This window comes from Echeneis naucrates, chromosome 13 (genome assembly GCF_900963305.1).
Source record: "Echeneis naucrates chromosome 13, fEcheNa1.1, whole genome shotgun sequence".
Classification (NCBI taxonomy): Eukaryota; Metazoa; Chordata; class Actinopteri; order Carangiformes; family Echeneidae; genus Echeneis; species Echeneis naucrates.
In genome coordinates this window covers 24693231-24954015 of record NC_042523.1, presented here as the reverse complement: position 1 = coordinate 24954015, position 260785 = coordinate 24693231, and the positions used below count along the sequence as shown (strand labels likewise).

General features: G+C 45.2%; 3 protein-coding genes and 1 long non-coding RNA gene across 4 annotated transcripts in view; 1 reads left to right on the top strand and 3 right to left on the bottom strand.

Moving 5' to 3' along the window:
• The window catches only part of LOC115052533 (T-box transcription factor TBX4-like), a 46784-nt gene extending 41104 nt beyond the window's left edge, over positions 1 to 5680 (bottom strand). Inside the window, exons 1-3 of the mRNA XM_029516686.1 lie at positions 5414 to 5680; positions 2305 to 2450; positions 2026 to 2120 (exon numbers count right to left, since the gene is read on the bottom strand). Coding sequence (XP_029372546.1) covers positions 2026 to 2120; positions 2305 to 2448 — 239 coding nt within the window. The 5' untranslated portion in view covers positions 2449 to 2450; positions 5414 to 5680. The remainder of the gene's footprint in view (positions 1 to 2025; positions 2121 to 2304; positions 2451 to 5413) is intronic.
• Positions 5681 to 17267: 11587 nt separating this feature from the next.
• LOC115053594 (T-box transcription factor TBX2b-like) lies at positions 17268 to 22677 on the bottom strand. The gene is made up of 7 exons (XM_029518421.1): positions 22185 to 22677; positions 21362 to 21629; positions 20132 to 20278; positions 19241 to 19317; positions 18939 to 19108; positions 17860 to 18443; positions 17268 to 17720 (listed from the first exon to the last, which is right to left on the bottom strand). Exons 1-7 carry the CDS (start codon positions 22541 to 22543, stop codon positions 17268 to 17270), a joined length of 2058 nt encoding a protein of 685 aa, XP_029374281.1. The 5' UTR covers positions 22544 to 22677.
• A 297-nt stretch (positions 22678 to 22974) lies between these two features.
• Positions 22975 to 26264, top strand: LOC115053595 (uncharacterized). The gene is made up of 2 exons (XR_003841464.1): positions 22975 to 23325; positions 25080 to 26264. It is a non-coding gene; the product is annotated as an uncharacterized LOC115053595 (long non-coding RNA).
• bcas3 (BCAS3 microtubule associated cell migration factor) lies at positions 25868 to 251873 on the bottom strand. The gene is made up of 24 exons (XM_029518420.1): positions 251776 to 251873; positions 249635 to 249734; positions 249434 to 249488; positions 249249 to 249324; positions 248709 to 248815; positions 240794 to 240875; positions 235431 to 235503; positions 223049 to 223156; positions 222879 to 222955; positions 219752 to 219828; positions 219083 to 219166; positions 216724 to 216894; positions 212754 to 212847; positions 199709 to 199842; positions 195430 to 195763; positions 181047 to 181197; positions 168464 to 168588; positions 168208 to 168373; positions 168035 to 168132; positions 162002 to 162102; positions 159435 to 159631; positions 159197 to 159294; positions 41266 to 41442; positions 25868 to 27603 (listed from the first exon to the last, which is right to left on the bottom strand). Exons 2-24 carry the CDS (start codon positions 249703 to 249705, stop codon positions 27455 to 27457), a joined length of 2805 nt encoding a protein of 934 aa, XP_029374280.1. The 5' UTR covers positions 249706 to 249734; positions 251776 to 251873; the 3' UTR covers positions 25868 to 27454.
• Between the last annotated feature and the right edge of the window lie 8912 nt (positions 251874 to 260785).

The following is a 260785-nucleotide window of genomic DNA, read 5'->3' as shown; positions in this document are numbered from 1 at the left end:
GTGCTATTTGCGAATCTGTTCATATTTGTAACGTATTTTTAACAGCTACCTTCAGACTGCTGCGCTGTCTTCTGGTAAACATTGTCACTGTGGGCTCTTAGTTGTGCTAGTGTTACCACTCAGTACTCAGCAGAATTCAACTTTCACAACTCACTGAATTTTTCTTCTTGTTTTAAAATGTTAATGACTTTTTTCTTAGCCTTGTCTTCCAACTTTAAAATTTGTATACGTTAAATAAACAGTTAGGTATTTCGGTTTGGCTTCTGGTTGATGATTATTCATCTCCGAACACAAGACTAAACAGATGTGACTGAATTAGTAAAAAAAGGTTGTTTATAATAATTCGAGTGCTGGAGGTAAAGTCTGGTTTACATCATTTATTGTTGTTGTTCTTGTGTATTGTTCTGTCTGATCAGTGATATTTCACTCATTATTGGACAGTGAATCAGGTTTGACTGAAGAAGGTCGTGAACACTTTGCTTACAGCTGGCTCTTTGCTGTTACAGATGAACATTTCCAAATATCTGCCGGCATGATAACAAGTTGAGCGACTCCACATGCACTATTTATAATACATGTGAATAATGCAGGCTGGTTTGATATGGTTACAGCGAGCTGGTGTTTGGAGCTGAAGGAGGAGGCTGGTGTCGGTGACCTGAGGCGGCGGCTCCTTCAGACTGACTGGAGGTGAAGGCCGACAGGTTCCCAGCACAGCTGCTCAGCTCCGCCGCTCAGCCCTTCAAAGGGCTTTAAGGGATTGAGAGCCCACTTTATCAGCCGGACAAGGGAAAGCCCATCTCTCACAGTTATGCAGCATTAAAGAAAAAATGTGGTGACCTTTTACATTTTTTTACTGGAAAAAAAAATCATGGCATTGGGAATGAGAGGCGGAGGTCGGTTTGAGAGTGTACTCGTTCTCTGGTTAATGTCCAGAGGCCTCGCTATCTAATCCTCAGGTCACATTAAATCCAACGAGCCCAGCAGTCATTTGTGTTTTCAATTATGCTGCAGGAACGTTGTGTCTCCCCCGGAAAGCTTTAGCTGTCTGCACACAGAGATGCTGCTCATTTGGATAAATGAAGTGGTTTCATCTTTTCACTGTAAATTTCTTTGGATACATGGCGTGCCACAGTTGTCCAAGTTTCATGTTGGTGGAAATTCATCTGAGCTGTTTCCTCAGAGGACAAACTGACAACATCAATATTTGTCATCAATGAACTTTATTATTAGCGTTAATGAAAGCAACTTTGAACTCAGTCCAAAATGCTTCTGGGCTTCTGAGGAGAAACGACGGACAAATACTGGGGCTTTACTACTTTATAGTTTCACTACATCACATGATTCTGAATTTGGTTACAAACATTTTCATAGATTAATGCCAGTTTTTAAAAGTTGTGAATAAATATGACGTAGGGATGGGTCAGCATGTATAAATCTTCAAATAGTCATTAAAAAAAAAAAAGGAACTAAAAATATTTTATAAAGCTTTCACAATAACACAATAATAAAATGTTATTTCCCCCATTTTTTTCTAAATGTAAAAATGGGTTATATTATTAATGTTATAGTTAATATTATAATCCAGCATCCTACAGTATTGTGTTATTACCAGATGCTGCTGAAACACTGAAACATGTCCTGACTTTTCTATTAGACCTCAGAAGTGGCTCTCAAATTCGACAAATTCCTAATAATCTTCTCTGAGGCAGAGAAATGATCCTTTTCTGTCTGTTTTATGAGGACGAGAGGTGGCGCCCTTCATCGTGACCTGCCTTTAACACTTTGTTGATAATTCAACAAACTTTTTTAGTTTTTATTTTTAAGGAATTTTTACGGCTTGAAGCTGAAAAGCTGTCTTATTCTCCCATCACAGGTTATTATGATAATTATTTATGATATTGGGCTGAAAAGGTCCGGTGTGTTTCCATGGAGACATGTACGTGTGTAGGACATGGCTTTTCAGAAACACTGTCTTGTGATCTCTAACATCTGGATGGTTGTGTCTCTGACAGATGTTTCACTCACCTGCCTGCTTTGGTAATGATCATCTCTGTTCCTGCTTCGTGGAACTTCTTCCACAGCTCCCGCTCATGAAGGACGACCTTAATGTTCTCGATGTTCTGTGGAGGAGAACGGCCAACGCCATCAGATTCAACGCCAACCACAGTATTCCAGGTGTCAATAAAACCATGAAGTCATGTACAACATCTACATCGAAAAATACTCAGGAGTCACAAATGAAACCGTCAGCTCACAGTAAGAGCTGACAAATTAGAGTTTGAACAGGTTTCTGTGTGCTCGTACCTGGTCAGGCTCACTGGAGCTGGGAATGGCGGAAGCTGCGGGCAGGCCCATCCGTGGCCGGTCTGGAAGCAGATCTGTCTCCACGCCGGCCTGGACCCGACTCATACATTCATCTGTCACAGCTGAAGCCTTCTCCTGCAGCATCTCTGTAGGATTACACAAATACTCAGCTGTCAGACGTGTCAGCAGACACAGGACACCGAGACACTGGGCCGAGAGCTGAACACTGTGATATCAAACCTGCAGGCAGCCAGCGTTGGTGAGTTCACTACCTCAGACATACAGTTTATATACACGAAGGCGTATAAAGAGCTGTGTGTTGTCTGCTGATGAGGCTTTTTAGGAAATTTTAATTGTCCTGAAAATTAAACAATATTGTAATTCTAATAAATTAGTTAAATTCTCAGAAACATGTTAAAATTGATCTAATTTCCTGAATGAGTTAATATTTTTCATAACTATGAATTGACACCACGTGATTTCAAATACTTCTAAATGTAATGTAATAACAAACACTTAATAAACTTGGTTAGTTTTATACACCAATGATTCAACTACAGGCTTCAGACACAGACATCAATTAATTCAAATCTAATTAAAATCAGTTCACGTGTTTTTAATGTAAATAATGAAATATTTACATTTATTTAAATGTAGTGTCTAAAAGGTCCTGTACTGTTGGTGTAAAGTTTACCTAAATATCCATCTATAATATTTCTTATTCCTCTTTGGCTGCTGGGTAGATGTTTGAGTAGGAGTTCAGATGTTTTGGGTTCAAACTGTCGTCCCAGAAGCTGAAACTGCCGCGAAATTGCTCAAACGTGTAAAATCAATGAACCCACATGATGCAGGTCACGATCACACGAGTTTCAGTGAGACTTTAACTGGAATCCTAACCTGCTTCCTTCCTGTAATACGGACAAAAAAAAATTGTTTGCTATTAAAATATTTTAAAAAATCACTCATTGTATTTAAGATATATTATCAGTATAAACAAATATATAAATCTATAAATAAATAAAATTAATCGTAAATAAATCAGGCTCAGTATTTTCAGGGGATTAAAGACAATTCAGTTGGGCCTATTTGTTTTATTTTATTATGTCAATTTAAAATATCTGCATCTAAACACACCAATGAGCCCCTAACATAAACCATTACCTTTGTTTCATCCCACGATGCAATGGGGCAAACATTGCACTGATCAGGGTAACGTTCTATTAAATTCCTCTCCTTAAAAAAAAATAAAAATAAAAAAATCACCAACTGATTGAAGAACTGATTGAACTTCTCAGTTTGATTTAATAATTAAATAATGACACCAGATCAGTGAGCTGAAACCAAAACTGTTCCAAATGAATTGGATTTGATTTTTAAAAATGAGCAACGCCAAAAGAGAAAAGATAAATGAACTCTTCTTATGTTGTTGGACCTGCCCCCCCCCCTCCACCACACACCGTTTCGTAAAGCAGCGTCTCCGTCTGCTGTTCTGCTTCCAAGCTCTGGTGCTGTTGGCCGCAGATTAGCTGAACTATTTCAGCTTCAACTGATTTATTCCATTTAAAAATGTCCATTGTTGCCTGAGTTAAAAAGCCCTGCAGCTCCTCAAACTGACGTGTTTCATATTCTGACTCTAATTTGTCTCTCAGCTACTGTTTTTCAGGCTGGCTGTAAGATCTCATCACTCTCCTAAACTTTTATAGAGCTTTCCATTATCTTAACAGTCGATCTCTCTGGAGCACTGTGGAGGAACAACCTGAGGCCTGTCAGGGGAAAACCTGCTGCTCCTGAAGCCTCGGTGAGCTCCTCAGGACGGAGGACGCCCCTGAACGCAGAGCGCCGCTCTCAGCCGTGACTGTGGCCCGTCGGCTGCAGTGTAAACTGAAGGAGACGTGTGTGTGAAAGCTTGTAAAGATAAAGCCTGACGGACTGAACCTGGGCCTTTCACTGACGCCCTGACGCCGGCCAACACTACAGAAGGTAAATAAATACAAACAAGACCTTGGCATCGGTGTCAGAGTTGACCTGGTTCTGTTTAGATGAGTCAAGTCCTGCAGAGTCTGATGTTTGCACCGTTACAGATGTTTGCTTTAAATGAACCTGCCTGTAAAACATTACAGCGCACTAAAAGAAGAAGAAGAAGTGTTGCATGTGCAGCAGTTGATAATGTTCCTCCACATCTGGAAAAACATGGATTAGAGAATCAGCCCTGGTGTGCATGTTTCTCTACAAATTTAATGTCCAGCTTCTTATTTTCCATGTTGTTGGTCCAGATCACGTGACGTGGCTGCCATCTAACTGTGCTGGTCACATTAAGGGAGCGCTCTGAGGAGCCTGCAGGAAGGTGGTGAGACAGCTACAGGTCGCACCTTTCAATCTGCCGCCATTTTATGTCTGCTTCAATAGTGACACAAACAACCAGAAACTTTACTGGATAAATAAGGAAATAAAACCAGTAAACAAGAACAATCTGCAAAGTCTCCAACTCCATAGCATTTAAATCACCTCTGAACAAACAGCCTGAAACAGAAACCTCCAGGTCCAAAGAAATCAGCACAAGAAGGCTGCAGATTTAACCCAACACAAATGACTTTGTTCACCGAATAACATCAAGTCTCCAGAAACATTATATAAATATTAGGACTCAGCAACTGCTCCCGGGCTCTGGGATAATTTAGAAAAGAATACAAAAAATTATATTTTCAAATTTAAAATGCTTGTATTTTTATTTCAAAATTGGTTCCTTATAAAACTGTGCAGAGCAATAAATGTAGCAGCTGCCTGTTATTTTAATAATTTAAGAACAAAGTGAGATGTTTAAAAATGTTTAAAAAAGTGACTGTAAATTTGTGAAAGAATAAAGATGCGAATAGATTTGACCCATATATTATTTTTTTAACTTCGACTTTTTTGATATTTTCATGAGTACATAATAAAATGTATCAGTGTGTGTAGAAGATGGAGACAGTTACACCTCCACATGTCACAATAAAAGCCTCCAGGTTAAGGACCCCGCTTCCTGTCCTGACGCCGCACGCGCTGTTTACAAACACCAATGATCAGATAATCAATAATCGGTGATCAGCTGATCAACTGGACTGGACTTTACCTCCGGCGGTCACCGATCAGCTGCTGAAATCCATCTCGAGCTCGGCGGCTCTGTCTCGGGCTCGTGAGCGGCGGATGTTCCGGTTCTACCTGCACGTGTCTCTGAGAGAACCGGAGCGGGAGTCTGGAGGCAGCGGGAGCCCGCGAGGAAGTGTCGGTGCGTCGGTCCGTTCGGTCGGTGCCTTCAGCTGCAGCACCGAGCTGCGTCTGCGCCTGTGCAGAACTGGTTCTGAGGGGAGGGGGACTCAGGGGGGTTCTCTGAAACACACACACAGCTGATGTGTGAAGCAGCGGGAGGATGATCCGTCCCCCGGCTCCTCACCGGGGCGGCCCCAGAGCTGCGGCTCCACGGCGGGTCGTGCTGCAGCTTCGGGCCCTCACAGACCCGGCAGGCACCTGAACGCATCATGACACTTCCAGCAGTACAGCCGTAAACACATCATCATGATCAATAACCAATAATCACCTGTATCTGATAGACCGCTCAGTGAAACAAAGAAGCTTTGTTATAGTTACATTAATAATAAATTATTGATTTTAGATTTTGTGGCTGCTTCACGTTTGATGATTGGTCACCTTAAAAAAAAAACACGCTATGACGTCACTTATCCCGAGAATCAGACCAACTTTTTTTTTTTTTTTTTGATAAAGTTTGATTCGGTCTCACCCAGGCCGGACCAGGATCTGGATCCGGGTCTTTTTGATGGACCTTCGGTCGCTTTATATCTGACAGTTTACAGTTACGTCATAATAATTATTCTAAATTATTAATGGTTCTTTGTTTTGTCCGAACTCAGCGTCCTTCTCTTCAGTTGATCTGGATCCGTTTTTAACACAATCCTGGTTCTCGGGGCCTGTCGGGGCCTGTCGGGGTCCAGCGGATCCGGAACTGGAAACACTGATATTATTTATTGTAATGGTAAAATCCACAATGTGTGTGTGTGTACAGAAACGACACACACTCGGACGCAGTCTCAGCTGAAACACGCTCAGTTGTGGTTTTGCGGTAAATGAAGCGTGAATCTGCGGAGAATAAATCAGCTAACAGCGAGTTTCAGGTCTGCTGGTGACAAGGCCGCCGTTTGTCACCGAGTGTGTGTCTGTGTGTGTCTGTGTGTGTCCGGTCTGCTTCACTGTTCACTTCGTTGTTTAAATCAACACACAGCAGATCTTAGTTGACGCCCTGATTCCGTCAGAACCAATTAGACAATGAGACCAATTAGCTGAAACATAATTAATCCTGGACTGTTTAGAGCCTTCTGCTCCAGAGTCACTCACATGTAGCAGCTGTGATGGGGGGCTGCAAATAAACATTTGTATCAGCAAAGAGTTTTATGTTTAGAACCTAAATGAATTTTCCTCTTTGACCTGGCTCCACAGAAAAACGAGCTGTTTGGATTCAAACCTGAAGGAAGCAGCGATTTGGCCCTGAGCCTCTTACCTCCTGACCTCTGAGCTCCGTCCTCACCGTGGAACCTCTCTGAGCTTCTGCTGCAATAAAAAAACTTAGGCCTTTTTTATATGTAGCTGCAGAAATTGAGCAGAAGTTGTGAAGGGGAATCGAACGTCCACACACTCCCCCCGTCACGTGGTGGTGGCAGGAGGAGGCTTCAGCTGCAGCAGCCTGACACCAAGCTGATTCTCCATTCAGTCAGCGGACGCAGACGGACTGTGTTCTTTTAAATGAACAGATTATTATGATTAGATATTAGACTGTATTTATGTGTGAATGAACACACCTGCAGTGTCAGTTAGAAACCATAAACCTACAACACGTCACTAAAGTTGATTTCTAATATTTGCTGCTGGAGCTCAGGAGGTTCAGGTTCAGGGAGACTCTGCTTTAGTTTTATATGAAAAACACTTAACTTTTCTATGGAGTCTGGAGATTCAATTCTAAAAACAGTTTTGATAATAATATTTGTTTGCAGTGAATTAATAAGTTCTGTAAAAACAGGCCTGTTTGTTTTTACCTGTTGAAAATTGGATATTTTACGACCAATATAATTTTAAAGTTTTAAAATTTCTTTTTTAATCTTAAATTTTGTGTTAAATCCAAACCTAATTTCAGCAGCATGTTAGTGACTGAATATTGAATCTGGACTTTTTCTTTGGATTGAATTAATGTGATTTTTATAAACGTTTATGAAGTGGCAGGTTCATCTGTTTTTATTCGTAAAGTGCTCGGACTCTTTGTCATCGTTTGGATTTCGTCTTCCTCGGTGATAACATGATGAAGAGCTGCTTCGTCTTCGAAGCATTTGGAGTGAAGCTGTTGGTGTCGACGGTGGGGTTTGGGGGGGTCTGGCCTCTTCTCTTCCTGTCAGAATATTTTCTGCTGTAATTTGCAGGAATGGTGGGGGGGTCAGGGAGGGATGGGGCTGTGGGGGGTTTGGCTAATGGACAGCACCACATTTCTTTCTCTCAGTGTCTGTGTCTCTCCTTATTTCCTCTGCAGTCAAAATGGCGTCAGCTGAAGCTCCTCTCTTATTAGCTGAATACAGTGTCAGCCCCCCCATGACCCCCAAGACCCCCCCCACCCTTCCCTCTATCGCCACATGGCTTCATTCTAATCAGTGATTGGAAAGTTTTGGTTGTCTTGGCCCACGTGGTGCTCTCAGTGGTTGGTATGTCACAGATAAGGTGGTGATTCGTGTGTCCCCCCTTCAGGGCCCCTTAGGTCTGGAGAGCCCCTCAGACCTGGGGGGGGGGGCACAGCACAGACTCATATCAGGTCTGGTCTGACTGAACTCATTGATGGTTCCTCAGTTTGCGTGTCCTGTTGTTCACCCTCAGCTGTGTGTTGTGTTACGAGTGTGCGTCCAGACGAAGGCGGCGTCATCAGGGTGACCACAGTGACGGTCAGCACATTCACCGTCATCATCAGGTGATATTATCTGTTTTTACAGCTACAGTCACTATACTGCAGATGAGTGATCCTTTTGTTCCTTTCACCGGCTGATTTTTGATCACATTGATCGTCACAGTATTTCACTATGTTCAGTTTGACCTTCAGTTAACTGACACATCAAACTTAAAAAACTTTTAACTTGACAAATAAAAAGCAAATAGAAAACACAAATATAAAATGCGTTTATTTGATGCAAACTCACAGATTGTGCTTCACCTTGTGCAGTTTGTTCCATATATGTAATAAGTGTAGTGTCTGTAAAGGAAGTACCCTGAGACATCCAACACTGTGCTTTGGCACAATTATCATTATTAATGCTTTCATATGATGAGGTGGATCTACATCTACAGGTCACGTGTAGCAGGGGATGTTCATTTGATTTCATTCAGTGAAAAGCAGGCCTCTCATTTTGACCCTGAAATCTTCAGTTTTGTTTTATTTGTTTAAACTTTTCCGTTTCCGTTTTTTCACTCTTGTTTCCATTTCATTGTTTCAAAATGTTCGTGTGAAAATGCTTCGACCTGATTTTAACTGAACCGCTGCACCAGATTTTTGTCACTGAGAGACAGTGTGGGTCCTGGTCCTGGTCCTGGTCCTGATTCTAGTCCTGATCTTGGTCCTGGTCTTGTAGGGCAACACTTGGGAAGATATTCATGAGTTTATCGACACATAGCCTGCCGTCTCGGCTGCCGTGATGGTTTCCTCTTTATGATTCGTGGGTCTTCTCATCTGTGTTTGATGATCCAGTTCAAAGGTCCAGAGGAAGCTGGTCGTCTCGGCAGACCTGGACCTGAATCAGGATCTTCGCTCCAAATGAGTTCCTGTTTGTAGAAAATGTAACGTGTTTTCTGTAAGTGTAATTGAACTTCCTGAGTTGTGTTTTAAAAAGGTTCAGACATTCCTGTGTCTGATCCGGTTCAGTGGGAAAGGCCTGTACTTTGAGGAAACGCTCACCCTGTGGTGGGTAGACGCTGTTTCTGATTGGTCAGAAGCTCAGCTCCATGCATGGTGTTGCCATGTTGGGGGAGCATGTGTTCATTATGTAGAGCGACTGAGCGACGCGGTCACATCACATCCCACCCTTAATCTCCTGCGGCCAATTAAAGGAAGAGCTGTGGTTTGTGTGAGACGCAGCGGTTCGGTGGCGTCAGAGCTCGGCTGAGTGTGTCCTCCTGAACGTCATAATCAGCCATTTAAATCATCGCTAGCTTCTGACAAACATCATCGGACCTTCATTTTATTCTCCGTGTGTTAATGAGTGTTCACATCCATCTGGAGCAGTTCACCTGAAGCTCTGATGGAACACGGAGGAATGCAGACCTCAGGTTAAATCACCAACATCAAAAAGACGTCTTTAACAGTGAGCTCAACTCCAACGGACGTCTCGACCGCAGTGGTTGGTCCTGCGTTGACACCTCTAACAGGCTGGAGACTCCGAACTGTCCCTGAAGACATGAGACAGTCCAGGACAGGGAGGACACATCTCTGGTTCAGATCAGGCTCTTCTTGTGCTGCTGCATGTTGTTTCTTTAGCAGAAACGTTCATCTGACATTCAGATGGATCCACAGATCAAAGTACTGAAGACGAAATTCTGTCCTGTCTGTCTCAGACTGTGATGGACTGGGTGGTTTCCTTTTAAAGGACCAATGACAACCATGTCTCTTTATTTTGTGTTTCCTGTTTCCTGTCTCTGGACTTCCTCAGTGGCGGTTCTATTGAAATGCACTTTTTCATTGTTTAAGAGAAAAACTTCTTTTATTTGTAGCAACATTTCTGTTTTTGTTGAAACTATTAAAGCGCCTTTCGTGATCATCCATCAGAAGCTGCATCTGAAGGTTTCTTCAAATGTGACCCTGAAACAATCAGAATAAGAAATCCTTGAAAATGTTGTTTATCGGTTCTCCAGAATTGAAACAAATATGTACACACTGAAGAGTTGTAACGTAAAAAATCAAGTCAAACAAACACTAAAGCACAAAGTACGGGATAAATAAAAATTGTGTAAATATGTCAAAATACAAACAGTGCAGTATGTACAGGTAAGTATTTAGTATGTAAGGTGCAGCTGAAACAAGCTGGTTGCTTCGTGGTCCACCATATCCCATGATTCATCGTGTTCCAGTGATGAAAATACAACGGTACAAAAAAGGATCAACAGTTAAATGTCAATGTTTGGTTTCAGGTAACAGGACGACTGTTGGAGCGGGAACAGCTGGAGACACAAACCAAAACTCCTCCACAGACCAGATCGTGTCTTTGAAGGACCAGACCATTGTGGACAAATAACAAAAAACAATAACTTCATGTTTTTCATCGTTCAGGACCATATGAGTTCAAATGAACCAAAAAATGTTTTTTACAGTGTAAATTTATACACTCATGACTCCCTCACATGATCATTATATGGTCATTTCTAATATTTTTTTATAAGATCCTTCTGTGTTTGAGGTAATTATGACATCAGGGTGTTGTGAAATTACACTTAGTTAAATAAGGTCTGACTATTTTGTAATTTTATTTTTTCAACCTACAGCGGATTCTTTTTCTTTGTCTTTCTCACACATGAAGAAGAAAAGATGTTGTCCTGCGTGTTTACAGTTGGACAGTTGGTTCTGTTGTGGCTTCGAAGTGAAGTAAGACGTTCTAACTGAAGCAGCAGAAACTGAACTGGTTTAAAAGCAGAAGCCCCATAAACCTGCCCCCCGACCCCCCAGTGTCATGCCCCTTGTTTTTTGGCCCTGGGCCCTTTGAAGTGGCTCCATGTTTGCACTGGGACCGTTTAATCTGCAGTGCAGCCTGATGATATTAGTGTCGGGGTCAATTGCTGATTTCAGTGGGACTTCAGAAGCTGCTTCGCTGGACGTACGTGGACGTCATGTGCTGCTCGGTTCAAGAGCTGGTCAAACCCATAGTCTAAACTTACACGCCACACACAACCACTCCCCAGCTCCTCCAGTTCCCCATGATCCCTGAACATGTGACAGGGCAGACACTGGGACCTGCTGAGTCCCGAACACTCAGACATCCATGAGTGAGGCTCCAAAGTCGCCTTTCTTCTTCCTCCTGAGTCCAGCTCGTGGTCCACCGGAGGCAGTTTCAGTGTGCAGACTGGCCTGCTGCCTTTACAAACAGCAGATTTAGATAAAAGTGTGGACGTCAGTGTTCTGATCGGCAGCTGTCGATGAACATACAATGTGACCTTCAAATTTTAGGTCTGGGGCCATTTTGCTTCTGGTCTGACAGATTCTGGACTCCCCCTGTCGTTGGACTCTGTCCACGTCACACATGAGGGTTCACTCGAGCCCCAGTCTGCTGGCTTTAGTTTCAGATTTCACTAAAGTTGAGGGAACTCGGGCTTTTATGGAGACACAGTTTTTTGTCTTCGTCCTCTGAGTTTTTATTGGCTGAGTGTTGGAAGTCTAAATCTTTGTCCTGCTGGAGAAAAACACTGACAGATGTTTCCTCATAAAAAACTCGTCACAAGTCCTACAGCAGAATCCCACAAACTGTAACGTGTCAAAGTGAAAGTTCTGACTGATATTTGATTGGGCCTGATCAGATGAGCAAATACTGGAATAATCAGCAGGTCACAATTGGAGCTGCTCTGTTTTCTGTGATTTTTGGAGCATTGGAACATTTATCAAGGTTTTTTGTTTTATCAAACGGTTTCAGACATAATAAAGCTACATTATGTGCTTCGAGTAATATAAAAAATGGACATGTTGTATTGAAGACTGAGACCATAAATTCATCAGGAAAACATTTACTGAGAAGGAGGAGGTCTGAGTCCAAGTCCAGATCTTCCTGGAGGTTTAGTCTCAGGATCTCGCTCAACATCTCCAGGTTGTTAGTCTTTGTGAATCTCCTGTGTTCATCTTGGAGTCAGGCTGGCGGAGGGGAGTGGCCTCTGAGTTTATCTGACCGGAGCCTGGTACAGTTCTTTGGATCAGCTCCTCTCCAAAGGAGGCTCCGGATGTGACCAGGGCAGTCACAAGATGGCGGCTCCTCCCACCACTTTTTTCAGTTGGTGAATTATGTGGAGAGCAGCAGATCTCCAGAGGACGAACCACCTTCACTCTGAGTCCTCTCGCCTCAGCGACAGCCGCGACGTCTGCTCACATGGACCTTTCCAGAAGGATCACAGTCTCTGGTTCCTCTCAGACTCCTGATCCCGGTCCTCTGAGTCCTGATCCAGGTCCTCTCAGACTCCTGATCCTGGTCCTGATCCTGGTCCTCTGAGTCCTGATCCAGGTCCTCTGAGGGTCTTGATTCAGGCCCTCTGAGTCCTGATCCATGTCCTCTCAGACTCCTGATCCCGGTCTCTGAGTCCTGATCCAGGCCTCTGAGGGGCCTTGATCCGGTCCTCTGAGGGTCCACATGGACCTTTCCAGAAGGATCACAGTCTCTGGTCCTCTCAGACTCCTGATCCCGGTCCTCTGAGTCCTGATCCAGGTCCTCTCAGACTCCTGATCCCGGTCCTCTGAGTCCTGATCCAGGTCCTCTCAGACTCCTGATCCTGGGCCTCTGAGGGTCCTGATCCCGGTCCTCTGAGTCCTGATCCAGGTCCTCTCAGACTCCTGATCCTGGTCCTGATCCTGGTCCTCTGAGTCCTGATCCAGGTCCTCTGAGGGTCTTGATTCAGGCCCTCTGAGTCCTGGTCCATGTCCCTCTCAGATTCCTGATCCTTGTCCTCTGAGTCCTGATCTAGGTCCTCTGAGGGGCCTTGATCCCGGTCCTCTGAGGGTCACATGGACCTTTCCAGAAGGATCACAGTCTCTGGTCCTCTCAGACTCCTGATCCTGGTCCTCTGAGTCCTGATCCAGGTCCTCTCAGACTCCTGATCCTGGTCCTGATCCCGGTCCTCTGAGTACTGATCCTGGTCCTCTGAGGGCCCTGATCCTGGACCTGCAGCATCAATATAACTGAGATCTAGAATTAAAAACTGAATGAAAACCAAAGTTCAGATTTTAGTCATAATTAAAATCTATTTATCAGAAGCTGTTAGTCAAAACAAAAGCGAACAATATTTAATTTAAATTTTTCTGGTTGATGTCAGATTGATTTCAGTTTGTTCTGATAATTTTTTTTATCTTTATTCACCTGAATGTCTTCACAGCTTTTTACATTTTTATATTTTAAAGATTATTATGATAATAATACAGATATTATAATCAGATCATAAACATGAGACATTATCAGTAACTCGGCTGATGACGATGAACGTTTTGTTCTCATTCAAATAAAACTTTATTGTTCAGTTCAAAATTTGACATAATTGATAACGTTGTGAAGTGAACACTTGTGCCACCTAGTGGTTGTTTCTGTGGGAGGGAGCTCTGCAGGAGAAATAAGCTGATGATGCAGAAACTTTAACAAACAGGAGATAATATCATCAACAACGACCTAAATAATAAACATAATAATACTAATAAGGCTTCAGTGAAGAGGTTGTCTTCATAAATGTGACTGTGATCAGATGTTTGTGTGACAATGGAGCCTGATTTAAAATGTGAAACCTGACCAGGACGTCACAGTTACAGTGCATGCTGGGAAAAGAGCCAGCTGTTACAGACCCTGACTTAAAAAAACCAAAGAAATTAAAAAACGTGCTGAATTGTAAATAACATTGAGAATAACACAAACAGTACACGTGTGGACAAAAACCTCCAGATGTTGTGTTACATTCTGTCATATTGTATTCTGTTCAGTTCCTTTAAAAGTGTAACTTTAAAGTGTGTTAACTGTCAGTCTTCAGGTGTCAGAGTCCCTCAGATGGATGATGAAGAAACCCTCCAGGAGGGGGCGACGGGCCGACACGCTGCACACGGTCCACAAGTAGGACACACACACACACACACACACACACACACAGTGGGACTTGTTGCATGTGTTGCTCCTGAACACACCGCAGGAATCTGAATGTGACAGTTTTACACAACAGCCGCAGAAACGTGTCACCTTCTTGATCTAACATCTGATTGGTCAGGAGGCCACGCCTCCTCTGGCTGTATACAGGTGTCAGTCACAGCTCTGGTGACTCCTGATTGGTCTAAATGGATGTGTTGTCGTTTGTGTGTCACTGGTTGACACTTTGTGTTTCCTCTTCTGCTCATGGAGGAGAACAGAGGCCTGTGATTGGCTCCTCCTACTGATGACCCGAGCAGCCAATGAGCTGCCTGCTCTGTGGGGGGGTCACCTTCAGACCCCTGCACCATACAGGTGTCAGGAGGCCCCGCCCTCAGATCTTTATTTCATCATAATCAAACTCACTTCACATTTTATAGAAATACTTTTAACGTAACATGAAAATCAAATGAGGACGTTAGAATGTGTGTTCACCTCATAACAATTTATTCTTTAATTCATTTACATCTAAATTATGAATTATTGAAAATTCAATATTGATGATTTTACTAAGAATTATAATAAAACAATAGAATTAAAGCTTTAGAAACTGTTCAAATGTTTCTGCATAATACCATAATATTTCTACAAATACTGGCAGTAAATATTGAATAAATGTAAATGTGACTGATAATTCTCATGTTGCTGTTCATTTATTATTATAGTTTTATTGAGTAACAATTAACAGTTTTTATGATGTGATTTATTATCAAAGTAAATGATGATATTTTAGTCTAAATATAAAGAAATCGAAATCTCAGGCTCACGTCTGTGCTGCAGGGCCTGGGACTTCCCGGTGGGATCTCCCAGAGTTGTGAATAATCTGGGCCTTTTCCCGCCACTCTCCGTCAGCAGCAGTTAGTTCTGATCCGCGAGGCCTCGGCGGGAGATTATTGATCAGACATCGACTGATTGATTCGGACAAATACTTTTCTGTCCCGGAGCGGGAGGTCGAGCTGCTGCTGTTAATGAAGATAACGGGGGCCAACCGAGGCCCCCAGAAGGACGGAGGGTCTGTGATTAATGCTGCAGAAAGAAAGGAAGAAGGAGGGGGCTCTAATTAGGAAGCGGGACGGTGAGGAGGCCGAGGCCGGCAGGCAGGCGACAGGCGCCGGGTCCCGGACAAAAGGCTGTCTGCTGCTGCCCCCCCCCGTCCTCCCCCCTTAACCCTTTAAACTGAGACACACACAAACACACATTTTACCCCAAAACAAATTAATTCACATTTTACAGCCAATGGAAAGCGTAAATTCTGACCGGGCCACGTGACGTCACATGGCAGGTTAAAACAACAACAACGACCAAAACGCTTCAGTTGAAGTCTGGTCCAGATCGGTCCAGAACAGTCCGGAGTCTGGACCGGAGTCCAGGCCGGAGTCCAGACCAGAGGCTGGACCAGAGTCCAGTCAGGAGTCTGGACCGGAGGTCAGACCAGAGTCTGGTCCAGATCGGTCCAGAACAGTCCGGAGTCCGGACCAGAGTCCAGTCCAGAGTCCAGACCAGCTCCGGGCTGCAGAGAAAGCGCTTCCTATCAATACTGAGGTCCCTCTAAAAATACACACAAACACACAATAGTGACGGAAACCGGCTCAGAATAGACCCGGACCCGCCAACACCGACAAACACACACAGCTGACGTGTACACACAACTGTCAACACAACGTCACACTTTTCTTTGTGTTCTGCTCAGACAATGAAGCTTCATGCAAACAGTTTGAGCCACAAACGACACCAAAAGATTTTAATATATTTTCAATAACGTGAATTAAAACAACATTTTCTTTAAGGAACGTTGTCCGACAGAGGGCGCTGCTGCCCCGTGTGTGTGTGTGTGTGTGTGTGTGTGTGTGTGTGTGTGTGTGTGTTCATAGAAAGGCTCTAAATCTATACGGTTGATTTTGAAGAATTAAACAGTAATAACAACAACAACAATAATAATAATAGTCATAATAACAATAATAATAGTAATAATAATAATAATCATCATCAAACGCCTTTTAGTTTTTCAGCACAACGATTTTTTATTGAAATTGTGAGACAATCCAAAAAAAAAAAAAAAAAAAAAAAAATACCCGGACAACCAGCATAAAGAAGTTTGTCTTTAAATATGTTCTGATATATTTCAGGTGAGCGGCAGCCGGAGGAAGGACCTGAGAGCAGCTCCGGGTTCGGCCTCGGCTCCTCTGACAGTCGGTGAGTTCGGAATCAAACACGTTTCCTAAAAAACAGCGACGCTTCGTACAGTTTGTCAAACCAGCTAAAGAGCTTTTTAATTTACAGTTGGAGGTGATGGAGCAGGAAGGGGAGGAAAAAAGCAACGTTAAATTCGAAATATATACACGCTAATAATATACAGCCTTGAATAAATTAATACCAATTGCATATTCTTGGATCTTAGCTTTATTTACAGATTGTTTTTATTTTTAATTACATAAATATTCAGAAAGGTTTTTCTGGCTGAAATGATGACGGACCTTCAGCTTCCGCCCTGAAATCATCAGGAAACAACAAAAACCAAAGTTTTTGGACGCAGCTTGAGACCTGCAGGAGGAAGATCCTGCTCAGGGATCAGAACCAGGACCTGGATCCGTAGTGTGCGGAGCCGCAGGCGGGTTAGACGGATTTCTGGGCCCAGTGCTGGTCCACCTCTGATACAGTTTGTGGAAAAGCTCCATGTGAACTATTTAAATAATATATATTTAAAGGATTATTATTTCTTGTATTTCTTTTTTCCTCCGTGAACATTTGATTGATAATTAGTGAAGAACTGAGAGACTGCAGAAGGTTCCACCTGCTGTCTGAGGGACTTCTGGTCTCTGCAGGACTTCAGACTCTCTTCACTTTTCAACGGTTCAATTTCATTATTTGGACTAAATTTCTGTTTCAATCTGCAGCTTTGTTCCAAAAAAATATTTCTTAAGAGCGTCCACCAGCCTTGAAGGTGGGGACCCTTGTCCCAATCTGTGATGTGCTGTACAGGACATTTGCACGTTGAGTCCTCTGGTGTTCAAGTCAAGACCTGGTCCTGGAGAGTCTTCATCACTTGGGAGAGTCTGCGGTCGGGGAGGGGGGCTCCCTCTGGCCCTCCAGGCCGCTCACCAGTCTCTGGATGCTCTGCAGCTCGTTCACCGAGTCCTTGATGGAGGTCTTTGGAGACGGGGCCCTCCCGCTCGACCCTCCTGACTTGTGGTTGCTGTGGTGCTCCGGGGCCGGACTGGCCTCCCTGCTGCCCGGTTTGGAGGACTCGGAGCCCGGGTTGAGGCCGGAGGGCAGGCCGGTGGTGAGCAGACTGGAGCTCTGAGGCAGCGACACCGGCAGCTGGTAGGGGTTAAAGCGGAGCCGAGGCCGGGACGAACCCAGGAAGGGGTTCCTGGACAGGGGGCTGGAGGTGCTGGTGGTGGGGAGGGCCGAGGCCGAGGCTGCCGCCGCCGCCGCCGCCATGTAGGTGTAAGGATACGAGAAGAGGCCTCCGAACGGCGGCATCGGGATGCCCTGGACCGGGACAGAGGACAGAATCAGAGTCAGACAAAACAATTCAATTTACACAAACGGCTCAGTTTAAATCTAACCCTGATTCTGCTGCGACAGTTCAGGTCCTGGTCTCTAAAACCCGACAGGTGAGCGTCCTTACCTGAGAGGCGAGCATGTGCTGGGACAGATGGAAGGGGAAGGGGCTGGGGGTTCCTGCCGTGCCCTGGGTGGAGAGGCTACCGTTCTCCAGGCTGCCCGCCCCCGATACAGAGGCCAACAGATGCCCCATGCCCATGGCAGAAAAGGCTCCGGGGGCCATGGCAAACTGCCCGGGGTGAAACAACAGCGGCGATCCGGCGTTCAGGGGGTTAAAGAACTGCTGACTGTGCAGCCCGGACAGAGCCAGGCTTTGTAAGTGTCCCGGGCTGAAGTGTGAGGGGCTCTCCGTCTGGACCATGAGGGGGGAGAAGGCGTCCTTAGTGGCGCTGATGCCCCCGGACTCTGAGTCCTTTGTCAGTGCGTCCGTGGCGTCCTTCCTGTGCCGGCTCTCGGCCTTGTCCTTCTCCAGGTTCCTTATGCTGAATATGGACTCGTCCTTCTTCTCGGCACCGGGCCTGTCGCGGATCCGGTCCTCACACCTGGAGCTGAAGGGGGACACGGGTTCTGGCCCCGGACTGTTGGAGGCGGTGCAGTGGTCGTCCTGGTGCTCCAGCTCCTGTTCACTGTCAGTGCACGTTTTCTCTTCTGCAACACAGGAAGGAACGTTTTGACCGTCAGCACAAACACACATTTACACAGCTGACCTCTTTGTTTTTTATTTTCAGAGCAGTTAAACAATATCCTCCAAACAGCAGATAAAAATAAATCCAGTCTTACAAATAAATGAGTTTGATGAAGTAAAAGACAGAAAACACTACGTCAAACTTAATAATGACCAAAATCACATCAACCCTAAAAATGGATTCATTCATATGGGACAGTAAACCTGAACTCTTTGTTAGATTTCAATGTGACTGAAAATGGTCCAAATTAGATTTAATATAGAAAACAATGTTTTCATGTTGAACAGTGAAACATGTCAGTGACTGAGCTTGAATTAATTCCACTGATATGATTTCTTTCAATTAATAAAATATTTATGATATATTTTAAAATGAATCACAGAAGAGACAAAAATCAGGCTGAATAAATAAAACACCTCCAGCTGAGCTGTATTTTCTCTAAAATCAGCGGACTCACCTCGGCCTGGTCTGCTGAACCTCAGCGGGCTGGATCCGGCTCCCAGCGGGGAGTGGACGGCGTCTCTGCCGGCCGGAGCTTCACTGGAGGACGCGTCCGAGTCCGCACCCTCCCGGTCCGCTTTACACTGGTCCTCATACATCCGGAGGGACGGCATGGTGAGCTGCTTCCTGCACAGCCAGCCCGCCCCATTAGTCAGACTGATGACAGTGATAACAACAACAACAACAATAACAATAATAATAATAATAATAATTATAAGGACAACGACAATAACGGTGGTGTGACGTCACAGCGGTCACCTTTTCTCCCGCCTCCCGTTCCCGGTGTCTCTGAATCCTTTCGCAAACGGATTATTGTCGATCTTCAGCTGAGTGATCTGTGAACACGAACACACTTCACGTCAGACCGGACCGGACCGGACCGGACTTTGTGGTCCACATGTGGTGAACACTCAGAAACATGTCGGGAGGATTTGCATTATTAATAAAAAGCTTTATTTTATTCTCATTGGCCCCTGGAGGGAAATTGTGCCCGTCATTTTTGAGTGCGGGGCCGCAAAAGGACCCCCCCAACAGAGAAGGGGTGGGGGGGTGGGGGGGTGGGCAGCACCGGAGCAGATGATCACATCAATAATTAATAATGCGGTTTGGATCTCTGGCCTGTCCCGATGTGGAGCAGCCCGGTGCGGCGTCTCCACGCACGGCCCCGCATGGAGGGGGGGTCTGATAAATAAAAAGCATCTTCACCGCCTGAGGGTGGGGGGGCAGCCCCTTTAAAAGCCCCTTTAAACGTCCTGTAATCCATTGTGACTCTTTGACATAAACCTTTACAACAACCCCCCCACCAGGACACCAGTTTAACTCTGACAGAAAAATACTGAAAAAACTGACAAAAATCTGATTCATAAATAAAAACAGAAATATCCAGAAAACCAAACTGACTGTTCAGACACACAACCAGCACACTGACTGCAGGTCTGAACACACACACACACACACACACACACACACACAACCTGAGCAAAACAGCAATTAAAAAAAACACACAAGTGGGACATGGGAGTGAGTCCTGCAGGGAAATTAGGCGACCTAAAAAATCAGATTAAGGCTCCGGGGCGGGGGGGGGCTGTTAGGACATTTATTTTGAAAGTATAGCAGCTGTAGTGTGTTTGTGTGTCTGTTGTGTGTCACCTTGTCGTTCTGGTACGCGGTCACAGCCACGAACTCGGTCTCGGGGAAGACGTAGGTCCGGAAGGTGCTGTAGGGCAGCTTCAGGATGTCGTTGGCCCGGACGATGTGGAACCGGGGCTGGTACTTATGCATGGAGTTCAGGATGGTCTGCAACAACACAGCAACACAACAGACACACACAGGGCGTTAGGAGTCCGACCTTTTTTCTCCGCGTTGAACCTGGTGCGTGATGTTACTGACGCTGTTACACTCGGTGTGTTATAATTATTGTGTTATAATCTTTGTGTTATAATCAGCGCAGCTCTGTCTGTAATTAGAGCAGGACGAAAAGGGAAAAACCGGACCGGGCCACACATGATGTCACAGAAAATACATCTGATCTAATTCAGTTTCATCCAAAACAAAAATACGCGTTTCTACTGTTTCACTTATTACACACACACACACACACACACAGCCTGACACACTTTAACATTATTATGTCACAATTTATAAAATGTACAGTTTTTCTTTAGATTGATTTTAAATGAAATTAAATATGTCTTTAAAAATATCTAAATAAAATATAAATTCCATTCCATTAATTGTTGATATTTTCAGGCCTTTTTAAAAACAGATGTAAACAGACTGCTGTGTGTGTTAAAGATGATTTACAGTGACATGTAAATGTTGTATTTGTTCCCAGTCACAGAGGTTAAATCATCTTCAGCACAGATTTATCATTTACTGATAAAAAAAAATAACATCTCATGTTAAATAAAGAGTATAAAATTCAGATGAATTGAATAAAAATACACGTAAAAAATTGAGATTAAATCAAAGACGGTGCAGCAATATAAACAAACACACATAATTAAAGTGACTGTCGTTTATATTATAATATACTGCACAGTACTGTGATATAAAATAATATAAAGGACATATGAAGTTTTATTGTCTGCTGGTGGATTTTCAGCCTCTTTTCTGTCTGACCCGGTTTTGATGTCAGACCAGTTTTCCTCCATCCAGCTCAGATCTGATGTTTATTTTTATTTAATTTTATTCGCTTTATTTCTAATAAAACCTTACTACTTTTTTTTTTTTTTTTTTTTTTGAGGGGAGGGGGTGGGCGGGTCCGGGTTCGGGGAGGTCCAGTCTGCAGGCCCGGACCTGGTTCTGGATCTTTGGATTCAGACTGATAAAATTCAACATAAGCCCCCTGAGGTGGATCAACCTGTCCTGTGTACTCACAAATCCGTGTTTGTCGGAGATGTTGTTGGTCAGCTTCAGCTTGTGGAAGGCCACGGGCTTGGCCATCCACTGCTCCCCGGTGGCCGGGCTGTCCGGGTGGATGTACATCCTCTTGGGCATCTCGGGATCGGCCTTCCCGGCCACCATCCAGCGGGAGTTGTGGAACTTGTAGCGGCAGTCGTCGGCCGCCACGATGTCCATCAGCAGGATGTACTTGGCCTTTTTGTCCAGGCCGTTAATTCTGACTTTGAACGGCGGGAACATCCTCCTACAGGGACAGAGACGGACACACACAGGGAGTCAACACAACCGCAACACAACAGCAGCCGACACAGTCCGACAAAAGACGCAAAAAACAGCGGAGGAAAAATCCCGAGGCCGGATTTTATTCTGATTAATATTCTTACTGTTTTTATCGTGTTTGTCCAGAATTAGACAAACCTCCCAGAGTGTGTGTGTGTGTGTGTGTGTGTGTGTGTGTGTGTATTCATGACCAAACCACTTCACGTTCCTGCTTTTTGAAGTGACAGCCTGTTTATAAAAACCAGGAGCCCGCAGATAAAACCCGGATCCAGGTTCAGGTCCGGGTCTCCAAAATATCCCCCCAAATCCGAGCAGCCCGGAAATGTGTCACCGATATTTCACAATAAACTCTTTAAACTGAAATCGGGCTCCAGCTCGGAGGCTCCCCGCCGGCCCGTTTTTGTGAAAAAGGTGAAACGGGCTGAAATCCGACAGGCCGCTCGGTACCGTGGATCCGTGTCTGCTCCCGGGAGACCGGCTCCGGTCTGCGGGGCAGAGTGTGTCCGGGGTCGGCTCTTACCTTCCGGACTTGGTAATAACCATCTCCGTCCCCAGTTTGTGGAACTGGTCCCAGAGATCCTTGGCTTCCAGTGTGACTTTGGGGTCGTCGTCCACCTCCTCCTCGGGCTCCAGGCTCTTCATGCTGCGGAGGTGAGCCGCCTGATGGTGGCTGAGGGCCGGGTGGAGCCCAGCCTCCGCCGCCCCGGCCAGGCTGTGATCCGGGATGGGCTTGGTGAGCGCCCCGGGAGGGAGGCTCAGCGCCGGGAAGAAGGACGGCTGCGCGGCCGCCAGGAAGGCGGACATGGGGAAGTCGGTCGGCCGGTGTGCGTGGAAAGGGTGATAAGCCATTGCAGTCCCCGTAAAAACTGGATCTCTCATCGGTGCATCCACAGAAACCAAGTGAAATACGGGATATTTAGTGTATTTCCTCCGCAGTAGGTCCGCGCCTCGGCAGCGGCGTCGCCTCGGAGCCTCTTCGGGCCGAAGAAAGGAGCCTTCTGCCGGCTTCCCGGAGTTCCTCCGCCGGCTCCTTCAGTGCAGGCGGCGCCGCGGACGGAGAGCTTTGGCTCGGAGAGAGAGAAGCCGCCTCTGCGCTTCAGTCATCCCAGTGAGACTGGAGAGATGTGGCCCCGCTCACTGCAGATCTGTGACTATCTCACATGTCCTTCCTGCTCCATCCCAGCACTAATGAACCAAGCCCCTTTGATTGCTGATTTTACGCTTTCTGGACCAATTGTGGGCCCCTATAGGCGGAGTTCTGACAGCTCGGGCCAGGCTCAGGGAGGGGGGGGGCAAGAAGGTGTCGGAAGCATTAGCAGTAAGAAAACATGTCAACAGAATAAAATATTAACCAATGACAGGAAAGATCGGGAAATCCCACCCCCATTTCCAAGCCAAACACCGGGTCAGCCCTCAGTTCTTGGCCGGTGGAGGCATCACCTCTCTCGGCTTGTGTTTTTAACAATGTCGCCTCCGGACGAGCCGACCTGTCGGCGGTCTGAACGGCCGCCGTCCCCCGGAGGAGGAGCAGCTCAGCCCGGCTCCGACTATTTCAACTTCTGGGCTGTTTGGAGGCTGAGAGGCGGGATGAGCCCCGGGCTCCGGGCCCCGGGCCCCCCGGGACACAGACGATGCTGAAGGTGGATGAAAAAGAAGAAGCGGTGAGTTTCACTTCTGCCTGTTTTATTTTGAAGGGATGCAGATGATGGACTGTGGTTGAGGATAAATGTTGTCACTCTTGTTGCAGTTGTGTTGTTGTGTTGTTCCCGGTGTGTAGTTTGTGTCTCCACATCAAACACAGCGGTGATCAGATGATTTAGTGTCCGGGCTCCGGACTCGGCTTCGGCCCGAGGCGGAGTCGGATGCTCCGGCAGGTTGGATGTAGTGAGGCCGGGGCACGGAGCGGGACTGCCGGGCTCCACCTGCCTCCCCGACGGCCACCGAGGATCCGGGACTCCGGGACCCCGTCTCGGTCCGGAGCCGGAGTCAGATGTGGGACAAATAAATATAAATGCATTTTAAAGTGGAGGGGTTAAACATGATTTCCTCAGATCTAAATTTATTCATTATTCCGAAATTCAGTTTATTTGTAACAAGAGACAGTTTGTCTCATTTAATGTTTGCACATCTTCACCGAGATACACACTTGTTGCTCGGCCTCCATCAGCAGCCCCCCCAAAGGGGCCTCCACTCATCAGAGCTCCCCGGAGCATCGGCCAGCGGAGCTGAATCACCGGAGCTGGTCCCGGTCCCGGTCCCGGTCCCGGTCCGGGTGCAGATGGCTGTCAATAATGTTCCATAAAATTAGTCCGCTTTTATTTGTTCTGCGGCGCAGAGGTCTCCTTTGGAGCCGTTCAAAGCCACCAGAAGGACTCTGGTTCGGTTCGGTTTGCTTTTTTAGGGCTCCTGAACCAGTTTGGTTCTGATCTAACAGAATGAATGAATGTTGGAGGCTCTGGGCCGCCGAGCCCCCCCTCCTTCATTGTTCCTCTCCCTCTCATCGCTCCATCTTCTCCTCCATCTCCCTCCTCATCTCTCCGGCTAAATTTAGCGCCGAGACTGAGGCCTCGGCGCCAGACAGTTTAAGACCTGTCAGAGTTCCTCATATTCCCGTCACATGGAAACCAGCGGCCTCCTCCTCCACCTCCATTCTGCTGAATTAAACAGATCACTTCTCAGTTGGAGCAAAAACAAACACACACACACACACACACACACACACTCTCGATGATACCCCCCCCGGTCACCGGCAGCCTCCTCCTGTCCGGCCTTGTGTCTCAGTTTGGCCGCTGCTGGAGGCTGGAGGTGTCAGACTGACAGGTGGACTACCAGGGGGGGGCGCTATGGTGACCCGGGGAGGGGAGAGTGACAGGCCGGCCATCCTCCACACACACACACACACACACACACACACACAAAGTATTAAATTAAAGTTCTTATGTTTTAACTTTTTCATTAGAATAAATTCACTTGAATAACTTGATGTAGTAAAATAACGAAAGTCTGTTGTGGGGGGGGGGGGGGGGGGGGGGTCAGCTGTGGGGGGCTCCTGAAGCCACAACGGCAGCTGAAATGTTGACATTTTAGTTTTTAGTTTAGTTTGTTCGTTTTTTTTGTCGCATAAAAATAAAATAAAATAAATATTCTGTTCGTTCGTTTTCTTAAAAATATTTAAAGAAACACTGGAAATAATTTTAATACAGATTTTTTTAAAAGGTCTCAATACCAGAATTAATGTAAACTCAAATTTACTGAAAATAAAGTTCCAGTGTTCATTTCATTTACTCAATCTAAGTAACATTTACATCGGTGTGTGTCTGTGTGTGTCTGTGTTTGTGTACCTCAGGTGTTAATGATGATCTGTCAAACAGGAAGCGTTAATATTTTCTGATGTTCGTCTTCCGGTTTTTTCCAGGTGGAAGCAGAAGGCCGCGAGGAGCCGACACACAGCACGGAGGAGACACAACAACAACAACAACAACAACAACAACAACAACAACAACAACAACAACAACGTCCTGTCAAACGTCTTCAGGAGAAACACTTCAAATCATCAAAACTATCAAAAATAATATTTTAACTTAAAACTCAGTGAAGCGTCATCATGTTGTTCTGCCAAAGTTAAATTAATTAGAGCTGTAAATGAAAATAAAACATCTGCAGACAATAATAAGTTAATGATAATAATTAATTAATAAATCAGTCTGACGTCACTGAGTTGAACTCAGTTTGTCCTGAATGCACTGAGTCTGAAACATATTTATATTTATTTATATGCGTCTTAAAAATTCAGATATTTAAGAAGACAATGGTCCAAAAATCTGCATGTTACACTGCAGGTCCGGGTCTAACCGGGTCCACTGTCTCCCACTGATCATGGTTCATGGTCATCAGCTGGTCACTGACGTCACTTAAATCTGGTCTGGTGGACCACATGAAGGCCCAGAACCCTCAGGTGAGGCCCAGATTGAGATCTGGATCCTTTTTTCTGTTTTAGTGAGGAAAAAATCTCCATCTCATCGAAATATTAATTATTAACAATTAAATTATTTCTATATCAAAATAAACCAGATAATTTTTCCTTTTTGTGTGTTCTTTTTTTACAAAAGTGTAAAATTTCTGTCAACCTGCTTTTGTGTTAAAACCAGATATACAAAATCAGCTGATTGTTTAAAGATTAAAAAACAAAATCAAAACCAGTTCCCTGATTTTTACTGGACTGAACTTTATTCGAAAGGAATCAACATCTCAGATTAAACGCCCCAGATATGAGTTTAAAATAATAAAAAAAATGATTAAAATAAAGAAATAAATCAATTAAATCATTCACCTCCATTAAAAAGCACGTGAATCTTATTAATGCTAAAGTGAATGGAGCCTGTATGCTATGCTAACCTGTGCCACTGGGAGCTAACGCTAAAGCCAATGCTAATGTTTGGCCTTTCTGAGCCTGAGTCTGTCTCAGCTTCAGGTCCAGGACTTCTCCAGACCTGGACCCTTTAAGTCCTCCTCCAGTCTTTGTTCTGAAGTGTCTGCACCAACTTCATGTTTTTATCTTGAAGATAAAACATCAAATAATAATTATTAAAAGTTTTTGAAAGATGTAACTGGAGAAAGTTTCAGTTAAAAACTTCTTCTTTTTGTTTGACACATTTACAGGATTTGTTATTTACTGAAGAATGCATGAAGACACACCAGAAGGAAAGAAATAGTTGAAAGTATTTGTTTAATTATTGAATATTTGAAAGTTTTTCATTTGTACTTATTGACTTGGTGAACACTGATGATGACTTTAAGAAACAGACTCGCTGCTGATGAGCAGAACAAACACTCTGGTTTCTTTTCTCCGTCAGAACAAAGAGCTGAGTTTCCTATAAAAAGTCCTTTAACAGCTTTAACGGCCTGTTAAAAACATGGGACTAATTAGAGCGGCGCTGAGGGTCACAAACACACAGACGCCTTCACTCCTCCACTTTCATTCTCCTTTTATTTGCATGAATGCAGGAAAAAGTATTTTACAGATGAAATCTTACAGTGAACAACATGATTCGGGCTGTCAGACCAACGGCGGGAAATGAGGGATTGTGGGATACGTCCTTTCTAGGATCAGCAGAGCGTTTTTCATTTTTCAGCCACTCAGTCAGACTTCGTCCTCTGCTGCAGGAACACTGAAGGAAAACACACTTTTATTTCTCTTTAGATCCACAACTAAAGTCTGGAGGAAGATTTTGGTCAGAAGCAGCTAATTTACACAAAACAGCAGATTTCTGTCGTCAGTGAGTTTGAAGGCTCAAACATTTCTCAGCTGAAACTGTCGTCTCATCACGGCTGCTGTCAGACGCCCTCAGACACCAAATTTAATCAGAAACATTTAGCCGGAGGCCGCAACACAGACACACACACACACACACACACAGAGGAGCTGCTACATGTTGCTGCATGGACTCAAATGTCTCTTCTGTCTGTGTTCACCTTCTTTGTTACAGCTTGTTCAGAAACACACACATTTGATGGAGGGGTGATCTTGGTCTGTCCTTCAAACAATCAAATTTTTTTGTTTTTGGAATGATTTTTGTCAAAATGGTCAGATTTATAATTTTGGGAATTTAAATAAAAAGCAACAGCAAAAGTATTTGTTCTGTTTGTCGCTGAGACACACAAACACAACATGACGCACAAGTCAGTGTCAGTGCAGTGCGGACTGGAGCTGGACCACCAGAGGTTGGGGGGGGCTTGCTGGACGGCGGTGACGGCGGCCCCTGGGGGGTCCAGGATGGAGAGAGGGGGGTGCTATGGGAAGTTGGTGGGGAAGAGGCTGAGCGGCTGGCCCTCGTTGGTGGGGAGGGGGGAGCGGTAGCCCTCAAAGTTGCGTGGGATGCTGCCGCTGGTGGAGCCGGAGCTGTTACTGAGAGTCTCAATGCTGCCCTCCCTCTGCAGCTCTGTGGGGGGGGGGGCAGAGAGAGAGAGGAGGGAGAGAGAGGATCAATTACACTTATTTTCTTCAGACTGAAAGTGAATAATAAAGGACTGAAATTGCTAACTGAGCTAATGGCTAACGCTAATGTCTGGTGGAGTCATTTGAATTGAAAACTTTATTTAAAGAAAAATTGAAGACCTGTGGAGGTCAACCCTAACCCAGAGGTCAGAGGTCAGACTGGTGGCTCCAGCGCCTGTAGTTCTGAGTCTGAGCGCAGGTGAACAATCTGATTGGTCTGCATGCTCTGCTCTGATTGGCTGACTGCTTTTGGATGTAAATCTACGCCGAGACGGTTTTTCGTTGAAAAATCATAAATATATATTCTTATGGATACCAGCCCTTCAAAATAAAAGACTGAACATATTCCAATATGGACTTGAATGTGACGTGTGGACCTGTGACATCAGGACGTCTCCTCAGTTCAGCTGCTTCTGATGAGACACCTTGTTGTTTGGGACCCCCCCCGTCTGGATCTCCTTGTTACAGTGTTGGTGACGACGCTGTCAGCTGCTGAACGCCCAATAAAGCCCTGAAGGCCTTTTCTAGTGCCGCCTAATCCGCCCCATTGTGTGACGACTAGCAGCTATTCAACAAGTCTTAACCTCTCACGCCCCCAACACGCCCCCCCGCGCTCCAACACTGGGATCTCTTCCTGTGGCTGATGTCACCAGGTAAAGTAATATGGTTATTTACAGGCTGGTTTTGTGTGACTTGATGTGCAGATAAAGCAGCTCTGGAGTCGAGCCAACGAAGAAGCGGAGCCAAGTCTGAGTTTGACTGATCTGAGCTTTTAATGGAGTTGACTGATGAATATTTCATGGTAATAAATCGTCACTTAGGATGAAAAATGTCAGGAATTTGACTGTTTCTGCTAAACAAGTCGGCCCGTCAATGTTGTACGCAGATTTTGACTTCTATCAAGCATCTTTTGGTTTTTTTTATATTTTAGAAATTCACCATCGCACAATCTAAGGCACAGAGAGCGACGCAGTTAATACCTCATCGGCCGGTTGACACAGAGGAGCGTCCGGCCTGCAGCCTCGGCCGTGAACAGGCCGTAATCCTCTTAACCCACAAACACAAACACACACAGACTCCTGATACACACACTTTCGTTTTCATACAAACACTCAAACACTAAATTGACTCGCAAACACAAAGAACAACAAACAGAGCAGCAGCTGACAGACGGACAGTTTCTCTTCAACCTTCTCATGTGATGTTTTATTGTGATTTATTATTTATTCATCTAAACAGTTTGGCTGTGATTTTCACTCCTTCACAATAAAGGTGATGAAACTGAAGCTAATTCTCACATGAGTCAGTGTGAGGCGTTCAGGAGCAGCGCTGAGAGTAGGTCACCTGTGTTCTGGCATTAATACAGTTCATGTTGTGTTTAGAAACCTCCTAAATGGTCAGATTTATCAGTTCTGTCTGACGGCTGAAAAAGTGTCTGAATGTAACTCAAGTTGTTTTCCAGCCAAAAGCTGCAGGAAGTTTTATTTCCTCTAACTTCTATTACAGGAAGTAAAAGGTTCCTGTAGTCGAAGTCCTGCAGAGATTATGTTAACGAGGCCGATGACGTACAGAGAGCACTCACAGCAGCTGCAGTAAGTCACCAGTCCAGTAGGTGGCGGTGAGAAGAAAACGAAGGTTGTCCAACAACAATTCACAACTTTTTTAGCATCAGTGATGTCGACTAAAGTTAAGAATTCATCTTCAGTCAAGCGATCGTGTGTCCTGTTCTACGATGTGTTGCTGCGCCAGCGTCGAGCCGATGAGCCGCTGGAAGGGACTTCTGGGTGTTCTGGTGACAAGAAGTCCTGCCGGCTGGTTTTAAGGTCTCAGTTTCTGTGTCTCCGCTACTGTCATGTTCTAACTTCAGATTCAGAGGTGAAGTGAGTAAATACTATCTGTAAAACAGCATTCATGAGAAACACTTACTGACCTGTGACACACACGTGTCGGCTTCAGTGTGAGACCTCGTTTGTAAAATCCTTAGAAAGCGGTCCAGTTGGACGACTGACTCCACATTAGTGGGAAAGCTCATTAACATCCACCGGAGATCATCCTGATGGACTGTGAAGAGCCAGGCTTAACACACCCTGCTGCGTGGAGGCCAGCACGCACGCACACACACACACAGGATATGAGAATATCATGTGCAGACTTCAGATGGAGCCACGTGACGGATGTTGGAACCTCGCCTGCTTGTTTTTATTCAGATTTATCAGCAACAGGAAACATTCAGATGAAAGTTTCTGCTGTTCGAGTCCTGAGATCACAAACTGACCGCCCACGTCTCCCCACCAATCAGGGAGGGGCGTTTAAAGGCCACCGTCAGCCCATGAATCCTGACACTCGGCAGCCGGTGTGATTAAGGACCAAATGAAGAGAAGCAGGTGATGGATGAGGCAGACTGAGGCGACTTCAGACGACTCATTAGAGCGAGTTCTCCAGCACTCTTCATGGGGCCGCTTTCAATTAGGCCCCTAATTTGAACCAAGTGGTGGCCGAGGCTTCGACTGACCGCTGCCTCCACACCAGACGGTCATTTCCTGTCTCTCAGGTAAGCGCCACGTCCACCTGTCGGCAGCTCGCACTTTCATTTTTCTTACATCAGCATTTAAAAAAGACAGCAGGCAGTTTTCTAAATGCGTCAGCAGAACAGAACCCTCCGAGAAGACCTGAGCTGGACACACAGACGTCCTCTGACAGCCCTGTTTGGACGTCCGGCTCACGGTTCGGACAGGACAGCTGGTCTCAGCTGAAAGAGGCTGCCGGTGTCGGTGTCTGCTGAGGACGACGACTTACGGCTCAGCGGCGGGAGACTGTCATTCGCCATCACGTCACGTGTACCCGACCGGGCTGAGCGTGGGCCAGATCAGGCCGCCGTCACACACGCAGAGAGCTGCTGCCTTGGACTCCATCTACTCCAGATGAGGACCGACAGCTCAGTTGGACATAAACAATGAAAGACAAAGCTCTTAACTTTCGATGTGAACAGTCTGAAGAGACGACGTGTTTTCATCTTTGGGGGAAACGTCTCTGTTCTCAGGTCTTTTATTTCTAAAGCCCTCAAACGTGTCGTCGCACCGTCAACCTTCTGACTTTACTTCTGCAACAAACACGACAATGCTGCCGATTCATCAGCTGGAAAACATTTACTGAGCTACTAAATCAGGGACATTTTCCCATACACTTCAGTGCTGTCTGTCTGCTTTCACAGCCAGCGGAGGTGACGTGTTTTCTTCACATCAGGATTAAAATCTGACGTTCCTGTCAGTGAACGTCTCACCGCCAGGTCAATGATGTTTTCTGAAAGAAGGATCTGATATTTCTGTCCAAACGCAGCCATGATAGCACAACTGAGACACCAGACTCACAAACACAAACACAAACACACAAACACACTTGTGGGCCTCCACAGTGTTTTCTGGGGAATGAGTGTGAAAACAGCAAATGAAAGCAAACTCATGTCAGACGACAGAGCTAAGAAGACGAACAAGACTCCATTAGACACACGTACATGTTGACCCTGTGAGACACACAACACATGTACTATACACACACTAATGCACAAACAGCTGATGAAGTGGTCAGCGAAGGGTCAAAAGGCAAAAGTTCAGTCGGTGGCTTTAAAAGAGCAGAATTCTTTGAGCGGATACAAAGAGCCGCCTCCACACGTGGATTTCCTTTATGTACAGTAGAAAAGCTGTTTCCAACGGAACAGATCCGTCAATCTGGATCTGAATAAACAGCCGAGTTGTCAGCTTTTCACCCCGATGCTGACCTTTGGAGAAATATGATTTCCTTTATCTGTGTCCATGTGAAGCACTCAGTCTTTAATCTGAACAGGTTAGATACGGGTCAGGAGAGCAGCGCACACACACACACACACACACACACACACACACACACACACACACACAGGAAGTCCTTTTTATCCAAAATGGTTTTATGTACTGAAGCAGGTTTGTAGTGATGAGCTGAAGAACATCTTTAATTTAACTCAAATATGAAGCTTCACCTTCTTCAATGTAACTTTCTTTACACAATTAAAGCTCAAAACTGATCAAGTGCTTCCTGTTTCCTTCAGATAGAATCCACGTGCCAAATGAAGTCACACACACACACACACACTCTGTTGACAGGAAGTTCCAGTGTTGCTGGTCTGGTTCAGCTCCACTATGTGTCCCATCACTAATTCATGCCTCCATGTTTTATTGATACACACACAGGAATGACGGGTCATATCAGGAGAGTGTGTGTGTGTGTGTGTGTGTGTGTAACATTTGTATATACATGAGAGTCAGTGTGACAGGGTGTGAGCTGAATGGTTGTATACATCAGTGTATCTCCTCCCCAAAACACATCATCTGCACGAGGTGTGACTGATGCAACTGTACGAACACAAAGTGTGTGTGTGAGCTGGATCATGTATCTCCACTCCACCTGTTCACGCCGAGCAGGAAACTGACTTCAGCTGCGTTTTCATTTTGTTGTTTATAAAATTGTTGTTCTTATTTGAGTTTATCGTAGACTCACCTGTACTGACACACTGAGGAGGAGGGAGGGCTCTAACCTGATTGGGTGGTGCACTCTGTCAGTCACACAGTAGCCACGTCCCCAACACATATCCTGCTATATGGTTCATTCATTCATTCATTCATCTTCTTCTGATCTGTTTCCGGGTCACGGGGGGTTCTGAAGCCAATCCCCGATGGGCGGGGTCACCTGGACAGGTCTCCAGTCCATCACAGAGACAGACAGACCTACGGACAGTTTAGAGTCACCAATGAACCCAAACAGGACGTCTTTGGAGGCCCCAGGCCGGGAATCGAACCGGGACCTTCAGAGAGAACCACCGTGACACCGTGCTGACACAGCTTTATGGTTTCCTGTAGACTTCAATACAATCTGACATTGATGCGGTCAGATGGACTGGGATGGTCATGGAGAGCTGTGAGTCCAGCTGGTCCAGGACCAGGACAGCTCAGATTGGAGTCTTCTGGGCTCTCCAGTTCCAGTTTGGCGCAAACGTGACGTCTCAGATCAGCTTCAGCGACAACAATCTGCTCCCCCACCGAGGGGGGGGGCAGATTGGGTGAAGTGGATGAGCCTTCAGCCACGAGTCCTTCTCCGCAGTGAAGCACAAAGTGTGTCTGTCCTTGCTGTTGTCTCGTCGACCCCCCCGACCCAAAACAGGAGCAGGAACGAGGCTTAAAAAAACCACTTTCTCTCTCACCATAATCCTCTCTCTCTCTGTTCTCGCTCGTCCTCCTTTTCTGTGAACCCTTACAGCCCAGTGTGTGTGTGTGTGTGTGTGTGTGTGTGTGTGTGTGTCTCCCTTGAGCGAGCTGTTAAGTGCAGCCTCCAAAAAACTCCACAAAAGCCCATTTGCAGTCAGCTGAGCACCATACACACAACACACAAGTACAGAGTGACACTAACGCACACAGACACACTTTGATTCACACACTGGAACCCTCACACATGTAAACACACACACCCTCACACTTGCACACATGCACACTCTTCACACTTCCCTCTGGGCCAAGAGGCCGAAGAAGCTCAGATAGATGATACAATGATCTGCAGGCTGACTGTTGGAGGAAGAGGAGGAGGACGAAGGTGGGGGGGGGGGGGGGGGGGGCAGCTCTGAATACAGGAATTATTCTTCATCGTCTCACACTGTCGCCACACATTAGGCTCAAACCCTCAGCGGGCAGCACGGAGGGATGGAGGGAGGAGCGGGGGGGGGGGGGGTGGCAGATATAACGACCACACTCCTCAGCCTGTTGCCCCCCCCCCAAACACACACACACACTCTGTGCACTCATTTGCTCTCTCTCTCTTTGTTGGTGGACGTGAGGGGACGCTGTGGCCCTCTGGGCGTCCCACAAAACGATTAGCTCGTAGTTTTGTGACAGTCAAGTGTCCAAATGGTGTGTGCGTGTCCACGTGGTCCTTTGTGTGTCCGTGTGGTCCTTTGTGCGTCTGTGCATTAGTCGGCCACTGAGCTCATGGTCACAATTTTGTTTCCAACATCATACAAAGCCCTCATCTGCTGAGCGGCCATATTTACCAAGCGACCAAATGATGGGCGGAGCCCCGTCTGTTCTCCCCGTCTGTTCCATCATCTTTCAGGATCTGACTGATCAGCTGAGTCTTTACTGGGCTGCTCTCAGTTTCATTGACAGGAATAACTCATAGTTAATTGAAGTCTATGGGAAAATGTCAGGTCCTCCCTTCTTTTATGACTGTTCTGATCTGGATCTGTATCTTATTTTATTCTCCTTCTGTGTAGAAAAGCAGAGTGAGACGTCTTCATCGAAGAGCAAACCGGCATGTGAACCTGTGACACAAACATTGTGCGTTTCTGTGTAAACAGACACACACCCGCTGCCCGCTGCAGCGACGTCTGAACTGATTGATAGGAAACGAAGGCCCTCTGAGTCTGTACCCCCCGACACCCCCCCTCCCCAGCCTGTCAGCTTGTTGCTCTTGTGATAGGTATCAGTGAACTAAAACAAGGCTGAAAGGCCCAGAAACATTGTGCGTCTTTGTGTGAATAGAATTTACAGCCAATCCAAATACAGGATGTTTTGTGCGACCATTAACTCACACAGCTGTCTGAGCAGTCTGGTTTCCTTAACGGGCCAATTAATGAGCTTTTTTCTGGTTTATACAACAGACACATACAGAACGCTGACACGACAACACATCCGAATACTGACAGCACACACAGACACACACGGACACACACAGAAACACACAGACATCTTTATTGACTGAACTCCACCAGTTTGTTTTCCCAGAACATGATGGAGGCTCATAGACAGCAGGTGGAAACCTCTTTCTGTTGTCGCTGAGGGATCGTCCTGGTCTAGACCCGGTCTGAGGGATCGTCCTTGTCTAGGCCCGGTCTGAGGGCTCGTCCTGGTCTAGGCCCGGTCTGAGGGATCGGTCCTGGTCTAGGCCCGGTCTGAGGGATCGTCCTGGTCTAGGCCCGGTCTGGTCTAGGCCCGGTCTGAGGGATCGGTCCTGGTCTAGGCCCGGTCTGAGGGATCGTCCTGGTCTAGGCCCGGTCTGAGGGATCGGTCCTGGTCTAGGCCCGGTCTGAGGGCTCGTCCTGGTCTAGGCCCGGTCTGAGGGATCGTCCTTGTCTAGGCCCGGTCTGAGGGATCGGTCCTGGTCTAGGCCCGGTCTGAGGGATCGGTCCTGGTCGAGGCCCGGTCTGAGGGATCATCCTGGTCTAGGCCCGGTCTGAAGGATCGGTCCTGGTCTAGGCCCGGTCTGAAGGATCGGTCCTGGTCTAGGCCCGGTCTGAGGGATCGTCATAGCTGCAGGACTGTTGGTCTTTGGGTTGGTTTCCTGCCTGTTCAACATGCAGACTGACGTTACTTCCAATTAAAGCTGCTGCCAACATAAAGTCTGTGTTTTCAGGTTGTGTTCCATGAAAATATAAAATCTGCAGTTTGCTTCATACAGAACTGCAGAGATGAGTTTTTTCCCAGATAGAGAAAATCGGTCCAGTCTCTCTGTCGGCTCCACCATCAGATGCTACGTCTGACCCAGAACGTCCTCCAGACGATGGCTCGGATCTGTTTCCCTCCAACAGCCACCAGGATTCATTCTCTGTCCGTCTCTTTCAGGAAGACTCCAGAAAATAACGTTCATCAGGTTAAATTCAGACTGAATCAACACTTCAGCTGAAACACTTAAGTTCAAATTTGGACCACTGATATAAAATCTGAACGTGTTCATTCAGCTGCTTCGTGCGAAAAAAACCTCGGAGAGATGTTGTTTTAAAGAAAAAACAGCCAACGATCCAGACATTAAAAAAATAATGAAAAATAATGAGTGGATGAACCAATTACTGGCCACAGGGACTAATAACTGAGGCAATTCTGCTGCCTCACCAATGAGTAACGGTAATGAGTAATGTATTGTATTTTTCCAGTCAGGAGCCGGACGACGCTCAGATGTTCGCTGCAGATTACAGGCTCTTAGCAGTGTGCCAGTGGCATTAAAACAATAAAGCATTACATTTGATTGGTTATTGTAATATACAGAGAACATTCATCAAAAGGAAAAGGAACGCTCAATCCAAATGAAAAAATGGCGGGCTATTAAAGCGCGAGGCTGTCCGGTGTAATATTGATTAGTAAATGGGGTGAGAGAGATAAGCAACGCTGCGCTGCTTCTTTAAGATAGTTGGAGGCCGAGTGCTAAAACCTGCATGCACACACACACACACACACACACACACACACACACACACACACGGTTCAGTGTCAGAAAGGAAACACTCCATCTGCACCAAGAAATTCCACCAACAGATATTTCCCCTGTCAAGCTTTTTTATCTTTCATAGGTTTTGGACACACACGCCGTCGGAGCCGCATCTGGCCGCTGAGCTGATGTTTTCTCTGAAGTGATAACATCGAAGTACGGTGGAGCGTTCCCAAAACACACACAACGTCCAGCCTTCAACACCAAATGACCAATTACTGCGTCAGGACGCCTGTTTGGACCTTCGCCTGCACTCAATCATCAAACACACACATGCACAAACACATGTATGAAACTGCTGGAAGTAATCAAACCAACACACAGGAAATACTCTCAGCTCTGTGGTGCTGATAACCCCCCCCCCCAAATATCAGTGCTGTCATCATCATCATCATTATTATTGTTGTTGTTATTAGCAGGTTCTTTGAGCTGGAATCCCACAAACAGGAGACAGTTATGAGGCGGTGGGTGATCTGCTACACCTTCACCTCATCCATCAACAAAACTAAACCCGACACACACTGACACACACTGACACACACAGCACCACAAGGACATTTAACCTGAACCTGAACCATCAGAAACATAAATAAAAATAATAAACACAGGATCCAAATCGCCAGACAATTCAATCATTTAGAAAAAGAAGAGAAAACTCCAACAATAAGCGCGCTGACTGGTCTGTGTCGGGAGAGATGAAGACAGAAACAGTTCATATTCTCTCTAATGGGATCAGCTCCTCTCATCTGATTGGCTGACTGTTTCCGGAGTGCTCCAATCAAAATATTACATCTGTACACGTAGCTGATTTCAGAGAACCCAAATCAATGCGAGGTTGGATAGTGAGTCCAGGTGGGCGGGGCCTGGGATGAGGATGAGGGTGGTGACTTCTTTGTTGTGACATCACAATGTTCCAGAAGTGAAAACGTCGCGTTTCATCAGTCGAATACTGTTGAAATGTTGAAATTCTTCCAACATGAATTAAAGACAGAAATCCTTCCGATCAATCCGACGCCAACCTGATTTCATGGTGAAGCGTCTTCACACTTCCTGCTGTGAGATCTAAAGATGGAGGTGAGGAGCATTAGAAGGGCTGCTGTCCCCTCTGAGTGGGGGGACGGGGGACCGGGGGGGGTGAGTTCTCTCTACGTATAGCTTCAGTGGAATTTATGTAGGACAGGAACCAATAAGCTAAATCCAGTTAGCAACATTATATCACTGGAGGCTAATCTGATTTCAGCTGCAGTGTTTTAGTCACCACGGACTGTGTCCTCCCTCCTGTGTCCTCTGTCCCGTCTCCTGTCTCCTTCCTACTGTCTCCTCTGTCCTCCCTCCTCCCTCCTGTCTCCTCTGTCCTCCCTCCTCCCTCCTCCTGTCTCCTTCCTCCTGTCTCCTCTGTCCTCCCTCCTCCCTCCTCCTGTCTCCTTCCTCCTGTCTCCTCTGTCCTCCCTCCTCCCTCCTGTCTCCTGTCCTCCCTCCTTCCTCCTGTCTCCTCTCTCCTCTGTCCTCCCTCCTCCCTCCTCTCTCCTCTGTCCTCCCTCCTTCCTCCTGTCTCCTCTCTCCTCTGTCCTCCCTCCTCCCTCCTGTCTCCTGTCCTCCCTCCTCCCTCCTGTCTCCTCTGTCCTCCCTCCTTCCTTCTCTCTCCTCTGTCCTCCCTCCTTCCTTCTCTCTCCTCTGTCCTCCCTCCTTCCTTCTCTCTCCTCTGTCCTCCCTCCTTCCTCCTGTCTCCTCTCTCCTCTGTCCTCCCTCCCCCCTCCTGTCTCCTCTGTCCTCCCTCCTCCCTTCTCTCTCCTCTGTCCTCCCTCCTCCCTCCTGTCTCCTCTGTCCTCCCTCCTTCCTTCTCTCTCCTCTGTCCTCCCTCCTCCCTCCTCTCTCCTCTGTCCTCCCTCCTCCCTCTTGTCTCCTGTCTCCTCTGTCCTCTGTCTCTGTCCATCCATCCATCTCTCTCTGAGTGTCACCTGCCCTCTGAGCTGGCGACGCTTCGTCTCGCCTTAGCGTGAGAGCCCCATTACTCTGACTGGAGGCTTTGTTTTCCCTGTGAATCTGTATGTGTGTGAGTGTGTATGTGTGTGTGTGTGTGTGTGTGTGTGTGTGTGTGAGTGTGTGAGTGTGTGTGTGTGCGCAGATAGACAGTGATTTGTTACATCAGCAAACATTCCAGCTCTGAGTGTGTGAGGAGACACTTTGGGGGTAAAAGGTTTAGTTTGTTGTTGTGTTTCTGTTGTTTCGCTTTGTGTTAATTATCATTTTTTGACAAATAGTTTTTGTAGATGAAAAAAAGAAACTGATAAACAAAGGCAGAAAAACAGATGAATAAAAAATACAAAGTTTTAACGTCAGTCTGGAACCTCCCATGATGCTCTCTGATGTCACTGGATCACGATCATTGTTGTCCCTGTTTGTCATTCGACTTCTGATTACGTTTGATAATATAGAAACGGTGCGTTCAGAATCATAACTTTTCTCTCGCAGCTTTGTAAACTGGATAATATGTGATACTATAATTATATATCATTTTAAAAATATGATTTATGTTCATGTAAATTTGTATTATGAAAAATGTGTATACTGAACATTAACAAACAAGAGACGTCCAAAATATAATAAAATAATAATATTATAAATAAACAACAAAATTTATGGTACAATCAATATTTGGGCTTCACTGCATCACAATATTCATATAATATTTAATATTTATGACCTCCACAGTGTTTCCACTGCATCCATCAGCTGCGACTTCAGTATGAGATCGACCAATCAAATCTGTCCCGCCGTCAGCATCCATGTTAGCAGCTCCACTGTGTGTGTGTCTGTGTGTGTCTGTGTGTGTCTGTGTGTTGGGGGGTGCTCCCAGCAAATGGAGCCACAGAGGAACATCCCATCTGTTTCTGCCCGTCTCAGCCTCACGCCATGAAAAACACACACACACACACAAAGTCTGTAAACACAACACATACTCTTCACACTCTGATCGCACAAAAATGAAAACAAGGGATTTCATCACGTATGAGGTGTTCAAAGGGGACGGTTCTGCTCTGATGGACTTCAGGACCTGTTGGTCCTGGTTCAGGGATGGTGATGGAGGTGATGGTTCTGATGGTCCTGATGGTCTTGATGAGCCTGATGGTCTTGATGGTCCTGATGGTTCTGATGGTCCTGATGATCTTGATGGTTCTGATGGTCCTGATGGTCTTGACGGTCCTGATGATCTTGATGGTTCTGATGGTTCTGATGGTCTTGATGGTTCTGATGGTCTTGATGGTTCTGATGGTCCTGATGGTCTTGACGGTCCTGATGATCTTGATGGTTCTGATGGTTCTGATGGTCTTGACGGTCCTGATGATCTTGATGGTTCTGATGGTTCTGATGGTCTTGATGGTTCTGATCGTCCTGATGGTCCTGATGGTCTTGACGGTCCTGATGATCTTGATGGTTCTGATGGTTCTGATGGTCCTGATGGTTCTGATGGTCTTGATGGTTCTGATGGTCCTGATGGTCTTGACGGTCCTGATGATCTTGATGGTTCTGATGGTTCTGATGGTCCTGATGGTCCTGATGGTCCTGATGATCTTGATGGTTCTGATGGTTCTGATGGTCTTGATGGTTCTGATGGTCCTGATGGTCTTGACGGTCCTGATGATCTTGATGGTTCTGATGGTCCTGATGATCTTGATGGTCCTGATGGTTCTGATGGTTCTGATGGTTCTGATGGTCCTGATGATCTTGATGGTCCTGATGGTTCTGATGGTTCTGATGGTCCTGATGGTCCTGATGGTTCTGATGGTTCTGATGGTCCTGATGGTCTTGACGGTCCTGATGATCTTGACGGTCCTGATGATCTTGATGGTTCTGATGGTTCTGATGGTCCTGATGGTCCTGATGGTTCTGATGGTTCTGATGGTCCTGATGGTCTTGACGGTCCTGATGATCTTGACGGTCCTGATGATCTTGATGGTCCTGATGGTCCTGATGGTTCTGATGGTTCTGATGGTTCTGATGGTCCTGATGATCTTGATGGTCCTGATGGTTCTGATGGTCCTGATGGTCCTGATGGTTCTGATGGTTCTGATGGTCCTGATGGTCTTGACGGTCCTGATGATCTTGACGGTCCTGATGATCTTGATGGTTCTGATGGTTCTGATGGTCCTGATGGTCCTGATGGTTCTGGTCCCAACACAGGAACATTTCCTTGACGGTGGAGTCTCGGTGGATTAGATTATCCTGCTCCATCAGATCCTGATGATTCTTCAGCAGCTCCAGGCCCGGATTGTGTGTGTGTGTATCACGGGTGTATTTTGATGTAATGTGATCAGTAATGAATTTTGTGTTGCATTAGGGATGGGGGGGGCGGGGGGGGGGGGGGGTCGTGTGTGTGTGCTGGGGGTCAAGATGCGAGATGATGGAGGGAAGAAGAACAAGAGGAGACTGACTGTTAGAGTCCAGGAGACTCCAACATCTAATCTAATGAAGAGACGGGTCGGGGGGGGTGATGAGAAGAAAGAGAGTCAGAGCAACAAATGAGGTTAAGAACAAACTGGGGGGGCTTCAGGGTACAGGGCTGGATATGGCTGAAAACGGGTGGGGGGGGTTGTCGATGCTAAATCCATTAAAGCCTTGTGAGCCCCCCCCAACACACACACTTAAATCAAAGGAACTCTTGTTCACTTAAGGGTGGGGGGGTGGGGGGGCAGAAAGCACTGGTGCTTCCTAAACGAGTTAACCATTTGGACTGTCAGGGCCAACGGCATGTCTGACACACACAGACACACACAGACACACACACACACACACACACATACAGGAAGCCTCAAAATAAAGCAAGGTGTGTGTGTAGATACGACAAAACCCAGTGGGCACACAAACACTTGGACCAGCACAGACATGCACAACTTCAACACTTTTTTGGACCGGTGAATAATGAGAATTTGGACCAATCGGAACAAACCTGTGAATGACATCACAGCTGAGCTCAGGTTCAATGACACGTCTTCACAAAAGACTTTTACTCTGAAGGGGCACATCTCAGAAGTTCTTTCTGGGACTTTGTGATGTCACAACAAAAAAGACCACGCCCTCGGCCCCGCCCATTTTTAGACCTCTGATGGTTTTGGTTCTTGAAATCACACCATTGTTATTGATTTCAAATCAGTGTTAAATTAGTAAAACAGACAGATTTTATCACCATGACGACCAGCTGGGTTGAAATCCAGACTAAAAAAAACAAAAACAGGACACGAGTTTGTGTCTGTGTTACTTCTGTTCATTCATACGTGTGTGTCGTTGTGCTTCATATGTGTGTGACGTGTGTGTTGTCCTGTCTGACCTGTGGCCGATCCCACGATGTCCCTGGAGGGGGACTCTGACATGGCGTCGGCCAGTCTCTCCCGCAGGCCTTCATCGCTGGCGTCGGCCGATCCGATGTTGTGCCGGGGAACGCCGAAGCTCTCGGGCCAGCTGCCGCACACCTCGAGCAGGGTGACGCCACGCCCATCAAACGGCCCTACGGACACACAAATGGGAGTCATGTGATCACAGGATGGAACAGGAAGAGGAAGAGCTGAACACAAACGCTTTCTTCTCTTAGTCCCGCTTTAATTTGTACTTTCATGGAAAACTGTTGGAGGGAAATGGAATTTTCTAGGCAACAGGTACGGTGGCCCGGTGGGCTCAACACACAGCAACTGAGGAAAGCTCACACAGACAGACAACAAAAACACAATAATGACTTTGTGATGATTGATAACGATCAATCGCCATCATGAACCAGCTGTCTTTTTTTCTCGACAGTCCAATCATGACGTTCTTCTGTAAATATGGAAAAAGCAGCATGTTTGAATTTAAAGACAGTAAAAAAATAAAAAAACACAAAGAGCCAAAAACACTTAACAGCTCAAACACGTAAAAAGATAAAGTTGATTATCTGGATTTATCTCAGCGTCTGTCTGCGGTCGCTTTGACGTCACACTTCATCAAACCTCCGACTTCCTGTGACCATATTCAACGCACACACATTTCAGCACAAATGGATTAACAACGCGCTGGTTCTGCTGCAGTCCAGCAGACCAGCTGCTCCGGAGGCACAAACTCACACACCCAACAAACTACTCACAGGCACAACACAATCTTCATGGCTGTCAAACCGAACGCACACAGACTTACACTGCGTCTTAATCTCTCCTCCTCTCTGTCTGCCATAATTTCTGCAATCAGGGAGATCTTGTGCTTTGGAGCCAGAGAGTCTGCAACCTGCCTCTCTCGCCCTCTCCCTCCCTCTCTCTCTCTCTCTCTCTTTGTGTGTGTGTGTGTGTGTGTGTGATAAGCCAGCCAGGCATGCGGACACTAAAACAACTGGTTATTCTATTAGTGTGTTCATTCGGCTCCCTGAGAGGTGAAAAAGACTGAGGATGATGATTCAGCAGTGAAACAACACGATCACGTGACCTCACAGCTTCATCACCATCATCAGTTCTGCATATCAGCCCGCTAACACGCAGAAAATATGTGACGCCATGATGGCGTCGGTGCAGCAGCTTGCTCTGAGCTTCGGTGGCATCTTAAAAAACATGAGAAGCTCAGACACTACTCTTCTTCTCTGTCTCTGGAGACGAGGGCGGAGGACGTCCTCTCTTATCTCCGCTGTACAACAGCAGTCACAGATCGAATCAGCTGATTCTGAATACGAGCAGACGTGGAGACATTTGTAAAATAAAAATGTTGAAATCTTAAACGTGGCACTGAAAGGTTTATGAAGAAGACGCTGCCATAAATAATGAGTGAGAATATGTGAGTTTATGGTGTGAATGTGTGTGTGAATTCTGTTGTTTTGGCCTCTAACGTGTCCTTGAGTGTCCTGAAAGGTGCCTATAAATAAAGATGTGTTGATGGTGCGGGTGTGCTTCAATCACACAGACACACCCCCCCACTCAGAGCTGAAGTGAACAGCTTTGGGGGGGCTGATTTAAGGTGGACATGTCAGAGTGCTGCAGCCTCCAGAGGGTTGGACCTTCAATAACAACGGACCACAACACTTCACAGTAACACTAAGCTGTCGTGTCGTGGAACTCACACAGACACACACACACACACAACTGGCTTTGATAGAAGGCCTGCTGGCACTGATGGGGAATCCTTTGAAAAATCAATCCACCACACAAAGACACACACAGACCCACACAGGCTGCTTCTGAAGCGCAGCCATTGTATGGGTGTGTGTGTGTGCGTGTTTTTGTTTGTGTACCTCTGGAAGCCGGTCATTGTTATCTCAGCAGGGAGCATGGAGGCCCGTGCAGCCTCTCGCCCCGACATTAGCACCTGTCACTGAACTGCAACAGAGCTGAGACTGACCAGACCTCCGGGTGCACGCACAGACACACACAGTAGTCTGCTGCCTGATAGCCAGTAAGCCCGGCAGATCAAAGGTTCTGACTGCAGAGGTTTTTCTGGATAAGAGCTTGGCAGAAGGTTCGGAAGAGCTGCAGCTTTATCAGAGCAGGCTTCCAGCAATACGGGCACTTGAGGTCGGATGCAGTTGGTTCTTAGACCAGAACCACAGATCGCTGAGACGTGGCGCTGATGTTCACTTCTGTAAAACCTGCTTCTGTGTCAAAACACATTTGTTCGATGGAGAATTGTAAATGTAAGCGACTGTGAAGGTATTTGAGTGCCTGGAAAAGAGAACAAACACCTGGAAGATATCAGACTGATATCTGAGCTGTTTTAGGGTTCAGGTTCAGTCTGCTGGGACGTATGAACTGTGAAAAACAGAGGAAAGACCGAGTGGCTCTTAAATAAAATACACAACAGGGCAAAACTGCAGCCAACAAGACACTGGAGGGCCACTCCATCTCTAATCAGGGAGAGAAGCTCAGAAAACAGGAACTAACTAAAAACACACTCTGAATGTTTCCTTCTCCACAGAAAGTTCCTCTCGTGTGATCTGATCATTAATGATGAAAAATCAGCTCCAATCAGCTGTTAGAGTGAGGAAAAAGTGCCATCAGACTGAAGAGCCTGAAATCTGATGTGATGTTTCCTTCCTTATTGAGTTTTAGAGGATTTGTTGCAGCTCCTATTTCATTTTGGTGTGAAACACACCGGACCTCTCGGGTTCATCACAGAATTCATCTGTGATGGTCGGGATGAGCTACACCTAAACACATGGAGCTGCTGTCTGAGGAGATGACTTTACTGACATTCTAACACTCACCTCTGTCTGTGAATCGTGTTGTTGGCAGGAGGAGGAAGAATCAGAGCACAAACTGTGGATTGTTGTTTTTCTCTCCATCATGTTAAACCCAGCTGGATTAAAAGCCACTCTCCACCCAGCTGTTAGCCACCAACACACCAGACCTACTTATCCTGCAGCAGCGTGTGTGTGCGTGTGTGCGCGCACACCTTTACAACAGTAGCTTAGGTTGGCACAGTTGGCCATGATGTCATATACACACATCACAATCACTGCTCTACTTCTGATACTCTGTTTTAAACTCAACTGCTTCTTTGGTAGAAACAGTAAGAACAGAAATATCAAAGGTCTGAATCTTCCCTGATGAGACAGCTGGTCCAGTTTCTGTATGAATCAAGTTTCCACCCAGCGTGTCATCGCCTGTCAGGTTGTGTTGTCTGCACCTGCTCTGGACTATCCTGAATGGGTGATAAAGTCTGTCAGTCACACGGTAGCCCCGCCCCCTGACCCTCCCCTTTCCCTCTAAATGAACATCATGTTGTATTTCAGACTGAGACCAGAAACTCATCAGGGAGGAGAAGGGACATTTTCCCATAGACTTCAGTACCACCTGTAGGCTGAAGGCAGTACAGACCAGGTCCAGGTTTGGCCTACAGCGAAAGTATCTGTACACTGCGCCTTCAAACCGTGATGTCACAACATAAAACAGAGGAACGACCTTCACAACGACCTTGAGTCGACCCCGACGGCCTGATCGTCTTCACAGCGACACAATCTGCTGAACCTGTCAGATCTTTGACCTAAATGAACTGGGAGCAGTTCCCACCTGAAGCGGCGGATTTACGATCTGTTTGTCAGTGACAGACTGTTCCTGTTTTCCCAGAATGCCACTCTGTCGGCCGCACACGCACCATTACATGTTACACAGCCGCCATAAAGGAATTAGCTGATCGGGGACCGTCGACTGAAGCTGATTCAATTAGTGCTAACTGCACAGGTAACCCAGAAACAACGGCATGTGTGTGTGTGCATGCGTGCGTGTGTGTGTGTGTGTATGTGTGTGTGTGCGTGCAACGTCAATGTAAACTGAGAACATGTTAACAAGCAGAAAATACCCTCACCCTCAACTTTGTAAATTCTTCATTAGAAACAGAATGTGTAACCATCATCTTCATCTTCATCTTCATCATCATCACCTTCATCATCATCTTCATCACCATCATCATCATCACCTTCATCATCATCATCATCATCTTCATCATCATCATCACCTTTGTCACCATCATCATCATCTTCACCTTCATCATCATCATCATCATCATCACCTTCATCATCACCTTCATCACCATCATCATCACCATCATCTTCATCATCATCATCATCATCATCACCATCATCATCATCATCATCTTCATCATCATCATCACCTTTGTCACCATCATCATCATCTTCACCTTCATCATCATCATCATCATCATCATCACCTTCATCATCACCTTCATCACCATCATCATCACCATCATCTTCATCATCATCATCATCATCATCACCATCATCATCACCATCATCTTCATCATCATCATCATCATCATCATCACCATCATCATCACCATCATCTTCATCTTCATCATCATCATCATCACCATCATCTTCATCATCATCATCACCTTTGTCACCATCATCTTCATCTTCATCATCATCATCACCATCATCATCACCATCATCTTCATCATCATCATCACCTTTGTCACCATCATCTTCATCATCATCATCATCATCATCACCTTCATCATCACCTTCATCACCATCATCTTCATCATCATCATCATCATCATCACCATCATCTTCATCATCATCATCATCACCTTCATCATCACCATCTTCACCTTCATCACCATCATCATCACCATCATCTTCATCATCATCATCACCATCATCTTCATCATCATCATCATCACCTTCATCATCACCATCTTCACCTTCATCATCATCATCATCATCACCTTCATCATCACCTTCATCACCAGCATCATCACCTTCATCATCACCTTCATCACCAGCATCATCATCTTCATCATCACCTTCATCATCACCATCATCATCATCACCTTCATCATCACCATCACCTGAGCTCCAACTTCTGTTCCAACTAATCTGATTAAATCTGATAAATAAAATCTAAAGGAAATAAACGGACATCTTTCCATTTATTCCAAATGTTGACATCCAACATTTGTCAACGATGTTTTTGTGGTAGTGAGGTCAGGAGGTGGGCGTGGCTGAACCCAACCTTTGGACCTCTAACAGCTCCGTGCTGTTCATGTTGTTAAGGCCGACTTCATTCATTCACTCACAATGGAACTATTCACGTCATACAGATAAGTTCATAAAAACACACTTTTAATAGAGCCTCACCACACACACACACACACACACACACACACACACGTCTGAGCTGCACTGTGAGCCCGTACTGACATCCCTTCAGGCTGTGTGTGTCTGTATGTGTGTGTCGGAGAGACGGAGAGTGAAAAAGAGTTTCTCTGATATCCTCGGGGAAACACTGAGAGTGCGAGCTATCTGCTGGAGTAGGTTTGTGGTGCGGGTTAGTGTTAATGGAGATGTAAGCTCCCAGGATTAGTGCCCATAGGTGTGTGTGTGTGTGTGTGTGTGTGTGTGTGTGTGTGTGTGTTTCTGACAGGCAGAGCCTTTCTTTCATTACATTAAGGCCAATGCTTCTAAATCATTTACTCCCTTTGCAGTCTCCGTGGTGTCAGCTAAGTGTTAGTAATCCCCATCAATGGCAGCTCTGCCCCGAGGCACTTTACTCACCACACACACACACACACACACACACACACACACACACACAAAAACATATGGCTTTCTGATATGAAGACGCATTAACCTGTATGCAGTTAATTGCAGGAAAGAGACACAAACACACTTCATGTCCACTACACTTATTTGATAAAAGTCAGACAGCAGCTAAGGATCAGGCTAAACATGCCAACAACAAGATCTTTCTCAGCACCATGTCACAGACACACAAACAGACACACACTGCAATCTTGTGTGGACTAAAGAACCTCCAAACAAAGCCGTTTCTTTGTGACGTCACAAAGACACAGACTTCACATTCAGTGTTTCAATCTTTTTTTTGTTCTAATCTTCTAATCTTTCTGACTTTGTGATGTGGCACACAGCATGGTTTTGGTCCTTGGCCACGCCCCCAGCATGGCCCACCTGGACCCAGACCTGGTTCAGCCTCAGTCGGACTGATCACAGTCTCTTCTGACTGGTGGCTGCGCTGCGTTGGGGTGAGATGTACAACTACACTGATATTTTTTCTTTATTTTAAAACCACAAATAATTTTTGTCAAGAACAGCAGAAACTACAGTGTGACACACAGACAAACACACACGTTCCCACGAGTGTCTGAAAGCAACTAGTGACGCTGAAATGCAACAGTGCTGATGTTGTTGTTTGACCTGTGTGTGTCATCATGGTTATCCCAGCTGATGCTTCAAGGCTTTAATGTGGTAACAGAAAGCCTTATCGCCCAGCATCAGTGTTAGACCTCATGCTTCCTGCAGCCAGCTCACAGACTGCTGGGAAAATGATGCCAATCAAAATCAACTTTCCCCATTTCTGTCCTCTCCACCCTCCAGGTCTGTTGTCCAGGAAACATCAGTTTCAGTTCCTGCACCAAAATCAGAAGACTAATGACAGATGGAGGAAGGTCAGAACGAGAAGATTGTCTAGTTTGGAGGAAACCATTGTGTCTCCAGCTAAAAGCATCGCAGTGCAGTACAGACAAGCTGACTTTTATTTCTGTGGGCTTAAGAGAGATTCAGATCAGATTAAACTGAATTAAACTAAAGCAGAAGTGCTGAATATTTGTGTTGAAAATATAATATGAAGACTATTGTGTACACACGGGTTCGACAAGCACGCCTTATGCGACAGAGTGATATTTGTGCCGTGTGTCACAGACCTGAATGCTGACGGCACACAGATCAGACATACACAAACGGGCTGTGTGTGTGTGTGTGTGTGCATGCTTTGTCTTGGGGCTTGCACAAACACACAACCCACCAGAACTACAGATTTTTATGTGCAAACACGAGTTGGAGACACAAACACTGCTGCTGACACACGACTCAGGCGTGTCAAAGTAGGCGAGGACAGCTGAGCACAAACACAAAAAATCGAAAACATAATCAGAAGGTTATGATACCATTTTTTGTCTACAGGGTGAAAAGTTTGGAAATTTATGTTGGAAGGACTGAGACAGCAGCTGAGTTCTGCTGAGTCACAAAGCAACATTCACCATTCAGGCCGCCGAACTGAGCAGGAAGTCCAACGTGCCGACAGAAAACGCTGAGGGAACCGTACCGGCAGCGGAGCGGCCGGCTGCCCGTCACTGATGCTGTCTTTTGAAAGTAATGCTGCACTAATGACTGTGACAGGAAAGGCGGCAGTGGGGGGTTCAACAGAGGGGAAATTACAGTGGCCTTGGAAAAGCCCCCTCTCTGGTCCTGCTCTTGGTTTGCAGCGGGCATTAATAAGGAGCTGGAGGAGTCAGTGATTAGAGGGAGCTCATATATTTAACACTGAGCAGATCCCTGAAAGGGTGTGTTTGCTGACAAATGAGCAGCCGTGCGCCGCCTGCACCGACGACCGACGTGGCACATGTTGGCTGTTGATGAGTGTGGTCTGTTTGGTGGGCAGCTCCATCACATCAGAAACAGACTGAAAACTGCCCCTCCTGACCTCTGAGACGCTCGTGACCTCCGTTTGAAAGTCACAGCTCTGTTTGTAAAGAGCTGCTGCGTCTGGACCGAATGGAAACTACTGAGGATATTTTCATTTTCAGCAGATTTACTGCATCATGAAATCAGGATGTTCAGCGAGCCGAAGCTGCAGGACATCAAAGTGATTCCATCTCAACAAACAGATCTCAATCGGGAAGCAGCCTCTTCTGTGCTGTCACCCAGTTAGATCAAAGTCCTCCAGAAGGTTCAGCTCCCTGACGAGCTGCCTGCTAACTGCACTCAGAGTTTCACCTTCTAATTCACATCGTCACGCTTTAGAGGACAAATGTAACCTGAAATCAAGCCTGAGCTAATTCCACATAATGATAATTGGTGAGCACTTTTGGGATCCGTTTTTCTTTGCAGGGTGTGAACTGTCATTTTTGACCTTGAAATGCTTGTAGTCACTCTCTCAGATTGGGAGGTCTGGTGGAAACTGGGTTGATTAGCTTGTTTTGAGCTGACATGGCAATACAGGACCTGATATTTCATATTAAAGGTCCATATTTTAACTTCTCCGGTCTTGGTCCTCTGCGACCTGAGTGATCCAGTGGAACACTCAGAGTGACCAAATCGGATCAAATAGGTTGGATGGAGGGTCTGGGTGGGCGGGGCTTAAGGACAGTGACATCACAAAGTTCAGGACGTCCTGACGGCTGGTTTTTCAGGTTCAGTTTCTGAATCCAGACTGTGAGAGTTTCACTGGATTAATACAGAACCTGGACCTGATCTAGGTCTACTTTTGGACCGGATGGACCTTTAAAGCTCAGTAGCTGTCTGTCAGTGATAAAATATGAGCAGGATGAATTTGATCCATTTGTAAAACTGTTATTTGAAAAGTTTCATCCATTTCTAAAGCTATAACTCAGATAAACAAACAGCCGAAGCCAGCATCATAATTTTCCTGCCTTCAGAGTCATCACAGAACCAGCACAAAGCATCTTTCATCTTTCTGGTCAGGGACGTGGCACCCACACAACTAAAACTCCCTTCTGGGCGCAAGACATTGTTTTCCATCAAACCAAAACAAAGATTGGGGAGTGTACGCTTTATGGTGCTAGCATGGCCAGCTAATTGATTTCAGGCCGGATCGTATTGCCGTGTAATGGAGCAGGCTAACGTGATGATGAAGCTGGGATGGTCATGGTGATGACTTTCACAGGGACTCCAGCCTCATTTGTTTGTTTGACAGGCTGCTGGGAGTGTGTGTGTCTGTGTGTGTGTGTGTGTTTCTCCATTTGGCATAAAAGATATGGATTAAGCTATAGAGGTGACAGATGATATGTTTACAGGAGAATGTTTGCTTTCTGCACGATATTCAATTACAGGGTTCCTGAGCAGAGGGAGTGTGTATACGACTCGTCATCTGAGTGTTGCAGACTGTGTGTGAAAGGGTCACAGGCCTTTATCAATCACAGAGTTCGCTCACTTCCTTCCTCGCTGTCCGTCTCCCACCTCGCATCAATCTGGACCCCCCCACGCTCCTTCACATCGGATTCTTTCTGGGAAGTGGTTCAATCCAAATCTAAACTGCTGCTGTCCACTGTTTACTGGAGTTGCGACACAGCACAAATAAATACTTTAGTGTTATTTACCAAACAGGCCTACTCGTATACAGAGCTGCCCCCCCAAAAAACCACCCCCAGTAAAAGCCAGGGAGGGCAGATGTGTTCGGGCTGCCGTCCGGAGAAATGCATGTCAGAGTGATTTATTCATCATATGTGAAGTAAAGCTGAAGACACTTAAATCTGCTGACCCTCAGGGACCGGCTGATTGGAACAGAAGTCAGACAGTATTGAAGTCTATGGGAAAATGCCCCTCCTCCTCAGTAAATGTTTTCCTGATGAGTTTATGGTCTCAGTCTGAAATACAACATGATGCTCCACTTAGAGGGAAACAGAGCAGGAAGGAGGGGAGGGGTTAGGGGGCGGGGCTACTGAGTGACTGACAGACTGGAACACCCAATCAGGATTACAGAGAAGGTGAGATCCTCCTCTTACTCCTCCAAGATGGCCGACAGAATGGCACGACATGACCCTGCGATGAAAATCCAGGAAGTCTCTGGAACTGGATCAGGTTCTTCCAAACGTAGAGAAGCTGCTGAATGTTACCGTCAATCAAAGTGAACGACACACTTGTTCCTTTGTGCTCTTAAATGTCTTTGATTGGTTTGATTTGTTGGTGCCCATCTTTATAAGAGGAGCCACGCCCCCCTAGACCTCATGGACCTGGATCTGGAAAGTCCAGCAGGGGACAGACCTCCTGAAGCAGCTGAAGACAGAAGCTCTACACCTCCTCCACCTGCTGCTGTCGAAGGCCTTGGCCCACATCACTCCTGGACCTGGACACCTCGAGGACCCTGAGGCCCCTCCCACTGTGGATACACACTCCACTGTGGCAGGAAGCTGTGGTCCAAAACCTCTGACCACAAGAACAGCTAACCCTGAATGCCCCCCCTCCCCACAACGGACGGCTGACTTTGTTTATTGTTGTGGAAATGGACCTGATTCTGACTCTGATCCTGACTTCCTGACTCAGACGGCGGTTCATCCTGGACTGAGGTGTTGTGCTGCAGCCGGCGCTCTGCTGATGAATATTGTTGTGTGCTTTGGTTCCTCTCAGGGGGGCAAATGAAGAGGATTCCCAGCATCAAAGCCACAGCCCCGTGTTCCTGTAAATCCTCTACAATCCCATCTGATCTTAACGCCCCAGCTCCACTAATGTGTCCCTAAGCTGGCCTTATCACACCACAGGGAGGCCAACTGAGGGACCTGCAGCTGCAGCCGGTCGTGTTCTTCGGCTTCCTGGGGACGGCGGAGAAGGTGGACTCTGTCTCATTCTGCATCCTGCAGAACCAAACGGAGCACGAGCTGCATGACGGCAGGAGGTGGATGGAGATGGAGAGCGACTCCACCGGCCTCTTCATTCTAAACCAATAAATCCTCCATTATCGTGTCCCTCTCTGGAGTCTAAAAGCAAGCATCTTACAGAGAATTAATCGTGGTGGATGGGGGCGGGAGAGCGGGGCGGCCCATTTCATTCCCTCATCAAGATTGGGGAAAATCGTATTGGAGGCCAAGCAGCCACCTGGGAACGGTCTCCTCTGCTCTCATGTCCTCCTTGTTTCTGTGTTCGGGCTGTCGGACCCCACAGTGCGTTCAAACGGCGGCGTCCTTCGTTTTCATTCATAACATTTTGCTGCAAAGTGTCACTGTGTAGTTTACAGTTGTCTGTTGTGCGGTGTGTGAGTCATTCCTGACCGGCTGAAGCAGGAGTCCGTTGGTAGGACTGTGGCTTCAGCTGTGTGAGAACATGTCAGACTGCATGAACATGAATCCGGCCGGAGCTTAACAAGAAGCACACACACACAAAAAAACAAAACAAGAGTGTGTGAATAAGAGTGAGTGTGTATGTGTGTGTGTGTGTGTGTGTGTCCAGCTCGTGGCCAACTGAGCCTCCTTAGGCCTCTAAACAAGCACCATAAATTCACCCTCCACTTACCTGCAGTAAAAACGTCAGGAGCTCAGTTTTTATTGGGCCACACACACACACACACTCACTGAACGGCCTTAGAAGTCACTAAATACACACACCCTCACTTTCCTAAACACACACTGCAGAGCATTTTTAGTCCCCGTCTATCAGTCCGTCTTCTCCTCAGTCCAGCTGGACATTGATATTGACATGATGCGGGGGGGGGGGCAGAGACTCCATGCTAACCACATTAGCCAGATAAATGCTGTCACAGCCACTCTGTCACCTCACACACGCACAAAGGCTTTAATCAAATAAAAATGATATAATGACAATTTCATGAAAAATACAAACAAGAGGAAACACAAACATGTTTCCACGAAAGATGAGAAAATATATCGATATATTCAGCTGGAAATAAATTATATTCATACATTTTCTATACAGGTTGACATTTTGATAAAAGTTGTTTTTGTGTTGGATCAGGCCTGTTTGTTTCTGAGTTTATTGTGCTGACGGAATAAAGATATTATTATTATATAATTTATTATATAATCAGATTAGAGCTGATTTTTCATCATTAATGAGCAGAACTCCTGATCAGATAAAGACAGAAACTTCAGTTCAGCTGAGTCTGAAGATGTGGAGACATTTTTAAAAATGAAAAACACAAAAAGAAGAAAATTCTTGATGGGGGTTTAAAATGGGATAGTGAAGGATTTGTTATTTTACTGAGAGACGCAGAATTATTATTTTATTCATATAAAAATGGGGATGAGTTTCTGTGCAGTGAAGCTTTTCTAAACATTCTGAACAATTCATGAAGATTCAGAAACAACAGTTTTTGTCTCCAGGAGCCGAAGACACTTGTCACAATGTTTATTGCTCCCATATTGTCAACTTCTATCTGCCTGTCTGTGTGTGTGTGTGTGTGTGTGTGTGTGTGTGTGAGAGACAGACCTTGTGAAGATGTAACCTGCCAAAGCACAAAAGGTTAAAGGATTATAAGTATGTTCCCCCTCCTCAACATACACACAGACATGAAAGCAGGCAGTGAACAGTGGTGTGTGTGTGTGTGTGTCTGTGTGTGTGTGTGTGTGTGACACATCTGGGAGTGTAATCAGTGGACTTCTTTCAAGAGCTGCCAAAGCAAACAGGCCAATAAGAAATCCACTTTACAGACCATCGATCTCCACCAGCCACAGCCAACACAAACACACACACACACACACTTAAAGAAGAATAAAATGACCTGATTCATACAGTAAAAAACTACCTACAACAACACACACAACAACAGACACACACACTCTTTATTTTTTCATGTATAAAAATTATTTTGTTCTCATTTTTGTGTCACGTCTTCTTAAAATCAGCTGTTTGTTGTGATGAATTCAATTCTGGAAAGGAAGTGAAAAACAAAAAGAGGATTTTTTTAAGCAGTTTTAAAGTAGATTTAATTTTAATGGACTTTGATATTTTGAATCTGCCTTTTATCATTTTAATATTCATTAGTAAAAAGAAAATTCTACAAAATTTAAATAAACAAGAAAAAAAGAAGACTGAGCTGTTTCTTTGTGAAAACTAATCTTCAGATTTGTCTTCAGTTTTCCCGTCTGTGCAGACGACAGGAAAACACAGAGAAAGAGAAAAAACAAATAAACAATGGAAATATTGTTTTGTGGAGTCGGAATGATTCAGCGTCGTACTGAGGAGCCATCAGTGTCCAAAACACTTCCAGATGATCCTCAGACAATAGCAGCAGAAAAAACACGGCTGGGACGTCATGCATTTACTTTGGGCCACAGTGGTGAACAACAATAAATCCTGGAGGGGCAGCACACACACAAACACACAAACACACACACACACGCATGTTTTTTCATGTGCATGTGTAGTGATCTGGAAAAGGAAACTAGATAGATTGAGCTGATAAGAAACTGCACATACTTGAAAGCCAAGAAATAATGTAACCCACCAACAGGTTGTTTGCACAGTGTATACACATACACACACACACGCACACACACACACCCGTAACTGATGCATGCATACACACACACACAGCAGAGAAGTGCACACAAATACACAACGCAGGAGAGACAGCCTCCATTGAGAAACCAACGAGCTGTGCCTCTCCTGAGACTGAAACACATGGAGTACACACACAATCTCACACACAACAAATACGCAGCAACACACACAGCAATGCTATCAGCCGCAACATCACAGTGAGAGGCAGTAGCTGTGAAACTGTACTGGCAAACATCAGGAGTCTAACATTAACTCTCCTTCAAACACTGAAAGCTCAGTGTGTGTTACATTTTTTTAACCATTTCACGTGCTCCTCATTAAATACCTGATCTTGTTGTCGTTTAGTTTAACTGATCAATATTTCCCTTCACTGTTAATCAGCATCGCTCTGAGACAAACCAACATGTGGAATAAATGACAGAAACAGGATTAGGTGGGTTTAAACAGGTTAAGGAATTTAAGATTTATTGATCCTGGAGTTTTTCTCACTTACAAATAATATCAATATTATCAATAATAACAACATTAGCAAAATGATATTAATGTCAGCAAAATTAACCTTCAGCAGTGTGAGAATATTTGATCTGTGTCTGGATATATTTTAAACTTTGAAAGGCCTTTATAGTGTCCTGATGAGCCTGAATCAGATGGGACAGTGATGTGGACACCCTGAGTCCATCAGACGGACATAAGAGACAGAAAGAAAGGAAATTAAAGTGAAGCCGAATCTGTAAACTCTGCCGGTGATCAGCTGAGGACACACAGACTTCCTGTTAATTATATTCATATAGATATGATTTATTACAAACTGTGGCTGACGTTATTGTCTAGTTTAGACTACATTTTACAATTACCAAAAAACGACATAAAATATATTTATTTCATATATCATTATTATTTAGATTTGATAAATGGATCATAATATTCCAGATGTTTGATGTTAGATTCACGGTTTTATTTATTTTATAGCTCATAAACAGTAAACCATCCCTGTTTTCACAGGAAGTCCAAGCTTCAAAACGGACTTTATCAATGAAACTGAAAAGATGTTGGATTGCATTTTTTTATTTTGAACTAAAATATAATAATTCTAACAACATTGTGCACTCACGTATCTTTAGATGAGAAGTTTTGTTTTTGTGTGAAGCCAGAAAAGAGGAATATGATCAGGATCCATCTCACAGTGTTTGTTGGAACTTGTCTGGGAAACACATGGAACTGTTGTTGTGTCAGACGAATGAAGGAAAAATAAAAAATAGAGGCACATGTGTTTTCCTCCCTGAGCTGCCGATGGAGACAAATTTCATTTCATCTGGGTTTCAATCTGCTCATTAGTGTGAGCGGGTGTTTTTGTGCGTCCCGCAGCGGGCTCATAGTTTCTGAGGGTTTTTTCTGATGGCGGTTCGATCTGTGAGGTCACGGCACCGTGACGCTTTAATACGAAGGAATCAGACTTAATATACTGAAAATTAGTGGAAAGGTTTCTGACATTGAGGGAAATTCAGTTTTACAGCACGTGTTCGATTAAATGACACTTTCACTGTGAAGATCGGAGGGAATGATGAGGAGTGATGTCACTTCCTGTCAGAGAGTGCCGGACAGAGGGAGACAAGAGAAGAAGAAAAAGGCCAGTAGGGTGAGGTAACCATGAGCAGATGGACCGTGTGTGTCTGTCTGTGTGTGTGTGTGTGTGTGTAGGCAGCTGCAGGAAGGATCCTGCTGAGAAAGAGCAGGACGTCCTGTCATCCACTGTGGCCGCAACATCAAGATACACTCATGTACTCACACACACACACACACACACACACACACACACACACATCAAAGGGTGTGGGGCCAGTGCCGTTCCAGAGCTGTGGTGGTGTGGGGAGACAAACAACAACAGCATCACACACACACAGACACACAAAGTCAAACATACACACAACGGAGCTGCACACAATTGTGACTCACCCTCGCAGACACACACTAACACACATATAGAGTATAATCAGTCACATTCATACATGCAAACAGACGTGTGCGCGCATTCTCACGTGTACACGTACACACACACACACGCAGCCCACATAATAGGCCATTTCAGCACGGAGACCACAGCTAATACAGTAAATGACAGGGGAGGGCTGGGGGGGCGGTGGGGGCACTGGGGGGGAGCCAAGCTAAATGTGACACTGATTTTCTCTTGTGTACATGTGTGAGTGTGTGAGTGTGTGTTTACCGCCCTGACACCAGGACTCCAGGCTGGGGCCCAGATGCTGGTGTGGCCCCTGTGTTGTTTGGTTCACCATCCTGACCTGCTACGGCGCACAAACCATTACAGACACACACAGACACACACGCAGATCCACGCACGCATGCCTGCCAGCGTTGTCCTTAAACAACATGGCTGTGGCGTTGGAAACTCCGACCGAAGTGTCAGCAGAAGCATCAAAGCAGCAAAATGAGAGAGCAGAGAAAAACCAGCCAGCAGGGCGGATCACACCAGAACACAAAAGACCACCGGTCCAGTCCTGGTCCCAGTCGGACCCCGGACTGGTCCCGGTCAGTCCAGTCAGTCACGCCTATCACTCCTTCTCGTCCAGCCTGGACCAACGTCCCGGTCCCTGCTGCTGGATCAGGATCAGAGTTTGCAATTATTTTAATTTTGAAAAGCTGACATTTTCCTGTTCATGTTGTGTGTTGTTGTGTTGACACATTGTTGTTTGTTTGTTTGTGATCAAATACGGATTTGTTCTTTTAGAATGGCACAAAAGGTCAAAGGTCACGTATTTGACTGTCAGTTCAGATTATTATCAGCTCTCTGATTCTGCTAAACATTTTATTTTCCTTTATTTATGAGTAATAAATTCAGTGTTGAGTTCAGTTATTAAGGTCTGAGGTTTGATTCTCTCCGTCACCGATTCAGAGACCTTTCACACACATCTTCAGGTTTTTTGTCTGACATTGTCCAATTCGTCAGATTAACACAAGCTCGACAATCCACACGCACAACCCATCTGTTCCCACAACCTGGCAACGCACAACCTGATTCCAGTGTTGTGTGCAGCTGCACAAACAGGACGACAAACATTCTGCGTTTATCACAAGATCGAAGTTCATATTAAATGACCTGTGATGGAATTTAATGTGAGAATTTAAATGAAACCTTTTAAATGTTGGTTATATATCGACTGTAATCAGATAAAATAAATATTTGGAAGCAGCGGACACATGTCCTTCATACAAATGTGAAGGTCTATCCTGGGGGGCTGAGCAGAATATTATTGATGCAGAAATATATTTATATTGTAGAACACAGATGCAGATGAAGTGTTGAATATTTATTTAAACTCTCGTGTGCCACCTCGCTGCCTGTATGAGCACAATTCGCTCCTGAGCCCATAAATCAAATCTCCTGCCGTGCCTGTGCCTCCACCCCTGCTGTGCAAATTTGTCCAATTAGTCACGCCCCCGGGGAGTGTGAGCACGCACGCACACACGCACACACACACACACACACACGCACCATCCAGTGTGAATGGGGCTCTGCGGCAGTGTGAGGATTAGGCAACAATAAAATGCATTTCATGGCCGCGGTGCTTTAAAGGAGCTCCGGCCAAAACACAGCAGCCGGCCCTCCCCATCCAGACACACACACTATAAATCCACACCCCAGGAGAGAGAGCCTGACTCAATCAACACCCTCCATACGGATTCTGGCCTAAATGAAGTCGTACACTCCCTCCTCCTCATCATCATCAGAAGCGTCTTCATCCTGACTGACAGGAAATCAATCCCTCGTCTGCCAAACAGAAAAAAGAGAGAGAGCGTTTGGGCCACGTGGCGACGAAGGCGTGATCACCGCTGGACGAGTTTTCACATGAATCAGTAAATCTTTTATAGGACTCATAAACATAATGACATCATTACAGAGCAGACGCGTTCAGGAAACCACTGAAGAAGAGAGAAGACGTGCAGCGAGTGACCACAGAACGGGCTGAACTCATCTGTGTGTGTCTGCAGCTCTGCGGGGGGGCAGTGTGGCCCCCCGGGCCCGAAGGCCTCAGCATTATCACACAGGCAGCGACACTGACCACACCTCACACCGTAACAACACAAACTGACACACTCGGGCTGCCGTCACTTTGCTGCATAAACACACACAATGCAGCTCCAGCCTCACAAATACACAGAAAGTGCTGAAATTGAGCTGAATTTTCTTAAAAGCTGTGGAACAAATTCTGACAGTGAACGCAGCACAGCTGCATTTTATAGAAATCATTTTTATAAAGATTACGGACAATTTGATTTGATTTGAAGTTTATTTAAACATAAAAAAGAAGAAAGATTAATGACATTTTACAAATAAATAACAAACTATAAAATCCTGTCATAATTATTCAAAAGTAATAAAAAAACTTTAAAAGGACAATAAAAGTCAGTGAACTGGGAACAAAATTATTTCAGTCAGTCAAAAATGACTTGAAATTAATTCATCCATTAATTGTATTGATTTGTTTATTGATTAATAAACAGCTGCTGGGTTTATGCCCCGCCCCTTCCTCTGAGGTCAGCATATGATTGAATTTTTAGTATTTGTGTGTATTCGTGTGTTTTGTGTGTTTGTGTGTGTGTGTATGAACAGTAGTCCTGTACTGCTGACCAGGGTTAAGGCTCTTATACGGGGGATGATCCAGGATCGCCGGGAGGTTTTAACTCACCCCTCCAACACACAGGGTGTTACTGACGGGGGGGGCAACCAGAGGTGTGAAAGGGAGTCCAACATCTCTCTGTCCGTCTCCCAAGGAAAGGTGGGAAATACAAGGAGGGCTTAGCTGATTCACCAAAATAACACTTTGTTAAAATAATCACGACGTTAAGACAAACGAGAAAAGGAAGAAAGAAAGGACAAATGTAAAAACATGAGAAAGAAGTAAATTAGGAAGCAAGGATGAAAAGATGTGGAAATAACCAGGAAGTAGGAAGGAGAAAAGAGGACAAACAGGAAAAAGATGACATGAGATGACACGATCTGGATCTCTGCTGTTTCTTCTGTTTGTGATTTGACAGATCCAGCGGGGGCGTTATCAGGGGAGGTAAATCGGCCTAAACCTGGTGCTAATGTCTTGGTGGGGGTGTGGGACAGATTAATAAGGATCCGCTCCAAAAGGCTTTAGCCGGCCTGCTAAGATTCTTAACCCGGCTCACCCCCCCGGCGCCTCTGGGAATCCAAAATGTCCCTGAATGCAGCCTCAGAATCACTCACAGGAGTTTAATTTTCGGTGGGACAATCAATCAGAGCTGGATTCTGAGCTGGGGGAGCAGGACTGGCCCCTCAGCTGCTGAAGCTGGATCCAGCTCAGCAGAGACGGTCGACAGAATTTTACTGATAAACTTTAAATGACGTGACAACGGTCTCCTGTCAGATCTGGAAAAGGAGGAGGAGCTTTTAACTTTTTACTTCCTGTTTTCTACCAATCTGACTTTCATTCTGGGTTTAGATGCACGAGCGTTCCACATCCAGGTCTTCTGCATTTAAAGTGTCACCACCCAGACCGTGCTGGTTCAAAGGCCCCTTCAGATGTTTCCTTCTTTTACTGCGAATGGAAGGTGGATCCCGACAGAGTTGGACATCAGTGTTGGATTTCTTCTGATACTCGGAGGACTTAAAACCTCAGGTTCTGTGGAAAAAGTCACATGCTGTCCAGGTCTCTAGGCAACAGGCCACACCTCCATATTCTCTGACCAGATGACGTGTTTTCGCTCCACGTTCTGGTTTCACTTTCATCCATATTTTCACTGAAGGTACGGACTGGAAGATCATCATCCGAAGGTTCATTTTAGTTTCTGCTGATTCAAACTGATCTGACGTTTGCAGCTTTGACAGTTAAATCTGCTCTTTGTTTGGTTTTGTGCAGAAATGTTTCATTAAATATCTCATTTAAATCCTTTTTGCTGAAGAAATTGGATTCTGCTTCATAAAGCAGCGTTGCTTTTATGCAGATGATACAGCTGTGCACATCTTGATTTCTAACATGGAGGATTATCTGCTGACTGTAAATGTTTCTTATTCATGAACAAAGCTGTACAGATTTCATATTATTCTCTTTTATTCAAACTCTGATTTCTGTTTTATTTTTTGATTCGGATAACTGTAATTATTCTTGTCTTTTATAAATTAAATCCAATTTAATCTTGTTTTCTGTCACAGGATTGCTGATCCTGATTCACAACAGCAGCTTTCTGCTGTTGTCCTGAAGTGAGGAGTGATAATCTGTAACAACAGGTCAGACTCGCTTCTGAACATTTACCTTTAGACCGAATGGACCTTTAATATTTCACACCGAATTCAGATTGCTCAGCTGCAGACATCAGCTGCTCAGGAAAATAATGAATCCCCCCCATGTGGAGGCTGATTCATTGAGTCGGTCCATTCAGGGATGCCATGTTCTCTATCTGGCGCTGCCTGATTTGGCTTATATGTTTTGGTTGCCCCCTAATGAGGGATCAAAGCTCTGAGGTCGTGACCCCGAGAGGAGGCGCTGGGAGAGGAGCTTTAAATCTCTGCACATCCCTTAAACACCTCCCACACCGATACACAAACACACACACACCCACACACTCTCACCAACCATCTTTCATTATGAGGTCAACAGCTGTAGAGCTGATTTCAAAAAGTAAAGTTAAGATTACTTGAAACAACGGACGTCACGTATTTGGCTGTAAAAAAAAAAAAAACTTTCAAGGTCCAAACGGTCTAAAGGTGGACGTTCATGATGAAGATGTTTGCAGACTGAAGGATTCTGGGAGAGTCTTCATCCATTTGTGGCTGGAAGTGAGACTCCTGCTCCTGATTTAAAGAGCCACGAACTCATGAAAAGAGTGAGTCACTTCATATTTTTAAAGATGTTGGCTGTAGGTGCTGATTTAATCTCCTTCACTGTGACAGCTGATGAGCGTGCTCATAGTGGTCTGGGGGCCCTGGGGGGGCCGGTGGGGGTGTGACAGAGACATCGGGCCCTCATATATCACAGGATCCTCCCTGCAGGACGGTGATCGATGCATTTAGAGAGCAGACACAGACGGTGTGTTGTGAAGAGACTGTCAGGACGGGTAAACACACACAGGCTGCACACATGTATCAGCACACACTTTTATGGGGATACACACTCACACACCTTAATGTATGCACTCACACACACCTCGGACATGCAGACACATCAGCTGGGTGCGGGCCCTCGGCTGGAGGAGGAGGTGTAATATTTCAGTAATGTGATGGAGTTTGATCCAGGGTGTCCAGTGTCCCATAGAGCTGCTGTTTTATTAGCACAAAGAGCACTCAGGGGCTCTCCAGTTCGCTCTCACACACACACACACACACACACACAGTACAATAACCACATCAGACTTTATAGACTGTACGTGCGGAGAGAGAGTTCAGCTGCAGCAGCTTTCAATCAGAGAACACCATCAAGAGTCAACGCCACCGACTTTCTGTCAAAGCCACATCCTGTCAGGATCCACTCCCTCATTAAGTCTGACACCACATCAAACCAGAAAACCCGTCAGGCTTCTCCAATCAGCATTCAGACTCAGGTCACATGACTGGAGGAGAGGTTGGTCCACACAGACTAAAGGTGTAAAGTCCAAACGGTCTGATGTTCACACAGGAGGATCTTGTTTAACGTATAAAAGATGTTTCGTTGCTAAATGTGAGTTTAAAGCGTAAAATCAGGGAGACGTTGAATCTAATTTAATGATTTCATGGAGCTCTTGTTGCTTGATTTAAACAGCTAAACTTCGGTTGGAGCGACCAGTATTTCAGTTTGCTGGAAAAACAGCTTCAGGTCCACTGACGTTTCCCTGAAGAAGGATTCCACGATTTCCGAGCTGATGATGTCATCGGCCTGTGATAGCAATAATAACTTCATTTATTTAAGATCAGGGCAGTTAAAGCTTTGACACATTAATGTTGAGCAACTAGCTAACACGACCCAGAGCAGTGTCTCCTGAAGACCAACCACAATGGCAGCGGATGTATGTATGGGACATCGGTAACCATGGTTACGATCAAACACACACACACAGAGCAGCTTCCTTTGTTGTCATGGTTACTATTATGAGAGTCAGGTCTTGGTTGGAGTTCAGAAAAGAAGGTGATTTGGGTTAAAATGTGAATTTCCTCCAAATGAAACGACCTTTGGTTCCAATATGATAAAAATGATAATAACAATAATGAATTATGATCTGCCCCTGATCCACAGCCCTTGACATTGGATATACTCCTACTTCTTAGGGTGGGGGGGGCATTTAAGTCACTGCAGTCCCCCGACGCCTTCCAGAGAGAAGTCAATATGAAATTTGACCAACTTCATTTGAGTATGTTTCTTTCGATATCGATAATATAAGCTTACTCTGCTCTTTATAAGCAGCTCTACCAGGGGACCATCGACGGGGTGGGGGGGCGTCCATAATGCACAGGCTGTGACTGCACAGTGGATCATATTAACATGTCCCATTGATGTGGCTTTTAACAGATATCATATTCATGCAGAGCGTGCGGTGTGGAAACGGTCCACATGAACTGCTGATGGAGCTCCGACTTCCATCTTGTGATCAGATAATAGACTAACTACATTATGAAATCATTGTATTATGTGAATCATAAGACTTGCATTTGCTTTTCACCGACACCCGTGCACACGGGGGCCTGATGCCGGTCCTTCTCAGGAATGATGCTCGCCATGGAGCGCTGCTTTTGAGCTCATGATGATGTCTGACATGAAATGGACGCGTTCCATCAGTCAGCAGACTCACATTTACTTCGGGGACACCGTGTTAGAAAACCACCAAGACAGAAGCTGTCAGAGAGAAAGACTCGCCCAAACAACATTTAGATTACAGCCTGAGTCTCCCAGGAGAGCCAAGCAGATGAAATTAGTTTTTTGGGGGGGGCTTCTTGTGGTAATCTGCCGGATCTGTGATTGTGTGTCACTCAGCTGCATCAGTGCTGCCGTGGTGTTCGTGCTGTGTGAGAGCTCATTAGTCCGTCTTTTAACACCACAATCTGTGAGCCAGACGGGCCGTTTTCTGATGGGGGTGTCCCTGAAGTTTCCCACTCTGCGTATGCTGAGTGTCACTGAAATGACCTTGAAATCTGACCTTGACCTGGTCTGTGCTTATGCTCTGTACATTAGAGGACACCAGTGTCCTATTAACAGCAGACACTGTACAGAACACATGACATCCTAATTATATTTTACATTGATACCCCCCCCCCCCCCTCTAGTTTCTTGTCGGATGATCTGGTTTGGAGTAAATGTGCAAAATTGAATAAACCCAAAACGAAGGATTATGATTGAGATTTGACTTGATACTAAAAGTTCAACACATTTTGTTTTAATCAAATCACCACCAATTAAAACATCCAACCCCCCAAATTTACTGAGCCCTGACGTTTTCACCCTTTGTTCAAATTTTTTAAAAAGTCTCCTCAGATCCAGAATCAGCTGATTCTGTCTCATCAGTTTCCTTCTTCTCCAAAGAAAAGTTCCTCTCATGTGTTCTGTCTCTATCTGATCAGCAGTTCTGCTCATTAAAGATGAAAAATCAGCTCCAAATATCTGATTGTCTTTATTCTGTCTGCACAATAAATTCAGAAACATTCAGGACTGATCCAGAGACTCTGATTGGCTGTGACATCACCCACCGGAGCCAATAGGAGCGTCTGATGTAGAGACGTGACTCCAGATGTCAGTATCAAAGATGGAGGATGAGGATGGACGGATAAACACACAGAAGGAGTCAGAGAGTCGGACTGATCCAGATCAGCTGATTCTGTTTAAGCTCTTTGAACTGTTTTGGTTGAACTCCCTAAAGATGTTTGGAGGTGTTGACACTTCGGTTTCTTGTCTCAGAGACTCAGAGGAGCTGATGACAGTCAGACTTTTCATCAGTTTGTGTTCTACAGAAAAGTTTTTACTAATTTGAGTCCAACAGATTTTCGCCCGTCTGCGGCGGCTGTTTGAGATCACATCAGAAACGTGCAGCAATAATCTGCTGCTGACATGAGCCGTGAACTGGCAGCGATACACACCGCCCACGCCCCCCCAGCCCCCTGATGGATTGGCCCTGTCTGTGGATGATGGGGGTGTTAGGGGACGGAGGAGAATCTGCCCCAGCTCACCCCTGCTGGCCTTTGGGGTGGACTGTGATAGGATTGGGCCTATCTCTGCTGGGTGGGGGGGTAATGAATGAGTGTGTATGTGTCAGGGGAACATGTGTTATTAATCTGTCAGGCGAGGGCGTCATCAGGGGTCCGGTTCCAAACTCTCCGGTCTGTGAGGACGACTGGCATGTGTGGCAGCTACCTGACCCCCCCTCTACAAACACACACACACACACAACAAGCTTCCCCTGCACCGACACTTTAGACTGATTGGGTGAGCAACTGCAACAGCTGGCTGGGGATTAAGGAGCAGCCAGATTCAGTGTGTGTGCGGTGCTGTAACAGGACTGGCCGGTCCCTCTGGCACCTGTCGCCTAAACCCAATCCCTGCCTTCCTAAGCTGGTGGATGAGCCGACCCAGCTCTCCTCTGGGACCCTGCACTCCGGCCGCAGCAGAGGTGGGCTGAGCGGATGAGTTCAGCGGGGTAGCTGGGGCACGCTGGGGGCAACTGGGGGACAACTAGGGGCAGGAATGAGAGTGCATGTAGGGGTGGGAGTGGTGATGGTGGAGGGAGGAGGGGCTGGGGCAGTTTTTTCGGGGGCGGGGGCAAACAGATGCCAGAAAATGTCTCCTCCACAAAAAACTGAACACACAGAAACCAGCTAAAGACACACAAGATCGGACGAACAAACAAAGAAGTGACACCTTCTCATCAACTTCACACCGCAACGCCGCCATAACGCCTTAACGCCACTGCTGCGCTGTATGTGTGTGTATGTGTGTGTGTGTGTGTGTGGGGGGGGGGGGGGGGGGGGGGGGGGGCAGGCTGAGGGGAAAACAGCTTGTGTGGATCAGTGTGCTATTAATGGTATTTATGACACACAGGGGTGAAAAGGGTCTGACAATTTTACACACTCAGCTGCAAAACAGCGTGAACACAAATACTGAAATATTGGCAGCACACACACACACACACACACACACACACACACACACTCTCTCTCTCTCTTTAATAGAGGCTTACTCAGTGCTCAGCTCTCAGCACTCTGCCTTCAACTCCTGTGATGACTCTATTTCCTGCACACACACACACACACACACTGTACGGACAGACACGGGGATGACTGCTGCCACAGTCACGTTGTGTTATCAATGACAATATTATACCAGGTGTTGTGTTGTTGTTTCATTAAAAAGAAGTTTTGAACTGATTATATTCAAACATAATAAATCTTTTATTATTTTTCTATTTATTCCAGTAGGTTTTTATTACATTCAATTTCAGTTTTTAATATTAATGTTTCATTTTTTATGGATGTTAAATGTCTGAATGGGCGTAAATAATTTGCATTATTGTGGATTTAAGCTCCGTTTCCTGATTATTAATATTCTAATTTTCATAAAGTCCTCTACAGGTCCAAACTGAGGGCCGGGCCATCGGCGAGGCTGCCTCCTAAGGAGTGAGCTGCTCATAGTGAGTTCATGGCCCCGTTACAGACGATGTAAAGGCTACAACCACATCTTTATTACAGGGTGTGTGTGTCTGTGCGCAGCGCAGTACGACTTCATTACAAGTGAATAACGGCTTATACTTCAGTTTCTCTGGCAGCAGAACAGACGGCTCCAAATACAGCATTGCTCCTTTTGGCACCTTAAAATTAAATATACATGCATAATCTAACAGGTACTTAAAGTCTGCAGGTTCAGGGGAAGAAAATTAAATATCTAATCCGCCATAAGTGTAATCTAAGAATCTAACATTAACATGCACATTGATTTATCTGATTTATTGTTATTTTCTATGAATGCTTGACAAAAAAACACAACCTGTGTTCTTAGATGAAAGGGTGAGTTCCATGTTTGTGGTTTTATTGGAAAATACATGAAATATACTTTTAAAAGGAATTTACAATAAAAAAAATATTTAAAGTTTACAGGAATTTATTTCATCAATGTTTATATTCATGAAAGGAATTAAAAAGTTGATGTTATCACTGAATTACTGTCGATAAACTCAACACAAGACAACATCGATGAAGAGCAGATTCAGGCTGAACTGGGACGCTGCTGTGTGTGTTTGTGTGTAAATGAGCAGCAGTGTGAATGTGGACTCACTCCTGCTGCAGACATTCTGTTTTCAGAAAATTTGTGGGATTATTGCAGATTAAAAAACGACAGAACACAACGTCTATTTTTAGTGAGATGCAGTTTGTGCTTTTGTGTTTTACGTGTTTTTATGTGCAGGCCAGTGAGGTTTAGTCATGTTTGGCCTTTCAGGGAAGCGTGCTGCTGTTGTGCTATTGGCTGTTTTAATCCACTGTGTATGAATGTGTGTGTGTGTGTGTGTGTCTTTTCTGGCCCTGGGCAGCTCAGTGTGATGGAAAGCAGATCCAGGCTCTGCTTCTTCTCACCCAGCGCTCACAACATCCTCAAACCAGAAACTCACACACGCACATGCAGGTAAGCAGGAAAACACAATGCAACACACACACACAGGGACACACACACATTAGCGTCGCCACTCTGTCAGACTCTTCAACCAGGTTTAGATTGTGTTACACCACAGAGGAGGAAAACACACTTTTAACACAACGTCTGGCTGCGGCGTCCAGAGGAATAGTCATTAAGTGAAAAAGGATAACTCAGGAAAGATAAAACATTCCCACGTCTGACAAACACACACACACACACGCTCTCTCTCACGCAGGAATTTCATAAGATCGGCGGGAGTGCCGGGTGAAGCTGTAAAAGAAAAACAGGGACTCTTTCAAAGGAGAGCAGCTCTGGACACACTGGTACAATAATATCAGAGCATGGCTGTAAATGTCACAAGTTCAATTTTCACTGGAAGAAAAGAACGAGGAGGAGGAATCTCTGGGAAAGGCTGAAGTGGAGCTGAATTAACACTTCGGTTGGACAGATCAGCTTCTCCAAAAGAATTCAGGAGAAAAGACTCTTTTCATCTGCGACAGGAGAATATTAACATGATGTCACATTAAACTGACTTTATTCTGATGGAAATTCAGGCCTCCAGGATCTTTGAACAGAAACTAAAGGGTACATAAATAAAACAATAAAAACAATAAAAAGAAAATCAGTGAAGATCGAGAATACATGAAATGCTTATTTATTTTATTTTTATTTTGGGAAATTGTTTGTGAGAATTAGATGGAAAAGGGAAAAATAAATGATATAAAAAATAATAATCAAAGTCAAGAGTGACATTGATCTGGTGGTTTATTAAAAGAAAACAGTGAACTTGGAAAGACGACGTTTTGAGCGACCACGATTAAAAAGGTTTCTTTTTTAGCAGAACTCTGCTTGTCGGGTTAATGAATCACGGGGCTGATTTTTGCTCTGCTCAGGTTTCCTTCAGCTTCAGCAGCAGCAGCTGGAGAGAATGTGATGAATTTGCCTTATCAGGACTTCAAAGTCTAATATTTTCCAGCGTTTGAGGAAAAGTGTGAGAGAAAAGCAGCCGAGGATTTCTGGCAAGTGCTGCTGCGATGTGTCGGCTTGATATGAGTCGGTCTGCCGGCCCTGAGAGTTCACCACTTTAAGGAAATGATTTACTCGTCCAAATCCTCCCTCTTGTTTGATCCCGTGGGGAGCTGGAGCAGGAGTGGGGGGGGGGGCTAGGTTAGCTGAGTGTGCTTTTACCATCCTTCCCCTCCCTTTTCTTCTCTTCTTGCTCCTCTGCTTAGGTCGGCCATTTTGTAATTTACGGCCGTCACAGGGTCCGCCGTCGGCTACGAACAGTATGGGATTATATGAAATGCTTCTCTGACGGCGTATTTCAAGAGGAAGATCAAACAAGGCTAAGTGATTTCTTTTTCTGAGGGCAATAACTTTTGGTGGAACTCCTTTCAGCAGTGCTGGAAGGGATGACTTTGCAAGACCTCGAACTGAAGTATTCATTGCACGTCTACGCAAAAAAGAAGAAAAGAGCCCAGTAGCTTCACAGAGCGGAGCCAAAGTCTTCTCATGCAAAGTGCACAGAACATACCAGAGCTGATAGAAAAATCGAGCAGGCATTTCCACCTCATCTGTCAAAAAGGCAATCTGCACTCCTCCACACAGCCGCAATTTGAATATCTGTACTTTTCTCAACCCGCACAGAGAAGAGGCAGGAAGGATTCGAAGTAGAAATGTAGAGAGAAAAGATCTGTGAAAAGAGAACGAGTCAAGAGTTTTTGGTTTGACGTAGTTTGGTTGGTTGTAGCTGTCCTGAAGATGCTCCACATGTTGGCTTGCTGTGCTAGCTGCTCCGAGTCATCAAACCCATTTAAACCTTTTTCTTCTGTTCTGCTAATCAGCCGGAGTTATCCGGTGGAAAGGAGCATCATGTTGTACTGAAGACTGAGATTATAAACTCATCAAACTCATTTTCCCATAGACTTCAACACAGTTTTGTTCTCTTTAGAGCCAGTGGAGTTTAGGATTTATCCTCTGGGGAACACGAATGTTGAAACTCTAACTAAACCAAAGTGTTGGACCAACACGTCTAAAGCTCTGGAAAACATGTAGCTGTCAATCACACACACACACGCACACGCACACGCACACACACACGCACACACACGCACACACACACACACACACACACACACACACACACACACACACACACACACACACACACACACACACACACACACACACTGACAAACGGCTGATGGGGAGCTCCAGTAGCAGCTGGGCTGTGCTGGTGTCAGCACTGAGCAAACAGAGGCCAGTTGTTGACGCGGCAGATATATGAGTGTTATTCTTCCTCTGTGCATTCATATATGTGTGTGTGCGTTTGTGTGCGTGTGTATTGCTGCTGGGACTCCCCCTTTGGCTAAACCAAACCTCCTACACCTTCACTTCCTCAGAGCTCTCTCTCTCTGGCTGGAAGGATTGATGGGCAGCCCCCCCCCCCCATCCTCCCCGACATTCTCACGGAAAAACGAGGCAAAGGAGGAAGAATGAGGAAAGCCGAGTCCGTGGCCCATCATTCATTCCTCTTCACCTTGGGAGTGAACCCCCCCACAGAAAACCTGACAGGGACAGAGGGAGTGAGAAAGCTGCACCAGCCGACACGCAAACCCCCCCATCTGCAGTGATGACATCATGTGTGAAGGATTTACCTGCTCAGATCTGCTCACCATCAGTGCAACCAACCAACGATTAGATTTCCTCAGCGCTCATCAGCTCCCCGACTGATTTAAAGCTTCTGCTGGTAAACAGACTCTGATATGCTCGTCTGGTTTATAATCCTGATCCTGAGTTGAACATTATGACTTGACCTTTAACCTTTTTGGATATAAAATGTCACCTGCTCGTTTTGTCATGTTAGACCTTTCTGTTAAAGTGTCTCACAATTTGCAGATTAATTCTGGCCAAGAACAGCGACCTTTGACCTTTGACATCTTTGAAATTTCCTCAACATCAAATAGTTTATTCAAACTACTGCAGCATGAGGTTGCACTCAGAGAGACGTTAAACGGTGACCTCATGACCTCGCCGTGTCATGGCCGTTTCATGCAGCCATTTTGTTTGGAGCATGATGGAAGAAAACAGAGAGGAAGAGAAAGTTTCTTTGTCAGACAGACGGAGAATCCAATCAGCATTCATCAGAGGTCACATGACTGTGCAGCTCTGTGCAGACCTCAACTCTGGTTGCTTCAGTCTGACGTGACGGAACTTTGATGCAAACATGTTTCAGCAGAAAGCGATCAGACAGCAAACACACGTTTTTCCAGGCTGTGACGTTTGTAACACACCTGATGCTAAAGATTAAAAACACACAATCATCTCACACCAGGAGCAACAACCTGGACAGCCGTGACAGTCAGCAGATAACACACGGATACAAAAAGGTCTCACAGCAGAGACGACCAGCATCGTAACAGGAAACAGAGAAGACTTACCTGAGAGGATCCATCAGGCAACGGCAGGCGGACAACATGGAAAAGACAGAGAGAACAGGCGGTTAGAAACACACACAGACACACACACGAGCAGAGTGTATTGCACAATTCAGGGGCTAATGAGCCCCCACCTCAGGTGGTGACAGTCACTCTGTAGGAAGTAACTGAAAGTGTGTCAAGTGTCAAAGACCTTTTTAACACCTCGTCACCTTTGACCTGGAGGAGTGTTCATGCTGTGAAATAACATCGTTGCCTTGTATGAACACACTCACACACACTCACAGCAGGGTGGAGTATGTTTCTGATGATTGTTGTGTTTGACCTGAAGGCCGTTCTGGATCGGACTTTACGCAGCTATGAGGTACGTTTTCCAGACAGACCTCAAACTCACCATCTTGACTCTCTTCATGTTTTTGCTGCCTCAGTGAATATTTCTGTAATATCTGAACTCATAAATCAGCCGTCTTCAGTTTCACAGAACCAAAGGTCCATTTGATTGGACTTGACATCACAGTCATCTCACTTATCCAGAGAGGCTTTGAATTGAACCCCAGTCCAAACCCCCCTTCTCTGGTCACAGAGGTGTCAGTTCTACTGGCTGGGCTGCATGTGCTGAAGATATCAGGGAGGGGTTAGAAGGAAAAGTCCCGGTTGGTTGTGCCATTGTGCCGAAGAAGGGAACACGTCTTGAGCTGGTGAAAGGGTGAGACTTTCCTTCCAGAGCAGCCAGACCACCTAGAACTGGGAGTCCGGTGACAAGAGCTTTGATTATTATGCCTGCGCTGCCTGCCAGGGCTAAATTTAAGTGTTCCCATAAAGTCCAGAAGAAATAAGACTTGGGAATGGCCTGGCCTGTGTGTGTGTGTGTGTGTGTGTGTGTGTGTGAGAGAGGGGAGAACTCTGACTGTGTGTGTGTGTGTGTGTGTTCAGGGTCTTTGCTGGTCAGTGTTGTTTCTTAGTCCGAGGGATAATAATAGGATGTGCTACAACTAACTGAGACTAAAGCTGGACTTCCCACGTCTCCCACACGCTGGTGGCACTTGTGTTATTCTCTAAACACCCGTCGGACCCTCCCCTCTCCCCCCCACCCCCCCTTATGCAACGCAGCCCATCTCTTGCCCCCCTTCAGCTCCTCGCCTGAGCATAAAGAAAACTGTAAGAAAGAGCACGACACTTTGGGCAACCCCTCATCTCCCAAGGAATTGTGGAGTCCTTGTTTATCTTAGACTAAAAATAACTTTGGGAAGAAGCCGATCAATACTTTCCCTGCAACAAGAGAAAGAAGGGAGGGAGAAAGAGGCAGGAGAAGAAGAGGAGGAGGAGGAGGAGAAGCGAGCGGAAGGGAAGGAAAAAAGCGTGAGAAATTTGACGACATTTAGAAATGTGTGTCTGTGTGTGTGACGCTGCGCTCAGAGTCATTCCCATGGCCTCGTACAGTAGCTCTGACACAGCTACCGACCGCTCTGATGTCCGACGCTGACAGAACGGACGACACACACACACACACCCGGGACAGTTACGGCCCTGGAGAGAGCTGCCTATTCTATATAAAGGCCTTCAGAGAGCGGGAGCACGGCGAGGTCACTCCTGCTTTGCTTGGCTCCCGCCTCCCGTTTCAAAGGAGCTGCTTATGGTTTCTGTCAGAGATGCACGTCCATTTTTCAGCCCATTAACAACTATCATTACCAGCCCAACTGGAGGCTATAATTGGGCCAGCCATGGAAAGAGTTGTCAAAACACAATTAAATTCCAAACTATGGTGAGAGAGCACAGAGAGAAAGTGCTGGATGGGCCATAACATCATATTGCCGACTCTCCTTGCCCAAAAATAGGAAAGAAAAACATGAAAACCATTATTTGACATTGGAAGGTTTTGAAAGGGGATTATATAGCCGGGTGATCTGAGCTGCCTAAACGATAGGGCTACTGAAAACATAACAAATAATCACTCTCAGTGTCAGGGATGAAGAATGGGCACATTAAAAGCCTGATCCGAGGATAAAAAGATCTTGTGAGAGTCTCAACGCAGAAAAAATTTCAAATACAGTCGTGACTGCGAAGTGGCTTCAAAGACAAATTATAACAGCGCTATAAAGATATCAGTGATGAATACACTGCTTATTCTGTGTGTCAGGAGCTAGCACGAGCTGCTTGTAAAGAGCTCCATCAAGTCTTTCATGGGGGCTTCGGGTCAGGGGGGTGAAGAGCAGCCCGACACATCAGACCAGCAATAGTTTAACCTCTGATGACGAGCTGTGGCTGCAGGTCTGGAGCCTTCTGTGTTTCCCTGCAGCGGCTTTTCACGCATCAAGTGAAACGGCAGAGGAAACACAGAAACACAGACAGCTGCTCTGCTGCCGAGTCCAGAGGCCGAGTTTTCACGACGTCATCAGACACAAGACGCTAAATTAAAAACCGGGTAAAATGGAAAACACTGAAAAAGGATAAAGACGGATGGATTTATTTTATTGATCCCAAACTGTGTTTGACTCAAAGATGAGTTCTAAAGTTTTATCTGTGCAGTTTCAAACTGAAACGCTGCTGCATGTTCATGGACATGTTTCCTCGCCATAAGGTTTTTGTTTTTAACTCATTTCCTCCTCCGTCAGAGTTTTCAGTCCCTGAAACACTTTCTGAAACACAGCTGGATGGACTCCTTTTCTAAAACCATCATCTGGACAAAAAAATATTTCTTTTGAAAACATAATTTCAAACAAAAATGTTGTTGTGTGTTGGACGCCTCACTTTGTTCAGTGACAGAGTCACCATGACAAACGATTTGAGGTCAGTCTGCTGACGAAACTTCAGTGTGTGGTTAATTCACAAAGAGTCTTTATCTAAATGAAAGAAAATCCTCAACAGCAAATACATGACTGAACTTTCACCAACTGATGCTTTCAAAATAAAAGTTCCACAATAAGGATACGAAGCAGCAACAATCAGACTGACCTAATCTAAATAAATAATATGGAAACTTTAACTGCAGCCATTACATCAAATGTGCAGTTTTCTGAAAACTAATTAGAACAATTAGCTGAAACCGACTCTGCAAAACTATTTATTCTTTCACCAAGTACTTTTCTACCACTAATGTAAAACATAAATTATTTCTTCCCAGTCTGGTCTTGAAATCTGCTCCACATGCTCCGGCTTCAGGCCTCAGCCGGTGCGCAGAGTTCGGTTATGATTAGTGCGTGCACATGTCGGCTGCACATAGTTAGTGAAGAGTTATATTCAATGCATTCCACAATATACGTTGCGATGTGATTGCCTCAGAGTTGCTTTTCATCATAGCTGGAAGTAAAGGCACATAAATATAATGTAGTCGTGAACACTGGGACATGTCTGTGATTGTGGCTTCAGCCCTTAATCAAAACACATCATGTCTTGTGGCGGCGCTGAGCGAGCTCTGCGGGCTACTGTCAGCCGAGGAATTGGTGGATCTCCGGGTTTCTCCCGTCGTGTCCACCAACAATCCGAAGGCTCACGAAAGATGCTGGTTAGTTTAGAGAAAGCAGACGTTACCGCTGGTGTTCCTCCGTAAATACAAACGTGGCGCAAACGTGTCAACGGGCCATAAAAAGGGGCAGAGCTGAGAGAGAAAATGTCTACTATACATGAGAGAAGGCCGTGTCCACCCAACTATCCAGTGCCGGGACAGCGTCCACTAAATCACACACTTCTAACGGTGTGTGTGTCGGCTGACATAAAGCAGAGGAGGCCGGCGGTGGAGGGGAGTAGCAGGCCTCTCTACCTCTGTAATCTGGCCTGATTTATAGAGGCGAGCCCTGCTCTCCCCTTCCACCTCCACACCGACACACTGGGCCTCCTCCGCTGGAGACAGCCTGGCGTCCACAAACACACACGCACGCACTTTCACACAGAAACAGCTCTGCACACAGACACATGAACATACCCGGGCCGGATGGTCTCCGTTGCACAGTTAGTGCATGCAACCAAACCACATGGGCCTGTTGCTTAACCAAATGAACACCAGATCCAGAGACAAGAGGTATTTAAATGTCTGTGTGCTGTCAGAGCAGAACATCCACACCAGCACGCCAGCTGAAGAGGCCTCAGACACAATCTCTCAATCTTAAACTGAGTCTCCATGTCAGCAACACAACAACATGAGAAAATGTAAAAGTGGTTTTATCTGCAGAGTCAATGCACATGAAGCTTTTTGTCCAGATCAATATATCGGAGCTTTTGGCAAAACCACAACGTTCTCTGGTTTATTTTGGCCGAATTGGAACAACACAAGCGATGAAGTTCCATCATTGGTGGATCAAGTGTTCAGTGAACTCATTGGCTGTTTTGTCGTCTTTATAAAGGGCTCAGTGCAAACTTAGCACCTTTGTCGCTACATTAACTGACTTCTGAGACCTTCAAATAACACGTCTGAAAAAACCACAAAGCAGAGCAGAACAATGGAGATCCTCATTATCATTCCCTCATTCTGTGTTCCATTTCCTGTCTCCTGTCTAACGTCCAATAAAAACTCACGAATGGTCTGAAAAAAGAATCCCATTTAAGATTCCTTCTGCAGACAGGCCTCTTTATGCTAACCGCTTCATGCTAACTTCCTGTCTGGCTGATCATAAATGCAGCTGAAGTCTCGTCTCCGTTTCAAACAGGAAATAGGAAGACTTCAGGGTGAACAGCAGCACGGAGGAAAATAATTCCAATGTTGATGTTCGTCTCACACCTTCACTCTCACTTCCTGAACGTTGATGTCAGATGTAAATCATTGCGTCTGAAGGATGAATGTAACTCGGTGAGATCCTGAGCCGTGCAGAGACAGAATGTGTGCAGGGTCAGGGTCAGGGTGAGGGGCATTATGGGTAACTGTGGGACCCATATGCTGTTTTTTTTATTTGACTTCCTGTTGATAGATGAGTTTAAAGCAGAGCACAGGAACAGAACTGGATGTGTTAATGCTGCACACAGAAACAAGCCACATGAACGTCACTGAACAAACACCATTTATCTGGTTCGGAGCGCTCTGATTGGTTCTTCTAAAGTGTTTATACTGAGCTGTCAGAGCCAGAGGCCAAAAACCTTCACACACTGAAGCAATAAAGGATAAAAGCTGAGACATAATACTCACACACATCAGGCTCACAGACTACAACACCTTGGTGTGTGTGTGTGTGTGTGTGTACGATGAATCACACTGTATGGACAGGTGTTTACAGTGAGCCGGGTTATCTGTCTCCATTACACCACCACGTTTCAGCCTCCCAGGGCCATTATCTACTCAGACGTGCCTAAACACAAACATCCACAGACACGGAGTCCCACACGTTAAAGACGAGACCCCTCAGACGGGCCAAGGCCCGAGCACTTCATGGGCCTTCCTGGACCTGGGGGGGCTTTGACGCAGCCCAAACAGAGAAGGCCCATTAAAAGCTCGCCCACTGCTTCCCTGTGATCTGCATTAACATCAACACACGTGCAGCGACGTTCCTCATGAGCTTGAGTCATGTAGTTGTGACTAACATTGACTGTTGTTGTGGCTGAAGCTTTGAAGAGCAGAGCGAAGGTCAGAGGAACATCCCTCTGAGTCAGATGCTGTGATGAAGTGCACTGAACTCGCTGCTTATCAGTTTCTGCAAACAACGTTCGACTGAAACTCTCTGAGCCAAATTGTCTGCTGCCCGAAAACACGCGTTTACACATTAGTCATGTCACCTGTTGGATCACACGTGGAAGCTGAGGAACCATTCTGTCTCCCTTCTACTTTCAGCTGTTAACCATTTGTATGAAAAGTGACGGCGCTCCAGCTGCTCCGCTCATCTTCAAGCCCCAGACCAACGTTTGGGCCAAAACTAAAGGAATGCATGAGGATATTATGTTTAGTGAGGTCACTGTAAACGTGACCTTTGACCACTAAACTCTAATCAGGCTGTCTTTGTGTCCAGATGAAGGGATGAATGTTCAGGTGAATGGTTGGATGGACGATCTAGCTGTCACCAATATGGAGGCGGAGATTTTGATCCAATCCCCCACACCTCCTCCAGCCGTCCCAGTCCCTTCAGCATCATCATCAATGAGGACAACCATCTTCCTGCTTTCAATCAAAGGCCTCACTGAGCGACCCCGAGGCCTCACTAAGTGTTTCAAAGGGAAGATGAATTCACATGGACATAAAGTGAGTCGGAGCGAACAAAGGAACCACTTTCACAAACATACATGTGACCGTCCGGACACGCGAGTGCACAATTACATCTTGGTTTTTTTGCACTTAGGGTGTTTCAAATGGAATTTAAGACAAAGAAGAGCTTTACTCTCTGAAACTAAAAAAAGGGAAAGAAATGGAAAGTCTGCTGTTAAGAACATGCAGTTTTTTAAACGGTAAAAAGGCATATTAAGTTAGCGTAAACGGAGCTAATGTGCTCTTCTGTTGTGTCATATCGTTTATTCAGGATGGATGTTGGTGATGAAGGACTTCGGCCTCTTCTTGTCTTTGGTGCTTCACATTTTCCACATCTCGCAGAAGGAGCTCTGTCATGTCAGACCGCAGCCTGCTCTGACCAACAAGAATGAAAACATGGATAAGCTCTCACCTATAATATCATCTGGGGGCCGATTCTATCCAGAATTATTACTGCGGTGCTTGACTGTCTGAACGCCGGTCTGTGTGGTAACGATGTGTAAACATTGTGGTAACCCCCCAGGACAGGTACTGTCTGATCCGGTGTATGAGGTGGTACCGCCAGTCTCCTGCTGCCTTTTAATTACAAGTGAAGGTGGGAGGAGCCTTTTTAATGAAAACAGGGCACATCATAAAAACAGATTTGAGAAGGTTCATTCACAGTTCAGGCTCAAGGACACACTGATGAGACGGACCAAATGCAAAGAGCAGATAAGACTGGCTCACCTGAAAGAGCACAGCAGAATGTGAGAAGTCCAGATTTCACTTTCTGGAGGAAGCGAACAGAAGTGAAAGAGACAAGAAACAAAACGATGGTGATGAGTGTGATCGGGATGAAGATCATGTTCCTCAGACTTTGAACAGAAATGATGAACAAATGATGCTCTTTTTTGTTTGTGAGTTTGTGAATAGTGAAGACTTTTCTTGTCATATACAGACACATGCTGATAATTTGGGATGGAGGCCTTTCACATTTCTCAAGAAGATGAAGATGGAAGGAGGCAAGGTGGGCGGGAGTGACAGCTAGAGTTCAGCCACCAACTAATTTTAACCTCCATCGATCCTTCTCTGGTGGAGGGAGGCACAGAACGGGACTTAGATCGGTGGGAAGTTGCCCAGAAGCTCCTGACCTGGAGCAGGATGGGGGCCACAGTGTGTGTGTCCAGAGGGGGTCGGCAGTATCCTGGCAGGACACGAGGGACTCGGTTCCCAGCAGCGCTCGCTGTTCTCCTTCAGCGCTGCCTTCCTCCCTGGGATTCCCACTTTTTCCCAAGGCTATGCCCAGCTAGCTCTGACTCTCCCTCCCTGCCAAATGACCCTGAGTTCGGCCACTTGCTTCCCTTATCTGTCCTTTCCCAGGGCTGTGGTACTCCGTCCACGTCCCTGTCTCTGCTCCCCCGTCTCCGTCCGTCACCCTCAGTCTGAAATTAGCACACAATTCACTGCTACTTAATGTTGGGCCACAGGTCACATCTAAGAGTGTAATTAAATTCAATATTGACCTGATGGTGGAGAAGGTTGTGTCTCTAAATCCAAACAACAGACACACAACAGCTGTGTGTTTGGATTTGGACCTACTGAAGTGCGCGTTCGCTCCTGATGTAATGTACAGCCATCTTAGTCGGGGGTGGTGTTAGCTCACCAGCTGACGGATGCCAATTCTGTGATTTAAGGTGCTGCTGCCTGAGCCAACTATGCTAACTGTGCTAACGCTGCGCATCAGAATAATCTCATTCTTTTTTTATTGAGGACGACGTTAAACCTTCAAAAACAAGCAGCTGCTTTGTGTTTCATCACTAACCTTGTTGGGTTAAAACTAAAGGTCAACCTTCTCCATGTAACTCCGTCCACATTACTGCCAGCTTCACTCGTCCAGTGATTTCTGTTTTATTATTCAAACTACAAATCAAATTCAAAGGTGGAGCAGAAGAGGAGCTGCAAAGAGGTGCTGATCTGCAGCTTCACCAAAGACAATGTTGACCTCGGAAACAGCAGTCAGACTAAAGGTCCTCTTCCTGTCCTTTCTACTGGCCCTCACAGTCTTCATCAGCTGATGGAGATCCCTTAATGACGCAAGCTGGAGCTGCAGCTTGAATCGCAGTGGGGAAGTGATTCTAAACGCCATGTTAAAACCTCTGAATGCCACTTTATTCTCCGGAACATGAGGATGATGGGAAAAAGGAGCGGGGCTTTCTGACAGTGGCACAGTGCTAAGATGGTTGAGTTCCCATGCAGGCCTGTGTTTTCCCTGGGCTATTTCTGCACACATACACACAGTCTGCCCCGTCGTACCCCCTCCTCGTAATTTCTCATCCCTCCCTCCGTCCCTCCCTCTGCTCTCATCCCCCCTTTTCTTTCCCCTCTGGAGTCCGGGAGGGTTATGTGAACGGCCAGAGAGGAGGGCTGAGAAAGAGACGAGAGGAGTGTGAAAGAGGAGAGAGATGTTGTGGGGTCATCACTGAGTCATCATATTCCCTGGTAAGGCTGAGTGTGTGCGTGTGTGTGTAGTTGCTTTCTTAAAGTTGTGTGCTTGTCTGAGTGGGTGGGGAAGTTTGCGCATTCCAGTGTATTTATGTGTGCGTGTGGGCACGAGTGTGTTTTGAGACAGAATATCCGGTGAGTGTCTTACTTCCTGTCCAGCTGAGTGACACTTTCCCTACAAATGTTCCTGAAATAAAAAACATCATCACTCTGATTTCTTCTCTCACCTGGAGACACAACTAATTATTCCTTTGTGTAGCTGCACAACGATGCAACAACAAACAAAGTGTTGGCTGAGGTCGAAGGCAAACACAACACCAACATAAAGTGATACTGATTGTTTTGAATTGATCCCCAGATCTGGTCTGAACTGTAAAGCAGCAGGAAGACAGCGCTCAACTACACATAACACTGAAGGCTCTTCCCATCACAGAGACACTTTAAAGAGGAAAAAAGATGAGAAAAATGACAGAAACCAAAATATCTGGTAATCATGTCTCCACGTCCCGTCAAGGACCGAAACGTATTTTAATCAGAGGAGAACTAGTTTCATATGAAATTCTGTGTCTTTATATTGAAACCATAAACTCAGTCAGACTTCAGCTTCCTGCAGAACACTGAAGATAATCGTTAGAGACAAGTGCTTCGACTGCTGAAACACTCTGCTCACCAGCCTCTCTCTGCCTTTCATCTCGTCTTCTTCTCCTCCTCTCCTCCTGCCCAGATATCTGTGTGGCCTGGCTTCGCCTCTCAACAGTAACTCAACCCATAAACAAACTGCTGTACATGCTGTAATCACAAACCCCAAACTGCCTGACATTAAAAGGGCCACGTTTCATCCTACGAAAAAAAAGGGGGGGGGGAATTCAGAGAGTGAGAGAGCTCTAATGTTTGAGCCCCCTCAGTTTAACAGATGCAGTGTGTAGTATCAGTTTGCTAAAGTGCGACTGGGAGGAGAGACAGATAGCGACGGAAGAGCAGCGTATCTTTGAGGAGTTCCACATTGCCCCGCGCTGATCAAAGTGCTGCGCTGCCTTTGTGGCTAATTGTGGGGATTATCTGTAAGTGCTTGGAAAAGACCAGCCTGGTTTTATGGGAGTCACACACACACGCACACACCCACACACACACTCTCCCTCTCACACACACACTCTGTACTAATGCTGATGGCCAAAAAGGAGACACTAAACTGACCCGAGCTGCAGTTTGTGTGAATTTGTGAGAGAAGACGACGGAGGAAGAGCTGACTGAGAAATGAAATACTGCTTTAAAAAAAGGAGGCATGAAAAATCTGCACACGCACACACGCACACGCACACACACACACACACACAGGGGCAGACATATCCTGTCGTGTTGATCCAATTTCAAGGACAGTGGTGAGACTGGAAGGTTTGGAGTGCCAAACGACTTGTCAGTGTCAGTTGTAAAGCTGCCTCCCCTAAAGCCACTTCCCCCTGCTGACATACACACACACACACACACATGCACGCACACACTTCACATGCACCCAAACACACACATGCTCAAAACTCTGGTCAGCTGAGTGGATCCTAAGTGAGGTCAGGAGTAGTTTGGAAACACACACGGCTCACAAAGAGACTTTCTTTCTAGGGTTTATGAGTCTTCTCTATAGTTTGCCTGACCACAAACACACACACGCACGCGCACACACACACACACACACACACACACAAGTACACTTACAGTGAGGGCAGAGACACAAAAAACTCACATAAAGCTGATATAGCGGATATGGTTTTGTGAGGGGGAGAAGGGTGTATGGTCGGCGTCAGGTCCAAGCAATTATCCAAGTGTCCAAACCTCTTTCAGGCAGCCACAGCGGAGCCAGACAGAGCTCTCACACACACACACACACACACACACACACACACACACACACACACACAAAGACACCAACACAACTCTCAACTCCAACCTAGGGATTTGCCCAACATAATTCCACTTCTATTCACCATGAGAGGTTTTACAAGGCGAGGTCCAGAATCTCTGAGCCGCTGCTGAGTACAAGCGGACTACCAGATGGCCCTTGGCCTCCAGTCTGAGAGCTCAAGTGCTTGATTCTGGCCCACTGAATGGCCTTTTGGGCTCCGAGCCCCAGAGACCTTTCCAATAAGACGAGCTAAAAAAAGACAATAGCAAGCAGCTAATCTTGTCTTTGTGCAGCCTTTGTCTGTCGGCGGGAGGGGGCACTTGTAGAGGCGGTGCTCAGGTAAGACAGCGTGTCAAAGGTTAAGCTGGGAGATTCAGACTTGGACACACAAGTTAATTAAAGTTTGTGTTAGGGGGTGAGAGTGCCGGTGTGTGAGGGCCGGACCGACAAAGGAATGTCAGAAACTTCAAAGTTGGCCGACCGTTGCTGTTTCCATGAAGATCTGACGCAGACGCCGAGCAGACAGGTGAACATGAGACCTGCTCAGGTTCAGACACAGAAAATACACACAAGTGTGCAGATCCACACTGATTTTATTATTATTAAAATAACTGAGCAGGTCTGATGCAGATCCTGCTCTCAGGACTGGATCACATCTCTGTGTTCGGTCTCATATTCAGAATCAGCTGATTCTATCTGACACACTAAATACTCTGTTCTCTGTAAACATTATTTTCCTGATAAGAACTGTGTAAAGCAGAATAACCAGAGAAAAGTTTCTCTTGTGTTTGGGTCTTTCTAGAGCTGATCTGCAGTTTGTATCTTTATCTGATCAGGAGTTCTGCTCCGGATTGTTGTGTACGTTAATTTTTCCCCTATTAAGCTGCTGCTGATGCTAATGTTAGCTATGTGGCCATAAAAAACTCATAAATAACTTCTAAGAAACCAGAATCCAGAAATGTGTTGATAAGCAATGCTACTGTGCATGTATGACTATAAAACCAGATGAGTAAAAAATGTTAAAGTTTCATTAACTGGGAGCTTTCTGCAGGTCAAGAATGTTAACTGGCTAGAAATAAAACACATTATTAGACAGAAAGGGAGGATGAGAGGAGTCAGAGATTCTGCTGTTCTTCTGTTAATATTTGAATTTATCAGGTCACGTTCAGGTTCCATGTAAACAAAGATAAAAACTGCTGCTGTGCATTTTTACACTGACACTGAAAAAGAACAACGCCGGAATCAAACCTCAGGTCATGACGTCATCATCTGAGCTGCTGTTTAAGTCGGCCATTTTGGTTTTTCTTTTACGAGTAGAAATCTTATTTGGAGGAGAAGGTGGATCTGACCTGCTCTGTCCTCTCTCCTGATTGGCTGGTCCAGTCTGTCAATCATCACAGTAGCCCCGCCCCCAACCCCTCCCCTTCTTCCTAGTCTGTCTCCCTTTAAAGGAGCTTCTTTAAAAAATGAACATCATGTTGTATTTCAGACTGAGACCATAAACTCATCAGGAAAACGTTTACTGAGGAGGAGGAGGGACAATTTCCCATAGACTTCAATACAGTCTGACTTCTTTTCCGACCAGTAGAGTTGCCCCCTAGTGGTCAGCAGAGAGAATAGAGCTTCGGTACATTCTGGATGGTCCACCTGCTGCACCAACATGGTGGAGTTTAGTTAAAAAAACAAAACTAGGTTGGATGACTTTAAAAGGAACGAAGAAAAAAACCTGAACAAAAGAGTGAATGAAGAAACAGACAGCAGACGTGTAGAAGAGGAAGAGAATAACCTCGGGAGGGATATAAAAAGAGAGTAGTCTGGAGAAAGGGATGAAGAGGAAGGAAGGAGGAAGAGGAGGAGAGAAGATGAGCAGACAGTGTCCTTTATGTATCGGCGGAGCGTCTCTGAGGGCTTCTGTAATGTTTTACACAGACACACTTTCCAAGGTCGCCGTGCGGCTGCCCGTCCAGCTGTTTTCACATTCAGCTCTGCTCGGACTGCAGGCCAGATTATTACGGGGGGGGGGGGGGGGGGGCAGATTAACCACCGAAAAGACAACAGAAAAGACTGAACAAATCAGCGCCTGCCAACATTTTAATCCTGATTAGTACGGGGGGGGGCAAAAGTACAACCTTCATCTGAAAACTGAAAAAAAGACTTCAGGGACAGAGCTGCTCGGACCGGACCAAGGAGGAGCGGTGTTAGCTTAGCAGCGGTGTTAGCTTAGCAGCAGGCGCTAACAGAAGGCCAGACAGGAAGAGCTGCTGTTTGATCCCACAATTCAACTTTCAGTCAGACAGGAACAAAGCTGACGAGCTGACTGTCCTGTCCTGTCCTGTCCTGTCCGTCCTGTCTGTCCTGACTGTCCTGTCTGTCCTGACTGTCCTGTCCTGTCCGTCCTGTCCGTCCTGACTGTCCTGTCCATCCTGTCTGTCCTGACTGTCCTGTCCTGTCCTGTCCGTCCTGACCCGTCCTGTCTGTCCTGTCCTGTCCGTCCTACTGTCCTGACTGTCCTGTCCTGTCCTGTCCGTCCTGACCCGTCCTGTCTGTCCTGTCCTGTCCGTCCTGACCTGTCCTGTCTGTCCTGACTGTCCTGTCCTGTCCTGTCCTGTCCGTCCTGACCCATTCTGTCTGTCCTGTCTGTCCTGTCTTGTCCGTCCTACTGTCCTGACTGTCCTGTCTGTCCTGTCTGTCCTGTCCTGTCCATCCTACTGTCCTGAACAGTCAGGACAGTAGGATCCTGTCCTGTCCTGTCCGTCCTGACCCATTCTGTCTGTCCTGTCTGTCCTGTCTTGTCCGTCCTACTGTCCTGACTGTCCTGTCTGTCCTGTCTGTCCTGTCCTGTCCATCCTGTCTGTCCTGACTGACTGTCCTGTCCGTCCTGTCTGTCCTGTCCTGTCTGTCCTGACCCGTCCTGTCTGTCCTGACTGACTGTCCTGTCCGTCCTGTCTGTGTCAAAGGTCCTCATGGTTCAGTTTATCAGCCGTGTCCCCGTTCAGAATGTTTTTAACTGTCACAGATTTAAGTGTCCCATTTCAAACCTCCTTCAAACGTGTCCTTCTTTTCCCGGCTGACGAAGACTCCGCCAGGTGGATCTTTCATCACCCAACGGGCGCAGCTGGTGATAGAAAGCGAAAACTCTCCGCAGACCAGACCGTCTCATTTGGGTTCAGTTTTTAAAATGTACGGCGGCTAAAAGGGGGCCACACCTCCGTAGACCAGGTCCTCGACTGGGACTCAGGTTTCGACAAGTGTGGCTGGAAGGAAGTTAGCATCATGTGGCTGCAAAATACAGAAACGTCATCACAGTCCAGGACCAACAGGAGACTTGATTCAGATTCAGGACAAACTCCATAAAAAGCGACTTTTATGGAATCAGTTGTGTTACGTTGTTGTTGTTGTCGACGTCTCTAAGATATTGACTGTCAATCTGACTGAAACAAGCAGCGGAGCTCCGCCCCTGTGCCCCTCCCGCCTGTTGAACACCTACAGATCTGCTGTGAGAATGTCATGTACATGTGGCATAGATAACACAGGAATGACCCCACTGTGACCCCCCCACAACCATCTGCTTTGGCTGGGCTACACCAGCCGCTCAGCTCGCTTGCCTCCACAGTTACTGCCCCATTCCACATGCCAGAAATAAGACAGATGCCCCTGATACCCCGACTCCGGCCCTGCAGCCCCCCCCACACAACCTTTCAGCGCCTCTCCAACATCCAGACCAGAAGCTGGTTCAGCTAGCCTCAGTCTGTGACGAGACACAAAGTTCACCGCGCACACACACATCACCTGCATGTGTGTGTGTGTGTGTGTGTCACGTAAGGATGTGCACATACACACCAAAGCTTTCTGGAGCAGTGGGTGAAAACCGCAGCTACATTCGTGAAAGCACATGTCACACACACGCAGCAGAATAAAAGACCTTCAAACAGATAGAGACACTCAGAGCGTGCACACACACACACACACACACACACACACACAGGAGGCCGTGGTCCATCTTCTGACCGTTGGGTGACCTGACAGTCCAGCAGCTGCGGGCTGTTTGATGTTTCACTCTGAGGATCACATTTCATTTGCAGACGCTTCAGCCAATGGGAGAAGAGCAGAGAGACAGAAGGAGGCCTCTCTTCTCCTCACACTTCGCCACACTGCCACCGAACGACGACGACGACCAAAACAACAACCTCCAAACATCTGCACATTAACCCCGCACGCACAGACGTAAACCAGTGACACAGAGGCTCAGAACATCACAATAAGAGTCGATGGACAATGGCCTGTTACAGGGAGGAGTGTGTGTCTGTGTGTGACTGTGGGTGTGTGCAACAGATGGAGACAGGCTGGACCTTAGACCCCCTGGCCTGATGACATGAAGTCATCACATGACAGCAAAGTTGTACACTGCCTTGAGACACACACACGCACGTGTCTTATTTCACAAACTGACACACAACAGATGAGTTCATCATTTGTGTCTTTTATCTTCGACCAGAGAACGTTTCGGTCCAAAATGTGTTCATCTGGTGGCGTGGTGGAACAGCGGAAAGAAGGGACGCTACATAACAAGGAGGTTCAGCAAAGATGGAGGATGAGAATGGACGGATAAACACACAGAAGGAGTCAGAGAGTCAGACGGATCCAGATCTGATCAGTTTATCACTGAAATCAGTTTCTATCTATATTTGATATTTATAGTTGATTCATTTGAGATTAATAAAGTTAGATTTCATCTCATGAGCAGCCAGAACCTGCTGAAGTCAGCAGTTTGGTCTTCTAAATGAAGTTATTCTCTCTGATCCTGGAAAAGAAGCTGTCGTGTTGTCGTTTGTCTTTCCTGTTGTGAGTCTATCTGTCCCCTGAGTGTGTGTCCACTCAAGAGTGAGAGGACAAGACAGAGAGAGAGAGCGCCATGGGCTAAAGGGCAGCTTTAGTCAGTTCACTCAAAATGAACACACACACACACACACACACACACACACACGTGAAGAGGGGCTCAAATAAGCATCTTTACCAAGAATTCAAGAATAAGGAGGCTTCGGCGCCATGCATGGCTGCTCACCCTCAACAGACACACACACACACACAGAGACTTAGTGCACTTGAGAGGCCGTCACAAACACACAAAATGCACACACCCTCTTATAAACATTCCACAGTCACATAACGAGAACTGATCCTGACCCGTTCTCTGCTGAACAGTGCGTACGGCGTGGAGCGGCACATTCCACCCTTCCTGTTAGAAAGTGGGATAATCGCTCTTTGTCTGAGAAAAAGGAGGCTGACCTGTAAGCCTCTTACAACGCCAACCAACAGGACGGATTTCTACACTGCCATGTTGTGTCACCGTGTGCTTGCACCTTTTCAAAACCTGTTCATGGCTTCCAGTATCAGAGCATCGATCAGTGGAGGGGCCCGAAGGAGAACATGGCCCCCACGGTGGAAAAGGGCCCAGTGGACCCTCATATGGACACAATTTACCAAAGCTACTCCAACTCCCTAAAACTCGCTGCAGCTCACGTCCACTGATATGAGACGTTCAGGGACATCACAATGTGTCAGCGTCCTTACAACATCACTGAGTGACAGGGATCACCTGATGTGATTTGGTTCAGGTGTCCAAACTGGCACTAATCATTCCCAGGACTGGAGTCCAGATCTGGCCCAGATCCAGAGGACCAGTTCACCACCCCGGGTCCTCTTCCCCTCGGTTTGAGCTGTGGAGGTTAAACTCTCTAACTGATTGTATCTGATCTCACAGTCTCAACCAACCTTCAGGAAATGGCCAACTGATGAAGTCGTCTCCTTGAGGAACTCTCTCTTTTCCTGCAGCGGGTTCACCTCCCACCTGTAACTTCTTTTTTAATTCAAAAGCTTTTAGAGCTTTGAAGAAAAAGTGCTGATTGATGATTGTGTGAGTTCAAGCATGTACAAGAGGCATTAAAGACAACCCCCCCCCCCCCCCCCACACACACACACACTATTAACCTTCTGCACACGTTTCCTTGATAGTCTGTGACCTGTTGCTTCGGCCTGGCTTACCCCTCTCAACACCCCCATAAACATGACAAGGCCTCTGGATCAAAGCTGTCTGGGCCATCAGCCCTCTAACACACACACACACACACACACACGCACACACAGTGCCGCTTTGACTCAGGAGGTTCTGTGTCTTTAACCGTCTTCGGTCTGATTAGAGCTGCTGGTCCAGGAGCGGCTCCACATCACACAGAGCCGAAGGCCGAGCCGCGAGCCGCCACCGAGGGAGAAGCTGCAGACAAGTCTTTGTGTGAATCCGGAGCAGCTCTGCTGCTGCTCTGAGACCAACACTGAGAGGAATTGTCTGGTTTTTTTATAGCGCTCCATAATGCTGAAAGGCCCCAGTTGGAAAAACGTGACATTTCCATAATTTGGCAGAAAAGTCGGAAGATGATTTCCTTTATTGGGTCGACAGTGATAGTGACTGAACATCAGTGGAAAAAATGTGAACATTAGAGTCTAAATGTTCAAAGATCGATCAGCACTTTTTAAATATTTAAATAGTTCCCGTTTTCCAGCTGAAAAAAGTGGAAATAAGGGAGACGAAGCTTTGGCTCAGTGGGGGAGACTGTGAAAGCCATTAGCTGATGTTGCAGCTCTTCACGACAACCATCCTGGAGTTTGCGTGCAAATGCATGTGTGTGTGTGTTTGTTGGAGTGTGACTGACAGAGCTTTTATAGCCCCTGCTTACCAGTGAACCAGATCAGCTGTGCGACTGTGGTTTCCATAAGACTGGAGAGCCTGAACCTGGTGGACCTGACCGACATCTGACCTTCAGCTCCTGAACTCTCTGCTGCAATGGGACGAGACATTCCTGCTGACAAACAGATGAAGGCAGGAAAACACCGAATCCTCCCACAGCCTCAGAGCTTCTCTGCTTTTTGGCAGAGCAGATCAGCTCTGGACTCACACCGGTCCAAACGCATCCTTTTCATCAAGACCTGACCTGGGCCCGAAACTGGACTGAGACTGTATCTGACATCTTTACTGCTTTACTGAACAGGTCGGTCTGAGGCCGTGGACAGGTCCGGTGTGAGGCCGTGGACAGGTCCGGTCTGAGGCCGTGGACAGGTCCGGTCTGAGGCCGTGGGCAGGTCTGGGTTGACCCAGTGGACACGTCGGTCTGAGCCCATGGACAGGTCCGGTTTGAGCCTGTGGACAGGTCCGGTCTGACCCCGTGGACAGGTCCGGTCTGAGGCCATGGACAGGTCTGGTTTGACCCCGTGGACAGGTCCAGTCTGAGGCCGTGGACAGGTCTGGGTTGACCCAGTGGACACATCGGTCTGAGCCCATTGACAGGTCCGGTTTGAGCCTGTGGACAGGTCTGGTTTGACCCCGTGGACAGGTCCGGTCTGAGGCCATGGACAGGTCTGGTTTGACCCCGTGGACAGGTCCGGTCTGAGGCCGTGGGGAGGTCTGGGTTGACCCAGTGGACACGTCGGTCTGACCCCGTGGACAGGTCCGGTCTGAGGCCATGGACAGGTCTGGTTTGACCCCGTGGACAGGTCCGGTCTGAGGCCATGGACAGGTCCGGTTTCAGCCTGTGGACAGGTCTGGGTTGAACTCGTGGACAGGTCTGGTTTGACCCCGTGGACAGGTCCGATCTGAGGCCGTGGACAGGTCCGGTCTGAGGCTGTGGACAGGCCCACCAACACCTCTGGGACTGTGATCTCACCTCGTCCTCTGGCGTCAGGCCTCTCGGGTAAAGGTGAGAAGTAGCGGGGGGATGCTATCGAGCTAAGTGCTCGGTGTTTTTCTGCCTGAAGACATAAAGTAGCACTCTGGGAGTCTGGGACTTCGAGTCCCGAGTGCTCCTGACACAAAACCAACGCCTCAGTCTCAGAATGCCAGCCCACCTTTAGAGGGAAAAAGGTCAGCCATCGCTGTCTGCGGCGCCGCTTTCACTGGAAAACATCGCCAAGTCCTGATGGTTTATTTTTCCTCCGTGTAGTTCGGCCACTTCAGCTTTTGCAGAGCTCCTGACCTCTGACCCAACATGGATTTTCAGGCCTAAATGGTGCTGAGTTATGGTTTTATCTTAAAACAAATGTGATCTCAGTCCAGAAGATCAGAACTGATCTGAGTTTGTCATCGTTTCCAAAGATCTCAGTTTCTGTCCCTCCAGACGACAACACAAACTGGAGTTTTTCAAAATAAAATGTCCATGTGGACGGAGAATGAAATGTAGCAGAGATTAGTTTAAAAACTAAACTTGGAGGACAAGGCCTTGAATCCTGCTCTGGACTCCACCTGTTCCCTGTTGGAGGTTTGCAACTTGTTTTTGTCCTAATCTCAGAGCGTCCAAGTCGACCTCCATCCTGGACAGCATCCTTAACTTTGAAAGGCTTTTTCTTCAACCATGAAAACAATCTTCTGGTCTACCAGCTAGTTGGAACGTCTCTCTGATGGGTTTGTGTTTTCGAGCTTCATCACGCGGTCATAACCAGCAGAGACTCTTAATTCTGACACACAACTTCCTCTTCGATGTAAAAGGTTGAACTCTCAGTCAACTGTGAGCTCTTAGTGCATTAACAAACACCGGAGAGCCCAACAAAGCTTTAGGAGCCCGGCGTTAAAAGGCTGAGATCCCACACACACTGTCTGTATTGTTGAAAAGCCACTTAAATTAAAGCTGAGATTTGTTCATTATTTCATCTGAAATGAGGTGTGCCTCGGCACGATGACTTACATGTTGGTTAACAATCTGAATTTGGAGATTCAGAGCAAATCCTCCTGGTTTCACACCACATCAACAGGTTCTTGTTTGGTAATCTTGGCCGACAGCCTCCACAATCCTGGACTCCATTAGCTCACTGCTGCAAAAGCTGCAGATTACTGAGGATCAACGTCACAGACCAGCTAAGAGTCGGGCAACTTACACACCTTATCCAGAGTGCCCACCGGGCTGCTGAGGGCGGCCCTCATGATCATCAACAGCCTCAGCTTTTACCAACACACACACACACACACACACACTCCGGACTTTGTGGTGCTGTAAATCTGGCCAGCAGGCCATGGAGGGCCAGCAGGGAGTTAATGGCTGCCTCATAAAAGCCTGAGGAGGGAGGTCAGGACTGCAGCCGAGATGACTGATGCCCTAAATAAGAAGCATGTGGGGGGGTGCTGAAAGGGTGACAGTGCTCCCATGCATATAGACAGCACTTCCAACTGGGGGGGGCGGGTGACACATTACATTCATGTTGTATGGGAATGAGCCATGAAGCAAGTTGACAGTGAGGATGTGAGGCCGTATCTGATGAGAACGGCTGACGGTCCTTTTCTAACTTTCCCAAATTCACAGATTTTCTGGAAGACACTTCAAAGTTGGGGAGACACAGTGACGACAACACAGGTGAGAAAAAATAGCTTGTGAAATGTTCTTGACGTTCTTTTAGTGCTGAAAACAACACGTTCGTTTTGAGAAACAGCCAAGAGATGCAGGGCGCCTCGCCGGCGACAGCCCAACACCAACCTGTCAGAGATAAGATCAGTCAGGTGACACATTTTCAGCCCGAGGCGTCCTCCCAGCAGCGGAGGACGGGATGAGGTGCTGTAACAGCTGTGACACCCTTCACTGGTCCACTTCGCCCCCACATCGTCCATTTGAAATAGATGTTGAAATTGAAATTTCAGAATCATCACTCATGGCATGATTTAAGAAGAATAGACAATAAATGAAAATGTAAATTTAAAATAATAAAAAACTGGATCCTTTGTCCTTCAGCTCAGTTCGACAGATAACTGTTTAAATCAAGAGCCTGAAACCAGGAAGTGGGGAAATGTGTGGAAGAAAAAGGTCCCACAAAATCTGTTAAATTCAGCTATGGAGGACTATGATGCCGGGGAAAGACCAGACCTTTGTAGACCAGGTCCTCTGAACTGGACAAACTTCTTCTTTTTTTTTTTTTTTAAATCAGGGCAGCTAGTTGTTTTCACAGGTTTTATGTTTTGAACTGACTACATTGTCTGTTTTCCACTGATGAGCATGTCAATGAAAACAACAGTGTGTCTTTATTTCGGAGGCCTATCAGAGCCAGAGCAGATCTGTGCTCAGTCCGGCCTTATCAGCCAAAGGCCCTCGCTGCTTTAACGCCGGCCGCTGTCATCCACAGTTCTTCAGTTCAAAGACAACACTGCATGGCAGATCAAAGCTCGGCCAATCTGGTATGCACACAAACACGCGCTTCACACTAACACACAGCACACATGATAACAGGTCCATAATCTCCGTCGCACGCTCGCAAACACACATCCAAACACACCGGCTCCGACCGCACAAGCCCCTGGCATTGATCAAAGGGAGGAATGTGATAGATAGAGGGGAGATAAGGGGGACAGAGCGGGAGAGAGGGGGGAGAGGGAAGGTGGTTGTCTCACTTCAGTAATCAGGCTGCTGTGTATGGCAGAGCTGGAGATAAGAGCAGGACACACAGTCCCACTTTAAGGAGATCTAACAACATTCCTGCAGTGCTGAAGACATATAAATCCAAGTTCACTATAACACAACACAACGCAGTCACAGACACTTTCCTCTGAATTACACTCAAAAACAGCCACCACCATTTTTCCAGATAAAAGCCTCTTTTACATGGTCAAAGAAAAAAAAAGTGCTAAGCTTTGCTAACATCTGGCTTGTGTCACCAAAGGAAAAGCCTCCAATCAGCATCCAGACCCAGGTCACATGACACGGGCCTTTTCCGGCTCAGACTGATGTAAACACAACTCCCCCTTCAGATCCTCTGATCACGAACCAGAGACCAGCAGCTCTACAGTTGTGTAGATCCTCCCCATTGTGTTACAGTCACTGTTTAAAGACTAAACAACAGAAGACAGCCAGCGAACAGCTGATGTCAGAGGTCAGAGGTCAGAGTAGACCCTGTCAGGTTCCACATCCTGTCACCAAGATCAGAAAACAACCTCTACAGTTTTCCTGATGAGTTTATGGTCTCAGTCTGAAATACAACATGATCATTTTTAAATGAAGCTCCATTTAGAGGGAAACAGAGCAGGAAGGAGGGGAGGGGTTAGGGGGCGGGGCTACTGTGTGACTGACAGGCTGTACCACCCAATCAGGACGGAGTACAGAGCAGGTCAGATCCACCACTCACTCCTCCTCAGCTTCACCTTCCCCTTTAAACCTGGATTCTTCAGGATTTAAAAATCTCAAAATGGCCGACAGACCAACTTGCAGTGAAGGAAAGATTGAAGACTGAAGTGACTTCAGCTGTTTACTGAGCAGTGAGAGCAGCAGCAGGTTAGAGAGGTAACTGAACCGACTGAGATCAGATCAGAAACTCTGGTGATCAAACTTAGAGAGCAAAAATAACATCTGTGGTCGGAGTGAAGAAGGCGACTGTGGGCTGCCAGAGGCCCTGATTACACAGTGGTCCTGCTCACTGAGCTTTTAAATGGCAGATTGTGTGTTTCTTTGCTGCTTTGGTGTTGTATTACAAAAAGATGAGGATACGAACCACATGAAAAAAGGCAACATTTCCAAGAGTAAAAAAAACCAAACAAACAAAAAAAGACTTGCTCACACTTCTAAGAATGAAGTTTAAAATGTGACTTTGGTGTCTGAATCAGAATCAGATTTCAGATTTTGAATCGGATCCCTGACTTTACTGTCGCACTCTCCTCTTCCTCAGAACTTAACTGAGTTTATGTTCAGGTCATCCCTGAAAATGATTCAACTCATGGCTTCTAAGTGTTCCGGAAAAATGCACAGAAGCACTTAGAGACATGACACTTTGTGGCTAAAATAAGAAAAAAGGTGGACAACAGGAATCTGTGGTGTTAAATAAAGGCACTGAATATTAAACACTGGATGGAAGTATTAACTAATCAAGGCTAAGAACCAAGAACGAACTGTCCTGTCCTGCTCTTCATCTTCAGACACACACACTAACCCTTCAAACCTAAGAGTCCTTCTGTTCCCCCCATGTCGTCCTACAGCTCTCCTCCTCCGATATTCGCCGTCCGTGGGAGCCTGAACTTGTCGCCCATCTGCCCTGGCTCCTGGTACACAGACTGCTTTCATTCCTAACGAGGGCCTGATGAATTTTCTTAAAGGCGGCGATGGGCCAAATTGGAGCTGATATGTCCCATCCGGCGGGGGGGGGGGGGGGGGGCATAAGACAGAGCCTTGTCCTGCTGCCATGTGACAGCCAAACAAGGCCAAAGTGAAAGAATTTATTACCACTGTCTGCTCAGTTTACTGTGTATTAGGGTTGCTTATTCTATTACCAAGGTCGTGGGTGTGTGTGTTTATGTGTGTTCCTTGTGTGTGTGCAGTTAGATTAAGGCCCCCTCCCCCTCTAATCTGACTGCACACACACATGGGGGGATGATATAATCTTGAAGAGAGAGCTTCACTGAATCTGTGAGGGACAGTTGTTGTTGTTGTTGTTGTTGTTGCCACTAGGAAACAATAAACGTATTGTGCTCCTGCAATGTGTGTGTGTGTCCATGTAAGGCTCCCAGAATGTTGTGTACACGTTGTGCAACAGGTAACTAACAGAATAAAGTGCAAAATTTGTCTAAAAATCTCTGCATGTGCCATGTGACTGTGTGTGTTTGTGTGTCACAGTGTAAGGTCATGGAAAGAGGGCATCAGATGAGCTAACCCCCACCCCCTAATACACACATACACACACACACACACACACACAAACACACACAGAACAGTTTGAAGAGGGTAAGAGAGGGGGGCATGACGCGTCAAGCTGGAGCCATGACTCAGTTGTGTATGTGTGCGTTGTGTGAGTGGAGTTGATCCCATTGTGTGTGTCAACAAGCCGTCCCATTCAGCGCCCGTGTGGCTAAACTCTGCTAATGAGCGTTGCCTCTGGCTGGGCTGAGCTAACACAGCGCTCATCACAGCTAAAGCCTCCAACACACACACCGAACCAAAGGGGGGGGGTGAAGAAGACAGAGAGGCAGGAGAGTGTGTGAACAACAGAGATAAACAGAGAGAGGGAAAGAATGAGTCAGGATGCAACCTCATCTAAAGATGACAAATTGCAGCTACAGTAAATGTGACTGTTTTCATGGCAAAAACATTCAAAACCAGAAAAATGGCCATCGGAGTTTCCGCCGGAATGCTGCTCATGTCAGAGTGGAAAACCCTCCAAGACCAAAACTCCCAGATGATAAAACGACTCCACGTGAGGACGAGGTGGACGGCCATATTGGTAACACCAAATGAGACAAAGCAGACAAGACTTTGGTTCAGCCAAAGATGAAGGTTTGCTGATTATAGCTGCTAACGCTAATGTTAGCAACAGAAAAATCTGGATCCTTAAAGAGTTGAAGAAAAGGTCAGTTGTAGTTCAGCAGAGCTGAGTTAAAGTTGAATTTCTGTCCGCACGTTAACTGATTTTAAATAGTTCAGCAAAGTGAGCATGTTTAAATCTGTTATTTAGGTTTGATGATGAGACTTCAATAGAATTATTTTTTTGATGTATAAACATTCAAGAAATCCTCTCCAGGTTTATCAAATGTCCGATATTGAAGAAACTGGGTTTTGTTTATGTGACGTTGAAGAAGCGAACTCAACGCAGCCATTCACCTTCAACCATAAAACCTGACTGTATTTCTATGAAGGTGATGCTGAGACTGTGAGGTCAAAGGTCAACCACTGTCACATTAACATCTCATATTATTCTAAACACATCAAATATCCTGAATAATAAACGATGAGGTTAAACAGCAGTGTGTTTTTGGAATGAGATGCCCGATTAATTAGGAAATCAGATATAAATGATAAATCACTGATGAGCTCTGCGTCTTCATCCTAAATGTAACATTTATCATCTTCACTTCACCAAAGGAGATGGCTCTAGGGTACTGTCACCAAAAATCCTGGAAATCCTACACTGCTCAAGTGTGAGAGCAAGATGGAGGGATATAAAGAGTGGAAAAAGCAAAAAAGGAAACAAAGAGGTAAAATCCAGGTGGGTTGGTCACATGATCAGGGCAGAGAGGAGGACGAGCCGGGTGAGAAAAGGAGGACATGTCATCCTCCATCAGCTCGACAAGCTCACTCTCTTTTCTGTTCAACACTTTTTTCCACCACCAGCAAGCTATTTCCAACCCACAGTGTGCGTGTGTGTGTGTGTGAGTGCGTGTGTGAGTGTGAGTGTGTGTGTGTGTGTGTGTGTGTGTGTGTGTGTGAGTATGAGTGTGTGTGTGTGTGTGTGTGTGTGTGTGTGTGTGTGTGAGTGTGTGAGTGTGAGTGTGTGTGCTGGGGGTGTGGGTGAGTGCGTGTGTGTGTGTGTGAGTGCGTGTGTGTCTGCGTGTGTGTCTGTGTGTGTGTGTCTGTGTGTGTGAGTGTGTGTGCTGGGGGTGTGTCTGCGTGTGTGTCTGTGTGTGTGTGTCTGTGTGTGTGAGTGTGTGTGCTGGGGGTGTGTGTGTCTGTGTGTGTCTGTGTGTGTGTACTGGGGTTGTGTGTCTGTGTGTGTGTGTGTGTGTGTGTGTGTGTGTCTGTGTGTGTGTGTGTGTGTGTCTGTGTGTGTGTGTGTGTGTGTCTGTGTGTGTGAGTGTGTGTGTGTGTGTCTGTGTGTGTGAGTGTGTGTGCTGGGGGTGTGTGTGTGTGTGTGTGTGTGTCTGTGTGTGTGTGTGTGTGTGTGTGTGTGTGTGTGTGTGTGTGTGAGTGTGTGTGTCTGTGTGTGTGTGTGTCTGTGTGTGTCTGTGTGTGTGTGTGTGTGTCTGTGTGTCTGTGTGTGTGTACTGGGGGTGTGTGTCTGTGTGTGTGTGTGTGTGTGTGTGTGTGTGTCTGTGTGTGTCTGTGTGTGAGTGTGTGTGTCTGTGTGTCTGTGTGTGTCTCTGTGTGTCTGTGTGTCTGTGTCTGTGTCTGTGTGTGAGTGTGTGTGTCTGTGTGTCTGTGTGTGTCTGTGTGTGTGTCTGTATGTGTGTGTGTGTGTCTGTGTGTCTGTGTCTGTGTGTGAGTGTGTGTGTCTGTGTGTCTGTGTGTGTGTCTGTGTCTGTGTCTGTGTGTGAGTGTGTGTGTCTGTGTGTGTGTCTGTATGTGTGTGTGTGTGTCTGTGTGTCTGTGTCTGTGTGTGAGTGTGTGTGTCTGTGTGTCTGTGTGTGTGTCTGTGTCTGTGTCTGTGTGTGAGTGTGTGTGTCTGTGTGTCTGTGTGTGTGTCTGTATGTGTGTGTGTGTGTCTGTGTCTGTGTCTGTGTGTGAGTGTGTGTGTCTGTGTGTCTGTGTGTGTGTCTGTGTGTGTGAGTGTGTGTGTCTGTGTGTGTCTGTGTGTCTGTGTGTGTGTGTATGTGTGTGTGTGTGTGTGTGTCTGTGTGTGTCTGTGTGTGTCTGTGTGTGTCTGTGTGTGAGTGTGTGTACTGGGGGTGAGGCCATTAAAGCTCTGTTAAAACACTTCAGACGCTGTTGGAAGATGCTGAAGCAAAAGGAGAGTGAAAAAAAGAAAAGAGAGGAAGTGAGATGGTTGGGGGGGGGCACACACTCAGCGTGGATGGGGGCCGGCCCAGCAGTCCACCAGCAGCCTGTCAATACTATGAGCACAGAGGTGCGAGATGAGTCAACAGCCTAATTCTGCCATCAAACTTTCATGGGCAGCAGAGAGGTCTGATGTTAACGCTTCCTCCATCACCTGACCTTCACTCCTCTGAACCTTTTAAAAACCCTTTTACATTTACACACTCAGATCCGCCACACACACCCTGGGACACACACCGGGTTGCACTTTTAAAGTTCTGACCTGCGGCTGAATTACATTTGGAGCGTTTTAGCAAGATATAATAGTGACCCTCTCACTCCCTCTCAATGCCCCCCCCCCCCCAACACACTTTGCAGAAGCTCTCTCGCCCAGACGGAGAGAGTGCCAGCGGCTTTATTTATTAAATATGGCCTGAGAGAAGAAGCAACGTGGGTGAGCTGAGAATCCATTTTAGGCGGCCGGCTTTTAATGGCTTTCTGACACGCTGGGACGATGGCGGCTCTGCAGTGGCGTGGATGGGACACCTCCTGAGTGGCGAATGGTGTTTGTCCAAGCTTGTTGTCCTGAGGAGTGTCGGGAAATGTGCTGCGGTCAGGACGGACCGTGGAGAGACGGAGGAAACGCTGCGGCGATGGTCGGTGTAATTAGCAGAGGGAAGCTTGCAGCTCTACAAGATCAGACCAGGAATCAGCGGCATGAAGTCCATTTAACAGGAGGAACACTGTGAAAGAGTCTGGAGCCAAGCTCCGAGGCTCTCTCCTGATTGGATGGTCCAGTCTGTAAGTCACACTGTAGCCCCGCCCCCTAACCCCTTCCCTCCTCTCTGGTCTGTTTCCCTCTAAATGGAGCATTATTTAAAAAGTGAACATCATGTTGATGTGAAGACTTCACTTCTTTGGCAAAGTGCAGCTGAGGCTGATGGGAAATCAAACATAAGTACGACTTTAAGGTGACGAATATCTGCTCCAAACTGTACCAAGCTGTTTGGTTTCTAAATGATTCTGAAAAGAAACGATGTGAACTTGAGTTATAGAGTGAATCTGCTGCTGCTGACGATGATGATGAGATGTCAGAGATGAAGATGGTGAACTGTGACACAAACAGAGCAGCATCATTGTCAGCCTGAGCTCCTGCTGTTGGCTGACAGCTCCGGCCCTGCTGGTGCTGCTGCAGCCGGTCTGAGCTCTGTGGACACTGGAAGCATTGGGGGGGCTCGGGGGCGGGGGGGTTAATGGTGGAAGGGTTGATTATGATCATGCGGCGTGGCAGGATGTGGATGTGACAGCGAGAAGGCGACAGAGTCCCGCTGGCAATTTGGTGACCTACTGAGGAGATTCAACAAACAAAACTCTGTTTGGATAACTTCCACTCCACCTTTTCAACATTGCATGATGGGAAAAATTACATCAATTTCACGCCACGATTGGCTCAAAGAAGAACACAAGAACTGAACTCTGCTTTCATTTGGAATGTGGACCGATGGCAAGAAGTTGCTGTGACGATAAACAAGCTCAGTTTTCAGTCAGTCAAAGCAAAAAGGACTTCCTCTGGTCCCAGTCTGACTTCAGGGAGCTGTTTCTGCTGTTTCTGGAGAAAAATTCAACTTTCCCTTGATAAAAAAGGATTCTAAATGATTTCAATGCTAAATAAGAAGGTGCTCACGAACAAAAACCTTTTCTCTGATACCCCTTTACCCCAGTGATCCACCCCACTCCCTCCGCCCTCCTTTGTCTGCCTTCTTGACGCTGCTGGTTTCTCCTCCATAAAAAGACGAAAGTGCATAAAAAATACAATAACTTAAATAACCAATGAGGTACATTAATCACACACCACACATACGATATGTACATGCCAAATAGTGATAATACAAAGAAAAAGAGCTGAGGTTAAGTGGCCAATTCAATTATTTATGCCCACATAAAAAAATATCTCCGGGCCCCATTTCATTGCTGCCGGTCTGGTCTGGAGCAGAGTTACATTGAGTCGGTGCCAGTCAGCCTCATCCACTATTTATATGATGATCCTTGAACACAGCTTCTGATTGTTTTTATTATGCTTCTAGTCATTTCACGTGTCGGACTATTTGACTTTGGAGATAAATTTGAACAAATTCAGGAAATAAACCTCCCAAACCTGACTGACATTAAATTTTTATCAGAGTTTCCTAAAATGACCTAAATGCTGTTTTATATTTTGCGTATTTTGGATTTCTGAGCAAAGACATAATTTAGTGCAATAAAACTGTCAAAGTAAAATAAACTGGGCACAATCTACAAATTTCCAGACATCCAGAAGGCGTCTGAAAGCTACTGCATCTCTCCACACCTTTTTACATATTGATATAATGAGTCCTGCCTGATTCTGATTTATGGCAGACGAGCTCTTCCCACTTCTCCACAACCAAGCTTTGACAATTAAGTCACCACAACACTGTCAAAGCTGTCACGCAGCCAGCAGAAGAAGACGCTCTGGATGGTAAATCACGCTCTCTGTGGTCGACGGCCAACTTCATCTTGAATCCCTAAAAGTTACTTTCCTTTGAGTGGCCAACTGTGAAGCGTCTCATCAGGACTTGGCGGTTGAGGTTTTTGGCAAATGAGAACAACAGTAAATTAAAACATATACATTCGGAGGGTTTCTCCAGAGTTCCCTGACAGCTGTGTGATGGGCAGAGTGGGAGGGAAAGAGTGTGAGTGATGACGGAGGAGGGACGGACGGGATGGCAGTAAAAGTGTGAGGGACTGAACAGTAAACAGCAGGGTGACGTTCAGACCAGCTCTGACCGAAGTGGCTGATGTTTCCAGCGTCTGGAAGCTTCTGCTGATCCTGTTGTCCTCATCACAGCATCACATCAACAGCCATCTCTGTCTGTCTTCAAGAATCTCCTGAACGTGGAGGTCTTTGTTCTAACAACTTTTTATTGCCTTGTCTTTTAACTCGACACTGACAGTGAGGCCTCTCCGTCTCTGAAGCTGTAAATCCAGCATGAAGTTGGATTTAATAACTTTAGCGAGTCTGCAGGAAAAAAATGGAAATTTGATGTGGTAACTGTTCAGCATACATTTGGGGCACAATCATGTTTTGAACTGCAAAAAGGCCCCCCCGAAAAAGCTTGATAATTGAAGTTTCCTTCAGTGTGGATCCAAACGCTTCAAAGTGCTTGATGGGTTGTTTTATTGAACAGACTCCAACACTTCCCCACCACTGGAATCTGCTACGTCCAAAAAAATTTGCCTCCCCGCAAAATGACGATCCGGCCACCTCACACAGCAAGTGTAAGAATTCCTTTGAGCTGGGGGAGGAAGTGTGTGACATTATTCCCATTTGAATGATTCAATGTGTCCCGGCTCTATGATGGCAGGCTTTTCACTCCGTGTTCGAATGTGGCCATCTGGAAGAGCTATAAACAAGTTTCCCTTCAGATGTGGTCGGACAAAATTTCCCATCAACGATTAGTTCCAGCATCCAGCGGCCTTCAGTCCGTTTCACAGATGACCGTCAGTCCCACAAATCTGAAATGATTGAATCTCAAGTCTGAAAAGCATCTGTCTTTTTTTTCAATCACCAGGAAATCCTACAACAGCTTCCTGACCCCCCTCGCCATGACCTCCATACTCCTTTTGGTCTATAAGATAACAGGTAGCTAACGGTTAGCCGCTGTCAGTTAGCTTTATCAAACGCTGACAATGGACAGAACCACTGTCCCTGAAGAGCAGGCCGGTTAAAGGGAATAAACTGAAACCACAAAGGAGGACACAGGAAGTGATACATGTTATGATGATGTCTTCAGTCAGCTGGACTTTTTGCTGCTGTTTCATGCATTTCCTGTTTTGTCTGACCTGTCTAATGTTTTCCATGCAAACTCACCACAGCTCTACTGAATGCCTGGATACATTATTTTTATTCATGTTATTTAAAAAGAAGAGAAAAAATATGAAGCATCTTAAAGAAGTGCTGCTGATTTAATAATAAAAATAATTTGGAAGTAATAAAAAATCTGCCTTTCTAAATCCACGTTTGGCTTGATGCTGCTGGTTTTCTCGCATTTCTATTAAACCATTGAGCAGAGTGTTAATTGGGTTAAGCTAAAGCGTAAACAGGCAGGAGGTTGGGGAGGGAGGAGGCACAGCGCGACACCGAGGCTGCCGTTTGTCGACTCACTGGCCTAAAATGCTGAGTGACCCTGATGTGGGGTCATCTTGGTTCTGGGCCTGCTGCCCTCCTGGGTCAGTGCTACACTGTCCTGGGGAGAGGCCAGCGCTTGCATGAATAAGTAAAGACCGTTGGGGGACCAAAGTCCGTTGGCTGACGTTTCCACCCCACTGAGTTTTAACACATTAGGAAGCCCCACTGCCAGTAATGAGCCAGAGACAGAGGGATGGGGGGGGGGTTGGGAGGTGTCGAGGGGTGAGAGAGTGTAGTCACATCCTCAGAGTGACTGTGTCGCTCCCAACCTGTTATTGTTGTGCAAATGTTACTCACATGTCACGTGAAAATGACGAGCTCTCCTGATTGGTAACCTTTTATGTAAAGCAGCAATAGACGAGTTTTGTCCTTTCTCTCATTATGAGGTAAGAGTTGATGGAACGATGTGATGATGAGGAGTAATGAACCCGTCTGCATTTAGATTAGTTCCATACAAACGCTCCCTTTCACCGCGCAGCTCAGTCCGACACCAGGCAGGAAATTTCATGGCAACCAAAACAGAAAGAGGATAGTGCTTCTGTTTTCCCCGGAAGATTCTGTATCTGTAGTTTTTCACTGGAAACTCAAGAGGCCTGCTGTCAGAGAAGGAGAACGGTAGAAAGTGAGGTAAAACACGAGGAAACCACCAACGGCTGTGTTCTGAGGCACACTCTTCCCCAGGACTTCTCCTCCGGACCGGGGCGCTAAAGAGATCCAGTAAAAACTGCATGGATCTTTTAATGGGCCACAACAGAAACAACACCTGAGATTTATTTCAACGTCATTCTAATATTAAAACTTTGGTTGGTAGTTGAGGGGATGTTTTCAGTTCACGCTCACTTCATTACTTTTTCTTGAAGTAGACCGACCAAAGATTTCTGCAGCAAAGAGCCTGAGACGGTCTGTTGTTTGTATCTTGTCTGCTTACAGTCAATCGTCGCTTCTTCAGAACATGACTACACTCGCTCCTCCAACTGTGCTGAAGTTGTTTCAGTGACTGAAGTATACAGCCAGAGCGCTGAACACACAGATTATACAACAAAACGCAGACCAACTAGTCTGGACCGCATACCGGACCACCCAGCAACTGGTTCAGACCACAAGAGCCATAAACAGATTCATATTCTGAGACAATACAATATCTGCTGATACTAATCAATAGCAGGGGGCATTTAATAAACAACACATTTTAATCTGGGGCATTTAATCAAGAAACAGCGTCCCCTAGTGGTCGTATCATTGGTCTGATCGACTGACCACGGTCAGTGGACTTTACTAAATCCACCTGTCACTAAACGTTCACCATAAAAATCTACATTTTAACTTGTTTGAAGACACACTGGTCATTTTTGGGGGGTAAGTAGCTCTGCTAATTGCCTCGGGATCAAAACACACGGCATGGTGTTATTTGTGAAGCCAGACACAGACGGCTGTATCTGTTTTGTGGTGTAGGTATGGAGGACTTGCTGGATTATTCATCATGTTTGTATCTAATTACAGAGAACCGCAGCAGAGTCTGGTTCGTCCTGCTGCTGCAAACTTTTCAGACAAGTGGAGCTGTAATTAAAATGGAGGTTTCAGGTCGTTTCAATTCACTGGCTGCTTTCAGAGGGCTCATCAGGCTCTGACCAAGGGAGTTCATACTGTAACCAAGGTTGTGTGTGTTGTTATTCACTGAAAGAATGTGTGTGTGTGGGTTCTCTCCTCATCTCAGCCCAGTGCCCCTGTGCCCTGGCCTCTCTTCCTCCCCCACTGTGTGCGAGTTTATTCACAGGAAATGCAGGGGAGCCTCACGGGTGGCTGGGCTGATGCGAAGCGACGTGGCGTCTCCAGTGAGCCGGGAACTTAGCATGTCAGGCAGGTCAGCACCGGGCAAGCAGACAGTCGATAAAATATTCAATACAGCACTCCCAGTTCATGGATCTAATACCTCAGAAAAGCCCCCACCCTACTCCAAAATCTGAAGGAGAAAAATCATCATCTCAACAACCTCTTCTCTTCACACCAATGATGGATGTTTATCCAACTCAGAGGCTGCTGGCAGTGATGATCCCAATGTGGTGGATGTCTTGTGGAACCCCCGACTCTTCCCCTTTTCCAGCCAGAGGCGCTGATACCAAAGCACCGAGGCTGAATGTTTTGTTTCTTTCCTAGTTCGACTTTTTTCTTTGCTACTACTTCCTGTGGCCCGCATCTTCCCGGAGCCCCGAGGGCAAGAAAAAAGAAACATACGGCGGAGTTTGACAGTGTGGCGAGCGGAGTGTGGAAGGACTCGCCTTGGAATGTCTTCTGTCACTTTAGTGCAACGGGCGCTAATCCCAATTAGCATCAGTCAGCTGCACTGAGGGAGCATCACATCGACTCAGCTTCTCGGAGACAGGCGCCCTCCATGGACCGGGCGGATAGTCCGACACCAGCTGCCTCGGCCTGTTCTGCTGATTAACCCAGACATTAAGATGTCGCTGCTGTGTCTTCTGACTCCCAAGCCGACGCGTCCTGCTCCCTCTGTTGTCTTCGGGTAGCTTCCGTCTACTTACATTTTTAACAAGCATCTCCTCTGTCTCCATCTCTTTTATTGTGTCGTCTGAGTGTGCGGTATTTTATTACTTACACTGCATAGATTGGTTGAGTACACTGGATCAGTGTTACCCACTCAAACGGTTTTCCTTTCTCCCCCTGAATAATTGATGGAAATGGATGGTTAAGGACAAAGGCAGTGAAGACTCCATTAAGGGGTGAAATGTTGAGAGGTGCTGACTTCATCATTGGAGTCGTTAGCGCCGGAGCTAGTGATCCAATTTAGACAATATTCTCTGACATGGACTCAGGAACTAGCAGGTTCTGCACGAAAGCATGGCCACTAAGGCGGGGGTGGAGGGGGGGTCACTCCCACACCTTACTGGGCACATTCCTGATGTAGTGCCTTCATTGGACACCTGCGTGGCTTTGAGCTACACTAACAACACGCTGTATGCATCAATATGGGAGTGTGTGTGTGTGTGTGGGAGGGGGTGAAAATATGGCTTTTATGGAGTACAATTTGGAGCAAACCTAAGTGATAAAAATAGCTGGATCTGGTTGTGAGGGGTTTTGTTTTTGCTTTTCCTGAGGCACGTCATAATACATCCCAGAGTTTCAGGCCAGCAGCTTTCAGATTCCTATAAATAAAAGCTTTCCTGAGCTTCGCCTCTCTCTTACTCTCAGACACTCAGAGGGGCTGGAGCCGAGTAAATAGCCCCCTCCTGATGAAAAACATTCAAACCCCACCGTCGCAGGGAAAGGGGAGTGCGTGGTGGATGGGATGCCGATGGAGGGGCTTTTAAAATGGACCCATTCGCCTGTTTTCCCCCAGCACCATTTTCACCGCTGACATTTTGACAGAAAAGAAGCGCTTTGCGCTCTCTGAGGTCTCTGAGGTCTGAGTCTCTCTTGCAGCACTGAATGTTCCAGTCTGAGCAGCTTTAACCCCCCCACACCCCCCTGTTTCTGTGCTGCTGCAGGGTAATCCTTCTGTTAGGGCTCAGGTAGGAGCCGACCCCCCCCCACCCCCCGAGTACACAGTACACATCACAATGAAAGACATGAAGAACTCAGCACAATCAACATAAAGTGTTCATCACAGAGTCTGGGGGGTTGCGGAGGGGAGGGGGGCGGCTGCGAAGCTACATGATAATGAGTCAAACAGAAAGCTTCAAAACATCAGAATGTGTCTTCAGAAAACACAACATGTCCTGAATCCTGTTAAAGCTGGACCGGACCGGACCGGACCAGGATTGTGTTCTCAGTGTTTTAACTAATTTAATTGTGGACAAGTCATAAACCATAAACTGCATGTCCACTTTCATTGAAAGGGGGGGAACTAAAAAACAAATAGATTTTGAATGACAATGGGGGAAAAGTAACAGCAATCCAACAATGGCGACCTCAGACGTCAGGAGGACTCGGGGGGGGGTTGGCGCTGCTGACTTCAGGAATGCTGTCGGTTCAGAGTTGTAAACGGAGTTGGCCTTCACCAACAATGGGGCATATTTTGCGAGATGCTGGGAGTCGATAGCAGGCGTCTGTCGTGACAAAGGGCCACTTCTCCAGCTCCGTGAGAAAGGCGTGTTAGCTCGGCTCTTTGATACAGGACACTGTTTCTCTGACCGCCATTCATTACCATCTGTAACAGCGGCTCAATGGACATTGCGCATGAGGCATAACTTCATCCTCCTACACGTTCTCAGAGGCCGCATTATGGACGCCTCAGAGCCGGGCGTCTCCAAACACTCCTAGGTGTCTCATAAAATCAACTTGGAGAGTAACACACAGCTCCGAACAAGAAGAAAAAAGAACGGAAAAGCTGGAGTTGTGTCTTTTTGTGTTTCACTTAGTAGATGAGACATGAGCTGTCCTGAAGCCCGGAGCTTTGGCAGCGCATCGGAAGAATAACATGGCAGAGGCGTCCACATTTGTTTCCACTTATGCTACATGATCTTTAAGAGCCTAATTTGAACAAATCCCTCGCGCTGACCACATGCTGTACTTTCTGAGGACTCTTTGCATATGTACCCCGGGTGTTAATGTCATGTTTAAAGTAAACAGCGCCAATGGTCAGAGCTGGGGGGTGGGGGGCACACCCTATTTTTGGGCTGAACCACCTCCAGTCTTTTATTAACACAGAAAATGAAATGAAGCAAGAGCCATAAAAGCAGTCTAGGCGTGTGACGCTTCTGCAGCGCTGAATATTCCTCCTCTGAACGATGTCGCCACAACTGTCCCCAACCTTCAGCATCGGGCATCGAGGGAGGGGGTAATTCCGCCATCATCACATGTAAATGACACGCTAACTAGATACACACACACAGCAGGAGCTCGACAACTACACAAATTACAAAAAAAGTGAAGACAGAAAACCATGAGGAGGAATCACACAAACTCTAAGCCCCGCCCACCACCTGTATTCAATTTGGTTGTGTAGTTGCACACAGTGATAGCAGTTGTGTTGATGCTAACTAAGGTTCAGACTGATTTAGCCCCGCCCTCCTGTCTCCTTGTTGGGACGGGGGGGCGGGGCTAAGTTAGTAACGTATGAGACACTTAATATTTATTGCACTCATCATTCATCTTTCAGGGAATATGTTGTGATGCTTTACTGCCCATCTGAGGGCGACTCCAGTGGTTTTAAAGGAAATCAGGTTGTACTGAAGTCTATGGGAAAATGTCCCTCCTCCTTAGTAAAAGTTTTCCTGATGACTTTATGGTCTCAGTCTCTACTTTACAGTCTTCCACCTCACAAGGCCTGCTGAGGACTCTCGTCTCCAGCTTGCTGCCTCTGGCTCATGCCCGCCTCCCACTCCCCCCACCATGTCAGAAGGAAGGAGAAAGAGGATGAGAAAACAGAGGGGGGGGGGGGTGCTGGTGAAATGTTAATGTCTTGTCCTGTTCGATACCTGTATCTTTGGTGGGGGCCGCTCTTCATTGTGCAGGTCAAGCATCCTCCCACTTCTCCTCAGCTCCTAACTTCACCTCCTTCCCTTTTACACATACTTGCAGTCTACCTGAAGGCGAGTCATAACTTTCTGAGACATCAGCTAAGTCCTCTCATGGGGGGGGGGCGGGCTGCTGAGGGATCTTCGAGGTTATTGTGTGTCTGGTCTGGAGTGGAGGTCACCCAAAGTTACAGGAAGGGATTGTGAGGACGGCTGGAGGAAGAACAGGGTTTGTGTGTGTGTCTGTGTGTGTGTGCATGTGTGTGTTGGGGGGGGTCTCGTCTGGCAGATGACAGATCTGTGAAGTCTTTCCTCGAGCCCCCCGAGGCAAAAGAAGCGGTGGTGTGGTGGTCACATCTTCAGAACACTTACAGTCTTTATCCCACTCTGCTTCCCCCATCCTGGGGGGGCCTGGGGGGCTTCAGCCTGCTGATTACTACACAGGAGGCTATTCAGCAGCCGAACCCCCCCTCCTTACACACACACAAAAACAGACTCAACCCCCCCACAGATCTTCTTTCTTATTCAGGGATGATCTGAAATCATATTTCAGTCATGAAAACGTAGTGGGGGGGGGGCGCAGACACAAGTCTGCGCTTTCCTAAAGCATTTTTTTGACACAATCAGTTCGACACCTCATGGTCTCACACGGCCTTTAACCCCCCCCCCCCCGCTGAGGCCTCGCCCACCTCCCGACCAAAACAACGCTTGGATGATACACAAAAACCACACAGACACACACTTTGCACTGAGCCTTGACAGGCCAGCCAAACACAAGCCTCCCTTAACACTTCAATCAAATTCTCAACCCCTGCAACGAGACAACCCCCCCACACACCCTCACCCCCCCACCCCACTTAAGACAGACGAGCTGGTGAATCATGGACAGTACAATGTGTGTTTTCAATCTCTGACCCTCCCCGTCTTCTGGAGCCCACACGCCTGCCTGACTTTTAGACTTTTAACTCTCGGACAGTTGTTGTGTATGTGTGGTGGGGGTCAGTGAGGGAGGGGGGGCAAGGACGAGGAGTAACAGAAAAAGGGCAGTCAACAAAACTCAATTGTTCTCAGAGTTCTAGTAATAGCATTTGATTAAAATAATGACAGGGTGTCGGGAGAGAATAGAGGGTCCCATTGGGGAGGGGAGGGGGTCACAGACTGAGGGAGGGGCTGAAGGAGAGAGAGAGAGAGAGAGCACTGTGCTGTTCACTGTCATGAAGCTGAACACTCACCTGTATCATCACGAGAGCAGGTCGGTCGGACGGCAGCGCATGGAAGAGAGAAAACAGTCACATGATCAGTTCAGTCGAATAATAAAGAAAGAAAGAAAAGTTTCACAGCAACGAAACAGAAACACTGAAAGGAACTATGACCATCATCTACTCTAACTTCTGCTGTGGCCGTTCACCAGAATCCAACAATCTAAACCACTTCATCCTCTGAGTCTTTCTGTGAAAACCAAACGTCCTGACGGAGCAGGTGATTCAGCAACAAAAACAAAAGCTCATCCGATCAGAAACTGCCTCCACGCCACGTGGCTGAAGCCTGCAGGTTGTTATCTGTCTGTCAGCCATCTTGCTCTTTTATGACCATATTTGGAGGAGAAGGTGGAGCTGACCTGCTCTGTGCTCTCTCCTGATTGGCCGGAACAGCCGTCTCCACCTGTATGCACCGACTCGTAATGGAAACTGTTTGCGGTGACTCGTTTTGAAGAGTCATCGAGAAAAGACCAACAAAAGTGTAGCGTGATCGGTCAGACGTTTGTGTTTGACGTTGTGTAACCAGCTCTGGTGTAGATTGTGTCTGACACCTCTGTGGCTGACGTCTGGTTGAGTTTAGTGAAGGCTGGGTGGTGGTTGTGGTGGAGATGGCAGTGTAAGACAAACTGAGCTGTTGTTGTTAAAGGAAACAAACAATGATGTCATTATTGGACAGGCTGTTAACAGCAGTGCGACCGTGACGCCGTCAGTCCGGCTCCACGACATCACGCCACTTCAGAGGGGACAACGGAGCCGTGACCCGTGGCGCCGTGAACTGGCCGCTGAAGTCAGAGAGAATGAAAGGAGGAGAGGCTGAAAGCCGCTGCAGAGAAAGTGTGTGTGTGTTACAGAATATGATAGCCGGTGGGGATGTCAGCAGCCTCTGAAAGGACGACGTCTAAGCTGGGCTCAGACGCTCATCTCCTCACACAGCCGCGCCCTTTTCCCATCATCCCCCTCTTTGTTTATCCCTTACACCTTAACAGGAAGTTCACGCTGGCCCCAGAGCGACCCCCCCCCCCCCAACACTGACACAGATCTGATTCACACAAAAGGAGAAGAAACCAGAGAGAGTTGTGCCTTCAGGTCACCAAGACATTAAAGTTGAAGATTTTAACACAAATATTCAAATGTTATCGAATGATGTTCTGATTCTTGGTTTTATTTGACTTCACAGAATTAGTCGATGAATGAAACTTTACCTGAAGTGTATTTATGTTGTTACGTCTTCTGAAATCAGCCTCCACCACACCGTCCCTGTGGACCAGTGGTCTGATACCCAGAATCACCGTCACTGATATCAACACTTTATAATCATTATTTTGAGGTTTATTGACGCTGACAGGAGGTCCGACTTGAGGAAGGAATCTGTGTGAGACGACTCGTCTGCGGTTCGTTTTGGTGTAAAAGCAGTAAACTTTCTGCTGGTCGTCACTTTGAACCCGATCTGATTGACTGTTTTTGTTCCAGGAGTGTGTGAGCGTGTACGTGGGCATGTTGATGTTTGGTTACCGGTCCTCCCTCGACACCAAAGCCCAGTGTGGGAGAGCTGAAAGTTCAAGGTCCTCCTCACTGGGCTTTAGTCCTGTCTCACCCTCAGTGTCCAAATATTTACTGTCCAGCAGGTCCAGGCTGCTGTCTATCTATTAACACTTGGCTTAAGATCGCTCACGTTGTGCAATGTGGAGGATTACGAGCAGAACGAGGCACAAAAAACAGAATTATGGCCTGGCGGCTCCATGCCTTCGCCAACCAGTCAGGTCGCAGGATATCTGGTCACAACCTCCACCTCAATTCCTGACAGAACTGCCATCATGATGTCACAGTGAAGCTGACCTTTGACCTTTTGGATATAAAATGAAAACTTAATTAAAGACGACAAATTCTTTTATTATTGCCAACAGCATGTTTTTAATGATTCTTTTGACCTTTGACCTTTGGCTACCATAATTGAATCACAAAAAAAGTAGTAAAAAAATGGTTTTACAGATTTTGTAATAGCTCATATTTGGATATACACTGTCTCATCCTCCATCTTTGATAGTGACGTCTAGACTCATGTCTCTACATCGGACGCTCCTATTGGCTCCGGTGGGTGATGTCACAGCCAATCAGAGAGTTTGTGGATCAGTCCTGCATGTTTCTGACAGAATAAAGACAATCAGATGTCTGCAGCTGATTTTTCATCATTAATGAGCAGAACTGATCAGATAAAGACAGAAACGACCCAAACACATGAGAGGAACTTTTCTGTGGAGAAGGAAATATTCAGTCTGAACTGATCAGAGAGGATCAGATGATTCTGATATTATTTGGACACATTTTTAAAATAAGAGATGAAGGGACGCTCTCAGAGTGAGCAGACTCAAATATCTGAGCTGAGATCAGATTATTTTTGTGTATTTTAGGACTCGTCCACTGGGGCTCTTGTCTTCAGACCAGTTCATTTATAAAACTAAACTTCTCATTTTAGCCAAATGTTGAAAATTATTATCTCAGGGTTTGTGTTCCTGCTGCCATGTTCAGTGAATCAGATCGACCCCCCCCCCTTGGTGTGCGAAGGCTGGGACGAGCCGCCTCTTGAGGCAGAGACAGAGTGGACGACAGTGTTTGGAAGTTTCTGGAGTGTTTTCCTGGCTGCAGCTCCAGCCAGACTCCTCCGTGTCCTTCAGAGTAAAAACAAAAACATTTGGAGTGTACAGCTCACAGCTAGAGCACATCTCTTATTTGTTATCACTTATGCTCCGAGCCGGTTTACATTCTCCTGAGTGTGTCCACTGGCGTGTTCATCCGGAAATTTGTCCCCCCCGCCTCCTGATTTAGATTTGGAGAGCAATAAAACTTGCTGAGCTGTTGCCTTGGACAAATAAACTGACCAAAGTGTTGATGCAGAGATGTCCGAGGAATGAAAAAAAGTTTGGAAGAGCGGGAGGGAGGGGTTAGCGGGTGAGGTGGGGGGGATAGGTGCCGGTCTCCAGCTCCTTCCTGTGAAAGTTTCCGGTGAGGCGGTAAACATGGCAGCGTCTGTCTCCTGTGGGAGCTGAGGGAAATGTGTTTGTGTGAGAGCGTGCTGCCAAGTGGATCTGTGTGTTTATGGATGTTTGTGTGTCTGTGTGTGGCGATGTACCGCTTGTTGGTGCACGCATACTTGGTCTGGGTATGTGTGTGTGTGTGGAGGTCAACAGTTCCTCTCCTCTCTGTGAGGGAGTTGTGTCGGAGCCAAGTGCCCAGCTGCTCATAGGTGTCTGTTTACAGGCTGATTCACAGAGCAAACAGGGCAGGACGCACAAACACACACACACACACACACATGCATGGCTGACGTTGCTTGACAAGAATTCTCACAAGACACACAAAGTCTGTCCTCATGGCTCGTGAGGTCATTTCATTTGTTGGCGTCTGCAGAAAGAATCACATCACCTGAGACACCGCTGGTGGCGACAGGGTTTACGCTTCATCCATGACCTTCGACCCTGTGAGTAAAACATGGCAGCAGCAGGTGGGAGAAGGGGAAAGACCCTCAACTGGAACTGAACATACTTTCTGTCTTAAAAATTACATTACTCATCTCAGAGTAGTTTTACGTCTCCTCCTCTAACGGCAGGCCAGCCAGCCAATCAGAACACACACAGAAACCAAACCCTGCAGGTGCGACTAAATGACTCATTAGGACATTTTTAATCCAAGACTGATGATGAAAAGATGTTTCCATGGTGACGTAGATGATGAGAGGAGCTGCAGTTAGTATGTTAAGGCCAGATAATACACACACACTCATATTTCACATATCACACACGCAGATTCAAAGCTGTGATGATGAAACTGCTCTTTAACAAAGTTAGAGCAGATAATCAGTTGGGACTGAGAACGCCGCTCTTCACATGAGCAGGAATTACTGCTTCCTTCCCCCTTTTTGCTTTTGAGTTAATATGATTTCCGGGAGGACATGAGCGGGATCCTAAAGGAGCGGTTAAACATTAATTAGAGTCCCGTCTTGTTTGGTGGGCTCTCGCTGCCAACACCAAACCTCATGATTCCTATCCATCTTCAATTAGAGCGTCGGCTCAAATGATGATTTGTGTGTTTAAATCAGCGGCATGCAGACAGCCACTGTATGTCGGAGATATAGACATCTCAGTAAACTTTGAATTTTAGAGGTCTGTGAGATGATTTGTTGAATTTTTATGCGACATAAAAGAACGATCAGTGACAGTTTCAAGATTCAGCAGGAAAATTAGCTTCTTTACAATGGAGCTTTTGAACTGTCGCTTATAGACAATGTGACCTGACCTGAACGGCCTGTCCAGTCCGTTGTCATGGTTACGACATGTGGTGAAGCACTAACGATCACATGGATTCATTCATTGAATCACTAATTAACTGTCCAATTATGTGTCAATGTTTTTCTGAAGTTTACGAAGTTCACCGGATGTCGCTGTGATCTGTGGAGGCGGGGTCTGATTCAACATGGCTGAGGGCGGATGACGTCAGTGAACTCTTGTTGCTAAAGGTGAGAGACTCTGTCACGCTTACATATGTCTAGTATGTGAAGTGACGTCACAAATGGCAAAACAGACTTTTTATTGTGGACATGTAAGTGTGTGTGTGAACAGCTGGAAAAGCCTTGTGTTTTTAACGCAGCCCTGAATCACTTTGCTGTTCTTATTTCTTTAAGCACATGTGACCCAACTCTGGTTTCTCTGACCTTTGACCTCTCAGGCTGACCTCGATTACCTCACAATTACATCCTCCAAATGTTTTTTCCCCCGGAGGATATGTGTATATGTGTTTGTGTGTTAAGGTTTGACTCACACCTACAGTGTGCATGAGGGTGATGGAGGCTTCAGAGCCAGAGCCAGAAACAAGGAGAGTTAAAGTTTTGAGTGGACCGCTCCGTCCCTGAAGGTCCCCAGATGGGACGGTGTCTTCACAGCCTCAACATCAAGACTCTGTTAGGATTTAATAGGATTTAATCCACATTTATGGATCCAGTTCTCGAAGATGTTTGTACTCAGTGTTTCATTATTTGATAGCCTCGTAGTGTGTGTGTGTGTGTGTGTCCTGTGATAGGACAGAGACAACATCACCCCAGGACACTGATCTGCTCTAAACACTGGAGGTCATGAGTTTTGACCTTTGAGGAGCAGTCAGCAGCGAGTCCACGGGGCCGCAGGTAGGCTTGGATTACACACACACACGCACACACACACACACACACACACGGGTACGACGAGTGATATGTCAGAGCAGCAGCACGTGCACGCACACACACACACGGATGGCCTGAGGGGAAATGAAGTGGTCGCCTCTCGATGACCTCAAACAAAAGACCCATTGAAAATAACAAGACTGAGCTCTCACAGAGAAAAGTTTCCCTTTGTTATCCACGGCAGCCTCTCACCGCCGCACCATTCAAACGCCAGATCCTCTCCGTGGTGCCAAGATGGTTTAACGAGTCGAGGATCCCAGTGCAGGAAAACTGACATCCGACGTTGGCATCTCAACCTGCAATCTGTCTCCACGCCGCCAATCACCGAAGAGTGCGAAAAAATACGACGCTTTAAAACGAACATGGTTTCCTTTCAAACGGCTAGGCAGATGATTTTTACATTAACAAAACAACCCGGCGGTTATTCTTGGGTTTTTACGCGGCCTTATAAAAGTCTGAAGCTCACTGGCGTCGACGCTCGGGCGCTTGCATGGGAAGTGTCGGCGGTTTGGCCGGCGTTCAACGTGCCACCACAATGTTTATTCTTCAATATCGGCCCAAAAGTTATGACATATAAGATGAACAGCTAAGAGGCGTATGGGCCCAATAATTTTCAAGTCCAATTCAGGCCTGAATGTGCAGAGGACAGGACATGATGAAGCTTCTCTCCTGGAGCTGCTCTCCCTCAGATCCACATTAAGATCTCCGGCCTGTTCGCAGCAGTTTTCCACCTCAAAGAAACTTTTGAGCGAAGTCAAAGATGTAATTTCAACATTTCAGGCGCTGGAAGGTGAGCAGCGTAACACAATACTCTCAACAGGCTGCTCTTGGCTCCAGAATAAGCAGCGTGCAAACCTTTATGCCCGACCAGTGATATAGATGAAGAGGGTCATCAATTCTTATTTAAGGCCATTTCATTTCATATGACACCCCCTTATTACAACAAATGGGCTGGCCGAAGCTGTTTTGCAGCAGATGTTGAGTTGCTGTGTAATTTCCCAGAGGCTCAATTTGAGATAATGGTAGATTGTAAGAAGCTGAAAGAAACAGAACCTTTTCGCCTCTTTTCGCCCGGCGATGTCCAAAGCATCCAGAAACATCCGAATCTGAATTTTTAAAGATGTGGTGGACAGAAAATAAACATCAGGGACGGGACAGGGGGTGAAGGAGCTCACGCAAATATCAATAAACACTCCTCTTCCGTCTCGGAAGCTTCCTGCTTTATTTGATTAGGGCGAGGACGGAGGGGGGGCTGGGGGTGAAAAACAGAGCAGTCATGCTCTTTTGCTTTTCTTCCTCCTTTCCCTTCCTCCGCAATCTTCAGCCTCCTCTTAATGGGAATGGGAAGTTTGGGAAGTGGAGGGGAGAGCGGGGAGGGGGGGGGCGGAGCAGGGCTGCAGCTAGCCTCAGCCTAACCTCCCCCATCTGGACTGAGGAGGGGGCGACTTGCCAGCCTCCAGGCTACTCCCAACCCTTCCCAGCTGTTGGCTGTTCAGGGGCAGAGGGTTTCTTCCCCCCACCCTCCCAAATGTGTGTTTTTGGTGGGCTTGAGAAAGCATTTTTTCATAAACAATTGCCATATCCTGCACCAGCTGCTGACCCCACGGCTCCCGTCCCTGAGCCGAGCTCGGGAAGGAGGCAGAGCCGAATGGTTTTCATTTAGGAGACTGCTTTGCAGGGGAGACTTGCTACAGGGGGCTCGGCCCCGCCGCTGTTAGCACGACAGTTACAACGCAGACGCTGGATGGGCTGCTGCCTGTGAGAGAGATGTTAGCTGATAGCAGCCGCAGTGTCGGCTCGGCTGCTATCAGCAGCTGGTGTGCCGGAGGACAGAGCTGGAGACCTGGACCGCTTCAAGGAGCCCCAACTGTTGTTTTGCTCAAGTGAAGCATTAATTAGCTTTTGAGCCACTTGAGGGCAACAGAACAAGCTGAAAACGGTTTTATTTACGTTTTACTGCCACATAAAAAGCTCACAGTTTAAGTGTGAGGAAATGGCCAACAATTTCCACATCGAGCAGACGTGAGACATCAGTCATAATGACTGTTTGAGTGTCGAGACGTCGCTAAATATTATGTTCTAACTACTGAGCTCCACGTTAAAGATGCCTTTTTGCTCAGATGTGCTGCGGCTCACTGCTTCAGGTTTACAACAGCTGAAGTGAACTGAAGTCATCATCATCACATCACAGAGGGACGTTTGATCTGCTGCATCATTCAGGGACACAACGGACAGAAACAGTGTTACACGATAAACCTTGCATTTATATTTCACTGAAACAAGATCAGCACAAGTCTGAAGGTTTAAAGAGCCATCCGGTCCAAAGGTAGACCTCCATCTGGTCTCTGATTCTAAATCAGCTGCAGGTTCCGTATTAATGCAGGTCTAAGTCCTCAGAGAAAAACTGTCTGGAAACAGAAACTGAACTTTAAAACCAGCCGTCAGGACTTCTGGGACTTTGTGATGTCACAACAAAGCAGTCACTGCCACCAGGCCCCTCCCTACCTGACCCACCAACCTTGGAGGATTTAGGATCACTCAGATACCAACACTTCAAAACAAGAGTAAATATAAAGGACCTTTGAAAACAGGAAGTTCTGAAGTGTAACAGAAAACACGATCCCCTGTCAACAAACAAAAACAAGAAACTCACCCCGCCCCCTGACCGTGTCCTAAAACAGCCGTCCCATTGAAAGCGTTGGTGCCAATTCAGTTTGTATATCATTTGATTGCATGTTTGTGTTCATGTTCTATGTATGAGTCGGCCGGCCTCATGCAACACTCAGCAGGCCGGGGGGGCGGAGCTCCGTCACAGCCGGTGGATCCACACAGTTAGAAAACACAACTGGGACGACGCTCACGCGACTGCCGACAGAGTCACACGCATTGTTACACACACAAACACTCACCTTGGCACAGCAGGGCTGCGCCGCACACAAAAGCTATTTTTTACTTGCATCATAAAAGCACACACAAACACACATACACAAGGAAATCCACACATGCAGACACACACACACTGTGGCCGGCAGACGCTTCACGCTCAGGCTGAACTTTCACCTCAAGTGTCCGGCGCTCGCACACATCATTCCGAACCGGTCCGACTCCAAGCTGCAGGGTAATACTTCATTATGGCAGCTCTGTAATTTGGGGGGAATGAGCACTTCAAACGAACCCACACAAACACACACACACACACACAGGGTTACTGTAAATGTGTGTAATCCAGAGTTCTGCTGGGACCAGTATCAGCTTTTTTTTTCCGGATTCCCAGAACAGTCCAAAATACACCCGGACAGTAATCAGAGGTTATAATTGTTGGAGCTGATTACAAAGTGAGTAATGCTTCAGATTGGAGACGAGTGCGATGCCAACTCGTATGCTGTGAAATGTGAACTCGGGGACACGAGGCGTCCGCAGGGTTCACGGTTTAAAACGTGACGCTCGGCGGCTCCTTCCGTCGCTCCGGGTTAACCGGCTGAACTTTTCACAGCTGGGTGGTCCCTGCTGCCAGAAATGATGCTCTGTGTTTTGATGTTGTAATAAGAATTTTGACTTGCTGTGTCGTTTTATGAGTTGGACATAAAAACTTTGCTCAGTTCAGCTTTAAAATATAAATGAGAAGCACATGAAAAATTACAGTGTAAAATAATGGAGGCCAACTGTTTACATCTCTGCATTAATCTGAGTATCCAACTGTTCACTTTACAAACAAACACTGTGATGTGTGGAAGTGGAAGCTGCCTTTGTGTAAATCTGCAAACAGACCTTCAATTCAAAAACATCCCGGCTACATGTTTTATGTTAAAGCTTCATATTTCAACTTCTGCACTCTTTTATTTCAAGTGTTTATCTTTATAACAAGCTACACCTGTGTGTTAGAACCAAACACCGTTCAGTGTAGTTTTTTATCTCCTCTGAGGCTTCTCTCTGGAGGAACAACAGGTCCACCAGCCAATCAGGAGGCAGGATCTCATTCTCTCTTCTGATTGGCTGAATGTTTACTGAGTTATCCAATAAAGATGAAGCAAATTTCAGGTCAGCAAAGTCGCAGAAGTCCTGACGGCTGGTTTTAAGGTTCAGTTTCTGATCCAGACTGTGAGGTTTCTCTAAATATAACACCTGGACCAGGTTTAGAATCAGAGACCACAGGGAGGACAGCAGTTCTGTCTGTGGGTGAAAAAGTAGATTTTTTTCAAGTCTTGATCTGTTTGCTGTTTCACCAGGTGCTACGTTCAGGTCCAGCGCCAGTAGTTTGTTTAACTAACACTGGTGCTTCCTCCATGAGCTTCAGGGAGTCTCCCCACTCAGAGGCCCCCACCCCGCCACGGATACTTATGCCTCTCTTTGAGGCAGCTCTTAATTGACTAACTGAGATGACGTTCTGAGGTCAAACATCGAAGATACAGCTACTCATCAACTTTCTGTGTTTTCAGAACAAAAAGCCGTCCTGAATGAGAGAAGATGTTCAGATCAGGGAGGCAGTGAAGAAGAATCAGTGGACCAGAGAAGGAGGAGGAAGCAGTCTGGCCCAGACCTGGACCAGACCAGGACCCACTGATACGAGCCCAGCAGGGAAACCTGAATGAGCTTTTGCCAAGACAGCAGCGTGAGCGGCAGAACATGATGGAGGGAAAAGAAATGATGCAAAATGTGTTGGCCCCTGAGAACAGGAACAACGACAAAAATTCATACTCTTAGTTATAAAAGATTTAAAGTATATTGTATGAAATAGGTGGAAAATTAAATTCCATTGGGTGTGTATGTGTGTGTACGTCCCACATCCAGTTATTTATTTAGTGTCAACAAAGACCACAAAGACCTCCAAACACTCATCCAAACGCATCAATAATACAAACAGGCGAACACCATCCTCGGCTCGCGTTATGTGGACACACTGAGCCGTGATGCGAGGCGGTCCCTGGTCCTCAGACAAGCTGGGACTGAGGGAGGTTGCTGCAGCGCCGGGCCGCGGCGTGCAAAGTCCAGACACGCCAAAAACTTCACACTGCTGTTGAATATTTGATGGGAACTTTCACTGGCACAACGCACACTTACAAGCACAAACACACAAAAACACAACTTTAACTGGAAATTAGACACAGTGAGCGTCTCAGTCAGTGGAAACCTCAGTGGGTCCATTTATTTCACACATATTTGCATCAGGAGGAATGAGAGTCTCAGATGAAAACACCCCATTAAAACTCCCATGAGCCCCTGCACTCCATGCTGAATGTTCAGCCTTAAGCATGCTAACGGATAGCAGGCTACATGCTAAAACACTCTATGCTCCATTTAGAGGTGGGTGTGATGTCACACTGGAGACTTATTAGAGCGGCCATCTTGGATTTTGAGGTTCGACTTAATGAGGTCCGTCCAGGTGACCTCAGGGGTTGCTGCACAGCGAGACACGTGCGTGCTCACAGATGATTGGCTGTTTGGACTTTTTGTCTGTTATTTCTAAAAGCTAGTTGGTTTTCTGTTTACTTCAAGTGTTGCAGGAATTTGGCCTTCAGGAACTCAGACCATAACCACATCACCCAGAGAGGGCAATTATTCCACTGAGGGCAGTTTTTCTGTCTAGTGTCGCAGCTTTTAGTTGACATGTTGGTAAAATATTCAGATTTCAAATGTTGGAATGTAGAAACTGGTAAAAAAAAATTAAATAAAAGATTCAGATGTTTCTGTTTTTAATAAATTCTCATCATCTTCAAACTCATCTGATTCTGTCTGACTCAGTTCAGACTGTAGAACAAAGTCTACAGAGAAGCCACCCTGAATGTTTCCTTCTCCTCCAAAGAAAAGTTCCTCTCATGTGTTTGGATCGTTTCTGTCTTTATCTGATCAGGAGTTCTGCTCAGTAATGATGAAAAATCAGCTCCAAATATCTGATTGTCTTTATTCTGTCAGAAACATTCAGGACTGATCCAGAGACTCTCTGATTGGCTGTGACATCACCCACCGGAGCCAATAAGAGCGTCCGATGTAGAGACGTGAGTCTGGACTTCACTATCAAAGATGGAGGATGAGAATGGACGGATAAACACACAGAAGGAGTCAGAGAGTCGGACTGATCCAGATCAGCTGATTCTGTTTAAGGAGGAAACAGGAAGAGCCAACAGGAGGAATAAGAGCTCTGAAGACCAGCTGATGGTTGGAAGAGTTTGAGCTTCTGTGGGTGTAAAGGGTTAATACAAAAGAAACAGACCAACCAGGAAACCCCGAGGAGAATCAAAACAGCACTCCCTCCCCCTCGGTGCGACCCTTTACCCCCCCGCTCCTCCTCCTGAGCCGGACTATCTGCCTAAAGGGCGTTCTCCTCCTGAGCCAGGAAGTTTGTCATATATTAAATTTTACTGCACAAACGGTGGATGTGGTCAAGTTCTTGTGTAAATGTATAAATGTGTAGCAGAGAAAAGGAGCTGTCAGCCACCGTGACCCTGACAAGGCCAAATAATGAAATGAAGTGAATCATGAGGAAGCTGTGAAACCAGGAACTTCTTTCTTCTTCTGCTCCATCACGTCCTGTCTCTCGTCACAGGACGGTTTTCTTGATGGGTGTTTGTAGAAACGGCAAAACAAATGACGCATTTGATATTTACAGTGGAGATAATACATGTTCACTTTGCCCCGCCCCCCACGCCAGCTGCTCCTGGTCCGGGTTTGGGAAAGATCTTGGTCTGGTTCAGTACAGAGAAAGTTCTCAGTGACTTCAGACTCAACTTGTTCATTATTTATACAAGCTACCATTTTTATGTAACTACAACAAAAGTGCGTTTGTTGTCTGAACCAAAGATCGGACTCTGGTTCTGGTTCTGGATGTGAATACTGGTCTCCTCCTAAATCCTCTGATGGAGTAAAGTTGGATATAAAGATCATTTTTGGAGACACAGCGTTTAATTTCATATCTTCACTGCGATTTAATTGATAAGAATTATTCACATGCTAAAACAGATTATCATTAAATTAAATGGACTCTGGTTCTGTATGACTTCTGTCTCTGAAGTCATACTTCCACAAAAATGAACAGACAGACACACAGAGAGACAGACAAGTCGAGAGCTGGCCATCTTCCTCTCTTCCTCCTCCTCCTCCTCCTCCTCCTCCTCCTCCTCCTCCCGCCTGTCCTCTTCTCTCTCTCACATCAATGATAAAACAATGAGCGGGTAGTGAGGGAGAGAGGGAGGGTGACGGATGGATGGATGGATGGATGGATGGAGGGGTGATGAAAATGAGAGGCGTGCTCGCGAGGAAAACAAAGCAGAAAAGGAAAAAAAAAGTTAATTGAAATGGTCATTGGCAGAGCGAGGAGCTTCGTTTTTTAGGAAAAAACCTGCAAGACACAAACAGGAAATAAAAGAAAAGATGTTGGGTTTTATTCTCTGCTGGTACAAAGTCAGGGTGTGTGTGTGTGTGTGTGTGTGTGTGTGTGTTTGTGTTTGGTCAGCATGCAGATCACGTGTGACTCGGTGACACATGCAGCTCGTCAGACACAGTGTGGTCCGGATCCTGGACCTGGATCCAGGACCACATGCAGAGACGTGTTAAACTCCAAACAGATACAAGGCTGAAGAGATGAATTGTGGGGAAACAGAGCATCCAGAGTTTTTGGAATGTGAAAACCTTCAGTCCGCTTCACGATAAAAACTATTTTCAGATCAACGACGAAAACAAAGGTTAACTGCAAAGACGCCAAAGTCATTTAAAAACAGAAGTGTAAATATGGAAATCTAAATCAGAGCGGAGAACATCCTGAACCTCTGATCCTGACTCTGGAGTGAGACACGTAAACCTGAACCTGAATCTGAACCTGAACCGGAACGGACCGTCTGAGGTCACATGACTCTCCGACCTCAAACATGACTAACAGTGACTGAGGCAGAGCCGCCGGCACTGCTGACTGGGAACCGCAGCCCTCTCATTTAGTCTGATGGAACTGTAAAGTAACACACGCAGGAACAATTGTGGCGTGTGTGTGTGAGTCCGTGTGCTTCATTAGTGTGCGTCCTGGCGTTGTGCGTTCCTTGTGTGTGAGTGTAATGGGTACCGTGTGCTTGCTGAGGTCTTGTTTGCCCATCTTAAGTCAATTAAAAGGAAATAAGGCAGCTCTGACCGGCCCATGAACCAGCTCCCTCAGCTGAGAGCATGTCTGCACAGACACACACTCAGACACACACAAGCTAATGCAGGGAGGCTGATAATGCTCCACAACTGGCAATCGACCTTGTGCCTTGCTGTGTGAGAAACAATGGCTCTGAGTGAGAGAGTGTGTGTGTGTGTGTGTGTGTGTTTTGTATGGCATGTCTGATGAGGCTTCAGAGGGAAACTGTTAACGACAACATCAGACACACATTCTCTTTGTTTCTGCAGCAACAACCAAAATCACAACACCACTCAACACACACATATAGACGGTGCTCATAATAAAATGGCAGCCTGAGCTCAAACAACAGTCTCATAACAGTGTCAAATGAGACAACACGTCACCGAACTGCAGCCATGAAAAACATGATGAGCTACAGAAACCTTCAGAGACCTTCAGCTTCCTCCTTAAACAGAATCAGCTGATCTGGATCAGTCCGACTCTCCGACTCCTTCAGTGTGTTTATCCATCTATTCTCATCCTCCATCTTTGATAGTGACGTCTGAAGTCACGTCTCTGATGATCAGTTCTGTATTTTTCTTAACTCAGTGAAGAGAAGTTGGCTGATTTGGTCCAAACATGTTAGTTGTGTGTAAAATAAAAACAGGCTGCTCAGGAATTTCTGGGACGAGCTCCAATAAAAGAGTTTTGGATCTGGCTCAAGTTTTTGTTTTTTAATCTGTGGTCACTCCTTCAATGTACAGCATCAATCCCCCGCCGTCACCCATCAGTTTGTGAGCTGCCGCTTTAAAGCCACCAGTTTGTAATTTGTCCATCGGCCATCTTGGTTTTTGAAAACCAGAAGAAACCGTCAGATTGGACCTGAATCCGGTTCGGTAAAACCCGAAGAGGCGGTGAGGCTTCACACTAAAATGATCTTCCTCCTTCAAACATTTATGCAATGTTAATTAACCTCACGTCAATAATTGGCCTTTGTTTTACAGATGTTCAAAAACATTAACTCTGTAAATCTTCTGGGATTAGAGAGACGCTTTAGAGAGTTTAAAGGATGTTAATAAAAGGAATAAAAATCTGTTTCTCTACTTTGTTGAAACGGTTGTAAAAACATGACAAAACAATTAATCCAGTTGACATTCCAAAGGTGAGCCAGAAACCGGTTCCAAATATCTCCCAGCCCACATGGTCATACATAAATAAAAAAAAAACTGTGTGAACAAATGTTCCATAATAACACAAATAGCGTCTTTACCCACAATTCCTCATGAGACACTGAACAAACAGCGTTGGCCTGTCAGTCACTGCAGATAATCCAGTTTCCTCATAAACACAAATAAACCAGGAAACAGAACGGTTGTTTTCGTGTTCAAAGCTGATTTTCTTCAGAGGAAAATGAAAAAGGACAGAAATCACTAAACCAACACTGCCATTTGTTGGATATACTTATTTCCTCTTTACTGTATATATTTTTATTTTTATTCTTATTCTATGTTGTTTGATGTCTCTGTGTGTAATGCTGCTGCTACACTGCAATTTCCCAGCCTGGGATAAATAAAGTATATCTATCTATCTAAATCCCATTTTAAAAGTCTGATTGTATGAATTGTTACTTTATAAATCTCTGGGTCAGAGTTTAGATTTCAAAAGTATATCTATACTTATATATACTATACATTTATAAAGTATTCAAAGCAGCAACAATCCCAGAGAACGCCGTTTGTGTTCCTCTGTAGACTGAGCTGTCTCTTTGGGGTTCAGCTGAACAATCCTGTCCTTATAGAGGTGAGGGACCTACATTTAATCCACAGAGCAGAGGAGGGCTAAGTCTTCATCACCTGCCACAGGGATCTCCGTTCATTCTCTCTTTGTGAGCATCATCATTAATGCTGTCGTTATAAAACATCGCCGGATTAAAATCTGGACAAGCATTCTGCTTTAAGATGGAGGAAATGAATCACCACTGCTGCCGAAGCAGAAAATAAAACACCAGTAATTTATTAAACAGATGTAAAGTAAAATAATATCTGAGTGACCGAGTCAGATCCTCAGGGGTAATATTCTACCGTGAATTATCTTCATTTCATCATCATTCAAACCTCCATTTGCATTGATGCAAAATGTGTCAGATGAATTAATTTAAGCTCCTTCACGTGTCCTGAATGTGCTTCATAAATGTTGATCATTTCCTCACTGAGCTCGAAACAAGCAGCTTTTCTTCAAGAGCCAAACAAGGATTATTACAAGTTTCCAGACAAAGTGTTGGTGGGAGGGAAGACACTTGGCAGCACACTTAGCATGATCGTGGACTCACTGGATTTTCTGCTAATTTGCAAAAACAGATCTTGTGAGAAACGAGCGTACATGTGAAAGAGAGAGCCAGCCGAGCTGATGTAAGCAATTTCTGAAGGAGAACTCAGAAACACTGAGGCCTTGATGCAGTTTCAGGCTTTTGGTTTGAATTTGAAACTATCAGCAGGAGCAGCTAATAAAAGTGTCCTGGCTGATTTCTCAGTTGGTTTCTGGCTTTAACCAAAACATCCTTCTGCATTTACTCTGAATAGTTTTTTTAACACATATATATATTTATCACTGTGAAGTTTGATGACGCTGGTGCTGGATTTGGGGTTTGAACTTGGTCTACCTGAGGTGCTTTGGTTTCCTTCCAGAGTTTATAATCATCTTCCCTCCTCTGAAAGGACGGCATCCAACACCGACCGAGGCTGCAGAGATCAACCCCTCCGTACGGGACGGGCCACATCATATTACCCCCCCGGGCCTGCAGCTCCACAACGACCTGCAGGATGTGAGCTTCTGGAGATGCTTAATCAGAAACATTAATAATGTTTCACGTTCAGAGGCAGCAGCCGTCCACTGGATAAAGACCAACTGTGTGAAATCACACACTGTGGAGTCATTCAGTCAGTCTGGATGAATAAATGATGAAGGAACGCAAAGAAATGTGTCGGCGTATCTCATACCATAAACTGATGTGCCTCAGAGCCCAGACAATAAATTCTACTCCAGGAAGAATCTCCCCGATCTGTCACACCAGGATTTCTCATTTCAACCACTTCATGGGGTTTCTCCTCAAAGTCGCCAAGAATAATGGAAGAAGGAATAAAGACTGAAGCGGTGCGTCCATGTCAACCTTTGGACTCAGCTGGAGACTCCCGCCCGTTGGTGTCACAGTGCAACCTTTAAATTGGTTTTTAAGGTGGCGCTGTTTCTGCTGAACTGAGCTGGAGAAGTCTGGAGATCACAGCTGGGTCCCAGTTCAGGGAGCGGGTCCTTTTCTTTTTTGGACCTGCTCTACAACGGATGGAGGACTTTTGTTCACCCTGACGGCCCCCACCTCGGTTTTATCAGATGAAGCACTGCAGTCAGAGCCTCAGACCTTCTGCTGAAGTTGTTTGATGACAGATGATTTCAACGGGTTGGACCATTAAGGAGGCAACTGTTGGCACCTTTGTTTCCTCACATAAGGACACATCTGAAGGAGCCTTCAAAATGAGACGCAGCCTCTGAGGGAGGAGACAGACTCCACCGGCTGATCTCACACTTTGGTTCACCTGCCTGAAGAAGTCAGAGTTACAAAGAGCGGCTCAGATTAAATGATGGTGACAAAATGGGGACAGAGCAGGAAAGACCTGAACTCCCCCCACAGATGTGACGGTGGTGTTGGCACTGATGAAGAGGAAGAGGAGGAGGAGGATGGGGGGGTCTACTTGACGAGTTGCATATGCAACGTTGGCATGTCAGCGTCCGGACAGCCGTGTGCACGAGCTCCTGTCTGTTTGCTTCGCTATCCGGCATTCCTGCATGCCGCGGCACCCGAGGACATGGCCATATGCCACGGGCCCAGCCCGCCGAGCAACACGGCCCCGGCCTCGCATGACAGCTCCCAACGCACACACTCACACACAATGGCTCCGACAGATGGGTGAAAAGGTGGGCCACGTCATGTGTGAATGAACAGAGGGCAGGGGGGTGTTAGCAATTATGGTCAAACAGACTGCAAAGAGTCAGACTGTGTGTGTGTGTGTGTGTTGGGGGCATCTACAGAAATACATGCAGAGCATCAACCGACACAATCCTGAGCTTCAGACAGCACACTGAAAACACAACAACAACTTCACCTTTAAAGAGCAACACTGGCATTGGCGGAGAGTTGTGTTCAGGAAAACTGACACTGACTGTTTGGCACATTTGACACAAGTCATGATTTCAGTGGGCGCTCATTTCTGAGCCTCAGACGGTGTGGACGAAATTACAGCCTGAAGCATTTACGATAAGAAAAACTGCAGCTTCTGGGATTTGGATGTTGGATTTGTATACATACAAAAATCTGAATATTGTGTAAAACAGCTTTGACCTTTTGAGTTAAAATGTAATAAAGACAGAGAGACGTGGACAATCAGATATTTTTCATCAGTACTGCTCCAAAGAATGAGCAGAACTCCTGATCAGGTAAAGATAGAAACTTCAGATCAGCTGTAGAACAACTTTTCTTTGGAAAAGAAGGAACCATTCAGTCTGAACTGATCATGAACTGACAGAATCTGTGGAGACTTTTTAAAAAATTAAAACCAGAAAAGATGGTTAAATGAATAATATAAATTGGGTTAGGGTTAATTACTGAGCTTGTCTTCTTAATAAATAAAACAAAATAATTTCACAGGAGTCAAAAATCAGTGTGTTTGTTTCTGGAGAGTGTGTGTTGGTGGAGAGAGAGAGAGGGATGAGAGGGAAAGTGCTGCTGAGAGTGATGAGAATAATCCTCTGCCCATGTATCAGAGATAAAGACACACAGAGGTTTTAGCTCCACATGGGAGATTGACCTCATTACCGGCAACAAGCTCACAAAGCAACACACACACACACACACACACACACACAGGCAGCACAGATGTAGATAAGTGGCAAAATGTAAAGTGCTTGACCAGGATTCTTACTGTCAATGAGTCACTGTGTGTGTGTGTGTGTGTGTGTGTGTAATGAACAGAGAACCTCCCAACCTTGATCAGAAGCTGAGAAAAGGAGTGACCCCCCCCCCCCCCCCCCCACACACACACACACACACACACACACACACACAGATTCATCAAGAGTGTGTGTTTGATCTCTCACCCACATCACACATGTGTCCTCCAATCAAGTGCTGCTTTAGGGCCTCCTCTGGCCTGCCAACACACACAAGCACACACACAAAAGGGAGAGTCCCACACAGAACCCATTAGGACTTTTGATTAAATTTGAGAGTGCAGTTCACATATAAAGTCATGGCCAGTGCAGCTCCAGTCAACTGTGTGTGTGTGTGTGTGTGTGCTGAAAAAGTAGAAATGTGACTGTAAAGCCTCCTAACCTTTGTAATATGGATCCTAACTGCTGCCAAGGGAGGTTAAAACCTAAAAGGCTCCATCGCACTTCATAACTCTGACTTAAATGAAAGAACTACAAGACAAGCCATTAGTGTGACACACACAGACAGACACACACACACACACACAAGCAACCAAGGTCATTAGGTTTGTTTCCTTTGGCAGAGCAGGATTCTGGAAGCTGAAAATCTGCCCGGCAACACTCAGGTTTGTCAGAATAAACAAATATGATTATTCAATCCATGAATGAATCAGAGAGAGCGACTTCGTCTTCATCGGTCCGACGAGTCGCTCTCCAGGATTCTGTCGTTACGGAAGACAAACAGGAGAAAGAAGCTACAGGTAATATGAACGTGGAGCCGCAGGAAATGGGAGCCATTATTGGTGACTGATGACACCTCTGCTGCATCATCAATCACACCTGATCAATAATCATGAACACACACTCCGCTTCCTGCTTCCTCTCTGAATTCATACCATCTATACAGTTCAACAGGATAATAATAATAATAATTCTAGATATGGTGGACTCTGAACTTTAGCTGCTTCAGCCTGAAACAGGGAGAGAAATGAGCTGCTTCCTGTCTAGTTCATGTGCTACAGAAACATCCAGCGAATATAAACGAGCTAATTGTGGTATTTTGATGTTGAACCTTTCTCACCCCCCCGCCTGTGTGCTGTGCTTGTATGTTATTCGTCTGGGCTCTTAAAGCCCGTCTCACAGTTGTTAGTCGGGGTTAGACAAAGGCGAGCCGGTCCGAGCGGAGAGCGGAGGATTAATTACAGTAAACGGAGAAAGATGCTGCAAAGTTTTCTCGTCGTCGCACATGTGCAGCAGACACACACACATCAGATCACCCAGGAACAAAGATGCTGCAGCCGTGTTACACTAATGTCTCATTGAAGATTGGACTAGTGTTACCAGCTCACCCCCCCAAACACACACAGAGCAGATGTCCAATCATCCTAATATAACAGCAGGAACAGAACAACACAACAGCTCGGACCTCAGATTAAAACTATCTGCATCACGGAGGATAAAGAGTCAGGTGACTTCCTGACGAGTTACTGAGCTTCATAAACACACAACACACATTTATATTAATGGAACAGTGTTAAATATAAAAAAAACATACTTTGTTTCTTTATCTAAATATTAGAGGAGCCAGTAGGAGCAAAAAGATGGAAGATAAACACACAACTTCCTTAGTGACACTCTGTGTGTGTGTGTTTGTGTGTGTGGGGGGGTAATCGGATTATTTTATAGGTCACACATGAAGTTGTGGATCTAATAGAAAACAGTTTTAAAGGTCTTCTTTGAATCAGTTTTGGCTGTAAATATTTTCATATTATTATTCTGATTTCAGTGTTTAAAGGTCCATGTTTGAATTTCTCCAGTGTTTCATCAGAGGTGTTTATTTCTGGAAGGAGATATACTTACTGCATTAATTACTTTTATTAATTTACTGAGCGATGCAGATTGTAGTCAAGCTGTTCTATTTTCTAAACTCTTTAAAACTCCTGCAGACGTTGACCTGTGATGGAGATTTAGCTCCAAGCTGCTTAGAAGAATAAAATCCTGCTCATGTCAGAGTGTTTTCTTTAAACGTCTTTGTGAATTTGATCTTCACTCTCAGTGTTTTCTCCACAGATGGAGCTCTGCCCTCGGTGGCCTTTGGTAATTGATTGACAGTGATTGGTTTCATGCAGATGGAGGAAGAGGATAGATCTTCTTTAGACTGTTGAGCAAACTAACAGTTTTAATCAAAACCAAAACCCGCGGCGGTCGGTCAGCTCAGGCGACAGTAGCTCACTTCTGTCTGTCGAGTTAGCGTCGGGGCTCGACGTCCAGCTGACCGTCTGGCCTGCAACAAAACGATGAGCTGAAGAGAAACATTATCTTCTCCTCCTTCTCCTCCTCTTGTTCGGTCCCTGACCTTCTCTGAGGAAGGATCATCCCACCGTCTGGCACAGTTCGCCAAAGAAGCAGGATTTATGAAGGGGAAATTGCAACTGGCAAATGAGCAGGGTAGAAAAAAAGCCACCCCTACCCCCCCAGGGCAGAAGAGAGAGAGAGAGGGGGAGAGACAAAGGCAAATATTTGATGGGGACTAATAGTTAGATTTGACCTCCTGGTGAACCTGCATTGTCTTTGGAGGCAGCGGAGTCCGTGATGAGTAGGCCTCTTACCCCCCAACAAATAGGTAATGAGTGGTAATGAGAGACAATGACTAAGAGCGGGAGAGAAAAGGGGGGGGGGGATACAGATAATGTAAGCCAGACGCAGACGAAGAAATTACAAACAGAGAGAGAGAAGAGAGAGCGAGAGCAGCTGCAGCTGAAAGTGAAGCTGAAGGTGGCGGGCGGCAGAGGGAGCATCCAGGGAGCCGGGTGACGAGAAACACTGTCTGTTTGTGGCCACTGATAATACTTTCCATTCTGGCTGCTCCGTGGGGGGGTCTGTGTGTGTGTGTGTGTGTGTGAGATGCTGATTCCCCTGATTGCAGGCTGGCGCCCTGCTGGCGTGCCCCCGTGCACTGAAATTAAATCCACTCTGCTCCGTTATAAATTATGATGCTTTACAAACAACACCCCCAACGCAGAACCCAGGAGGGGGTGGGGGGGGGGTGGATGATGTGAGAGAGGATGAGGGAGTACAAGAGTACTGGAGGTGTGAGGAAGAAAAATAAAGTGAAGAAGAAGGAGAAAGGAGGAAGAGGAGGAGGAAGAGGAAGAGGAGGAAGAGGAAAAGGAGGAGGAAGAGGAAGAGGCGGAGGGGGAAGAGGAGGAGGAGGGGGAAGAGGAGGAGGAAGAGGAAGAGGTGGAGGGGGAAGAGGAAGAGGAGGAGGAAGAGGAAGAGGAAGAGGAGGTGGAAGAGGAAGAGGAAGAGGAGGGGGAAGAGGCGGAGGAAGAGGCGGAGGAGGAAGAGGAAGAGGCTTAGGGGGAAGAGGAGGAGGAAAAGGAAGAGGCGGAGGAGGAGGAGGAAGAGGAAGAGGCGGAGGAGGAAGAGGAAGAGGAGGAAGAGGAGGAGGAGGAGGGAGGAAGAGGAGGAGGAGGAGGAAGAGGAGGAGGAGGAGGAGGAGAGGAAGAGGGGAGGAGGGGAGGAGAGGAGGAGGAGGAGAGGAGGAGGAGAGGAGGAGGAAGAGGAGGAGGAGGAGGAGAGGAGGAGGAGAGGAGGAGGAGGAAGAGGCCATTACTGCTGTTGACGCCTGAACACAAAGTCGGAGCAGTGATACGGGCTCGAGCTGTCCACACACACACACACACACACACTGTCCTCATGGAGTGTCACCTGCTGTAACCACGGCAACTTATGACCTGAAAATATGGTCTCGTGGTTCTCTTCCTCAGGTGTCTCAGCAGAACATTAGGATGTCACAGCAAAGTTGCCCTTTGACCATTTTAGACAGAAGACGTCTAAAAGACATTTCACCATTTTATGACATTTGTGTTACATTGGGTCCTAATGAGCCGTTGAGGTCCTGAGCTACAGTCAGAAATCTGCAGTGTGACCTCACAAGGTGACCTTTGACCTTTGGCCATTGGCCTTGAATCAGTTCATGCCTCAGGTCAAGTCAATGTGTGCACCAAAATGTGAATAAATTTCCTGACGTATCACATCCACAAGAGCATGACAGAGGGACGACCTGGAAACATCCAGGGTTAGAGAGAACCTTCAAAATAAGAGTTTCTATTCAATCCTGGAAGATTCTGCAACTTTTATCAAAATAAAAGGACGGATGAAAACCAACAGCTGAAATTCAGCATCAAAAGGAACTCCAGTTTATGTCTGTAGATATCAGTGGTCACCACACCATCAGAACAGAGTGTGGATCAGGTGAGTCAGCTGCTGAAGGATCCTGAAGTCCACCTGGTCCTTCAGGATCTTGATCGGAGCCCATGAATGGAAATTGTCAGGATTTCACCGTGAGGGGAAACAGAGTGAAGTACCATTGGCACAGGCCGGCATACCATCCAAAGTAGTAACAGTTAGAGCTCCAGCTGGCCAATCAGCTGGCTGCCCCCCCCCCTCCAATTACAAAGTGACGGGGGCTTGAGCAAACAAAGCATTACGGGCCGGTTAAGTGCTCCCCTCACATCCATGAGGCACACACATCTGCAAACACCTGATAGGCCTGACGGCGGCCTTCTGCCCCCTCCCGGGTTAAATTGTTACCACCTTTCTCTAATCCCACTCTGACAATTAACTGTATGGCCGAGCACTTCAAAGCTGGCGGCGGCCGAAGGGGTTAACCCCGACGCTCCCGGAGATTTGTTTTTGATTTCTGCGAGATCCCCAGACACTTTCATCTCGGGCCCTCGATCCGTCTTCCTCTCTGAGATCCCACAGGGCCACGCCGAGGGCAGAGGGAGGGGCCGCCATTCCGGCAAATTCAGTGTGATATTTGACAGCTAATTTTTCAGTTCCCCTCCAGGTTATCAATACAAACACAAGTTAAATGGTGTTAACTGTGTGTGGGTCCTTTAGCGCACGTTTTTATACTCTATTCCATCTTAATCTTATATAGTTATGCATCATTACATTTCTTATTCTGTGTTTGATTCTTAGACCAAATTAGAAACAGAATTGAGGTAGATGATAGTTTCACTTTTCTTTGTGCTGAATCATATTTTTAGAATAAAATATTTCATTTGGTTTTGTCTTTATCTGAGAAATCAATTTATCTTTCAATACATTTTCATTTCATTTCCATTACCCATCAGCCTCCAGCTCTCTGACAGCAGAGAACCTGTAGTTGTGTTTCATGTGACTGAGCTTCAGGTCAGTGAAATCAGCTGCGGTCGAACTTCTTGTTTCTGTTGCTTCTGCGAGGTGAAAGTTCATCAGAGTCCAAACGGACGAACGACCAGAAAGCTTCAGTGTGCCGGCCGCCGCCGCCACCTTTCCCACCTCTGAGCTGCACTACCAGATCGTTCCGGGCCAGTCGCTGCAGTGTGTGTGTGTGTGTGTGTGTGCGTGTGTCAGGGGTAATAGCGTGTGAACAGCTCGTCCTCCATGTATCTTGCCCCACCTTCGTCCCCCAACAGTCTCCCCTGCAGCACCTCAGCAGGAACTGGAGCAAATGCGTTTAAGAATTAAGACTGAGGAATGGCCTGAGGTGTGTGTGCGCGCATGCACATGTGTGTTTTCATGGAGTTGTGCTGCTCTTTTGCAGCATGCAGCTGCCTCAGGACGTGACCTGTCACTTCACATAGAAACTGATGAGCCACACAAGCGTCAGGAAAGGTGAAGATGGAGATAACACCATCACAGACACACACAGAGAGGTGAGGAAGCAGACAGACTCCTTAAGGTTTTGATGATTCATCGCTTGTCCTCACAGAAACACGACTCAGCAGAAAGAGAAAGGTTCGATTCCCGTCCCACTGAACTACAGCTCCGCCTACTCTCCTGCTTCTGATCGATCCTCTCTGGAGCTTCATGTCTCACTGAAACTTACTGTGATGACATCTGCTGTGTGTTTGTTTTATTTACAATGTATTGGTTGTGTTGAAAACCAAAGTTTCCCTCGGGGTCAATAAAGAGTCTTTAATCGGAGCAGTTTGCTGATATCGGAGTGAAAAATGGGGGGAAGCACATCTTCTTTTTTATATGTACACTTTATTTTATTTTTGTATTTGATCTGTTCCATTCTTCTCTTCCATGCACAGTTTGCACAGTTTGCTGTAGCATTTACATTTCACTGTGGATGCACCACATGTGACAAATGAAGATCTTGAATATTCACCCTACATTTGTCTCTGAATGTACAAACATTCTGATTGATTCTGATTTATGATTTATGAGCGCAACACATTTCCAGACTCACAATCCAACATACACACACACACAGGTCTCCTCTCAGCCGACTGACCCGTGAAGCATAGCTGATGTTAAGTGCCGTGCTATTAGCCATAGCAGCAGCGGGAAAGCGCCTGTGGCTCCTCGGAGCACCGAAAGGCTCCATATGCTGCTGAGCAACACCACCGAAGACAGACACACACAGGAAATGACCTAATCCATCACCCGCCCTGGGATCCTGATCAACACCTGCTGATAATTTACTATCATTAATAATCTGAACGAGCTGCTCTGATACAGTTTCATCATTAACTCCGTTTTACTGTCACTGCATGTCAAAGGAAAAGTAAAAACCCACTTCAGTTTTTTTAATTTGGAGTCCAGAACCAGACCACATCTTAAAAAAGGGAAACCGAGGATCAACATCTTTCTGACATTTCACTGACTCAAAAACAAACAAAAAGACCAAATTCATACGTAAATAAACAAACAATGAATAAATAAACCACGCCAATAACTCTCAGTCTATACTGCATTATCAAATGAAGCTGTGAAAGATCCCTGAATGATGAACTCGTTAAAGCTCCCAGTTTGTGGATCAGAGGTGGACTGAGCTGCTCCTATATGAACATGATCTACATGACAATAATCTGTGTGTTTTCATCAGGTTTCCAGCCTCCGTCTGTAATGTGCAGTCAGAGCTCTGCAGGCCGACCCACAGATCCTGATGTAATTACACACTGTGCCTCTTCCCGGCCCACATACCACTCTGTCCCAATTCCCTGCTGTTTGGAAATCAGGGCTATGCTGGTGACAAGTTACAGTACACATGCCCCAGTTAACCTTTGATGTGAACATGTTCTCTTCTGAAGGAATGATATGGAGGCCAAAACCACGAGGGGCTACAGACTATCCCTGCAAATCGTACGGCTTCAAAGTCCTGTCTCTAATTTGAACCTTTTGTGCCACTTAAAAAGCCCATGGACTAATTTGACTCTGGCATGTAACAACCGTTTGGAGGAATGTTTGTGTGTTGTGTGTGTGTGAGTGAGTGTGTGACCACAGGCCTACCTGCTTTGATCATGGCACTGGAAGATTATGACAACACACACGCACACAAAGACACACACAGAGGAGATTAATCAAAACTACATGCAGCACCACGTCTGCATCGCTGCTGCAGACAGACACATGAACTCTGGGATCAAACTGACAGACCACATTTGATTTTCTCTGAAACTTGGTTCAACCTGCGTGTCCAAATGACGGCAGGACAAGTGTTTGGATTGTTTCAGATTTAATATCTCAGTAACGGGCCGAGCTGACGGCCGACCGTCACAAACCGTCACACAATTTCTCTCTGCTTGTACGTTCGAACCAACTCTGACCAGCTTTGATTTTGTAGTGAAAACTGAGGTGCTTCGGTCTGAAGGTAGACCTCCATGTGGTGTCTGATTCTAAAGCAGCTCCAGTTAAAGTCTCAGAGGTCCCTCAGTCTGGATTCAGAAACCGAACCTTAAAATCAGCCGTCAGGACTTCTGCCACTTTGTGATGTCACAACAACACAGTCAGTACCCCCCCAAGCCACGCCCCCATGAATCCACCAACCAACCTCTGAGTGTTTACATGAAATCTGCTTTATTTGTATTGGATTACAAAACAGCCAATCAGAGGGGGACTCGTGTCCTCTCTCCTGATTGGCTGACAGAAAGAAGCCTGAGAGCGGAGATGGAAAACTACACTGAGATGGATTTTGGTTCTGAAAACCACAAATTGATCCTCTTATGAACATCAACACTTCAGAATAAAAGACTGTACAAGTTAAAATATGGAGCTTTAAGAGGCAGCTGATCTACGATGATAATAATATACGATATTTTCAGACTCCTGACAGACAGATTTTCAGGGAGAAGTGGTGGAGAACTCAGGCGGCAGCACCACAGATATTGTTCTCCCTCCTTGTCAAACCTTGTTGTCTACATTACCCATCAACGGCTCTTTGGGTGATTCATGTGTTTTATGCTAGTAGCAGCTAATGTGGTCTGGAGCCTCTGGCAGAGATGAGGAGCCGGCTACAGAGGTCTCACAGACTTTTTTCATTTTCTAAGTTGTAGTCGTCAGCCCGAACCAGCACTGAGTCACGTGTCCGCCCGCTTCTTTTATTTATTTTATCACAAACGCAGCTGAGCAATCGGACTGAGAGGTGTGAGATGGTCTGAGTGCTCCTTTCCGAATGAAGAACTAATTCTGATCACTTGTAGTGGAAAAAAAAAAACCTAACAGCTTCATGTATTTGGCTTTTGGGCAAAGTCATAATTATGTAAAAATCCAAAGGATCTGTTAATGTGTTGCATCAAACTCGACGGCTTCGTTTCTCTTTTTCAGAAACTGGTTTATCGTGAAAGGAATTTGTTTGTGGTGAACAGCAGTGAGAAACATTAAACATGTTGCGTTCAGCTCCACAGATATGTGTAATCCTGTCGGGGGGTCGTGGCCTGGCTGATGAGGCTTTTTTTTTTTTTTTTTTTTTTCCACTGTGACTCAAATGGAAACATTCTTGATTTTTCTTAGATGACTTTTTGAGCACAAATGAAAATGTTTTAGGCACAAATTGAGTGGTTATAGTTCCTTATTTTGAAAATGACAAGCTGAGTTTCCTCTCATATCAAAGATGAAGTGAGGATTTCCCTTCCTTTCTTTCCATCTCTTTATTGAAAGAAAGGCGTTTGATTCCAGCCAACCGTAGCCACGGCGGCCATGACATCAGCGAGAGGGAGCCACCTCTGGGGACCGATGATTAATTAACATGGCTGCAGCCGGCAGTGCTGCACAGGATGTGATCTAATTGACAGTGGGTAATTATGTAATGGCCTCGCCTTGTAAAAGGAGATGAGCTTGAAGTTCTGTAACCCAGAGTGGAGCATGCTGGGGAAAAAAACAAAAACGCACACACAGAAACTAATTGAGGCTGGTTTGTTTTCCTGTTGCTGCCCTCTTACCCGGCTGGTGCAGGGGCGGTGAGCTGGGCGTCGAGGGGGTGGTGGAGGTAATCATCATCTCGCTCAGTAACAGGCCTGTGTGAGTGTGTGTGTTTTGTGTGTTTGTTTACCCCAGATGAAATGTCATGAAGCAGCCGCCCTTTGATCCGGCATTAATGTCACCACAATATGTGTCATTATAAGGGAGCCGAGCACCACTTCACATCCCGCTCGTTGGAAAAAGAAACGTGACTAAGAAGCTGTTCGCTTAATATTTTGTACGAGGCGGGGAGGCATCGCATGCCAGCGGAGGCCTGTAATTGGGTTAGTGTGGAGGAAAACAAATCACAAATGCAGTCGCTAGCAACTACGTGGCGCCTATGAGGATTTTTACTATTTAGTCATGAAGAAATAAATATGATAAAGAGAAATAAAATTAAATCTGGAAAATGAAATTCAACACAATAGATGCTGACTGGAAGCATTTTTCAGCTGGAGGGGGAGGAGACGTAGATACCAGCGTTTTAGGATCAAACTGCTGATATCAATCAATAGCACGCACTTTAACGGAAGAGGATTTACGGCAGAGATGCTGCTTTTAAAATTAATGAACCAAAGTGTTAAAGTCCATCCGGTCTAAATTCTATATTAATACAGTGGAAGTATCAGAAAGTCCACAGAGGAATGGACCAGAACAATGTAAGTTTGAAATCTTTTTTATGGCGCCGTTTCCTGTAATAAAGCTTTTTTCCCTCCATTGTTGCTGTTGTTTATCTGAAGCTCAATATTAGTCACGAGAGTGTTATCAGTGTTTATCAGTGTGTTCTCCATTTAACTGCACATTTAGTGAGCAGACATGAGTTGCAACACAAATGATTCTAATTACGTACTCAGCAATTATTGCCGACATTAGTGGTGAACAGCTGTCAGCTGAGAAAATAAAATCAATCTGCCTTCATCGGGATTTTGTTTCTTTAATAATGCCGATCACATGGTCATTGTTTTTTATTTTTATTTCACTGTTGCAGTTTTTTCTCATTCTTCGGACTAATTTAAAATTTGAGACGTGACGTTAAACAAACTGCTGTGGAGTTTGAAAAGACGGAGAGGACAGCGAAGTCCCACCTGGAACCTGATTAGAAATGGCTTTGATCTTAATCTTGACACTAAAGGAAATGAAGGAGAAGCTGATCTGGTGTCAGTGGTTTTTAGGGATCCTTTGATTTCCAAATGGGAAGTTGTGTCGAGCACGAGGAGCGACCTACTGAACGCAACAGTTCCCTGTTCCCATGATGTAACTGCCTTCACTCACAACGTGCGCCGCCGCCGCCGCAGCAGCATCGTCTCCTTCAGCCTGTTTGGAAAACAAGAAGCGGCTCTAACTTGTAGCGAAGGCTGTAACACACTCAGATATTAAAGGCTGCCGTGTTGTGTTAAGGTCAGGAATTAGTGTCTGAATATGGAACACAGGCCTGAGAGGAAAAGAGAGGGCATAAAGTGGCTGTGCAGAGGGCTAAAATAACAGTCTCACTACACCAGTCTCAGCTCCATCTGCTTCTAATTACTCACTATCCTTGAGATGGAGGGGGAGGGGGGGGAGGAGGGGGAGAGTACAACAGGAACTCATGTCAGCACCGGGTTACATGACGAACAGAGGCTGGGAATAAACTGGTTTCATTTCAGGATGGTCGGCCCTGTTACCTGGGAGCTGTGTTTTCATGCATGTCTCTATTTGTGTGTGTGTGTGTGTGTGTGTGTGTGTGTGTTTGCTTACATGCACAAGTATTCCACCCTTTCTCCTGTGCTGTTATCACTAATTTAATGCCACAGAGTTTCAGGCGGACTTCAAACGGCCCTTGCATGCACCACAGACTTTCAATTTGGCTAAGTGAACACACACAACAACAAGCTGGGCCAAAGCGTCTCTGCACTGTGTGTGTGGGCAGGGTGAATGAATGTCAGAACTGATACACACAATCTATAAGCGCTAACACAAGCAGGAGGTCGGTGATGGAGTCAGTGATCCAGCACAAGGCCAGCAGGCTAGCAGGCTAACACATTCAGCTGTGACTCACCTTCCCATCAGCCCCCTGACTCCGCAGAGCCAGCCGGGATAAAGTAAGCTTAGCTAATGCTAACCAGGTATCGTCTCATGAATTTCATTGATTACTTCCTTCTTTAAAAACATTTTATGTCTCATTTTGAACAGATTGTTTAACTAAATGAAACGTCAGTCTTCTTTCATTTCTATGTTTATGCTCTTTCTCTGTCTGTGCACGGATGGTTATCAAGAGATGTCCTGACTCATCTCTGCAGATTAAAACGGCACCAAACCGCCTCCATCTGAAACTAAACAGACAACAGACGCAGATACAACGTGAATTAAAGAAGTTAAGAGCGAGTAAAATCCGGCAGATTCCTGTTTGTTCTTGGCCTTTAATCATATTCTGTTCATTATTTTCTGCTGATGGAGGAAAACAGAAGAGGGTCAAACTGGAAAAGTGTGACGTCGGCACAAAGGACTGTGTGCTGACATTTCCCTAATGCAGCAGTAACTGTGCCCCTCATTAACAGCTCTCTGACAGTGAAGTCTGATCCTGGACTGGTGCCGTGATGACACGCACACACACACACACAACAAAACAAATAAAAAACTGTGTTTGTGTTGTCAGCTCTAATCTGCAGAATTTTATCAACAATATATATATGAAGAAAAAACATCTGTCAGATGTCCAATCTCTTTTTTCATTTGACTTGGGATCAGATGTTGTTGTGTGAGGTGTGTATTGTTAAACCATGACAATGCAAGTGTGTTTGTGAGAGAGAGAGTTGACAGTATTTGGGTCAAACGAGGGTCTGGGAGCACAGAGGCACATCTGTTGTAAAAAAAAAGTGGCTTTTTGGGCGAACACCATTAACACAATGGTGGCTGCGGGACAAAAATGTATCTACAGTGTGTGTATGTGTGTCTTTATGAAGCCATTAGTCATGCTCCATATGTTTTCTGGTGAGGGACAGTGAAAGGGTTGGTGTGTGTGTGTTCAATGTGTCAGACTCAATGCCTGCTTGGGGTGTGAGGAGGAACGACTGACTGACCCCACTAAAATATAACTGACACACACACACAGTCATGGCTGTGGACACACAAAGGACAGAGAGAGAGCAGTCTATTCACACCAGCAGGGTCACATGAACAGTGTGGTTTGGTCATAAAGGGTCAGTTCGCCTTCTGCCTGCTTCACCTTGACAGAGTGCCTGACCCGGTTTCATACAGCGATGATGACATCACTTCCTGTCTGTGAAGATCTGCAGATAGCGGATATGGATATGACTTAATTAGCATGAGGACTGTGGTTTAAATGACCGGACTGGATTTGAACCTGTGGTTCATGGTTCACACTGGACCGGGCGCTGATGTTGGCGTGACGTTTACGTATCCTGCAGAGCATCTACATGCTGTTGTGTTCTCTGCTGGTGAACGGGGTTTCCTGTTGGCAGTCGCTTTACTACGAAATGATAATCCATCCTAATCTGAGCTACGTCGGTAGATTGGAGGCAACAGTGCTGAGACGGTTTGGAAGGCCTGACTTCAGAAATGGGAGTAAAATTTTATTCTATGGTGGCCTGGATGGGTCAGCACAATGCAAACTACAAATTATGCCACAACAGATTGTGGTGCTGATGAAGCAACACAAACATCTCCTTTTAGCAAAATTGTTTTGATTTCTCTGATGGATATCGGGATCTGATGTCAAAGGTCAAAGGTCATGAAACAAGACTGAGAGGAAATTCAGCCAATCAGAGGAAGATCCACAAGAGACTGAGGCTGTTTGATCCTCACAATTTATCTGAGGAAGGAACACATGCAGCCTTCACCTGTTAACCACATAAAGCTTCTGATTTACAGCCGCCATTCTGAGCTGCAGCCAAATGAAACAAGCGTCCAACTATCCTTCGGTTATGGTGGATTTATTTCCCCTGAGCTCATATTCTCAGGAACTGTTCACTCCCACGCACGACGCTGTTTGTGACACGGCTGAAATATTTCCACAGAGATGAAAAACTGATCAGAAGTACCACAATTCTTGCAAAACAACACAAAAATGCTGCCAATGTGCGTCGTCATTCTGGCACACAAACGTCACAGTGATGCCCTGGGGATCCTGGTGTTCGCGATAACACAAACAGGAAGTGGAGACTCACTGCAGTGGCATTCGCACACTGTTACTTTCCAAATATTCATCCTGAACGAAGACGAGGTGAGTAACTGAGCAGCAGGAGGGACGGACCTGGAACCGAAGAGTGAGAGGTGCGGCTGTGAAATGTGCTGTCTGTGTGTGTGTGTGTGTGTGTGTGTGTGTGTGTGCGTGCGTAGCCCGGAGGGTAGGGGTTAATTGGTGCTGCATGTTAAAAGGTGTTAACAAGGCAAGAGAACACCCACAGAGCAGCGAGACACACAGTCACATTAGATGTCGCCGGCTTCGACCTTTTTTGTAAAATCACGGTTCTTATTTAGCAGTAACGAGCTGGAAGCTCCCAACGGCTGAGTGTCCAGAACTGTTCAGCATCAGAGCCGACGCACATGAAGACCAGACAGAATAAATCTGAACTAACATCTGCTCCCTCTTTTCTGCCTTTCCTTCGTCAGTGGTGAGATCTGCTCTGAGAGCTGAGCCTTGTGAGACAGGAATCAATAAAATAACAATTAAATGAAAACTACCAAGGGACGAACTATTATCATCAACGGACTAAAAAATAAAAATATTTCAAATAAGATGAAACAGTTTGTAATGGAGGAGGATCCTCCTCTGAACTTCACCTGATGGTTTATATTGATTCATGAGAAGGTCAACGCGTAATGAAATAAAATATAATATAATATGATGGACAATCGATAGAAACCTTCACATTATGTGTACATTAGCTCCTCGAAACAGAAATAACAAAAACAAACGCAATAAAATTGTATTTCACCGTAACACAATAAATAAACACTCTACTGTGACCACAAGCTGTGTGAGTGTGTGATGAGCACACACATCAGAGATCTGACAAACTCACTCCCTGAACAAAGTGAACAGAGCAGCGTCTCAGACAAAGCCTGCACAAAAGTATTTGTGTTGTGTGACAAAACACTCCGCCACTGTTGTGTGTCTGTGTGTGTTGGCTAAGTGGCCGAGCTGCAGCCAGCAGTCATCCTGCGAGGAGGACGGAGGACGAGAAGAAATGAGGAGAACAAGAGAAAGAGACGGTCTGAGCTAAAAGGCCCTCGCTGCCTGCAGGCGCTTCGTACACTCTAATGACCGCCAGCAGCATGTGTGTGTTTGTGTGAGTGTGTGCGTCTGGACAAAGACACTTTAATCCATCTGAAGTGTGTGTGGAGCAGCAACACTGTCCCATCACACATGAGTGTGTTTTTTTTGTCTGATTCATCTTGTCTGTCAAACGCTCCATTGTCAAATATAGGCCACACACACACAAATCTTGCTGTGAGCACTTATGTAGTGTTTATCACACACGCACAGAGACACACACAGACACACACAGACACACACAGTGCTGTAGGAGCAGATTAGCAGCCATTGCTGACCAGGTGTCTACGGAGGTGACACATCATCACATCAACCTGCCAACCGAGGTAAATGGAGACGCTGCTCACAAACACACACACACACACACGTACAGGTGACAATCACACACAAATCTACAAACAAACACATTTACACATGCTCCCTCTCTGCGTGTGAAAAATGAACAGAGTCACATGAAAAGTGCATGAAAAAGGTGACACACAAACACTCAGAGTCCACATCTAACACACACACACACCTAAATGAGCATGAGTGGAGGCGACAGAGCGTTCACACGAGGTCGAGCTGGTCCTGGATGTGCCAGAGCCAGCAGCTCAACGCAAGTCTGGATGTGGAGGTGTCAAACTAGTTTGGTTATAGAGCTAATGTGGAGCTGCTAGACCGGGCCCACCTGGGGCTCACACACAGGTGTACACACAGGTGTACACACATGTACACACACATGTACACACACATGTCAGGAGGACTGTAAACACACATGCATAAACATATCACGTCGACATAAAAATGTCAGGCCCATGCTGATTCTGTATAAACACACACATGTTCATGGCTGCAAACCCACAATTGCACTAAGATATGCACACACTTTGTGTGAAGCACAAACACAGAGGCTGAAGTGTAAACACACACATGAAGGAGCAGAATCATGCAAGAGCAAACACTTGCGTACACGTTGTATGTAAATAGCCAAACACACACACACACAGACGCACACAGCAGCCGGAGACATGAATAATGTGAGCAGCCGTCCTCTGCCTCATACCAGGAGCTGCTTGTGTGACAAATAAACTAGCTTACACACACGGCGACGGGCTAAATAGGGCATGAAAAGGTACGCGCACACACGGCGACACACTCAACATCAGGTGTGTGAGGCCAACGCTAACAGAGACACATGTGGCCCCGATGCCCGGCGGGATCTGCCCGTGCCCTCTCTGTGCCCCCTCCATCGCTGACATCACAGGCCTCAGCCTTGGCGGCGGCTCCTGCAGGTTGAGATGTGCATGGCAACCAAGATGGCGGCAAGAATGGAACGACTGATTTAGATGTTTGTGTATTTTGGTGGATTGGAGCACGAGTAAGCACTAAAACTGAAGAACCTTCATTCTTTACCCCCCCCCTCCAAAAAAAAAAAGGAAACATGTAGGCTCCGCCCACTCCACGACAGCTTCCTTTTAAACTCTTCCAACCGTTTGACTGCTAAACTAGTTCTGAACTCATTTCTCTCTTCGGGTTCATAAATCATTCTGTGTAATGATCAGTTGGAGGTGAATGACCTCGATCGATTTCCCCAACAAAACGCCATCAAGGCGCCTCTGGGTGCATTATGGGAAATGTAGGCTCTCCTCTTTTTGAAGCTTTAACCAGGACTGCTCAGTCTCTGCTGCTGACACACATTATTAAACCCTGATGGGCTCTTCATGACACGACAGCGCTCCACTTCCTGGTTTGTTGACATCCAATCAGAGTGCGACACTTCTCTCTTCTACCATCTCTGGTGATTTGATTTCCTTAACTTTCTCTTTCCTAGCTACAAGCCTTCATCTTCCAGGAATCCCATGATGAGCAGTAACAGGGATAACAGGCCTCTTGTGTGTGTGTGTGTGTGTGTCTAAGTGTAAAGCCTCTGAAAAAACAAAGCTGGGAGTGAGCTTTTCTCTCATCTGTTGTGTTTTCTTTGTGGTGAATCACACTGTCTCTGCTGCAGGAATCACAGACACTCCACCTCTTCCTCCACCTCTTCCTCAATTCTCTCATCTCCCTCTAAGCTAAATGATCCTTTCATTTCCTGATGACCAACCGAGCCCTGAGGTGTCTGTGCGTGGGTATGTGTTTACGTGTGCGTTTGTGTGTATGTTGTGGGAGTGCGTGAGCAGCTCTGAGGCCACAGTCGCATGTAAAGTTCACAGTTGTTCTGATCCTGTAGCAAAACAAAGCTCTCAGAGAGATGTCTGGCCTGAGCCGCACGAGTGTGTGTGTGTGTGTGTGTGTGTGCTCATAAGTTAAACGTTTTGCATCACTGCATGTAAAAAATTCTTCCAAAAAATCTTTTGCACAGCTTCCAGCTTGTGTCCACACCTGCAAACACACACACAGAAACAAAATTACATGCACAAACAGACACACACACACACACACACACACATACACACACAAATCCGTAGAGAGCTGACTCCGGAAGATAGAGAGGAAGTTGTCTAATGGTTGCCAAACGTTTGAGTGGGCCCTGGCTAAACATGTGTTTAAAGCAGACAACATCAGCAATCACCACTTGACCCCTTCACACACAAGCACACACACACAGACACACACACACACAGCTCAAGAGGCCTTCTTCACCCACACATACAGCACTCACAAAGTTTGACAGTCACATGCGCACACCAGTTATTAGTTTATCATCTAGTAGGTGTGTGTATTTGAAGCCAGAACGTGTGATTTGTGAGTTCGCACACACACGCACAGAAACACACACACACGCACCAACAAGATAATATAATCAAGTCAGAGTGCAGCGGCTGCCGACTGCAGAATGCCCACTTCCAGATGTCCTGACGGAGAGAGACGCCACGCTTTTCCACCGGGAATTGGTCAAGGTCCTGAGGCTGCTGCATGTGTGTACCACTAACACACACAGACACACACAGAACAGACGTAGACAAAACCATGCAAACAGACACCCTGACACGGCATGAGCGAAACTGGGCCCAGCTGGAGAATGATTCAAAGGCCAAGGGAGGAAGAGGGGAGGATGGAGAGGGGAAGACAGAGAGGACAAATTGCTTTTGCCTGCATCTGAAGACGTGATGTGCGAACGAGCTGTTAAAAGAAAACAAAAGCGGAGTCATGCCTGCCAGTTCCCACGGCTCCCACCAGGCTCCTTCGTCCCTCCTTCCTCCCGTGCGTCCATCCATCACACTCGCTCGCTCTCTCCCCTCCTTACAGTAAGTGACCCGACACCTTCGTCCTCCTGGGACGAGTTAACAGAGTGGATGAGTCGAGGAGGAAGGAGCTGGTCTGTTCTGTATTCACACCGTCAGAATGAACCACATGGTGTGGAGATCGATTGTACCTGATTTTGTTATTTAGGTTTCAGAAACATCTGCGCTGATTCAGGCCGTTAGAGCTCGTTTCACTTTAGTATCTAAAAAAGCTTGTAAAAGTGTCATGTTTATAAATGTCTGCACATTTACATTCTTCATGTAATACTTTATCCAATTCATTACTGAATATAATATTTGTATTTTGGCATTTTAAATGTTAAATGTTACGGGATAATGAATAAATTTAGTGGCAGCATGGCGGCACGGAGTTTCTCTCTGAAGGTCCCGGTTCGATTCCCGGCCTGGGGCCTCCAAAGACGTCCTGCTTGGGTTCATTGGTGACTCTAAACTGTCCGTAGGTCTGTCTGTCTCTGTGATGGACTGGAGACCTGTCCAGGGTGACCCCGCCCCTCGCCCACAGTGAACCCCCCGTGACCCGGAAATGGATCAGAGGTAGAAGATGAATGAATGAATGAATGACATGGCTGCTTGCTCCTCTTTTCATGATGTAAATCGCAGCAATTATCTTAAAATAATAAAGTTCCCAGAGGGAGTTAGATAAGATGAACTGATCCCTCGTGGAGGAAACGTAAGCTGACACAGCAGCAAGGGGAGATGCAATAAGAAGTAAAATACAGAGAAGTGCAGGATCAGACTAAGATCAGAAAAAATATTATACACAATAATAAACCTATTGTAAAATAAATATTAATGCAGGATAAATGCAGTCTGTTCTGTTCAGGATCAGGAGTCTGTAATATAAAAATATTACTGAACATACTTTATCTGCTCACAATCAGCGCTGTCACTTTCTCTCACGACCAAAAGCCTAACAGACATATTTTATCAAAACAAGACGATGTTAATAAGTGAAACGTCTTCTTTCATTTATTAATGAATAAACTTCAACAGCAAAGACATTTTTTAGGACAAGTGATTGGAGGAAAAGAGGTTTTCTGTTAAGGTACAGAGGGAAGCTGAGAAGGCTGAGCAGTTGTTGAATATATGTTTCCTACTTGTCATTTGTGGAGACAGATGGAACTTCAGTTTCTGCCCTTCATAGCCATCAAAACATTGGAAACGTCTGTGGAAGTCGGGTTTTTACCTGCAGGTGACTTTTCAAACTCAGATTGTTTTTTTTTAATTCACCGCAATCAAACTTCAGCCCATCGTGGACGTCAGGTTGTGCTTTAATCTCGCTCGACATTTTTGTCGCCCACGAGTTTGTTTTGATGCTCGAGGATGCTCAGCTGACGGACACGCACACAAATGACAGTTTATTTACTGCAAAAGTTTTTGCTTTGACAGCTGAATGGAAAATAGCTGAGAGTCAACTGGCAGCAACTTTTTCGCCCAGTTCTGCTCTTTATTAGCTGAGCTCCTGATTCTCAGACGGAGACGGTAAAACATCTAGTGCCAAACAGACTGAGACGGTCATGTGTTCGTACGTTTATGAATTAAATAGGACAAATTAGTAGGTAATTAAAGCGACAATTAAACTGAAAGGACGTAAAAGGTCCATCCGGCGTTAACATCTAAAGGTCCACATGGTCTAAAAGTCCAAAGGTAGACCTCCATGTGGTCTCTGATTCTAAATCAGGTGCAGATTCTGTGTCAGTCTGGATTCATAGACTGAACCTTAAAACCGCCCGTCAGGACTTCTGGGACTTTGTGATGTCACAACCATGCAGTCAAACGCCTAAGCCATGCCCTCATCATTGACTGTTCGACTGTGTGAGTGTAAACCTGAAATCTGCTGTATTTTTGAATTGATCAATCAGAAAACAGCTGATAAAGGGAGGCTCTCATCCTCTCTTCTGATTGGCCGACTGCCCTGTTGTCCCTGATAATACTGGAGAGAGCTTCAAGGTAGATGTATTTTTTGTTGTTTTGTTTTCCATTCCCGTTATTCCAGGACGTCTATTAACCCCCCTCACCCCCCTCAGCCCCCCCATTGTCCTGTCTGTCTGTTAGGGTTGTGCTGGTAATTGTGCTAAAGAACATAATGTCTCTATAGGATCCAGTGGAAGCACACTGAGATTAAACATGAGTGAGCTGAGCACTCAACGTGGACTCCCCCCCGCCCCCCCACACCACCACGGCAATTACCCACCTTCCCCAGCGTGCCCGGCGCACTTTAACAGCGAGGGCTCAACATTTTGTGCAAAGTGCTCTTCAAATATTTTCACCATTGCCAAACAGAAAGTTCACATTGTGACAAAAGAGCGAAGCTATGCCAGCAGCCGCCCCTTCCAAAGGCTAATGATGGAAAGAATCTCCCTCGCTCCACCACCCCCCCCCCCCAACAACTCTTTTTCAGAGGTTAAGAGTAGACGAATAATCACTCATTTGCAGGGCAAAAAGCGAGGGAGCCGAGTGTGCTGCATAAACATTTTCCCGGATGTAATTTTCTCTGCCGGTCTTTTGGCTTTTCCCAGTAGGACGGAGCCCAACGCCCAGGAGGAAATCGTTTAGGCTTCATAAGTGCCAAATTGTATCCTGGTTTTCCAGAGTTTTCCTGACTGTTCTGGCTCAGGGCTTTTCCTGTGGTCACATTGTGTCATGTGTTGTGCCCATGTGTGTGTGTGCGCCGGTTGTAGAAGTCGGTGCCATCAAAACTGTGACTTCATCATCTGAGAAGTCGGATTGGCAGAGGATAACAACACCTTTGTCCTGCTGGACAGAGAGAAGCAGGAAACAGAGCAGAGAAAATGAAAGGCTGAAATAAAGACAGACAAAGAAAACGAGTGTGAAATTAATGTGAGAAGTTCCCACTTCCTCGGGCGCCTGTGAACTCACTGAGCTGTGTCTGCACACAACAAAAAGCCAGAGAATCTGCGCCCTCGCTGGCTTGTGTGTCATCAGTGTGTTCATGTGTGCATGTATGTTCGTGTGTCGGGCCATGTGTTCCTGATTTGCAGAGAAAGACTTGAGCTGCTTACTGCTTCATTAGATCATATTTGTTTATCAGACATCGCACAAAGCAGCTGCTGTTCTACAAAAAAATAAAATAAAAATACAAAAATGAAAAAGAAAAGATAAATTACAGCGTAAAGAAGAGAGCTGTGTGCAGTTCCAGCAGTGAGCCGAGAGGCTGCGCATCCCCCCCTCGATCCAACACTTCGCACCAGGTGTCGTCCTGATCGTTACCTCACCGTCGCTGAGCCATAAAACGTCAACATGTCATTGACAAATGAACTGTGTGTGACTCAATTACGGTAAACGAATGCGGTGTGGCGAAGGATCCCAGCAGCCTCTATCTCGTGCCAACGGCACCGTTAATGCCAGCGTTCAGTAAATGAAGTCCACATTTCCCATAAAGCCTGCTGCTTCCTGTGGCGCGGAGGATGTTGATTCTCTGGTCAAAGGTTTTTTTTTTTTCTTCTCTTTAACGGTTTAAATATGTTGGAAATGATTTTGCCATCAGCTTTTGTTAAGAAGTTTAAAAACGATGCTGAGCCTCCGATGGGAACCACAAAACATCCCATAATAAGGAGCCTGATGTTGTTAAGTTTAGTGGGATTTGATTCTGACTCACTGTGGAAGTTTTTCTCATAATCACTTTTCTAACAGAAAATAATGTGTCATCATACACTGAAATAAACGTGTTTAAATGATGTCCCTGTAAATATTTAACTTTATTTCATTTTCTGTGATGTAAACTAAATCCATTAAACGAAGCATAAATTCAACAAAGAATAAACACATTTGATTTTGTCTCGGAGGAAAATGAGACGTTCAGTAAAACTTGAGGCAGAAGATCAGAGGACACCTGATCCTGATCCTGATCCTGATCCTGCAGGTCTGGACTCCTCTGGACCTCTGATCTGGACTGAGACGTTAGCAGCAGATCCTTTTAGTCCTGGAAGTTGTGAGGTGGAGCCTCCGTGGATCTGGACTCTTTGGTCCAGCTCATCCCACAGATGCTGGACTTAATTGAGATCTGGGGGATTTGGAGCCGAGTCTTGAACAGCTTGAACTGATTTTTGTTCCTCAACCTTCCTGAATGTTGTTCAGTGAGACGGAGAGAGATCCTGGTGGAAGACCTGGACTTGGTCTGGACCAAATCTGGAGCCATAAACCTGATCCTCACCTGTCAGTGTCATCATGATGTGGCTGATGGCTGTGTCGCCATGACAACAGCATCATATGGCGGTTTAATAAAGTGCGTCTCTGTCGATGTTGAGTTCATCTGAGCAGGATGTGACGGCCTGAATGAACTTCCGGATCTCCTCACTGTGACTCCTCAGGACCTCACCTTATTGCAACACGTTCTCCGAGAGCCAACGGACCCCCCCCACACCCCCCCACAACATGTCTGCCGCAGAGTTTGTGAAGTAATCAGACGGGTCACGCTGCTTAAAACCAAATTTTAAGGTCAACCTCTAAAAGCGAACGTAGACTTTATGCAAAAACTAATTTCAAGCAAAAGGGGAGTGAAACATGAAGAGAGAGCAGAACAGAAGAGAAAACATTAAAACGCAACACGCTCACAGACACACACCCACTGGTTGAGGAATTTCTCTGAGCCCTGAGGTGGAGGAGACGAGGACAGACAGAACACAATTAGAAGCAGCTTGTCACAACTTTGGTCCTCGAAATGTGTATCTGTGTGTGTGTGTGTGTGTGTGTGTGTGTGTGTGTGTGTGTGTGTGTGTGTGTACAGAGTGTGTGACACTTGCCCTCCTGCTCAGCTCATTTATTGGATTAGTCCAGGACTGACCAGTGGGGATGTGGCTGGCCGGCGCCAGGGCCTGCTCTGAGGCTCCACAGCCTAGTTAGCCATGATGCTAAGCTAAACCTCCCACTCCCTGCACCTCAGGGGGCAAAGGGGGGGGGGGGGGCAGAGCCAGAGCTGCAGGGGGGGAAAGGGTGCTTGTTACTGGGGCTGAGGTGCCATGCTATCAGGCCTCTCCTGGAGGGGGGGGCAAGGATTGACTAATTATAAGCGAAAGCCCCAATTACAAGGAGAGGAAGACAGCGATGGGGGGGGCACCGGAGGGGAGAATGGAAATGGTACAGTGGAAGCCAGGCGTGGAAATGCCACAACTAGCTGCCAGTGACAACATCCCCACCTCTCACACACATACAGACACACAAAGACACACAGAGAGACAAAGCGACATATGAGGTGCCGCCTGTCTCCTTTTCTTGTCCATGCCAACGGGAAATTCTATTAAGTGTGTTTGTTAGCCCAGTGGCTGACAGCATGCCCGCAAACACACACAGACACACAAAGTCAAATATACAAACACACAGAGCCAGGCAGAGCGTCTAAAAGCACAGCCTTCAGATGAAAGGCTGCAGGAGCTTTAATAGAGTCTAAGCAACACAAGGCAGAACTGCTGTTGATGGCTAAGACCAGAAACATGCACCCAAACACACACAGACACACACACACACTGCTTCAATAGTAGCCTGTAAGTGCGAGTGTGTCTCCACTCCCACAGATATGTACAGTGAGATGATAATTCAGAGCACTCCACACAGACACACACAACTGCCTGCGCACAAACATCCATATGCCAAACCGGATGACCTCATACTGTATGGCTGACCAGCTCTCCCATACACTACCTTCATTGGAAACACATGTTGGATGTGTGTGTGTGTGTGTGTGTGTGTGTGTGTGTGTGTGTGTGTGTGTGTGTGCAGTGGGCTCTTACTACGTGTTATGCTTCTGAATACATTTCCGGCCTCGACCAAATGCTGCTCTTTTATTTTAACTCAATCTCAGGCACTATATATGAGCACACACACAGATTGGGGGCTGGCAGGTAAAGTTATGCTGTGCTGCTTTCTGGCCTGCGGCCTCCTGAAGTCAGATTAAGGACTTGGTGTGCATGCTGCAACACAATCACACAGACAGGCCAAGTATGACAACACAGTGCGACACAGGTGAAAATGAACACACACACCATGTGAGGGTGTGCGAGACCAGAAGCTTTTTAAATGATCACAAAGACAAGCACTGACAGCTGATCCTGTATCACGTGATCATGTTCAGGTCAAAGGTCAAAGTCTAAAAGAAAGTAAAGACAAAGAAGAAACAAAAGTAAAAACGAACGATTCCTGAGTGTCACAGATGATCTGAGTCTGTCCAGGTCCCCTGGATGGGGACACAGATGTGGTCTCCTCTTGGCTTCGGCTCCCGGTGAAGCGTCAGCTGATCAGGAAAAACATTTCTCTCCCCCCCAGCTTTACACTCATCAGTCTCTGAAACCATATTTACAACACCGGGCACGGAAACCACGGATACGACAACTACGTTATCAATCAAGCTGCCCGGAGCAGATCTAATCTGGACTAACAGGCCAGAGCTGGTGCCAGAAAGTGGTTCTAACCATCCAGCCTCATGTCTAGACTGAGCAGCCTGTTACTGAGACACCGATCTCTGGCTGAGGCCAAAGAAAGAGAACTGAGAGAGGGAGGGACGGAGGGAGAGCTGTTCACATCTGGACTCTTTCCTCTTGTCATCAGATAGATGGATGTTAACTTCCACTGTGGAAACAACAGCTTCCTGTGCGGCCGATAACAGCGATGGGGAGACTCGCAGGGATGGAGACGAGTTGTAGAGGAAGAAGAAGAGGACGACTGATGACGAGAGACAGACACAGAAGAGAGAGGAGAGATAAGAGGAGAAATATGGCAGCATGCAGCTACAGCCTGCAAAAGTTGCAGCACTTCCAAAAACAACCCCCCACCCCCCCAAAAAAAAAAAAAAATAAATAAAAACGGCAAAAAGGCGTTCTGAGCTACCTGCTCATTCTAGCAACACTGCAAAACCTACAGACGCACAATCTGTGAAAACACAGTCAACAAAACCAGAGCAGCAGCAAGAAAAGGACAAAGGGAAGCAGCTCTGTCTAAGAAAGCTGTCACTTCGCTTCTGCCATGATCCGCAGCAAAAGATGCAAAGCTCTGCAGCCACAACATGCTAACGTGCGCTAACGCTGCCACAACCACTACATGTCAGGGACAACGAGGCTGCGCCTCAACGTGTGTGTCTGTGTGAGAGAGGGGGAGAGAGGTGTGTGTGTGGCCTGTCTCAACCTCTCAGTCTCTTTTCATACATAACTTCTTTTTGCTGCAGATTGTTGTCCTTTTGTTGTTTTGCTGATGCATCTTCCCTTCATGTGTCTCCACTTTGTTTTTCTGTCTTCTCTTTAAAAAGTGAACCAGGAAAAAAAAAACACATCTGTAAAACATTTTAGACAAAAAGTGCAAATTAAACAAGAAAAAAGAAGCAACACAACAAAAGAAACACTAACTGGACTTTAGAGTGATGAAAGCCGAGGAGGTGAAAACTGCAGATACAGAAACACACACACACAGACACACAGACACACGGACAGACAGACAGGAAGTTGGGGAGGAATTCCCAAGCGGACATTTCTCACGTTCCTGCAGTGATTGGAAACACACTCCAGTAAAATGGAGGCAGGACATAATTTCCAGGTGAAGAGAGAAAGGCTGTAACCTCTTCCCCTCTCGCCCACTCCCCCACCCACTCCGGCATAAACAATATCCTCCTTGATATTATCCTCCGACACACACACACACACACACACACACACACACACACACACACAAAACACCTGTTGTCACCTGGAGGGGGCTGGCCCTTCGATGCCTAGCATCAATACACAATGGCTGCTTCTGTGGTGAGACGAGAGCAGGTGAACAGATAGCATCTACGTAAATGTGCACTCAAACTCAAACACACACACACACACACCTGCTGAGGAAATGAGCCTGCAGTGGCCTCCACCTGGTCAGCCCTGAGGTGACACCAAGAAAAACAAAAGGAAGGAAAGAGGCGATGAAGATAAAGAAAGACGCTTGAAAGCAACAGTGAGCTTTTGTTTTCCAGATGGAGTAAATTGCATTAAATAACATTAATATCTGCACATTAAATACTTTTTTTGCTGCCACAAATAGAATCTAAAAGTGGTTGTTCATGTTTCCCTCCAGAGGAAACAGCTTGCCTGTGGCTGAAACTCATCAACAGTCCGGACAGTTTCAGGGTCCAGAATCTGAGATTATTCAGCTCCGGACATTTCAAATGAATCCATGATGCTGCATCTCCATGCTGAAGAAAATTCACTCAAGTTAAAGTCTGAACGAGCTGCAGAAGTCTGGCCCAAAGCTCTCAGCAGGTTCCTCCCCATAAGACACTATTAAATAAAGGTGTAATATAAAAACATGAAAGACGTTAAAAACAACATCTGCTGAGACAGTGAGTCAGACAACTGTAGGACTGCTGTGCCGCAGCAGTTTCCTCACAGTCAAACAACTGAGACAAAACAAGAAAGAAAGAGGAAAGAGAGAACAAAGTGGGGGGGTCTTTATGTTTTCATCCATTTTGACCTGACAGTCTGATAAGATTGTGATCTCTCCCTGAATGAAATTCACTCCTGTTCCAGAGTAGCTCTCCCCTTCAACGTCCAGCTATTGTCTCGGCCTTCGTGGTTCCCGTTTCAAACAGCTATTTCACTGAAAGTATGAATAAGTCAAAGAGGTGGGTGTCCCACAATCTGAGGAAACTTGTTTTTCTCCACATGACAAATTTGACTGTTTCTTTTTGCTGCTGTTAACTCTCACTGCACTTTTCTGATAGTTTCTTTACGTTTGTGCACAAGAGAAGCAGGAATCACTGAAGCAAATGTAAACCTTCTGCAGGATGAAAATACCACACAGCAACAAGTGTGGCGGAGCGGCCGCCGACGTCTTGAACACGGAGCTTTTAGCTTCTGAGAAGATTTCCATGAAACCAACAGAGTGGCAGCAGCTGGTGTTTCCTCCTCCAGCTCAGAGAGGAGCTGCTGTTTGAAAAGACTCGTCATTTCAGCATCACACTCGGAGAAATGGAGCGTGTGTGTGATGTGGAGATGGTCTGAACATCTGTGACATGAGTCAGATGTTGAGGGAATCATGCACACGCTGTGAAGTGCAGTCTCCTCCTCTGTCCTCCATTCATTTTTCACCACACTTGTCAGTGAGGCTCAGCCACTTTCAGTAATTATCTGTGTGTGTGTGTGTGTGTGTGTGTGTGTGTGTTGTGAAGCGATGTATTAGAGGCTTTTTCTGATGCTTAGGTGTAAAAAATCCCATTAGGAGTGAACAGGACGGTAGATCGATACCTTACGGGATCTAGAGTGATGCTGTTTCTGTGTGTGTCTTTGTGTGTGTGTGCGTGTCTGAGTAAGTGCTTTAACACCTCTCAGAGGTGGATTAGAGTGCGACAGAATGGAGACACTGTCAGAGAGTGTTACTGTCAGAGAGAGGAGGAAAGTGCAGAGGGAGAGCTGGAAAAGGAGAGAGAGAGCAGATGGAAAGAAGTGGGAGGATGGAGAGAGAGATAGGGGGAGGGAGGGAGGGAGAGAGAGAGAGAGAGAGGAGGGAGGGAGGGAGAGAGAGAGAGGGAGGGAGGGAGGGAGGGGAGAGAGAGAGAGAGAGAGAGAGAGAGGAGAGCGAGAGAGAGTGAGAGGAGAGGGAGAGGAGAGAGGGAGAGAGAGAGAGGAGAGAGGGGAGAGAGAGAGACGACGAGAGAGAGGAGAGGGAGGGGAGGGATGGAGCGGACGAGAGAGAGGAGAGGGAGGGAGGGAGGGAGGGGAGGTGAGAAGAGAGAGAGAGAGAGAGAGAGAGAGGGGGAGAGGGAGAGAGAGAGAGAGAGAGAGAGAGAGAGGGAGGTGATGTGTTGTGCTCGTCCTGGGAGGTTTCGGGTGGGGAGAGAGCGACGTGGAGAAACACTGAGAAGAGGAGGAGGAGGATGGAGGCAGCTTTTCCTAATTCAGAACAGAAAGGTGTTTCCTGTCCAGGCTGATTGGAGCTAAAAGTGGGCGGAGCCACACACAGGACTACACAAGGTCACAATAATGACGAGAGGCCACCCCCTCAGAGCCCCGAGACCATGAGAGCACGACGCAGCAGTGGCGTCAGCTCAATCTGGCTCTATTAGGGGAAATATGTCCATCACAGGCTGCCATAGAAGAGACTCACTAAGCCTACAAATGCCTCATCTGGTCAACAAAGTGGGGTCATCAAACAGGGGAGGCGGAGTCAGTTATTTAAGGTCATCATCATGAATATCAGTCAGTCTTTGTTTTTAGAGGCAGCAGCTTCATTAACAGGTTTATGATCAATAATTAATATCCATTTATTATTGGGAGCTTTATTCTCCATATTTGGTCAGCTGTGTGCGTGTGTGTGTGTTTGTGTGTGTCTGTAATCTAAAGTGCCACGACAAACACGCACATGTTTGCATGTTCAGCTGCAGCAGAATTAATGGACTGAATCTTTTTCCATCATCACTAACAACCAGTGAAATGAATCAATGAATCCAAATATTATGGGCATCAAAAATCAGCCAAGATCAATAACCAAAGAAACGGAGCAGCATGTTTTATACAGATCCTGAAGAAGAGTTGTGTTGCTACGGACAAGCCCCCGAATCTGAACTTCAGATCAGCTGTAGAACAACCCGAGCACACGAGAGGAACTTTTCAGGAAAAGAAGGAAACATTCAGAGTGAGTTTAGTTTCTATCCCTGATTACAGAGAACAGAGTCAGACAGAATCAGCTGAGTCTGGGCACCCCCCCCCCCCCCGATGGGTCACCCTGCCTATTCAGACGTGTAAGGTCAGTGTACAGCTGTTCTATGACTTCCTTCCACGTCTTGTTGGTGGAGGCGGGGCCTGTGGCAGACGGAGGGCCGGCCGGCCTGGCGTGGCGCCCGCCGCAGATTGAGGTCAGGGGAATGAATGATGGGGTGGCACCGACAGAAAGAGCTCCTCAGCCCGACGCTCTGTAACGTGTCAGTGTGTGTTGGACACAAAACATCAGCATGATCCTCTGCTCCAGCAGCTGGCCCACACAGACACACAATCCACATTCACAACCATCATGAGGTTCTCAGTCACTAATAAAAAGCACATAAATCTTTATTCCTCTACGATTTTATACTTTCTCTATAATAATGAAATCAGTGGAAAAGAGACTGACACACACACACACACACACACACACACACACAGTGGGGTAAACGTGTGACAGATGCCCGACACATTGGTGTCCGTTCAGTCACTATAAAGAGCAGCTGCTCAGTCTTCACTGCCCTCTGGCACCGCACACACACACACAGTCACATGGATGCACAGACACACATGCACTTGCTGTATAACACTAATGCTGGAGGACATTCCATCGCTCACAGATTATAAATGTGCCAACACAAAAAACGGGGGGGGGGGGCAGAGAGAGAGAGAGAGAGAGGCATAAAGAGACAGAGAGACTTGATGAGTCTCAGATCAGCCCACGTCACTCTGAACTGTGCCACTATAAATCTGACACACACACTCCCTCTCTCTGTCTGATTGATCTGATGGTTAACAGGAAACATGATGTTGTGGCTGTGAAGTAAAATAATAAAAACAGAATTGGACTCCCAGATGATTCCAGTTCTTCAGTGGTCCTGAGTCCAGGTCAGACCAGCTCCTCCACCTTCCTCTGCTTCCTCTTCCTGCCAGATCGTTTCCTCCCTCCTTTCTTCTCCAAAGCAAAAAGGGGTGACGATGACCGTTGTGTTCTGTCACCAAGCACACCCCAGGGGCAACAGGAGGGGTGGGGGGGGGCAGTGGGGCAGCAAGGTGACAAAGGTGCCTATTGATGAAAATACCATCGTGAATGGTAGTGGGGGGGGGTCCACGGGAAATGGAGGCATTTTTCTTAAAGGAAGAGATCGGATGGCCGGCCATCTTTCTGGCCCCCAAAGTTACTGTTGTCAGGGGGGCCGCCATGGGACAAAGACACAAGGGCCCTTTATGAGGCTGAGGGGTAATTGTGGGGTGTAAGTTACTGTGGTATGTGTGTGTGTTGGGGGGTGGGGCAGTAAAACAGCACAGGTGCCTGCTCCTTCAAATGGCTGCTCAGGTATGAAGAGGGAGGGAAAGATGGCAGGCTGAAGTGGGGGGGGGGCCCAGACACTCACAGTCTACTCTTTCTTCCTCCTCGTCTCAGGGTGGGGCTGGTGATGGTGACGGGGGGGGGGGCACTTTGTCGGCAGGTGCAGTAACACAGAAAGACCGAGAGCAGGTCCACAATCAGACACACACACGGAGCTGTGATAATGGGAGCTGGATGTGGCTAATAGCTGATAGCTGCTGATCCTTCACTGATTAAACCACAGCACACATCTACACTAAACAAAGCACAGTGTGATCAAAGCGCTCTGAAAGTTATTATTTTGGACTCCTGTATTAACCCCAACACACACACACACACTGTGATAAGCTGCTCCCTGATGTCCTGCCTGCTCCGCTCCGCCGCCAGCTAACACACTATCACTGATTCACCGCCACAGATAAATCACACTACACACAACAACAACAACAACAACACACACACACACATAAAAATGGAGACTAACAGTTGAGGCAACAAAGACCAGACATTTGTCCACACACGCTGAGGACGACAACAACAAACCGTGCTAACACTAAAGAGGTTGTTGTTTCCTGTTGTGGAGCAGGGTGGCTTTCTTTGCAGAGTCAAAACACAACTGCAGCACCATGGAGGGGGACGGGGAGATTTATCAGCGCGCACACACACACACACGCACACACACACGCAGACAAACACAGGTAAGATTAAATACTCTTTCGTTCAGTCTTGCAGTGTTATCTCTCTTTCAGGTCTGTCTCCTTTTCTTTCTTTAGTGATATGACCTCCTGGGCCACAAAATGCCACTGTGTAGTCTAGCTGTGCCTGAAGCTGACACACACACACACACACACACACCACAGTGGGAGGTGGGACGGGGATATTGATAACAGCTTCTTATTGATCCTTCTTGTTGCAGATGGAGGAAGTCAAAGAGCAGCGTTGGTGTTAGACTCCTCATAGAGAAAATTAAGCTGACTCAAAAAACATGACTGTGATCATCCCACAGTGTGTGTGTGTGTGTGTGTGTCACCTCAGACGGCGTCCCGTCACTTCGGGGGGGGGGGGGCAGAGATAACGGAGTGTATGGGCTGAGATAAGCTGCAGCAGACACTGGGGAGACTGACTGACTGTAAGTGAGTCACTGCAGCAGCTTCACACAGGAAACACGAGTCGGCCTTCCAGACTCTGCTGCTGGTCCACCTGGAGGACCGGACAGCAGGTCTGGATGGACCGGGTTCATCTCTGAATCCTCATCCTGTGACGGTGAATTTAGGCTCCTCCTCCTCTAATGGAGGATTGGGGGCGCATCGTCAGATGGAGGACAGAGCAGGTCAGATCCAAATGGGCTTTCTACGGGTCACGGAGGGGTGACACTTGGTCACATAAAAATGTCATTTACCATTATTTATTATTATGAAGTGCAAATATTTTGTTCTCCAAATGTATCACTGAATTTCATGTTTCAACTTTTATGCATTTTATCCATTTCACTAAATATCAGGACATATATTGAAACTGATTCCAGACATTATTCCTAGTTTTAGTGTAACTGACTCATTTTAAAATCTGTTATTATCTCACATGATATTTATAATGTTAGAGATACAAACTGACCACAGATCAGTCTGATCAGACTTATTCAGCTTTCCTTATAAATATGAAAACTCATATTGGCGAGTTGTGCCACACACAGGCCTGCTCCTCAGAGAATGAGACAGAGGTGATGTGTGTGATAAGAGGCGGCGCCATGGCAGCGGCAGGACACAACACTGCGCACGCACACACACACAGGCCCTGATAAGCATCACCTCCATCCCACGGCCAGCCTCCGCTCTCCTGAGCACACAGAGGACACTGGAGACAGAGGAGCCTCAGACAGGAGAGTGAAGGTCAGAGGCTCATTTCACAGGTGAGAGTGAAGATACAGGTAAAGACTGAACACGGCGGTTAAAAACAATAAAACAGACGACTTCAAACCAAAGGATGCTGAAAGGCTCATTCTCACATTTGGAAACCTCACAATCATGCTCTGAAACTGATTTAAAAATATATAGGAAGTGTGCCAAGAAATCAACATTATACAAATATAATAGATACAAAAATATATGTCTGGAAAGGTGTTTTAATTTCCCATGAAGGGAGTTAAAACAGGCTATAATTCATTTTCTGATTTATTTTTTCTCATCCTTCATTAATCTTTTAAATACAGTTAAAAAAATATTGAGTATGCCATGTTTTTGAACGAAGCTGCACTGAAATGTGTTTAAGATCCCATGAATGAGGAAAAAGAGAATAAACCAGTTTCACTGCTTCTCTCTTTCTGTGACGATGAAATGTAAACTATTTAACATTATTAGTAATAAAAAAAAAATTGTGACAGATGTATAAAGAATACTTTATATGTCTGACAGTTCCATCACAACTCACACTTTTTGTTTTAACACTTACAGATTAAAATTAAGATTCTTATTTCATTTTCTAACTGTATCATTAATCAATCTTTCAAAAAGAAAAAGAAAATTAGATGAATTAGCTGCACGTTTATTTTTTAGATATAATCTGTCTGACGCTCTTCAGGTGGCCTTCAGGTAGAATATTAGACACCAACACATCTATAAATGTGAGGAGGGAAGCGTGATAAAAAACAAGTTGAGGTCAGATCATATCTATGTGCATCTGTTTACAGTCATGTGCTGGTATGTGTTGCTGACACTATCAGACACGTCAAAGTATTTGAACACACCTTTTGGTGACACGAGCGGCACATATTTGCCGACACCTGAGGCAAAAGGCGGGAGCTGCTCTGTGAGTGCCGATCAGATGAGCGACGTCCGTCACAAGACGCAGCAGGTAGATAAAGCTGCAGACGCCACAGTTGCCGCTCTATCTCTCACGCCAGACAAAAGGCAACAGGATATAAGGTCACGCAATAAGTGACAATTCTTTCGCCTGAATCAGACGCACACACAAACAAACAAAAATCACAAAACTCGTGTCACAGCAGCACGAGTGTGAGAGCTCGGGACATATTTTAAAGAGAGAATCCACTCGTCTGCGTGTGATTGGATAAAACAGATTATACCATCAAATCCTGTCTGAGGGATGATCCACCTTTTAGGCCTCAGACAGCAGAGAAGGAGTCACACAATCAGGGCACGCAAGCAACAACAAAGGGGATGCAACACAACGATGGCTAAAAGTCTGATAATCCACTCATGTGGGATTGTGGAGGAATTCTCGTCATTTTGCTGCCATTTCTGTCAGAGAGCAGGTGAAGAAGGACGAGCCGGACGATCAGTAACTCATTTTTAAATTTACCATCCAACGTGTTTAACCCTTTTAAGCTCGTGTTAACTTCGTATCAACTCCAGAACAACCCAAAAACTTTGTGTGTATCACGTAGAACATCACAGATGGAGAACAACAAGGAATCAACCACACAACTGGTTTTGGCCCGAGATGGAACAACAGTAATAATCATAAACATTTTACTTCCACCTTAAATCAAAGTGTTGAATATTTAACATTCAGCACAAAGTCAGTGCCAAAACTGAACTCAACTGACAGCGCTGATGGAAGAGACCAGAATAAAGACGATTCAGTGAAGAAGACTGAACTGCATGAGGATGAAATGAAGAATAACAGCAGAAGAAGGAGATATAAAAACAGAGCTATAGTTTCCTACCAGTTCCTGCGTCCATGATGTTGGACTGTCCTCGACGGTCGGCCACCAGTCCGGAAGAGCCGGGCATGCTGACGGGCTCCGAGCGAACAGGCTGGATCCTGAACGCACAGAAGACCGTCATCAGAAATACACGAGCCACAGTGTCCGGCCTCTGACTTCAGTCAGACAGGACCTGGACCGGGAACGAGGGGGAATCTAAGGCTGTTTGATGAATATTGTTCTGACCAAACACTTCTACCTGAGGCTGTGCAGGTCCAGGTCATCAGTGTCAAAGTCCAGGAGGGGCTGTGGGACGTCAGCGGGGCCGTGCGACTGAAGCACCGAGGACGAGGAGGAGATGACCGTGGTCTGGCCTGAAGGGTGGATAGTCTTGAACTGAAACTGGGGGCCCATCCAGAGGCGCCGGTGGGGCCCCGTATGGGTGACGATCTCCACCTGAGAACACAAACACACAGGCATCAAACACAACAGGCCAAGACAGAACCTTTGGTACTGCAGGGATCTGGTTAGAAACCCAAGAACAGTCATGGCAGAGCCACAGGGATCAAAGGTGAAGGGTCGGGGTGATCTGTATCAGGAGGCGATCGCCTTTTTGTGCCTCGAACTTCATTTTAAAAAGCTGAAACTGAAAAACAAAACGTGTTGTCCTTGTGGTGACACACACAAAACAAAGACGCATCACGCAGCACTCTTTAAAAATGAATCAGCTGTTAGTAAATTACAACGCCTCAGTTGCTGTCAGCTGATTGGACGCCGTGATTTGTGCCGACACTCAGACACGCCCTGTGAGGCCCAGATGAACTCAGTTATGTGACGTCTAACTAAAAGCCTGCTCTGCTCGGGCACCACTCAGAGTCTGAGGACGATGTCAGCTCTCGTCAGTTGGTGGGGGGCTCTCCTTACTCCTTCCTGGGGGGTTAATGGAAGTGTGACAAAAGCACCAGTGTGGCGGTGAGGAGGAGGAGGTGAGGCCTGCTGGGACGTTCAGATGGAGCTGCCATGGCAGGCGGTCCACAGGCGCTCCACCTGAGTGGCACTAAAGTAGGATGGGAGAGGACAGCGGGGGGGGGCTCATAAACATCGTACTATTACTGCCTCTTCTGTTCTCCGTCTCCTCTTTGCCTTGAATTAACCCACGAACCATCTCCTGCCTCTGACTCTCCCACGTTAACTCCGACTTCTTCAGCTCCCTGCAGCACTTAGCACGTCTCCTAATGTCTCACCATTCACATTTCATTATCCTTACTGTGTCCACGGCCGTCTCTCAGCTCTGATCTCACAGTCTCCAGGTGCTGAGCTCACACTCCTCTGTGTGTTTTGACACATGGACTTGGATATATACAGTCAGTCTTTGCAATTCATCTCAAATTGATAAAATTAACATTGAAAGACTGAAATCTTGCGCCTGGAACCATTAGAGTTAATTTTCCATTTTCCAGCAACAGAAAAACTGTCAGCATGGCCAAATGATTTGGTGTAAACACACCTGTCACCTGATCAGGTGCTGTCAAGTAGCTCCGCCTCCTCTGATTTTGGTGGGAAAAGCTGTACTTTTCATTCTGAATTATTACTCATCATCAGTTTGTTGGTCATTCTTTGGGGGACAGCAGCATCACATTGTGGGTGATGAGACTGGAGCAAAGCTTTTCAGCCCAGAATGACCTGAAGTAAACAGGCAGGATGAGGACGGAGAGACCTGAAGACAGCAGCTCTCATATCCTCTCAGACCGGACGGAGACAAACTGACGCTGCATCTGCTGGCAAAGAGGCAGCTCTGAATTCATCGTCTGAGGAGAAATTTCAGTTCAACGCAAATGTGCAAAAAGAGATGAAGTGGGAGTCGATTCTGAAGCCACCGTATGTTATCCATCACAGCTGTGCAAATTAGGCCACAGAAGGAAGGAGGATTGTCACTTTGTGTGTGTGTGTGTGTGTGTGTGTGTTTTTGTCAGTTAACACCATCAATGTCACGCCCAGCCGCAGAGCTGAACAGCTGTCTGGCTGCAGGATGAAGGTCCAGATGTTACAGTCCAGCATCAAGCCCCCCCCCAGTCTCGTCAAACAGAGCCGGTGACGTGCTGCCTCAGATTATGTTTCTGAAGTGACGACAGTCAGCGCTGCCCCAAAAAGACGTCCTGCTGATCTAAACCTGCTGCTGGTTTCACCACAGAAAATACCTCAAACGAACCACGTGGTCTCAATCCTGATCCAGACCAGACCACCTTCTGCTGGACTGGGGTCCATCCAGGACTCCCTGACTGTCCACAGCTCTGACAGCTTTCTGTCAGAACCAACATGAACTTCTTCAGCAGCTCTCCTGGTCCTGGTCCCTGCAGACCCGACTCTGCTCCTCATCAGTGTGTTTCTTCTCAAACTTCTTCACACTGGACCGTTTTAATCACCTGCTGCCTGAGAGCTCTATTCCTCAGATATTTTCCTGACAGTAGAAATACTCCAGTGAACACATCAGTCCTGCTCGGTCAGGAAGTCACCAAAGATCCAGGTTAGTGCAACGGATAGTTTTGCTGCTGGCAAACTATCATGGCAGATATGAACCACAGCCTGGGCAGCTAAGTGAGCTGCATTTTAACCGATCAATTATGCATGCGGTGGAATTATTGATGGTAAAAATGTAGCAGGTTACCTGCCGGCACCAGAGATGAGTGCTGAGGGTTAACCAACCTGAAAGCTTCCTGTGCGTCGAACTTTTTACAACTCAGATTATCAGTTTCTGATTTATGCCGGGTCCAATGGAACTGGCTGACTCAAACTGTCGCTGTGATGTAATGGCGGTCTCTTTCTTACCTGAGACAGCCACTCCTCGTCCTCCTGGCCGCTGTGGTCCGACGCCAGGCTGTCTGATGACTCGTGACGCGTGATCGGGCCTGGGCTTCCTGGAGGCATCGCTGAGAAAACACACAGACACATACACACATTTAGGAACGCTCAGTTGCCAATATTTTGCGTTGGTGTCTGATATCATCACGAAGTGCAAAATCCCTCCTGATTATAAACTGTGACATTAATGGCGATCAGGCAGGAAATCAGACAGGGTGGTGAATCACACTTGATCAGCTGTTTACAGAAACGGGCCAGTGAAGGAAAACGATAAGTGAGAAACAGTTTATGAGAGCAAAGTTTTCACTGACAGCTGCATGTCAACAGATTCTAAAATCAAACACAACAGATTCACATTCAATGCTAAAAATATCCCCTGTTGGTCTTTTTATCACGAGAGCGGACCAGTGTGTGTGCTACAGAGACACTCAGAGACACGTGGGGCTCAGGCAAGGAGAACGAAGCCGAACGTGTAGAATCTCCTCCTCGAGGATGAAGTTGGTTTAAGACAGAGGCAGCTAATAAACTTGTCAAGTCCACATCTGGAGGACAGGAGGGGCTCCTGTCCTCACACACACACACACACACAGAGCTACAGATGTGCCAGGTGTCCGTACACTCCTGCTTAAGATTGTTCTCACAGAAATAAATCAGCACATTTCTTCCACCTGCTCCGGCTCCTTACTGGTGTGTTGTTTTGTTTTGAAAAGGTAAAAATGTTTAAATAAATAACTCCTCTTCTTAATATTAAAATTATACTGAAGAAGAACTGATTAACTGTTGTAGCGTGACATCAACTCAGATTTTCTTCTTTAAGTTGTCACCAAGTTTCCACACATTCCTCTCTCAGCTCATTAAATATGTGACTCCATTCAGACTTCAAACTTCATTCGTGAGTTAAAGCACTAAAATCAGAGCTTGTTTCTGTGTGGCGGCTTAGTGTGATAATAATAATTATGAATCACGTTAAATAATAACAATAATGTTCCTGAAATGTCTCCTGGTGTTTTTAATGACAGACTGGTTGATTTGTAGATGAATGTTGTGCTTCCTTCTTCTGCTGACGGAGATTTCTGTTAGTTTGTGTGAACTGACCCAAACTAACAAGAGGACGAGCGAGCTTGAGTTAAAGTCAGAGAGAGAGAGAGGGAGGTAGGATTTCTCATGTCCCTTTCAAATGGGAGAGAAAAACAAAGCCAGTGCTGTGTTACTTATTAAACAACCCCCCCTCCACCCCCCAGCCAACACCAGCACCACTAACTGCACTCCTGCTGCCTCCCAGTGTCTCTCGGCCTCCCTCTCCCTTCTTGCTCTCTGACCCTGGGGGCCAATAGCTGTTCCCTAATTAATTATTGATGTTCTGGAGCAGTTGGTGGACTGGCTGGATCAGGTTTCCGGCGGGGGGGGGGGGGGGGGGGGGGGGGGGGGGGGGGGGGCTTTCAGTGGCCGGAGCTGTGGCCGGGCTCCAGCGTGGGGAGCGAGTGGTCATCTCCACGGGCCAGCAGAGACACAACCCTCTGTGTGTGTGTGTGTGTGTGTGTGTGTGTTAGTGTACATGTCAGGAGCCAGACTGACCCCAGCAGTTACAGTCATATCTGTTGTTTTAGTGTCCGGCCAGTAGCCCCCCCACCCCCCCACCCCAGCTCGGCTTTTACAACGCTCATTACTGGCTCTTAAGAGAAACAACGTCGATGCAATTTCACAGACAGCACATTTTTTTAAGTGCAAACTTATTGCGATGCACTCAAGAGGAGTCTGAATGTTTGAAGGACGAACGGCCTCTAAACAAACAACAGGATCCTAACTGAGTCCGCCCGACGTCTTCGTCCTCTTCAGGACAAACTGGACTGATCACACATTCTATCGCCATTCTGCTGCAGCTGTTGGTGTTTCATTTAAAAATAAAATTAGAGGGAACTTAATAACCTAACCTCTAAATTTCAGGAACGAATCAAACTAAGTGTAACATAAATCTAGAAATATAAAATATAAAGTGGACGAGATGTATGATTGTAGTTTTATTCTTGATATAAAATATATGAGCAGTCCAATAAAATAATCAGTAATTATTCTGATTATTAGAATTTATTGAAATACAAATGTCAAACTTTTTCTGGTTTCCTTCTTTTTAGCTGTGCAGCTGGTTTTTTATGTTCAGACTGTAGACTGATAATTTTATAATGAGTCAGTAAATATGACTTAAATGAATCTCAACGTGTTTGAATAAATTACACAAATCAAGAAGAAGAGAAAGTGTGCTGACTGGTATTTTTATAAATTTATTTATTTAACCTTTATTTGTCTTAATTTTTTATGTATTTCTTTATTTAATCATCAGACAATATACAGGATTTTGATAGTATTAATGTTAAAATATCGCTCCATTTACAATTTAATGGAATGTTTTATCAATTGTTTTTGATGAATCTGTATCACGATATAAAAATAGATTAATTTGTGCATGGTTAATTGCTATTTGCTTTTTGTTTATTTAGTTTTCCCTTTTATTAATTTTCTGAAGAGTCCAAGCAGTGATAATCACTTAAAAAAATATAACAAGCTTTAACTTCTTTCCAGCAGCGGCAGAAAAAATAAGAATAAAAAACTGATAATTCAGAAAATGTGATTTTGAGCTGGTTCATAAAAATAAAAGCCTCGACTGAATAAATCAATGGGCTGTAGTTTGTTTTGTGTCTTTTATGACCGTCCTGATGATTACACACCAACACATCAGCAGAGCAACAATCTTCCCTCCAGCGCCCAGAACAGAGTCGTCTGTGTCACAGTCTTTACTGACTGTGGAGAGAGTGTGTTGTGTTGCGTTGCGTTGCGCTGCGCTGTGTTGAAGGCCGGTAGGCGGTGGCCTGTTAGTCAGAGCAGTGAAGCAGGGAGTCAGAACAAGAACAAAGGCTGCCCAGGTATTGATGTGGCCCAGCCTCCTGGGGCCTGGGGCCAGGGGCCGGACTGGCCGATCTGCAGCCTCAGATAAGGACTAACGGTCTGATGGAGCTGCAGAGATGACTGCTGGGCCGGCGGGGGACAGCCGTCTGGTCTGGGCTTCATTTGTGTTTTTTACAGATTCATTTTGCCGGTCTTTTATTTCCACTCTCTCGACTTCGACCTGTCGCGCTCGATCTCGACCGCCCCACCGGTCTCTGCTCTCACGTTCCTCTCCTGAGTAGCGCTCTGGCAGATCGGAGCTGGCACGCCGTCAGGCCGGGAGAACTTTGTCATTATATATCATTCAAGGTGTATTTGAGTGACAGTTGCTTCTTTTGCGCAGTGCAACGCTGACCCCATCCTTTCTCTGCCCCTCTTTGATTACTGACCCGGTCATGGCGCCGCGGTTTCTCTTTACCAAACGCCTAACGCTCCAAAGCCTTCACCGCGGCCCTGCTCTCAGAGCAATTAGATCTATTGACGAGGCAACTGTGGCCGGTCTGTCATGGGCCTCAGGGTCCCAAGAGAGCGGCCAACTCAGCCAGTCAGTCAGTCAGTCTCCACAATTAGCACATTATATGACAGGTAGGAGGAGGGGGGGGCAATTGGGGGCTGCCAAAAAGCATAGCTGCCATTGCTGCCATCGGCAGGCTCAAAGGAGTTGGCCAGAAACCCCGATGGTAAATTATTCACTGGTTTGCTTCAGAGCAGCTCTGCAGTGAGAGAAGAGGTGTCAGGAAAAATGCTGCGAATAGCCAGGTACAACCCCCCCCCCAAAAAAAACGTCTGAATAAAGAGCCTGAATGTTGCTAATGAGGGTGTGAAAACCTCCCATTCATCAAAGTGAGCAGCGTGTTATGATAAGGATTAGAGGAGCCGCTCCATTATGACCCGGCTCTGACACCTCTGGCTGGAAGAAAAAGGGCCCATTCACACACTAATGGGATCCTGTGATCCTGCCTCGCCCACAGAGGATTCCCCGAACGCTCAGACTTTGGCTCCACGCCGCTCTTACGAAGCCAGATCGTACTACAGCATCTCCTCTGTTGGTGAGTGCATTGTGTGCTGCGTCTCCTCCCCCCTTATCTCTCACAGAGCGGCGCTGTGCGTTGCCGTCCTCTGCAGGGCTGAGTGCTGCCAAAAGCTGCTACAGATGGACAGGTGGAGATAGTGACCATGAAGTGGCGCCACCGCTGCCTTTTATCATCCCTTCCTGGAGGCTCCGGTCTGGCCTGACCCCGGCCCTTCCTCTCCCCTTCCTACTCCTTTCCCTGCATGCTGCATTTTTAATCAGCCTGGGTCATCCAATATAGAGCCTCGAGACCGGAGACCATGACCTGTCAATCAGGCGCTGCCACCTCTTCGCCTTGCACCACCTTCGCTGTGCCGATCACTGAAGACGCTTCTCTCCCTCCTTCTTCCACTCTTTCTGTTTCCTGTCTAATAATAAGATTTTCATGTGATTAGCTGTATCAGCAATGTAAATTAGACCAAGATAGCACAATTTGTTCTGCCAGTACGGACTGTCTTTTCAGTTTCCTCTGCAGCACCCTGATCTTTCTGCTCGGCGAGATGCGGCCGGACGGGCGGCGTGCAGCTCCTATGTAATTCATCCTAAGGTCAAATCGACTCTCTCTCCTGGATCACTTCTCAGCTGTGGTGCCAAGCCCTGGAGGGCCGGCGAGTAGCGGGGAGGGCGTGCTGAGAAACAGGATGTGGAGCGTCGCAGAGATGGAAGGTGGCACTCCAAGAGCAGCCCGGTTGGCGGCGGCAGTGGTGAGTAGGCTGCTGGGCCCAGAAGGCAAATGGCAGGAGCCCAAGGAGTGGGTGGAGCTGAGCAATTATGTTTATGGCGTCTTGATCTTGCATCAGTTCACACTGGGCTGATTTGGGGAACAAAAGGACGCGGCGACGCTATCTGGCTTTCCTTAATTGGGTATAAATGTTAATGCAACGAATCTCCTCTCATTATGCAGCCAGTTCTTTTGCCTCGGTTGGCAGAGGGAGTGGTGGAAAAGGCCGATGCCCGTTCCGGTCACTACGACGCGTCCTCATCGCTCTGACACTACGAGAGACCATTAGCACTAATTTGAGAAAATATCCTACCAGTTAGACCTGGAGCGCTGCAGAAGTCAACAGAGACGACTGCAGGGATTAGGCTAAACACAACTACCAAAAGCCCCAGAGCACCCGCAAGAGCTAATTACAGATTTTTGTGTGTTTATAATTACGGAGTGGACTCAAAGCGGCCTGTTCCAGGGGGTGGATTGATTCCGTGGGTGGCCATCCGTGTGCACTCCGTGCTTTCACGAATTGGCCTTTCACGGCGACCTAAAGTGGACTTGTTATTGAATTAGAGGGCGTTTAGGGTGTCAGCTAATTGGTTCGTGTGTGGCATCTTGTAGCATCGTGCTAGCGTGTCCTGGAGCAGGTGTGGAAGGCGTCCAGCACAGAACGGACTCAAAGTGGGAGAAGCAGGAATAGAAACATCTTCCCGCTCAGTGTTTAAGGACAGAAATGTTCCGGCTGCTGAGTGAACACATCCCGTCTCAGCATGTGGCAGCAATAAGAGGCTGAGCAGCTTTCAACATGGCCAAGATGGAGAATCAGCGGGGAACAGAGGTCACTGCCTCGACTAATAATGCATACAGGACGCACAGAAAACATACATGTGCAACCAAAACATACAGAGACTTGGATTTTATGATGCATCCATTGTGTAAACACACACTGCATGAGGCCCGAGCAGTGAGATCTTTAAAGTCCTGATCAACCAATTTTTAGCATTGAGGTAAAAAAAAAACAAAAAACACAAGTTTGGAGATCCTGTGTTTCCTGTACTTCTCATACATCACCAGGATATTTTGAAATTTAAAAGGGAAATCAGCCAATTTCCTGATTCTGTGTCTGAATTTTTGTCTGCTAATCGTTTTAAATCTTTTTAAACACAAATTCATCAGATTCTGACGATGAACACGTTCAACAGGATTCAGTGTGCATTTTCCCGTCTTCATTCATGTGATGCTTGTTTAACACAAACACAGAACGCAGAGCTCTTACCAGCCAGAAGATACTGATGATACTGCACCAGGTCTGAGGCCAACACCAAGGGGTGGTTGGAGTTGAACGGCGGCTGCAGCTCGTTCCACTGCGGCGTCCTGAGAAGAAAAGCAGGTCTGAGACTTCCTGTAATGGAGACTCTTTTTATCTGGATGGATTCAGCATGGCGTTACCTGGCCAGAGTCCAGCAGGCCCTCGGGCAGGTGCTGAGCTCCAAAGGTGTGTCGTCGCTGATCTTTTGGGCGGTGCTAATCGGTCGAGGCTCCAGGACGTGCTCCACCAAATTACCGTAGCAACTGATGATGTACAGTGAGTCGACAACCGACTGCCTGGACTGGTCTGTGAGGAGGAAGAGAGAGGAGGAAGTGATGAAAATACTGTTTCAGCCGCAGCTAAAGGTGAGCAGGCTGAGACCGAGCGGGATCGAACCTTTGTCCCTCTTCATGTTGGGGTTGGTGAGGAACCAGGAGCGGGATGAGGCGAAGACGGTGGCCACGCAGAACTCTCCTCCGCTGGACTTGCTCGGGGAGATCTGAGGAGGCGGCTTAGCTTTGCTTCAAGAGGGAAGAGAGTGACAACATGAGATAAAGCAAAACCCGCCCTGCAGCGTGGGGGTGTCCCAAAGGTGCTCCTTTAGTACTGAAGACCACAGACAGACAGAGACTCTGTTTGTCAGCATTACCATCACTTTTCTACCTTTGAATTTGCAGTACAGGCCTTTACAGCTGTTTGTACACAAGAGTTCAAATTCTAATGAAGGAAAAAAACCAAAATCTGGTTGAGAAGCAGAATCCCAGGAACACCTTTGGAGAAGAGCACATAAAGACTACAGCAGCAACATCTGAGAACAACAAACATGCAACGAGCTCAGCGAGGGGGGAACTGAAATGCCTGCAAATAAAACAAACACCTCAGCAGCAGAAAATGAGAAAATTAACTTTGCACTGGCACAAATGTAGATGCATGAAATATTCAAGAGGAAAATAATCACAATCTGTCCAGAACTCAAAAGAAAAACGTGCACCGTCTTCCTGCCTTGACAGGAAGGTGCAGAGTCCTCAGGTCGAAAGCCACGGCTCACAGGAACGCACAGAACGAAGAAGCTCCATGTTCGAGTCTGCACATTTTCACTTCCCTCTGATATCAGTGGCACACCTGTTCCTCCATATGCCAAAAAACAATAACCCTCACATCACATTGGATCCACATGATCGAAGGACCTTTTCAACAATCCAGCTCCTCGCTGCAGTGACGTCCGAGCCGCCTTTCCCTGCCGCCTGGCTTCGGCCACGGGAGAAAATTTATTAGAAGTTATTGGAATTTTCAGCATGGCAGGATTTTTTGAGAGGAAGCGGACAGAGAGAGTTTTCAGCTGCAATAGGGCTCCCCATATGGTACTGATCAGAAAACAGTAGCGAGGTCTGGTATATTGTCTGGCCTTATAACCAGCCTGGACAGTAAAATGTGGTTACAGCAGATCAAGTATGAGGTAGGCTCCAGGTTTGAAGACCCGCGGATGTGTCCCGCACTCCCCGAGGGCTGTTTAACCTCGACCTTCAGAAACCACAATTGGTCTGAAAGCAACTGACTCACTTCTGTCTACACTGAATACAGAGCTGGACGCTTTTCCAACTGTGTTTCCAGTTTGGGAAGCTTCTGATACAGAACCCTCTACAGGTGGTTTACATTGATGTGGAACAAACGCAAACAACACACACAAGTAAAAACGTAACACACAACAGGGAAACAGCTTGTGCCATCTACAGGCAGGTAATCAGAGTTAGGACCCCATTTCTTTTTCTTCCATAGCTCCTTTTTGTGTGTGAGGCATGATGGGAAATGTTCCAGACATCACTAACTCTGAGGGCAAAAAGGAAACTGCAGATTTTTGACTTGGACGACACAGTCGACTTGTTTCAGAGAGAAAATAAATACAAGGAATTTTCCTCAAATCTTCAAAAGCCAACGTTTGGTGTTTTTAGAGGGACTTGTGGTTTTAAAACACTCACACACAGTATTTCTCATCAATAACATTCCAGACTGACTCAGTGAAGGTGACGGGACGGCCGTTCACACGAAGGTTTTACTCCGGTGACAATGGCGACAAGCGACGTGTGCTGCTTTTGTTGTCGAATGTGCAAAAGCAAAACATGAAACCAAATTAACAGGTGACCGAAAGGAGCACATGGCCCGACGGTCCGTGAGGACGGAAGGAGGGGCGTCACAACAAGTGTCATCTGAGTTTTGCCTGTAAGATGCAGCGCTGACACTGTGCTGTTACTTTCCCAACAAACATCTGTCGACTGCTGCGACCTTACCACGTTCAGGTTCGCTGCGTTTCCTTGGCGCTTTCATAATGTCGAAAAGATTTACGACAGAGAAATTTTGTCCTCCTCGCCTGCCCAGAAATCCATCCACAAGCAACAAGCAGAATTTATGACAGCTTCACAGCTTTTCTGAAACTCACAGAAACTTCTCTTTTAGGTTAAAACAGCCATCTGCCTCATTTCATTTCATTCATCATCCAACTCAGCTGATTTTGGAGCCCTCCCCCACCCCCGTCCACGCCCCTCCCCGGTTTTCACCAGTGACAGTGTGCAAACAGTTGTGGAATTATCTGTGGACATCACCCCAAACCAGAAACTTGCCCCCCCATCCACCTTCAGGCTCTCAGCGCCTCATAAATTACTCAGGGGAGGAGGGAGGTGTCAGGAAAAAGGAGAATCTAAAGGTGTTGTTGTGTAGCTCGTATTTATTAGTGCTGGTTGGGGGGAAAAGGCTGAATGGACAAACATCCACACTGAGAAGAAGAGGCAGATAAACGCTCACTCAGGATATTTCCTTGTCTGCTCTTCAATGCTCATCCTCGGGCCCATTTGTCTGTCAGTGTGTCCACAAGATAAAGCATTTAACAAACAGGTACAGTTAGCTATTCTCCAGCTGCAGGAGAGTTTCCTCTGCTGCGAATGGCCCCCTCCCGCCCTTTCCTGGGCCAGAGACGGTGAATTGAAAAGAAAGAGACATAAAACATGTAAAGTATGTGCACTCTTTAGGCTTTCAAGCCCCCTGCTGGGGTCCTTTACAGTATAACTGGCTGCAAGCACATGTCATAGGACGGGAATGTTTATGGGTCAGGAAAAGAAACAGTATTCCCGACTTTAGAGATCTGCAAAGTCTAAGTTCTTCATCTGTGAGGTGTTTAATTGCCCCAAACCCCGGTTCCCTCTCTCCTGCTGTTGGAAAATATGTTAAATCCTCAAAGCTTCTCTGTGGTTCACTGGTTTCAATAACCCAAGAAAACACAAATCCCATTTGAGAGCGAGCTGATGTTGGTTTTTGAGGGTGCTGAGGAATATACCACACAGCGACGCAGGCCGCGTCCTGGAAGATATTCTAACCTCCTCATAAGTCTCCGTGTTGACTTTGGAGCGTTCGAAGAAGACCAGAAACAAATCGAAGGAACAACATCGTTTAAAGCCGACAGATTTCCTTGAAGGGAGGACGATGAATCGGCCAAAACACAACTTTATAGATTAAGATTTGGAGCCATTAAGGAAATGACCTCACTCACTTTATATCCCGTCCAGAAGTCTGTGGCCAGTTTTTGTTTTTCACTCTTCTTCAGATATATACATGTGTGAAATGAACACTTACGGCCTGGACCGTATATATGGTGCCATAATCCGGCTCGCAGCAAAAGCAGCTGTATGCTCGAGCTGATGAGCCGGGCCTCCTAAGAGGCTGGTGGTTGCCAACAGCAACGGGAGATCACAGCTCGCCGCTCGTCTCCTCCGGGCGCAGCGACCGCTGAAGTTTATTCATATGTGTTTTAAATCATCAGCTCCCTCTTGATCTCACTTGAAGTGGCTTAAAAGTGTTGAGGTTTCCACCCTCACGATAGGAGGCACAGCTCCAGCAGACGAGGGCCTGATTCTGGAGGGCGGGGGGCAACTAGTTTTTGCAGCTTTTGCAGCAGCCTATTGTGGGAGAGCGAGTTGGCAAATGGGACCATGCTACAAAAAAATGTAACCTAATATCAATAAATTATGAAACATAAATACACTAACAGGGAACTCAGAGCGGGGGGGCGGGGGCGATGTCACTGCAAAGGCAAAGCTCTTTTTTTTCTCCCTCCCTCGTTCCTTTTGTGCTATTGCCTTTTAGCAGGAGTGGAATCCATTTTCTTTGCAACTTTAATTCACTGAAAAGACTACTCACATGTCATTTCCACTTTTAATTTAACAAATGAGGACTCTTGACTGAGCTAATAGCTTTTCCTCAAGGGCATAATTCAATCTGTGACATCAACCATCAAAGTCCCTTCGCATTACTACGTCCAGGGCTAACGTGAGGCGCCTCCGAGGGGGGATGGAGGTCAAGTGGCAGCTTCCATTTATTTCCAGGGCCCTCACAGTAAACAAATATGACCGGCCTCGCTTCGGCCAGGCCGGTGACAAAGAGCTGGCCGGCTGTTACTGTGCTGACTCTGATCCACACGGATCATTCATATCGGACACACAGCTGCATCAGGACTGAGAGCAAGAAGCAGAGAGGATGTATCTGACCACTGTGAGCAGCGGGCATCAGACCTCCAAGGTGAAAGGGACGTTTGGTATTTCTACAATGATCCTAATTATCAGGAGCACGTTTCTAAACTCTCAGAGCTCCGCTTGTCAAAGCTCACGTCTCAACTGCAGAAACAACACAAGTCTAACTGGTTCAAATTGGAGTGGAAAGAAGTTATTGTGAGAGTCCAGGTTCTGACGCTAATGATGTGTACCTTTGAAACGTATACGCATGGAAATCACTAGGGCCCAAGATTAGGCAGGAGGTGGACGAAGACAGAAAGAAAAAAAAAGGCTTCAATTAAAAAGTATGAGTGACTGCCCACAACAAAAGATGTAACCCAAGACTTAGGGAAGGCACCACATGCTATTCATTTCTCAAGTAAATGGAGTCAACGGGGAGGAGAAAAGTTCCCTCCGCTGAGCCACTCGGTCTTTTAAAAGCCTGGAAGCGTCGGATTCCACGAGATGCTGAGTGACGGGAGACGTGACTTCAGCTCCAACGGCCCGTTCTTTGGTTTGGAGACAAAAAGAGCTGAAATTAAAAAGTGAATGACTTCCTGACTCTTGTTTTCCCTCCTCATTCAGTCTGACAGACGTCAGCCTGTTGGGGAGCGTCACGTCCGGGACGGCTGTGTCTGTTTAATAGACCGGTTAACGTCTTCGTGATCGAAAGACAATCCAGATTTGGGGTTGAAAAGGAAAAATTCAAAAATGTAACTTCACTAAACTTAAAGTAACGCTGATCTGCTGTGCTTTCTCTTTCTCTGTTTACAGTTCAGATATCTCAGTCTCCTTCCTGAACGGACCATCTGCCCCCCGAAGGCCTCCGTCCTTTCATTCAGATTAAAAATAAACTGACAATGTTTCTTCATCAGACATTTTGTGATGATCAGTTCCAAACAAAGACAATCCAGCAAAACCATCTCAGCAGGACTGAGTCAAGAGGTCACTTTACTATTTTTCAATGATCAAATATTAAACCTTATTAAACCTTTCAAGAACTGACACTTCAGCAGTTCCGCAGAGTTCAGCTGGTTTAACTCTAAAGAACAACTCTATTTTCACCTCCAACTATTCTGAAGTTCTGAACTGTCCAATCAAATCGAGCTGAAAGACTCAAGCTTCATCTCTATTTGTAGATATTAACTACTGCAGCTTTTCACCTTCAGTTCCCGTCGAGAGGAGAGACAGTTCTTTACCCGCAGAGTCAGACACGGCTCATATTAGGACCAGAATATGGACACTGCGTGCAAACACACATCTGACAAATTTTTTAAAAAGATGAAACCAAAGTGGGTTTAAGGAAAATCTGAACAACATGTGTTTTACACAAAGGCGTTATTCTTGGAAAAACATCATGGAGGGTCTGAAACAACTGGAAAACAGAGATGTCATTTTTTCATGGGTGGCTCAAAGGAACCACATGGAGAGCAAAGAAGAAGAGCTACAGCTCTGTGTCCACCGGACCGAAGGCCTCTTTAGAAAGCCGGCAGTCATTTTATTTTACCACATCTACAAATACAAATAAATAAAAGTACTTGAACAGAAGAAAACAAACAAATAAATGCAAAAGAAAGAAAGAGAGAAAATATGGAAGTCCTTTGTGGCTGCACAGACTCTGCTGTGCTGAGACAGAAGAGGAGGGTGAGTGTACAGTTGCATGCTGCTGAGGGGAGAAGCAAAACTCACCATGGAGTTTTAATGGCAAAACATCCTGCCCCAAAGAGGTAGGGTCTTCATGGGAGGGTGGAGGAAGGGGTGGGGGTGGGGAGGTGGAGGGGGTTGGATACAGAGATAGACGGAAAAACCATTATTAAACTCGCACACTTGAGCAAACACACTTTTCACATTACATCCTCTCTGACGTGTCCCGTTCGAGATGGATCTGAAAACCTGCAGGACGGCGACTCCATGATTCATCGGCTCCGGGCCCTCCGTAAAGTGTGATTCCATATATTTTGCAGATGGAGCATGTCCACAGACTTTCTTCAGACATCTATCATGATTTTTTTTTTTTTTTGCCCCCCACCCCTCCCTTCACTTTAAAGGCAGCGGGTACATGTGTAGAAACATGTTGGCCTGAAACCGGCCGTGACAAACGATGAGAAACTGTTGTGATTGTTGAGATTGAGAAAGAGTAAGAAGAGTTTATCCAATTTGTTTAACAACCAGGGACACCAGTCAAACTAACAGCACTCAGGCGTTGTTGAGACGAGGAGTTGTGTGTTTGCGTGCAACTGTTTTGTGTGTGTGTATTTATGACTAGGCATTGTCTTGTGAATGTGTGTGTTCGGGTGTATTTCTGTCTCTGCGTGTCTCTGCTGTTTATAAGACATTAGGAGTGGGAGTGTGTTCCTGTGTTTATTCTGCATGTCCAGAGATAGTGACAGAGCTCCGTAAACAGTTTACAGTAAATAAGCCTTTTCCCTACAGCAATAAAGGTCCGATGAGACTGAACTCTGTCCCCCGCCGGCCAACCTCCCCCGGTCATGAAAAAACAGAGTCCCTGGCCAAACAAAGCACTCCGCAGCACTTCTTTATTTTATCGCTTTTTGCTGCATCCGTCCGGCCCTCCCAGCGATAGCACACTGTCTCCAATTAGTCTTGGTACAGCGATGTGTAGAACAGTGTTCCTCGGAGAGACGAGGGGGTTGTGCTGCAGTGGTGCTGATGTGGGGGGGGGCAGGGAACAGTTTTGCCCTAGAATGTCTCACTCCTGGAGCGCGAGTTGACAAATGAACATGCTGGTTTGGTGTAATGGAGGCTGCTGGCAAACTGCAGAGGGAGGTGAGCGGTCTCTTTCAGCCCTGCTGGGCCCCTACTCTGGGCCCCCAGCTGGGTAAATGGATGGACACCAATGGAAGCCGGATGGATAAATAAGAGGAGGGGGTGGGGGGTCTCTGAGGTCGGAGCAAAGGCTAAGTAAGCTTTGGGGGTTCACTAGCTGTGACTTTAAACTCAGTTTCTTTTAACTTGTTGTTGACTGAGTTTGTTAAACTTCTTCAGAGCTCTTATTCCTCCTCAAACAGAATCAGCTGATCTGATTCAGTCCGACTCTCTGACTCCTTCTGTGTGTTTATCCGTCCATTCTCATCCTCCATCTTTGATAGTGACATCTATAGTCACGTCTCTACATCAGACGCTCCTATTGGCTCCGGTGGGTGATGTCACAGCCAATCAGAGAGTCTGTGGATCAGTCCTGTCTGTTTCTCATCTCAGTGAGAAGTCAATCAGAGTTATGTAACTTTAACCCTCCAACTGTCTGCACGGCCCTTCTCTGGTCCTCATGTTACACAAATGCTACTTTTCAACTGGATGACAAAATGCTCCTCCAGCAGCTGCTGCCGTTTGTACGGCCGGCTGTCAGGAGCTCACATCAGATGAAGTATCTGAAGTATCAGCTCCTGCTGAGCTGTGTTCTTAGGACTGCTGGTCACACGGTGTGACCACGTAGATTAACGGTCGTACTCGTACGGTCCTGATTCTGCACCCACGTGAGTCGGATCTGTGGATGCAGCCGGCATCCGGACTTCCTGTCTGGTAAAAATATTGACCAACATGCAGCAGGCTCAACAAACATTCTGCGGTCGGTGAGGAAGAATTTTTGGCGTCCCTACGATCTGGGATTTGAACCTTAGACCTTTGTTTCCTGTCAAGCTTCTTCTGTTTAGCTTCATCTGCCAAAGGCCAAGAAGATCTCTATCTGCTGACAGTTGGGAGTCACTACCAGAAAACAGTCCAGGACGGTGATCAATGATGCAAATCATCTTCACCACCAGGAATATCAAAGACCAGATATTATTCTGGTTTGGTCTTTTTAAGGTTGCTGTTTGTTGACGGCTTCAGCACGCGAGGAGACGTGATAGAAACAGGACTAAAAGGTGACTTTGTCTGAACTTAACAGCTGCTAATGCTCGTTATTTAGCTACAGCAAAAAATTACAAACAACACACAGCACACCAAAAACATCCAATGTCCCTCATCGACTGTAAAAATCTAATAATATTATCTTATCTTTATATTTGTACTTTATTCAAATATTTGATTGTGACATTTATGAGTTTCTTTTGATTGGACCGTCCATGAATTTCCTCACAGATGGATTAATGAAGCATTATCTTATCTTTATCTTCCATTTGAAAAGGACACAGATGACGTGTTTTGCTTTGAAGAATAATTTACTGTAATAAGTGCAAGTGTTCACAAATCAAAGCGGCTGGCTTAGTTTTCATTATAGCATAATTGCTGCAAACCATATGAAGTTGCAGTACAAATAAAAATGTCAAAATTCGACACAGCTTGGTATAAAACACAATAATGAGGTCATGCTGGGAAAACCATTCATCATTTTGAGCTGACGGCAGCACGGAGAAAAGGCCCGAACCAGGAAGTTCGACGGAGGAGAGTCCCCACTGGTCGGCGGCGTGTCGGGAAGCACGAGTTAAACGTGGGTCACTGGAATAAAAGGGGCGGGCAGGGGGGATACGATGGGAGAGGGCGAGCCGCTGAGAGGAGAAGAGCGAGTGTAGTCGACCTGTGAGGCGACCCCACTCCCAGGGCAACATCATTCACACATTTATCTCTTCACCCGTTGGCCCTAATAGCTGCTCCGCCTGGGCTATTAACCGGGAGGGAAGTGAGGTTTAGCTTTGCGGCCATGTGGCGCTGGGCGCTGCATTCTTAAAGCCCCTTTCTGCAGCTTTGGGTCTGAGTGACAATGGCTCTTACGTTCGTATTACAGTAATCTGATGGCACATCTGCGGCAGGTCACCGGGTCTTCCGCTATTTGTCTTTCTCATTACCTCTCCTACGCTCCAGCTGCATTTGCTCACAAAATGCCATCAGAGGGATTTTGGTCAGCACCGGCGTTTTGTTTTCTGTGTGACAATCTTTCCATTTGGATTGAACTCGGACTGTGAGTAGATGGGATGAGTGTGCAACAGTTTGTCCGCTTGCAAATCCCAAATTTGAGGCTGACGGTCATTTCGACAAGTTAAATCTATCCGTGCAGAGTGGCGACTTTACTGAACCTTCCTCTCAATCTTTTTTCACAGATTAAAGTCTGACCGTGACGTTTCACCACCAGATAATCATTCGGGTTTTATGGCGTTCTTTAATTCATCTCCGTCCAACTGTTGGTCAACAACAATGTCTCCCAGGAGACTTTGAGGACTAGCAGGAGTTTGGCTGAGCTCCTTCACTCCCTGTCCTGGCCTCCAGTGGGGGGGGTTATCAGGCGGATGCTGAGCCACATCCGAGTCTACCTCCCTGCTCTGACAGAGGAAAACACCAAAATCTAAATGGAGAGGGGGGCAGGCTGTGTGTGTGTGTTAGTTTGTGGGGGGGCTCTGCTTGAACTGACTGAGGTTTTCTTTGATGTTTAAACTCTGAGGCCTCTGAAGACAAACAGCAGCACATTTTGCACACTGGTGGTCCAGAGCTGCTCTGAGGTCTGTGAAGGCATCCCTGCACTCAGCCTGGTCGCACAAATTAGGTAAAAGCTCCATCAGAGTGTGTATAGGTGTGTGTGTGTGTGTGTGTGTGTGTGTGTGTGTGTGTGTAACGGCACAGTGCACACAATGTCAGTCTGGTAGGGAATTTAGATCAAGCAGCTGGTGTGTTGCTGTGCTGCCCTGCCAACAGGGATCTGCTCACACAGGTGTAAATACAGCTGCTGGATGCTCTTCTCACACACACAGACACACACAGACACACACAGAAACACACAGACACACACATAGAGCAATGGCTGGCTGCAGAGACAGACAGATGGTGCCTGGGCACTCCTGTGCATCTATAGCGTGAAAGCATTCAATATCAACCTCCCCCCTCCCACTCTGGGGGGCAAACCTGCTGCCTCACCCCACATGTGTGTTTTTATTGTGTGTGTGCGTGCATACAGGAGCAGGCCGCACAGCTGCATGTCCTGTTGCATTAAAGCTGGCGTCGCCTCTGGACTGGACAAGCGGCGGAGCGAAGCGGCCAGCAGGCCAGACGTCGACCTGCGGAGCTGCTGCAGCTGTTCAGGAGGTCTGAGGTGCCATCCCATAATACCTCCCTGTCAGAAGGTTTTTCATTTGTTCTCCCTTGCTCTGATACTTCGTGTCCCCCAATCGATGGAAATGGACCAGACCTTTGTCGCCGTGGTTACAATAACAACAACAACAACAAACATCTGGTGAAGGGCTGAAATCTACTCAGTCAGATTTAGAGAAACATCCAAAAGTTTGTCCTGAAGAATGGTGGACACTGGTCGCCATGGTTACGACAATGGGATGGTGCTTAGTAAATAATAATAATAATAATAATAATAATAATAAAAAACAGGAAGGAGGTCAGTGGAGACTTTATCTGTGTCCTGGTTCAGGGTGTCATCCTTCAGAGTCCCAGTCTGAGTGTCCAGACTGGATCATTTCCCAAGATTCATTGTGTCTCTGATGAAAATAATGTGGCGGCAAAAAAAAAAAAAACACCAGCAGAGTGCCGGTGACCAAACTGTTAAACATCAGTGTTGGGTTTCACCAAACGGACCGCTGAAACCTGGACCGCAAATCCTCAGGAAGTCCCTACACAGTCGACCAGACCTCCATAGGCCAGGTCCTCTGAAGGATCCAAACCCCAAACAGCATTCATTGTCACATAACGGCGTCAGACAGAGGTCACCTGACCATAAAACCAGAACAGACGACATGAAGGACGATCCATCAGATGTGAATTAATCCACCGTTGAAAGAAGTTCCTGCAGCTCCAGTTAGAATATTAAGAATAATAATCAGATTGAAAAGAGTATTGACGAAAACTAAACTAAACTGATTTATTTGGAACAAACTGGTGGTGGTTGTTGTTGTTATTCCCTCCCTGACATAAAAATATTAGAAACATCTTTGTGACTAATTCAGATTCAGAGATTCAGTGGGGGCCGTTAGAGAAATACTAATACATTCATTTATTTGACTATGAAGTTTAAAAATTCAGGATGAACTTCATTTTTACTCCCCAATTTAAAAAGAAAAACTTTTATATTTCACTGACTGAAAAGTTGAAAGATGCTGCACACGACAGCAGAAATAGAACTAAAGAAAGAAAACATGAACAACTGATTATTTTACACAAATACAACAAGAGTGTGTCTGACAGATTTCTGATCAGATCAGGCTCAAATCCGTCTCATTTATTTTGAGAGGCCTCTGCATGGTGTGACGTTAAATATTACAACTGCAAAACCAGGTGCAAACCACCAGGACCAGGACATCATCATAAATATACCAAAGCAGGAATAACAAAGTTTACAAGCCAAATTGTCACCTTAATGATTTGGAAATTGGCCTGATGTTTACTTTGACCACAGGACCAGGTCTCTATTTTCATCCTCAAAGCTGACTTATCAAATATCACGGGGAAATAAATCCCTCGCCATCTGCTTGAATCATTATAGCATTTCCCATTCAAACAGGGCATGAAAATTACATTTAAATGAAAATATTAAAATCTCTCCATATTTGTGGAGCCACCTGTACTGTATGTAAATACACTTAGCTAAAGGCCTGTAGTTACTGATGGTCTTAAAACTACATCATTTCAATGTATGGCCAACATCCAAGTGAGAAAAACAAAGAGACAGACAGAGACAGAGGTCAGAGGTCAGGGACAGAGGACAGAGGACAGACAGAGAGCGGCAGAAGACAGGGACAGAGACAGAGGACAGAGGACAGACAGAGAGCGGCAGAAGAAAGAGACAGAGGATAGGGACAGAGACAGAGATCAGACAGAAGACAGAGGACAGAGGACAGACAGAGAGCGACAGAAGACAGAGACAGAGGCCAGAGGTCAGGGACAGAGAGAGAGTGACAGAAGACAGAGACAGAGACAGAGACAGAAGACAGAGACAGAGGCCAGAGGTCAGACAGAGGACAGAGACAGCTGAGCTTTTGTCTCAAAGCCCAACAGGTACACGCTGCATTTAATGCCCCATAAATCCGATTGATTGATTATTTTTGGCACCAGCTGATGATGCGAAGTGGCCGCCGGTGTTTTGCTTCATCAGTTTATGCAAAAATGGTGGTGGCCTGAGACAAAAGACGTCCGAGAGCATCGGATGGACGTGTGAGTGTGGACGCCAAGCAGTGTTTTCACAGTCGGACTGATGGACAACGGCAGAAAATCAGACACTGAATTCAAGCTTCGATTTCCCTCGACTACCAACAAAATGTAAATCCAAGGAGACGGAGATTAACCCTTCACCACCCAAACCTGCCTTTTATTTAATTAACTGACTGATTAGATGTGTGTTCGTTTGTCAACAGCTCCTGGTGGAAAAAGGGGGGCCGTTTATGATGATAACAGCAACAAGGAGGTGGACATTTAAAATAAGATTGTATCTATTTGCTCTTCACTCCCTCCGCTCTGAGTCATTTCTTTGAAACACAGGTGGAGGTGTTACCTACCCGGATCGTTTGGTGATGGTTCCCAGAGTCATCGGCTGCTTGATCTGGGCCAAAGGCAGCACCACGGTGAGGCTGGGCAGCGGAGACAGCCGCGGGTTCCCCATGTTGTTGTTGGTGAAGTTGTTGTACAAATCCTGGTTGCTCAGTTTGGCTGAAAACACACAGACAGACACACACACGATTATTCTTCATCGAAGTCTTTCCAGTGAATAGTGCCTGATGTTCCCCAGAGAGAAGACGAATTTGCTGTCTTATGGCGTATTGGTGCCACAAAACGTCCTGCAATAACACACAATAAACAAAAAGATGTTGGGGGTTCTCATCGTCAAGGTCTTGATACGATACAGAGTGAATGTGAAGTCATTTGGATGAACTTCCTGTGTCCAGTAGGTGGCGCTCTAACGCCGACTCATTATTAACACAGTCGTGCTCACAGCGGGACGCTGGACCTGACTGGACTCTGTATGCTGGAGTCGTGAAGACTTCCTTTTTATGGCGAAGCATCAAAACTCGCATTTTGATCATTTTATGTCTTTGTGGTCTTGAGACGATGACCTGAAAGCTGTAGGAGGAGTTTGTTAAAGAACGGGGCTAGAAATGGCCAAAATCAGCTAAAAATCACAAAATGGCTGACGTCCTGTTAGAGTGAGGGTTTGTGCACCAATTTTCCTGAATTTACACCAATCCTGAGTGAGGGCCAGCTCATGACGTACACTTCTACGCCCGATGAAATAAGATTTCACACAGTCCTGACATGCTGTGAAAGGAATCTCAGAATCTTCCTGCCACTGAACCTGAAGGAAAAACACAGTTAGTTTAGCTTTTATTTGTTGGCTTTTGGGATGTTTACGCTGCATTTATTCCAGTTCAACAGAGCCCCGTTTACCTCTATTGTCCGGGCTCAGACCTCAGAGAGGCCTATTTCTGAACCCAGAAATAATAATAATGAGAAACTTTGCTTCCAAACAGGAGAAAAAAAATGTGTGTTAATACAAAGAGGAAACATAAACATTTAACTCTGGGGGAATAGAAATGTGGATAATAAAACAAATATGTTTGCAATCCACTGACAACGGCCACAATAAAAAATGGATCCTGCTAATTCAACGGCAGGCCGACTAAAATTCCAAGTTCAAGTGCTTTCAAAAGAAATAAAGAGCAAACCTGTGCATGCCCCACAAAACACTCCTCTGAATGTTTTCCTTCTTTCATTTGTTGCCTTAATAGATGAGTGACAGCCGCGTAACATAAAGGAATGAAAAGGAGGGGGGGGGCGCCGGGACAAAGAAAACAAGGCGCACATCAAAGGTTACAATGGCGGCGGAGGAGGAGAGCGGCCCGTCATTATTTGGAAGGAGCGATCAAGAGGAGGCTGAATGCGAGCGGAAAGAGACGGCTGAGTGTTTTGGTCCAGTCTGTTAGATCATTAACGTGGAGCTCTGAGTTTCATTAGTCCTGCCAAACCTCGGCTTTGTGGTCCGTCTCTTAGGCCTCTGCAGGCCAACAATGCCGCGTGACCTTCGGGGGCGTGGTGATGGGGGGTGGGGGGCATTACACAAACCTGTCCTTTATTTCCTTCTGCTCGTCTCTTGTCGGACCAACAGACGTCTCTCCTGAAAGCCCTCCACCCCGAGAGCTCGGCCAGCCGCCTTTTGTGCAGACGGAGAATAAAAAAATAAAACACTCTGTACAGGAAGCAGCCTGAAAGACTGTAATGGTGCTTCAGGCTTCCATGAGTGAGGGGGGGGTGAGAAGTGAAGATAGGGGTGTCGCTGAATTTGACATCTTCAGCTCAACTTTATTTATACAGCACCTTCATTACAAAAACGCAGCTCCCAAAAGTTCCCATCAGCCCGAGTGTGGACGGTGGAACAGGTGTGACCGGACCGAGATCATCACTGTTGACCAGACGGTCACATCGTGCTGTCACTCAGGGGCCGGGGGGGCCAAACTGTCAACCCCCAGACGGCGAAGACGAGTTGGTGTGAAACGTGTCGGAGCTCACGTCCCGGCAGAAAACGATACGTGACGAGACAGAACTGATGTCTGAGCCGTTTGTAGTGAGTGCGTGTTTGTGTCAACGCGCTCTTGATGGACGGCCGACGTGAAAAACAGTACGAGGAGGAAGGGCGGGGGTGGCATCGATCACTGAAGTTTGGCCTCTGTCACGTCCATGTACTGATATTTAAAGTGTTTTTGATCTGCTCAGAAACAGAACAGTTACATTCCAAGTTTCTGTCTCCAACTTGTTGCCTCATTTTTTCCCTTAAAAGCTCAAATCAGTTGGACAGAACAGAAATACAATGAATGTGATTGTTATTTCTCAGCTTAAAAACACCTTTAAAGGTTGACTGTTAAGAGCAGAATCAGAAATAATAATAAAAAAGATTTTAGTTTTCAGTTTAAACAGATTCTGTCTGAGGGACAGAAACTAAAAACACCTTCTCCAAAGAAAAGTTCCTCTCATGTGTTTGGGTCGTTTCTGTCTTTATCTGATCAGGAGTTCTGCTCAGTAATGATGAAACATCAGCTCCAAATATCTGATTGTCTTTATTCTGTCAGAGACTCTGGACTGAAGGGTCCATCAGTGACTGACAGCAGCAGGTACAACTCACTTCTGTCAAACTGAATTTCTTTGCTGTTATTTTCATAAACAGAGTGGTGGAGCAAACACATGCAAACGACTGATTTAAGGGCGTGTCTGCAGAAATCTGGCCTGTGCATGTGTCTGCAGTTTCACAAAGATAGCCATGAAAAAAAAAAAAAAAAAAAAAAAAACTTTCTGTGTGTGTGTCGGGGCTGAAAACTAATTTCTAAACATTGTCTTCTTTCATGTTGGAGTTTTTGGTTTCATTTTTGAATCATCTGCTGAAAAACAACTGCACAGACTTTTTGGTTCTTCAACAACAATCTATAATCCTAAACAAAGAAATCAGACAGATTTTGAGGAAAAGGCTGAGCAAGGTGAAAGACAGAGAGAGAGAGGAGGAGGACAGATGAGAAGCGTCTGGCGGACAAACAGCTCCAGACAGAGGCTTTGATTTGATTAATGACTGAGGCGTGATGTGCCCGGGCACTGATACATGACATCCCCATGGAAAGAAGATCCATCAATGCAAATCCAGCCGTCGCTGTCGTCAAGAGAAAAAACTCTGACTCCACCAAAAACTCACACTGCCACCTAACCCTCATCGCTCTTCCTCCCTAATCCATCCATCCGTCCATCCGTCCGTCCGTCTCTCTCTGTCTCAACAGCATTTGCATCCTCTCCTCACATTGAGCCTTTCTCTGTCTATCCTTGGCTTTATTCCTCTCTCCTCAGCCTCCCCATGTCACGCTCTCTCATGTTTCTCTCCCCTCTCTTAATACCCAATTTGCATCCAATACAAGCAGGCGGCTTCCAGCGAGAAGCAGACGTGCGAGAGGACAAGCTCTGAAGACTCTGTGTGTCCACACAGACACCGAGATGTCGTCTTTGGCAGAACAATTCAAATCAGACGTGGTGTGGGGAGGAAAGGAAAACAGGCGGGGGGGATTAGCAGGTGACACATTGAGCGATGCTCTGGGAAGAAGAGGTGACCTGAACCTGAGGACGATCCAGGAACTGTGAGATGAGTTTCAGAGACAGAAACAAGGACAGAAGAGGAGATTTCTGCTGCCGACTTCCTGTTTTCAAGGCATGAAAACATAAAACCTCTTTCTGTCAGCAGCTGATTAATGTCTGCAACGTTTTAGAACAACATCAACAAAACAGGTTTGAAAAGTGGGAACTCTTCCAACCATCAGCTGGTCTTCAGAGCTCTTATTCCTCCTGTTGGCTCTTCCTGTTTCCTCCTTAAACTGATCAGATCTGGATCAGTCCGACTCCTTCTGTGTGTTTATCCGTCCATCCTCATCCTCCATCTTTGATAGTGACATCTACAGTCACGTCTCTACATCAGACGCTCCTATTGGCTCCGGTGGGTGATGTCACAGCCAATCAGATTCTCTGGATCAGTCCTGAATGTTTCTGAGTTTATTGTGTTGACAGAATAAAGACAATCTGATATTTGGAGCTGATTTTTCATCTTTAATGAGCAGAACTCCTGATCAGATAAAGACAGAAACGACCCAAACACATGAGAGTCCCTAAGAGCCCAACTTGCTGTAAATAAATCTTCAATAAAAAAAAGGATGGGTGTTTTTTGCTCCAATACTTATTACTCCATCATTTCCTGTTAGAGCACTGATGATAAAAGAGCTGAACAGCTATTAATTAGTACACACACCCTGGAAATTAGTCAGAATAAACTGAAAGTGCCCAAAAGTCACGTTAGCTGCTGCAGAGAATAATCACTCAGCACACGTTTTTATTATGTGTCAATGAAACCTAACTTTCATAACTAAAACATGAATATTTCAGTGTGACGTCCTCATTTACGTTATGCTTTTTTTTTTTTTTTTTTAATTAATGGTAAAGTTGATTTACCGACAGACTAATCAGTTCCCTGCCTCCCTCCACTCATTCCTTCAGAGTCCAAGTTTCCCAGACATGTTTAAAGAGGGAGGGATTAAAGAATGGGAGAGGAGAGAGGGAGGGGACGGTCGTCTTTTCTTTGAGAGGAAGAGAAAGTTACTCTGCCGTCCGACGTCCCTGAAGTGTCGTTATTAAAACAGTCACTTCAACAGGACGAGCAGAGAGAGAGGAAGACAGTGAGGAGGCTAAAAAGGGTCAAACACAAAGGCGGGGGTGGGGGGGCAGGGAGCCCCCCCCGGACAGAGTAAAAACAAATTAAAAGAGCCCTTATAAAACACAGATGCTGCAAAGAAAATAAACTTCACAAGATTTACTGTCGCACAGGAATCGGAAGACGTGGAAAAGCCATCAGCTCTTTTCTTTCCCCTCCTCCCGCCTTTATTCTTTCTCTCTCAGGTAATCCAGTGGCAAACGGATGGGGGTGTCTCACTGCCCCCCCACCCCCCACTCCCATCCCCACCAACTCCCCAACTACCACTCTTTTCTCTTTGGTGCAGCGATCTGGCTCTTCTGCTATTTTCAGTCAGAGTTGGGAGCGGAGGTCGGGACGGCCTGTGTGAAAATGGCTTCCTGCCCGGTCCCCCACTCCCACATCTACTGCTAACGGGGGGCTTTTTATTAACCGCCCCTATTTGGGAACATTTTTTGAAGGTTCTGCGTTCACGTTTTTATTGATGTTTCTCATGTCGAGGAGCTAAAAAAAAAAAGGCCTGACAACAGCCAAAATAAATTCCCAGAACATGATTCTTCTAATTTCAACATAAAACTTTAGAGTAAAAAAAAAGGAAGAAGAAGATGTTGGTGTGTAACGAGCTGTATATGGCCATCAACCTCTGAGCTGTGTGTGTCTGTGTGTGTATGTGTGTGTGCGTTGTAATGAGGAGGAAAACAGCAGCCAAGAGGAAAAAAATACAGAAGCAGAACATGTCTACACACAGAAAAAAAAACACACAACACACAACACAAAACTGACACACAACCAAACATAATCATGAGAAAACACACACACACACGCACACACACAAACACACACTGAAATCAGATCTACAAGTTTACAACATGTCAGTATTTACAAGGCTTCATCAGACAGGACTGAGTCGCCAGCAAGAAGAAGGTGGGGGGGGGTCAGACAGCTCCACTGGATCAGATGACACCCACACTCCAACCATATGTGTGTGTGTGTGTGTGTAGCCATCATCTGATTTGGGTCAAGGAGCTCGTACCTCACAGTAAAGAGGGACGGGGGTTATGGCCAATGACTGGATGTTTGGGAAAGCAGGAGGGGGTGAAACGAGAGAGAGTGTGTTTCCTAACCATTTTAGAGAGAGCGAGCGAGCAGCAGATGTTTGAGGAACATCACTGACTGAACACAATGACAATAAATAAATAAAAAAACTGCAGAATCTGAAGATGTTTTATTGTTTTACACTGTCAGACTGATTCTGCTTTTATTTTTAAATTAAATTTAGGAAATTACATTCAAGAGTTTAAAATGTCAGATTAAAGTGAAGGAAGAAAATCTAATTTAAACCAAAACCATCTGATTTCTGATGGATTCAATTAAGATCTAATTAACAGAGACACCACTGAGGTAGACTCGGCTGAATAAAGGTAATATTATAACGAGCAGCAGACAGCTCGTTGTGTTCAGGATGTTTTCTGGAGGCCTGACGACAGGAAGTTAAGGGAGCAGCATTTAATAACATGCATGTACTCAGGAAGAGACGAGGCCCATTTATGGGCATGATTAGAGGAGATGGTCGCCAAGACAACGCCGTCACATGACCAATCTTTATTTTTTTAAGTGTGAGATAATTGCCTGAGGTGTGTGTGTGTTGTGTCATTTCACAGATTTTTTTATGTGTTTAGTTTAAATCTCCTGTTAAATGTGATGAAATCAAATAAAGCTTTTATTCAGAATTATTTCACCTACTCGGAGGATTAAAGAGTAAAAATATAATTAGAATCTGAAATTTATGAGTATATTTCCAGGTTTTTTTTCTGCAAACGAGTGCAAAATAATTTTCTTCTTCAGCAACAAAACTGAGGAAATTAATTTAGCTAAATTTCTAACTAATGTTAAATATTGAACATGATTATAATTTAGGACACTCTGACGTTTTATTTTTTAAATGTCTGTCATAGTGTGTGTGCGTGTCCTGACAGGAAACAATCAGAGGAGATAATGACACGGGCCGCCGTCTGTCACGCTCGGCTCTGCAGGTTAGAAACAAGAGGGTTTTATTTTCTTAACTATTTCATCACAGCAGCCTTCTTCCATCTGCACGCACACACACACCTAATTTGACGGCTCCCTCTAAAAAAGGCCCTGATCTAATGCAGATTGATTGACATCGTGGCTGAGCTCAGCCGTGGTGCGTTGGACCAGGCCGGGGCTTTGATCCCAGTTCAGCCGGCTCGGTTTTGACAGCATCCCAGTCTAAATAAACACAGTGTCAAAGACATTTAGACTTGATGAGAGTAAACAGGAAGTTTCACAGTAAAGATGGATGAGGTTTCTTTTCGGGATATGAGACAACTTTGTTTTGTTTCTTTAAATCATCATTTAAATCAGTGAAATATAAAAATATCATCACTTTCTATTATCCATAAATTTTCTTTCACTAAATTTAAATTTTCATTGAAAAAAAAAAAAAAAAAAAAATCAACATGCAGGTGCAATAAAATTCTTAATTGATAAACAATTTATGAAGAATTTAAAGCATGATGAGGGTGTGAATGAAACCAAAGTGGGGGGGGATTGTAAAGTCCAATTTCATGGTCCAAGATTCTTCCAGCCATAAAAATGTGAAATATGTATTACATTTATAGGTCACTGGTTCCAGTTTGGGGGGGCTCCAAATTTTAACCTCAGGGTGTCAGACACCCCCTCAAAAAAAAAAGCCACCTCCATATTTCCCCTCCAGCTGAAAGCAGATCAGGGGGTGTGAGGTTTTATACTCAGTGGTGTAATAGAGACACTGCAGCAACACAAACAATGCAAGTGAAAAAAAAAACAAAAAATTACAGATCCTCTTTTTAGGTATATCCATAAGAAGATCCACTGTGTGTGTGTGTGTGTGTGTGTGTGTGTGCGTGTGTAGGGGGGTAAGTCCATTGGTTGTGTGACAATGGGAGGCTTTGGCTTTTCAGAGTGTGCACTTTTCACATGGCAGGCAATAAGCTGAAAGCCACAAGTGCGTCTGTGTGTAATGGCAAGCCAGCTTTATTTCTTTATCTCTACCTTACAATTTTGCAAATCAAATAATGATGAGTGCAGCGGCGAGCGGCCGGTGTTAAGAGGGTTTAGTGGTTGTGGAGATTGAGTTATTAGGGTTCACGTTTATATATATAAATATATATGTATGTATAAAAAGGACAGAGTCCCTGATGGAGCCCGGATAACAGCCAAGATACATATTTCCCTGCAGTGTGTATTTTTGGTCGCTTTAAAAGCCCTAAAAGTACAGGGGAGGGCTAATTTTCAGGGTAAACAGCTTGTTCGATTGCCGTGTGGTTTCTGCGCTGAGCTCTCTCTCCGTTCACCGACTCGAGCCGAGCCGGGCTGGAATCAGAATCAGGCTGCTCTGCCGACTGCAGCTAACGCCAGCTCACCTTTGATGGCACGCCGCCGTTAAATCAAACGGAGGGAGCGATGGAGAGAGCCTGATCCTCCGACCGTACGGCAGGTTGGGGGGGGGAAAGGCCTTTAAAAGAACATCTGCTCCTCCTAGAGAAGCTATTTCCTACTTCATGGATTTAAATCTGATAAAGAACATTAATGAGTTACATTAAGAGAACAATTTCTGCTTTGGGTAAAAAAATTATGACAAAAAACTATTGATTTCTAAAAAGCATGTAAGAGAAATCTGAATGTAAAATTTAAAAAAAAGGGTTTTCAGTTCTTTCTCTATCTTCTAACCACAACAATAAAAAAGGGTTTCTGTACTCAACAGAAAACTTTTCAAACTGCCTCTTAAAAAAAAAACAAAAAACAAACACACAAACTCAAAACGAGGGCTGTGAGTTATTTTAGCTGGAGGAAGTGACCATTCATAAAAAAAGGGGAAAAAAAAGAGGAGAAATTACCCCGCTCCGTCTCTGTTGTTAGATTTGTATCAGGGCAAAGCCTTCGCACAACTCAGGCTTTACAATCCTGTGTGTGTGTGTGTTTGTGTCAGCTCCTCCCTCTGCTGGGAATCCTGACCTCACAGCTCCACACGGAGGACGACAGCGGTACTAAAAATATGACGGCGTCTACAGACTGTGATGATTCAGCTCGTGTTTACAGAGAATAAATCAATAAAGTGATGAATTTGCCGTTTTAATAATCTGACGTGTTTCCAAAAGACTATGACTGCTGCTGTCTGTTTGTGGAGAAGCACAAGTTGTTCTCCTCAACTAGAAATAACGCAACAATGGCATGTTCGTTAACTGGAATTACAATAAAAATGAGCCTTTATTAAAAAAAGAAGGAAGAAAAAATAAAAAAACTTCATTGTGCTTTTTCAAAGGTAACAAAAATAAACCCAAAGGAAATATAAAAGTTGTTATTATTAAATTTTGGGCAGATGTGAGCTGATTGATTCTGAACATTCAGCACATTTTCCTCTTCACTAAATTAATATCCAGCTTCTTCTACAGGTGCTGAACAACAACATTCATTATCTCATTTTTAGAGAAACAAACCTTTTTTGAACTTATTGAATGTTCACCACAAAAATTAGAACCGACACTGAAATCAATAAAAAGTAAACTAAATGAGCAAAACAACTTTAGAAACTAATTAAAACCAAAGAACGACATAAAAACTAATGAACTATTAAAACTCAGATATGTCACATCAAACAACATCTTCTCTTTAATTTGACTTCATCTTAGTCACTTTTGGGAAAACAATAAAGTTTAAGTTTGTTTTTTGTTTAGTTTTTTAAAAATAAATCCTTATTTTTCTATTTTGCTTCCAGATTTTTTATTCGTTTTACACGAAAAAATAAAATTAAATTTGACACACATGGCGCTCAGACATGAGCTTCCCTGCAGATGAACAAAAGAGAAGGGAGGTTCTGATCATCCCGGTCCTGTCAAAGTGACCCCCGGGGTCCTGAGGAACTCAACTGTTTTCATCTATATATCACAGAATATGACAACAGTTTGTTTCACGGCTTTCTTTCCCTCAGACTCCCGTCTACGTCAGGTCACTTTAGAGTCCTCGGGGAGTCTCAGAGTAGCCTGAGGTCCGGCCTCAATGTCTTCAAGTTAAAGCAACAAGAACAAAATAAATATCTACATTAGCACTTTAATTTATGAGCTGAAGATGAAAAGCGGACATCAGAACTAAGACCTGGACCTGTGAGTCCGGACCACGATGAGTGAAATCTGGAGCAGCCATCCATCTTGCCACCTCAGTGTTTACACCATGTTTGAAACGAACACGGTAACCGGCTCTGTTGACCCCCCATCTGTGTAAAACTCTGTAACTGTTTAACTTACAGTAACGGGGTCAGGCCGCGGCCAGCAACATACGTGTCACACGCCAGCAGTTATGAGGTCATTTTTCCTTGGCATCGACCTCCGCACGGCGTTGGTGTTTTTCACCGCAGCATGATGACTGACGAAGAGAGAGCGAGAGGGAGGAGGGGGTCGACGGCGGGAGGCGAGATAAACCAAAAAGGCCAAACCCAAATAAGCAAGCCGTCAGCCTCTAATAGCAGAGAGGAAGTGTCCCTTTATCAACAAGTGAATTAACAGTTTCCCGTCACACCTTGTTTTCTGCCGTCCCTTCTCCCTCTGAACAAGCGCCAGGGCCCAGATGGCCCCCGCACCCCCCCCCCACCCCCGGTCGGACCACCAGGGCTTCTGCCCGGTGAGGAAACAAATCTGTTGCACTGACTAATAGCCTCGTGTTGATGTTTTACAGTTGGGAGGTGTACGGCGCTGTGAAAGGCGTTTGTGCGTGCAGAAAAAGGCCACATGTGACGCCAAGATGGATGCTCAGGAAGAAGCTTTATCTCGGAGCGATCCAAGGCCGGGTCAGATGATGTTATCGGAGCAGTCCGGACGATCCAGACGGTCCGAGCTGAAACGCATCTGAATGTTAGAGTGCTGGTGACCTCTGAAACTGAGCCGGGCCGAGACAGGCGGCAGCTTTACAGCGTGGGACGTTCACACATTGTGGCTCATCACCTCGAGCAACAATACATTGATCACACGGAGGGCAAAAAAAGAGAAGGAAGGGGCAGAAAAATGTTCTGTGTACGGGGATGTAAATAGCCCTTCCAGATTTTAACAGTGACAAGACGACGTACAATTGCAGCTTTCTATTTTTAGGCGCGTCGGCGGCCTGGGCTGGCAGTTTTGAGGAGGATGTGTACTTTTCTACAGTTCCTTCCCAAAAATCAATGCTGTCCTCGCTGGCGACAATCACAGAGCAGCTGTTGTGGCTAGGTGGCCCGACCCCGGCTCGCCTCACCCCGCCGCTCTCTGCCAACCCCGAGGAGAACAAAAAAAAGAAGGAGAAGACGAAAAAAAGACGGATTTGCTGCCCAAAATTCACACCCCGCTCAGAAAAACAGGCGGAAGGCAAAACACAAAAGCAAAACATGACTCAAAGTGTGTTTGCATCTTGTAAAAAAAAAAGATGCAAACAGTGGAGTTTTTATCAACGCTGGTGGCGGCTGCGGTGGTGGTGGGGGGGTCGGTCTAAATTTACATGTGGCAGGATGCACTGGAGCAAATTTATCTTCCACACAACAGACACCAGGAGACCTACACCCCCCCCGGTGAACTGTAAATGACCCGCCGGGCTTCAGGGAGCTGATGCTCTTCAGGGTGAAGACCCTCGTGTTGTATCTGACAACTTGGAGTTATTGTTGAATGTATAAAATCAAATGTTTCCTGAAATCTAGAAAACTGTTCAGCTCTTAAGATGAAGAAGACTCTGAACATTAAAACTGAGATAAATGGCTTCAAAAATCAGCCTGGTGATTTCCATCTCAGCAAAGGAGAATCATTCAGAATGTTTTTCCTCCCAGAAGCTTGGAGAAAGTTTGTTTTTGCTTTCTTAAGATCTGAATTCTTAATTTTATTTTTACGTTTTGCAGAATGTGAGTCGGATTCTGGTTCCACTTTACACCAGAAGATTCACAGAGAACATCACATTTTATTTAAAGGGCTTTAAAGGGATCAAACCTCAGACCTTTTGTTTAGCGGACATTCCACTCTACCTCCTGAGCAAAATATATTTCAACTGGACTGTATGAAAAGATTCTTTCTTTTTTTGTTTTGTTAAATACAGCCGTCACTGTTACAACTTCACATGGAATTTAGCAAAATACTGTTATTATTAGATAGTGAAAACTCCAATATATCACATTTAACTGTACTGAAACGATTTACTGAGGGGAAATTCTGAAAAAAAACAAACGTATTTTCGTTGCTCTAATTGCTAATTGATGAGGTGGTTTTAGTGAAGTTTCTCATTTTAAAATGTTCCATAACTGCAGCAGGACTGAGCAGCAGCCGACCACATTATCACCGTCACTACATTAGAGAGCTGAGCAGTTGGTGTAAATCACAACATGACCCATAAGGGCCGCACTGAACTCTCAGGATAAATGTAAATATTGACGTGTGCTGATGTGACACATCATTGAGACATCACTGAAGAAAGATGACATCGTTGTCATTGGACCAAATGCACTGAAAGTGCTGTAACACAACATGTGACCCGGGTCGCCTATCGGAGAGCAAGCCTTGTACGGCTGGCATGGATTAACACCGTGATAAAAACCTGACCTCCATTTCCTGTGGACAACATCACAGCCTGTGAAGAATCCGAGCTACGAAAACCTTCAATTTGCTCCCGAAGAGTCGAGTGAAATCTTTGATTTAACTGCTGAAACGGCACCGCACACACTCGGCGAGGTATCACTGAGGACTAATTGTTGACAGGTGGCCTTAATGCTCCCCTTTGAAACAAAAGTGTGATTTATGACAGCGCTCCCAGAGACCCCAGCTTTCAGCGCCACTACTACAAACTTATCTCCCCCCCCACCACCACTCCCTTCTTCTTTTATTCCCCCTCTTCTATCTCTCCTTCAGTTTTCCTCAATTGCACCTCATTACTTTGCTCACCCACTTTCACCTCCCACGCCACTTTGATGTTGCTGTCGCTCTCCGTCTCTCATCGCAGCAGAGCGGCGACTCTCCAGAGTCAGACGTCCTTTTAATGTTTCATGACCTATTTTTCACAGCCTGGAGGAATGTGTGTGTGTTTGTGTGTGTTTTAGGGGTTACCAAAGGGGGTTTGGGTCTAGACGTGGAGGAAAGGATAGGAAGGAGAGAGGAAGTAAGGGCGTAGCTGGTTGTGAGATTTGACCCTGACGTGACCCTGATGTCCCAGAATTCCCCTCTATCGACAGTTTGGACCCAAATAAGGAGACGAAGGTGTGAAATGAACCTGCAGCAGAGAAAGTTTTCTATCGGTGTGTGTGTTCTATTTGTGTTATAACAAAATGGCATCGACACGGACAGACGGGATCTGCTTCGTTCTGCTGGATGGAAAGTTACAGAGCTGTAAAAGATTTTCATCCAATAATTGTTGCGATATTTCACTCCGGACAGAATTCCTGAATCAGCTGATTGATACTGGAAATATACAGATTTTGATTCATCCCAATCCTAACCATTTTCTCCAATGTCTCAAATCAGGAACAACCAAGTGAGGAGCATCAGAATTTAATTACTTTCAATCACGAGGACTGAAGCACATCAGGTCAACACACACTGCAGCACAACTTTAGCTGAAAAAGCACCAAGTGTGTTTTTGGAAGCCGGTCTGAACTGAAGCAAAGGTAGATGCTGGATAAATCTAACAGCTGCCTCCGTGATGTTCATTTTACGAGTCAGTGACTTTCCACAACACTCCCACGTCCTAAAAATGCGATTTCATGCTGAACTGTTTCAGGATCTTGATGGTCCAGAGATCTGGTTTCCACTCCAGTCGGCCACAAGCCATCTTGTGCAACACTCTTTTAAAAGAGGCTCTGAATTACATTCTGCTTTATTATGTAAATTCAGCCTCTGGTTCTGTGAAGTGTTTGTCCGACCTGTGGTGAACTGTCAGAGCTCGGGGTGTTCCTGGAACCGTCTGATTAATGAGAACCGTGATATTCGACACTGAGTAACACCTCTGGGGTCAAGCAGTGCAGCTGACACAAAGTGTGTTTATCAGTGTGTGTCTGTGTCAGTCAGGGACACACACAGTGTGAGCTGCCTGCAATGAGGTTTGACAAACAAGAGAGACAAGGTTGTGTTAGAAGGATCAGAGTCCGTCAAAAACAGCTACCGACAATTCCAGTAACTGGAAACACACACACTGTATACCTGGAATGTAGCTAATGCTAATGAATTCATATTTAACCTTCCAGAGCCAAATTAAGACTTTTCTGCTTTTTCATCTTTTTTCTAATGAAGCTGTCATTTTTAAAAATGCCTCCAAGTCTCCACAAATAATGAGAACCAAGTCAACCTGTAATCGAGAAGAGAAGCTCAGAAAACAAGAACTCACTAAAAACACTCTGAAAGTTTCCTTCTTCTCCACAGAAAAGTTCCTCTCATGTGTTTGGATCGTTTCTATCTTTATCTGATCAGGAGTTCTGCTCAGTAATGATGAAAAATCAGCTCCAAATATCTGATTGTCTTTATTCTGTCAGAAACATTCAGGACTGATCCAGAGACTCTCTGATTGGCTGTGACATCACCCACCAGAGCCAATAGGAGCGTCCGATGTAGAGACGTGACTCTGGATGAGACACTCTGATAAACTGTTTCCTGACATTTTGTAGCCCCCCCCCAGCTCCTCACCGTGCAGTGGAGACCCCGAGGGGCTGCTGGACAGGCCTGGTATGGGACTACAGCGGCCTCCGATGCCTCCTCCTCCGCCAAGGATGCAGCTGCCTCCCCCGATGCCGCCACCTCCTGCTCCCCCGAACGCCGCCGCCCTGTTCAGCTCCTGCTCGATCTCCTCCAGGCCGGCGCTCTTCTGGAAACGGGACATCCGGTTGACGACCCGCGGGGACATGTGTGTTCGGGCGCACGGAGCGCCGCCATAGGGGTTGATGGGAAAGACGTGGGTGGTGCCGCGCAGGGTGCTGATCGCCACCCAGCGGCTGTCTTGGCTGAAACACATGTCCTGGACCTGGATAGAGACAGAGCAGGGGTTAGAGGTCAGAGGTCAGAGGTCAGGTTGCATCACTTTTACAAGTATTCTCCAAACAAACACAGACAAGTGGAACCAAAGCTGAAGGGCCTGAAACCTTCAGTCTCTACTGACCGTCAGGGGGCCGACTCCTCTGGATGGAAAAACAAGTCAGTCAAAAAAACACACGATGGATGAAAAATTGAAACTGGAGGTTTCAAAACATCAAAGTGGTTTGACTCTTGAATGCACCTTAATGCTTAAAAGATAAAAAAATAAATGTTTGAAAATGTAAAAATGACTGTGCATGTTCCTGAATACATTTAGAGGTAATACAGCATGCAACAGATCTGTCTTTGTTTTCTCTACAATGCAGAATCATACAGTTGGGAAAAGTTGGAAATAGGAAGAATCTTTGCAGAATAAACAGCGTCAAACTGCAGGCCACCGGGAACATTAGTACAACCAGGGTGAACTGTTTATCACACAGATAAACATCAATCTGAGCTCACAACCACAGAGAGAGAGAGACGTCAGGCCTTTGGCCGAGGTGACAACACTATACGAGCTGCTGCTAAAACAGAAGACTTCTCGGTTGGTCCTCCTTCCTCAAACAGCGACTGACTCAGCGAGCAGACACTTGAGAAGATAGCATCTCTCTGGGCATGTCAGACATGCAGGAAACCAGACAGATAGGCTGTGAGAGACAACAACAAGTAGAGGACAGCGAGAGAAAACGAAGAAGGACAAAGGAGTGAGGTGACAGACTGATGAGGTGATAGTGTGATGAAGCAGCATCCATCCTTCGGTGTTTAACACACACAAAAATGGAGAGAGTGGAGAGGAGAAAGTGATGGAGGAGGAATGTCTCAGTGTTCAGTCAGAGGCAGCTCTGTACCTGCAGGCCTTTCTAATCTTCTGCCAGGTCAGACGAGGTAATTGCCCCCAGCAATGACAGTTAATGGGGTATCCTCCGCATTCCAGACAGTTACTTTACTTCACAAAGATGAGTGAAAGAGGAGGCCTGACCTCTGCTGTGGCTGATTAGAGATGCCTCCCAGATGAGAAAGGGCGACTTTGTGTGTTTGGTAAATTGGTCATAATAGACCTGTCAGAGCTCCAACTGTAAACGGGCGCCTGGACTTTAGCGTCAAATCCATTTTATCAGGCCGGGGGACGGGGGGTTGGTATTACCTGAAGGATGGCTGTGGCTGTACAGTCACAGGGCAACATATCAAACTGTTTGTCCAGTGTTATCTAAAAAAAGGTGGAATGCAAAACCATTCCTTCACAAGCTGGACTCATAATGGAGGCGGCACATTCCACAGGAGAGGGAGCGGTGCGTTTGATGACACTCAGGCTGGTTTTAATGCTTCTGAGCTTTTCTGTTTTTGAATCAGTGACACCTTTCAGTGAGATCAGACGGCTCAGCTGAGAGGAAACTCTAAAGGAATGACGGGAATGTGACCAAGATGGACGGAGGGATAAAACTGAAGACGCACAAGACAACGCCAGTCACAGGGATGAAAATAAAAGATTCAATGTTTTAATCCTGGACTGGTCATTTCATTCAATATGATGTGAGACTTAAAAATCGAAGGCTGTTAAAGAATCTGTGGAAACTCTGTAAATACTATTTTAATCATCAGTAGGTGACCAATGTGGCTCATGAAGACCTGAGCTGAAATCTTTAGGCCTTAAAGATCCAGATTTGACTATTTTATAGTGTTTTATCTTCAGTGTTGGTAACAATTAGAAAACATATTTGTGGTTTAAGAGCCAAAAACTGAAACGTTAAAATCAGCCACATTGAATCTGATTGAATCATCTTCATGTCAACAGGCTCATCGAGGCACTTGGAGAAATTAGGTTCCAAATAAAATGTTTAGGGGTCAGACGTGAGATTTCTAACTTCCCCATTTTAATCTCAGCTGATGTTTTTGAAGTTCAGCTTCTTCCAGATGTTTTTTTTTTCGTCCATGACTGGAGGCACAGTGAGAGGATCTGTTTTTTTAATTTCAGAAACACTGCAAAAAATCTGGAAACCTAATTGTTACTTGTTGACATATGGACATAATGAGTCTAAATGAATTTGTTTTGAATAAGAAGATGTAAGTATCTTTCCTTCTCTGCTGTCGCAGTGAACTCTCCCTCAGGTCTTTGTCTTGTTCATGTAAAAATCCCATCAGTGGCTCATTTCCTGTGCAAACGGCCAAGAAATCAGCAACTAGAGGAAATCAGGTTTCGGTAAAACTCTGATTGTGTGGAATCACAGTGAGCGCCATGCGAGCCCTGAAGACCAACGCGCTCCAGATCCTGGTCCTCCTTCAGCCCCCGCTATCAGCCTCAGGTCTGTTTACCTGGCCTCAGGTCAGTGGCAGCCAGCCGCATGTTTGGCCAGAGGAGACAGATAAGGCGTCTCTCCACCCACCTCACCGAAGACTTTATCGCGCTCTGGAGTGTGTCCAGGAGCGTGCGCGGTGGGTGTGTGTGTGTGCGTGTGTGAGAGTGTGTTGATAACCTCTGGCCCGAGCGCTAGGCTAAGGCCGGCGTTCATTGTTTACAGCGGGCGGGATCAAAGCCGGCTCAGTGTGCAGCCGGTCAGCGGACCTGCCGTTTGGTCGTACATTAACTCCAGGCAGCCTGTGAGAGTGTGTGTGTCGGTCAATAATCCTGAACCCAACAAGGCCTGAAGTGGTTTTGTTGAGTAAGCACTTCCAACTTTCTGCATGTCACATTTGAGAATACGTTGGTAGGTTCAAGTAATAAAAAGTCTTCAATCTGAGATGACTCAGACATTTTGTGATGAATATTCTTTTAAAAATACAAATTAATATGCTAACTACTTGTTTGAAGAAAAACTAACTTTTTACTCTGACTTAATTAGCCTGATCTGTCCTTGGATTCCATCGTGAGTTCTAACAGTCGTCTCTGGTGCTAATTTTAAGTTTAATCGGTTGTGTGACTTTTGCAGTTGGTTTTGGTTTGGTAAATTGTGTTGTTTGCATAAGTTGCATAGGTGGGTTAGGTAAATTGTGTAGATTACATGAGTTGCGTGCGTCATGTGGCTTGTTTTGGCTGCCAAGTTTGCATGAGTTGTGTAGGGTGTATGGCTCCTGTAGTAAAAACACTAACACAACCCGTATAATCAGCCGTACACACAAAGATCTTGAATGAGTGTTTCTGCAGTGTATCCACAAAAAAAAAAAAAAAAATCACCTTCTGTTATGAGGAAAAGATTTTTTAACCTTCGACTTTCCAGTCAGCAGAAGCCGTGTTGTGTTGGACGACACTATGTCAACTGGCAACGAGGAGAGCAAATAGTTTTGTAATAACATCTAGATTTACTTGAAACCAGCAACTTCATAATGGAACACAACACAACAAATTTCCAAACATATTTTCCTGAAATACTACAAATTTATTAGGATGAGGAAACCAGTCGGGGGGCGGAACATGTGACATTTGCTCTTTCATGTTTCTTTGTGAACCAGTGGTTGAATGTTTTACTTGTCATGGATAATTTCTCCCAGCGCTTGTCTCTGTTTTAAATGTGTGTGTAGTTTAGAAGTCAATGAATCCAGGCCGTCGGAAACAGCTGAGAGGACGACGGCTGGATCTTCGACTTCGTATGTTCACTCAATCACTTTTTCTGCAGTTATAAAGGAGCGCCTTTCTTCTGTCAATTTATGGGCATTCATTCCCAAAAGAGATAATTCCCATCGGATACGACTGTATTCCCAAAAACAAAGTACAGCAGAATTCAGTCACAGCGAATGTAAAACTATGTGTATCATACTCGTGTGATCAGATCTGACAGTTATGACTGAATTTTTATGACACAAATTAGACCAATTGCGTGCTAAGATATTTCGCCTTGATTGGCCCCGTGGAAACCTGACGGAAACTCAACTTCGTAACAATGCGTGTGTGCGTGTCACATACCTTGGCCTCGGTCTCCCCGCGGTGCAGAGTGTAGAGATGGTGAACGGCGCTCTGTGATGACGCCCACGGGTGGGTGAGGATCTGGAAGACGTGAAAATCGTGGCCCAGAGTGTCGGCGGTCACCAGCAGCATCCCTACACACACACACACACACACACCAGTGCCAGGGTTCACTACAGGTCATCGTGCTCACAGCTGTTACTGCACATCTGGGCACACAACGGTCACTGTTTAATTGTGTTTTATGTGTTTTCACTGTGCTGTTTACTCAAACTTATATTAAATAGCTCTGTACCTTATTATTCATCTAGTTTTTGTCTAATAGCTGCCATGTCCAGTACATAATGTTTCTATTGAAACTGAGATTCTATTATAGTAACTGTATTTTTATTATTATCACAGTTTGACATCTGGCTGGGAATAACAGATGAAAACTTGCCTCTTGGCTAACTCTGCTGCATTCATCAATGTGCAGTGTCTCTAAAGAATACGCTGAATAAAATAAATAGTTCTCGTAGAGCACCAAGACAACAGCTTCAGTGGTCGCAGCCAATGGACTGAAAAAATGTGGTTTTTAAAATCACTATAGAGATTGAAAGAAATGGACATTTAAAACAGTCGGGAATGAAAGATGCCCTTAAGTTGCATTTTGGGAAATGAAGGATCAGGAGTTGTTAGAGCTTTGGTCTGTTAACTTAAAGGTTCCATAATTGATATATTTCCTATAAGTGTCGATATCCATACGACAGTCAAAGATATAAACTTCAGAACGGTTTGAACAGAAAGTCAGTGTTCTGACTGATTAAACACCTTTTACAGAATCAATATGACGCTCTGCTGCAGATCATACTAAAGTACATACAAATGCGCGGACCTTTAACATGACCTTTAAATGAGATGGACAAACTTATAATAATAATAATATTTGTATATTATTCTCAACAATAAGAGCGCATAAGCTCATGTCAAATGGCAGCATCTTTCTTTAAATTCCATCCCTTTTACCAAACCAATGGGGTTCAGCCTAATCGAGCTTTTCAACTGCGCAATGAAACATCAATCACTTGCAAATGTAGTTCACAGAAAACCAAAAAAAATGCAGTCACAGTTGACCAAAGACACTCTAAACTGAGCCAGTGTGAAGCTGCTGCTGATACGCTGCTAAACCGATACAAAGTGAGGCCAACCAAAATATTTAAACTGCACTCCGCTCCAGCAGCGTACACAAAGGCAGCCAACACGACCAACTGTGCAGGACACATGCTGGATGGCATGACAGAATTACTGTGCCTTTAAAACAAACAAACCAGCCCATTAAAATAAAACCAGCTATCGTTCGCCGTTGTCATAAAACGCAGTCTTCCCCTGGCTTGGTAGCTGGTCTGGTTAAAAGCGGGTCTCCAGTCGTGTGCTTCTTGAAGGACAGACAAGATGATAAGTGTCTGTAAAAGAAAGGATCTATGTATTCAGACATCCATGTATGGTTATGGATGGGTGTGTGAGTGTGTGCACATTTGAGATTCAGTGAAAACTGAACCACAGCTCAGCACAAGTGTAACCCCCAGTGACAGGCCATTCATTTGGTCCTGTTTTATTTGAAGCTCATCAAACTGCAGAAAGTATAGGCCCTCACCATAAACAACATGCTCAACAAACCACACCAGAACAAACCCAGATCTGAACGGGCTCAACACAGAAAAAAACGCAGCTCTGCTTTTCAAGCGCAAACCCAAAAAACCCATCAACAAAGAAGTCTGGAGATCGGGCAGTGAGTCAGATGTTGGGAGACACTTCGCTGATACATAAAGTGAGTTGAAAAAATAAAATAGAAATGTCCAGACCTCTGTCTTCCTGACAACTACCAGACATAAATGATATTAACGTAATTAGTAATTTTCCTCTGAGTTTTTCCTCTTCAAATCTTTTATGTGGAGGCTGCAGTAGGTTTTAATTAGTGGCCGGGCTTTATTGGGTGGCATGTCAAATGTGAAAAGAGGAGGCTGGAATGGCATGAGATTAAAAGGATTGAGCAACACGTGTGAGGGAGATGGAAAACACTCCCTCTGCGGAAAAAAAGCCAACGGTGCTACACAATTTTGCACATTCATTCAGAGTTGAAAGGTTTTTTTTTTTTAAGACTTGTCTTGGACTGTAGAGAAGTTTTATTTGAAAATGATGAAGAACTGGGGGGAGGCAGCAGATGACTGATGGGGTCATACAGATTATCGGATGTGCAGGGAGGAAAGCAGAGAAGTTGAAGGAGAAGTAGAAGAAGAAGCCAAGTGATGTGTGCATTAAGACAGTGGTTAGCTATTCATGCTGTATCAGAGCGACCAGAAAGCCAGAGAGCTCAGGCCCGGGGCCTGTAAACTCTTGAAAACCCACGCCCCAAACGAGGTGCCAAGCCACAAGAAGCATTTGCGTCAACTGGGAATAGAGAGAAAAAAGGGACGGGGCCCTTCTAATTATAGAGTCTGGAAACGGAAGCACAGGGTGATTAGGAGTTGAGGCGCTGCGGCCTGTTTATCTGGGAGCTTCCTCTCGCTCTCAGACCTCCTCTCCCCCTCACTCCACTCTCTCTCCCTTTCTTTTCTTCCTCCTCTCTGTGTTCTGGACGTGCCCCGCCCACCCGGCGGCTGGAGATCTTGGCCCTTTGGGTTTCTGACAGATGAGACTTGGCCGCTGCCTGCTGGCCTGGGCCGGGGCGCTGCTCTTCTGCTGATGGTGGAGTCTGGGCTCCAAAAAAGCAACAGCTCAGAAAGGTTGGAGAGGTCTGTGAGCGCGAGTGCCCGAGCGCTGGGGCTTTTGTGGCCTTGTTGAAATACAGAGGGCCTCGCCGAGAGGCGTCAGTTGGTTAGCCCGCGGGAAGGCCAAATTAAAAAGGAGCTGAGCCGCTCGGCGGGTGAAAAGAGAGGGTTTCGGGGAAACCAGAGGCTGGCCAGAGCAGGGTTTGACACGTCCTATTTATAACACCTCGTCCCAGGGGTTACAGTGTTATTTACGATGTTTTAGGACCAAAAATCACTGGCACACGCACTTAGACGTGCGCTAAAGTGGAAGGGATGACCTCTAATTTACCATGTGCGCGAGACATGCGTCTGTATGGGACATGAGGGAAGTGATATAATCATTTCCAGAAATATCTGCCTTTGACTTTTTTCTTTTCTTTTCTTTTTTTTTGGGGAGGGGGGGGGTCCAAAAATCTTTTTGTTTTGTTTCGCTGCAGGCTTTACTGTCCCATCTCTGACCAGCCAAACAGAAAACATCTGCTCAATCCCATTAATAGTAGGAGGATGTTTCATTTACAAAGTGGTTGGGCGAGCTTTATTCTTACAGATGGGACAAGGGAGAGAGAGAAAAATTGTGAGGGGGGGCCAGAGAGAGAGAGAGAGAGAGAGAGCTGGAGGGAGAGAGAGAGAGACGCAAAGACAGAAATGGAGAGAGCAACAAAGAAGGCGGTGATTTCCCTACTTGGCAACACAAAAGGCCACAACAAAACTAGTCCACTTTTTAATTAACAACACTAGGCTGAAAAAAAAAAGCTTTGAAAATCGGGAAAATCTCAAATTATAACCATGTGGAAGACATAAAGCCTACAAGATGGAGCACTCAGGGGATTCAGATAGCTTTACTGTTACCAGGATGCATAAACTTCAGAGCAAATTTGCCCAACGCACAAATGAAAGACTATCCATCTAAGACGGGGCTTTGTCTTCAGGGCTGCCAAAATGGGAGGAAGGTCAAGACTCACTGTGTGTGTCAGTGTGGGCTCAAAAATATGTTGGACATATACAATATATAGTGGCTTCAGAAACTACAGTGCCTTCAGAAAGTATTCAGACCCCTTCAGCTCTAAATGACTTTCCTGTATATTTACTGATTTCTTTGTGGGGGACTCAGCTGACTGTACAAGATTTAAGAAGGGTCATACCTGTCTGTGGGCAGCATGGCGGCATGGTGTTCAAATTGTGTTCAAATTTTCTTTGGTTACTCTGGTTTACAGGCTTATTATCCAGAAAATAAAGAAAATCAAATGTGTGTTTTAGTTTCTTGTGATATAATAAGCTGAATACATTGCGAATGTGTGAAGACTTGGAGGCATGTTTAGAAATGACAATTTCAAAAAGAAAAACATAAAGGGATGAAAAATAAAAAGCCTTAATGTGGCTTAAGATGAAAATGTTTCGGTCTGATCTGCTGAATTCAGCCAGGACTTTGGCCCTCGAGCTAAAAAATATTGTGATAGTTACATAAGCAAAGTAACACAAACTAAAAACTGAACCACAGCAAACTGGGCTACCGGCTGAGCGCTAAGTGAAGGAAGGAGGGGAGTGCCGTCCTAATCCTCTCACCACCAAAACACCACACTAATATACGAGCAGTTTCATTTCCACTGGGCAGCAGGGTAGGCATTAGGGTTAGTCCGACGCCAAAGAGCCAAAGTAACCCTCTCTAATAAAACAGAGAGCTGCAGTTTGACTAATTACACATTAGTTTTAAATTACCAACACAAACTGATTTTATTTCCATCTGAGGATTTAAGTGGGCATGTTGGTCTGTGTTACTATCTTGGTTTCTGGGTAAAAGGTGGAAGATGCTGAACGTTTAAAAGGTTAATAATGTCTCTAACAATTATAAAAAAAAAATAAAAAATAAAAAAAAAAGAATAAATAAATAAAATGAGTAAAGCCACCAAACTTGCAACTAAAATGAAGAGCACGTTTGAAGGAGGGTTAGTCTGACCGGGAGCGTTTATCTGACTGTGTGACAAATTAAGAGTAATGATCTGTGACAAATTTAAGAATACAGCAAATTTAAAGTCTGTAATAACATTTGAAACTCTGATTTTCAGTTCTATGGTAAAGTTACAAAGATGTGTGGTCATGAGAAATAATTCATGATATGTCTTTTAAATTGCTAATAATATTTGACATGTGTTCTGTAAAAGGTCTGGAATGATTTCATGTGCTTACGATTAAAAAGTTAAACTCTAGAGCCAATTCAGTGATCTAGACAGAGGTTTGGAAATGAAAACAAAAATGGCTGCCAAAAAAAAAAAAAAAAAAAAAAACAAAGGAGAAAGTTGTGTTGCAATTCGGAGCTGCATCCATTGGAGGCTGCATTTTAGGGCCGACTGTGCAATCGCAATGCAACCAGACTGTTTGATTTCAAATGCTGCTTCAGATGTGTCGTCCTTTTTCTGGATGACGGGTGAAAAGGATCATTATTCTGCACGAGAAATTCAGCTAATATGAACCTTTACATGACTCAGACCAAGATCTTTAAAAAAAAGTGATGTGTTGTTGCTTTAACAGAAATCGATTTTCAGGGCAGACATCCCGTTTTGGTTCGGCATGTTTGTCCAAAGTCCTAAATACAAGATGCTCCATTTAGAGGAGATCAGAAAGGAGGGGAGGGCTTAGTGGGTGGAGCTACTGTGTGATTGACAGACTGTGACTTGTCTCTTCCAATATAAAAAAATACTAAAAAAAAAAAAAACAAAAAAACAAGATGGCTGATGAATAAATTAAACCAAAGGCTGATTTCATGCCGGAGTGACTCTGCTCTTTTCATGTTTATCAGAACAACAACAAAAAGAGACTGAAGCTAAAACAAACTCATCCATACGGAGGAGAAGGAGGACACTGGCGGGGGAGGAGGGAGGGTGGAGGCTGCAAAGAAGAACGGAGAAAACAACTGAGGAAAACAAAACAGAGGAAAGGTGCTTACGGTTCATTTGATGTACAGCCGGCTGAAACCAAGGGTTGTGTTTTCCCGTACACTTCACAGGCAGACCACCTGTGAGCACTTAGATATTAATAGATATGAAAAAAGGTGTGTGTGTGGGGCTATAATAGCTGAAGGGCTGCCATTAGTTTGATATTATTTGTTGGAACGCCGGCTCTTTTAACAGGGCAAAACACACCAGGGCTTTTAAGTTGTGCCGGCACACAAGGGCAGGCACCGTAGCGGTCAAGTTCACAAAGCATGACTGTTCTCAAGGCCGAGCTCCAGGCCTGCTCTTTCATCACCTTAAGTGGAAAACACACTACTTAATTCTGTTTTTATGGAGCATTTACATATTTGCACACTTCCTGCTGGAATTGTTTAAAAGAGGAGAGGGAGGTTTTTATTATTTAGCAGGAGGCCGTCCAACGGGGGCAACACCAGATCAACAGGCACAAAAGGAAAAAAGTTAAGGAAGCCTCAGTTCCTTCTTCGCCTCTACAATATCTAACACTAATTTACTTTTGCTAATCCAAAGTCCCCGTCAATCCCAAGACCTCCGCTTTGTTTTCTGTCTGTGGTTTCCCGACATGGAACAAACACGTTTCTCACAGCAGCTCAGACCAAACTTTAACACCAGACTTCTTCTGATGGCAGGTTTTTAAAAAAGAAATCCCCAAAACAAATTGGTCTCCAGAATCTCCTGATAAAGACGCAGGGACAATGGTCAGCACTTAATCCCCTTAGTGAGCACAGAGGCAGACAGAGAGGCTGCCGACTTAAGCGCCTCACATTTCCACGGTCCCTTTTTTTTACATTTCTCAGGACTTGTGTTCACTTTTGTCGACTAATGGAATCCCTTTAAACGCTTACGGCTGCTGGCTGTAGGTAAGATCTCACAGTACACGGATTGTCCATTGATTTAAAAGGGGAAAAAGAAATAAAAAACTAAACCGGGGCTGTGAGTGTGAGAGACAAGGAGACGGACTGAGAACATCCTTTTCCTTTTAAGCTTCGTCAGGAAATTTACTTAATTAGAATCAAACCTTTTGCACAACGTGTGGGATTTCTGAATTGCAAAATCCAGATTTCTCTACTATAACATCATGAATTTGTTGCTCTCTGTCAAAACGGACCGGGCCACGCTCCATCTGGCAAATGAACTCAGAGCCATGAGTCACAAACACGAACGTAAACGGCAGTGTGGACATGCGTGCAGACGGAGCGGGTGGACGCTCTGCCAGTTGTGAGCTGCATCTGGAGCTGCACTGCCTGCCATTTCATTTACTAGTAATTTCCTTTTATTTTGCTTTCATTAGTACATAAACCTCTAATAGTCAGTTTTACAAAATAGTTGTACATATAAACACTTTGTGCTTTTTAATGTACGGTATTTGTTGACAATTACAACTCTTTAATTTTGTGTTTTACTCTGTTTTTGGACTCCACATGAGGAGTTGCAGCTTTAACAGCTGCGTATCTCCTTATCGCTACATAAACTCTAGACTTATAGATGCTCAGCAGCGGGAGGAAAACACACTGAGATGAACTCCACAAATGAGTGCAGTAAAAGTGTTTTCATGACCTCCTGGCCTTTCTGCTGCTCACACCGTGCCTGTGTTTTCCTTTTTATTTAGTTATTAAACTTCTGAACGCTGCCATTTTAAGACAGCTACAAATCAGAATCCAAAAATATAGACTAAAACTGTAAATTGAGATTACCCTACATCCTTTCCATAGAAGGACTCTGCTGCCAGTACAAACAGGCCAGTGCTATATTCATGAGAACAAGAAACTTACCAACCCCCCCCCACCACCAAACCACCCACCTACACACATACTTTAAAGGACTTACAAATGACCTGCGTGTTACCACACTGTGTGGGCTGCCAGTGACTCCACACTGCTGAGGTGTCCGCTGTGTTGGCGAGCGCCGGGCACAGCTTCTCTTTCCAGAGATCCTGAGTCACGGCCCAGGCTCGGCCCAAGCCCGGCCCACACCCGGGCCAGCTCTGGCCACGTTAACACTAATGACAGAAGAAAGTTTATCAGCTGTTGTTATTATTCTCCGTTAGATTAATCATCTTTTGGAAGTCGAAACCTGCTGAAATGCTGCACATGCGTCATTGTTGGTGGAAGTTTACACGTTTAAGACATTGCTGAGGCGAAATGGCTCCACAGCACCCCGCAGGACAATGACAATAAAGCCGAGCTCACCTGTAACATACCAAGACTCAAAAGTCCTAAAATCCTCTGTAATACCTGAAATTCAACAAGTGAGTGGGCCATTTTGGATTCATTTTTGTGGTTAATTTAAGTCACACTTTACTAGACTCCTCCCACCGAGAGCAAGTTGTCATAACTCTGGAACAGAACGCATTATCCAGAAGTGTTTGATAAAAGTTCCATTCTGAAGACGTCTACAGGAAATATGTTGTTTTACTCCCAGCAGGTCGGCCACACCCACCTCAAATTTAGCCCTCAATGATGCCTCAACGGAAAAGCTCTGCGTTTTTGTATTAACACAGGAAGGTATTTTGAGTCAACCATCCATGTTGAATCTCCTCCAAAGTTCATGTTTGACAGCCGACACTGAGGAGATTGGCTTAATTTTCTTCCTCTCCTTTGCTTACGTGTTTCTCACCGTCAGCGGATGGACGCCATCATCTCTGAGACCATGAAAGACGTGGGGACGTCTGCTGTGGCCTGTGAGGGAACACAACTCAGCTACCAGGCCGAGCTTCTTTAACAGCCGAGACATGATGATTTAAAATCATCAATCTGATTACAGCTACATGAAAAAGCTGGAGCCGGAGGAGCGACACATGTTGCCCCAGTTTAAACACTGAGGCGTAGCTGTTGTAAATCACATCAGAGCTGACTGCGAGTGCTAATTACCATCTTGGTGTGAAGACACAACTCAAAAACGCGTGGCTGTAAATGTGCGGCAGCGAGAAGCCACTTATGTGCAGGAATTTCCCCTCGTGTTGGACGTGTGGGTGTGCTGGGTTTTTCTGCGACGGCTCGGTTTCTTTCACACATCAGTGAGACGGAGAGACAGAGTTATTACACCACGGAGAGCTGCCCTCATGGCACAGCTGCCTCCTGGTCAGGCTCAGCGGGCCAGGCTATTCATTAGACCGGCCCGTTGCTAAAGCAGGGATATGGTTTATGGGACAGTTCGTGTGGAGGGGAGACTCGGTCTTGATTCATCTGCCATCTCTCCTGGCTTTGATGAGGTATTCCAAATGTCCACGTTCAGAGCGTTTGGACGGCTGCACGTGAAGTCATGAATCTGTGGCGGCCTAATGGGTTTAGTGAGACCAAACGAGGTAATGAAAGAGATGGTGGCGATGTACCTGAAACAGAAATGATGTGACAGATTCACGGTCCGAGCGCAGGCAGGGAGATACGGTCTGCAGGACTGGATTAGAGTTCCTATTAACATAATGAGGACAAGGCCTGCAAACATAATCCAGCCGGCGATTACACGGCTGGGTGTACGTAACTGGAAATACGTTCCAATACATCAACACTAGTTATGGAACAGTTGTGGAAACGAGTACCTAAACCTAAACACTTTTAATCATTACTGAATAAGAACCTGTAGGGTTTTTTGTTTTTGTTTTTTTTACAGACAAGATAATTTGGTGTTTTTTGGCTCAAAAGGAAGAAAAAATATGTCAACAAAAAATTAAGACAAAATGATGACGTCTTTAAAGTGTCTACTTAATTTACTACAAAACAATTTAAATAAATTAAATATGTACAATAAGTGAAAGATATAAATATGTGCAGAAGGTTGGTAGGTGAGGGCCGGGGGATATTTCTGGCAGACAGGGGGGCACCAGCTTTGCTGACAAGACCAACTGCAGACGTGAACTTTTTTTTTTTTAAAACGTTCCTGTGGCGAGAAGCTCTGGTCCTGATGGAACACAACTTCCTGCCAGACAGGGGGGGTTCACACAGTCATGGTGGGAGGGGTCATCTCTGATAACCTTTATCTATATTTCATAAAGTTCTCTTTTCTCTGAAAAATTTACTTTACATTGAAGAGGAACTCTTTTAATGTTGGCTACATTAGATTTATTTGAAAGCTGTGGTTACAAACAGCAATTTCTCATCTATGAGTAAACATCTGTGTCATATTTATTCAAAAGTCAAAGGACCAGTTTGGACTAAGTTCTTTCAACATGGCGCAAGTCTGAGCTGAATGCTGTCGGTTAAAATAAAGGCTCAACAGAGATTTTTGGTCTGCGGTCAAAGAAAATAAATCGGTGCAACAAACTATGAGACACTTTCCATCAAAACTGCAAAAGAGTGCTGTCATATCTGCAGTAAATCAAAAATGATTTTGTTTTAACTAAAGGTCTTGAACAAGAGGCAGGGGTGCTTTTTCAGCCCTGATTAAGGTCGGAACAATTTCCTCCCAGAATGCACTTGGTGCCCAGAAAGTCCTCCATCCATTAGCAGGCGTGGAAACCTGTCTGTAGCCTGGAAGGCAGGACCCAGGGGGAAACAGTCCAAACGCTCTTACAGCTTATTCTGTGACCTTAACAACAACTGGATGTCCTGATCAGGTTTTAGGCCTGCAACTAATGATCATCATGATTTCAATTTCATTTATTCATTAATGTCATTAGTTTTGTCCAAATTAACATCCAAACTCCAACCAAGTATCTGGTCTTTTTTCCTTCATTGCCAGCTAATTTCCTGTCTATTAAACTTCAAAATTTCACTGAATAACTGTTTCAGCTCACATTTTGGTCCATTTCCTACTTTAATCTGTGAATTCAGATGTTTCAGTCACTTAATAAAACTTCAACTGTTGACGTGATATAAAGAAAAACTGGATTTGAAAAATATAGGAAATGTTTCTGCTCTCCTTTTGATCATGTTACTAAATATGATGAACGTTAAAATGCTTCTTTTCCTGACTTTTAAATCAACGCAGGGAAACAAACCTTTTTCATGGTGCTGTTTTCTTTCATAGAATTATATGTAAAATAAGCGCCACGTAACGAACACATGGAGGCCGTGTTGTTTTTCCTTTCACCCGGTACCTGTAGACCTGCAACCGGACTGAGCAGGACTGAGGCTGCCGCTTCACTCGGTTGCTGGATCAATCACCCCATCTAGTGCCACTCGGGGTCAAAAAGAAACACGCAAGCTGTTGGACAATACATCTGCCATGAAAACAGGAGTGTATTTTGACCTTGGCAGCGTACCTATTAATCAAGTCAAGCATCGTTAAGGACGAGTGAGGAGGACGAGACGAGAAAGAAAACAAGCACACACACATCGCAGCTGTTAAAGAGAGTGCGCTCTGCCACTGCACTTCATCTGCGCCCCTCTAATTACGCCACTAGGAATAGATCCACAGATCCACCGAAGCGCTGCGAAGCGCCAGCCGCCACACCAAGAGCTGGCGGCCACCGGTCCGCCCTCTTTGTTGAGCCTCCAACACACACAAGCCACTGGGGTTTCTTACATAACTCTTCCCAGCCAAAGCTTGTGGGCTGTTTGAGTCATATCATTGTTTCCTGGTAAATCTATCTATCATTCTTGTTGCTGCCATGTTGAGCTTGACCACTGAAGAGGGAGGGCCAGGAAGGTAGTTCAGTCAAAGTCACTTCCCCCAACCCTTTGGAAGGAGCTCGCTGAGTGCCAGACCAGTGAAGCCGTCACTCAGGCTTTGGGCTTCGATCAGGCCTCTAATCATGGGACGGTCCACAACAGACGGCTCAGGCATGAAAATGGATGAAAGAATAAACAATGATGAAAGGAGTGCTGCACTCACGACAGTGGAAAAGAGCTGTTTCTACGGCTGCATTAAGATTCATCCTAATCTCATTACACGGCCCGACTGCACTGAGGAAAGAGAAGGGGGGGGGCGTTTGGCTCCACTTGTGGTGCAGTTTTTGGTTGTAATTGAAACATTTATTAGTCCTTCAGATTTGGCTCTGAGTAAATGAGTCAGAAAGATTTAGAGTTGTGCAGCTGACTGCTAAGTGTCACTGGGGAATCAGTTCGCTCTGACTGAAACTCACCACCGGACGTACTGAGAGGCCACAAACCTGGATGTCACCTCTGCCATCCCCTGACACAGTGATTGACAGTTTTGGTTGTTGAGATGACAACAAACAGAAAACAGAGCATTATTATCAGAGCTTTGATGTACTGTAGTTCGGCAGGAAACTGCTTTCCTTCCTGAGCTTTGGTTGAATGGAAAAACTAACAGGGAATTTCAATCTGAAAGGGCAGAAACTTTGGAAAATCTCTGATGAATTTATCAGAAACCGACACAGAACAAGGCTGCGACGGTTCGATTTTAAAACATTTTCAGTGCCTCTTTGGACCTTTAAGCAGATTTGTCGGCATATTTATCTTCAATATGATGCTGTTCCCGCTCAGACGGAGCTGATATGTTGAGTCCCTGGTCTGGGTAAGTGACAGATTCTTTGGGCTCGGAGGTCGTGAGGTGAGAGCAGTCGCTCAACAGCTCCTTTATTAACTCCACAAGCACATGAACACACTCCTGCACAGCAGCTGACACATACAACACAGTCTGACAAGGCAGCCCAGTGCTTTTTACAAAGCGTCCAGTGTCCCTGTCTCTTTAGGGTGGAGGTCAGCGATGCTCAGGAGGTGGAGAGGAGAGTAAACCACTCACTGAGCACATCAGCTTCATGGAAGGACTAAATATTTCACATTTCTTTCTGCCTGACAACAACCAGTTGGTGACTTTGGGTCCAGAGTTTCTGAACAAAACGTCCTGCTCAGACATGAAGACAAAGATCACAACAGTCTTTGGTCCGTGCACATGGACGTGCACATGACCAACATTGAACATGTAACATGGACTGAGCAACATAAACCTGCTCAGCCTGACTGTGACTGACTGTTCACCAGAAAAGTCAGTCACTTTAACAGTTCAGTGCCCCGCCCCCAACCCATCCCCTGCTTTCTGCTCCGTGTGGAGCATCGTTTAAAAAATTACCATCATGCAGCATTGAAGGAAAATGTTTTCCTGTGTGGACATTTTCCCATGAACTTCAACACAATCAGACTTCTTTTACAACCAGTGGTGTCGCCCCCTCCTGGTCATTTGTTGGTAAAGTGATTTTTTTTATTTTAATTTTTTTTTTTGACTGTAGTGTTTCTGTGCCTCGTTTAACCAAAAGGAAATCTAATATCATCTCCAAAATTGCAGAGAATTTTAGCTCCTTCCGCAAGAAAAAGTGTGTGTACAAGAGAGTGTCTGTGTGAATGTGCGTGAGTGTGTGTGAGTGACTGGGTGTGTGTGAGAGCGTCTTACCACTGGGGTTGAATTGCATGCAGGATATGGGTTTGTCGTGAGCTGGGAAGTGAGCCACCACTCCCTCTCCATCCGAGTCCTCACTCACCAAGACCTGCAGTGTATATGCACGCACACAAACACACACACACACACACACACAGAAAGTCCAAATCATTTTCTAACAATGTGAACATTAAACCCAGAATGGGACTTTCCCTCTCTGTCTAAACTATTTCTCTTCAGGTTTTTGGTGCAGTCTGATATCATCACCACAGTCCCAGTTAAACCTGGAGGTGAACCTGTCCTGAAGGTGTCGTTGCCCTCTGGTGGAAAGGACACAACTCACACATTACCTGACAGGCAGGAGAGGAAGACAGAAATAAAAAATAATCTCTCTCTAATGAGCGTCCGTCCTCCGGCGAGGACACGGGACGGTCAAACAGGCCGAGACGAAAATATGGACAGATTTACTTTGGCAATCATGTGGCTTTTCACATGTGGCTTTGACAAAACCCCGTGACAGCAGGTTTTCCCGTAAACAGGCAGAAGGCGTCGTCAACTGACGCTGAGCCCTGGCCCCGTTCCTAAATCTCTGACCAAAGTCTGGGACCGACCTCACAAAGAAAACCCCCTTCAGTCACACAAACAGATCAGAAATAAACCCGGCGCTCTATGACAGCGAGAACATGGGCTTAAATTTGGACCCAGCGGAGCTGAGCGTTAACTGGGTTAACTGATCCAAAGGAGAAACTGAAGAGCTTCATCTCTGAACACAAGAAAGTAAAAAGGCAAAAAAATGAGAGAAGAGAAAAAAGGAAAGTCTGGTGACATGAAGCAGACCACTTTTATTACACTGCAGACAGACAATGTTGTTCTGTGAGGGAATCCTGCTGGAGCCCTTTGAAACAAGAGTGTCCTCCTGAGAACTGAGCCAGTTACACAGTACAGAGAGTGTGTGTGTGTGTGTGTGTGTGTGTGTGCCTGTGTGTGCGTGTGTGTGCGTGTTAAGCTGCTGTTCCAAATAGGGAATTTTAAATCCTGGAAGATTCGGGACTATCCCAAACTACCACAGAGAAACAGGAACTGGCCTCTCATATTCTAGCTCAGTCCCATTTTTACTCACACACAAAAAGCAAAGAAAATAAATAAATAAATAAATTCCCATCCCACCCCCCCACACCCGATCCTGTTTCACTCTCCTACCCCCCCCGCCCTCCTGGCCCAGTCAGTGTTTATGGCCAGTGTTCGGTTACAGCGTGTCGGCCGGTGACAGAGTGCAGGCCTGCTCCTGAAAGCTTCGGTCCTGCTTAGAAGACAACTCTCTGGCTGCAGGGCGGCTACAGTCGCTGTGTAAGTGTGTGTGTGTGTGTGCGTGTGTGTGTTTGTGCGGTGACTACATCACTGACAAACTGTACTATTTATCCTAACATGCCTCATTAAAAAACGCGACAGCTACTGCAGTATGATTAATCGTGGTTTAGAGTGGCAGTCGAGAATTACAGGATAAAAGTTTTTAGCATTTCTGTAAACATTAAAGGAGATCCTGTTGAAGGCAACTGGCACAGTTCAGACTCTGACCAGAGCTGGAGCCGCACACGGAGACCCATATTTACTGTGTCCACATATACGCTCAGAGAGCACTCTATTAGGAACGTCTACAGTGGGACATGATTCCTGTTCAGCCACATCCCAAAGGAGATCTGCTGGACACAGAGCATTATTTTGTAGGGAGTTGGGGATGATGAACTGCTGCTGTGAGGAGATGAACATGGTTGACAACAAGACTTATGTAGACCGTGTCTTTCAGAGCAGGACTGACTGGGATTAAAGCCCACAGTCCATCTATCCATCCAGCCCTGTCCGTGCATCACGGTGGCAGCAGACTATCCAGAGAATTCCACACATCCTGCTCTTCTCCTGGATGATCCCAACACACACACTGAAGTAGCTCCTCATGCTGCCTCCAAGGCCATGAAGGCCAAAAGTGCAGCTCATGGATCCATTCTCTGACCCTTCCCAACAGATCCATTAGACCAGGTTTTCACTCAGTCTGGTGCTGATGAGGCTGTGTTAGCTGGTCTCGGTGACAGGAAATGGACCCTGTTGTTGCGTGTTCACTGAGATTTTTCTTCTCGTCACAGTCTGACAGAGCAGTTATCTGAGAGACCTCTCTTCTCTGACCTCTGACCTGCTGCTCAGTGGATGGGTTTTGGAGTAAAAACTCTAGAGACAGCTGTGAAGACACGAGACCAGGTCAGAGACTCGATTCTCTACTGCAGAGAAATATTGCTCTGTTAAAGGCGGTGACTGGCTGCATCTTCAGCTGTGTGTGTGTAGAAACTTGGACAGATGTTATGTGGAGACTCTCAGCGTTCCTGTGAGGTTCCTGTCCATGCAGACCCACAGCTGACTGTTTACAGAGCGTCTCTGCTGCTATAAGAGCCGGCACTGTGGCTTAACGCTTGGCTGTTCAAATACGCAGCAAATCTAAGTCACACCTTGTGCAGAGCGAGGTGAATGAGTCTGAGTGTGTCCAAGCCACAGAAGCAAGGAAAAAAATAAAACACTTTGGAGAGTTTCCTGTTTCCCACCAAGCCGCAGAGGCTGAAGTTATGTTTACCTGGGTCACACACGACAAGACCAGAGAGGGAAAACGCCAAGAACAAATTGCTGCCAATTCAATTTTTAGCGTTTGTGTGTGTTCTCGGTCTCTAATGCTGTGGGGACGTTAAAATGGATGAGGGCTCACAGGTGGGGAGTTGTGACACCGTGGGAACTCAGGTAAGACCCGGCTCAAAAAGGGCACTCACCTGGTAAGAGTTTCTGGTTAACCACTGAGCGGAATCCAAAAAGGGAGTGAGCTCAGACCAGTTCTACTCCGAGGGGAGGAGGAGGAGGAGGAGGGAGGGGGTGTCAAGTTTTCAAGAACCTAATCCATCTTCCCCGACCATTCAAGAGTCGCAGTGAAACTCAAGGGCTTGGTCTTATACACAGTGTTTAACTTTGAACTGAGATGAAAAACTGAAAACATAAACTAAAATATAAAATATGAATTATTGACCTTCTACCAACTCAAATATATATTTATTCATTTGTTCGTGGTTTGTTTCAGAAGCTCATCTCGGAGTTCCTTAAAAGTCTCGACTGATGGTGGCGAATATACTAAAACTGTGATACTGGGCCATGAAACCCTGAACGGACTGCTGAACCAAAGAACGGATGTTTCAGTTGAAACCCACATCCGTCGGACCAGACTCTTCAGCAGCCTTCTTTGGAATCTCACTGCAGAGGTTCTCCGGGGGACTACAGTTCTAAGAGACGTTGTTGGTTGGATACAAAGGAACCTCTGAAGGATCCTCCTGAACTGGATCAGAACTAGTGCGTCCTGAAACTGGTCAATTTATGGGAAAACTGTACTGTTGACTTCACAGTTTGTAATAACGCCACATATCGACATCTTCCAAGTTCACCATCTCCTCTCCACCAACTTGAGGCTAGTCATTTAAATCCGGCCTGTAAATATGGTCGACCAAACAATGACCTATTCTCTATACAACTTATAACAGACCCATACCATCAACACTTGATTTGGGCTGCTTTATGTTGGGGAAAACCTTAATTCATCAGAGGATTGAAACTTTCCAGCAGTTGTCATTTTTCTCTCAAATGAAAGATTTAGAAAGAAAAAGCAGAGATGTGGGCTCAACGGGCTGAGGCAATATTCAACATGTAATATCTCCACACAGTTCAGCCCAAATATTGCATCACTGCTTTGAACTGCAGCCCCTTTACAGCAGTTTCAAGCCTTATTTGTCACGAGGACACATATGGTACAATATAGATGATATAAGCCAAACACAATCTGGCGCAGGGCAGACCACAAATCTGGCTCTTAATTGTTATCAAATACGATGTAACCTTGGAGAGTAGAAATACTTCATTCTTAGTACTCTACAATATTTTAAATTTAAAAGACAAAACAACGAACCTGTCCTTCGCCAACATTGTGGGTGTCAATGATGGTGACCACACCGGGGTTGTGGGGGCTGCGGCGGCTCGTGCTGTGAGGCGTGCCCTCTTCGTCCGGAGTGCTTGCCGGTAGTGTCCCCGCCAACTGGGTGACAACTTTACCCACCATTGTCAGGCCTGTCTTCAATGTCTGGAGGAGAAATAGAAAGAAAAGAATAAGAAATCAGTTTTTGTTTTAATATGCTCGTTTATTCTGCACATGTGTTTGGTAGGACGAGAGCCGGAGATCTGCCAGGTACAACAGTGTGTCTGTGTGTGTGTGTGCGCATCATGTTCACTTGATGCCTGCTGATAGGTTGTAGTACTGATGACTTATAGTACTGTAGCCACATGAGACACCCCTGTGTGTGTGTGTGTGTGTGTGTGTGTGTCTCCTCTGTGTCCATTTAAGGCCCAGCCAGGGTGTCTGGCTCAAACACACCTCTGTGGCTCGATTGAGGGAAATGGATAGTGCTGCTTAAGTGGAGTCTATCTCACCTACTACACTGTCTTTGGCTAATGGAGTCCATTGCGTGTGACTGTGTGTCTTTGTGTCTTTGTGTGTGTAAAGCGCAAAAGGGGCCCCGGAGAGCCTAATCAGGCATTCAGACTAGGCGGCCCTGTCAATAGCGCGTGGCGCCTCACGTTTGTTGGGTCAGAGGATCGCCCACTGTCTCTCTTCGCCACTTGGCCCCAGCACACTAACAGTGTCTTCTGCCTGTGTGTGCGTGTGCACGCCTTCGTTTGTGTGTGTGTGTGTGTGTAAAAGAGCCATCAATTATTAAGTGAGGCGTTTGGCTCCTAATTGATCAACACTAATGTGTTTTCTAATCACTGCAGTTGTGGAGTTCTTAGTGGTAGTCCAAACAGGGGCTATTGATTTGCCCATGTAGGGGGGGGGGGCGGGGGTAGACTGGAGGTAGATCATGTCTGAGCACACCAACACAAACACACACACACAGTTAGGACCTGATGTCGCCATCTAAACAAATTACACCCTTAATCACATGAAAGGTTTTTCTCATTCGCACACCCAGAAGTGATGAGCAGCAGGACCGAACCGGTCCGGATCCAGATCGGGGAGCTCAGAGCTGCTGGACTCTCTCTTTTATCCTCCTTCTTATAAACAAAAGCCATTACAGTTTAATGCTGCCCCCCTCTCTCCTCCCCTCTTTTTGTTTCCATGTCTCTGGATGTCAGCACTAAGAGCCAGCGTGTCGCGCCACAAGCCAGAAGGAGATACCTTGTCATCCATATTGAGATATATGGTCCTAAATGAGGAGAGGGCGGGCGAGCAGACTGCCTGTCTGCATATCAATACCCCCCGCCATTGTCTCCCCCTGACCACGCAGCTAATCTGTTAGCGGCACAGAGGACTTTTTGATGCACGCCATCATTAGCCTGCTAACGGGACTTCTCTCACACTAGCCAATAGCACTCATTAAGTAGGGAGGGGGACACACTTGCTCTTTGTAAATCAATTAGCCTGTCCTCTGGGACAGGACGGAGAGACGGACCAGGACCATATGAGGAGCTAACTAGTTAGCTTGTGTTGTCGACCAGCTAAATCAGACGTGGAGTGAACGTCGTCTGGTATCAAAGGGGGCTGTGTGCTGTTAGGGAGCCATCTTAGAGCCCCCCCCCCCCCCCCCCCCCCCCCCATGGCGAAGAGTGAAACAAGACCAGATTACAGAGGTAAGAAAAAAAAAAAAAAAAACAGATAGGCAGGTTGATGAAGTGTCTCATAATCTCAGCACCAGTTACTGAGGCGAGCCAGGTGGATCCAATGTCAGCACATTCACAGATGGTGCAGGCAGAGTCTGACATACTGTAATACGTGCTGTTTGTATCTGAGCGATGGCTTCGGACAGACCGCACGACCTTCCTGTGTTTGCACCGATACCCAGTAAAGATCAGGAGGTTTTGATGACAGATTATGGAGCGTGTGCATCTGCTGCAGGTTATACTGAGCAGCAGGGTCTTTTGCATCAGACTCTACATCTGAACACGTCTCTTGATAAAAACACGTGAACCGTAGAATGACTAAATGATTCATTCACTTCAAATGACAACGAGCTATAAGATGGGATTCAAAGAAACTTGATAAGCAGCTAAATTCAGAATCAGTTTTTGACTTTTGGTTATTTGTGCTTTTCATTCTGTCTTTTGCTCTCTGTTTTTGTTTGTCCTGTCCAGCAAGCATTACAAACTCTGACCCTAAACCAAGATGTCCAGAATTCAGCTCCTACTCGCAACTCTGCAGTGTACATACAAGAAAACAAAAAAGAACAACAATACAGTGTAAGAACTGTAAAATGTGTGAATGTGTGTTCACTTACTTTGGCAGCATTGATCACTGTAGCTGTGTACGACTGTGCATTGTCACCACAGGCTCCTCCACGAGACTGGTGACATCTTATCAACTGCAGAAACACAGAGAAGCACACACAGACAGACACACAACGTACAGTTAAAGACTACAGAAAGAAATAAACCCAGACTTCAGACGGCCTCTTTATGAAGAAAATTGGTTTTTCTTTCAAATGATTTTTCTCTCCAACTGATTCAATTCCAAATACAATATCTCTTCTCCTGAACGCTCCTGTGTCAACATTACTTTCTCTTTACAAAACTCCATTTTGTCATTTCTGGAAATCCTTGGACAGTCACACACACAGTGGCCCCATCTGTCAATTACTTGAGTGGACCAGCACCAAAACACTGTTATGCATTAAATGTATTGCAAAGTGCGCAATACAGCATTCTGCTTTTTTGGGTAAATACTGAACAATCCCATTAAACAGAAGAGAACAGAAAACTCCTGCATCTGTTGATTTTCAAAATGTTATCATCTCTAGTGGACTCTCCTTGGAATGAGTTGTTTATCCAGAGAGATTAAAGAGGCAGGAAATAGATAAAAATGCTTCTTCATTTTTTTAGGTTGTAAATATGTCAGTATTTTCTGATATGGATGTGTGTGTGTGTGTGTGTGTGTGTGTGTGGACTACCTTGTTCTCTGCATAAGCTAGCCAGCGGCTCCCCAGAGCTATTGGGTTGAGGCTGGGGCCTGGGCAGGGATAGCAGCCTGAGAGGACACAAAGACAAACACACTAACGAAGGGCACAGATCAACATCATCACACACATAAACGTTCATAAACAATTTAGTAAATGAAGAAAATTTACTTTTTTCGATCAGTAACCAACAAAAACAATCATAAGCCTCCTTTTCCAAAGTTACAGCTTTAAAAAAAAAATGACTGAGTATTTCTGAAGAATATTATGATGTGACAGTAAAGTTGACATCAGTTGATTTCAGATTCAGGTAGATTTCAGATTATAGGCATGTCTTGACCTTTGACCCCTGAAATCCCCCCCAGTTCTTCTGTAAATCAAAGTTTACTTTTGTGCCAGATTAGAACATTTTCCTCATAAACAGAGAGAGAGGCTTGTGAGAGGCAAAAAAACATTCAAATTTAAATAAATAGAGTCATCAAAAGCAGCAAAAAAAAAAAAAAAAAGGGGCCTCCCGTCTGCAGTTAGTGTCTAACTATCTTAAACCATTAATGTGTTTGTGGGGAGTCTTGTTTGGGAAGATAAGTGGGAGTCTAATGAGGGCGACAGGATGACCTAATGGAGACTGTGGTACCCAATAAATTGAGGATGGCTCCTCTGCTGATTGACCAACACAGTAATCCCTTTAGGACACACACGCACACACACACACACACACACACACACACAGGAAAACACAACCAGTGTGCGCTCAGCAGAAATACAAGCAGTGAACGCTGAATTCACTCAGACAAATGCAGGAGAAGAAAAAGTGTTTTTCTCTTCCCACTCAAACAGATGTGGAGGTAAACAACAACATGAAAAACAAGATCTGTGACAAGCACAAAAAACTAAGCTGTGAACACACACGCACATAAACACACTGAGATAATGCACGGACGTGTGTGTGTGTGTGTGTGTGTGTGGTGGGGGGGCACTGACAATAATTTAGTGCTCTGGGAGCAGATGAGGTGGAGGCAGACAGTAAATGCAGTGTGTTCTGGGTTGGCAGGAGGGGAGGGGATTGGATGGGGGTGGGTGGAGGGGGGTATTGAGGTAAGCCACAAGGGTTGTTGGTAGCGCCAGAGAAGCCTTTTGTGCCTCTCCAAGGCCAAGCGGAGCCCGGGCGGTGAGATAACATGTGTTTGACATCCTGGGTGGAGAGCAGGGAGCTGAAGGGGGAGAGGAAACAGACGCGATGGGGGAATCAAAGGGAGAGAAAGAGCCCTGAAAGACCACAGTGAGCAGAGCAGCAGCTGATCCTCACATTTATTCTGTTACTATTCCACATTTAAGGGTTTCTTCAGCCCAGAAACACTGACTGAAAGACTGAAAATACCAAAATAATGACACTCCTTTTTTTTTATTTCTCATAATTTATCGACCAACAAACCCATCAGCCGACACGCAACAGACCAAACAAAAGCGAGATGAGCTCACACTATCAAAGGAAAATCTGCAGTAAATAAGAAATGAATAAACACATTTGAGTGATGACAACAAAACAGAGAAGATCTGCACGAAAAAAAATGCGCAGCACGAGTTGTTCTCTGCATTTTGGTGTTTATTTGGCCGCTCATGCTAATGAATCATCGATGACACACTGTCTGCAAGAGACCTGAGTCTCTTCCACTGCACTGATTTAAAAACCTTTCTGTTCCAGCATTAATGCACGAAACTGACACCAGAAATTTATAGGTGTATATATTCATTTATCGTTCAGCAGCTGCATGTGGAGAGGAAGACATTTACCGTCAAAAACAAATCCAAATCTATTGAAAATGCTGCCGTGAACACAAGAAGAACAGACACAAGCTGCACCTTTAATCAAAATCACTATCACAATATCCAAATCACAAGGGGGTAAAACGAGCTTTAAGTGTTGTGGTGGGACAGACGTCCCGGCCTACAGATCAGATTCTCCAGACTAAAAGGAACAGTTCTGTTTGGTCACAACACAAGATCGTCATTTTTATTCTTTTTCAGTGACAACAAAGAAACACAAAGACCAACTGAAATTGCAATAGGAGCCAAAATAATGTTTGACTGTGACTTCTTTCCTGTTCCTGAAAGATTGACTTACTTTGACAGTAAAATGATGTGAGAGAGTAAACGCGTGCAACCTTTATTTGTGTAAAATCAGAACAAAGGGTTGATGTTTTGTTTGTTCAAAACATCAGATTAGTGGCGTGGATGAGCTCGGAGACATGATTAAAAAAAATTTTATTAATATTCCAACCGCCACAGACGTTTTTCACTGAGGTAAAAAAAACAAAAAAAACAACAGGTACAGAATCACGGACACCGCCTGAGTCACACATCACTTGTGTGCGATGTAAGAACATAAACATAGAACGAGCCTTAAGTGGTCATAAAAACAACGACATGTCCACCATTGCGGCATCCCTGGAGAGAGGTGGACGTACGAAAGCAGGGCGGCTCGTCCGCCGCAGCGCTCTGCACATCACAGAGCCCTTTGTTTACCACTTTTAGGGCCCCAAACAGACCAAACAACGTTATGAAGAAGAGGCCCCTGCGTTGAGAAACGATTAATAACTATTGAGCATGTTTGGTTTCCTGTGGCCCAGACACTGATATGGAAGGCAGGCAGACAAAGAGGAGACACATTAAAGCCAGGCAGTAAGGTCAGTTTACTCCAGTCAATGACTTAAGTGGACAGCAATGGTCTTGTAATACAGTCTGGCCTTTCTTTTGCAAGATCCTTCGGCAGACGTGGCAGGTAGAGCCGGGAGGATGCGGGCGCGGTGCTGTAAACAGTTTTCCTGTGTTGAGCCTCACATCATATTCTGATAAAAGCTGCTCTACAGCATGTTTGGGAATGTTAGTGTTAACTTACGCAACAGGCACTGTTTGTTTGTACGGCTGCTTATGGCAGAGATAGATGTTTCCACTGGCAATAAAATATTAACATTTCACGTGTGACTTTTCTTCCCTTTCTTCTAAAAGTCAAAGTGCAAGAGTTGGCCAGAAGAGGAGGAGTAATTTTAAATGTTCAAAAAAAAGTGTGTGACCAAACGTTCAACTAACATATTTAATTTAGGTTTGGGTCTGAAGTCCTTACTTGTAACGAAGAACTTCTTGGTGAAGGTGCAGCTGTCGAACGCTGCGATCTTCTCCTGCAGGCTCACAACAAGGATACTGGAGCGGGGGAGAAACAAAAGTGTACAGTACAGTGGAGAATAAAACTCATGATGAAGTCTGACTTATTGAGCTGCAGTTGTTCCTTCGTACTGTTTGTTGCAGTGCAGATCATAGATGGGAGTCTTGAACTGGATGGATTTGACCATTTCTCCGGTGCGTAGAGAGTACAGGTCAGCACAGCAGAAAGGAGGGCTCGTCCTGAAAACACAGAGGAACACCTTCAAGTCATTGACCTCAAACAGAAACCAGGACATTTTCATTGATGAGAGTTTGTACCACAACTCCCATCACTACAAAACTGATTTAATGTTTAGACAGTTTTAACTAAAACCTGAGGAGTTCAGACTGGGCCGTTTATTTCATCTTGATGTTTAATGTCAGTCCATCTCTGTTTGACTTCCTCTCCAACAATGAAGCTGAAAGGTTTATCACCTTTTGTAGTGATCTGCAGGGAGAGCTTCATTCCTTTAGACACTCTGGATCATTCTATCTTCTAATGGGTTACAGACACCCATTGACTTAAAGAGCACATTTTAATCTGTGCAGCTGACGACTTAATGGCCGATTAAGAAGTGTTTGGTCGGGCTATCGGTCAGAGAAACCCTTGGAAATGAACATTCATAATCAAAGCGCTTGCCAGTAAACTGCAGATCCAGCCACATTTTGCTGTTTCCTCTCAGCAGCTCCCTGAAGAATTCTCACAGTGTTTGTTTCCACCATGTCTCACCGGCCCACCCCCTCCTGGGGGTCCACGTACTGAAAGGGAGTGAAATGAAGGGCAGGAGGGGAAAAGCTTTGTCATGCAACACATTTACTAGAAGCCTTTCTCTCAACACAGCAAAGAAGACGGCTTCATGAGGGAGCTTATCCGAGAGCAGGCAGCAGCTGATGGCCAAGGAAAATCTGAGTATAAATCTTAATCAAGCAAGACTCCACCACCACCCGTACCCTGTGCCCCCTTCCCTCTGTCTGCGAGGGGGAGCCTCCACCGGCCTCCTACTGCCTGTCACCATTGGCGAGGGCTGTGGTGCCGCACTGGCTGAGGATACCAGGGTGAAATGTGGTGTTAGTTTTGTTTCTTGAGCCATAGGACTAAGTGCTTTCAACAGACTATTTAGTCTGCTTGTGTGTACGGAGCACAGTTCAGTGCCTCATCAGTCTCAGCATTGACAAACAGGAGGCTCGGACGGGACTATAAACTCACCACGAAGGTCAGACAATGTTTTATTTTATTAACTGGTAATTCTAAATTCAGAGTTTTCGATTAAAAAGGGGGGCACGTGTTGCACGCTAGCATTGATTATCTAAAGATTATGATGGCCGGGTTAGGAAAGGGGTAAGGCTGATTTGACAAGTTGATCAATGAGGAAACCCCCTTCCTGCTGGCTAGGGCCAGAGCAAGACACCATTAGGAAATAACAAGTTTAAACAGCGGACAGCTATTGCCAAGTCCCAGAGGGAAATCTGGACATTATTCAAATGACGAGCTCATAATGGGAGGACTTTCATCCACTACAAGACACAGATGACCTCAGCCATGTTGAATATTCCTGCAGCACACCCTGTTCCACTGACCGACTCTGCTGTGTCAAGGCCTGCTTCCTGATCACTGCTGCTGCTTCTTCTTTTCTTCTTTATGGTGGAAAAACATCTGCTTCTCCCATTAAGAGCTCTCACACATGCACGTACACTGTGCAAGTACTAAAGAGGCAAATGGCAGAGAAAATGACCCTTTTCTCAACATATATCAGAGGGAAACAGAGCAGTGTGGTAGGTGTCAGTCAGACAGAGTGGACTGTAGATTACAACATTTTTTTAAATGATGCTCCATTTAGAGGGAAACTGACCAGGAAGGAGGGGAGGGGTTAGGGGGCGGGGCTACTGTGGGACTGACAGACAACAGAAAGTATGGAGGAGACTCAAAGATGTGAGAGATGTGAGAATTTTACTCAGAAAGCATTCTAAGAAGCCATCATCTTCAGACAAACAGAGGCTTCAGGCTCCGCCCACAATAATGGCTTCTACACAGTCAAATGGAAAAGTAAAGCATGCAGACAGTCGGCCAGCAAGAAAGCTGCCATCTGGCACTCCCAACACACACACACGTTGGTTAACATCAGAGGCGACACTCTGACACACAATTCATTTCTCTTATCGCGGACAAAGGCAGGAACACACACCCAGAGATGCAAGATGAAGTAACTGCTGCAACAATATCCAGCAACCATTTTGATGACTGATACATGAGCTAAACTCGCTGGGACAATATGCATCGTCACATGCCTACACGCGTAAACACGCACACATACTGACATTTGTCGGTGCAAATACACACTTGTGTTGTGCTGTTTTGTGTTTCCCAAGGCTGAGTCTGGACAGAAATGGCGCCAAGCGCAGCCCTCAGATCTCTGTGCCCAGGCCTGGCACTGGAACACTGTCCATGGACTGTGTGTCAGATTGCTTAGATGTTAGCACAAGCGTGTTCCTCCCTCCAGTTCCAGCAAATGTTTATGGAGGGAGATAGAGGAGATGCCACAGGAAAAAAATACAAAACAACTTTTGAACGTTCCCTGATTCATGTTTCCGTGCCGATGGTTAACGTCTCTGTCAGCGTCGGCATGGTGACTGTCACAAATCAAGAGTACAGGCATTAAGATTAATACAAAAATTTCACCCAACGATAATTTACTTTCAGGCGGCTGCATCATCGATTTCAGCATTATCAGAGTCCGATCAATCCAATTCAGGGCTCTATCCCGAAAAATGGGCCTCTGGAAATTGATTCAAAGGGACAATGATAACCCATTATTATAGAATCAAAATGGCACAGGGTTCAATTGTTTTGCTTTTGCAGTATTTTAACAAATGACCCGGTTCTAATGGAGGCATCGTGGGGTCAGATGTAATAAGATTTCCTGATGCCGGGGACGTTGGGGCGAAGGTTGAAAGCAAGGCTAAATCACAATTATCATTATGGATTATGGCGGGATGTCAGTCCTTGCACATGTTAAGGTGACGCCGAGCACCATTCCCCAGCTCAGTAACAGGCCTATTATGATGGGCCTATTAGATCAATGTGTCAATTACTATTACTCAAACTGGCCCTTGGGTCTGAAAGGATACAAAATGAAGAAGATGGAGGAAAAGAGGCTTGGCTCATTTACCTCCTGTGATAGGACAAGAAGCTTCTCCAGAAGTTAAGGAGAAAATGGAACGGATAGCCAGATACCGAGCACAGAAAACGAAGAAGGATATATATAAAAAAAAAAATCAAAAAAAAAATCAATACCTTCTTTTGGTTACAAACTGAAATGTGAATTCAGCAATACCTTACAGGTCACATACTCGATCTTATTTATTTTTTGATCTCTTAATTTCAATTCAAATTCAAACTTAACTAGTTAAAATTACGACTATGAGACTGTGAATCAGACTCTGTTCTCTGTAATCAGGGACAGTAACTAAAAACACTCTGAAAGTTTCCTCCTTTTCCACAGAAAGGTTGCTCCAGAGCTGATCTGTTTCTGTCTTTATCTGATCGGGAGTTCTGCTCATTCTTTGGAGCAGTAATGATGAAAACTCAGCTCTAAATATCTGATTGTCCACGAGCATTTTCCCTCCAGCCGAGGGACTCGGCTCACATCCTTTTACAAACCTGAACTGAACCAGCAGATCTAAACCACAAAATTTTATGTGGCAGTAAGAGAGCATAGATTAGAATTAAAAAGCAGGGAAATAATTCATTTACAAGGAAGGGACGTCACCGCGTTTCCGCCTGGTGCAAAGTTTTATAAGGTCTCCAAATATGAACGACAATTACACGCTGTGGGAACGCTAAACAAATACAACCTCAGTTTGGGAAGCGAAGAAAACTCATGCTCCAACTGGAGACCATTGAACCTCCGAGGAATGGTATTTCCACTGAGGCTCGACTGATGCAGGCCTTTAAATACTGAAACCATAAATTTTAGATCAACATTTCCAGTACCCAGCTTTCAACAAGTTGTCCTGGGAATTTTATTCTGGAATAGCTTTTTGATAAAATGAAAGGACAACTAGAAATGCACACAACTTATTATCAGTTCAACCAACTAACGTGGCATAAAGCGCCCACGTTTTCTTATCGCTTTAATCGTGTATTTAAAAAAAAAAAAAAAAAAATCGCAACTGGAGCTATGATGACATGACAACTGGAAACTAAAGCGGTCCTAAGGCATTGTTTTCCTGCTACCTTCCCAGGCGTCTCATTCTCAGTTCAAACTCTGCGTTTTACACGACAAACACGGGCCATATCTGAGCCTGCTGGGGGCCTGAAGGGAGCCTCAGTCATTCTGGTGAGCTGCAGACATTAGTAGGAAAGTAATTAGGGTAAAAAGTTCAACCACAGCTTTGAGTTTGTACCGCTGCCAGAAATACATTTCCTTCACTGCTGAACATGGCACATAAGAGTATAATGGCTGGCATTTTGGAAACCCACAACAATGTGCGTGTGTGCGATTGTGTGTGTCAGCGTGGGCACTTGTGAGCTTGTACAGACTTACGTCTTAGCGTTTATGTATTTAAGTGCTGCATTAAACATACATGCACAAGTGAATATAGGAAAACAGCCATTAAGCCTGACTGACGACGAAAATGTGAGAAGAGAAAATCAAAATGAACGTGAGTTCAGAAACAGGGGCTTCATTTGTTATATTTTTACTTTATTTAGTGAAGAATCTGCCAAAAAAAGGACATTTTTTTTAAAGTAAAGGTTTGTAGAAGTCCAAACATTCTAAAGGCAGAGCTCCATGTGGTCTTGATTCTAAATCAGGTCTCAGAGAAAGGTTCAAAGCCTTGATTCAGAACGCCTTTGGTCCCTCCTTCCTGCTCATTTAAAAAATGAACATCATGTTGTATTTCAGACTGAGACCATAAACTCATCAGGAAAACGTTTACTGAGGAGGAGGAGGGACAATTTCCCATAGACTTCAATGCAATCTGACTCCTTTCCACAGGCAGTGGAGTCGCTCCCTGATGGTCAGTAGACGGGATGCAGGTTTAAGTGATCTACAAAACTGGCTTGAGTCCTCTGACCTGAGCCCTGGTCCCCTTTTACACAGTCTGTAGTTCCTTGCTGTGTTTACCTGAAATCTATTACATATTTATTTAATCACTCAGAGACTTTCCTGAGAGAAGCCTGAGAGAGGAGATGTTAAACTCCAGAGATTCTTTTTTGGTTGTGAAAACCACAAATATGTCTTCGTACAGATATCAACACCAAACAGTGTGAAAAAAGCATAGGCCTTAGTACTGGATCCACCAGATAATGTATACAGCCCTTAAATTCAGCTTATTCCTTCCCCTGACAGCAGCGAAGTGGATATTAATATTCATTACCCAAACTGTAGTTTTAGCCTTGTGTGCCAGTTTTCTGTCTGAATTAAGTGAAAGTACTTAGAGACACAAGAAAGACATCTGGTCATGGAGGGGGGGCTCTTTCTTTCTTTTGCTATGCTAAGAGTCAGAGCTTTATCTGGAAACAGGACGTCTTAGCTTCGTCTTGATTCTAATAAGGACTTGAGCTGGAGGACAGTTTGACGCCAAAATACGACATGTAGGTTCAGTGCAAATGACTAAATGATTATTTCATCAGGTGCTAATACTTCTGCTTCTCCAAACTCATTTTCCAGCCTTTCCACAAAGCTCCCTGGCTGCTGGAGGTTCCTGCCCACTTACAAACCGATGCCCTCGTCCACAAAACTTTGACATCAATATAGTTTGTGAACAAGTGAAATTGAACCTATGTGAGCGCTCTCAGGCTGTAGCCAAAAGAAATCAGTGCTGTTTTTGTCAGGCTGCGACAGACGACATGAGAAGTCCGATCGGTTAAAGAGCAGCTAAAACTGCTGATGGAAAAAAGCCTAACAACTCTACAAGCTGTAAAAGCACACGTTTTCTTGTCTCAGGGAAGCTGGAGTTATATGGCCCCGCAGTCTGCATGAGGGACGCGGGGGGGATGATCAAAACAGCAACCTGCAGATGGTCTGGGGGTGGGGGGGGCTGTTCATGACAGGATAACTGCACGCTAAATACCAACCGTGTCCCTGTAGTCCATTTTATACATGTATGTGTTCCACTGTTGTCCTGGCGGAGGGAACAGACGGGGACAATGAGTGAAATCGCAGCCCATGTTCATCAACAGTCCCAGAATTCTCTGAGGAACTGCACTAAAAGTTAAAGCTACCGTTGGATAGTTCTGCAAATCAAGTCTGAGGTACACTGACAGCCAGTCTGCTTCTTCCTCCCATCAGCCTTTAGTCTACATCCTCGTCTTCTTCATCGGCTGTGAATGTTGGGACGGAGGGCTGCGAGTCAGCCACAGCAACGTCTGGGAGGAACCGAAAACAGTTGTAATAATAAAAACCTTGGTCAGTGTGAGATGAGGAGATCAGAACCATGGTCACGTACGCAGCTGCCAGACCTGACTTCGGCCTTCTGTGATTGGTTAGAAGGGCGGGGCTCAGTCAGGAGGTTTGGAGGAGTGCTGCTCTCTCGGGTTTAAGAGAAGGACGACTTTGATGTTGCTTTATGGACACAGGTGACCAAAGACCTCTCTGATGCACACACGAAATGTATCTTACATGTGGCAAAAGCCATCCATCAATCAATCAAATACTCCTCATGATCTGATCATTTACATTTCCTCCTCTGTCAGACGTTTTTATCCAAAGCAACTCACACTGAGGGACAGCTGCACTTCTCCATCTGTTGAAGCAGGGCAGGAGATCATAGAGCAAAGTGCAACAAAATGCTTGAGTGTCACATTAGGGTTGTAGGCAGGAGGGTCACTTTGAGGACATGAGTTCTGAAGAGCTTCATGAAGACGAAGGGACAAACAGGGCCAGACCAGTTTACAGGGACAGTGAAGGGGCTGAAGGACCGAGGTCTGACCCAGAAGTCTCTCTGGTCGAGCGTTAGCATGTTAGCATCGTAACATTTGGACAACAGGACTAAGCCAAGGAAAAGCTGGAGGGATGAGAGTACTCATCTAAACTAAAGCAAAGTCATGGAAAAATCTAAAGTCAGAAGATCATGAAAGTACATAAAAAACAACCACAACTCATAGTGGACATGTCTGCATCGTATATCAACAGTGGAATTCATCCACGGAGGACCAGTAAGGCCTGAACCCCATTCATACCAGTCCATCCAATCCTGTCGGAGCCAAAGCGGTGGACCGACTGAAATCCAGACAGGTTAGATCATTTTAGGGCTCTCCTGCACATTAGCCAAGATGTTGGAGTCGCTGCCCAAAACATTTTTCTAGTAGGACCAAAAATGCACAAACAGGTTTCTGGACAGCAAAGATCTCTTCCATCACTGGACCGAGACAATGCTCCAATTTACTCGACGCAAGGTCAGACAAAATGACATTAGTGCTGCTAGACTTGGTTTAATGTAAGGGGAAAGGAAAAGTCTAAACTCTGAAAGTAAAATCAAATATTAATTGCTTTGACCACGGAGGCCTGGTTTAGGGAACAGGGATGTGGTAAAGGTTTGAAAAGTCATTACTAATCATTCAGCCTGTCGGGCGTGTTTATATGCACCACTTCCAGTACTACCGAGTTTAATCTGACTTCCTATTTGAAGGGCGGGGGGGGGGGGGGGCTGGCGAGGCAGAACACATTTTCGACAGACATAAAACAGACATGCAAGTCAAAATAAACGCTCTGGAATGAAGCCTGAGCCTCGCCGTGCGCTGAAACAAGTGTGTATGCATGTATACATGTATTCGTGTAGATGTGTGGCGACGAAAAAAAGGGAAGCGGAGGGCCAGATTACAGCCACTCTCATTTCCACACACGGGCTTGACAACAGGGTCCAGGTTCGATTTATTTCAGCTGAGATCGTGACATTTCGAAGACGAGCGGAGGACAGGCGCCCTGTCACTGGAAATTTAACTGTGTGTGGGATCAACTGGATTCCTCCCCCTGAGTCGCTGATGGTAGCATGTGTGTGCCTGTAGGTGGTCATAATGTGACAGTGAAGAACACCACAACCTCATGGAGGATAGAAAGCATCACTTCTCCAAATCCCCTTAATCTGGTGGATTGTTTTATGGAAATGCTTAATGATTTCCATTTCATACACTTTAGAAGACGGATACATCCGGTCTGCAGAGAAAAACCTGTCAGACAAATGCACTGAAACACAAAGGCTTAGTGCCACAGGGAGGTCTGTGTGTGTCTGTGTGTGCGTGTGTGCATTGACAATGTGTAATTAACAGCCTGCATTATTAAAGTACAGGACAGAGACTTTAACGTAGACGTTCAGGAGTATGAAGACATTTCGGCACCATTCATTCTTGCTTCTGCAGTTAATTTTAAAGTGAGCGGGATGCGGCGGGTGTGAAGTGACAGGTTGAAGCCCAAAGTCATCGTGTGGTCACATCTTCACGCGGAGCGTCACACCATGAAACTGACCTGATTATTATAAGCCAGATACATGTTGGATTGAAAACTGAAATCCCTGCACATCAGCTGGACTCTGCTGGTCTGAAGTCTCTTGATTAAACTGAATGTGGTGTAGAAACATAGATCTGATGTAACCCTCTTAAGCAGAAAGCCCTTAAACCTACACAATCATGACCAGGTCAGAAGGACCGTCCAATGAGGAAAAACTGTCGGCCGCACGTTATGCAGAAAAAAAATCATATTGACTGTCATTTGTAATTCAAGTTAGAAAATATAAAAATTATGTGACTTTTGTTGGATCTTGTGACAAACAATCAGACATTTATAAAATCATAGAATAGAAAAAGATTTGAAGATCTCTCAAACACTTATTTTGCTAAAAAGACATAACACTGTTATGTCAAATTTTCAGCTTCATCAAAAAAAAAAAAAAAGGTTCTGTCACTTTATTTATTTATTTATTTATTTAGCAGCTCCTGCAATGTAAATATTGCACTTGGCCATATTTCCTTTAATTGTACAGCAGTATTCCACATTTCAAACACTTTTGGTAAATTAGCGCCTCGACATTACTCACTGTTGTGAATGAGCCACACAGATTATTCAGTGTTTTACTATTTAATCTGAGTTCAGGTGTCATTCAGTTTTAAGTGGAACTCTTTATTTATAATGTGAAGACTATTTCAAACTGGGCAGAAAACACACAGATGTGTTTACTGCATATTTTGTAACACTAAAAGAAAAACTATGATCTTCTCACATTTTAATAAGGATAAACTTGGCATAGCTTTCAGTCAGCTGTCTGTGCAGCATATTTAATGGATTATCTTAACAATAATAAATAAAATAGTCAGCGCTTGTAGTTTAGTCATATTTGTCTGCTTGTGTGTCTTTTTATGTTATATTTCCTGCAGGCTGGATGTTGATGTTACAGTTTCCAAAGCAAAACACTGACTCCATATTTCACACTTTAAATGCCAGCTTGAATAGTAATAATAATAATCAAAAATTTTTGAAATTAATGTCATCTGGTGGTTTAATGGAAAAGAAAATATGATTGTATCTGCTGCTTGAAAAAGCAACAGGGCTTTCCTTACCAGACAAATATGAGCATATGAGACAGTAGTGATAGTGGACGCTATGGAGCAGATGAAAGCCCAGATAAAGACCTTCCAACATGGTGACCACAATATCTGCTCAGAATATCCATGTGTGTTAGCTGAAACCTCAACGTAGCACATCCAGTAGTAATCCGCACGGTGAAAGAGGGCTGTATTGGTTAAAAGAAAAAAGGACCACATCCTCCCAGCATCTGGAGATGTTGTGAGGGGGCAGTCGGAGGTTGGAAATGTCACTGACAGTTCCCAAACTCTGGAGAACAAAGCACGCTTATTCATCACTGAACTTTTGGCCAAGACGTGTGTGCACTCAAACTCCCACAAACAGTTAAGTTGCATCTGTCTCGGCCATAAAATTTACATTCACAAAGAGAGAGAGTGGGGGAGCAGAGGGAGGGGAGAGCTTACATCTCCCAGAATTTTAATACCTATGGATGTAATTAAACTGAATGAAAATAATAACACAAGCAAAGGAAGGAAACGCAAATCCTCTCCAGAAATGTGAGCAGACATACTGAGGTCTGCAATGGCACCAGCATTCTTTGCTAATTCCTGAAGCCCACTGGCACCGGTGCAGAGAATGTGAGGGGGACGCATATGTAGCTTTACTGTCAAGAAAATCACTGGATCCATACATTGTTTGGACTTAATGCATAATCCTTTCCATTGATAAAATTATGTTGAGTGTGCCTGGCTGGAAATCCACAAGTACAGGGCTTCAGCACACATGCTTTTTCCCCTTCTCTGGTTTTCCTTTAATTTGCAAATCTTGTAATCTAAGCCTAGAGCTGACTGAACCAAGTTCTAAACCAGCAGTGCTGTAGCAGCCAAGGCTCCAATCTGTTTTCCATTTAAGTGTCAGGACGGTATCCTTTTTGGTGGTTAACAAAAGCTGTTATTTCAAAATGATTATATGCTAAAAATTGTGTGAGGACCTTAGTAAGTTTATGAACAGGCCCAGTGGAAAGTACAGCACTGCACCCGGAAGCCTTTTTCCTTCTCGTCTTTGACCAGAGCGTTATTTACCAAGCACTTCTGTAAGGGGGGGCGGGCAGGGAGGAGAGGGCGGAGGAGGCGTGGGGGGGGGGCAACCAGGCTGTGCCATTCAGCCAGAGGTCAGGGTTTCTGCTTTTCAACACAGTGCATGTTTTCAGCATTAGTGTCGAGCGACGCCTGGGTGATTCGCCAAACCGTCAGAACGCTGCCTGTCTCCGAGTCAGCGAGGACACAGGGAAAAGCAGAAGCAACCGTAACGGCGTTAGGGAGACAGGGGCGGCAGTCCCTGGAAAACATCAAGAAGGTGGTCTCCATCAGGGCCCAGCTGAAGTCAGACTTCCTTATTTCATTTCCCGGGGAGGATATATTGAGTTAAATTTTGTGTTGCTCTGGAAGAGCAGCATAAGAGGGAGGGGGGGCCGGTAAGGGGGGTGGGCATGGGCTGAGGATGAGGAGGAGTAAGAGGCGAGTGCAACATGCCTCAGGGTCTGTCACTTTTTGAATTCACTTTCTTTCACTAAACAAAGACATGACATCCCTGGTCCCAAACCCAGAAAACCTCCAGGAACTACACATCTGTTTTATCTCCTCTCTCTCTCCTCTATGAGGGGGGGCAGTGGGGGGGTTCAGGTACTGCTCACAGCCACAGTGCCCCTAAGAACCCATGAATGACAGATCCTGAAGGGTCCCTAATAAGACATTGCGTGTCCTTTGATGTTATTAACAGAAAACGACTTTCAGTTATCGGATATGTTTTGAAAGTCAAAACAGCTAATGTTGTTTTGGTGTCCATCTCTTTATTCAGTCAGCTTCCCCTGATAATAACGTTTGTGTTCATCTACATATCATTTTGTCAGGTAAGTTTCAAAACCTTAAACAGCTTTATTCCCTTGAGTCTCTGGAAAAGAGTTGAAGCTACGAATACGTCACGTGGTGCGAATAAATAAAACCATTAACACATTATAATGTGACATCCTTCAAGATTTAAGTCAAACCGCTTTGTGGTTTGTTTTTTTTAATACGCTCCAAAAAGACGCATACCCTCCCTGCTACGTGCACCGGGGAAAAGGTGGTGCATTTGAATACATTTTGAGTATTTCACATTTGGTCATTGTATTCACGGTTTGGCAGAGCCAGTGAGTAAAGTTAAACCCCTGCCTGTCCAACGCGACACGGTGAGGCAGTAATGTCTTGGTGTATACTTGTTGATGAATTAGTGGACACGGTGGCTGAATGACCGGCTACGTGTCACAAACTTTGAGATTCTGCTTCTTGCATATTTTTTATACAGCAAAAATAGACACAGAAAAGACATTTGATGTTTTTTCAGCAGTTTCCACTACAGTTTCTGTGTCCAGGCTGAATCTGATATATGTGACAGGCACGTTTTTTAATCATTGTAGCAGCTGCAGATGGAGACAGAGTCATTTTAAAGGTATTTTCTGCCAAAAAAAAATCCTAAATCTATTGCAAACCAAGATAAAATGAAAGTTCGAGCGTCCTGAAAACTCTGTGCAGACGCAGCAGCAGAGATGCAGATGACGTGAACACAAATGCTTATTTTTCTACAGCAGATCAGCGACAACGGCCACAACACGCACACACCTAATGTGTGTTGTATTATATCTCAGACCTACGCAGCAGGGGTGGTTTGGTCGGAAGCCTATAGTTAAGGATGGCTGGAAAAATCCTGGTTAAAAGGAGCCCCCGCCATCCAAAAGCCTCAGGACAACGAAGCACCACATCAGTCCAAATACCCATCAAGGTTTTTACCTTAATGTTTCTGGTCTGGAAACACACTTCATGTCTGGATGCAGTCTTGAACTAACCAAACTAACGGTAGCAGATGGGGGAAACAAAAAAAGAGGGCAGAGGAATCGGTTTTATTACGATGTGTGAACTCACCCTGAGGACCCCGTGCTCTTGCAAACGCCCAGCAGGGGCCTCTTGTCAGCAAAGCTGTCCATCTTCAGAGGACCTGAGAGGGAAGAGGAGTCGGAGAGAGGGAGAAAGATGAGAAACAGAGTTATCTGCACACAACAAAGAGAGACATTCTTCACATCTGAGGCCTCCAGTGCTGCCCACACTCGTTCAACAGGCAGCCTATTACCATGACAGGAAACGTGCTGATTACATTACTACTGTTGCCCTGTAATTTAATTATGGCCATCAAACATTTTTGATGAAGGGAGAATCCAATGCACCCCCCCTTCCAAATCACGCCCCCAATTTTGCGAGTTACTGGACCATGACACTGAATCCCTCTGCATGTAAAAGGTTTGAAAGGAAAACAAAAGGTTTTCCAGAAAAACAAAACAAAAAAAAAAAAAAGAATGAATGAAACAGACAGCAGAAATCTTTTTAAAGCTGCTAAACGGAGGATGATTTTCTGTCTATCTTGTTGTTGGTTTTTGGTTTTCGGGGTGGAATTACACCGCAGTAAAAACTCTGCAGGCACATTTACCAAAAAAAAGAAGAGAAAACATGTTGCCTTAAGTGGGCTTATCCCATAGTTTCCCTAATTGTGTCATTCTTAAAGACAGGCAGGGGATCAGGGGATGGAGGGGGGGGGCTGAGCTTGAAGAAGATGTTACCCCTTAGAGGACTGTAATTTGAGGCCTGACAGAAATCAGCCTGAGTTTCTGTGGCGTGGCATGAGAGCGAGAGTGCTTTCTCTACCAGCCTGTAACACTCCCGACAGGGTCGTTTCTTCTTCCGTGCTTCTGTCATCAGACATCACTCCCACTCAAAATATTCAGTCGTAACATAAATGTGACTCTTGGAGACTTGGGGGGTGTTTCTTTTCTGATGATATACGTCAGGAGTGATCGGCTGACATTAGGAGGAAACGTTGAGAAGCGCACATTAAGCCTGACCTTGGATTTTCTCCAGCTATCAGCGGCCTGTTAACTATCAAACACTGACAACAGACTAAAGACCAGGTCAATTAAAGGCAATTACTGATGTGTTTTACAGGCAAAGTTCTCAGTCTGAAGAGCTTGAGAAATGCTGCTGTAAACTTTGTCCTTGCCTGACTTTTTACCATGTTTGTGAAGATTTTCTTGTTTTTGTTCAGTGAGTAATTTTGTACATGTTTGGTAACTTCTGTGTGGGCTTAGGATGTAAATTTAAGGATGGGTGAATGTTTTGATCATACAAGGCATGGCCTGAAATAAAAGAGAGCACATGTTTAATGTTAAAAACTTGACAAAGGTACAGTGTACAGTGTGGGAGCGTCCCAAGTGGAGCTCCATTGTGAAGATGCAGCCACTGACCTCGACTGAAACAGAAGGCGACTTACAGCACGCATACACTATACATACATTCACATTTCCTCAATGCTCATTTGTTATCAATTAGGGGAACAATGTTGCCTCATTTTGCTGGACCACGGAAGATCACAGGTTGTAAACTCCAGAGAGGATGTGGATAAATGCATTTACTCCCTTTAGAAAAGCAGCACTTCCTTCTCTATTCTAGGAAAGGGGAACCTTGCCTTATTATATTCAACACCTATTTTCGGGCATTTCTAAGTCCGCCCACCCACAGTTTGCATCCCGGACAATTGGCCTTTTAAAGGCTCACCACAGTGCAACACTGTTTGCGCCCTAGCAGATTGCAATCAGTGTCCTTCCCTCCAGTAGTACAATTCATATTTATTTTCTGCTGAGAGAATTGCTCTCCTCATGTGTCGAGGCTATCTGCTGCTTCTTATTACTGTGGTTTGCTTTCATCCACTTCCAGCGCTCTTTAAATGCCGCCATTGTCTGTTGTTGAAATCTGCCAAAAGACCGGAACACGGACGGGGAACAAAAAGGCGATTTTCTCACAAAAAAATAAAAAATAAAAAAATGCCACAAACCAGCAGAGCAGCTACACGGCAGCTTTCACAGCCCTGATTGACACCTGCAGAGATTAAATTTAAACTTCATGTCTGGAAAGGATCTAATCAAGGGAACAACTAAACCATTTGCACCAAGCTTTGAGCATATGAACACTGGTATTCACACAGCACTTCCCAATGTCTGGAAATGACAGCACAACCAGTAAAACATTTGTTTGTCATTACTGTGAACCTTTCATGATATGATAAACAATATTAAAGGTTTTCATGTTGCAGATACACCAATTAATATGATTAAACAGATTAATTAGGTGTCAGAGGATCTTCGCCTTTGGCACAACACACTGTTGTAGCTCAAAGTGTAAATGGATGGAATTACAAGTGAAAACACATATTTTACATATTTTTCCAATTTATAAAACAAAATGTCAAAGGGATATTGCTCATTTACAAAGTTTTTTAGGTTCAGCCTAAATAAACCCATTTTTATTTTTTTGTTCTTCCCATCAGGTTGGATGGGAAGTGTCTGTGACCTGATATTTTATGGACTTTAAGTCAGACAGTCAAGGACAGCCTTGTTCTCATGGTGTCTCCTCATCACAGCCTAACAGGATGATGGGATGGATCACTCTAGGGAATGGTTGGAATAGGTTTCCTTTAGGTCTCACCTGGTGAATGATGAGGTTTTAAAACGCTGACTGTCGGGTTCTTGCTGACATCCCTAACCAACGATCTTCTTTCCCAGTAACACGACCTGGCAAGATGAATCTGAACCTGACTCCAATATGGAGCCTTTTTAATAATTTTGCAAAAAGGAAATCGGAAAAATGTTCTCACTTTGTCATTTCGAGTTCCTGAGAGCAGACTGACAATTGTCTCAGAATAATTTAGGGGCTGTTTTGGTTGAACCTATGAAATAAAACTGCATTTTATGTGAAACCGAAGAAGATAGATGATAAATTTCTCTGACTGGAAAAGGAAAAGTACTTATATTTGAAAGAACTATTCAATATATTCATTCTGAAATATGCTTATGTTCATCCTGTGTCCTGTAATTTTCATTTGTGCCAGAGGGAAGAAATAATGCATTCGTCATGTTGGAAATTCAAAACATGTGAAACTACAAGGAATCAACAATATATTCTTTTCAGTTACACATTCAGGAAATACTGCAAACACAGACGCAATGTTTGTTGTGTAACTTCAAATGGATTTCAAATGTAAAAAAACAAAAACAAAACTGAAACTAAAAATGCAAAAAAACAATAACATTTTTACTGAAACGGTAAATGACCAGCATTTTCTAAAATGGCCAAAATAAAGGCCCTGTGCAGCTACACATGCCACGTCTGATTAGAGAGATTTGCAGCTAGAACATGACATCAACAAAGTCGGACTCATCCCAAGATTCATTGCACTCCGGTAATGAAAATAATATGGCAGCAGAAAACACCAACGTTGAGCAAGTCCTCTAAAGGATGCAGTCCCTGAACAGCAGCACAGCCAAATCGGCATAACGGTGAAAAGACTCAGGTCATAAATCCTAAAAAGGTGACGATAAATTAAACCCTATGACTTTATGTATTATTTCATTGATGTGGTGAATGCTTCTTTTCTTATTAACCAAATTATGTCCAATGATAAATCACAGCAGATATGATATAACCAATAAGTTTCCATCCAAACTTAATATGCATTTTAACCAAATGATGAGCTAAAGGACATTATTACAGCAATATTTCTACCTCAGTCAGAGTGAAAAAGGAGTTTGTCCATTTTGTAATTTGCCAAATTTAAAATTTGCTGCTTAAAAACAAGAAGATGGGAAGTTCATGGCGGCAGTGATGGAAGGATGGAGAAACGTCTTCAAAGAAGAAAAGGTTTCGACTCTGAAATACTTTTACTTTGCTAGGTATCATCAATTTGTCATGCTCAAGGCATTCCAGGGCTTCATTTGTGATGACGTGTTAATCTAAAATTTAACACAACCACAATCCTCCAACCTTTCCTGTCATCTTCTGTGTACATTAGTCGATTTCGTACATTCTCTGAATGCCTTTTGCGACTTACTATTAATGCAACACGTCTTCCAGCAGCATTACATTATTGTTTATTGATAGAAGGATTGGTGTGTCCTCTTTTATTTTAGATGTCTCCCTGTATGACTGTTTGATTTTGCAGCAAAATGGCAGCTACAGAGAAGCCCCATTTTTTTTTTTTTTTTTTTTTTTTAAGAGGCTGACATCTAAAATCAGAATAAATTTTTAATGTTCAGGGGAATCTAAAACAGCAATAGGCAGCATCAGATACCATATGAGAAAGAAGAAGGGAAAAAAATAGGGCAGGGTGTAGGTTATAAAGATCAAATGTAAACAGGAAGACAAAATGGCATCCATAACTGCCAAAATATTAAAGTATTTGAAAGAGGAGTTGCAGACATGGTTAACTGAGCAGTGATGGCACAGTGAGATGTTTCCAGCAGAGCTTTGGCAGAGCGGGAGCTCTGACTTCAGAGGTCTGCCACCACCAACTAAAGCAGGCCAACAATAATCGGAGCCTCACTTCAACATTAGGATGAGGCAGCGTGGAGCACTCTTTAATTTTAATGATGTAGCACCACTTAAAATGCCCACAACCCAAAACTGCATTAGGATGAGCCATACAACATTTAATTTTAAGTGTTGACCTTGAATGGTAAAATCAAGTTAACCAGATTTTTTTTTTTTTTTTCTAGGACACGGAGTTTAAAATTATGCAGACAAACTCCTCCGGGGTAAAGGATGGAAACGTTTGAGGAACATAAAGGTATTGTACAGCTCTTTGTGGATTTGGAAAATGAACCAAGTGTTAAAAAATAAAGCTAAGGAAGACGTTCAAGACAAAAAACAGCTGAGCTGAGTTATTACCCATTCAATTTATCTTGGAAATGCACAGCTATACACAACAGAATCCAAAACAGATGCTGTTATTTGACTATTAAAGATCCATACGGACTACAGCTAGGCGTCCATGTAAACTTAAATTCTGAAGTAGGTCCAGGCTCTATTTTAATATTTGACGTCTATATCATATTCAGAAATGGAGCTTATAAAATAAACCATCAGGAATTCTGAAACTTTGAGATGATAACTAAGCGAGCTCTGCCCTCAGACATCCCATCCAGAGTTCAACAATATCAAAGACTTCATATTGATTGGCCTTTAACATATCTACATGTCATCAATAAATTTCACTTAATGAAAATATCTCACTTAGTTTTATCGTTATTTTTCTATTTATACTTGATCTTTGATATCTTCAGTACTCTCTTAGCTTTTCTTTGTGTTCAGTGTCGACTGTGGCAGGGTAAAAAACCTCCCAGGAAAAGGAGCACATCCTGATCCTGATTGTGGTTTAGCAGGTTTCAGGTACAGAGGATACTTACTGATGTGAGGCGCCGGCAGGATGCGGGCAGCTCTGACAGGGCCGTGACGCACCGAGAACAGCTCCTGGGCTTCTCCCGCCAACTGAAACACCAAAGAAAGAGACACGTTTTCAGAGATCTACCTGTGGCTGCATTAAAAGACGCTTCATTTTAAAGAGGCCCAGCAGAGCGATGCTGTAATAAAAACAGACGTTATGGCCGAACAGAATTGCCTTCCTCATAAAACAAAGCAAAGCCAAGTTTGAGATTTTTTTAAATCCGGTATTTTTTCACGTCGTCTTCACTTCCAGCTCAGTGGAATAGTGTGAAGCCATTGGTCGTAAAGTGTGTGTGTGCCTTTGGTGCAACACAAGGTTCAAATACCCCATAGGCCCCCTTTACGGGTCTGGACCACCTTTATTTGATCTTAAAAAAATTACCTTGAGACCAGAATGCATTGCAGGCTCGATTATGTAATGAATGATGTGTGAATTAACCATTAAGGATAAAAGTCGTTGGAGATTTCTGCCCTAACAACGAAGCATGAGGACAAACAATTATTTGCTAACACTGTACAAAATATAATTTATTCCAACTGTGTGGAATCGAGGCGTCATAGAGAGAAAGAGAGTAAGCGAAAGAGAGAGAAAGGATGAGGAACCAGGGCGGTCTGGTGGTTGAAGTTCCAGCCAAACCACAAAGTAAAATCTACTGAGGACAGAATAAAAGGGCCAGAGGCATCGCAGTGGAAACAAGCTTCCTACACTCGCTGTGACGGAGCCAACGAGGACGGGCCGGGGATACGGGCTGATGCCAAGGAGGCGGGAGCCCGTGATGTCTCTCTCTGTCCCAGTCTGACTTTAAGAACCAGAACCCAGAGAGACCAGTGTTTCCAGCAGACCTTAAAGCCTCCCCACACTGTAGTGGACTTTTGATTGCTCGATCATAAAACGTACAAAGAGCAGAAGTCTGAGTGCTTTATGAGGAAAGTGAGAAATCAGTAGCTGATTGTTAAAGGTCCCGTGTTTTACATTTTTCTTTCATGTTTCTGCCTTAAGCTCTGGTGAGCCAATCAGAAAAGAGGCTCTGACAAGGTCTTCCGATTGGCTGACTCGGTCCCATTAAAGTACATTAGATTTTCAGTAAAACTCAGAGAAACCATATCCTGTAAGGTTGGACAGTGGGCCCATAGTAAATATGCTGCGGAGCCTTAAACCTTAGAGTGGGTAGATTGCATTGAAGTCTATGGGAAAATATCCCACCTCCCTTATACTGAAGTCTATAGGAAAATGTCCCTCCTCCTCCCTGATGAGTTAATGATCTCAATCTGAAATACAACATGATGTTCATTTTTTTAGATGAAGCTCCATTTAGAGGGGAACAGACCAGGAAGAGGGAGGGGTTAGGGGGCGTGGCTACTTTGTGACTGCCTGATAATCAGGATAGTCCAGAGAAGGTTTGGCTGAGGGCAGTGACGGCGTGAGATATCACAAAGTTCCAGAAGTCCTGAGTGCTGATTTTAAGGCTCAGTTTATGAATACTGCTTTATAACTAAAGACCACATAGAGCTCGAAACCTTTAGACTGTATGGGACCTTTAAAGTGTGTTGTTTCAGGGCTCTGTGTCTTTTTTCCTTTTTTACAACTATAAAACAGCCTCTCTGATCAAACAAGTGCATTCCAGCACATTTGCACAGGCTTAAAATTACATTTAGGGATAAATACTGAAGGTTTCCCTGTTAGAGAGGATTTAAAAGTTTTGCATTTCTGGTCTTTATTACAGCAGAATTACAGCCACAGTGTAAAGCATTTTAATAGTTGTGTGTGTGTGCATGTCTGGCTCAGTGAGGGCTTCATGTGTTCATATGCAATGCCAGTATATTAGGTCAATGGCCTGTGCAGCTCTTGGCAGTGTCTGGCAAGTGTAATGGCACATTGTTCTAAGCGCAGAATGCCCCACTTTTGTTATTCTTTTATGCGTTAAATTACACTGAAGCCTGCATTATCACTTTACTAGTGACTTGATCTGTTTGTTTTAAGTCTTTAAACCCATCGGAGGGGATGATCGCTCTTTTGTGCAATTAGTAGCCTTTTTAAAGTGGCGGATTTGGAGCCCTGTTTTTATTCAAAGTGCTTGAGGCCCAGCAGCAGTAGATTAACACTGGAGACACGGGCAGGTTATGTGAGCACTGATGGCAGGAATGAAAAGGAGGCTGGCAGCCGGGTAGGATTCCTATACAGGCAAATGGATCTGCGAGGGGGAATAATGGAATTTGCTGGATTAAAATGAGAGAGAGGGGGGTCTGGGGGTGGGGTGGGGTTGGGGGGTTGGAGGTTAATGCGCTGGGTTATTGTGCATTACCCCGCTGCTCATCCTCGTCTTACATGGCTCTGTGTGACATCCACTGCAATCCACAACATTCCCACCATTACATTAGCGGCCTGGCGTACGCAATATGCCAAATTGCTTTTTCAAAGTTGTCCCCCCTCACTCCTCCACTGCCATACACAGTTATTCATTATATTCATTTCATTTGTGGCTCTGATGCTTTTGTGGAATCACAGTGTCTGCTCCTCTTGTTTTAATCCCTCAAATGTAATGCCGTAAGCTGTGAACCGATATCTGGGCCATATTCACAAGTGAGTATGTTCGCTGACAGTGCGGGACATATTGGAGGGTTGGAGCCAGCAGGTGCTTTAGGGATCATACACTAACAGGTGCCTGTTCCAACATGCAGCATTAAAGCCGGGGGAGCATCGAGCTCGGCTCAGATGCAGCGTGATGACGTTCAGCTGATACAGATCCACCATGTGGTGGGTATGGATTTTAATAAAACAATCACAGCATTTAGAAAAAATAATTACAGCAAAAACTCTCCAACAAGGTCCTGGCTCAGAGGAAGATAATAAGTTAAATTACACAGAGGCAGCAGCCCACAGCGGGCATCAAATGAGGTTTAAATAATTCTTAAATCAGACCTAGAATAAACAGAAAGTCATTGAAAACATGCCGAGCCTGTACATCAGGACCTGCAGCATCTGATCAACAGGCGACAAATGCTACTCTGAAAAGACATGAACATGTTTGTTCAAGCTCCAAGAAAATTCACATCATCTTTTTTATTTTTTCCTACTATGAAAACAAATAAAATAATCACTAAATGATAATTATTTTTGTATATTGTGCAGCTCCAGCTGTGGAGTTCAAGACCTTAGAAAACATATTCAGACTCAGGTTTAAGTTTGCAGCCAACATCATAATTTTCAACAAAGTTAAAAAAACAAAAACTGGTGGTAAATTAATTACAGATGAGACACTTAAACAAGTTTATTTAGCTGAAAGTTTGGGTTTAAGGCATCACTATCATTAACTTCCCAGTTCTGCATTTGTGTAACTTCCAAACACACCACTGATTTCACACAGAAATGGATCCTGTGTGTGTTCAGTTTTACAGAAAAGACTTCTGATGATAGTGTCTAATATTTAAGCACTTTTCTGAGCCAAAACAAGGCCAAACCCAAAACAGACATTATACTTGTTTTTACGTAAAGTCTCAATAATACTCCAAAGGAAAACGATTGTGTGGACGATGTAAAAAATGTAGCCTTCATTGTCACATTTAGAGGTTTAAATTTGCATTCCAGAAACCACCTTTTCTTTTAAAATACATGTAATTTATTAAAATCCCTGAGGCCCAGATCAGGATTATGGACTGAGAACATTTATGCAATGAAGCTGCAGGTTCCCAGTTCATGCATTAACACTGACACTTGCTGCAGACACCTGTCTTCATCTCAACACGTACACAGACAGACAATTAGTCCACGACGGCCTGCCTCTTATCAGGCGGCGGCGGACGACACCTCTCCAGCGTGAGGCGACAGTGATCTTCATCGCCTAAACACCTCTGTCAGCATCCATATAACCAGTCGCAAGTCCCCTTTCGGCCGGTGTGTGAAAGCGTGTGTACGGCGTGTACGTTCGTACTGTGCAGGGCCATTACGGAGGGTGTTGGCTTAGCAACTGTCACAAACACTTCACAGCCACTCGAGAGCCAGAAACCGAGACACCCTCAGTGCTTATATTAAACCCCTACGAAAAAACGCAGCCCAGAATCGTCCTGTAAACTTTGAAAACTGAAAAGAAAACAATGAGGGAGGACGGCGTGAGATAAGAGGCCGGGGTGAGCGGTGCGAATCAGCAACAGTGTCAAGTTGGACTGAAATTGAAAGGCAGAGTGAGCTCGTATTTAAAAGGGAAAATCTCCCGGCAGCAGAAAGGGAGTCACCACATCCCAGCGGCCCATGCTGTGTTCATGGGTAAAAGCGAGAGAGAGCGTCCCTCTGCCCGCCGCCCTTGGATGTTTATAAAGAGCCTGATTAAGGACTCGGGTGTGTTTAGATCTCACAGGATGTATGTGAAGTTTGCATGTTTCAGTGACAGCGTTTGCATGAAACGTGATACCCGGAGAGTGAAGCCTTCGCAGGGTTTGTGGGTAATTTGTTAAGTCACGGAGCAGACGCAAAATCTTCTAATGATTTTCCAGGACCGACTTTAAAAGAAGTGATTTTTTTTTTCTTTCCAAAGGAGGGATGGTTTGCCTGAGCTGCTCCGTGAGGGTTTTGAGGTTTAACATCAGCACAAGTCATGAAACCATGTTTGAATAGAAAACAGCACCAGAGAGCACTAATGCTATACAGTAATTATAGCTTGTAACCTTTTTTGACATTTTGTTTTAATGTGTTTATTCATCATATGATCTGGTCTCTGTGGTTCAGGTCTGATCTGAAGGACAGGGGTCGTGTTTACCCGGGTCAGCCTTATCATTACACCCCCGCTCATCAGAAGGTCTCCATCTTGTGGCTACATTTCACATTGAATCTGGAGCACCGGGCCGTTTGTGTTGAATGATACAGCAGAGTAGATAAAGTTTGTTTACAAGGGCTAGAAACAATCTTTAATACTTTACGATACCTGCATTTTAATTATTCTTTGTATTATAGTTTCCATGGTGATTTGTACGTTTGGTAATTCCTGTAATAACCCAAAGATCATTTGAACATCATATTATAATGATTTATCTATTATTAAATGGTGGCTGTGTCACTGTATTATATTACAGATATATCTATTGAAAAATTACCCACACAGCTGATATTATTATGAATAAATAATAATCAGTTTCTACTGTTTTATAACTGCACAGTATTTTATGTACTTCCAAAAAGAGAGCGTTTGTTTTTTAGCTAATTTCATTGTTATCTTAATGTCCTCTTAAATGTTTTATTTTACATATATTTAATTTCTGTGAAGAATTTTAATTTGTAGTTTGAATGATGTATCAATAAACTCACCTTCCTCTGTTGGTATTAATGTGTTGGACAACATAATAGAAACACCTGCAATACATCAGCACCACAAAATTATGTAATAAAAAAAACTAAACAGTTTTAGTAAAAAAAAAAAAATAAAACAACAAAAAAACCTCATCATTAAAAAATTCCACATTGGTCTGTTGTATCTGACTGTTAGTTTGAGCTCATCGTTCCTGATAATTGGACAGATTAGTCTATAGTTTGTGTGAGTATATTTTGGTTTAGTTGATGTAAATTTAATGCTGATACTCGATCTCCAGCTGCTGATAGAGAAAATACTAACTGCTCCACAATTTTCCTCCTGAGCTCAGAAACTCAAAGTAACTCTGACAGGATTTTTTTTTTTTTTCTTCATTTCTATTTTGCTCGACTGCAGAAACTAGTTTTTCGGTGTGAGATGGATCTGAATCTCCTTCTCGAGCCAAGTCTTTACTGTTAGGTTCTGCTCCAAATGTGGTCAACAATGTCACCTGGTGGAGAAGACATGACACTACATTTGACTGCTCCAAACCGATGGTTGACCAGCTTTTTCACATCAAGGACAGAATTTTGGAAGATTTTGTCCCTTAACTGATTAGATTTTAGCCTTTATATATCCTTCAGCCTTCATAACTATAGAAAAATAATTTTAAATTTATAATTTCAAGGTAATCGCAAATTCTGTCATTGTGTTACTTGTTGGAATTATAGTGAAAATGTGTTATTCTGTTTTACTGGAAGATTCAGATTTAAACCACAAACAGCTGCGTCAAAATTCATGTTATCTCTCCCTATGAACATGCAAAGTTCATTTTAACTATTATAATCTATCAATCTATCATATACTATCATATCAAAAAAGTGTGACATCCACACGTGGTATGTTAATGTTTTACTTAGTTTATTTTTTATGCATGTATAGAGACTAACTTTATTAAAATGAGATTGGAATACATTTATGAAATCTTCCATTTCTGTTATGTTTTTATTTAGAACCTGAAATATTCTTTTATCAGGTCTATCCTTTTACTTACTAAATATGGCCAACCAACATCACTCTATTCTGATATACTGATTTATTTATTTATTTTTTATTTCAACTCAGTTTTACTTTATTCTCAAGAATAAATTGTCATGTTATGTAAAAAAATTTAACATAACTGAAATGAATGATTTATATTTATTTTTATGTATTTTAATATAAAACACAATGAGAATCAATATGAGGACAACGTTTTTAACTGTACATGAACAGAACCAACTGCTTATAGTATTTATTATTAATATTATAATTATTATTATTTACATTCTTTTTCTATTTTATTTGTGAGAGTGGTGCTGTGTTGTCGCCCAGGTAAACACAGTGGTGCTGTAAAATAAACTCAGAAACTGGATGCATTTTTTGTTTAAGAGCACCAGACACGTCCAAACATGTTAAAGGGACAGCAAATGATTCAGTGTCTGACCTTTGACTTCAGTGAGGACCGATGTTGACTTTACATAACAACAGTTTTAAAGACTGTCCACTGACGTAAGGCTGTTCTTTTAGTTTGGTAACATTTAGTGGTTCTCATAGGTACAGTTCCTGCTGGCCTATATATATATATATATATATATATATATATATATATATATATACAACATTTCCAGTATTTTAAATTTAATTCAGGAATGTGTAGAGCTGGTTTTTTTATATATATTTTGGATGATTGCAGCTGATAAAACCAGGATTTATATATGAAATGAAAATGTACGTTTATCTGAAAAAAGAGTGACAGTCCAGGTCTTTATCTCGTCAGTCCAGGTCAGAGTCGTCTTTGTTTCTAGTCCAGTTGTCCATTTCCTGAAGACATCGGGTCATAGTATTGCTCCCAGATTATTGAATCAGCTCGATCCTCTCCAGGCTGCAGTTGTCCCTGTTGCTTGTTGTAGGTTTTCCTGCCAAAAGCCAGACCTTTCAGCCCTGACCTTCTGCGGTCTACCCTCCTTGCGCAGGGTGTCGTGATCGTGTTCTGTCAAGTCAGCAGTCTTCACTGTGATTGTGGTTGGTGTAGAGAACTAAACAGAGATACCTGGTACTTAAACTGTATGAATGGCCATTTAACCAAACTCCAAAGCTGTAATCATCAAGATTAAAGCAAAAAAAAAAAAAAACTTTGAATATTTCACTCTATGTACAATGAATCTATAATATATTAAAGTTAGATTTTTTTAAAGTGAATTAACAAACAAAATAAACTTTTCAAAATATTCAAATAAAACTGACGGTTTAGTCAGAAGATTTCATGTAATAACAAAAAAACTTCTTCAGATTATTTGCGTGCTGGATATTTGAACTTTGCTTTTTAGAGTCTTGTGGGTCAATATTTAGAGAAATAAACCCTTCAGCTTTTTTCAGAGTTGATTTTGATGAGCGTTTTAAGGCCTGTTTATGATGACGATAATCAAACACACACAGGTCACTCTGTTTCACTGTCACTTTGGTCTAATTCTCTCAGCACTTGTGTAAAATGAAGATGAAAGCGGAGTGTGGTGCGAAGCGAGGTTGCGGTTTTTACGGGTTGGTCAGGTGTATGACTTACAGACACGCCCCAGATCTGCATCCCATCAGTGTAGCCAATCATGAGGCATAGAGGAGGGTCGGTGGTTCCACTGTGCATCTCCATCAACTCTGGGTTGCGGGAAGTGTCTGAGCAAAAAGACAGGGAACCAAAAATCAATAAACTTAATGAAGAAGTTGCATTGAACAATTCTGACAGAAAAGTTGACAGAAGAATTACACCAAGTCAGAAATATCATCTTCCCTTCGTCCTTGACTTTCATTCTTCCGCATTAGCAGCTTCCTGTCTCTGATTTGCCTCCACTTTTATCAATAACTATCAAAATCAAAATTTCCTGCAGTGCACATGGTGCCAGAACGTGACAACCACTGAGCTTGAATGCAACCCTTTTTAGAAGCCTGATAAATGTATTCAAAGCTATCAGAAAGGAGCAGCAGACGGGATACTCTTATCTGTTTAAAGCCAAGTTTTAATTCAACATAATCTTTTTCACATTTTTGCTATAAACATAAGAAAAACAGCTGTGTGATGAGCCATCTGATGGTGAAGTGAGAGACTCACCGTTAATGTCAGCTTTCTCAAACCGAACCCAAATTATTTTCTCTTTCTCATCAGTGGGTGGAGCTCCTGTGTATGCCTATAGTTTAACACAAAGACATGCTAGTGAAAAAAATGTCGTCAACAACACACAATATCCCCATAAACAATGCAGTGACTGACAAGGCTCTCATTCAGTGAATAAATACCTGTGGGACCACATCCTGCAGGAAGGTCACAACACTTTCCATGTACGACTGCTCCCTGTGAAGAAAGTCAACACACGTGACGGTGCATATATGGCCTTCATGAAGGGCTTCTACTTTAGCTTTAAAAAAATAGATAAAATCATTTAAAGGCATGACAGGTGATTAGCTGTCAAATAAAAGAACAAAAATTTATGTCCTCACGTTGCAGCTTGTGCTCGCACCAGAACCCCTCCAGCACAGCGACTTGGTCTGCGTGGAGAGTCAGATGCCATTTTGTCTCCCGTGTCTTTGTCTTTTTATTCTGAAAGAGAACAAAGAGACATTTTAACACAAGCACAATGTTAATTTCTTCTCAACCATATAAACATGCTTCGAAGAGCAGAGACATACATCCTAATCCAGATTTGTGTTAACATGACAAGTGTGACGGCGCTGCCTATCTTGTATTACGATAGTAGAAGTACAAAAAAATATATATATAAAATGGAAGTGATAAAGACAACGTGACAATGACAAAACTTTCTAGTAGTGTAAATGTAATTAGTCCAGAGTAGAGACTTTCTTGCAGCGACAGAGAGGTGTTATACAGTCTGAAAGCTGCTGGAATGAATGACCTTGTTGTTGTTTGTGTGGTGAACCTGTCTGTGTGTTCTGCAGATAGATGTGGGTGTGGCTGTCTGGATGAGAGCACCTGAGCCCAGTGCGCTCTGTCAGGATATAAAGCTGATTTCCAGCCTGCTCTCACTCTGTCTCTTCCATTCTGGCACCGTTTGGCAACCAGGCAGCAGTTGCTGTTTTTTTTTGTTTGTGTTTATTCTTGGTTTGCTATTTGCTCCACAACACAGAACACTTCATTGTCCACACATCCACAATTATATTACTGACTGATACACTTAACTTTGGTACATTTTGCTTTCCTTGTTAATATCTTATATTCCTGGTCAGCACCTGTCCATTCCCATTTTTGTCATGGCCAGGTTGTGACACAAGTAAACGTGATTTCAGTCAGTGGGTTTCACGTTATATTTGAGGATCTAGTTTTTACTGGTGGAACAGTTAGTACCAGCATCGTCATAAAATCTAAATAAATAAAATAAATAAAAACATATATATATGGGGACGAATAAGGACTACAGACCTGAGGAATATTTTGTCAACTTCATTATATCAATGTGTGGTTTAAACAGTAAAAGCAATTCTCTGTATAACTCGGTACAACTGCTTGTGTTTATTTTAATCCTGAACTCCAGTCCAAACAAGTCTTCCTGTCACTATCAAACAGGCCACCAAACACATCAACATCCAGAACAACAGGCACCAAACTCCATTTAAAACGTTTTCATTTAGGTGGCCTAAAGCTAAAATTTTAGTTTTTGTCTGGACAGTGTACCCATGCTCCAGCTTTCATCTAACTTTGTGTAGTGGAACAAAGTGTAAATGTAGACATGATCCTCCTGCATGGCAGCACCTAAAATCCACGAGGAGTTTGAGAACACAGGTGGGAAAAACTCTACTGCCACCACCAAATGACCGAGTGGATAATGGATGTCTGCTCACTATCAGGAACATCATCCAAATCATCCATACCACTCATTCGTCAAGGTCACAGGGGGGCTGGAGGAAGTCCCAGCTGACATCGGATAACCAGACACAGTCGAACTAACACTGCATGCACATCTTTGGACTGTGAATCGACGTTAGGCACGAATGCTTACCACCATCAGGTACCTCAGGTAACCTCAGACTTCTCCACCTTTCACCAACTTTGTTTTAGTGATCTGTGATTTTGTATTCAAGTGCCACCAGACAACCATCCAAACAGAACCTGATGACATGCAGAGATTTCTACATGAATTCATCAGCAGACTGAATCAGTCTCCATTGTGTTGCCTCATTCAGGGACTGACAGGAACAGTTAAAGCACACACATACAGCTGTGACCATCAGCAGATGACACCAGATGTTAATTACACCCAAATGAGAGAAGATGCTGATGCTGGTCCGTTAGTGGTGTCACTCAGTTTGGGCTAAATGAGTCCGCCTCGGAGAAGCTCGGCCCGGATAAACGTCCTGGACATTCGGCCTCCCCCTTCCCCAGCTGGCCCCGGTACCGACTAACGGACCCACACCGGCAGGATTTAATAACTGTCACCGATAAACAGCTCCTGGCTAAATGCTAAACTCACACAGGCAGAGGAGCACGCAGCGGCTAACTCGGCTAGTTAGCATTAGCCGGTATAACTGATAAAACGACACGGTAATAAATAAAAAAATGGAAAGGAGAAGAAATATTTCTCCGTTTGTCATCGACATGTTACTGCGGAGTGTCTGTGGTTACTAACCGAGGAGCTGGGCAGCGACAGGCTCCGTTGTTGTGAAGTTGTGTGTCTCTTTTAGCTGCTCTTTACAAAAAAACAAAAAACGTCAAAACACAAACAGACTCCAACTGCGGAAGTGGGTTATTTAATTGGAGCCAATCAGCGCGCAGGGGTGGCTTTCTTTAGCCAATCAGAATGCAGAAGAGGAGGGACTATCCACTGCGTTTTACAAAATAAAAGATTATACAGTTTTAAAGACTTCACAGTTCTGGTTTTATTTACTCTTTATTAATATTAAATAAGTATTAATAATAATCAGAGAGTGATATTACAACCTTCTGGTCTCAGGTGGTTGTTTTGTGATACAGAATAAGTACATTAGAAAACAATAACAGTCATATTGGTTAAACACATCCATTCATTGGGTGAGTGTACATGAATGTATCTTGTATGTATAAAATATTAATATTAAAAACTTAAAAAATATAAATAATAAAGGGGTAATGGAATTAAATATAAATAAGAAATACATTTTTGTCCATATTTGTTTATTTTTTAATTTTAGTACACATGATGTACAAACAAACACATCAGTTGTGTTTAGCTGACAGCTTGGTTTCAGTTTCAGTCCTGTGCTTTTCTGATCTCACTGTCTGATTATTGTGTTGACAGAATAAAGACAACTACCTAACGTTGCACAGAGAGCAGAATAAACAGGAGCTGGTTCTTCCAGAAAAAAAACAAAGGGATTCATATTTAGTCATTCTGACTGAAGCTATCATTCACTGTGATTGACTGGAAATGCTGCTGCTCTGTGTAAATCACTGAAGAGTCCATTGACAGAGATGATGAGAGCAATGGTGGAGGTCTCTGCTGACGACAGTTAGTTTAACTGCCAGTAGGAGGCGGCAGCATCCCATCTGTCAGCAGCTTGCATCATAATGAAGCCCACAGTGGAACACCAACAGGCGGCAACTGGCCTAAAGTCACTTAAACAAACCTTTTCGCAGTCTGCAGCCTGATGATAGTGACCGACCTTAGTAGCTTTACAATTTTTTTATTTGGAAAAAAAAGGAAATAATTTTTTTTAGTAATTAATAAATGACTAAACTATGTAAATAACCACCACCATACACTTCACCCAGTCTGAAAGCTTACATTTATTATTCTGGATGTCTCCCCTGCCAAATCCTGGATTACCCCTGAACCAGGTTTTCTGAAGATAACCAGAACAAGAGGGGAGGTGAGACAGGAGACAACCTGTCTCACCTCCCCTCTTTTCTATTTCCTCCATCCAGTTAATTTTTTTTATGTTTTTAGTTTTTTGAAATATGTCTTGTTCTGTTTTTATTTTTTTATTTTTTGTATTGCCACATTCCTTTATTCACTTATTCGTTCTTTTTCTTTTTCAGATTTATTCTCTTATATGACAGAAGCTGGTGTCCGCTTTGGGCAAACTGAAAAAAACAAACACACTCATGCAAACAAAGACTCACCAGAACAAAAACAACGTTGAAAAGTGTTTGATTTTTTTTCTTTCCATTTTCCTTGTGATGTAAATTTTTATGATTATTATTTGTTGTTTTGTTTTTGTCATACTCGTCTCAGCCACATGAGGCTGAAATGCATCAGTTCTTTGGTCCATGAAGGTCTGAACACATTCAGGCTTCCTACATTGATTCTGCTTTCGTCCATGAACAAGAAACAGATAATATTTGTTAGATTCAGTTATGACAGCACTGCTCTGTTCCTGCTTCAGAAATCTCACACAGGACAAAACACTGTTGGATGAATGCTATTATTTATATTTCACTTATCGTTTTTATCTTCGCCTTTGGTTTATGTTTTTTCATTTAACTCTCATGACAAGTGAATAAAAATGGTCTTTTTGCTTGGTTTCAAAAATGAAACTGAAATTACTTTTGAGGAATGAGATCTGGGTCAAAAAAAAAAACTTGTTTTCATGCGTAAAAAAAACCCAAACAAACACACAAAATATCACAGATGGAAAGAAAGTCGCCCTTCAGGGCTTCCGTAGGTACAAACAAATGGTGGTTCCACGCTGAGTGTGAACTGGGTTAAGATGTCAGTGTGGTAAGTTCACCAGCCGCCATCTGACCAACACAAATACTTATCCGCATGTACACACACACACGCAGAAACAGAGTGAGAGGGGAAACCATTCAACATGAGTTGTTGTGATGTAATTACTTTTCATTTGATGTGAGAAATTATTCAAAGTCAATGAGATGGAAAGTGTTCTGCAGTCTATCACAGGAACTGGCATTGTTTACTTCCCTGCAGCACATCATTTGCTCTATCTCGCAGTCACAATTATTCTCTCTGTCTTACTGTCATACACATTCCTCTACAGTGCATCACACGCCTCATTTAACGAGACACTGCCGTGCGCATGCGTGTGTTTGGAATCCCTTATGGTCCTGATGCTGCGTTGTGTTGTTTGTGTTTTTGTCTTTGGTGGTTTTCAGGATGTGTATGTTGCACCTTGTGTTGATGTGTGGTGTTTGTATAGCGTCTGTATCTGTTTAGAAATGCATCTCTCAGGCGCAGGCGCTCAACTGACTTACAAAATTGTCTGGTTACATGTTGAGTTGACTTTTTAATTAGAACGTTTTTGTTTTTGATACATCTGTAGAACTTTTTTGCAGTAACAAATCTTGTTACTGCAAAAAAGTCACTCCGAACAGGATGCATGTGTTGTGTCAAATATTGTGGTGTTTCTTGTGTGAATAAACTCTGAGCTCCCTAATTCTGTGCAGGCAGGTTTTGTTTGGATGGTTGAGTTTTATTTATTTTTTGTTGATTATGTTTTATGTGCTGCAAATTCTCACTTCCATCCTTCCATCCATTATTTACTCCACAGAGAAAGGTCACATGGGTTCAAAACCAGAACCCTCAAGCTGTGAGGTAACAGTGGAACCACTGATCCACTGTGCCACCCATCTTCCCCGCTGTTAAATGAAAAGCTTTTGGCCAGCTGCAGCAGATGTGTCATGGCCTCTCAATGTGACAACAGGTAAAGTACAGCCCATTTAAACACCTTGTTTTTGTCTCTTCTGGTCATTTCACATGACTGACTGATTTGTGTGAGGCAGTCATTGACGTCACATTGTTCCATGACTGTGTGTAACAGTACAGATGTTTCTGTCAGGGCGGGACAAGTGGATGTCAGATCTGGTAGCGCCACCTCTTCAAATCTATTAGCAGGTAAATTTGAAATCCTGTTCAATCCTCTACCAAACAACAAAATAAAAATATTCCATGTTGACTCTATGTTTATTTGTCATTGTGACAGTAAAAGCCTTTTGCTGCAGTTCTGGCCTCGGTCCATCTGATGGCAGTATGACTCCAGCTCTGAAACCTCCCCTGAATCCTCCCTCTTTGTTCTCCTGCCAATTTTTCCTTTTTCTGTTGCCTTTTTTTTTCTTCTCCCACTTAGAACATCTATGAGAGGAGAGAAAACGAGAAAAAAATGTATCCCCGGGTTAAAATAAATAGCCTTTCACAGTTAATTTAATTGACTATTTTGTACAAAATCGAGGTAATTCCGCCTCGGCTGCAACAGCAAACAAGAATAGCATTGCCTTGGCAATCAGTTACCACGCAAACACAGAGAAAGGCTTCCATCACAGAGGAGCCGTGGCTGAAGTTTGCTCAGACACTGTGAGGCACCTGTTTTCTTAATTGTTGTAACATCTCACAGCAGAAAAAACACAGACACACAGTGGACATCGGTCGAAGACGTCAAATATTTAAAATTCAACAAGAGGAACACAAATATTTGTATCATATTCATATTACATGACTTGCAGGGGCTTGTATCTTTTAAATGTGCTTTAATTTCTTTTGTGGTGTTCTTGTTGTGAGGTGTGAAACAGTCTCTTTGTGTGATTTCAGAGGTTTGGAGTTGAGGTCAGCGTCCAGAGGTGCTCCTCTTCCTCCCTTTTCTAACTTCTTAATCATCTTCCTCTCCTGCTGGCTGAATGCATGTGTGGGTGTTTGTGTGTGTGTGTGTGTGTTTGAGTGTGTGTCCCCGATTGTGTGCCTGTGAAACAGAGAGCATGTCCGTCTGAGGTGTTGCTGTTCTCGCCTGTCCTGCAACCTCCAGCTGTGCGTCTACCGCCCCCCGCAGGCCGGCCGAGGTTACCCCACGCTGACCTGTTTAATTGTCTGCCTGTCCCAGCGCCCACCGGTGAGTGAGTGTGTGTTCCTGCTGTGCCGAGGAGGACAAGGGCGACAACACACACACACACACACACACACACACAGACACGCAAGGGGTAAGAGCATTAAAACACGAACACTGTGTCTCTGTTAGATACCATCAGGCACATGTTGTAAGTGTGTGTCCCATTAAAACGTGCTCCTATCAAGGAGCTTCTCTCAAGTCCTTCTGTTGTTTTGAGTGTGGGGAAACAAGTGCAAACATCCCACCCACAGATTTAGTAGCAGCAGCTTCACACCAGCCTGGAGACTCCTCAGTTTGTTCTGCATCCAGATTTACAGACACACGACACGGACTGGACTGGATTTTCAAACATCAGACGGAGGATGAGTTCTGCAGAAATGCGTCAGTCTGAGCGTCCTGCTTGGACGACAGGGTGAGCACACAATCGGCTCTGTTTCCTGAAACAGGCAGTGTTGTCACAGGTAGTTCAGTTGGCTGCTCTGAGCTACTTTGGACTTAAACGATGTGATTAAAACAGATAATTCTGTAAACATGATAATAATGAACACAACAAACACAAAAAGCGGCAGAAAATAAACAACAGACATGGAAAGAGGATGGGGGTGAAATATGTTTAATACGGGGGTTTATAGGTGATGCCACCAAAAACTCATAAAACGCTGACTGATTGAATTGACTGTTTGGTCGTTCAGATATGTGCTGATATAAGATCCATGTACAGGTAATTAATGCAGCAGCAGAAACACACTGACATCTGCAGCTCGAGCTGAAATATCAGCAAATAAACTGATTTCTCTCATCGTCAGTATTTCAATGATGTTTTCTGCTTTTTTCTCTGCGAAATCTATCTGAGGCCGGCCGACTTGATGGGTCCACATAAAGCTGCACAACAGTGAGATGAACAAAAAGAAAATCAGAGAGTTTCAGAGAGTCAGACTTTTTAATCGTAACATGACATTTCTACTTTAATTATCTGACACACACCTGAATGAGCCACTGCGACTAGTAAACTGGTGATGCTAGTTAGGATTTACTGAAAACTAATTATGAATCAGCTTAATTTACAAATAATGCTGTGAACCTTGTAGAGTTGAACACGAGGAAAACCAGGATCCGGATTATTCAGTGAGTTGGTCGGCAGGAAACTGCTCTGGTCCTTTTGGTTTCCTGAAGTTGAGCTGAAACAAGCAGCCATATAAATGGATGCTAATAATAAAGTGCTGTGAATGAAAAAACTGTAAATGTTCAGCGTTGCCAGCTCTGTGGATTAAAACACTTTCCTCATGTTTTTTTTAATTGAACACCAACTGAACCTCTCTAAACCTGCAGCTTGAACTCCTGCGAAGCTGCTGAGCTGCAGGACCGTCTCAGGGCGGCACCTGACGGACTTTATCAGGAAGAGACGGATGACTCTCAAATGAGGCATCAAATATTTTCTGTTTTTTTTTTCAGAGACCCTTCAGACAAATTGTGGACGTTATAAAACTGGAACTGTTTATGACAGCTAACCCAGTTTCACCTGTAATCCGGAGACCTTTGTGTTGATGTTATCTCCTCTGTGAGATCAGATCTGCTGGTGGACAGGCCTTCAGAAGTGGTCTACTCAGATCCAGATCACATCCCATATTAATGTCAAGTACAAAAAGACTCTTCCACTGGACTACAATAACACTATTTTTTTAAATGCTGCAGCAAACACAACTGAGTTGGCAGCAAATCACAACAAGAAATATAGTGTAGATTAATATGAAATCCATACTTTGTGTCACGTTGGAGAAGTGGAGACTTTCCAGCGTGTCTGTGAAGTGAGAGCTGAGAGGGATTTCATAGTGTGCTCTCAGTTGCGGATCATAGATGCTCAGCCACCTCAGGGCAACATGGGGCATCAGGATAAACTACAGGCCAAGGGAGGGAGGCTGACATGTTCCTTAACTGTGTGTGTGTGTGTGGAGATCATGGTTGTGTGGGGGCTATTAGTGGGAGGTGTGTGGCTTGGGGGTTGGTGGTGGTTGCGGTAGGATGGATACTGAGGGATGGTGTATATGTGTGTGTGGGTGTGTGAGTGTGTGAGTGAGAGTGTGTGTTTGCACTTCCATGCCAGCCCCCAGGCCGGCCCCATAGTAATTACACACTCCAGTGGCTGGACTGGGAGGGAAATTGAAGGCCTGGGCTGGAGGCCCCAGCTGCCTCACCCCCCCCATCAGCCTGCTGCTGATTGAGCTCACCTAACACGCACACACATGCACACACACACACACACGTCTATATATATATGTATGTTTAAAGACACACATATGAACATTCATATACACACATACATATATACGTGTGTATTTAAACACACTTTGAGATGGTCATGCAAAATATTCTTAGTCTAGTTCACTTTTTGCATACACAAGCACTCCCTCTCTCTCTCTCTCTCTCTCTCTCTCTCTCTCTCCCACACTCACACACACACACACGCACACACAGCAATCCTCAGAGGAAATTCTGCTTTGTGTTGTGGTAATGAGATTCTCACACACTCGGCCTTATTTACCAGCCCAGGCCAATAAAGGGTGGGACTGAGTGAATGAGGCGCATGGTGTTAGGGTTAGTGTGCGTGTGCCTGCATGTGCACAGTGTGTGTGTGTGTGTGTGTGTAAAGGCGACCATACAAACTCATCCAGCCACCTTTCTCTTCTTGATGATGACATCCTCAGATCAAAACACCTCATCCTCCTCCATCATCCAGGCTGAGGAGGTTCAGGGTAAGTAAAAAAAAAAAAAGTGGATGGGGTCGGCCGTGATGTCCTGGAAGTCCAAAAAAAAAGCCACGACTTTCATTGATTATCCTGCTGTGTTTTTCCTTTGGAGAACAACGTCTATATCAATCATCTGTCTGTGCTGAAGACTCTGGCCGGCACCCAAAAACTGTCATCCCTGATCAACATCGTTAGGGATGGAGGGAGGGACGTGGGGGGGTGGGGGCTCAGGTGGGTCTGTTTCACAACCAAATTGACATCAGTGGCGCTGATACCGGATTCATGGGAGTCTTCTGACAGTTCTGGACACAACAAGTGTTGGCTGTGTTTTGAGTCATTTTGTTTGTCGTTACTACACAACTGCAGCAGAGATATTGTTTAGTGAGTCTAAATGTAATCTTACAAGCTTCAGTCTGTACCTCAAAGGCTCCTCAGTCATCAGAAGTGGATGTTCAAACATTTATTTACTGTACTTTGGATTGATGGATAGATTTTCAGCTCAGTGTTGTGTTGTGTCATTTAGCATCACAACCTGCCTGTCAGATCAAATGAACCTACTGACCAATAGGGTTGATTCTGAATGGAGATGTTTTTTTTTTGCAACAAATCAAAAACCCCTGTATTTTTAGCTGCTGGTGTTCACAGTGGTAATGTTTCTCCAGAGGTGGGGGAACCCAAACCAGAGCTAAAAGGGAGGGAATACTGGACTTAAAGCCATCAGGTAGTGATGCTAATGCTAATATTACTCCTGTTGTGGCCCAGACAAAGACATAAAATGAACCTATCCATTTAAAAGCTGAGTAGTTAAATGTAATCAATTGAAGTGCAGCACATCGACCGTTCTGGGACATTTTCACACAATGTTAAATATGAAAAGTAAAAAGAAACGTGTTGACGCCTGCAGCCTGTCACTTCCACCGAGGACATGGCTGTGATAAAGTTACTTCATTCTCCTCCTCCTTCCCCTCCTCTACTTCTCCCCCTGACTCTTTACATGCAGGCAGGAGGTGGTGGCGGGGTAAGGGGGGGTTGTGCGGCGTGGATGAGGCAGATTGTGTTTGTGTGTGTCGGAGGCCGTGGCATTAGAGGGAGGCTGTCTCTTTGAGGATTCGGCCCGCTCGCCTCGCCTCGCCTCGCCTGCCTGGCTCTTTGAAGCTGTTCGATGACCACACAGGGCAGCATCACCGCAGGTGGGGGGTGGGGCGGCTGCTGCTGCTGCTGGTGTTAGTGGTGGTGATGGGGGGGGGTTGGAAGCCTGCCATTTGTATACAGCTGTTTCTTTCATCTTGTCCAGCTCCCCTCTCCTCCTCCTCCTCCCTCTCCACTATCTCTTCCTCTTCCCTCTCCTCTTCTATTCCTCTCTTGCTGTTGCTGCTTCGCTCGGTCTCTGAGACCCCTTCAAGCTCCTTTAAAGAAGTTCTTTGCTGCAGCCAGGCGAGCCGGTGCAGGTTGCAGGAAGCGGAAATAATTGTGAAAGGCACCGATACAATGGCTGTCATTAGGATCAAACGAAAGAGTTCGTATGAAGTTGGATCTATTTTATTTGGTGCTGCCCATCTCATCCTGATTTTCAACCTCAGAGTCCGTCTGTGTCTGTGTCACACTGTGAATATCCTCAGCTCTTAATTGTGCATTCATCACAGCAACAAAAGCGTCTGATGCCTCTATTTTGTTGCTCTGTGGTGGGGCATGCCGGCGGCCTCGGTCCAGTGTGGAAACACCATTACAGAAAGATTCTTTTAATATTATGGCCCGATAACCAGAAAGACAAGTTCATTTACAGCAATATTCAGATGTAAGGCAAAGGCAGAGGCCTGGAAATAAATGGAATGAACCAAAGATTTTCCAAGTCATATCCAGATTGTACAAAATCAGGTTAGAAAATCAGAGCGGCCGTGTTGCTCATGAAGTTTGTTCCACAGGAGAACCTGATCCAAGAGGAACAGAACAAGCACGAGGATTTTAAAATCCGTCCACAAAAATCTGTAAATACAGAAAAAATAAGCCACAGATACTGGAACGAACACTGAACCTTTAACACCTCGACTGTGTGACACGATGGGATGATCTGTGTTCAGGG

Bases quoted from the DNA above. Each gene is read 5' to 3' on its own strand.
- bcas3 (XM_029518420.1), bottom strand. From the start codon at position 249,705: ATGGCATCTGACTCTCCACGCAGACCAAGTCGCTGTGCTGGAGGGGTT. The intron at 168,589-181,046 runs GTAGGTAACACC...TCCCTCTTGAAG, and splicing joins ACCATCACCAAACGATCCGG to CAAAGCTAAGCCGCCTCCTC. The intron at 162,103-168,034 runs GTAAGAGCTCTG...GTGTTTTCTCAG, and splicing joins TCATCAGTATCTTCTGGCTG to CGATGCCTCCAGGAAGCCCA.
- LOC115053594 (XM_029518421.1), bottom strand. From the start codon at position 22,543: ATGAGAGATCCAGTTTTTACGGGGACTGCAATGGCTTATCACCCTTTC. The intron at 19,109-19,240 runs GTGACCGCTGTG...CTGGCTGTGCAG, and splicing joins AACGGGAGGCGGGAGAAAAG to GAAGCAGCTCACCATGCCGT. The intron at 17,721-17,859 runs GTAAGGACGCTC...GTCCCGGTCCAG, and splicing joins AGCACATGCTCGCCTCTCAG to GGCATCCCGATGCCGCCGTT.